The following is a 288,358-nucleotide window of genomic DNA, read 5'->3' as shown; positions in this document are numbered from 1 at the left end:
TCAGCATTCACACTGGCGTAGACAAATGGGACATCATAGAACAGGTCCACACGCTTGTTCTTTATTGCTTTGACTGGTGCGGGGCCACAGCAGTACACTCCTGTGATGATGGCAGAAACAAGAAAGTTTTGAAGAAGTTCACAAAGAATTAAAAAGTGGAAGAAAAAGTTTAAGAACTTTTTTTAGCACACACCTCCACTTCTCTGCTGAGGAGTCGGGTCAAGAACTTGCCAGCCATCCATTCCAGATTCAAGATCCCGACGAGTCATCCAGCACTCCACCCAGACATGGAAGTTCCTGTCAAAGTCCAACAAAAGATAATGTTAAGCATTAAAATGTCATTAAAGTCTTTAAAGTAGTTAAATAATACAGTTTATAAGCAAAATATAAAACTGACCAGATGCTGTCTTTGGTGCGGTTTAACTTCTGCCCTGTTGCGCTGTAGTATTCCTCAATCACCAGGTTGCCATCAGTGTCATGAGCAGAGTTGAAGTTTGTGATCACACGGCAAGGAATGCCAAGAACTCTCATAACTGAAAGACGTAATGAAAGCACAATTGATTTAAAAAAAGACTGTTAAAATATTTGAACACCGTCATGGAAAAAATGACTCGGTGTTAAAAAAAAGAATGAAAACACTTTATTATGATAGCATCATTTAGAACAACTGATTATTAAAGAGCAGAATTACATGATCTAAGTTACTTGATTTTATAAGGTTTTAAAAGATGAAGATATAAGCACCTGTGCACATGACAGCTGCAAAAACCCAGCACTGTCCATACTTGACTGGGCTGTTACCAGACTGGTTCCACTTTCTCAAAATGTCCCCACTCCCAGTCCACATGGAGGGACTGACACCTTGTTTGAAGTCGCCTGTCCAGTTCCCCTTCAGCACCCCACGGTCATCCTCACTGTTGATCTAAACACAAAGCACAACATAAGTATAGTTTTTACTGTTTGCACAGCCCGTGCCAAAGATGCCAAAACAGGTTTGGGCATCCCATAATTTTCCATGTTGCCCTGGCAGTTTTACAGTAATAATTACAGTGTTGCTGCTTGTGACATTTAGTGCTTAGAACATTGAAGGTGGTGTCTCTTCAGAACATAGTGTCCCAGGTTAAGCCCAAGCTTGTTTAACGAGTAGAAATGATGCTCATGTAATAGATTGTAAACAAAAACCAAAAACTAATGTGATTTATACAATTTGTAAAGCTAGTTAATGTTGAATTTGTGTTGCTAGACAGAATCTGTTGACACTCACCATGGCAGACACAACCCGGCTGAGGTACACGGGGTTGTTTCGGTTCAGGTAGTCCATCTTTCTGTTCTTTTTGTGCTGAGGGCTGACTTGGAGCAAATTCAAGCAAGCCTCCAGAACACCAGGCTCATACTTTACAGGCAGACAAAGGAAAAGAGAAAATTTGAGTACATCCTGTTAAGCAGGTGGTTTGAAGTCAGATTTAAGGTCAAGATTTTACTATGTGCACACATACTTTAAGATGTTTTATCTCATTGATCCTCCAAAATTTGCACATTTATTCATTGAAAACTATTGTTTTGAAGAATTATTAAAGTGTTACAGAGAATACGATCTTTATGCACTTTGATAAAACATAATACACTCATACATAATACCTAATTTAAAAGGCACATCTTCTGGTAATACTTTTTTTTTTAGTTGCTTAGTGTTCAGTTTATGACTTTCTTACCTGATCAAAAGACCACGGTCTTGAAACAATGTTTGTCCCTGATCCCATAAACAGCAACCCAAAGTCACTCTGGATATATTCTTCTCTCTGATCCTCAAATGGGATGTATACTGTATCCTCTGCAAGAAATACATCTGCATTTAGAACCACACAGTGTAGTGACATTTTCAATTCATGTTCAATTCAACATTTTCACAGAGATTTATAGATCATTCAGTCCACGGACCTATTTTATCATGCTTATGTTGACCTTTTTTCTTTATAAATTCAGTGGCTGAATTTTACTATGAAACATAATTATATGTAAGGTTTCATATACACAGTTAGTCACATAGCTGTACTGTCGCAGACGCTTAAAAATAAGTAATTAATAATTTATTATGTATTCTACAATAATGTAATTTTCAATATGGTTTGTGTGTTAGGCCACACAAACCATATATGTATTTCTGATACATATATGGTTGCTGCAACAAGCTACCAAAATAAATCGGATTCTCCAGCACTGATAGTTTGCTTCACTTACCAGAACACCAGGGGTTGCAGAGCAGGATGAAATCGCCATATGCAGAGCTTTTCTGGCCATCCTGAGTAAGCACACACAGCTGAAATGTGTAGGAGCCGACTGAGGCAGAGGCAGGAGAGCAGATGTAGATAGAAGGTTTCAGAGGGTTCCACTCCTCAGGGTCAATATAGGCATTCCAGCTGGACTTGGAAGAGCTCTTGGAGAAGGTTACAGGCATTACTGCGTACAGGTTACCTGATGGGAAAATTGAGGAATGTTAGAAACACAAGCAAAAGCCTTAAATTGTGGGTTTGACCACTTGCATAAAAAAGTATCCATGCATTATACTCAGGAAAGTACCTAGCATGACTTTCACCCTCAGAGTATTGATCTTAGGGTTGAAGGGTCGCCCTTCCAGCTGAACACTGACTTTAAATGGCGCTCCTCTCCGCACCACCAGAGATTTGGTGTTCCTGAAGCCATTCGTCCTATGACTCTCAAGGTTTTCTGATTGTTCCAGGTCAACATATTTTATCCTCAAGTCTGCAAGTTGAGAAAAAGAAAACATTAAAGACTGTCAACATCATACATTGTTTGTAACAGTAAAAGGCAATCACGCACAGCAGTAATCAGGGTAATAATCAAATCGTAATCATAGTCTTCATCAAGAGTGAATTTGCTCTGCATAACAAATGAATAGTAATGAATAGTAAGGAACAGAAAAGAGTGAAAGAGTTTGCATCTCTGAAGATCTGAAAATCTCACCTTCCATCTCTTAGTCTCTCTTTCTCACAGCAACGTTGTATGACTCCACTATCGCCCACTAAAGCTATATAAGCATTTTGCCCAACCCTTCTTAAGCATTTCAGAAGGTGGGGAGAACACAGTGTGACTTTCTTGAATTGTTACCAAGGCCCTGGAGTCATGCGAAACAAAAAAACAGCGACAAATTTTTACAATTGATTGGATGAGCAATCAGATTCACTTATGTGCAGATAGAGGAATTGCGTCAGTTTAATGCGTGAGACAGTACATCAGCTTGAAGACCGAGGCCTGGGGCAGGAACAGTACTTTTCAGTGTCATCTGTCGCATAGACCACAAACTTTGATATTCCACACAATGGAATCTGCATTCAGACATCATGTTATGACAAATCATCAACAAGTGATTTTCACCCTGAGAGCTGCAGCTCACTAGATATTTTCTCTTTTTAGATGATTCTCTGTAATCCCAGAGATAGTTGTCCATCAGTTCAAGCACCAGTTTCTGAAAGACCAGTCTATTCACGCCCTCTGGATTAATAGTATTTATACATTTAGATTTCTTTATGCTTATATTTATAATACACATAGCATAATATAAAAAGCTAAAAATAAAATTATGCCACAGTATTTTATTTTTAATTTATCATAATTATCACTTTAACACATTTTCTAATGGTTTTTGTAGTCTTCTTTTACATGGGCAGCCTCACTGCCTGATATGTTTGGGGTTGAGATAATAAAATATGAAAGATTTTATATCAAATGATTTCACTGAAAAAAATGTTCATCTAATTAAAAAAGAAACTTTATGAATGAAACTCCCACACATGCTTTCATGCTTTGAATACATTAAAAAGACACCCCCCCCCCCCCCCCCCCGCCACAGACACACACACACACACACCCCACTGTTTGCACATCATGTCCCAAAGATAACAAAACAGGTTTTAGCATTCCATAGATAATCACAGTGTTGCTGCGTGTGACATTTTGTGTTCAGAACTTTGAAGGAGGTGTCTCTTCGTCTTTTCAAACTGCAGAACACAGTGTCCCAATTCAAGAACATTTGAGCACATTCTGTTAAATAGGTGCTTTGAATTCAGATTCAAGTCAAGATTTTAGTACGTGCACAGATTCTTTTAGATGTTTTATCTCTAATAAATAACATTTATCCTACAGAATTTGCTCATTTATTTATAAATGAACTCATTGAGATAAAGTGAAAGAATGTCTTTTAATGTATCCAGGATGACTTTGACCCTCGGACTATCGATCTTAGCGTTGAAGGGTCGCCCTTTCAGGTAAACACTGACTCTGAATGGGGCACGAGAGATTTGATGTTTCTGAAGCTATTTGTCCTATGACTCTCAAGGTTTTCTCAATGTTCCAGGTCAACATGCTTTATACTCAAGTCTGAAAGTTGAAAAAAAAAACAGAAAACATTTTAGACTGTCAAACTCATGCATTGTCCTTAACAGTAAAAGTCCATCAGTTCAAGCACCAGTTTCTGAAAGACCAGTCTATTCACGCCCTCTGGATGACATACTGTACTATCCTTTTCACTATTACCACCTTTATATTTCATAGTAAAATATCAATATCAATAATAACAGTTTGTTGCAAAACACTTGCATCAAAATTACATTTTGATTTTATATATTTATCATATACATAGCGTAAAAGATTTAAATATATATATATATATATATATATATATATATATATATATATATATGTGTGTGTGTATATATATGTACATATATATATATATATATATGTATTCATATATATATATATATATATATATATATGTACATATATATATATATATATGTATTCATATATATCAGTTCAGCACAGTTTCTGGTGGTTTTCATAGTTGTCTTTTACATGGGCAGCCTCCCTGCCTGACATGTTTGGAGATGAGATACTAAACTATGAAAGATTTTATCTTGTATGAATTCACTGGAAAAAATGTCCATCTATTCTAAAGAAATAAATTAGACTCCCACATGCTTTCACACTTTGATTACATTAAAAAGAGTCACAAAAATATGCATACCAACCCACCTACTCCACCCTGTTACTGTGGAAAACAGTAACTGGGTGGACAACAAGAAAGAGCATGTTTTATGCTTAAGTCAACTATTATTATTTGTATGATGCACAACAGGGTTGCGTGTGAATAGAATTTTTTTTAAAAATTTATAAACCATATGATCAAATTCACAAGAAATACTGGTTTATGTTGTAAATAAATGTAACCTGGTGGACATGTTATGATAAACCATCAGTGAACCACTGTGAAACATGAAAAAATGGCTGATGAAAGAGTATTTTCTCTTTGTCTCGTAGATGATTTCCCTTCAAAAAGATATAACTTACTATAAGCAATAAAACTAGAGAACCAATGAGGAGTGTGTTTCTTTTTATACAATTTTAAAAGAAAATGTTAGCAGATAAACTGGAAACAATTTTTTTCATGTTTCTGGTTTGACTTTATGAATTGTTGGGTTTCTTAGCGGGATAACACATGAGACCAGAGTTGGAGTCTATTTTCAGACAAATAGACCACTTTCACAGACTTCCCCCTGGGTTTTTTCTTTATCTCTATAATTGTTTACTCTGTATACCTACTGCTGTAAAAACAACTTTTTCCCAGCAGACATTTTATCACGCACACAGATGACACTGCTTTAGTAAGCCCCTACATGATTTGTTAAGGTAAATCATCATGGTAACAATAACCAATAAGTTGTTAGGAACTGCGTTTCCTATTTTAGAAAGTGGCATCTTCTTTTTTGCCTCCTCTTTTCAACTCTTGCCATCCGCATGACACTATTGCCCCCCACTTGCTCACAAAAGAAAAGATCTAAACTGTCTTGTATTTAGTTCCATATTGGTGTATAGAAATATCATGATTTCCCCAGAGGGACAAATAAATATAGACGAGTGACAAAGGCCTTTTCTTGTCTACATTTCTTAATGCAAAATGAAGACATTTAAAATGATGCCAAATGCAATGAGGCTACATGAATATTAAAATCACCCTCTGTAATCTGAGCTGAACACTTAAAAAAGCTGAGCACTTAAAAAAGAGAGATTAGAGTTAAGGGGCAGGAGGAAAAATGGATAACAACAAATAACAACAACGCTTTCCAGTTAGGGTGGCTAAGAGTAAGGTTTTCAAATGAAAGACATGTGGTTTTTATTAATTATACTTCTCCCTCAACTCTGTAAGGCAAAAGGTTAGAGCAGCTATCCATAAATGAGTAACAAAGCTAAACTATGAAGACAGAATTGGCCATTACATCCATTCATACACACTCGTGCGCAGCTTTTCCCCCCTCTGTCACTTGATCTCTTTACACGAACATTCCTTAGGTTTTGTAATTCTTTGATTAATCCACCTCAAATAAGTTGTTGCACAAGGATAAGGAGTTTTTCCCCAGAATAGAAGTGTGGGAGGTTAGCTATTTGAAACTCGTCATTGTTCACTCTGGTTTGCCTCTTAATGAAACTAGCATCATCATTGCGCAAATCTTTAGTGAAGGAGCACTCACCCACTTATAATTACAGGCATGCACAATATCTTGGGTGGGAAGCATTTTTTAAGAATGAGTATTGACTCACTCTCATGAATTTTAACTGTTGCTTTCTATGTTTCATATCTGCCTGGATTATACTTTTCTTGCTCAAATCGTAACATAAGCCATTTGTTGAAAAGTGTTAGTGTAAGAGTGAACAGTACTCTGTTGCATTATTTTACATCAATAACAGTGTTTTTAGTTGAAGTTGTTTGATATTTAATTTTTTAACATTTGACATTTAACAAGTAACACCAGTGCCTTTTAGTCGCAGCACATATATAATCTTTTTTTGTCTACACAGAAGGACTGTTCATGGAGTACGGTGTAAGTGTACTTAGCCTATATTTACTTTTAACAGATAGTATTATTTAAATTATAGAAATAAGCACATTTGTTCAGAACAGCCCTTTTATGGTGTTATAATAATATGTACAGTATTATTACCACCAATGGGTAAGTAAAATTCTGATGCTCTAAAGCCTGGACTGTCGTGGCCAAATTAAAGGTGTTTTTTATTTTTTATTTTATATATTGTTAGTGTTATTTACCAATGGAGAGCATAAAATAACACTAAATTGAAACATTGAAAGTCATCATCCATGTCAGTGTCACTTCTCATTTGAATTTTGCATCAAAAGTGATTCTGTAAGTTTGACACTAGGATGTAATTTCATAAGGAATGCATAAGCACAAGTACTATTATCATCAGTGAGCTGACAGTTCTAGCTGAACTACCTGGCCACCTGGGGGTGTTCTGTGTGGAGTTTGCATGTTCTCCCAGTGCATGCATGTACAACATGCCCAAAAGTCTGCGTGTGAATGACTGTCTCTGTGTGATAGGCCTGTTATAGACTGCCCTGGGTGCAGGTCTCTCTCTGTGTAACAGTTGGGCTAGGCTCCAACACCCCAGTGACCCTGATTTGTCCAAGCAGTTAAAAATGGATGGATTTTTCTAGTAAATGTATACATTACATTTATAGCATTTTTAAAGTAATTAATATTTCAATTCAAATAAAAGACTGTAGAACATTTTTAACAAGTATACAGTAGAGAATGCACCTGCTTAATTCAACCAACTAATGATGCAACTGAAACTTGTTTTTTCTTGATACTGGCCACGTTGGACCAATTTTGTGAATAAAACCAGAAAACCTATGCAACGTTGTTGAACAATATGCTATTGTTCAACAAAATGATGCAATCAAAAAGTGATGATTAACCCTTTTAAGATTTCACTCTACATTAAATATTATATAACAATGGCACACCTTGAGCCACTAAGACAAACTAACAAAATCTGCAACATGCAAATCCAGTATTTCTTCTGCATGCATTGCTGGGAGGAGTTCAGGCGTAGGTTCATAAAAAAAAAAAAAATTAAAAAATTGTCAAAGTGTCATTATGCTTCATCATTCAAACTTGCAGAATGCATTGCAGAAAGAACATTAACAGTTCATATATAAGTTAAAAATAACAGCTGCCATTGCTTTGTTACTGAATGAATGTTAAAGAATGTTTTAATTTTTTAAAAATAAATCAGCTGACAACTTAAGGTGACACAAATATGTCAATGTGTAGCTACAGGTTTACAAGAGATAACAGAAATTTAATTTAGTTGTTTATTAATTCTTCAATTATACGGCAACTACATTTAGTCACATAGCTCTGGAAAATCAGAAACTTCAACAATCTGTACAATCAGATAAAATATGAACACAAAATCATAAGGAGTACTGCAATCATTGCCTTTCAGCAATGGTACTTAAATATGATGGTTGAGCACTTTAGCTAGAAACTTGGTTGATACTGACAAACAGAAAAGAATTAGGACATTCAAATACAAACTTCAGTGTCAAACACTTAAAAAGGCAAAATTCAATCATATTTAGAATAGTGATTAAAAAAAAGATTCTTTTACAAAAAATGAAACAATAAACCTTCAGTTTTGGGCAGCAGTCCTTGGCTTATTGTAAACTAGGAAGTCTGAGATGTCATGCCACACGTTGCTGTCATGATAGAGGTAGTTCATGGAGGACTGCAGTGATGGCTGGAGTGTATGTGGGTAATACTCAAACAACCACAAGACGATACCCCAAACTAGCGTGGCAAAGAGTGGGAAAGGGTCATGCTTAGGCTGTGGGATGAATCCTTTCTGTACAGCCAGCCGAGACAGGGCGAACAGGATCCTGGACAGCAGGTACATGTTGATCTAGAGTAGAAAGTAAAGAGTTGTATAATCGGAACACAGACAGATGCAACAGGCAAGTTTGAAGTTTGACACCCACAGGCTGCAGTTTGTCCTACCTGACTGTTAATGTTGTTGTTATCGCCAAACACTAACCATCCACCAACACAGGCAGCCAGAAATGAGTGAGACTGTAAACTCTTTCCTTGAAGTTTCTGCTGCAAAGCTTGCAGTCCTTTGTACGTGAACACAAAGCACGCCAGGTTTCTGGAGTGGGTGTATGTGGCCTTCAAAATGGCTTTGAACTTGTCCTTTAAACTAGAACACAGGAGGAAAACGGGATGTTTTAACACTTCAGAGGCACGCGAAGTGTAGCACGGGGTTTATTTGGGTTTTTTTAATATATATATAAGCTTGAGATTTATGCCTTACCTGCCACTTCTAAATAGAAATGTCATAACCAGGGCATGTGGTGCTCTGATTTTGGCCCCATATCTGAGAAATAAACAGAGTGTTATATAAGTGCTTCGCTAAAAATCTCCACTTATTGTTATTATCCTCAGCGGCTGCTAAATCCACCGCCAAGTTACCAGTCTGGCTCTCTGCCATGACAGAGAACAACAGCTAAAGGAACAAGTGCAATAGTCTAGCTGATAGCAGTGTAAGTGTAAATAAGTAAATAGCGTATTTAAGCTCGCAGGGTGCTCCACTGAACTCACACAGCGCCGTTCCTGAATCCCTTCAAAACTGCCAACGCCGCTTTGTATTTCTCCTGCTGTAGAAGATTATTGACGGTATACAGAAGAGTTCTTATCAGATCAGGACCTGCCATGACTTTCAACGGAGCCGAGGGGAAACAGATACAGGTGGGACACACCAGTGCAGAATGCCGTGTCACATTAAAAACGCACCCTGTAGCCGAGTTCTATTAAAGGTTCCTACGTGTGCAGAAGCGCAGCTCGGTGAGATGAAACTAACACTGAGGGGGAAAGCTCTAAAACACCACAAAACAGTACAAGTATTGTGTGGTTACTGAAAGTAAATAAAATTGTACAGGACGTGTCTTTACTCTTAGGTTTTTTTTTCCAACATAGTCAGGATATCTGCTTAAATCCAACAAAATCTGAAGTAAACTTTAACTCGATGAAAACTACACAAAAACAAACAAACAAAAAAATGGGAAAAAGAAAATAGGTAAATAATCAAAAAATACCGAAGTGTAGTAAAACTCTAATGTTATTTGAAACCGCTCCACCTGTTGAAAAACACACTTTAAAAAAGGTATAAGAAGAAAAATATATTTACAGGTAATTTATCTGAAAACTCTTCAGTATTTTGCACAATGCCACGAATGACATGAGGAAAAGAGCCTACTGCACCTCATTATTATTGCACTGCAATTTATTGCTGACTGTAAATTAAATGCCTAATTTTTGATACATTACTGCACTAGTTATTCATCTTCTGCTTATTACATAATGCAAATGTAAATATCTCATATGAAAACTGAAGTATTTTTATGTCAACCTTCACTTTAAATGCAAGCCTAAGACCAAAGACCAGTTTTTGACTTTATCCTGCAAGAAAGGTTACAAATTTTAGGATGTTAAAATAACAACAAAGAGAGGCCATAATTTGTTTAGCGGTATCAGCATGTACACATGCAGTATTCTAGCACATTTGCCAAGACACCACCCATGTAATTCAGGCAGACACATTACTTATGCAATAGATTCATACAGTTCCCCATCATTTCGTGTTCTTATCTTTAGAAATGTCACCTTGATAACTATTAATAACCTATAGTAGATAACTCTAGTAGAAATAAAAAGTACCATATGCTTATAATACAAAAGTCAAGTTTTAAAGAAACAATAATTAATATTATGTAACAGAACAATTAGCAGACAGCAGTTTCTGAGTCACAATGTTAAGTAATGGCTTATGACATGCACATACAGTGGTGTGGTGAGTACTATTAACGTTATTCTTTGGGGTGGAAGAAAACCTATTCTAAAAACATGTTAATTTCTTATTTTAGTAGAATTTGTTCTGTCTATTAAACAAAACAACTAAATATGAAACTTTAAGGAAACTGTGTTAGTCATTTAATTATTGCATATTACATAATGTAAGAGTGGATGCTTCATACAAGTACTAATGTAAAATTATGCAATGAATTCTAATTGTTATTTTTGTGCTCTCCATTGTATATTTTGTGATTCTTATGTTTTTTGAAAGGCATCACCCTTTTAACCACGGTTTCAAGTAATACTTACATCCACACTATAAATGCTGTCTAGAAAATCATTCTGTACAATACAATTATAGTTCTACAACTGTTTACAACTTGTATTGTTCATATTTCATAATTCTGTATAGTTTCATATTTATATCCTGTTCATAGCTTGTACACTCACTACAGCCTGTACATACTTATAGTTATAACATATTCATTTCATACCATGTACATTGTAACATACCCATAGTAGACCCATGGTTTGTACCCTCTCTATAATAGACCCATTTTTGTAATATATCTATATTATTGCTAATAATATATATATATATATATATATATATATATATATATATATATATATATATAGCTAAAGCACTTTCTGGATGGATGCAAACTGCATTTCGTTGCCTTGTACTTGTGACAAGTGCAATGACAATAAAGTTGAATTCTAATTCTATTCTACAACATACAGTTGAAAGAAAGCAACACAACATTCTCAAAAGTACAAACAGCATAGTGAAACAGTGCTAGAACTTGATAGTTCACTCACTGTTTCAGCTGTTACGTAATGGAGTAAGCATCATCCTGTTAAATGATGTTGCCAAGAGCCATCTTACATACCATCTGTTGTATTCTGCTACATTCTCTGTGTCAACACCCATCAACATACCCAGCCTATGTAGTTTTGTAACAAAGAGAGTTCTCGTTTTCTTTCATGTATCTTCTGTGTGTTTTCAAAGACCGCAGTTCTTACATAATTTAGGTCACTTTGCTAAAAGTAAATGAAGACAGCACTCTGACAAAACTGTTGGAGACAGAGATAGATTTGTTTGGGGAATTTCAGCTCGCGAAGGGCAACAATAAACCCAGCAAGATGAAGAGATCAATTCAAGTGGAAGACAACATTAAAAAAAACCCAAAAAAAACACAATTATTCAATTAGACTCGGAAGAAATATACTTACAAAATGAATGAGTTGTGTGTTGTAAGTTATTGTAATGTACGTGTACAAAATACTCATCACACTTTCAGTGTTTTAATTGTTTTATTGCTCTTTTTTAAATCTACTAAATCCATTGATACAAGAAACTCATCTTCCTAATATTTATCCACAAACTTCCACTTGTGTATAAAAAATGTTAGTCTACTATTCGAATGACTGTGCAATCAGAACAAGTCAAACACCATTTTGCATATTTTTTAAATATATTCATCTGCCCCATGACCTGGACCACAGTGGTGGTTAAACACAGAAGTGGTTAATTCAACCACTCCGTGTCAATGTGCTGTAATATTGTTACCTGTTAAATATTCAACAGTCAACATACTTAAAAAAAAAAAAATTTTTTTTACATTAATCTGCACAGGAGTAGCTACACTGCAAGTGTATGGGTGTACAACCAGTAAAGGAATAGAGGTGAAGTCAAGTGAAACATCCTACACAATTAACTGAAGAAAAACTGGTATGTGGCGGTGGAGGTGTGGCCTGAATGAATGTACTCATCACGGCAACGAGGGATCACTTACATCAGACAAGTCCTTTTTTTTTTTTTCCTACCTGCAGTGCTGACGACATGAAATGGAAAAACAGCCACATGGTTCACACACGAGTACATTAAAAATGACAGTATTTTGTCTGTTTACATTTCAATCTGTATCTTAAAGACATCATGTATAAAATCATTTTCTGGGCCACACACTGGAATTACTGCAGATAATTTACACCACGCTGCCAACATACACACTACCACAGGTTGAAGGCTGGACAGTGGGAAGAAAAATAAATAAATTAAAAAAAAGAAATCATAATATAGGTTTTGGGCCTGTTTATTCAATCCTGTTTATAAAAATTTATTAAGACCTACTGACCTAATAATCTTTTCAAATGTGCTTACTTTCACTGGCTACATCTTTGTTTCTGGTGTCATTCACTTGTATAACTACATTCTAAGTAAATGGGGAAAAAAGCAAAGTCTTTTTATAATGGCAACAAAATTATTAAAACGTGAATGTGAATATCATAATTCCTCAGCAAGGTAAATTTGTTTTAAATACAAAATATATTTTTAGTTTTCTTTTCTTTTTAGCAGAACAGAGCAGTTGCCTCCTTTGTTTTAATTTCTATACTTTACCACAAGTAAAACAAATAACAAACTCTTAGTACTGACCATTGATATCATGTGTGTAATTACTTTGGGGGGACTGTTCGGAATTGATTACCTCTGTTAAGAGTTCTTTAATTAATTTAACTCATTTGTTAGACTGGTTCCAAAGATTTTATTTAAGTGATACTTTACCTAAAATAAACTATATCTGTCAGCAGACAACATTTTGAAAAGTCATGAAATACAATACAACTGTACAAATCTGAAAGCCATACGCCCTATAAAACTAGGGCCACTTGCTATCATAATTCAGATCTTATTTCACATCTTGCCAGCAACTCGAGAAGTTCTATTGCTAGAATAAGTCACTTTCCTTTTGATTAAACTTTGGAGTATATTTACATAAACTGCCTTAGCCACAGATAAATTTGTTAATAATCAGAATAGTCATTAATCCTTTTTGTTGTATTGTGGTATCATAACATCATCACACACACACACAAATATACAATTTTTTAAAAACCTTTTTGTTTCCTAATAAATGTGCCACATTTTATCTATTTTGTGGGAGAGAAAAAAAGGCGGCGCCCTCAGAAACTCAGCGTCAGCACATGTAATACTTTGCTCTGGGCAATTTGCAGAGATCGGTTACCATCTCATGGAAATTGTTCATTGACATTCCACATCATCAGTAACAAGTTAATTATCAGGAAAAGCCCGTCATGTTCCCTGACTGACAAAAGTGCTGAGCGTCCACACTTAAATCTGATTTCAGACAGCACAGTATGGGAAGGTAATCTCTTCTCAAATCACAACCACATTAATTTCACCAAATATATCACCAACTTCATATTGGAATTGAAATCAACACTAAATGGTAAATATTATCAAAGTGTTATAAAAATGATCAAACAGCTTTGACTCTTATCTGGAAAAATGTTTCCTACAAAACAATTGCACATAAAAATACCACATCTTTCAAGAACAATCAAAGCATCTTACTGCTCACACAACAATGTGCAAAGGTACTCAGCATTTTAACTCATTAAAATTTTAAGAAATAAACCTGTCAAAATAAGATAAAGTTATCATTATGTTTTGCAAAAAGTGTTAAAGAAATTGTATAAGTGCTACGGGAGTCTTTACAGTCTGTCAGTCAGCGATTGGGGGGGGGGGGGGGGAAGAGATTCAAAGCCATGTGTGAACCTCTGATGTTGTTTTTAACATATCAACTTCCATCCTTTAAGACAAAATGCACAAATATGGTTCTTCATTCTCATGCATAGAACCAGAAAGTGTCTCATAAGTTTCTACTGCATATTCACACATGTAGATGTAGAAACTGCAGTCAGTCTTCATACAAGTGCAAACACGACAATGCAAGAAAGGCCCCGCCTCCATCGCCTGACAGTGGATTAGGAAAGAACTGATCATCTCTTACTACAGGAAAGAGGTGAAACCAGGTTAAGAGGATTTTTAAGGTCTCGTTTGAAGCAAACTAATTTTTAACAATACAGCTTTTTCTTTATGAATATGCAATTGTGACAAACTATAAGTAAGTAATAATAAGTTCTTCCACCAGATCATAAGCAGCTTCTGACTACAAAGACAATCTGCTGGAAAGTGCTCTTGTCTGAAATGGATATGGCTCCTCCAAATCCACCACCATCCTATACATTTGCACTTATAGTTTTACTCCTGCCCGAATCCTTCTGTTTCCTCTATGGCAAACATGAGTTTCTCCTTCAGCTGTTCGTAGCTCTTATAAGGAGGGAGGTCCAGACGATTAAAGCTACATAAAACAAGAAGACAGAAACAGAGGGTGGCCAGAAGTGCTCTATTAGTATTAAGTTAACATTTTCTGTCTAGGTCATTCATAATGATGACAAGTGTGTTGTGTTTGCATTTATAAATGATAACATTTATTCAGTTGCAGTAATGTCCCACGGTACTGCGCACAGCGAAGACATCTGCTAAATAAACACTTAACGAGCAACAATGTATTCTCACATAGCATTATATAACAACAAACACCAACATCTTATGCTAAAAATAAAGGAACGCTTGCAACGGTTGAATCAGAAATGACTAATAGGGTTTGGTCATGAAAGTTTAATCCCACATTAAGCCGGATATGACACGAGATTTAACACATGAACTGAAGAAACCTGTACAAATGTAGAATTACTGGTCTTACCATGTGTGGCTTCGTGGAAGCCAGTTTTCTTTTCCAACTTTCTCAATGCAAAACTTCTGTGGACCATTGCTTCCTATATTGATCAAAAATAAGGATAAAGAGATTAAATATGATTTTGATATCACATACTGGTTTATACTACTGTACAAATGTCATGTGTTCACTGTTAATACCCATTAGATCAGCGAAGCCGCCCACGGGAAGACGACAGGTTCCTGTGACAAACTGCAGAAGTCTCATCCTTTTTTCGTTGTCCATCTCCTTCACAAACTGTTAACAGACAGTTTTGTGTTAACACCAGTATCAGGCTGATATCCGTACATTACAGTGATACTAATTTTCCATTTGTTGTTTTTTCAGTTGGAAAAAGAAATATTCACACTGAATTAATCAGCTACAGCTGATTCAATAACATATTATTATTATTTTTTAATTACCAACCTGCCAGAACCACATTATCTGCTTGCTAGTTCGGGCATAATGTCTATAGATTGTGTTTCTCTGCCAGTCCACCAAGTCTATCTCCTGCATACCGCACAGCATCACCTACAGACAAGAAGGGGACATTTTATAAATAAGCCCAACATTCATGTTAGTATTTATTTTCTCTTATTTTTTAAAATCCATATTGTTACAGAATCCCTGTAGTATTTAAAGGACCAGTGCTACCTCAAACACTTGTAAACGTTATAGAGCATCATCTATTGACTTCAGTACCTCTAATTCTCTAGCATCAAAGTACTGAAGGTATTGCTGTGGAAGAACTTCATTGAAGCCCTCAAAGAAAGCCTGTGTCTGCTCCTCCACACCTCTGGATAGCCTCCACTCTGCCACTAACCTGCATAGAGATGACATAATGAAATATTAATAAATTAATATTAACACACTATAGAGATGTCAAGTGCTGCTTAAAAATGAACGTTTTCAAGGAAAACAGAATTATTATGTCCGAATTTAAATGTTACGCTTGTTTACCACGTTATGTTATGGAGCATGTAAAAGTAGCAAATGAATATGGACGGTAGGTAAGAAGTTGTACCTGATGTATTCCTCTTTATTTTCTTCAGTTACTAGAATGTTCCCTCCATCTGGTTTAAGCTCATGTGTGGTGACCTCCCCAAGTATCTCCTTGTCAACGGAGAAGAACATCTCCAGACCGCACTCCTCTATATTATTGTCCCTACAAGCAAGACAATGACAGTTACCGTCATTACTGACAATGTTTACAAAAAAAAAAAAAAAAGAAGTTAGCTATTATGTCTGCTCTAAAGTTCACTATAGAGTCCTATACATTTCCACAGTAAGTGACAAATTATGGGAGCATAAATCATTTACTCAAATAATGCACATGGCCCAATCTGTCCTCTCAAACTCTTCATTTGTGTGCATAGGTTATCAAAACCTAGTATCTAACAATATGCAAACATATTTAGGAAATGAAAATATTTTTTAAAGCAGCCCAAAGTCTATGTATATATCCACAAATTCTGGTCCACTTATAACAACCCAACAAATCTCAATGTAAAACACATCGAAGTCCTCGTCATTCACACCATCCACCACAAGTCTAACTCAATTATCACATGTACATCAGAAACTTACTTGATCCAGATGAGTGAATTATAGAATTCTGGATCTATGGACTCCAGGTCTTTCAGGCCCAGAGGTTTGTTCAGAATACGTTTGTAAAAGGGCAGCGAGAAACCTGTGTCGATAAATTTGCCATGGAACAAGGCCTGGAGAGACATAAAATGGAAATGTTTTAAAAGCAAATTAAACAAAACAACAGATAAACAGAAGACATTTATCTCATATTTGAGATTTGTAATTTTATGGTAGAAAGTCAAACATATTATTCTGTAAGGCACATCTATTAGGTATATTTCTCTTTTGCAATTTAATTCAATGATTAGATTTGAGATCTAGTCATTGTGATTAAATTGCAATAAAAGAGAATAGCATAAAATATTGCATGATTCACATAAAGTAATTAATGTGTTACACAATGTAATACTATATGGGTGGGCCATTTATATGGATACACCGTAATAACATGGGAATGGTTGGTGATATTAAAGTCCTGTTTGTGGCACATTAGTATATGTGAGGGGGCAAACTCCTCAAGATGGGTGGTGACCATGGTGGCCATTTAGAAGTCGGCCATCTTGGATACAACTTTTGTTTTTTTCAATAGGAAGAGGGCCATGTGACACATCAAACGTATTGGTAATGTCACAAGAAAAACAATGGTGTGCTTGGTTTCAACGTAACTTTATTCTTTCATGAGTTATTTACACGTTTCTCTTTGTTCACAGCCATTGACATGTTGAAGAGGTTAACACGTGATGATATCGTGTTGATATCTGGTGAACGCAGTAACCGGGTCATTGCAGCAGATTTCAATGCAAGACGCCCTACGAGACCACCCATCTCCCATGCTACAGTTAGCAAACTGCTTGCTAAGTTTCGTGAAACTGGTTCAGTGTTGGATTTGCCAAAATGTGGATGCAAGAAAACTGTCACTAATGAAGAAACATCAGTGGCTGTCCTAGCTTCATTCAGCAAGAGCCCACAGCGTAGCACTCGCCGCATGTCACTGGAGAGTGGCATTAGTCGAACATCCCTTCGGCGGATATTAGCTACTCACAAATGGCACCCTTACAAACTCCAGCTACTGCAGCATCTCAACGAGGATGACCCAGATTGGCGCACAGAATTTGCAGAATGGGCAAAACAAAAACTGGAACAGGACCCTCAGTTCACGCAGAAGATTTTGTTCAGTGATGAGGCAAACTTTTATGTGAATGGTGAAGTTAACAAACAAAACCACCGCTATTGGTCTGACACTAACCCACATTGGATGGATCCCTCCAAGACTGTTGGAACAACAAAAGTGATGGTTTGGTGTGGTATATGGGGTACAACGATAGTGGGTCCATTCTTCATCAATGGAAACCTCAAGGCCACTGGATATTTGAAATTGCTACATGATGATGTGTTTCCCTCTTTATGCACTGAAGCTGGCACGTTCCCTGAGTTTTTCCAGCAAGATGGTGCACCACCACATTATGGGTGCCAGGTCCGAGCATTCCTAGATGAACAGTTTCCTGGAAAGTGGATTGGTCGTCGTGGGCCAGTTGAATGGCCCCCAAGGTCTCCCGATCTGACCCCCTTAGACTTTTATCTTAGGGGTCATCTGAAGGCAATTGTCTATGGTGTGAAGATACGAGATGTGCAGCACCTGAAACTATGGATACTGGATGCCTGTGCTGGCATTTCTACTGCAGTGTTGCTATCAGTGTGTGAAGAGTGGGAGAAGAGGGTTGCATTGACAATCCAACACAATGGGCAGAACATTGAACACATTTTATAAGTGGTCGGAAACGTGTAAATAACTCATGAAAGAATAAAATTACGTTGAAACCAAGCATACCATTGTTTTTCTTGTGACATTACCAATAAGTTTCATGTGTCACATGGCCCTATTCCTATTGAAAAAACAAAAGTTGTATCCAAGATGGCCGACTTCTAAATGGCCACCATGGTCACCACCCATCTTGAGGAGTTTGCCCCCTCACATATACTAATGTGCCACAAACAGGACTTTAATATCACCAACCATTCCCATGTTATTACGGTGTATCCATATAAATGGCCCACCCTGTAGTATGGCATAATAATATGGCAGGATATAGCAATGGCAGACCAGATTAATCATGCACATACATTTAGTTTCAAAACTAATGATTTAAACTTATTAGTAACAACTGAGAGATGGTGCGCATACCATGGCAATAAATCGCCCAATGAACTTGAAGTACTTAAGGTGATCCGGGTTGATGTAAGAGGCAGGGTTGATCTGAAGACAGTAGTTGTCCTTGCCAGCATACTCAAACAAACAGTACATTGGATTCAGCACCTCATGAGACAGCAAGAAGAACCATTCCCTGAAAATAAGCACAGGTGGCCAAACTGGTTGAGTGGGGTAGTTCTTTTTAAACTAGATTTTAATGACAAAATCATGAGGTTTTTACTGTTTGTGTTGTTATTTTAGCAACAGGGTGGTGCAGCTTTTACTTTGAGATTACCTGGCCACACCTCCATAGTCCAAGCCTTCCTCACCAGGGAAAATTATCCAAAGTCTACGCCTAAGATCTTGTGGGTGGAAACTCATGATCTAAGAATGAATTAATTACACATCTCAAGCACTGAAAAGACAATGTTATTAAATATAGAAATGTGGTGAGAAGACAGTACAACCAATTAAAACAATTACCTGCTGAAATGAATCCTCAAACAAAGTTTTGCGTGAAACTGTAATTTTAATGTGCTGAGGCATCGACAGTTGCTAAGGAGAAACAAAACATGCAAACAATGTAAATAATTGATTTTAAAAACTCTGTCCACTAGCAAAATCATTTACACTTTACTTTGCATTTGTGTAATTAAAAACAAGAAGAACATAACAGCATATGTAGTAAAACAGTATGATATGCTGAAAGCACGTACCTGACACCAGAATCTGAAGTATTGCACTTTGGCTTTGAAGTCCCTGACATAAGTTATCTGTGGCCCATTCTCACTACGAAAAAGACCACATTAAATTATTGTCAAATAAAAGTATCAAAATACATTTTGATAACAAGTGCTTATATTCATCTCTGGACATTCTGAGCATCCTGTTTGTTTTCTTTAGCAACACCCAGGCTTTGTGGTCATGATCACTTGAGATTATAAGGCTCACTTGATTTTACACCAATCACTGATTTAAATATATTCAGGTGTGCACTAATCAATATTCTCGACATTTGCAATTTAGTGTGGAAAGAGTTAGATAAGCAAACATATACACATTTTGTAATATTAATGAGACACACCTGTCCCATTTAAATTGAACTCTGGTCATTTCCCCCCCCCTCCCTTTCATGATGCTTGTTCATGCAAATGTAAGCACTGTAACACACCCAGGTACGGACCAGAACAACAGAACAGAGACCATTGGAGTAGGTCACAGTCAAACTCTCGAGCTGTTTGCTTATGTTGAGAATGACCTCAATTATAATTATAAATACATAAATAAAAACAACCAAAGACTTTTTTGATTCACAGGCTACAGAAGCTTTTAACATGCAGTTGTGTCTGTCTCCATTAAATGAATCTGATCCCCCTCGTGTTCAGGCTACTGCTTAAAAGTACAGCTGCTAGCACAAGATACCAAAACTTACAGTGAGGATTTCCCTGTGCGAGGGTCAATGTAGGTTGTTGTTCGCCTATTGTGATCTACAAAGTAGGGAATACCATCCACAGTGAACCTCATCTCCCAACCCTCAGGCAGAGGCTTGTCATTCAGCAGCCTGGATAAAGTTAAGTAAGCACAGAGAAATGCAACCATTAAAAGAAATCCTTTTAAAAGAAACATAAAATGTATATTTTAAGTTAAATGAATAAAAAATAATAAATGAAATCAAAGATTTAAAAACTCGTCCTTAAAAGCAGGGTTTCCTCCGTACTACTTAACTGTGATTAGCTGGTTACAAAAAAGCATTTAGACAGAAACCCTTCCCTTTGTGTATCCATAAACCATAAACTTAAGAGCAGTTAGTGGTCAATAGAAAAGACTTTCTGAAGGAACTATCTAATTCCACATCTGTCAAAGATGTCAGAATCCAATCATTATGTTCTACACATTTAATCCAGTTTCACAGTTGCCAGATCATCTGCATGCAATTGCTGTGCCACTGTTGACCTGTTCCAAACTCCACGCTCCTAAGAGGTTAGGACAGTTTTTCAGTGAGTCCTGCAATGGAAAGAATTAACCTTCTACATCAAATTGATGGCTGAAACACAGACCTAAAATGTGTCACTCAGAAATTTGGGCCTGCCAAAAACAAAGTGACATTCCTTTCACTAGTCACTTTATTCTAGACATATCAGCGCTCCCTACTGTCAAGAACACAAAATACACTCACCCTTGGGTCCTTGGGTCTTCCCACTGTGTCCTGCGAGTTGGGTGATGGACAAAATACACTCTACCATTGGTGTCAGTTCTCTTTTCTTGTGAAGGAGAAAATCAACACATTTCATTTCATTTCATTTATTTATCATGTCAGTAACATCAGCTAAAACGTTTTTGTAATCTCACTGATACTTACCCCATCCGTGAGGCAGAGGTCCTAGTGGGTCAAACTCTTTACTGGCTGTGGCTGCAAACTGGTCTTGAAGCTGAGCCAGAAAGAAAACGTTACAAATGTCAAGTCTGCAAAAACATCTGTAAAAACTATTTTTGTCACGGTCTGTTTAAACACAGTTTAGACTTAAAATCAGAGAAGAAACTGACCCAAGACTATTTGTATGTTTATTTCCATCGGGTGCTTAAAGCTTTTTAGTCACGAGACTTAAAACATGCTATCTGGACTTTACAAACTCATGCAGCCTTACTTGAGCTCCTTTTACACTCGAGAGCTACATCAGACCTCAAAGTCTGCACTGTCACTTCATTTTAAAGAGAAAGATGTTCCAAAATGTTTCCAAGACACAATTATTGCAATATATTGTTCAGCATGAAATATGCAAGTTACACAGTAGAAGTAGAAGACGGAAACCTTAAGTGCTTATTCATTAAACTGCAGGTGTTTAGTACTTAAAAGTTAAAGTTATTTTTTTATTTATAAATTTGAATTTAAGACGTAGAAGGACTGTGCAGTATAATTTTTGTATGATGTGGTAAAAGTACAGCATATACAAATGATTTTATAGATCAAAAACCATGCGTACATGGGCTCTTTAAGCAAATCAAAAGAAATACATTTTCAAACTGTTCTTCATGTCTGAAGCACATTCAGTGACTGCTCTCACCCCATATATGAATCTCTGGTTAAATTGCTGCATGGCTCCCTGGAGCTGGCTACGCTGGTGCTGCCATTCCTCGTAGTTACGCACTGACTCCTGTGTGGGTCTTTGCCATGTAGTAGTTCGGGTTATGTGGTCAACATAATAAACTCTACCCATTGGATCCACTCTGCGCTCCCATCTGCATAAAAGGAGAGCAAAAAAAAAAAGTTGTTTATTTTGCCAATGATTTCTTTCTAGATATTAAAAACTCCCAAAGAGAACAGATAAACACATAGTAAAAGTGATTATAAACAATGTGACATAGATAATTATATGCCACTGAATACACAATATTCAAACTACATTAATATATCTATAGTATAAAAAACATGAAGATGTTTGGCACCCTGAAGGCAAAGGCTCAGGCCTATCCCAGGTTGTTCTTTTCTCAATGTGATCCACATAGTATACCCGTCCATTCTGGTCAACTCTTTGCTCCCACCTGCAGAAGAAATACAAATTATAATAAACAGATTGAAAATAAGCTTAAATGAGGGGCCTATAAAAGAAAATGCAGAAAGCATTGCTCTTTACCCTGGGGGCAAGGGACCATTGTTTATGGGAGCCACCCTGGGAATTGTTGCTGAGGCACTGGCCCCTTGTTTAGGAACACTTGCTGTCTGTGAGGAACTTGATGTTGCCGCTCTTGCATTTGATTCATTCTGCTGATCTGAACACCCACTAGCTGATGCCTGAGAGGAACCATCGGAAGCTGGGCCTTCGCTGAGTTCACTAGGAGAAGAACTGCTAGAAGAGGCTATGAAATGAGCAAGAACAAGAGTAGGGAACCTTTAAGTCTGTGAAACAAAAATGTTCTTTCTATTTCCAAAGGTGTATTTGTTTTCAAAAGCGTAGTGACTTTAATACTGACTGAAGTCAGTATTCAGTGCTTTAGCTAGTATAGAAAAGAATAATGGTATATTAGACATGAGGGAGATTGAAATCACTCATGTGATGTATATGTAAGCCATTTAATCTTTGATGTCTTATAGTTTTCCTACATGGTGAAGCTGCCGGTTTCTGTCGCATAGGAGGGGGCGGTCGAGTAGGTCCAGAAGGAAGTGATGCAGTGGAGCCACCTGGAGACCGTGAGGGAGAACTTGTACCATTGACAGCATGCACATTTGGTACAATGACCCATTCATCCGAGTCACTTGAAGGTGATGAGCCTCCGCTTGACCTACAAGTACAAAATACTTAATATTTGAGTAGTTTTCCAAGACCAAAGATTTAAAATGTTTATTTAATCTTACAAAACCAATGTCCAAATATTTTAATGCAATAGTATCTTAAGATCATTAATTAAAGATTTACTAGACCTGTCACCAGTATCTCCATTTTGCCGCGTATTTCCATTTGGAAGAGCAGCTAGCAAGCCATAAAAACAAAAATCAAAATAAAATAAAATAAAAATCAAAGTAAAAGACAAATGTTTAATGTGACATTCAAAAATGTATGTGTAACTCCCAAGTTCTCAAATGCTTGGTTGCAAATGTAGTCACTAATGCAGGTAGATATAAAGGTTATGCCAAGGTCTTGTCAGGGCACAGAACACTGATAAGCATTTACAACCTGGCAGCAGTTTCCACCTTGTTACCTCATTGCTATCAAAATCATTAATAATGACCAACATGGTAACAAGCTAAATTTATTCTGCAATTCTATTCATTTTCAAATTACAGATTATGAGCGTTCCTGTTCTAAAATTGCAAATGTGTCCCACATAGTATACTGGGCTTGTGTGAGCGTGGTCTCTCACCTTGTTCTCTCTCTGCCAAGACAAAGGTTTCTGGGTCTACCTGCATGCCATCCAGACAGACTGACAAGTCACCTACAAGATCCTGGGGGTCTCTGTCAGAGCACAGCTGCAGTGTCTGCACGACCTCACATACTTAAGGGGGACAGAATACATGTCAAGTTTTAAGCAGGCACTGTAATTGCAAGACAAGAGAACACATACGTTACCATAACACAAAAGAATAAAAGCAATTATTAACAATGTCCTGGTTTAATTAAAAACTGCTCCTACAAGCACATTGTTCTCCTAGTAACATTTATTACTAAAATAAACAAATACTGAAGAACAATTTCCTACAGGGTCTCAGATTGTTATTAATCACCTGATTTTCAAAGCAGCGTTTCCTTTTTTAGCCCAAACTGTGACAGGGTGAAAACAGCAGAGCTGAAAAACTCCAGTCACATGGAATGCCTCAAAAACCATGTGCAACAAGAATCTCATTCAGTGCTTTGAAAATCACAGACAAGTAGCTCTTACACAGAATGTAGACCAGACTGTAATGTCACATGTTTTGTGTATGCTATGCACACTGACCAGGTCTGAAGAGGCATTGTATTTAGTTACTTCAAACACAGAAGTGCATAGGTGATGCAGTGTACAGTGTACATTGTGAGACATTTTGTACAGCTCAACTCCAAAAACCTAGAAATATTAGCTGTATACTCATTTCCTCACAACATCTTTCCGTATCCAAGGTTAATATAGAAAATAGCAGCACAAGTATCCTTGTGCTACAACATTTTCACAACTGTCTCATGCATGGCTGTAGCTCAGGAGGTACAGCTCCTATTGATGAGAAGGTCAGTTGTTCAATTCCTCCAGTCTGCATTTCAAATTATCCTATAGTACTGAACCCTGTGTTGCACTCATCAGCGTGTTATAATGAGTGTGACAAAAGCACTAGGGATAGAAAAAAGTGCCTGTATAAACATGTGAATGAAAGTGTTTTGAGTGCTCAAATAAAGTAGAAAAGTGCTACATAACTTCCAGTCCATTTACCATATCATGCCAATAGTGGAAAAAAAAATTTGCCACTTACATTTCATGTCATTGGCCTTAAGGGTCTTGCTGATTTCCAATGTAGCTAGACCCAATAGAATGTCTGACTTGAGTGTCTGATGGCTCCAAACACGAAATATCAGTTTGCTGAACGGCGTCACAATTCTGTAGAAAGGTGAGAAATTTTCAGCATACAGCACCAACCAATACGATACAACAGCAGAGAAATAATTGAGGGAATCTGTACAGCTTCTTAGCTTTTGTTTGAAACTCATCAAGCATTGAAACTTTTTTTGTTTTTCCCGCCTCCAAGTACTGAGGAAATCCAATTAATAAGTCTATGATGATTTTAATCCTCCATTATATCTTACATTACATTTTCTGTCTACAATTGCAACATTCTGCTAAAATATGGACCTAAACAAATTTTCGCAGTTGTACTCACACTGTGAGAGCCTGCTTCCATTTAGGGCTGTGTGTGTTGTTGCATTTCTCAGTCCTCTTTGACTGGCCATCCACTGCTATTTCAACATATGGACTTGGACCAAACCAGGTCTTTTTGTTTTCCTTCAGCTTAGCTGAAAGCACTGGAAAAATAAAAATTCTAGTCATGGAAAACCAAGATTTTAAAACCACTTCCTGTAGCCCCATGCATCCTGAGCTCAACAGCAGTTAGTTTAATTACAACCAGCTTTAAGGTATTTTTTAAGATCAAGGGATTCATCAAAATCTAGGTTTCCATGACAGATGTTAAGCATATTAATAATGATAAAAGAAAACACCGTAAAGAATTTATCACAGTCCTCTACTGGTTTTTGTTAAATGATGAGCATACAAATTTTGCAAAAACAATAACTTACCAGTAACTTGCAACTGGGCCTTCATGGTTCATCCATAACATTAGAGCCTGTGGCAACAACAAATGAACCTCCAATCAATGTTATCAAATATAACTTAATACTTAAAGAGTGAAAAATATAACCTGATTTATAGTCAACAGTGAGTAAGCCTTGAGGAAGCAATCTAAATAAAACAAAGAGATACTTGAGACACATTCTGGTATCTGGGATCATTTTTTGTTGACTCAAAGATAACATGTTATCTCCATTATCACTCTGGTTAAATATTTAAATTGACTGTGGTTTACAATACACAAATAAACAAATTGAGCTATACCCCCACTAGCTTCGCAGCACACAGGCCCTGGGAAATCATTCATAACTGCTGTCCAAATCTGTCACTCATCTGGTAGAGCTTGTAAATCAGCAAACCGCATTGCTATGTGTGCTAGACAGTCAATTTTAGTAATCAAAACAGAGCCTGAACTAAATAATGGTTGGTCAGTATAAAAAAAATTGTATTGGCATACATATTGTTCATTGTTGAGGTTTGAGATATTGGTACTGAGAAACTGAGGTTGTATGGAGTAAAATGATTTCTGCTTATTAGTTTGTGAGGTTTTATATATACAAACAGAAGGGAAAAGAGAGGGAGGATATCAGTCAGTAAACTGATATCTGATCTCGTTGCGCATTAGGCTCAATTTTCTCACAGGTTAGCAGTAATGTTAGCCAACAGAAGATTAGTTATTAAGACAGCGTTAAACACTAGAATCTAGTAGAGTTTCCGTTTAAGCTGTCACATCACCATCACTGGCCAGCTTGTAAACTGTTTCATAACTGTAACGAAGGCGGACAAGTTCAAGAACCTGGAACTTTGCACACCGATATCCTGATCAAGGCTTTAGCTAACCATGCATTAAACCCACGCTCGAAATGCTAACACCACTTTCACTCCTTCGACTATTTAGAGGAAAAATCAAAGCTGTTCCTTGGAAGAACTCTAAGTGACCATACCTGATGAAAGAAGAAGATGAAGAGTGACAAAAACTTTAGTTTCAGCTATGTCTGAGTGATGACAGGTAAGATAACAACATCAGCTCAGACCAGTGATCCGCTAGCTTGAACAAGTCCAGGTTTTCCGGTACAAGTTTTTCATAATAAAGCATTGGAGAAAAAGGCTTATTATCTATATAATCGGATTATCTATATAAATTATAAGCAACATTAGGCGTCAGACCATGTTAATTTTTATTATGACGTTATACACAATCAAAAACAAAAATACAAAAATAAAACAGCACGATGCACCAGACTATATTTGTCCTGGTATTTTTGTCCCCCAGCTTGCTGCTATTTATAAGTCTGGACTAGAGTACTTTCGTCATTTGATTTCTGTCTGCAGTATTAGTAGATGTAACCTATAGGCAAGCTTTTATTTTGAAGGGACGTTGAAGCTGCTGACATCGCGATAAAAAGATAAAACAATCGTATAATTTAACAAGATACAAGATACGTTTATGTTCCTTTAAATTTTACATTGTTTGGCAGTACATACTAAAATATATGGTTTTATTTATGAAATTATTCAGACATTTACTCGATGGCCAAAGTGTGGACACGCCCACGTGTGACATCCGTCTTTTTGGTCCCGTGACACGGCTGTAATTGTTAGCAGTCAGCAAGAAACGTCGCGGTGTGGTAAATGATTTGTTATTTGTTCTATGAGCAGTCACTTTCGCCATTAATATAACGTCTGCTGAAGCACGATGTTATCTCGTCTATTGAAGGAGCACCAGGCGAAGCAAAATGAGCGGAAGGAGCTGCAGGGTGTGTGATAACAAAAATCGATAGTGATAGCCGCCAGTGCTAACCATTGCTAAAAACAAAGCTCTCTTTGACTTAGGATGTCCCAGCACCACACAGAGCTACAGTCCGGTGTTGATTGATTGTAGTAATGTCTTTTTTTCTCTCACAGAGAAACGCAGACGTGAAGCAATTGCTGCAGCCACTTGTTTGACAGAAGCCCTGGTAGACCACCTCAACGTTGGGTAAGACGGTGATTCCTTTTTTTCTTTTTGCTTATTTCTTGCTGTTCATTTTGGTTTGATTGTAGTTAAGGATTGAAAACAGGCTCTGCTGACCCTTTGGTCCCCAGAGACGAGTATGTCCCACAGAAATGTCTTGATGCATGCTCAGTCATCCAGGTAAGTAAATCTCCAAAAGTTGATTCTGTTGATCTGGACGTAGCATTTTTAGTGGGAGTAACGTTTCGTCACTCTTCCAAGTGACTTCTTCAGTCTCAGCTTACTGCAGGTTTACCCAATCGTATAAACAGTACATTTGCATAATGATCGAAACTAACACCACTGAAGGAACAATGGGCTGGGAGGTCAGTTCCATTGATCAACAACCACTGATCAAAGCCCACTGATCAATGGCCATGAGTACCATTCACAGAGAGTTGGGGAATGGCTGCAATCACAGCATTGTAAGATGCCAAGAGATGTACCCTTAGACCCCCTTCTCGATTCAGAGATGGTCTTTCCCTTTTCACGTAAATGACCTCCTTGACTCCGCGCTCAAACCAGCGTTACTCCCTGTCCAGGATGTGTACATCCTCATCATTGAAAGAGTGTCCACTGGCCTGTAGGTGTAAATAGACTGCGGAGGTAGCTCTTCTGTGTTGTGCCATCCACTTCGCCTGAGGTTGTTTGGTTTCCCTGATGTTTAAGTCCTGGCAATCCTCCTGGCACTTAACAGCGTACACTATGTTACTCTGTTTGCGTCGGGGGACCCGATCCTTGGAGTGGACCAATTTTTGGCGCAGCGTATTTTGGGGTTTAAAAGCCACAGAGACCCGGTGTTTTGAAAAAATGCGTCTCAACTGTTCCGATACTCCTGACACATATGGGATCACTACAGGTTTTCGCTTGGGCAGCGGTTGTCCTTCTCTCCTGGATCGGCTGGAGCTTTCTTTAGGTGCCTTTCCAGCTTTGACAAAAGTCCAGCTGGGATAACCACATTTACTCAGGGCCTTTTTGATGTGCGGTTCTTCTGCCTCCCTGGCCACTGTGTCAGTGGGGATGGTGTTCGCTCTGTGTTGTAGCGTCCTGATGACACCCAGTTTGTGCTCCAGTGGATGATGAGAGTCAAACCTTAGATACTGATCCGTACACATCCTACACATACGGATCAGTATCTAAGGTTTGACTCTCATCATCCACCGCTTCGCCTGAGGTTGTTTGGTTTCCCTGATGCATAAGTCCTGGCAATCCTCCTGGCACTTAACAGCGTACACTATGTTACTCTGTTTGCGTCGGGGGACCCGATCCTTGGGGTGGACCATTTTTTGTCACATCTAGTTTCAGGGTTTAAAAGCCACAGGAGACACGGTGTTTAGCAAAAATGTGTCTTGATACCCCTGAAATACACAGAATCACTACATTTTTTTGCTTAGGCCAAAATGCGCTGCGGCAATAATTGGTCCACCCCCAGGATCGGGTCCAAAACTCATCCAGGTTTCGTCACTTGGATGAGTGACAAAACGTTTCTCCCCCTGAAAACGGTACGTTCAGATGAACAGAATCAACCTTTGGAGGTCACGCAATCTCTCTGGAATATGGACATCTGTGTCCTGCACCAATTGTATTATTTACTTTTAGGTGTTGCTCTGAAAGCTGTACCTGTTTCAGCACCAGTAATTATTGATCTTCTTTTTTACATTGCAATTTTAGTCAATGAAAAGTAAGCAAGTTGTGAAAAATCCCTGAGCCCAATATTAACTTTCCACGTTGTGTTGTCTACAACCAGTATTCAAAATCTAAAGATATTTAATGTAAAATGACAATAAAGTTAGAGAGTGTGTTACATTAATATTTTTTTTGCTTATTTAAAGTCAAGTGTAAACAATTTTAAAAGTATCTTGATTTTAGTGTGATGTTAATAGCTAGTAATTATTTATTATTTGTATCCCACTAATTAATAATAATTTTTTGACTGATTACTTCGTATATGGTATGTCAGTGCCAGGCTGACACAAGGCTGTCACACACATCAGATTTTAGTCATACTGTTTCTCCAGGCTTTCACATTACTAACACCTTCTTCGGACCAAATTAATCAAACAGTTTATTCTTAACAGGATGGACATCGCCTAATATTTAACACAGCCAAAAACAGTATGCTGAAATTATTAACAATGTATTGTGAAAGATGTGATGAAACCAGGACAATCAGCTTAAGAGACTCAGAGTGGGATGCAAAGACCATTATTGTTGTGCTGCTCCTGCATGAAAAAGATTAGCCTCCAGACCAAAATCCTTCTGGGACAAAGAGAGATTTTTACTATATTGAGTAACAGTGTATGGTTTCAGTGTATTGAAATTGTAGCGGCTATATGTGTTATAATGCCCTAAACCTCATTATTTTGTTCTGTTTCATTTTAGAGTTGCACAGGCATATGTAAACCAGCGAAAGCTTGACCATGAGGTTAAGACTCTCCAAGTGCAGGCAAGCCAGTTCTCCAAACAAACTGCTCAGTGGATCAGTATGGTGGAGGGATTCAATCAAGCATTAAAGGTAGGTTAAGGAAATGGCTGTCGTCTGTCATCATCTCAAATCTACCATATCAGTCTTGAACACAGTCATGTTGCAAAATGATTTTGCAGCAAACATCAGCATTTTTTCAAGGTCAGTTAGGATGAAAATGTTAAAAGAACGTTATGATATTTAATAATATTGTACTTGTAATGATAATTTGGCTGACATATGTTTTTTTGTCGGTATAATTTTTATCCAAAAATTCCCTAAAAGACATCCCCTTAAGTGTGCCAGCAGGCTAACTTCTAGCTGCAGTTCTTTGTGCAAGTGTGAGGAGTAAAACACATTAAAACTGTAACGCTAGACGCTAGAGCAAATAAAGTTACTATTGTAACCTTGTGTTAAATAACGTCAGCGGTACATACAAACAAAACTGTTTATGCATCTTCCAAAGATCTGCGCTCTCTGTTGTGCACTGGCAGTTCCAGGTCACCACATCACAGTTGTGTAAAATACAAACTGGATCATGATTGGCTTCGGAATTATTTGTGACATCACCAAGGAATTGCTTGTACAAACACATTTTAATTAGGGACTTAATCTGAGCTCAACACACTTTTCCCCTTCAATCCAAAAAACACATTTTGTGAATTAAAGAGGGCTGATAGTGGGTTATATTTGTACATTAACAAGGTTGTGAATACAAATTTTTTCATGCTCTCATTTAAACAGGAAATTGGAGATGTAGAAAACTGGGCACGCAGTATTGAGATGGACATGAGGACAATAGCAACAGCGCTGGAGTATGTACACAAGGGTCAGCTTCAGTCTGCTTGCTCATAAACCATGAACGTGTACGTGTTGGACATTTGCAAGTAAAACTGAATACACTGGAATAACATTTAAATCTACTTGAGTTGACCCCTATCAGCGAATATGTGTTTTGCCTTTGTCAGCAGTTTATTTGCTTGTCTGCACTCCCCTCTAAGTTTGCCAGGGCGGCTCAGATGAACATCAGAATTCTGCTGCTTTAACAACTAAATGCACATGTGCAGAAATTGTTATGTTGTTGTGTTAGCAGCAGTGTTGGAGGTGCTTACAGATCAAGGTTGCAACAACCTAAATGGCAGTAGATAAATATTTAGAATAGAATAGTTCATGTACAAATGGGGGGAGGCTCTCACCTGTGGCACCTGTGGCCTACTTTTTCTGAAACAGGAGAATCTGAGTACTTTTTCTGAAACAGGAGAATCTGACGATGGCTTCCAGGGGTGGAAAAGGAATCATTTTTGGGGCAGTGTTAATTACCCTTTGCATAGCCTTCCTGTTCTCAGTTGTGGTCCTTGCATACCTGATGAGTGGTAGAAGGCCAGCAGCAGCTCCCAGTCCTGGTTATTCTTCCTCAGGACACAGTCGTGTGCACAGGGCATACATACAGTAGGGGGCTAAGAACACAGCCCTGCAGCGATCCTGTCACTCCATGTGGTGAGTGACAGTAGGCGATAGAGGTGGGGGCCGAGTCAGACAAATTGGTTCACTACATTGCCTGATTTGTTGAATAAAAGAGGAAAAAGTAACATTGTTGTAAAGATTCAGTTTACCCCTTTGCAATAGGTTGAAGAGGCCACAGACATAATAAACACCGGTTACCTTTATTTAGTATATCCAAAAAAAGCATTTTGTTTTCTGGCTTTCTTTTCTGTGCCTGATACCTGAATGATGGATGGATTTCAGATGTTGTTAATGATGGAAAAAATATTTTAATAAAGTTTAAAAATCTTCACTTGTGTTTTCTTCTTATAAAAAAATGTGTTAATTGAACAGTTGTTACATATAAAGAAATTGGGAACAAGGAAATGTGAATATTTGTATAAAGTACCTCATTTAAGAAAGAAAAGCCTGTAGGCTGATTTTTAAGGAGATGCGTTGTCAGGAGGTTCATATGCACAGCAGATGTCAGTGTTGGGTAAGCACAGATTAAATCTTTACAACACAACTGGAGAACAAGTGAGAGTTAAAGGTTGTGAGGGTTGCAAGTTTTGAAAATTACTTCAGGATCAAGAATTGTTTTGGGGGGTTTTTTCATAATGGCTTCAGTGTACCTGTTACAAATGTGAAAATCCCAAAGAGACCTTAACATTTATAGACTTGCAACTATTGCAACACGTTTTGATATAAATATAGTAAGTGGATAAATACCTGCCTGGCTAAGGTGCTTGGACAGTTTGTGGAATGTGTGACGTGTCAGTGAGTGTGGCTTGTGAGTTCACTAATAGTATTACAGGCAAGAAATTTACCACATAAGACTGCTCTTAATCGAATTTTAATGTAAAAAAAAAAAAAAAGTTGGATGGATTTGTTCTTTTTCCACCGGCCCAAAAATTGCACAGGTCATAGAGACTGTTAAAAGAGTACTGTATGAGCTTTATTGCTGATATAACTGTCAGGTGAACTGAGGCAGTCACAGATTGTACTCATGCTTGGTCCTACAGGATTATCACAATTTGTATAAATACTCTTAAAACACAAAGTATTCATGCCGCTATAAACTAGGAACCTTCAGGCTTTGAAAATATATACTGTATACACTTTGTGGTGCACCATTTGAAAGGACCTGACGTAACATGTTAAAATGTCTTTAAAAAGATCTTGAAATCCAAGTGCACGTCACAGAAAAGGTTTTTTGTTTGTTTCGTTCCCACCACCTTTTTTTTAAACACACCAACCAAATGGTTACGTGTTGCTGGATTACCAATAGCGGGCTAGTCTAAACGGATAAACAACAGGGATAAAGCTTCTGTCCAACCAGCTGAACTAAGACTGGAGAATAACCAGAAAGGGAACGGGAAGAGGAGCGACAACGTGTGGAGCTCCATCACTTCCCAAAAGATAAAAAGGTAGGACAACACAGTTTTGTGTTTTACTCACCACTTCACAAGAAAGTAATTAGTTTAAATGTGAATATTAAAAACTCAAGATATGCAGAAATGAACTTTTGAGTTTTATCTGATTATAAATTTACACTGATTGAGATTTAAACAGTTATTAGCAAATTTAGTAAACCACGTGTCATTAAAAACAAGAAAACATATTTTAGAAATCCGTTGTCATTTGCTATTAGGCTAATAGCAAACTGATTTCATGTTTTTGTACCCAAATTTGAAATGGGACATTAGAGAAGTCCCTGGGAAGTCACAAAATTAATCAAGCATTTAGCATTCAGTTGGGAAATTACTGTAATTTGGCATCAAAACTAATAATGTGGTTTATTATTTTTTTCTGCTTTTTTGTAAAACAGCAAATTTGAACATTTGTGGATAACCAAAATAATTATATTCTAGCATTAAAAATATCATTACGGTGAAAGAGCTTGTACACAATGGTGGATTAACGATTACAGAAACATAAGAAATCAATTTGGTAATTACCAATATTGTTAATTTAGGGCAGCTGTAGCATAAACCTTGCACTGACATCTCTCTCTTTCTGAGAGAGTGTTCCGGTTCAGAAAATGTAATTATAGCTCTACTTGCTAACTTAATTTATCCCATATGTAACAAGATTTTAACAAGTATTAGTTTTTCCACACGATAAATATTTTGGATACCTTAAGCCACAGAAGTTTTTTTGTTACAATAATAAGCCTGCAGACTAATTAGTTTTCAGCAATCCCAAGCAGATCCGTTACGGGTATTAAAATTATGCTTCAAAAACATGTCTTCGTCTGGGTTTTACTCCATCACAAATGCCTTTTCTTTCTTCCTTAAGAGTATTATCCAAAGATTTATCACGTGCCCAGAGCAGCCAAAGCAGTTTTGCATTAGGGGCACCCTTCAATTATGGCTCTCACTGAACAAATTCATTGTGTCAAATAGCTGTCAAAAAGATGAAATAAAACAATATAAAGCTTCAATAAAAACCTAATTATTGTGGAATTGAGACAAAATCGGTTTTGCAACATTCCTGAAACGTATCAATGTATTTCTGATTTACATTCTCTTCTCTGAAAACTGTATTTGAGAGCTTCCCATGTCAGTACATACTAACATGTTATTTCAGCAGGCATCAAGTTCTCACAGTGACTGAAAAACTACTTCTAGTCCTGAAGACATCATGGATACACAGTTTGTGTATGACCTTTTAGGGTAAGAAATACCAAAACTAAACTTTGACTTCTTGATTTCTTTGCTAGCTGTAGTCATACCTTACCGTACTCACAGATGCAGATGTGACAGTCAAATACTTAACATTCTTATTACACATTATTTGATCTCTTTTAGGGAAAAGGCTTGGTTATACATCTCTGCTACCTTCATTGTGTTGTGGATTGTCGGGTGGCTCTACAGAGACAGCTTGGAGATTGAGGATTTCAAAAATAAGTATGTCTTTGTTACTGGCTGTGACACGGGGTTTGGAAACCTGCTGTGTAAGAAACTGGATCGTAAAGGTTTCCGTGTACTAGCTGGCTGTCTCACAGAAAAGGGAGCTGATGATCTGAAAAGAGTGGCAGGGCCTTATCTGAAGACTGTCCTGCTGGATGTGACCAGTCAGGATAGCATTGAAAAAGCAATGGAGTGGACCAAGCAAGAGGTTGGCGATAAGGGTGAGAAATGATTTCCTACAGTTACATATGCGATTGTAGGACATTATTAGATCACACAAGGCAAGCCTGTAAACAAAACACAACATCATTGTTTCCTTGTTTTGTCTTTTTATTTGCTTTGTAGGACTTTGGGGTCTTGTGAACAATGCTGGACGTTCATTACCCATGGGTCCATCCGAGTGGATGAAAGTGGAGGATTTCCACAGCACACTGAAAGTAAACATGAATGGAGTGATCGCCATGACAATGACCTTCCTGCCCCTCATCAAACAGGCTCGTGGTCGTATTGTAAATGTAGCATCAGTGCTTGGTAGAGTGGCAGCAAATGGTGGTGGATACTGCATTTCCAAGTTTGCAGTAGAATCTTTCTCTGACTGCCTCAGGTAAGACTCATTTAAAGGGCTGCTGCAACCATATATATTAGCTTAAGGACCCACTTGGTACTTTCTTCTTATTAAGAAAGACAGACAGTGTATCATAATTAGAAAGTTAGCATGGGTGATACAGTTTTATTACATTTTCAGTGATAAAAAAGACCATCAGTAAATTACAGAGTGCACTAAAAATGCACACCATCTAACCAATTGTACAAATAGACCTAATTTGGCCACAGCGTGCCTCAGAGAAGGAGTTTTGGTTCTGAGGCCAAACGGAGGGAAATGTTTGTCACCCTCACTGACTCACATAGCTACATTAACTCCCTTTTTCTGCCAGGTAGTTGATTATGTTTTCATTAATGACAATGAAAAGCTTGCAGCCTGTGTTATAGAGCTAGCACTGAAACCATCTAAATCTATAAATGAATAGCCTTTATTGTCATTGTACCAGGTACAACGAAATTGGAGTGCCACTCCCTTGGTGCAAAATGCAATAATAAATATAAATATAAAATATAAAAAGTACAATAAAACAACCAAAGTACTCAAAAAATAGTAAGTACGATATATACAGAATAGCACCTAATATTCAGGTTCAGCAAACCTGAATATTAGTTGGTAAGTGGAAACTCAAGACTTTACTAATATTCAGTAGGTCATTCAATAGTATTTGATAGTGATAGAATACAATGTATCAGTTATAAACAATTGATAAGAACTCATTTGCACTCTCAGAAAATCAAGAAAGCCCGCACTGTAAGGGAATACTAATGACAAGTAGAGATTTTTAGACTCATTTGTTGGCTTAAATGCAGATGGCCAATCCGTTTGGCCATTTGATTGGCCTTTCATGATCTACCAATCCAAATATTTTTATTAATATCTCACAAATAAACTGTAAAGCAGATATAAAGCAGGACATGTGTGAATGGTGACCTGTTAGAAAGTGGTGCTCAAAATTAGATGAGGTTTTGTTATTGCTATGAAAAAGCAACACACAGAGCATATCTGTGTTTCCAGGAGAGACATCCACTACTTTGGAATTAAGGTGTGTATCGTTGAGCCCGGGTTTTTCAAGACTGCAGTAACGAGCCTCGAACCCATTGAGAGGGAGCTCCATCGCCTGTGGAACCAACTCAGCCCTGAAGTAAAGGCCAGCTATGGAGACAAATACCTTGATAAATGTAAGTACAATGGGCCGTGGATCATCTGAAGCATTTTATTGATGCAGAATAGGTCAATTGTGTCACATTCTTACAGATTTTTTTTTTTTGACTCGTTTTTGTTTGTTTGTTTGTTTGTTTTGCTTTGATACACTAGGAATGAAATGTAACTGCTAATTTTAGATATAAAAAGTCACCTATTGAGAAGTGACTTCCAAGATTCATACATAACATTTAAATCCAAAAATATGTTTGTGTGCTTTTAAAAAAATGAAGTATAAAAATAAATCATTGAACATCAGATAAGAATGAAGGATTCTTGGAAATTGCAAGTTTACTGTGGCTTAAAAAAAATCACAAATTACTATCTGGTCACGATACATAATTCTCTTTTTAAGATGTCAATATACAGCGTTTGATCATGAATGCCGTCTGCGACTCTGACCTCACTAAAGTGACCAACTGCATGGAGCACGCTCTCTCTGCTGCCTACCCTCGCACCAGATACAGTGCTGGCTGGGATGCCAAGCTTGTCTGGATCCCCCTCTCTTACATGCCTTCCTTTGTAGTTGATATTGCACTGAAGCTCGTGCTTCCACGTCCTTCAAAGAGCGTCTGATTTGGGATGACCTACTTTATGTCATTTTGACGGAATAAGGAGGCTGACATTAAAAAAGTATTTTTTTCTTGATCTATTTTCCTTATCAGAGTTGGCCATGCGATGATAATATGACAACTTTAGAAATGACTGTTATTATATTTATAAGTGTATGCCATAGAAAAGTTTTTTTCCTCTGTAATGTCTCTTTGACACTTCTAGACAACACAAAAATACTCATACAGTTTACTGTATGCATATTATTCTGTTTGTTAGGTGTTTTAACGCTATTATTTAAGGTGCTTGTTATGGATGTTGTTCACCATGGAAGGCTAAATAAAGAACATTTTAATATTAAGAAACTGTGTTTGTCAGAATGCAAGGATGGGCATGCTGCTGAAACGGGAGTGAGAACGGGCTGCATACAGAAAGAAAATAAATAAAGCTTTGCTCTGAAACAATGTCTGCACGCTGAGCTACTGTTATGGGCAACATGAACACGGCAGTTAAATGAGAAGAAATATGCATATATGAAGACTCATGCACTGTATGTGTGTGATTGTCATGTTTTTAAGTTGTGTATGACTGTATTATTGTTGGATGTTTAAACATTATTTTATACTATTTTGTATACTTTCTAAATGCAGTTCAGTAGCTCCGGGACATTTTCCACTGACAGAGATGGAATTAATTACCATGATGGAGGGACAGTATTACTGTTTTATGTTTTTTAATGCAAAGAAGCAGATAGAGTGAGTCATCTGAACCACTAGAAGAAACAAGAAAACCAAAAAATATGTTTCGCCAGAACTGGGTTCAGTATTCTGTCACATTGCTACCCAACTATAAATGTACACCACATTACATTCAAACCTACTGACTGGAAAATCCACCAGGTGGTGCTAAAACATCGCATGAAAGTTTGAGAACTAAAGTGCTTAAAATTGCCGTACTATAAACATTAGATTTTTTTCCATAATGTAGCAAAAGCAGCTAAGTAATGCGTAAAATATTAATATTTCTTTCTTATGCGCGTTTTAATACTCCAACAGCTTTGGAGTTTCAGATTGGGAAATTTATTTCTAGCTTCTGACCGGCTCCTGTGCAGACTCTGCTGCTTTCAAATGCTCCTTGTAAAACTTTAACCACACTTCAAACGAGTATTTGTGGGGTTGTGGGTTGTGACACATTCTAGGCTGTTTTAATAATATAAACCTGTTTCTTGTTGTGCTGTTTAAGTAGTCGAGATCTCTATATATTTTAAGTTAAATCTTTTTTTCCAAGTAAATGAACTGTACTTGTAAAGGGCTTGTAAAAAAAAAAAAAGTCCCACCTTTCCGATGACACATGAAGGTAACAAAACTTCAACTTCAGCCTAAAGCTGGTAAGTCAACAACCTCGCACGATCAGCTGGCGTCCAGCTCAGAAAATAACAGCAAGGTTATCTGTGTTGATTTCATCCTGAACGAACTATCGCGAAGGCTTTATTATGCCGTTTGTCGCAACCATGCATTTCCTGAACGCGCTGCGCCTGTCAAACTCTGCTCAACTAATGGTCAAAAATACAGATGTGGCGAAGAAAATTTTCCTCGTGCAACAAGCATGCTGTTTGGGCACGAAATCAATAACTCAGTTTCAGAGACGATCCCCTGCACTACAAGATCGTTTGCATCTGAAAATGTAAGTATGTGTGTGCTAAACTGGTGAGAATCAGCACCTTCTTACTGGTGTGAATTCGTTTAAACAGAACGCCTCCACACCATTAACTATTATCTGCCATATGCTGGTATATAATTATTTGTGCATGAGCAGTTGTTTTCTGTGTTATGGGCACAGAGAAACTATAGGAGGAAGAGAACAGTCACCATATGGACCTCCATATAGGTGGTTATGTCTGTGTGTGCAGCATGTGTAGGCTATAAAAGCAAACTTGTCTTTTATTTGTTGTTGTTGTTGTTGTTTTTTAAGGGAATCCAACACTTCCTTTGATTGTTTTCCTCTTTTCAAGAGTGTGCTCTTCACTTCACCAGGAAAATGCATTCAAAGCCATCTGGTTCCGGAGTGGAAAACATGCTTTTCTACACCATCACAGAGGGAAAAGAGCAAGTGCCCATCTCATACTTTACAGCAGTAAGCAGACATCATCTGTACATTACTTTATATGCACTGTTGCCACTGAATATATCCTATCCTATTTATTGTACATACTGTGTGCAATGGCATTAATGCTGACAACTTCTTATTTGCAGGCACTGAAAAAAAATGGCCTTCACCCATCCGATCCTCGCCTTAAAGACTGCATGGAGAAGCTCCGAGAGGCCGTGAAGGAATCTGTTGGCGAGGTGATGATGGACAAAGACCTTTTCCACAGGTGACATGAGGCAACCAAGTCAAGCGGTTTCTCAAGGCTAAGAAAATGGATGTCAATAGCACCTCTAAAGCACACAGGCAGTTCAAAATGATTGGGAAATGAGTCAGTTAATCATGCTTTAATTAAACTAAAAAGAATCCAGTCTGACCAAAACTTAATTTAATTAAAGAATTATTTTTGTATTTTCCTGCAATTTGGTTCTGGAGCAATTTGGGGGGCATGGTCTTGTATATACAGGTTTACTACCAGGGCATTATGAATATAACAGAAATTTTACTGTGATTAGAAAGACTGTGCCTTTCCTACTGACAAGAGAGCAGTCAACTCCACTGTAGTAGTCCATGATAACCCCCATATCTTGTAAATTTTACAAATGCAAACTGTTTAAAAGACAACCTCTATCTTCTACTGAAGTCCAACCAGTAGAAGATAGAGGAAAGTCTAGATAATTATTTTATATCACTTTGATTTTAAGTAGGCCTAACCATTGAAATTCTCTTTTCTAATGATGTAAAAAAAAGTTTTACACATTTAATCTCTGAGAATAATGTCAGAAAAAAGTGGAATTACACAGTAAGTCCTAGATTTTCCATATGATATAGCAATGGTGATGTAGTAGATGAAATAATTGAAATAAATCTTTCACAAGACAGGAAACAAGAATTTCTGGTAGCTAATTGTTCAGAATTTCCTGCAATTACAAAACAGAAAGTTTCTCTTAATTTACAGAGAATGCTCTTTTCTTGTGGATTCACTGTAAAGTCAGTATTAAAAAACAGAAACTTTTCTCTTATTTAAATACTCATATATTTTTTAATTACTGTGGTGTAATATAAATTGTGATGAGGGAGGTCTTTAAAAGCATAAAATGCTGCAAAACCTATTAAAATACAGTTAAAAATACAAAAATTTATAACCCCTTCACATTTTCCAAAGCTGTCCATTATGCCAATTCTGGCCCCTGGGCCTTAAGTTTAATACCCATGGTCTAGCTGGAAATGTGTGCACTTTTTTAACTTAATAAACAAAGCATTTTACAATTAGGACACAGAGATCAGATCAGTAACCCTGTGGTTATTGGACAGCGAGCCTGAGCCGCAGCTGCCTCTGTCTACAGAGTGTGATTCAATTTGGAAAAATGGCTTACATTGCTGGTAAACGCTTTATGTCTTTGATCACTACAAATCAAATGAGGCTAAGTTTCATTGCATTAGGTTTATTTACACTCAGTACGTCGACCCTCGCGGTGAACTGCCTGTAAGTGCTGACATTTAACTGTTAGTCCTGTGGCTGCTGGAGATATAGTTTTGCTCCCTTTGTTTAGTTTTTTTTGTTGTTTTGGTTATTTCATTGTGGGTTTTTTTTATTATTAATATTATTTCTTATGCCACTCTGTGAAACCAATGCAGTCTGTGGATAAGCCCATGATTTGTCATTTGTGTGTCAGTTTAGCAAGTCAGAAATCAAGTTAAGAAAATGGCACACAGAATAACTTTTAGCAAACTCTAAAGGGCAACAGTGGCCAAGAAAAATGGATCTAATGCGGCAGTTGACAGGAAATTTAACTTTACATTTCTCCCACAATTGGGAAAAATGTTGTTTTTTTTATGGGACTTAATCTTCGTTACACTATCCCTCAGAGAGGGCTATCTTAGCTGTGACAGTCCATGGTGTTTTGTTTTCCATGCATGAGGAAGCAGGTGCAGGCATGAGACCAAACTATTTTTAGCCTGACCTTCCACTAACAATCCATTTTAGTACAGGATTTGTTGTATGTGATGTTATGCGTAATTGTTTCTCTCTTCTTTTGTCTTCCACGTACTTTATGTTCAGTCATTCAGACAGGTTTAAAAATGATAAGGCGGAACTATAGAATGTGGAAGAAGTCGGAACTAAATGGACAACGTTTTATACAATTTTTAAGGCTATGGCTTCTGGTGTCACAAATTGTGCGCATACAAATTTTTTTCTTTATAAATAATAAATTGAAAAATGATACACTGTATAATGTAATGCAAATACGTACAGATATAGCTTAAGAATGTTAGATTTTTCATACAGTAATAAATTCACACATATTGTAATGTCATAATTAATTACATGCATTTCATCAAGATCCATCCCAAACATGGAGGTGTAAAAGTCGGTGTCAGGACATGTCAGTTTTATTCACTGTTGTTTTGATCAAAGGAACAGCTTCTCACACTTAATGAAAACTGACAGCTGCTGGCTTCCACTTACTCTAGAGGCTACGCACACACACACACACACACACACACACACTCGTGTGTGTACTCATATCATTGTGGGGACATCTAATTGACATAATGCTTTTCTTTCCCTAGCCCCTTACCCTAACACTAGCCATCAAAAATAATTGCCTAACCCTAACCTAAACTCTCTTAATACCAAACCATAACCCAATTGTATCTCTTTAACTAAAACCGCATTTTGAATCTGAAATGCCTTCAAACTTGTGGGGACCGGGATTTTGGTCCCCATAAGGGCTATTGGTCCCCACAAGTATAGTAAACTTCCATTCTTTGGTCCCCACAAAGATGTCTAAACAGGTACACAAACAACACGCACACGCACACACAATGAAAGTATTTTCTTTTTATTTAGGGCTCTTGAGTAATTCTGCATTATGCTGTTTTTGTCTTAGATGTGTAGGAGGAAACATTGTTCTGCTAATCCAGGCCTTCAGGAAGAAGTTTATAATCCCTGAGTTTGACCTGTTTGTACAGAAAATAAATGAAATCTACGAAAAAGTGCAGAAGCAAAGTGATGGGAAGGTAAACATTTTCTAATTTAGTTTTCCATGCTATGATGGTTTATTTGCTGCGTAAAGCTTTCTCTTAATTCATCCTGCTGCCCCAATATCTGCACACATTAAACATAATACTTGATGAGTAAATAAGGAATCTCTTCTACTACATTAACATTAGTTCTAACAATTACTTCTGAATGAGCATTACTTCTGTCTTAACTTCAACTGTGTTTCTCATTGTGACTGCAGGTTGCAGACTACATTCCCCAGCTAGCTAAATTCAGCCCAGAGCTATGGGGTGTGTCTTTGTGTACAGTTGACGGACAGAGGTAGGAACTAAACATTTGAATAATCTAAATGAGAGTCTTTTGTGAGATTTGTAGAGACCCATAGAGCTATTTTATTCATATATTATGAGATTCCTCATTAGATTGTGATTTCCCAGCTATCACTGAATGACAGCCGGGAACAAAGATTCTTCTTGGCTAGTGTGTAACTAGATTTATTTGATTTGACATATTCTTTGTAAGACAATTTGATGTGAATTTTTTTTTACAGAACATCAGCCTAATGTTTTGCTGTACTTTTGTTTTATTTTTGTCCAATTTTGAGTCACAGACTTACTGATACACATTTCTGTAATCAAAATCTAATTTTTAGTTCCAGTCTTATAATCTTCATACACAGTGCATTTGCTACAGATTTCAGAAGGTGGATCAAATATAAATGAGCGTTCTCTCAGTCTCTACTTAAACATAGTTCATACGTTTTTTAAAAAGTGATACTGCACATTCAGTATGACTGTCACTTTATTTTCAAGATTGTGTAGGCTCTAAAGGTCTATTCTGTTTTCATTTTGCAGGCACTCAGTAGGCCACACCAAACAGCCGTTTTGCCTGCAGTCCTGCGTGAAGCCCCTGCAGTATGCCATTGCTGTACATGAGTCAGAAACTGAGAAGGTTCACCGCTATGTTGGCATGGAGCCCAGTGGACTCAAGTTCAATGTGCTTTCACTTGATGATGAAGGTATGTAAAGCCTCATTACCTCCTATTGGATTATAAAAATCTATCAATGCAATCAGCGTGCGGAAATGACACCTAAAGTTCAAAGAAATCTAGTTATGATGCATCTAGCACAGCACATAACATGTATCTTAGTTTCCTTTTATTCCTGCATAAGTGCTAAACTAACTGGATGAACAATGTCTTCGTCCAGATGAAACCCGAATTTATATTCTCATAATAATTTTATCATAATGTTTCTTTATTCTTCTGCTTAATATCAAGCTGTGTTACTCTGACACAGAATTTAGGTCCTTTACAACTGTCACTGACACTGGTTTCCTTCTCTGAGAAATACTGTGAAATTCAGGCCATTTCTGTTCCACCGAGTCAAATTTTACACCAATAATAATTAATGAAATGTAATAAACTGATTAGTTGCTATTTTGGTAACAAGGTAGTGTTTGTAATTGTTTTTCAGTTAAAAAAAAGAACAAATATTTGCTGGTTGCCCTTTTTAAAAAAAAAAATTGGTAACACAATATACATTTAAAGACATTTTGTAAATTTGTTTTTGCAGTACTTTTTTGGTACAAATATTATTCTGTTATTCAGATTATATTTCAAGCACATTAGGAATTTTGTCAGGACCCTGTTTTTAAAATATGCACTCGTGGTCAGAAATTTACATATACCCATCATGAGCATGTATGTTTGGTGGTAATTTCAGGAATTTTAATGATTTCTTTGAATGTGGAATGATTGTACAGCTTTATTTTGAAAAATATGAAAATATTTTATCAAAAAAAGAATTTGGTGCACAAATTTGAATATGCTTTGTAATTTCTCTAATCTAAAAAGGTTAAAAATAGGGCTGGGTATCGTCACTGATTTCTAGAATCGATTCAATTCCGATTCACAAGGTCCCGAATCGATTCGATCCACGATTCGATTTAATTCGATTTGAATCTGGGAAATTTTGACAGTCAGAAATATTATAATTCAGATCAGTACATTTACATATTTTTGTATCTATAAAAAGGAAGCTGACACACACAAGACTTTATCAAAGGTGTGAGCATCACAGCAGAGGCCTTTGTGTCAAAGTAGCTGAAGATGAAACACAGAAAAACATGAAGGTGGTTTTCCTGGCCTGGGATTTTATAAAAATATTCTGCAGTACATCACAAACGAAAGAAAACCATTAATCAATACATGAACATTACCTCTGAAGTTACAGCGGTTTTATCAGAGACACGGCTAAGCGTTTTGCATTTTGCATAATTTAAAAAAGTTTAAATTTGTTCAGTATTGAACAGCAGAAATTAGGTTTTCTTTTTGGAAGTATATAAAACGAAAAAAAACGTCGGCCGACAGCACTGTAAACAACGGTAGACTTGTGCGTAACAAGCAAGCGAATAATGCAGAAAACAGTACAGAGAGAAAGAGGGGGGGAGAGAGAGGGGGGAGAGAGGGAGAGAGAGAGAGCGAGAGAGAGAGAGCTGTGCATCGTGGTCGAAGCAAAACAGGAAAAGTCAGAGTGAATACATGACGATGTTTATATGAAGCGTAGTTTGGATCTTCTTTTGCTGCTGGTTCCGTCAATGTTGTTTGGAGAGACATCAAACTAACAGCTTTAGAATCGGCGCATAAAGGGCATGAACACAAAGCGCGGACCCGCTGAAACATCAGAATCAGCGAGCTGTCGGCTTTCAGCCCCGACCGTGAAAAAGGCGACATCTAACTGATTCTGATCCGCGGGTTGCGCTGTGTGTTTAAGTCTCTGTGCAGAATCCGTGTTCCTGCTCTCATTTACTGTCTTAGCTGTTTGGTGGTTGTTGAAATTTTGTGAGATTTCACCTGAGATTCTGGCATTTCTGGCAAAATAAATTTATATAAAAAAATCGATTCAGGATTTTAAAGAATCGATTTCACGTTATCCAAGCCAGAATCGATTTTAATAGATAAATCGATTATAAAAACCCACCCCTAGTTAAAAAGTATACATACAGGCCAAAATTAAAATTTTTAAGTAACTGTTGTTGAAGGTTCTACAATGTCTTTTAACCTGACAACGCCACACCCTATTAGCTTTGTTAGTAAGCTAGAAGCTACAAGTGGTACTGAAGTCTCTTTTTGCCAGCATGAAAAGAATTTGTTTGACACTCATTGGGTTGAACTCTAGCATTGAACTCTGCTAAGAATAGTGGTCAAAAATCCAGTCCTCCCAGTAGCATGTTGATGGTGACCAAAAGCATCTGGTTGAGGTGCAATTTGTTAAGAGTGGGGGCTGCATGTATATTTGAACCTGCATATATACTTTTGACGTTGTTTGAATTAGAGAAAATCCACAATAATTACAATCTTGTGTACCCAATTCTTGTTTTTTTTAAGTAATTGAAGATGTTTGCTGTACAATCATTCTACCCTGGAAAAACAGCAGTGCAAAGAAATCATTAAAATCTCCAAATTACTATAACAAGTGTATATAAACTTCAGACCACAACTCTTATGTCGATTCACATATTATAGAGATTGATTTCAGTCCTTTGTACAAAATCATTATTACATTAGCCTCTAAGGCTTTTGACCAAGTGAACCACAGAAAACTTTTTGATAAATTGAAGACACGGGGAGTTCCTCAATACATCGTGAGGATTCTCTCTTACTGGTACGCTCATCAGAACATGCAGGTTAAATGGGGAAGCAGTATTTCTGCCCCCTTTGGTGTCAGCAATGGTGTCAGACAGGGTGGGATTTTGTCTCCAATTTTATTTAATTTATATGTTGATGATTTGTCCATACAGCTGAGAGCCTGTAACACTGGGTGTATATTAGGTAAAACATTGATAAATCATCTTATGTATGCAGATGACCTGGTTGTCTTTAGTCCAAGCAGTGCTGGATTACAGGATCTTCTTAATGTCTGTACTGAATATGGTGTGCAATATGACATTGAGTACAATGCTGCTAAAAGTGCTGTTTTGATATGTAGAACCAAGCAGGATAAACAGCTAAATTTCCCTTTGTTTAAACTGGCCCAAAAAACTCTTGAAGTTCATAAAAAGGTGAAATACCTCGGTCACTTTATTACTGAGCAAATGAATGATGATGATGACATGTACAGACAACGATGCAAGCTCTATGTGCAGGCAAATACGATTGCACGCAAATTCAGCTTTTGTTCACTTCCAGTTAAAGTGGCTTTGTTTAAAGCGTATTGCACACCGCTATATACTGCCCCCTTGTGGTCATCCTACAAACAATGTAGCATGCTGAAGCTACATGTTGCATATAATGATGCAATGAGAATCCTTTGAAGGATACCTAGAAGTGGTAGTGCCAGCCAGATGTTTGTAGCTGTGGGTGTTTGGACTTTTAAAGCACTTTTAAGAAAGTTAATGTTCAATTTTAGAGAACGACTGGATGGTTCGAGGAACAGTATAATTTTAGCACTTACAGATCCGACAGTGAGTGGTTCCCATTACTCATCCAGTCTGAGAAAGCACTGGTTAAAGTGTTTGTGTATTTATTGATTTATTTTAAGTAATTGTGTTTTATGTATATTATGGTTTTATATTTTTACAAATGCTTTATATACTTATTTATATACTTATATATATTTAATGGTCTATACCTTGTGTTGGGGGGGGGGGGGGGGGTTGTGTTTCTGTCTTGTTTTTATGGACATGAAGTCTGCCAATAAAGATTGATTGATTGATTGATTGATTGATTGATTTCATAAAGAATTTGTCTTCAACCCTGTGTCTTATCTTACTGTCCCGTCTCATAGATAAGCCCCATAATCCCATGGTGAATGCTGGAGCCATTTTGATCAGCTCTCTTATCAAGGTAGACAGATGAACAGTTATCACTCTCTTTTTAGTGAAAGACTGTGGGAGCAAAAGGTTAGTTGCAGATTTTATATATTTTTGAAGCTCAAATCTCTTAAATAAAGAAATTACTATTAAAATATGCACTAACTAACTGTGTTTACCCTGCTGTTGAGTAAGACTCTTGCAGCAATGGTACTTTGCAATAGCAAGTTATGCACTCAATTTAAAAACAACTTAATGCATCAGATGTTTTACTGCATGAAAATTTGTGATGTTCTATAGCATATTCAATGTTTGCCTTAAAGTTGGACCACCTGGTTTATGATCATTACCTGCTCTTCTCTTACTGCTGATAATAGGATACTAAATCATGCAATCAGTAACACATTCGTGTTTTTATACTGTGCAATTAGTACCAGCTTCTGAATGCAGGAGCTGAGTGAATGTGGCAATTATACTCAGTACTGTTTGTTTTTACACAAGCAAGCGACTCTCCTTGTTTTCAGCCTCACTCAAATAAGGCAGAAAAGTTTGACTATGTAAGTAATGTGAATTTTCTACTCTGTTTAGACCATGAATATAAAAATGTAGGATTATTATTTTGGTGCTCAGAGGTATGCTGAAAAAGCACAGATTTATTTATTTTTTTTTTTTTACAGGTTATGGAGTTTGTGAAAAAGATGGCTGGCCAAGAATATGTAGGATTCAGCAATGCCACGTGAGTGCATTTCAAAATAGAGTTGGAGTATTTTGTATTTATTTGCCTCCATTTAGCACAAGCATGAGTGAAAAGACTTACTGTGTTATGGGTTTAGTCCACTACCTATTGCATTATTGATGTTTTTTTATATTGATTTCTGCTGTTTCTTTGTCTCAGGTTCCAGTCAGAAAAAGAAACAGGCGACAGGAATTTTGCCATCGGATACTACATGAAAGAGAAGAAGGTTAGGTTCAGAACATTTGGAACTCTGTTTAAAATCTCAGACTTCAAAAGTTCCTTTTTTTTTTTTGTTCTAGATGAAATATTATAAAGTCAAACCAGTTTAGATCATGCAGTTGTGTACATGTTGAAAAAACATTTCCTAAGGCTCACATATTTGAATTTAAAAGTTTCAACTTGATAGTACTTATCTTTTAGTAATTAAAAACAATCAAAATTAATCATCCATGATTTAATTATGAAAGTAATGACTAATTGATCAACTGAGTGTCTCATTGAGGTTTGCAGACAAGTTACCACTAACCAAATGACATTAACTTGTTTGCCATTTTATGATGTGTGACAATCATGGTGACAATCAAGGATCAAGCGAATAAGGCCTGTAGGACACAAATCAGAAGCCAGCCAGAAACCTCCAAGAACGACTGATTTTTCCTTAGCAATGGTTGTATTACTTTTAATATGTTGGACAACTCAAAAATTGTCCACATGAGGTCATGTTAGAAACTCAATAGATGACACACATGACAAGGAAAAGCTAACATTTAAAACCTAAATACTGTATTTTTATCCATTTTAACCTATTATAAAATGTATATTTTGATCAGGTACTCAGCAGTCATATTCCACATTTATAATAATGTTTTTATATTATTTAATTTTCATGAAACCAAATTGCCAAGTTTCAGATAAATATTCTGCTTACTTTGGTCAATCAGATACTCATGATGATAATATTTCACTCCGCAGTGTTTTCCTCTGGGAGCAGATATGATCGATGCCCTTGACTTCTACTTCCAGGTAAAATGTCAATGAAGAGTCTTTTATTTATGAAAAATGATTCAGTAGTTTCAATAATAAACTGACTATTCCTCTCAGCTTTGCTCCATTGAGGTAACCTGTGAGTCAGGAAGCATCATGGCTGCCACTCTGGCCAATGGGGGAATTTGCCCAATTACAGGCGAGCGTGTCCTGAGTACTGAGGCTGTGCGAAACACCCTGAGCCTCATGCACTCCTGTGGCATGTATGATTTCTCCGGCCAGATGGCTTTTCATGTGAGTAACAGCAGGATGTGATGGAACAAGCACTTCACTGTGTCACAACAAAAATAGCAATAATCTCATTACCTAGAACAAATGGCACATTCAGCCTCTCGTTCTCATCTCACAGGTGGGCTTGCCTGCAAAATCAGGAGTATCCGGTGCAATTCTGTTGGTGATCCCCAATGTGATGGGAGTGATGTGCTGGTCTCCTCCACTGGACAGGGTTGGAAATAGTGTCCGAGGAATACACTTCTGTCAGGCAAGAAAACAGTTTCTGTTTTATTATATTTAGACCACTTATGTTTTGTTTTTTCACGTTAATGTTTTAATTTGAATTTTTAATGCAAGTAGAACATCCTGGCCTTTGTAATATTTTTGTCGTGTTTAAATTGGCTCTGAAGTCTTCAATACTTCAGGCCTCATGGTAGAAGCTTTAATTTTTTTTAAAGATGATGATGATTACAGTAATAAGCAGTTTAGTTTGATAAATAACTTGCAGTCATTACACTATCGACATCCTCTTAAAGCCAGAAGCCTGGCTTTGACTAATACCATAAATATTCCCCCAGAATGTGTCTGTAGTTGCTTTACAGCAGGGGTCTCAAACTCCAGTCCTAGAAGGCCACTGTCCTGAAACATTTCCATGCGTCCCTGCTGCAACACACCTGAGTACAATTAGTAGGTCATTAGCGAGAATCTATACAACTTGAATGCATGCTACAGCAGCTTGTGAGTGAATGAACACAGTGCAATAAAAGTAGTTTTAGAAGTATATTTTTCCAAACACTTACATTTACTTAAATTTACTTGAGTAGGATTAGGGGTTGCCACTTCAGCATTCAGTCAAGTTCTATACTCTTGCTAATGATCTACAAATTTTATTCAGGTGTGTTGCAACAGGGACACATGGAAAAGTTTCAGGACACTGGCCCTCAAAGACTGGAGTTCGAGACCCCTGCTTTACAGAGTGCAAAATGTCTAATAAACCTGACGTATTCTGTGGCTGTTATATTCTGTTTTATAATCTTTAATTATTTTTTTTTTTGACAGAACAAAACAGAATAAATAATTTTTTTGTTCCCCCCCTAAAGATTAAATCATACTGTTTTTGTTTTCTTAGGAACTTGTGTCAGTGTTCAATTTTCACAATTACGACAACTTGAGGCACTTTGTAAAGAAACAGGACCCTCGCAGACAGGATGGAGATGACAGGGTGAGTTGCTCGTATTCTGTTTGGTACTGTATGTAATATGTGCTCTAAGCCTCCATGTTTATGGCTCTATGATGTTTTTGCAGAACAAGTCTGTTTTCAACTTGTTGTTTGCTGCCTACAGTGGAGATGTATCGGCACTGAGAAGGTAGATAATCGAGACTCTTGATTTTGTCTGTCCTCTATAAAACATTTCCCTCACAATGTCTAAAACAGGCCCTGGATCAAATTACCTCAACAATGTTTATTACTAGTAAGGTGTAGTGAACAAAATGACCTTTTATACCTAATACAGAATCAGAGCATAGAGTATAAGACCAATAAGCATTCTCTCTTTTTCTTTCTTTTTTTAATAAGACAAGCGTGGAATCCACAATTTGTTTCAGGGAGGAGATACAAATCTCTTTGGGGTTGCATCAGTAAAGGCAGCTAGTGAAAAAATCTGCCAAATCAAACATGCAGGGCTACCCGCTGTGGCGACCCCTTGTGAATAAGGGAGCACTTGAAAGTAGCTGACTGTTAGTGATTTGTTTTGCAGATTTGCACTTTCTTCCATGGACATGGACCTCAAAGACTATGATTCTCGAACAGCGCTTCATGTTGCTGCAGCTGAGGGTAAGCTTCATAAGTTCAGGCTAATTTTACACTTATTCGGTAATTTTTTTATTTTTATTTTTAAATGAATGACTTCAAAACAAGTGCAGTTAGCTTAAGTCATCATCTAAGATCAAACTAATCATGACTTTGATCCAAACAACATACATTTAAAGTTTTGCTACAACACAAAAGTTTGTCATAGATGTTTAAGAAAACTTGGTGTAATTGTAAGATAACAGATGCAGAAAGTTTCAGATTTCAGTTTTAATGATGATTGGTTGGTATAGCAGATAAAAACAACCTTTATTACTTATCCACTGTCTTCTCTCAGTTAAAAGAATGGCGTCTGTTCACTCTGTCATTTCTTTTCATCGCTGACTGATAGAAAAATACTTAAACTTGTTAAATCGTTTGTTTTGATGTTCACAGCAGTAATTAGTGCAACGTTTTCACTTTGTTTATTCTCATGATTAACAGTAGAGGTTCAGTACCTCTGGCTCACATTATACAAGCCACTAATGAACCAGCTCATGAACCCTTACAGAGCACCATATGGTAGATTATTTGTCTTCTGTTGCGATGTTAGTTTATTCACAGCACAGATTTAATACTCCGCTGCCACGACTACAGCAGTAACATTTCTCTTGAAAAGAGCCTCGTAAGCAAACTATTTGTTTAGAGGATTAACATGGAAGTAACAGCAGTTTTCTTCCAAAAGGGAAAAGACAAAGATTCCTAAATGCCATTCTGAGCTGGATTGCAATAGAAGGAATTAGTAATTACATATTTATTGTTGTTTGTTTTTATTTTAGCAGATTTTCTTCTCCATTTCTAATTCTGTGATGCTACTAGATTAATTTGTCAATGGTGACAATTTGTTTTTTTTGCTTTTTAAAAATTATATTCTTAGGTCACATGGATGTAGTAAAATTCCTCACTGAAACCTGCAAAGTCGATCCATTTGTAGAAGACAGGTGAGATAAATACCTTGTATATAATTCTAATTATAATCAATTGATTACATTAACCCTGTACTGTCATACTACTTCATTGTAAAGAGCCTTTTTCCATCAACTAAACTTTTCCAATTATTTATCAGCACTCGATGTCAATACCACAGTTTGTATACTCTTGGATTTTGTCATCCATAGTTTTATGAATTGCCTCTCCATCACTTGCAGGTGGGGGAATCTACCGGTCGATGATGCCATGCAATTTGGGCATGACGAGCTAGTGAAGGTGCTCAAAGATTACCAGCAAGAGTGCAGGCAGCAGGAAAAGAAGCAGAGTGAAGCTGTGCATCCCCAGAAGCTTGACACCATTGATGGCATGGTGTGATAGCTAAAATAAAGTTCTGAAACTGTAATACACCAGGGCATTTGTGCAATTTTCCAAGTTTAGAAATATGGGTGTCCATTTGTAGCACGTAACATGAGTGACGCACAAACAACAGAATATAACTGTCATGGAGCTTTATGAAAGATTTTCTTCAAATTCCAGTCAGGTGAATATTTTATTGTTTAGCGTTTCTTTTTTGTGATTAATATTTTTATTGTATTTTAAGAACACTACAGTCCGTTTAGCATTTCTATTCTATAATGTATATATGTGTGAGGTTCACTTGATTAATATCTCTGTCAAAGTGCAACCGAGTACAATGTAGTGCCACACAAAGGGAAATTGATGCCACCTGACTCAAAGTTACATGGATTTCAGCAGCAGGTGACAGGGTGTAAAAGATTTTTGATAACAGGAAGGTGCTTGTTGTTTTTGTTCTATAAAGGATTTTCCCTCCTTTGCCTTGTCTGAATGTTGTGTGACACTGGTCTTTTTTACTCCCAGTCAAACCAACTATCAAACTCAGCGTATTTAAATTGTTTGAAATCCATACCATAAACACAATGACATAATATCACAGTTTTATGTCACTGTTTATACCGTGACTTGGGAAAACTGCATGTTTATTACTGTAAAAAAAGAGACAATGAGTCTCAGTGTGGTACTTTATGATCTCCAGCCTCATAATAAATTAGGTTCCAAAAACAAAATGATGTGAAAGGTTTGGCATTAAATCCATGTATGCCACCCATAAATTGATTTTATTTTGATTTCATTAAGTTAGTCCATGCTTCATAGTGTGACAAATTTGATATTAAATATTTTGCAGCACGCAGTAAATCAACTGAATGCATGATGAAAAAGCAGCAGGAGTGTGTGTTTTGCATAATCAAGATATTTCAATGAAAACAAATGGAGCAAGTAATGTAATAAGAACTATTTAGCGAGTATTAACAAATGTGCACCACATTATTTTAACCATATAAAGACTGTACCATGAAATAATTGCCAAAAAAAATCACATTTTCTGAAACAGGATTGTGTATTTAACCTTCTGGAAAAATGTAATAAATAAATAAATATAAATGTGCATATATGAGCTTTAATTTACACTATTTTTGTTAAATCCAATTTTTGTGCAATTTCTTGCTTAGAAGTCACACTTTTAAGTCTTTAAGAGTCTTTAAGACTCACAAAAACTCATAACAAATATGATATCCTTGACATTACAGGGTTAAGACTTCCCTCTCCTTACCAATGCTTTATTTATAAATGTAGAGTTAATAATTATTGAGGGCAGCACGGTGGCACAGTGGTTAGCACTGTTGCCGCACAGCAAGAAGGTCCTGAGTTCAATTTCACCATCAGGCCGGGGTCTTTCTGTGTGGAGTTTGCATGTTCTCCACGTGTTTGCGTGGGTTCCCTCCGGGTACTCCGGCTTCCTCCCACTGTCCAAAGACATGCAACTTGTGGGGATAGGTTAATTGGATAATCCAAATTGCCACAAGGTGTGAATGTGCGAGTGAATGTGAGCGCGAATGGTTGTCTGTCCCTGTGTGTTGGCCCTGCGACAGACTGGCGACCTGTCCAGGGTGTACCTCTCGCCCTATGACAGCTGGGATAGGCTCCAGCGACCCTGAAAAGGATAAGCGGAAGTGAATGGATGGAATGGAATAATTATTGACAGATTGTACCTCTAATTTCATGCATATGATACAATAGACTGTAGCCACAGAGCACAAATGCTTCATTTTTTCTTTAATCCATCAGATGGCACTATGTGCCTTTCCAACATGTGTCCGTGTTGTCTGCAAACTGGTCAACCTACAGTATCAGTTGTTATCAGGTGTAACAGTGTGCCTTAGATTTGTGGAGAGAAAGAGCACTGCTGAGCAATAAAGAGCTTATATAAGATTAAGCTGACGCTCAGAGAGACTGGTGCCGCCTGAAGAGACTATGGTGATACTGACAGGATCTTGAACCCATTCCACTAAAGAGACAAACAGAAACAGACATTTAGACAACAAATATGCAGTGCAATATTTTCTACACATTTTACTTGTTCTTTAAATTGATTTCTTTTAGTCTCTTAGACCAATATTTCTCTTTTCTATTTTGGAAAGTGAGCAAATATGTCACAACTGTATCCAGCATTTTGAATGATTTAAGAAGAAAATCTACACCACCCAGTCGATTAGGTGCAGCTCTTGATTTGAACGCTTTACTGGGTGTAGACTGGTGCTCTTCATTTTCTCAAAAGCATTCAATAAAATCGATTGTTGGCAATTGCTACCTTGTTGAAGCCTGTGGTTTTTTTCTACCTTAAGAAGACAACTGGTGAGGTATCAATGTGTGTCTTCTGGAAAGACAAACACATTTGTATTGCTTTCCACAATGATTAAAATTTTGGACTCTGGGCAGTTCGTGACTCAGATAAATTGGACCTACTTATTAATGTCATAGACAAGTGTTCATTTTTTTAATGATTTGAACTTTTTGGCATGAAGGAGGTTTAATGAAGCCAGAAATATAAAAGCTGACTTTAATGAGTTGGCACAGGGATGTGCGTGAATCCCACAAGGATGTTAGGATTTTCTCAAGTTGACAAGGTTGTTCTGCCATTCAGCCATTGCCTTCTGGAGATTAGCTTTCAGAGAATGCATTTGCAGCAGTGAGATTAAGGGTGGTAATAGCAAAATACCTGAACTATTAAATCAGTTGCTATTAAATTCAATTTTAATACTTATAGTTCCAGTAGAATGATTCCTACTAGCATTTGTGTTTCACTTAATTTTCTTCTAATGTAACTTCAAGTTGTGATTTATATTCCCTTTTTGGTTTCTAATAAAATCATAGTGAATATTTCAGCATCAGTAGCATATATATAAATATATATATGTAAGTTTCTGTAGCATATGAGTGGGTCACACATGTGGGTCAAACAGACTTTACCAACAACTGTGTTTGTACCGTCATGGTTCATCAGTGGCCGCCCTGGCATGCTGTTCTTACCATGTTCCCCAGGGAGGCGTCTGTTCTCCTGTGTTCTTCTGATTCTCACACCTGCGCACACACACCTGCGGCTCATCATTGCTGATGGATCCTGACAGTATTTAAGGCCGTGTTGGAGGAGTGTTCCTCACTGGATTGTTGTACTTACTTCTGTTAGTGTAGTCTGGCTCGCGTTTGTACTTCCCTATGTTCCCTTGGGCTTCTTCTGACCTCTGTTTCCATATACCTGTATAGATTGCCCTGGACCTGACCAGAATGAGAGTGGGTCACGGTGTTGGATTGGACGGTGTGTGTATCTTGTTCTGGACTCTACAAAGGCGTACTTGACGTGTATTTCCCGGACCCTCTCTTGGAATCCCCGGAACACTGTCGCTCTGTATGTATAAATATTTCACTGGTGTTGTATATAAATCCCCTTTTGACTGCACAGTTCAGAGTCTTGTCATTGAGCCCTGCTTCAGTAACAGTGACATGTAGCAACAGTCAGTGAGATGACTCATGAGAACATAACACAAAGTTTGTATTCACAGTAGCGTACCCCTGACAGTGTGTTAAATTGAGAGGTGAACTTCATCACAAGAATGTGATTAATCAAGCGCAAAAAATGATGAATATGTGTAATTAGTGAACTGTTTTTCATTAGCATGAGGAACGTAACCCTCTTGCAGAGATAGTACAGATACAGTGACCTTTGGAATTAGTTCCACCAACTGAGAAAATGGTTAAAAAATGTTATGCATTAATTCTGTGTTGATTAACTAATTAATATGTTTGCTAATCTTGTCCACATATCACAAAGAGATGTGCACAGATTTTTAAATATTCGCAGAGGCATTAAAGCACTTCTGTTAAAGAATTGGGGATTTATGAGACATTAGACAACACAAATCTAAATAGACTTTAAAAAGTGCATCAAGCTAAAAGTTAATCACCAATTTACCTTTAGTATTATATATAATATAATGCAATTATAGAATGAAACCTGTACAAAAACCACAGGATAACCTTTTGAGCTTGTAACAACAGAAACAGACAGTTCTGTTCTGGTCTTCTGAAGTTTTCAACCACATCACACAGGCAGCACATAAAAATCATCCATGTGTCAGCAGACATCACTTGTTCAGTTCGGGCTTGCATACCAGCAGTTCTTTCACAGTTGCACAACTATTAGGTTCATGGTTTGTGATACATCTGGATTGTCAAACTCTTCTACTGGGACATCTGGACAGCTACACTTTTAGTGGTAGTTGTCATGAAGCCGTTGCCATTATGATGCAATACTTACAGCTTATAGCTTTCCACATTTAAGCTGCAGTTTGCTGCAGTCTCCCTCACTCATTCTTTCTGCACAGACAAGTTGATATATTCTGTACACAAGCAGTGTTTACTGAATCCATGAGCGATCAAAGATGAAAAAATGACATTTTAAATGAAATCGCAACACAGGGTGTCCTTTTGCTATGGTTGCTGTGTAGTAAAAATTGTAGGTCTTTTGATTTCAGTATGTGTGTTAACAAACTTTAAAATATCAGAAAACAGTAGTCTGCTATAGTAAAATACCCAACTTCTCCATTCCAACTTATATGTTAGACAGAGTGTATACTGTACATGATGAGGTTGTCAGGGTCCCTGAGCAATTATGGACGTGTGTGTGTGTTTCTGAGAGTACCTGTTTATAGGCACCTTCAGGCCTGGTGGGTGTGGCCCTGCCAGGTGGGTGGCCACACCTGAAGACCGGCTGAAGACAGCAGATCAAGCCTAGTAGGAGGAGCTACTTAAGAATGTGTTGGCGCTCTCTCCGATGCTGGATCATTGCGTGGTAAATAGTGAGTAAATATTGATTCAGGGCAAGATGGCGCCGGTGTGTGTGGCTGCTCGTCTGTCACTGCCAAGTTTGTTCCTGTTTATGTTATTTCTAATTTGTGTCATCCATGAAACAAAGTCTCTGCTGAGGTATGATCGCCAGACACTATTGGACCTCAAACCTGTGGTCCAAAATATTGTGTCCTTTGGAGCTGGTGGGCAGCAACCCCTGCCCCCATTTCGATCTGAAACCCCAGGTTACCTGTACCGGGTTCCCACGCTACCTTCCCGGCGAAAGCGTTATCGTCGCCGGGTTAAACGAAGCGGTCGTCTGGTGAAGCTAAAGGTTTATCTAACGAATTATCCTGCTGCTTTCCGACCAGTGCATGGATTCTTGCCAAGGCTGTTTGCATGTCGGCGTTTTCTGGATCCTGTTGATGCCTGTTTGGTGCCTGTGGTCGGCTTTGATGATGATGCTCCTCGGCCCCGCTGCCCATGCCCTCCCAGGCTAAACCTTCGCTGTCAACATTATCGGAACCTGAGATCGCTGCGGTGGGTTTCTGGACCTCATGAACCCCGAGCGCCAACTCCAGCTCCCGCTAGGATTGGCCTGGTGAACGCCAGATCACTTTTAAACAAAACTTTTATTCTTCGGGACTTCTTCAGTTCCCGTGATCTGGATTTCCTGTGTGTGACTGAGACGTGGCTGAGTGTTGGTGAGTCCAGTGCTCTATCTGAACTTTTACCTGCGGATTGTTGTTATTTTAACTTGCCACGGACGTCAGGCAGAGGTGGAGGCACAGTGACTGTTTACAAAAAGGATTTTAAATGTAAACAGTGTTTTCTACAGCCTTCGTTCTCCAGCTTTGAGCTTACCTCGTTTGAGGTGAGTCATACAAACCCGATTTTCTGCGCTGTCATCTATCGCCCCCCGAAATACAATAAGAACTTCATAAATGACTTTTCTGATTTTTTAGCTGGGATTATGCCCAACTATGATAGTGTTCTTATTGTTGGAGATTTTAATATACATGTATGTTGTCCTGATAAGCCACTGGTAAAGGACTTTTTAAGCCTTATTGACTCTTTTAGCCTGGTACAGTCCGTGCCTGGCCCTACACATGAGCACGGACACACACTGGACCTTGTTCTGTCATATGGTCTGCCTGTCACTAACTTGGAAATTTGTGACTGTGCACTCTCAGATCATATGCCTGTGTTATTCAACGTTGGTTTGACACATACCGCAGTTAAATCTGGCGCTGCTACTCGGTGCTATCGGGTTATTAACCCCGCCACTGCCGCGCAGTTTTCTGCTGCTTTTAATCAGCTCGGCGGCCCTTCTGACTTTGTTTCCTCTGATACAGAAGAGCTAAATTCCTGGTTTTATTCTTGTTGTCAAAAAATCATGGACTCTGTGGCTCCTTTAAAAGCCAGGCAGCTTAAGGCTAAACCTGAGCCTTGGTTTAATGAGAGCAGTCGTGCTGTTAAGAGGGAATGTCGTCGAGCAGAACGGAGATGGAAAAAGGATAAACTGCATGTATCATTTCAAATTCTCAAAGACTGCTGGCATCGCTACCAGAACACTGTTAAAGAGGCAAAAAGGGAATATTTTGCAAATATTATTTCTTCCAACTGTCATAACCCACGTGTGTTATTTAGGACCATTGACACTGTTCTTAATACTCCATTGAATGTCTGTCTGGAAGTTTCTCCTGAGATTTGCAATGATTTTTTGAACTTTTTTATTGAAAAGGTTGTCACCACCAGGGCTCTTATCACAGCTCCTGACTCTGACCCCTCTGTCTCTGTCCCTTGCGCTGCTGTTTTCACTCAGTTTGAGCTTGTGACGCTCTCCACTTTAGAGGATGTGGTTCGTCATATTAAGCCCACAGGTTCCCCACGGGATCCTGTCCCTCCACAATTTTTTAAAGAAATTTTTCCTAGTATACGACAGTATGTCCTTGAAATTATTAACACCAGTCTGTCTTCTGGTATGGTTCCTGCAAATTTCAAACATGCAGTAGTGCAGCCACTGCTTAAGAAACCTGGCCTTGATCACACAGTTTTAGCAAACTATAGGCCTATTTCCAAGCTGCCTTTAGTCTCCAAGGTTTTAGAGAAGATTGTTTTTAGTCAACTGAAAGATTTTATAGATGATAATGGCATCTTTGAGGTTTTTCAATCAGGTTTTAAAACCCTTCACAGCACAGAATCTGCATTATTAAGGGTTTTTAATGACATCCTTCTGGCATGTGATTCTAGTAACAATGTTGTTCTTGTCTTGCTTGACCTAACTGCTGCCTTTGACACCGTAGACCACAATATTCTAATTTCTCGATTACATGATGTAGTGGGTATTGGTGGAACTGCACTTAATTGGTTTAGGTCTTATTTGTCAGATAGAACTTTCTCTGTTAGCCTTCTCGGTTATGAATCGTCTTCTGCTCCTCTGTCATGCGGCGTCCCGCAGGGCTCAATTTTAGGGCCACTGCTCTTTTCACTGTATCTATTGCCTCTGGGTTCTATCCTTAGGAGGCATGGGATCTCATTTCATTGTTATGCCGATGACTGCCAAATTTATTTGCCACTAAAACACAAGGATGCCACCTCCATAAAACCTCTTTTGACATGTCTAGATGAAATTAAAGCTTGGTTGGCTCTAAACTTTTTAAATTTTAATGAAAAGAAAACAGAAGTGTTGGTGTTTGGACCCAGTGGTCCCTGTGAGTCCTCCTCTGTTGTTTTAGGATCCCTGGAAGTCTATTTTAAACCTGTTGTTACTGACCTTGGTTTTAAGTTGGACAGTGATTTTAAATTGGACAACCAAATCAGAGCAGTGGTGAAGTCCAGTTTTTATCATTTAAGGCGACTGGCAAGAGTAAAATCTTTTCTCTCGAGGCAGCATTTCGAAACAGTGATCCATGCTTTTATTTCTTCCCGCCTGGACTACTGTAACTCACTTTATGTCAGTCATTGCTCTCACGTCTGCAGCTGGTTCAAAATGCGGCTGCACGACTCCTAACAGGAACTCGAAAAAGAGAGCATATAACCCCCGTGCTAGCCTCTCTGCACTGGTTGCCTGTGTCTTTTAGAGTTAATTTTAAACTTCTTATGTTTGTTTTTAAATGTCTTCATAGTCTTGCCCCGCCTTACCTCTCTGAGCTTCTTCATCCCCACATACCCTGTCGGTCTCTCAGGTCAGCTGACCAGCTGCTCCTGGAGGTACCGAGATCCAGGAGGAAGCTCAGAGGGGACAGGGCCTTCTCTATCGTGGCTCCTAAATTATGGAATAATTTGCCCATGCACGTTAGAGAGGCCCCTTCACTGTCCACTTTTAAATCACGTCTTAAAACCCACTTTTATTCCTCGGCTTTTAACCTCAGCGAGACTTAGTTTCTCTTTTAATTGAAGTAGTTATGATTTTACTCTTATTTTATTTGGTTTTTACTTATATCTTATGTAATTTTATTTTATAGTTCAAATGTACAGCACTTTGTGTCAGCTGTGGTTGTTTTTAAAGTGCTTTATAAATAAAGTTGATGATGATGATGATGATGATAAGTGAGCTGAAGAAAGGAATAAACAGCTGGAACAGGAAAACCAAGTCATAACAGAACAGAAGTTTGAAGTAGGAAAAAAAATGAAGGACTGCAAAAAAAAAAAGCAACTGGGGGAGAAATTTAAAGCCTTGGAGCAGAAGTATAAATTACTGGAGGAAAGCCAAAAAATGATAGAGGAGAAAGAGAAGAAAAAAAAAAAGAAACACAGAGTTGAAGATGAGAAATGTATAATGAATTGATGCAGATGTCGGGGGGACAGAAACACACAAATACTGCATGAGAGGATAATCAGCTGACCTTTCAACTGCAAGTTTAATTTTTCACATTAAAGAATAGAGTTGCAAACACACTCTGTACATGTTAGACGAAAAAGAGTTTGTCTTTATGTCAGTGAGTCTGTCTATAAAAATAATCTTCTTTTCATTGTAATTAACTGAGTATCATAGAGATGGAGGTGAAGCTCTTTGGATTTAAATTTGTAGGAAATGGCAAATCTGTTGAAGCTGCATTTGGAACATGAAGAACACTTATAGTTTGCAGTATGTCAGAAAGGGACAACTTGATTATCCAAATGCAGAGCTCAAAGAAGGATTGTCAGTTAGACAGAAATTGTATTATTTTAAAAGGAAGTTTAAAGAGGGTGCTGATGAGGCTTTGGCACATTGGATGAGCTGAGCTGAGCTGATTGCTCAGTCACAATCATAAGGTAGAGAGTAAAAATGTGTTTTCAGATGGGTTTTAAAAATGTGTTGGCGAGATCCTCAGGCGTGTAAATGGATTGCCCACAGATGCATAATCAGAGCACCAAGTCAATACACACCTATTGTTAGAGTGAATTGTTAAATGTTGTCATTTCTATGCTTGCCAACTCTGATGAAAGGGATTCCACTGTCCTCCCCCCCCCCCCCCCCCCCCGATTCTCGAGGTTCTGGTTGGGGGGGCTGTAATGTTTTATTGCAGATACATCCTATCTGGAAGATCTGCTTCTTTTGATGTAAGCTTCCTGCGTTTACGACCCTTTGGTCAGCAGGAGGTAACACACACACATTCTTACTTAGATACAGAAGTTCACACATATACATACAATGCCTTGTCTGGGCGTGGCTTTGTTCTGACATGTTTTGTGTGAACTGTCTCTCAATAAAAAGGCAGCAAGGGAAGTCGTCGTCTGGGTCATTTTCATGGTGGACACAGGCCTCCCTTGCGCAAGTGATTGATCGATCGACTGTCTTGTTTTCTTCATGATGAATAAGTCTCTAGAACTAGCGGCGCTTGTGGAAATGCAGACCCAACACCTATAACAGAAATAAACCAAATAAGGCCAGTGTTGGGAAGGTTACTTTTAAAATGTATTCCACTACAGATTACAGCGTACACGCCCAAAATGTATTTTGTAACATATTCCGTTACGTTACTTAGTGAGAGTAACGTATTCTGAATACTTTGGATTACTTAATATATTATCATGCTTTTTACAACTACATGAATGTACTATTGCTGTGTGATTTATTACTATTACTGAAGGTTATTCACCATAGCAATACTGACTACATTTTTAAATCTTAATATAAAATGTGTAACAGTAGGGTGGATATTAGGTAAGGCTGCACTTTTTGCAGCGATCTCTTATAGAAAACTATTCCGCGCATTTATAAAACAGGTCCGCGGCTCTGAACCGTAAAGGCATGAAACCGTAAAGGGTCCTCTGGCTACATCACTGTCAGAGGCCGTAGGTATTTCTGTATTCTGATGAGCTATGAAACCTGACTGAAACCTCTCAAATAAACCATTCCTATACTTAGCTGTTTCACAATTACTCTTTCAAAAAAAAAGAAAACCAAATCTCTAAAGACATCTTTAGACAGTAGATTTTCCACTTTCATCATATACCTGCTCAACAGAACAATATGACAGCTATTTACTGTAAGACTTGGAGCTATCATCACCACCATATGGCCACACCACTGAAAAGACAAAGCTTTTTTTTAACAAGCAGACATAATGATATAAAAGCAATATGGCAGTGTTTTTCTTAGAATATACTTCCTGAGGATCATAATACAGGCTTCTTGACATACATTGTAAGCTATGTAATATCTGGCAAAAGCGAGTGTTACCATTTGAAACTGTGAGTACACTCGCTAGCCTTTAAATATATATATCAATATTATTTACAATTTAAATGTTACATAGCAAAAGTACCACTTGAAAAATTGGTATACATTAACACGTGTGTTTTCCTTAGAAAAGGAGAGTCCTTTAAGAAGGACTTAAATGTCATGGTGTATTATTCTGCCCTTATAAATGTATCGTTATGACAAATATTTTTAAGAAGCTGTCAGAACTGGTATCAAAATCTATTTTGATATTCAAGTCTGCATTTCCTTCTCTTCTAGGCATGAAGAGACACATCATATTTGTCATATTCAAAACTTCAACTAACCCTGAAAATATCTGACTGCAGGTTGAGTTTTCCAACATCTCCTTATTCTATTCTGCTTCTATATAACCCATCTGACCCTGCCAAGCAAAACCTGTAGTTACACTAATGAGGAATGACATTTTCTTTCTTCCTCAAAGATAGAAGAGCTACCAGCATTCAACATCAGTGTGTGTAGAAGTTTGGAAGTTTTGTAGATTGTTTTTTCAGTTTTGGCCTGATTGTTGAACACGTTTAGTTTATATCACAAAAGCATGAGTGGTTGTGTGGGTTCACAGAAGGACTCTAATCTGCTTGTGAGTGGATGACAGAAGAATGAGTTCAGCCCTGGATCTGAATTGAAGCACTGAAGATAATAGAGCGTAAAAGAAAGAATGATTAAAAATAAACTTTGAAAGAGAGACTAATTGTATACGAATGTGTCTCACTGCATTAGTGTCACTTAGAGATGCATCTGTTTAGTCTATTGCACATCAAGCTCTGGGTCACAGGTGGGCTCGAGATTATCCCAGCATATCCCAGAGAGGTGATATAGCCTGAACACCCTAGTAAGCAATATAAGGCGAACACTGAGACATGCATCCACACCAATGGGCAATTTAAAATCACAATCAGTTACAAAAATATGAAGGGAAAGTGAAACACCCAGGAGATACAGATAAATGCACACAAATCATTCATGCGGAAAACCCCTAGGTGACCAAGAGGTTCAAAAATCAGAGCTGTATCTTTGCTCCGATTGGAATAACATCTATGGTATGCCGCAGGTGAAGCCTCTCTTTAAAATATATTACTGTTTGTCTTCGTCATATGATGACAAAGACACACAATAAAAAACAATAAACATAATAATAGACAAAGAGAATTTGGGCAGCCATTAGCTGCTTTCTTCCTAAAACAAATTTGTTTTATTTTCCCAAATATTTGAATCGCTAATGTTATACTACTTCCTCACTCACAGTAACGATCCCTGCTGGTGGTGATAGTGTAATTGTTGAAGTGTTGTTAAAATCAGTTTAGCAGCAGCAGCAAATGGCCATGACACAAAAGAAAAACTTAGAACTGCTGCCTCAATAGTCAATAGATTATGTGTTTCAGATATTTTACTTGACCTCAAATTACCTAATGCTTTTAAACACTTTAATGGACAAATCTTTTATATGCAACACTGAAAAAAGCACAAAAAAGCAAAAACAAAAAACATAGTGAGGCACATGTGCATTGAAGGACATTTTATTCTGATGGAGTAAGAAACTGAGGTGAATCCAGAGTGTTTCCATGGAGATGATCACTCTTCTCAACCCATGATCTGGCAAAGCAAGGACAAATGAATCATTACATGCTTACCACAACAATCAACCTGCACAAAATGCTGCAAAAATATTCGTAAGAATTGAATGGATTAAATTAACTATGAAATCTTCTATTTACTGCATTAGTGAGACTAATAAAACATTACCGCACACAGTAACTCAAACACAGTGTTTTAAAATGCTGTGATCTATATTAATGGTTATAAAATACTAACACTGTTCATCCAGCTGATGTAAGCAGAGACGCGGGTGAAGACAGTAGGCTTCTGGTAGGTATTGCAGCCCGAGGAGGACACAAAGCTGGTCACACCATGGACAACATACTGGCCACCAACACTGCAGTTCAGGGGGCCACCAGAGTCACCCTGCATTTGAAAGGTTACATCACAGACAAACAAAAAAAATCATTTATGCATTTTGGGCAAGGTCAAGAGCAAATTTGCCAGTGCACTTAATTACTTCCCAACTTCCAATATCCAGCTAACATCTCAGTCAGCCTAAAGCAAGTTTGTGCAGAGCACAAGTTTACAACATGCACTTTGTGCAGCTTAAGCACTTGCTTGAATTATTGTAAGTGACTTATGCCCTGCTGAAGCAGCAAGTAATCCCACATGTGCCCCCCAAAATATCTTCCTTGACAGGAAGGGGTCAGCTTCCAACTCAGTGGGAGACATTAAATGTCACTCTGTTACAGTGACATGGGACTGAAATAGAACGACTTCTTTCCAGCGTTTCTTCCCGTCTGTTTATACCCAAACATTTTTTAGGGCTGACACACCGGTTTGCTAAAGAGCTTAAAAAAACAAGGTTCAACATTTGTTAAATATTACAATGAATGAAGACAGTGTTCATCTTTGTTGGTATAATAATGAAGTTCTAGATTTTAACTCATCTCAACCCTAAAAGGTTATTAACCACATAGCAAACCTATTTTTCTTGCTGATGGTTTATTACGGATTCAAAAGACTTAATAAATTATTTACGTATTACCAACTTAACACTCCTGGATATTACACTTTAAACAACAAAGCGTTGCTAAGTAAAAAGCATGAAACAATCACTCTGGCCTAAAATACTTCATAATGCTTTTGGCTCACCTGACAGCCAGAATTGCTGCCGCCACCAGCACAAACCATGGTGGTCTTCACTGTGCTCCCCCACCATCCGCTGCTGGAGCAGGTATTGTGGTCAACAACAGGCAGAGAGGCCTGCTTCAGCTGGGCGGAGAGCTGACCTCCAGCTGTGTACAGCAGTACAGAAAAAAGACTCACAATACAACTGTCTTGAAAGAAATCTGGGTGAAAAAAACCTCTCTTAACTTTATGGTTCTTACAGATTGCTTTCCCATGTATGCTAGCACTGCACCAAATAATTTACTGTATAGTGTAAATGCATGATATCCTTATGTCAGACTCACTCTGGGTGCGACCCCATCCACTGATATAGCAGGGGTTTTTGTTAGGCAAAACCTGGTTAGCAGGAGGCAGAGCGGCGAGCTTGACGTAGTTATTGAGAGTAGCATCAGATGTCAGACGCAGAAGGGCAATGTCATACCTGAGAGACCAGCACACAGTCACTTCAATGAATAACACTTTTTGTTCATCTATATATATATATATATGAAATTTGTGCATGCAAATGTGTGTCAGATCATGATATCACTAACCCGCCTGCAACATTGTTGGAGTTCCAACTGGGGTGGACGTAGACCCTACTCACGGTCATGTACTGCTCTGTGCCCTCTTGCTTATAGATATCGTGATCCCCAAGAACAACACGCCAGGTTCTGGAGCTGTGGGAAGATGAAATTTACATCTCTTTAATTATATTATAATAAATCAATAATAATAATAATAATAATAATAATAATAAATCAGTTTACAAATAAACTAGGTAGTTTTTTTGCTAGTTTATTAAATAGAAGACTGATATGGAATAAGAAAAATGTAAAGCCAAGATTTTTTGATGTAGTTAAGTCATAAGAATATCCCGTGTAACACGCACCTGTCCACACAGTGAGCAGCAGTCATAACCCATCCTCTCCTGATCAGGGTCCCTCCACAGGTGTGGTAGTAGGAGCCTCCAGATAGGTACTGAAGACTTATCTGGAAAAAAATATGGGTTTACGAAATCTGAAAATCCCTGCATTCTGTTTTGATTTGCATTTTTTGGACTTTTTAAAGCATTTGTAAAGCATCAAGTACCTGCCAGGGCCAGGAGTGGGGTCTGGCCACCTCACCACCCACCACTCTCTCCTGTGTACGATCATCCTCCAGAAACCTGGGCTGGGGCTCAGCCAGCACTAGACAAGGTAGAGACATGGAAAGTACAGCAGTCTGCCATCAAGTGTTCAAGTGATCGAAAAGATTTTTGTTTTTTGCAAAAATGTCAAAGGAGAAGAAGACAGTTCTTACCAAGGGCTGCAAGAGAGGTCAGCACAAGAAACCTAAACATGTCTGCAGTTTCCTGAAATCTTCTGCACTGAAGGCTTCTGTCCATGACTCTTTTATACCCTCTAGACCATGTGTGTGTGTGTGTGTTTGAGTTGTGTGTAGTGTTCAGCACCAGCCCTTGTCCAGCTGTGTCTGTCTCACAGTTATCACTGAAGTGAAGGCCTGCGGATTCATTCATGGAATAGCTGACTCAGCCGCTGAATTCATTATTTTTTCCATTTACATTAGCAGTTTCTGCTCAGGATTATTTAGTTGGATTCTCTGTGTAAACTAAACTTAACTTTAACATTAATGTAGTAGTCAGGGGATTTTGGGGTTCTTTGTCTGTGCTGAGGGTAAAACTTGTATAAATTTTAATAGATTGTATGCTGCTCTTTACTGCAGAAGTCAACTAACAGTATGCTCTGATGAGCTGAGTTTAAGTGATTGCATTGGTGATTGAAGAATATCCCATTTTATTCCCTGAAAAAAGGGTTGGGTTGCTTTTGGAGAATGCTATAGGCTATTGTCCAAAACCTGTCAGATCAATTTTAGAGTGTTTAAATTAATCTGAACAGATTATAATCCTGTACACTTCAGAAGTCATCCTGTTTCTTTTATCACCAGACATAGGATCAATAAACATTAGCGGTCCCGTCCCACTGGCAGCCATACATGCCCATAATATTACTTCATCATGTTTGACAGATAATGTGGTGTGCTCATGAGGTACTCATTTGCTTCTCAGTTTTCTCTTCCCATTATTCGGGTAGAAGTAAATTTGGATTTCATCTGTCCAAATAATATTTTCCAGAATTGGGCAGGCCCTTTAAGTTACTTTGTGGCAAAACCTAATTTGACTTTTTTTTTTAGTGTAAAACAGTGGCTTGCACCTTATTGTAAATCCTCTGCAGAAAGTAATGTAACAATGATTTTGTGGTGGTCCAATGACCCAGTGTTTTGAGTTTTGTGGGTTCATGATTTATTTGTTTTTTAAAAGGGATGTTCTAGTTCTTTACTGTTTCATCCTTTGAGTACAGTTATGTTTCCTAGCACTTCTGAGTTTTTTGCTATATGTTTCTGGTTCTATTTTCACGGTTCGCACTGGCCAAATGTGGGTGTGTGGGGAAGGAGGACCCAAAATGTGATGAATGCAGTGCGTTTATTTGCAGTCAAGTCAACTTTATTTATATAGCACATTTAAAAGACATAAAGTGTCGGCCAAAGTGCTGAACAGAGGAATAATATAATAAAAGAATTAAAATAGAAAGAAAACATTTAAAAAAAAAAATAAAATTGTAAGACATGTAATATCAACGAGAACCGAAAGCCTTGGAAAATAAGTAGGTCTTCAGATTCAATTTAAAGACTTCCAAGGATGAAGAGAATTTTATGAAGGGGGGGAGACTATTCCAGAGTCTCGGGGCGGCAATGGAGAAAGCCCTGTCACCTCTAGATTTGAGCTGGGAGCGTGGAACTGATAAAACCATCTGACTGGAGGAGCGCAGAGATCGAGTGGGCAAGTGCAGGCTAAGAAGATCTGAAATGTAACCTGGAGCCAAACCATGGAGGGCTTTAAAAACAAATAATAAAACCTTAAAATCAATTCTATGTTTAACTGGTAGCCAATGTAGAGATGCGAGTACCGGGGTAATATTCTCCAAATTGCCTAAATAGAGAGAGTTACAATAGTCAAGACGTGACGATATGAAAGCATGGATAACAGTTTCCAGGTCTTTAGATGACAGGATATTTTTGAGTTTAGAAATGCTCCTGAGTTGGAAAAAACTGCCACGAACAACTGAATTTATTTGCTTGTCCAGCTTGAGAGTGGAATCAAAAATGAAACCAAGATTTTTTACATGGGGATGTACATTAGCTGATAATGGGCCCAGATTGTTTCTTATGAGACTAATAGAGTCCTGCTTACCGAAGATTATAATGTCGGTTTTGTCATGATTTAGTTTGAGAAGGTTCAGAGACATCCAGCAATGTATGTCGCTAAGACACTCTGAGACTTTCTGCAGCGTACTATCAGCACCTGGTTTTAGAGAAAGGTAGAACTGTGTATCGTCTGCATAAGAGTGGTAAGAGATCTGGTGTTTCTGAAAAATGGAGCCTAATGGGAGCATGTATAAGGAGAATAAGACCTGACCCAGAATAGAGCCCTGAGGTATTCCACAGGTTAGTGTAGCTGGGGAAGAGTATTTGTTACCCAGCATCACAGAATATGTTCTGCTCTCTAGGTAAGAGGCAAACCATTTTAGAGCAGAACCTTGAATGCCGACACATGTCTTTAGACGGTTTAATAGGATTGTGTGGTCGACAGTGTCAAATGCTGCGCTCAGGTCTAAAAGGATTAAAACTGTACTTTTTCCAGAATCAGCAGCTAGAAGCACATCATTGAACACCTTCAGTAGAGCAGACTCTGTGCTGTGGAAGGCCCTGAAACCAGACTGATATTTGTCCAGAATATTATGCGTGTCTAAGAATGAGGATAATTGGTGGAGGACAATCTTCTCAAGAACCTTAGACAAAAATGGCAGCTTAGAGATTGGTCTAAATTTACAGTGAAGTAAATAGTACACAACAAGAAATCCAACTCCCGTGCTGTGTTTCTTTCCAAGTGCTCGTGCTCCGTGTCTCCGCTCCCGTGAAACATGTGCTTGCTGCTCTCCTGTTCCCGCACTCCTGCTGGAAAATCCACAGAGGCAGCTGTTAACACACAACTAAACAGCAACAGACTAGCACTCACTGATTTTGCTGGAAACACTGACGGGTAGTCACTCAACGATCCAGCATTGGAGAGAGCTCCACCACACTTTAAAGCAGCTCCTCCAGCGAGGCTTGATCAGCTGTGTGATGGTCTTCAGGTGTGGCCAACCACCTGGCAGGGCCACACCCACCAGGCCTGAAGGTGCTCTCAGGAACACCGGCATCCACACACACCTGCCTATACACACGCACACCCACAAGCATGGAACACGAGAACACAGCACAGTGCAGCAAACATACACCGTATACTATAATAATAATAATGATGATAATAATGGTCCACACTGCTCACGGACCCCGAGTTCCTAGAACTGGGTCTGTGACAGTTATTCCTTGTTTGATGTTAGTTCCCTTTGGTGTTACCTGTCTGTTTCCCCGGTCATGTCCACATGTCTGTCTGATCTCTTTGAATTCGATCTTTGTGGTTGACTGGTCTGGTCGTTTAGTTGTTTCAAGTTTCTTACCTTCTTTGTGGATAAGGTTGCCAGTTTGAAACCTTCTACATTATCTCCCATAGATCCATTTGTGCATGTTTCCTGTTCAAGTTTGCTTATTTCTTTCCAACCAAGTGCTCTACCTGAACTAGGGAAACTCGTGTTAAATGCTAAACTGTGTGGTTCTCCAAATGATATCACTCCTCCTCGTTTTTACTCCTACTGTTGGACCACATATTCTGAACATAATCAATACCAGGCTCTTGTCAGGTCAATAACCAAGTGAGTTTAAGCATGCAGTTATCCATCCCTTACTTAAGAAACCAAGCTCAGACATTTCAGTTATGTTTTATTTATACATATACATATATATGTATATGTATGCCAGACCGTGGGGATGTAGGGAATGAGGACCCAGCTCTGAATAACAACATCCATCCATCTTCATCCGCTTTATCCGGGGCCGGGTCGCGGGGGCAGCAGCCTAAGCAAAGAGGCCCAGACCTCCCTCTCCCCAGCCACCTCCTCCAGCTCATCCGGGGAAACACCAAGGCGTTCCCAGGCCAGCCGAGAGATATAATCTCTCCAGCGTGTCCTGGGTCTGCCCCGGGGCCTCCTCCCGGTGGGACATGCCTGGAACACCTCACCCAGGAGGCGCCCAGGGGGCATCCTTACCAGATGCCCAAACCACCTCAGCTGGCTCCTTTCGATGTGGAGCAGCAGCGGCTCTACTCTGAGCCCCTCCCGGATGGCCGAACTTCTCACCCTATCTCTAAGGGAGATGCCAGCCACCCTTCGGAGGAAGCTCATTTCCGCCGCTTGTATCCGCGATCTCGTCCTTTCGGTCACTACCCACAGCTCGTGGCCATAGGTGAGGGTAGGGACGTAGATCGACCGGTAAATTGAGAGCTTCGCTTTTACACTCAGCTCCCTCTTCACCACGACGGACCGGTGCAGCGTCTGCATTACTGCAGCTGCAGCCCCAATCCGTCTGTCGATCTCCGGCTCCCTTCTCCCATCACTCGCGAACAAGACCCCGAGATACTTGAACTCCTCCACTTGGGGCAGGACCTCATCCCCGACCCGGAGTGGGCACTCCACCCTTTTCCGGCTGAGAACCATGGCCTCAGATTTGGAGGTGCTGATCCTCATTCCCGCTGCGTCACACTCGGCTGCGAACCGCTCCAGTGCGAGCTGGAGGCCCTCACCCGATGAAGCCAACAGAACCACATCATCCGCAAAGATCAGAGATGAGATCCTGAGGCCACCAAAGCGAAAGCCCTCCGCCACTTGGCTGCGCCTAGAAATCCTGTCCATAAAAATTATGAACAGAACCGGTGACAAAGGGCAGCCCTGGCGGAGCCCATCACCCACCGGGAACGAGTCCGACTTATTGCCGGCAATGCGAACCAAGCTCTTGCAACGGTTGTATAGGGATCGAATGGCCCGTAGCAATGGGCCAGACACCCCATACTCCCGCAACACCTCCCACAGGACACCCCGAGGGACACGGTCGAATGCCTTCTCCAAGTCCACAAAACACATGTAGACTGGTTGGGCAAACTCCCATGCACCCTCAAGTATCCTCGAGAGGATGAAGAGCTGGTCCAGTGTTCCGCGACCAGGACGAAAACCGCATTGTTCCTCCTGTATCAGAGGTTCGACTAGCGGACGAACTCTCCTTTCCAGCACCCTGGCATAGACTTTCCCGGGGAGGCTGAGGAGTGTGATCCCCCTGTAGTTGGAACACACCCTCCGGTCCCCCTTCTTAAAGATGGGGACCACCACCCCGGTCTGCCAATCCACGGGTACTGCCCCTGATCTCCACGCAACATTGCAGAGGCGTGTCAGCCAGGACAGCCCTACAACGTCCAGAGCCTTCAGGAACTCGGGGCGGACCTCATCAACACCAGGGGCTCTGCCACCAAGGAGTTGTTTAACTGCCTCAGTGACCTCGCCCCCAGAAATTGGCGGGTCATTCCCCTCATCCCCAGACTCTGCTTCCTCCTTGGAAGACGCGTCAGTGGGATTAAGGAGGTCCTCGAAGTATTCCTTCCACCGCCTGACAATTTTCTCAGTCGACGTCAGCAGCGCTCCGCCAGCACTATACACAGTGCAGGTAGAGCACCGCTTTCCCCTCCTGAGACGCCTGACGGTTTGCCAGAACCTCTTCGAGGCAGTCCGAAAGTCTTTTTCCATGGCCTCTCCGAACTCCTCCCACACCCGAGTTTTTGCTTCAGCCACTGCCCGAGCCGCATTCCGCTTGGCCTGTCGATACCTGTCGGCTGCCTCCGGAGTCCCACAGGCTAACCAAGCCCGATAGGACTCCTTCTTCAGCCTGGTGGCTCCCTTCACCTCTGGTGTCCACCATTTGGTTCGGGGATTACCACCACGGCAGGCACCAACCACCTTGTGGCCGCAGCTCAATGCAGCAGCTTCGGCAATGGAGGCGCTGAACATGGTCAATTCGGACTCGATGTCCCCCGCCTCCCTCGGAATGCTGTTGAAGCTCTGCCGGAGGTGTGCGTTGAAGATCTCGCGGACTGGGGCCTCTGCTAGTCGTTCCCAGCACACCCTCACTACACGTTTAGGTGCACCAGGTCTGTCCAGCGTCCTCCCCCGCCACCTGATCCAACTCACCACCAGGTGGTGATCAGTTGACAGCTCAGCCCCTCTCTTTACCCGAGTGTCCAGAACATATGGTCGCAGGTCTGGTGATACGATTACAAAATCGATCATCGACCTACGGCCTAGAGCGTCCTGGTGCCACGTGCACTTATGGACACTCTTATGTTCGAACAAGGTGTTCGTTATGGCCAAACTGTGATTAGCACAGAAGTCCAATAACAAAGCACCGCTCGGGTTCAGATCAGGGAGGCCGTTCCTCCCAATCACGCCCCTCCAGGTCTCGCTGTCGTTACCCACGTGAGCATTGAAGTCTCCCAGCAGGACAACAGAGTCTCCAGGTGGAGCACCTTCCAGCACCCCCCCCAGGGACTCTAAGAAGGCTGGGTACTCCGAACTGCCACTCGGCGCATAAGCGCAGATGACAGTCAGGACTCGTTCCCCGACCCTAAGGCGCAGGGAACAAACCCTCTCGTCCACCGGGAAAAACCCCAACGTACCGGCAGCAAGCCGAGGGGATATTAAAATACCCACCCCAGCCCGCCGCCTCTTACCAGGGGCAACTCCAGACTGAGACAGAGTCCAGCCCCTCTCCAGGAGACTGGTTCCAGAGCCCAAGCCGTGCGTAGAGGTGAGCCCGACTATATCTAGCCGGTACCTCTCAACCTCACGCACTAACTCAGGCTGAATAACAATAACAACAGTGCGTTTATTTACAGTGTGGTAAATATTGATGCACAATTGATCCCCGTGCTCCCCAAGACTCCCGTGTGTGTCTTCCAGTGGCGTCCATGTTCGTGCTTCCCGCTGTCGTGACTTTGCATACTCTGTGCGTGCTGTCCTTCCTCTCCACGTTCCTCCTGTAGGACAACAATAGTGGCAGCCGTTAAACACTGATCCCCGCGGGCACACACGATCTGCACCTCCTAAACACATACTGACTTGGGAGTCTAACGCAATGATCCCGCGTCGGTGGGAGCTCCAAGACTCTCCTAAGTAGCTCCCCCGACGAACCCTGATCAGCAGCAGGTGTGTGGCTTCGGGTGTGGCCAGTCCCCTAGCAGGGCCACACCCACCAGGCCTGAAGGCGCCTGTAAACAAGAGTTCAGACACACCTGCACCCATACACACTCATATCTACAAACATGGAGAAGAGGGGCAGCAACACCAAAAATACATATAATATAACAAGTCCATAACTGCTCAGGAATCGGACCCTGACAGTTTCCTTTTTTTCAACATTACTTGACTTACTCAGTCATTTAATATATTTAAGTTTAGACATTAATATGTTTACATATTTCCTCACTTAACCTAGAAACAATCAGTCACTCTTACTAAATATTATGGATACATGAATGTCATATTTTTTGTAAATGTGTCATTTTAAATAAGCAGAAAAATTGAGTTGTTGCAATTTATCTTCTATCATAAATTGTAGTTCACTGTTGATGACTGTGGTGAAAACGCAGTCAGCTGTTAGTCTATTGTTGTTTTGACAGGTTCACAGACCTGTGAGCCATTAGGAAAGACAGCTGAGCTCAAGCTACGACAACGCAGGTGAACATCTAGAGAAAAGGGAACAGAAAAGGGATCCTGTACGTCGCAGGTTACAGGATATTCATTGCTATAGATGAGGATCACTGTTAAAAGCTACAATATCAACCCCGAAGCCACACACCAGAATTATACATTAACCCTTTGATAAATATTCATGACGCCCTGCAGAGGTGATATTGCAACTCTCTATCTTTAGTGCAGGTACTGCACGTTAAGTGTTGCCGCAGAAAAGGATGTGGTTTAATGGAGATGAACGATAGTGTGGGGTACGATTTTTAAGGCATCAAAATAAATTCCACTTGTCATGTTGATTTTAACACTACAACACAACATATGTTTATTTTCCTTTTACTGGGATTGTCACAGTCTTACCTTTAGCCAGAAATAAATAAATAAATAAATAATAATAATAATAATAATAATAATAACTTTATTTATAAAGCACTTTCTAACAAAGTGCTGCACAACTATTTGAAACTAAAAAGATAAAAAAAATAAAAGTGATACATAGCAATACAGGTAAAAGACACAATACAAGTTAAAAATAGTAAAAATGTAAAAACTAAAAGCCATAGAATTAAGACATGTAAGATAAGGTGAACAAATGTGTCTTCAGCTTAGTTTTAAAAACCTCCACAGAGCATGTCTGCCTAACATCTTGAGGGAGGGTGTTCCACAGAAGCAGGGCACGAAAAGAAAATGCACGCTCTCCAATTGTCTTTTTTCTGGCTCTAGGAACCTTGAGAAGGCCAGAGTCTTGAGATCAGAGAGCACGGGATGGAACGTAAAGATGTAAAAGGTCGGAGAGGTGTGAAGGTGCCAGCCCGTTTAAAGCCTTGTAGGTGAGCAGCAGGACCTTAAAATCTGCTTGAACCTGACAAGGTAGCCAATGCAGAGATCTCAGTACAGGGCTAATGTGCTCAAATTTCCCAGTTCTTGTTAAAATGCGAGCAGCTGCATTTTGCACCATCTGTAGACCTCTGAAACTTTTCTTTGGTAGCCCAGAAAGAAGAGCATTACGATAATCAATACGTGAAACTACAGAACTTCATTCAGCTGCTGTGTTTGAGTATTGTGCCTGTTATCTACAGCACCACTTTTGCGTTCCATACACTAACTTCACATGCTGGACATGCTGAACTCGATTATTTACTTTTCTCAAAGAGAACACTGCAGGTCTGATATGAGCTTGTTCTGCACACGTGGCTCACAGACAGCATTCACACAGTGAACAATATCTCCATTTAATATACCAGTAATTAAAATGTAAATTCTGTAAACCTATATTCAAAGCTTGTACTTGAAGTGAGGTAAGTTACATTTTTTATGAGATTTATTGTGTGATATTTTTGTTTATAAACAAAATAAATGTCTTTACTTTAAATGAATTTAACAAAAAGTAAAACACGAGATGAATAAAACACTTTTCATTTAGTGTGTACAAGAAATTCCTTTTAACTTTAAAGATCACTGCTGGAATCATACACAGCAGCTATCCTGTAATAATAAAAGCATAGCTAGGAGCATATAACTAATATCCAAGTAAATCCAGGTTAATTTAACCTCCCCACAGGCCCTGCTTTAAAATATATTCATGGACAGTACTTTGGTGTTTCAAGGTTGAGTTAAAGATACAGTAAAAAAAAAAAAGCTGTAACATTTCTCAGATTTTACATAAAAAGGCATAACAAAAAGGTTCAGCTGTACTTCTAAAAACATGATACAGATAATGTGAAAACATTTAAGACATATGAAATGCAATCAATATCTCCTGTTACTGTCACTTTGACTCTTAAGTGCTATTTGAATTTTGACTACACCCTAGCTGCAACATGTGTGCTGTTCCCACTATAGGCACACAGTTATCTACTGTGCAAGTTTGTTAAGCCCCAGCCTTTTACTTCTAAAATGTCACTGAACCACCAGAGAGGCAACAGAAAAGGGTAACACAATATTTATGTTTATTAAACAGAACAATTTTGGCAAACAAGGAAAAACAAAAGAAACGAAGACAAGAGAAACTGAACTGGCTGCCAGAAACAGAACATTATGCTTTATATTTAAAAAAATAAAAATAAAATAAAATAAATGAATGAATAATAATACATAAATAAAATAACATAAAAATGCCCTTTGATGTGCTTGGTAAAGCCCCTCTGTTTCTGCATTTGTTCTATCATAAAGCTTTCGGATGTGAAGTTTTAAGAGGTCTAATAAAACTTTTAGGCATCGGGAATTTTATTAGAAATGTGGATGTTCATTCATCAGAAATATAAATGTTGCAAGATCCACAAGATCCAACTGTAATTGATCTGTGTTATAAAAGACATCATTCAGATGCCACGTTGGTTTTTTCAATTATTGGTTGAATATTTGACCAGGGAAATTGCAACAAGAGAAACTTATCAAGCTTAGCTCTGAGAAAATTCTGTTCATGAAAGAAGAAAACACTTTAGTATATCAATCAATCAAAGCAGAGATAGATTAGATAGATTATTATATTCTATTCAAATTCAATCTGGCAGCTGAATCAGCACTAACATCAGGACTTCAGGACATCAGGACTAAAAAAAACAACAACAACGAAGAGGATTAAAAAAAAGGTTACAAATTAGACATACACTGTAATATGAAGAAACTTATATGTATATGTAAGTTAATTTATATATTTAATATATTTAAGCTGAGCAGTGGCTCCAACTGCTCAATGTATCTTTCTCACTTAAACCCCTCTTACAAATTGTGGTGCAGACTCTGGGCCTACCTACATGTCTGTGTTCTGAAAACCTCCGGTGGGTTTTGTTTTTATCTAGCAATAAATATTTTATATGTTTTATAAGGCAAAAGTAGTCCTCACTTTAGATGAGGTTGAACAAAATAATTAACTAACAACTAGTAACTTCCTGAATTAACCATGAATTACAGTATGAAATGAGTATATATAAATTCTCCAGTAACGCACTCACAAACAATGAGCTCATATCTTAATCATTATGTATATATAAATGTGTATCTCAATACTTAATTACTTATTTCATATATTGAATTAATCTCTGTATACTAATGCTAAGGCATTACTCATTAGTAAGGAATTGCTGATACACTTACTAATACACTTATTAATGCTTAATGCCTTACTAATGTTTAATGGTGTGACATTATAAAGTGTTACGCATTATAATAATAATATTAGAAAAGATTGTATTTCATTGAATGTACTGTCAAAAAACAAAGTGAAGCTGTTTAACAGCCTTTATTAGTTTCTCTTTATTTTTCATTACATTTCCATTAGTTACCCAGTTCATTCATGTCATGTAGTAGGCAGAACATTCTTCTGGGGCATACTAAATCTCATAAAAGACACAAAGCTGTCTATCCCATTGGCATGCCAAATGCTTTTAGCTCTGCAGCTTGGAGGCCCACCAGTCTCCTTGTGATGAAATGAAAGGAGCTTTTTGATCAATACCATATGTAGCCCGTCTGGCCTTAAACTCTTATTGCCGTTAGCTCTCTGCGTTGTGTTGTGCGAATGACCAGAGGAGTCAGCTCTCACTTTGCCAGCTGGATGGATTTATTCTCCCAGAACTGTTTAAAATAAAAACAAAACAGTACAGCGACTTCACTTCACTACTGGACTTCTGCATGAACACCTCTCCTCAGCGGGGCCTCTAGGCGACTGAGGTGCAACATCACAATAAATCCAATTAACAAACAATACTGCTAAAATGTATTTATAATCATATATAACAAACGAAAATGCACTGCATCATGAACATATAATGACAATTACCTCATCAACAAAATTATACTTTAGGGAGACTTCATTTACCAGTGGCAATTTTACATATTTTTTTAGTTACATGCATCTAACAGCAAGTTGAAACAGTGAACATGAATCACAAACAAAAGATATAACCAATTCACATGACACAAAAATAAAAGAGGGAGCTCACATACCTGTTTAAAATAAAAACAAAACAGTACAGCGACTTCACTTCACTACTGGACTTCTGCATGAACACCTTCAAGGGAGAGAGAAGGATAGCGGACCACATGTGAAGCCACGTGCATGCTCCTATGCTCTCATCTGAGATTGGCTAACTAGCATGTTACAATAAAGTGCTGTACTCGACAGAAAAACTAATTTACACTAAAACATCAAACAGAACTGTGAGACAAAATGCACAAAGGGAACGAGCAGTGTTTGAATTACTTTTAGTTACTTTAACCGTGTTTATTCACTCTGTAACTGAGAACACTAGCGTACGCTCACCTCTCCTCAGCGGGGCCTCTAGGCGACTGAGGAAAATAGCGCGCAGCTACAGGAAGTGACTTCGCGGGAAGTCAAAGGTCACACAAACAAAATAAAAGCTCCCAAAATATAAATACAGAAAATAAACATATATAAATAAACACATATACATAACCAATACTGACAAAGCAAGATAACACTGCAGAATGGATCTTTGGTGAAATATAAATTATTTTCTAATACACCCGTTACACATAGACCATACATATGTATGGGTACGTGCAGAGGAGCAACCTATAAGAGTGCGTACCATCGTTTCTCAAAGTGTTAGCACTGTTGGCAGCAAATAAACAATTCAATTCAAATTTATTTATATAGTGCCAAATCACAACAATAGTCACCTCAAGGCACTTTATATTGTAAGCTAGATCCTACAATAACACATACAGAGAAAAACCCAACAATCAAATGACCCTATGAGCAAGCACTTTGGTGACAGTGGGAAGGAAAAACTCCCTTTTAATAGGAAGAGACCTTTGGTGGAACCAGGCTCAGGGAGGGGCGGGGCCATCTGTTGCAACCGGTTGGGGTGAGAGAAGGAAGACAGGATAGAAGACGCGTTGTGGAAGAAAGACAGAGATTAATAACAAGTATGATTCAATGCAAAGAGATCTATTAACACATAGTGAGTGAGAAAGGTGACTGGAAAGGAAAAACTCAGTGCATCATGGGAATCCCCCAGCAGCCTACGTGTATTGCAGCATAACTAAGGGAGGATTCAGGGTCACCTGATCCAGCCCTAACTATATGCTTTAGCAAAAAGGAAAGTTTGTGTCACGATCCTGGGTCTTATGACCCAGCGTTTTGAGTTTTAGTTCATTTTGATGTTTATAGTGTATGTTTAAGCTCATTAGATTTTCTATGTTCATTTGCTTATTATATTCCCCTTGTGTTTTCAACCCTTGTGTTAAGTCTCCCTTATCCTTCATGTGTTTCATTTCTGTTTCTTATGTTGTCAAGGTCATGTAGTCATGTCAGTGTTTCATTGTTTCCTATTTTATTTTGAAAGAGGTCCTGTGCTTCTGTGTTCTGTTTTGCTCTTTCCCTGTGGGCGTTGTTATGTTCATGTTGTGTCTACTTTGCCTTTCTGTTCCATGTTTCAGGTCCCTATGTTCTGTCTCAGTTGCTGTTAAGTTTACATGTTTTGAGTTCAGTCAGTGTGTTTCCTGTTTTACTTTCACAGTCTGTCCTGTGTTAATGTTTCTAGTTTTGCTTCCCTTGTCTCGTCCTGCGTTATTACTCCCAGCTGGGCTCTCCTCCTGTGGCTCATTCCCCCTCGTTATCCCTCTGTGTATTTAAGCCCCATGTTTCTCTTTGTCAGCGTTGTGTCCTCCCTCATAGCTGTGTGATTTTCCCTGTGGCGCCTTGTGCTTTAGTTTTCCCGGTTTAGTTTTGTATTGTACCCCTACACCAGCAATAAAGCTGTGTTTTTTGAGTTTACCTTTGTCTCTGTGAGTTTGCGTTTGAGTTCTTCCCTTGCCTGCACACAGCCGTTCTGTGACAGTTTGAAACCTAATCTTCAAAGTAGAGATAGTGTCTGTCTCCTGAATCCAAACTGAAAGCTGGTTCCACAGAAGAGGGCATGAAATCTGAAGCATGTCCCTCCCATTCTACTTTTAAATACTCTAGGAACAACAAGTAAGCCTGCAGTGTGAGAGCAAAGTGCTCTAATGGGGTGATATGGTACTACAAGGTCCTTAAGATAACATGGGGCCTGATTATTTAAGACATTAATACATTAAATTAATTATTTAATTAATTGAATTACAGTATTTGTTTGCTTACCAAGAGTTAGTATGCAAGTATAAGAGTGAGGCTACAAACACTAGCCTCTTTAAAAAAAAAAATACACATATATACAGTGGGGCAAAAAAGTATTTAGTCAGCCACCGATTGTGCAAGTTCCCTCACTTAAAATGATGACAGAGGTCAGTAATTTGCACCAGAGGTACACTTCAACTGTGAGAGACAGAATGTGAAAAAAAAAATCCATGAATTCACATGGTAGGATTTGTAAAGAATTTATTCGTAAATCAGGGTGGAAAATAAGTATTTGGTCAATAACAAAAATACAACTCAATACTTTGTAACATAACCTTTGTTGGCAATAACAGAGGTCAAATGTTTACTATAGGTCTTTACCAGGTTTGCACACACAGTAGCTGGTATTTTGGCCCATTCCTCCATGCAGATCTTCTCAAGAGCAGTGATGTTTTGGGGCTGTCGCCGAGCAACACGGACTTTCAACTCCCGCCACAGATTTTCTATGGGGTTGAGGTCTGGAGACTGGCTAGGCCACTCCAGGACTTTCAAATGCTTCTTACGGAGCCACTCCTTTGTTGCCCGGGCGGTGTGTTTTGGATCATTGTCATGTTGGAAGACCCAGCCTCGTTTCATCTTCAAAGTTCTCACTGATGGAAGGAGGTTTTGGCTCAAAATCTCACGATACTTGGCCCCATTCATTCTGTCCTTAACACGGATCGGTCGTCCTGACCCCTTGGCAGAAAAACAGCCCCATAGCATGATGTTTCCACCCGCATGCTTCACAGTAGGTATGGTGTTCTTGGGATGCAACTCAGTATTCTTCTTCCTCCAAACACGACGAGTTGAGTTTATACCAAAAAGTTCTACTTTGGTTTCATCTGACCACATGACATTCTCCCAATCCTCTGCTGTATCATCCATGTGCTCTCTGGCAAACTTCAGACGGGCCTGGACATGCACTGGCTTCAGCAGCGGAACACGTCTGGCACTGCGGGATTTGATTCCCTGCCGTTGTAGTGTGTTACTGATGGTGACCTTTGTTACTTTGGTCCCAGCTCTCTGCAGGTCATTCACCAGGTCCCCCCGTGTGGTTCTGGGATCTTTGCTCACCGTTCTCATGATCATTTTGACCCCACGGGATGAGATCTTGCGTGGAGCCCCAGATCGAGGGAGATTATCAGTGGTCTTGTATGTCTTCCATTTTCTGATGATTGCTCCCACAGTTGATTTTTTCACACCAAGCTGCTTGCCTATTGTAGATTCACTCTTCCCAGTCTGGTGCAGGTCTACAATTCTTTTCCTGGTGTCCTTCGAAAGCTCTTTGGTCTTGGCCATGGCGGAGTTTGGAGTCTGACTGGTTGAGGCTGTGGACAGGTGTCTTTTATACAGATGATGAGGTCAAACAGGTGCCATTCATACAGGTAACGAGTGGGGGACAGAAAAGCTTCCTACAGAAGACGTTACAGGTCTGTGAGAGCCAGGGATTTTCCTTGTTTGAGGTGACCAAATACTTATTTTCCACCCTGATTTACGAATAAATTCTTTACAAATCCTACCATGTGAATTCATGGATTTTTTTTTTACATTCTGTCTCTCACAGTTGAAGTGTACCTCTGGTGCAAATTACTGACCTCTGTCATCATTTTAAGTGAGGGAACTTGCACAATCGGTGGCTGACTAAATACTTTTTTGCCCCACTGTATATATATATATATATATATATATATATATATATACCTTAGCTCTAGAACCTTCTAACATTTGGAAAGCAGCTATCTCAAATTCCTGATGGTAAAACAAATGTGTACATGAACACAAAGAATGTGTGTCATAGAAATACAAAGCAATACAGACTGAGAGTTGTGTAAGTATCATAAAACAGATTTAAGACGAGCATCTTAGATTCTTTCCACCTGTAGATTCATCTGCAACCAGTACTGAAGGGCAAAACTAGCACTAGCACCTTTCACAGTCCTGATTCAGCTAGTGTGTGAAACTTAACTTGTCAAGGCCATTAGGCAACATAAGCCACTTCTTTTGCTCCCACAGCTGCTCTTGCTATACTACTTTCTGTATAGACAGTTCAGCCAGTACTGAAATCTAAAGGACATGCATCAGTTATAATATTAAATATATCTTAAATATCACCATGTCATTTGTTACATGTTGTCAGACTGGACTCTCTGTTTAAAGGGAGGGTCCAAATTCCCTGTGCTCCTGCTAGTGACTTTTTTACACCTGTGGCAATTTAAGCATTTTAGGTGGGCAATGTAAAAAAAATCAAATACCAAGAATAACTTAATCAAATCACCTGATTTTTATCCTAATCTAACTAATAAACTTGAAATGAATAGATGAAAAGAGCTACACCCAGGCCTTGTCCCGTGCCTGATAATGTCCAGCAGTGACTCAGTACGTCCTCCAACCCCTTTGAAACCTTAATCCAACGTGGCAAAAAAAAAAAAAATGAGTAAAGACAAAGCTAAAAATTATAATTACAATTTGTAATTCCTGTGGCATCTCAGAATTTCTAAATCTCTAAATTCTAAATTTCTTTTTTTTTCTTTTTCATAGTAAAAGATGACCTTTGTCCTCCTCAGCTGTGCTTGGCAGAGGTTAGACATACACCTGTTGTCTAGCTCAGACTTTTTTGATGTTTCAAATAGTTTTTGCAGTCACAGAGGTGACAAAAATAGTGCCTCTATACTTTCCATCAGTATCCAAGCATTTACTGTCAACACTATAATTTACGTGCTTTCATAAATGATAGTTAATTGTTTTTCCCCCAATGTCCTTGATTCACATCTTGTTGCAGGGTAGAATAGACTGATGTCTAAGCCTAAATAAATGACCTTTTTAATGGCATTTCCATTGCATAAACTTTCTGATGATAAATGAGTCATCACACAAAGTTAATTACATTTATTTTTGCAGAATTGCACCAGACAAGTGAGTCTGTACAGATGAAAATATGATGGAATGCGGTCTCTGCAGCGTCAACGATTCTTGTCCTTACTAGACGATCTATAAAACAGAAAACGTTCAAATTGGTTAAGCATTGCAACCTTAGAGATATAACAATAAATGAATAAAACATTTTTAGTTGTAATAATTTCATAAATATCTCTGATAATAAAATCCTTTTATACTAACAGTGTTTATCCAGTTAATGAAAGCGGAGACACGGGTGAAGACAGTAGGCTTCTGGTAAGTATTGCATCCCAGACCAGACACGAAGCTGGCAATACCGTGCACGTAGTATTTTCCACCATCCAAGCAGTTAAGAGGGCCACCAGAGTCACCCTGGAAAAAAAAAGATGTATTATTTTAATTATGTAAAATGATCCTGTATTTCTTTCTGGCAGCATAGTTTTCTTCTTTTTTTGTAGAATGAAACTCACGTTGCATCCAGCCTCAATTCCATCACCACCGCACACCATGTTGTTTTTCACAGTGCTGCCCCACCAGCTAGGGCTGGAGCAGGTCTCATAGTCCACCACAGGTAGGTAGGCCTGCTTGAGCTCAGGAGACAGGCTACCACCGGCTGCACAAAATAAAATGGTAAGGTACATTAGTCTTTACAGAAGACACCCAGTGATGACAGTGATATTGACAGAAGATCATACAGACAACTCACTGGCAGTGAGCCCCCATCCTGTGACGTAGCAGGGGTTGTTGTTGGGCAGAATCTGGCCAGAGGGAGGCAGAGAGCCCAGCTGGACATAATTGTTCAGGGTGGCGTCTGAGGCCAGTTTCAGCAGAGCGATATCATTCCTAAGGTAGAGAGTTAACAAAATTTGTTTTGTAAAGCCTCTAAAATTGTCTAACTCTAACCAAAATAGTTCTGGGAGGCGAATTTTGTTCATATCCTTGACCCACTACATCCATAATGTAACATTCAGACCCCAAATCAACACATTTGCCAAACATAATATTACTTAATAAGGTTATAAATAGCTACAAACAAACAATTTAAAAAATGCTTAGGAATACAAGACATAAAGGTACTTCTCACCCCTGAGACAGTTTGTTAGCATCCCATTGGGGGTGGACATAAATGGTACTGACAGCTATGACCTGCTCTCTGCCACTGTTGCTGTTGAGGTCATGTTCACCAAGAATGACACGAAAGGTCCGGGGGCTGCAGTGTTTCAGAAACATCCAAAAACAAACACAACATTGTTAGCAATCAATAAGTTGGATTTCACTGCAGTATACTCTTGTTTATGTTTGATTTATGTTGTTTGCTTTTCTTTTAAATCAAATTTTCTTTCGATGTGACAGTTACAAATGAGGTTGTAAGATTTTTCCTCATGCTGGTGGCTTTATGAAACACGAAAATAAATCATAACTAAGTATTCGGTTAGAAGTAACCCATTGACTTTCAAGTCAGGGGTTGAATTTCATTTTACCCTCTACTGTAGAGGAGTTTATATTGGTTTTGAGGGCCCTTGTTGGTTTTCCTTAGTTTTACTATGTCCATTGTTTTTTCTGTTTTTGTATTTAGGGTGTGGATACTGTTTTTATTTCTACATTCTAGTCTGACCCTGCTTCTTTTTAGGTCGCTGGTTTCTGTTTCCTTTATGCTTTCATAGGGATTCATTTAGTTCTTTGTGTTTCTAGACTTCTAAGATTTCTAGATTGCTGTCATCATCCTCTCTCTCGAGTTTATATGTCAGTCTCTTTTTATTTTCTTATCCTTTAGTTGTTGTCAGGTCTTGGCATTTAGGTTAGGATTAGTCCCCTTTGGTTATATCTTGTTTTATCCTTTGTAGGTTTATTTTATTTTATTTTATTTCCTATTTCAGTTTTACTTCCTGTCTGTATCCCTTTAACCCCCTTAATTGTGTTCAGTTTTTATCGTGTTCAGCTGCCTCCCATTCTCCCCCAGTGTGTCTTTTCACCAGTCACCCCTCTGTATACTTATAGCCTATCACCCCTACTCATTCCTACCAGCTGCTGGATTTATGATTGTTCTCTTTTCTGGAGTTCATCAGCCAAAATAAACCCCTTGCCTTTTGTTTTTCAAGCCTGCCTCCAGCGCCTTGCATTTGGGTCCTCTTCAGCACTTCATGATAAATGACATAATAAGCCCAAATAAAACTAAAACTCCTACAGCCAAAGAATACTGCATGAGCCTGTAGTTCATCATTTTGTTACCTGTCCACACAGTGAGCAGCAGTCATAACCCAGCCTCTCTGGATCAGAGTTCCTCCACATGTGTGGTAGTAGGAGCTGCCAGATTTGTACTGAAGAGAGATCTAAGGGAGAAACAGAAATCTCTGTGTAAAAACATTCAAGCTTAATTAAAGTTTCATTTAACAATCTGATATTTTGGCTCTGAACGACCACATGCTTTCATTTTTATTGTGAAAATCAATCGAATGTGTCATACTGGGTTACCTGCCAGGGCCAGGAGTTGGGTGCAGCCACCTCACCTCCTACAACCCTTTGATCAATGTTCATCAGATACTTGGGCTCGGCCAGCACTAGTTTAAAAAAAAAAGATCAGTTTATACACATTAACAGAGATCTGAAAATGTTATTTGCTTTCATCTTTTGGGAAAAGGAAAAATGATTGACGCTAAAAGAGTGACTGAGTGAGTATGAAATAAAACGAGACAGACGGATCAATAATGAATGGTTATATAGCACAATGTCTGCTGTCATTTTCTTACCCAAGGCTGCAAGACTTGTCAACACCAAAAACCTGAGCATGTTTGCAGTCTCAAAACGTCTGTGCAGGAACCAGTGCTGCTTTCCTTCTTTTATACCTGAACTTGACCTTCAGCTGATGTGGAAAAATGTGACTGCTCTTTCCCCTGTGACAAAACCCAGGTGTGTACCTGTGGTCTGTGTCACACAGCGCTATCACAGCCAGTTAAAAAAAACATCCCCTGCTTTGGTCAGTTGAATATGGTAAAAAATGAACAATGTCACATGGATTGACAGTTTTATTGCTGGATAAAATGAGTCACAGTGGTTCAGAGCAGTTAAAAGGAATACATTTATAAATTTATTCTTGCTAATAGTGTGCACCACACTTATTTTGGGCAACAGCTTACAGAAAGTCAGAAAAGGAGTATAAGAATGATTCATTCTGTAAATAATGACAATAAATCATATCATAATGTCATCACATATGTATGACAGATACGTATGAAAACCTACACCGTTACCTCTCACCCAATGTCCTCAATGATTTATTAAATACAGATCATTCCCATTACAGTGCAGCATGAAATCTTAAAATAAAGTGCCTGATGTAAGAGAGGGCAAGATCTTGTGAAGACTTACATCACAGCATAATCACATGTCCATTTGAACCAGCATGAATTATCAAGTGAGCATGGGAAAGCAAACGGCTGTGGCATCAATGGCGTAATGGCATATTCCAAAAGTACACATGAAAATGGAAAACAGGTTCACTTTTTATCTTCTAGTGTCTGGTGTCATCTAGAATTTTTGTTATGTGACAACTGGATGGCAATGTACTGGATGTGTGTGTGTGTGTGTGTGTGTGTGGGGGGGGGGGGGGGTGTATCAATCTTGCCTTAAATCCCTAAAAAAAGAAATACCGTGTGACTGACCATGTTAGTCTCTGGAAAGTAAATCTTTTGTTATATTTTACAATATTTTTTACAACTGGCCCATCTGGTCTGTATATTAATTAAAGAGAATATTTCTAAAGTCAGAAATATAAAGAAATGAAGAATAAAGAAGACAATAATTTGTATTGTTGTTATTCATGCCTAATTTAGTTTTGGGGTTTGTTTTTTTGTTTTTGTTGAAGCTGTTTCAATAAAACTGAACTGAAACGAAGCTAAAGGAATACTTGAGTGTGATGTCTAGATGGCACCAATTATTTACTAATGTGAAACTAAATGTAATATTAAAAAGGTAATTTCATTTTGTTTGTAGTATAAAGAGTCATTCATGATTCAGAGCAAGGTAAGCGTATACATTATTTTATAGATACAGTAGAAATATGAACTGTAAAGCTAATTGAAAACAGGACGATATTATGGGCTAACACTAGAGGGGACTAAAGACTAACAAACACTTGGCATGTCTACAAAGGGACACACACATTCCTGGTCATACAGACAGATGACAGATGTGGTCCTGATTTTGCTTTGAAAACCTCAAATATTCATGCAGGTCGATTTTAAATTCAGTCTGTAGTGTAGCGCTAATGCTACCACTGAGTTCTCTCCATTCCTAACTCTGTGTTTAAATCCAGTGTGAGAACTGAGGTAAAAGTGATTTCTCTCCCTCAGTTCATCATAACCCCTCTGACATTGAACATTTGAATCACACATGGATTACTTGATGATTTATGCACAGCAAGTCTCTGAGTAAAATACATATAATTAGTAAGTCTCTAAGTAAAATACATATAATTATACTTTTAAAAGCCTTTTACTTGTTCTGAACTAGTCACGCTGATAGCACCAACAGTAGCTTACTGAACAATAGGAAGGCCTCTGATGTGTCCATATTTTATAAAACAGTCCTTAATTAGACAGAAAGTCATTAAAACTGTATGGATTTTTGGATTATTGTCTTATCAGGCTATTAAAGAGATAGCTGTGCTGCCTAGTAATTGAGCTGCCCCCCTGACACACAGGAGAAAGGTCCTAATGCTGTAGGACTTCCTGACCAACAGGGGCTCCACACTTTCATTATTTTCTCCTCGTCCTTTTCGAACTTCTTGTGTACTCCTCCACCACCCCAACCTTTTCTTGCTGAGGCATAAATCAAACGAGGAGATCAAAGACAGGAAGTACTGGGGATGTGTTAATTAAAGATGTTTGTTCTTGATACAGCTTCCCTCATTAATGAACAGTCGATTTGGTTCCCATAAAGATGTCTCACATACACGAGCAGGAAATTGGGGTTTGGAAAAAAAAATGGATGAGATGCCCTGATTGTGTGTTGAGTGTGTGATAGAAAGTTGGGGAGGGCTATCACGCAGTGTAAATGTTGATTATGCCAATGTGACACTATTTAAAAAACTCTTGCCAGACTGAAGCTGACAGATTTCAACATCATTTAAATAGGAAACCACTAGTGTTACTACAACCAAATACAGTTACTCATTCCATGATATTCTGATATTCGGTTATTACTTACCATTGGATAATGGATTTCTGTGAGGAAAGTGAGGCAATACAGTGTGTGACACAGACAACTCAGACATTTTAAGAGCTATATAAAGTAGATTAAGGTAAATCCAAATAAGCATGAGTACAAAAGTTGCCATTAAACACACTTATGACAGTCTGGTGCTCAAATATTTGATTTGTATTCCATCTTTTTGTTTCCTACGGTCCATCATTTTCCTGTGAATTTAAAGCTGTATTATTGTTTCTTTTTTTATTTAATCAATTTGCACTAGTAGAACACATGGCAAACACAGCACTGAACATATAAAAAAAAGAATAAAACAAAAAAATGTGAATTTCTTGTAAATGAAGTTCTTGAAAGTACAATTACAAAAAAAAAAACCCAAAAACTTATGAAGAGTGGCTTGTAAGGGGTGAAAACCTTTCTCTCTAAAAAGAACAGGTTTGCATGTCCTTTCAGCATAGTGGAGACTGAGAATAAGAATAAGAATAAAAATAAAAATAAGAGTAAGACTAGAGTGGGGATGTTTGCCCATCATGCACAACACCACTTCTGACAAAAACAAAGCATGTTCGTACAAACACCTCTTACCAACTGTCAAGCATGATGGTGGCGGGATGATGATGATTTGGGCTTGTTTTTCAGTAACAGTATAACAAAGTATCCTAGAGCCAGAAGTGAGGCTGTAATCCAACAGCTAAAGCTTTACCAATATTGTATTATGTAACAAAACAGCAATCCCAAGCAGCAACAAATGTATAGCTGAATGACTGAAAAACAGTCAAGATGCTGCAAAGACCCCCCATTAGTAAATACCTTAAAATGGTATTCAAGAGAGCTGTGGATTAATGCCTGCAAACCATAATGAAGTGAAACAACATTGTGAAGAAGACTGGGCTTAAATTCATATTTGTAAGTCATAGGGAAAAAGATTATTTCAAGTTATTGCTGCTAAAGATGGTTTTACAAGTTACTGATTCATTAGGTGTGTGTAGTGTTTTTTTACAGAACTGTACACAATCCTGTGAAAACTGCAGGAGCAGACAAACAGAGCAGACATTTTTGCATCATTGCTTCTTGCACGTGAGCATAGCATTAACTTGCTCTACTAATATTTAATATATTCCCTGAAGTCTTATTGGACAAAGTTTAACAGAGTTGTAGTTTTCATTGTTATTTAGTCACTGGCAATGCAGTCCTGTCTTTTATTTTTGTTTTCCTGATGGGCACAAGATGTCATGGTCTGCAGTGGGTGGCTGGAATTTCCATAAGGCTCCTGAACCTACCTGGGATCCGCCCCTGGGCAGGGCCAACTCCTCCAGCTCCTGCACACCTGGAGCCTATTGCAGGCAATCAAGCCAGAGGGATTTAAGCCACACGTTGATGTTCATTCACTGCCAGTTTGTCATCAACACACGTTGGTAACAGGCCTTATACTTCAAGTTCTTGCTGTGCTTTATCTTGTTAACCAGACTCTCTTGTGCTGCAGTTGCTGTATTCACCTTGGCTCACGCTCCACCTCTGGACTCAGGATACCAAGCAGTCATTTTGAAAATCTCTCTGTGCCTCACCTGCCTGCCCTCCTGCCATCACACTCCATCTGAAGCCCCGGATCTCAGGTCAGCCTTTCCACGCCACTCAGCCCCCCCTGGATTCTCTCACCCCCCCTCTCAACACTCCATGTCCCCTACTGCAAGTAAGAATTGCTACCCTTACAACTTGCCACTTCAGAGCTGCCTCCACTACCTCCCTAACTCACTATCTTCTCTCTTCAGTGCTCAGCTCCACTCTGCATCTCAGGCCTCATTCCCTCGCCCTAGCCACGTTTCCCAGGCCACGCCTCGTCAAACTCCACGTCTTATTGTTTTGTCTTTGCTACGTTTTTTGCACTTACGCCTAATAAATTGTTACATCATCTGCTGTTTCTGCACCTGAGTCCTGTTCAGTACAGGCCACTCGGCCCCGTGACACAAGATTCCTGGGTCGTCTAAGATAACACTGAATTCCTTGAAACACAAAGGTTTTACAGAAGGCTCTCTGTGATTACCTACATAACACTCTTGCACTTGATGAACATCTGTCAAGCCCACAAATAAAAACAGAACAGCACCATTTGCACCATCTCACAGCACCTAAGAGTATACCAACTCATTAACACTGGTTTGTCTTTCAACTCTTTGTTGTAGTGGTGTAACTTGTTTATATGTAAGGTTTAAGGAGTTGCAGCACTAGATTACTGCAAGGCATAGCAATAATCTATACAGTCTACTAGAGCTGACAGTGTATTAGCACTTCTCCCTGCTGGCCAGGGAAATGTGGAGGGATGCATCAATGCTTCCATGTGTCCTGCTGGGTGACAGCAGTGAAACTGATCCACTGGGCTGTTTGCAACCTTTAATTGCAATTACACCAAAGTGAAAACAATCAATACAGCCTCCCACTACCCCATCCACCCACCCCCACCCTCTCTATCTCTCTCTTTCACTCTCTCTCTCTCAGTCTAGCTTCCTCAGGAGCTCATTTTTCTTCTCATGTTTCTGTCCTCGTTCTTCTCAGTCTGCTCATTTCTATAGATCTGGCAAAAAAATGTGCCTCATAGGCGGTGGAGTAATGCGGTTTATGGGGGCAGGGACAAAGTGGTGCAGCAGTAATGCTCCTTAAGAAAGATGATCTGCTGTGGTTACGAGTACTTGATTGATCCTTTGGAGTATTGTTCATCTATCTCTGTCCTACAGCGGCTGCTGCTACTTTAACCTTTAGCTTCCTGTTCCCTCTTCCGTCTGCTTTGGCCTCAGGTGCTGCCAGAGCGCCAGGTCCCAGGCCTTGGTTGAAGCAGTGATAGGGTCTACTGGAGTGGAAAAGGAGGCTGCTGCTCCAAGCTTCCTTCACAGAGTGATAGAGGGGAAAGGAGATTAAAAACTGACCTACCGTATTCCTTCACACTGTGTGTTCTAACAATAGGGTCATTACACAGCCTTCAAAAGCTGAAAGCAAAAAACATTAACTGAAGAATAAAGGTTCAACAATATCAAAATTAGAAGACACAGAGGATATCTCAGAAAGAAATTACCAAACGCAGTTAGCATTAGCACACAAACTGATTAGCATATTTAAAAAGTGATACAGTAAGTAAAAAAACATTTATGGTTATTTATAGACGTCAACTGTTTTTTTTATTATTATTATTTTTAACAAGGAAATCTAATTATAATAACAAACAGTGAACAGGGCTTGTAAAGCTCTTTTGTAATGCATAGTTTTATTGCACTGCATGTTTATACCTGACACTGCTTGACGATATAATTACTCCCAGAGGGAAAGGAGAGGAAAAATATGTCAATTAGTGCATTTTCTAGAGTGTCTGCTAGCTTAAATAAGTGTGCTGTGATAAGAGTAACTTTCGTTCGTTTCCAGACTAACATGTCACTACACAAATTGTCAAATTCTTTTGTGTCATTACCATTTTCTTTTGTTCTGTTTTTTGCTTTTAACAATACAAAGGAAAAAGAAAAAAAAAACAATTACAAAGAAACAAACAGTCTCTAATTTGTATAATAGTTTTGCTTTAAATAGAGAGACAGAATACCAATAAAAAAAATCCAGGGAAAAAGCCACATTACAAAGGTTATAAATTGATTGATCCCATATAATTCTGGCTCCCACAGATTGGCTGTGTGCCCATGTGTGCCCACAGATTATAATAAGTCAATTACAGATACTCTTGACCTCAACTTGTAATGCATACAAAGCGCGCTTGTCCATAGAATTCTTCCACTCTAACATCTCCACCATTATGGGTAAAAGCTGTCAAAGGACATCAGGGACCTGTAGACCTATAGACCTGCACAAGGCTGGAATTGGGTGTAAGACCACTAGCAAGAAGCTTGGTGAGAAGGTGACAACTGTTGCAATTATTTGGAAATAGATAAAAATGACCATCAGTCTAGAGCACCATGCAAAGCTTGCCTCAGGGGGTGTGGATAAAGGTAGTTGGGACCACAGTTACCAACAATACTATTGGTAATGCACTACACCACAGGTGTCGAACTCCTGCAGGTTTTAGATGTGTCCTTGATCCAACACAGCTGATTTAAATGGCTAAATTACCTCCTCAACATGTTTTGAAATTCTCCAGAGGCCTGGTAATGAACTAATCATTTGTTTCAGGTGTGCTGACCCAGGGTGAGATCTAAAACCTCCAAGACACCGGCCCTCGAGGCCTGGAGTTCAACACCCCTGCACTACACCATAATAGATCGAAATGTTGCAGTGCCTGTAAGGTCTCCCTGATCAAGAAGCCAACTATACAGGCCTATATTATGTTTTCCAGGGAGGAGCCAATTCATTGGGTAAAATATTGGATGAGCATCTCCTTCCCTCCCTAGGACAGTAAGGATGGATCATGAATGGATCTTCCGGCATGACAGTGACCCAAACCATAAAATCAAGGCTATAGAAGAAGCACATTAGGGTAACTGAATGCCTAGCAAGACTCCAGATCTCAATCTGATAGAAAATCCGTAGACCCAGCTGAAACTTCAAGACGCCAAGAGACAGCCAAGAAACCTAAAGAATTTAGAGAGCCGTTGGTAACACATTTTATCATAATGGATTGAAAGAGGAGTGGACCAGAATCCCTCCAGAGATTAGTGCAAACCTGTTGACCAACTACAAGAAACCTCTTACAGCTGTGCCTGCCAACAGTACTCGTCTTTTGCTGGATGCTCAAATACCTTTTTCACTTAATGACATGCAAATCAGTTTACATTTATGTAATGTGATTTTTGCTTTTTGTTTTGTTTTTCTTATCGATTGTTCAGTCGAACAGTAGTTTCTATCCATGACAATGAAACGACTGTACAAATTAGAGATTGTTTGTTTCTTTGTAAGTGAGCAGGCTTATAAATTCAGCAGGGGATCAAATAATTATTTCCCCCACTGTGATAAACCATCAGTGGTAACACAAATCAGATATGTTACAACAGGGAATAAAAGTGCCGAAATTGGGTTGTTTGATGTCTGAGGATGATGCTAGTTGAACAACACGGCTCTGACATTAAGCAAACCTCAGATTTCCAAATCTATTGTGTATTCTGTCAATCACTTTTTACCACTGACAATTAGAAGTACAGAGAGACAGAATGCAATCTCGAGGCTTCATTGGTCTGTGCAATATTACTTTCATGCATGACTACTGTCTACATTATGAGAGGAGGCTGGAGAGGAGAAAATTAACTTGGACCTTAGCAATTTCGTCAAAGGAAATGAAGTTTGGATGGCGAGTGCATTAATGATAACACTGTGTTCGAGTTACAGAATGTACAAAATCCAAGGCAAAAACTCTTTGAATTGTAATATGACATAAAGCTTCCTGGTACCATAAAGAAGAAAATAACAAGATAGGATTTGACAAAGAGGATATTTTATGTAATGCTACAAACCCATGCCCTAGCCCATGGTAAATAGTGCATATTCACTAATACAGCGCATACATGAGTTGGCTTTCCTTAACTGGCACTCACACACTGTGCTTGATTTTACTGAAAACAGACACTGATCCATTCATAGACGTAGCTCCTCTTTCAGCCTTTCATTTTGCCCTGTAGGGATAACACTATGGGTTAAAATTAATTGAGGCCAATGTGGCCATCCAACTGCTTGGTGACTCATAAAAAGAACTCTTCACATATCTATAAAAACAGTATTCACTGTCTCTCAGAGCCGAGTTTAACAAAACAGCAGGTTATAATTTAAATACAGAACCTGAAAAGTCTGCCATTAAATGTTTAATCATCAATTGGAACTTATTAAGAATAGTCTAAACACCACTAGAAGTATGCTTTGTGGTCAGCAATAAAAAGCAATTGCTGGCAATTTAATTTTCAATTATTGCTTCAATAAAACACGTTCTTTTTATGTCATATCATAGGCTAGCTGCCAATTTTTTAAACCCATATCTTGTGCATGCAGTAATACAATATTTTCATTTCTTCAGTTCCACTGCAGCAGAATACTGCACAGAGGACCACCAATGAAATAGGAGACATAGCCAGAGAGGTGTGTGGGGTGTTGGATGAGGCCTGGATGTGAATATTTAATTAGCTGTTAATGAAAAGAAGTCATTAGGATTAATTCCTCCTTAAGGCTAATTTAAACGTTCTTTTGCACTTCTCATGAGAGCAGAAGTCAGTGTGCAAGGCAACAGGGAGGACTTCCTATGCTGTCCCATAATGAGGCTTCAGCTGTGGACAATAGCCAATCACTCAAAATTGTGTAGCAGTAATGAGCGCACAAGTCATCACCAAATACACAATTAGCAGCAATTGTGAGCAGCTTGATTTGCTCATGAGAAATATAAAAAAAGAACCATTTGCTTACCTTTGAAAATATGTAAAATGTAAATGTAGCCACGTTGTTCCAGATGCCGGTGCAGAAAGAAGATGTGTCTGGGAGCTAAAGTACTTGTAACAGCTCATTAACTGGAACATTTCACTGGTTTTGCCTGGTTCCATACAAGTGCAAAATAAGTCTAAAGGTCTTGCATTACCATCTTTCCAAATATCTTATGACACTCATGGTAGCTCGAGCCTGAGGCTGTGAATCTGCAAAGTTTGTGGATAATAATTCGAAAACTTTTCTTCCAGGGGCAGAGAATCAATCTTGCAGCAGAGAGAGTTGATGCTGTATTAGACTGGAGACACAGATGAATAACCCATGTTCAGATGCAATCAACTACACTAAGAGGGGCAGAAACAGAAAGTGGCACAATGACACTACCTACTCATCCACAAAAGACCTTCCAATATGTCTTTTAACTGAGCCAACAAGACACTGCTATCAGCGTGGCTTGAAAGGTTAAGCCTCTAAGTAATGCCTCTAAATAGATATCACTGAATAAGTGCATGTCAAACTTGAAAATCAAATTAGAATGACTGTTTTCCATCTTTATGCCAATTCCTTATCATACTGTACTTCTGTTGGTTTAACTATGGCTTTCATTCATAAAGACACACTGCAAGATATTCCCTTGAGACCCTGAGTTGTCAGTTGCTGGCATATAAATAGATTCATGATGAGATGCAATGTTTCTAGTGAGAATGTCTCAATTACGATTTGCTCTTCAAAACCATAGCTGGAGTATAAAAGGAGGTTACAGGCCATGTGGAGAAGCACAACCTTCGTAAAGTGGGTATGGTGTATCTTGAAAGAGAAAGTATCTTTGTGAACTGCGTCACTCGACACACCTGGGGATTTTGAGGCTTTCTAGAGATGAATTATCCTGTTGTCAATAAAAGTGTCCTTGACTGATAATGATCATTGCCCATCGGCCCACATTTGTCTGGGCTGAAACCTGCAGATATTCATTATTAGATCTAATGACCATCTGTCTGTTAAGTCCTTGTCTGTCACAGTCTGGTGATGTCATTCTCTGGACCAGCGCCATGAGAAGACAACAGTTGCTTGGAAGCCATTTTGGTGTGGATAGGAAACTGACTCAAATCATCAGGGTCAAGAGCCTCTTGCTCCCTCTGTGTCCTGTTTGCCCAATGATAACTAAAAAGACTTGTCAATGGGACTCCAGTGTGTATTCATGTTCAATGCCAACTCCCTCTGAGTTGGTTGGCACAACACATAGCCTTGGCCAAAGTAAAAGCCAATCTACATGGAGTGAGCTGAAAGGAGAGGAGGACACAAGAGAGAGGAGAGAAGAGACTGGGTAATCTTCCCCTGTGTGTAAGCTACTCTCGCCACTAGTGTAATCTAAATGAAATATTAAAAGAGACTCAGCCTCACAAAGTGTTATGGAAACAAACCTCTTGTTTCCCATGTGCTAACATGAACTACTTCGATGTGGAAGTGCTCTACAATAGTCTGCATGCAGTATAGCTGTAGAAATACGTAATTGGGGCTAAAATCACTTGCATTATTGCACAGTTAAATGTAGTGAAAATAAAGTTATGCTCTACGGTGTGCTGCTCTTATGGGTTTTCACGCATACGCTATTTAAATTGGCCGTTCACGCAGCTACTGTGCTTTTGCTTGTAATTTTACTTAGCACTGCAAATGCAGTGTGATTACTATTAAGCAGATTGACAAATCTAAACATGAAGTGATATTTTAAACTACTGGTCTTTAATTTAAATAAATTCTTAGCAGAAAACACAGGTTCTGAATGACTACTCAATGATCTTGTACTATCATGGAAATGCATAATGACAGCATGCTGCTTTGGGGATATTTTAACAAATAAAACTGTTAATTACAGGAAAAATAACTGGGCTTAGTGGCCATTTTTCAGACTTCATGGGGTAAAATGACATGTCAAATAGGAAAACCAGTCTTACAACACCTAAAATGACTTCAGGAAATTGGAGCATGACTCATATGAATTTTCCATGATACCAGGCGGCAATGAAACATTAGCTTAAATGACAACTTCTGCTGACAACAGCAGTTGACATGTTGAGCAAACTGAGGGGACAAGAAGATGGAGATATGTAAAATATGAGAAAAGGACGGCAAAGAATGGTTAAGGTTAATTCATATTTTGCATGCCACATTTTTAACTTGTTAGTGTGAGCAAGACTGGCTTTCTTACGACTTAATGACATAAACCTATAGGCTACAGTTCCAGACACTAACACAAATCCCTATCCTAGGACATACATATCATCTTTATTTTACAAACATAAACAGGTAGAAATTGAGGCTATAAGTCTGACTGCTCATCACAGCTTTTGTTACCTGTTGAAAATCAGGGTCTGGCTGCACTGGCGTCAGCAAATAATCAACTTTAACATCCCTCTGGGTTTTTGGCCAGCTTTATGCTAGCATGCTGTCTGTATAGATGCTTGCAAAGAGCCAAAGTTCTGTTTAATGTGGCTGTTTCTGTCCCGGATGCAGTTTTCACTTCATCATCACTTTGTGTAATAAAACTTGTAATAAAAATGTCCATACCACAACTCCTCAAAAATGTATCAAAGTACCGCTCCACCATTTCCATCCTCCCACACATAAATTGAAACCAGCTGATTGCAGGAAGAAAAAAAAAACATGTTTGTTTGATGATTTTTTTCTTTCTATCCATTTAGGGTCCAAAACATTTGCAACACAAGTGATGACTGGCGACGTAACTGTAACTGTAATGAAATCATTACATTACATTAATATGTTACATTATGAAATGTAGAAATGTAGTCTGTTACTTTGTAACACATTGCACCCAACACTGGTGATGGCCTAAATAACACTCACTCATGATTGGGTTCCTGTCATAAGTTAAAGTTATCTCACTTATTTGTAGATGTACCATGACTATCAATCCATCCTTTTTTCATCTAAGAACTGACTAATCAGGGTACTGACGTCAACCTTTTTAAATCAGCATGAAAAATATAAATAAATAAAACTTTGAACAACAAAAAATGAATGTTTTATGAGACATGAAGAGGAGCTGATAGCAAGCACAAATAGCTTGCTGTCATTAAGACATTTTGCTCCCTCCTGTTATCAGCACATTAGTGATTTACTGCTAAATGAAAAGAAACAAAACACCTTTTCCCCAAAGCTCATGTTCGAACTGTTTTTTTTTTTTTACTATTTATATTCCAGGGCAATTGCATTTATTTTTTCAAAGATTTTCATTGACAAACGCATTTCACATGCGCACAAAATGATAATTTGTGGGCACAAAACACTTGACCGATAACCGCGATCCTTCCCAGGCCCAAGCAGTTGGTTGACAATAAAATCCTTGCATTGCCAGGCTTTTCAAAATGCATTTGTAGCTCATTCCCAGCCTAAAATAAAACTCAATCATACTGTCTCTGTACATGGTGTATAGGTTTAGCCTACTCTTATGCCTATGGTTCTACGCAACTGTCCAGGAATTGTATCAATATGATGTGCGCACGTCATCTGTTTCGTTGCCACAAATGTGTAATTCGTTGCCACGTTATACCCAATTCATGCCCACAAATTAGCATTTCGTGCGCACGTTATACGTTATACTATTTCGAGGCCACGAAGTAGTATTTTGTGGCCACAATTTATTCATTTTTTGGACCATGTCACCAGAGGGGCTCTGTACATTCCAGCACATAAAATAATATATTTCTTTGTGTTTACACTCACTCTTTCAGATGCAAGTAAAACACAGCAGAAAATAAATAAAGTCAAAGACTAGCGGTCCTGTTGCTCTATTTTCACCTGTAAAGCAGGAGTAGGGTAGGCGGAGGTTTGCCCTGGTGCAGGTGTGCCGCAGCGGTCAGTTGAAGAATCCGCGAGTTTCTCCATGAATTTCCCATTACGTGGTAGCTACTCGGTGCTTGCTTGGAAGTTTAGGGGGTTTTTTTTCGCTGTAAAAAGAAGTTTTCTTCCCACGCACAACGGACACTAATGTTTTTGTCACTTTTTATGCAATCAAACTCAAAGTAAGGTCAGTACTTTCACGCTTTACACGCTGAACGCTCATACTCTCTCCCCACTCGATATATTATCCATTGTTGATCTACACACAGCTGTTATCACAAACGTCGCACTCGCTTACGTCACTGTCATGAGACATTCTCGCAAAAAACAAATATCACGGTTTTAGTAACGCAGTAACGCAGCGTTCCTACGGGAAAGTAACAGTAATCTAATTACCGTTTTTGCAATAGTAATCCCTTACTTTACTCATTACCTGAAAAAAGTAATCGGATTACGCGTTACTGCCCTTCTCTGATTTAACAACAAAGGTCTGCAATACTATTAATATTATACCAATAACAGGATCACTGATACATAACTATATTTTTTTAAGTTGTGATGGACCCAGTTGAAAAAAGCAGGAGTCGTCACAGGGATTATTAGAAAAATAGGGTTTCCATTTATTTAACCCAAAATAAATTATATTTAAAAAAGTAATAAATGTTGAGCTCATAAAAGAGGTCAAACTCATCTCAACTCAGGCAAAGACTGCAAACTTAGCAAACCAAATGACTGCCCAAATAAACATAACTGACCTAAACATGAAATGACACACAAGGGTATAATGGCTGATCAGACCATGGTGACACACAAGGGGTAACTAAACAAAACACAATTGTAAACAACAAACAATGCAGTATAGTCTGGTTTGTTAATAAACTAAACACCAAAGAAGAAAATCAAAAACCACTAAACCCTAAACTCAATATTTAACTAAGTACAAATACTTTGTTTTTAAATTAAAGAAAACACACATTCTCCCCTTCAGCAAGAAGTGGTGGTGCAGTCCAATTATCCCGCTTTGCATTTAGTGGTTTCAAACCCTGGCTGCCATCTTTTGTCCAGCAACTCCCAGGGATAATGGCAGGTAAGAAATAAAAGACAAAGGTTAGTAATGAAGTGGTATGAATGCATAAGTAAACTAAATGTGTGTGCTTACAAATAGAACAAATGTATCCAAACCAATCAATAAAGTTATTGGAAACTAAAGTATGTTTTTGTGTTCAAACAAAGGAATGAAAATACAAGAGTTACCAACTTTAGAGTGTGGCCATGGGTTTGGCCATCACAAAGTCTAGAACTGTATTTAAAAACTGCACAATCAGTCTGTATATGAAGGAAAATGTAATGTTATATATGAATGTCTGTGGCAGGGATCAATTCATGTTTTAAACCTTGTCTATTCTGCTTTTATGCATACAAACAATGCACTTTAGAAATGATAAAAAGTCAGACATAATGCATAATCTTTAAGGATGACAAAATATACAAGTGTACAAAGACACTGTGGCATAAAGATAGCTGTTCTAGTGATTATTCACGAGAGGCCGTTGTAAAAGACTTGTACATCTGCCTATAAACCTAACGTTTCTTTTCATTTTCCAAGCTTCAAAGATTTCTCTTATAAAATATATGTCCACTTTCACAGAACCGCTGATGAAAATATATTCATAAGCAGTTATTGATATCTTGAAAGTCTAAGCAGAACTGAACCAGACAAGGCCCACTGAAAATTACTTAGACAGGAAGGGCTATCTATCCAGGTTTGTAGAGAAATTTGCCATTTTCTTCAGAGCAATGTAAATGGATAGGAGTATCCTCTCACTGAGCTTCTTTAGCATTACCCAATAGAAAAGCATAATAAAAACTAAATTTAGGCAAGTATACATCCCATCACCTGCTATCAAAATACACCTCAGGAATTTAATATCTGCGGTAATATAAAACCCATGTATGTCACTTTGGCACAGTGTCTACCCAGAATACGCATCACCTCACTGGAACAAAGCAGGGATCATCTTTCCAGCAATGATGATCAATATAAGGCGCAGGGTTTATAGATGACTGCCACATTGTCACAGTCAATACTATGGCAAATGGCAATCATGGACGCATTATGAACAATTTCATGGGTGAGCTCCCCTTCCTTCTTAGCAATACAGTTTCTATGACAGATTTGGTGCTAGCACTCTGGCGACACATCTGCTTTATTAGCTGTGTTTGGCTCACTTGCTCAATCGGACGTATTTGGATGTTCCACCCAATCAGCTAAACAGAATGGGTGAAGCAGTTGAGAAAATATATTAGTTAGGTGATTTCTATGAGCTTATGCACAGCTGCGTGAGCATGCGTATGCTGTACAAGCATGCATCAGTCATCTGTACGTGTAGCTCAATATGCTGAGACTCTGTATATGTGTGCTTTTTTTTTTTTCTTTTTGTGCCTATATGTACTTGAGTGTTTGTTTACTTACTTTTAGCAACCTCTGCCCCCTCTGGTTGGTAGCTGTCGGGTCAGATAAAGAAGGGCATAGCCATATCTCTGTTTGATGAGTAAAATACACTCTTTTTATTTTGGTTTCCGCCCCTTTGGAGAATATATATGCCACAACACTGACTCAATGTTTACTGTTTTGAATTTGCAGCCAGAGAGAACTGACACTTTGTTGATGAGCTGCTAGATACATCGGAAAAAAATGCTTACAACCTGGAAATTTCAAAGTGAATACGCTCAAAAGCCATGTTTCAGAGGCTTCCACTACCAGCACTGAATACAAATTAATGGGGAAAAAATGAAAGAAAGAAAGAAAACGCATACAGATTTTTAAGTTGAATACACCAGAACATCAGCAAAATGACTTCAGAAACCCTGAACTCAAAGACAGCACAGAGGCACTAATCATGGGAGCACAAGAACAAGCTCTGACCACAAGATCCATAGAGGCTGGGGTCTATTACACCAGCAAGACTCCAGGTGCAGGCTGTGTAAAGATGCCCCTGAGACATTGCAGCACATAACGGCAATACCCTCTAGGGTGGTGGAGAATGGCCGAGCTAAGATCCCATGGGACTTCCAGATACAGACGGACAAAATGGTGGTGGCTAACCAGCCGGACAGAGTGGTGGTAGACAAACAGATAGATGTAGTAGTGATAGATGTAGCGATACTGAATGGCAGCAACATCAGGAAGAAGGAACACAAGAAGCTTGACAAGTACCAAGGGCTCAGTTTGAGAAGATGTGGAGGGTGATGGTAACAGTGGTCCCAGTGGTAACCGAAGCACTAGATGCAGCGACTCCCAAGCTAGTTGAGTGGCTCCAGCAGATCCCAGGAACAACATCCGAGATCTCTGTCCAGAAGAGCGCGGTGCTAGGAAAAGCTACGATACTGCGCAGGACCCTAAAGCTCCCAGGCCTCTGGTAGAGGACCCAAGCTTGAAGGATAGACCACCCGCAGGGGCGAGAGGGAATTTATATATATATATATATATATATATATATATATATATATATACACATTAGGGGTGCAACGATACTCGTATCGATATTGAACCGTTCGATACAGGGCTTTCGGTTCGGTACGCATATGTATCGAACAATATAGCATTTTTTATTTATTTTATCAACTTTTCTTCTGATGATGCTGTCTGTGTTGAGCATTCAGTGGATCTACGTTCGCCTACTACTCCTCCTAGGCTGCACTGTCGAGCGCAGATCCACTGAGCGCAGAGCAAGCTAGCAAGACAGAAGCTAAGCTCGTTGCAACATGGCAACTGCCTCAACGCTACCCGAAATTGAACCTCCCCCACCCTCATTCAGATCTGGCGTTTGGAACTATGCGTTAGCGCAGTTAGCTTGTTAACGTGTTGACGCCGTCCAGCCCCAAGCACGGGGCGATCGGCGGTAACTTGACAACAGAGATTTGCTGTGTTATGGCGTTAATGTCATTTTAATGAGATTAATGCTGACAGCACTAGTGGGAACACAACGAATATGACTGCACATTTACGCCGACATCATCCTAGTGCAAAGACAAGTGGTAGCAGACAAAAACAACAAGCACGCATGCTACAAACTTTAGCCGAGTCATTTAGACAGCCGTTAGCACATGATTCTCCTTATGGGCACCTGATATGTTTAATATGCTGCTGAGAATATAGCCCAGAAGAAGCGTATTGTTAGGGTCCTTGGATCGTCGACCCAGTGTTTTGTGTTTTTGGTTCTTTGATTTTGTTATTTCATTATATTCTAGCTTTGCTTTATGGGTTTTAGGATTATTCTTAGTTTAGGTTCTCTGGGTGGGGTTTTGTTAGAGTTTTAGTGTTCTGGTTTTCTGTTCTGTGTCCCATCCCCACGTCCAGTCTGTGTCTGCCCTGGTCCCACGTCTCTGTTCCCCTTTGTTATAGTGCCTACCTGTGAGTCTGTGTTATGTTTCCTGTTTTACTTTGAAAGTCCATGTCTGATGTTAATGTATCTGGTTTTGCTTCCCCTTGTCTCGTTAGGCCTGATTTGCCCCAGCTGTGGTTCCCTCCTGTTACCTATTCCCTGATTGCTCCCTCTGTGTATTTAAGCCCTGTGTTTCTCTGTGTCCGTGTTGCGATCTACCCTCATTTAGGCTGTGTGGTCTGTCAGTCTGCCTGTGTAAGTTTATTTTGTATTTTTTGGGGGGTTTTGTTACGTTTTGCCATCCAGCAATAAAGCTGAGTTTTGGAAGTACACTTTTTGCCTGTCGGGGAGTCTGCACTTTGGGTCCTTTTCCTGACTTCACACAGCCGGTACATGACACGTATAGTATAGCTTTTATTTTGGAAAGAGCCATTTCTCTGTAATGAACTCTCTTTTCCAAAGACGAGTGATTTCTCGATCAGATAGATTTATTTTTTTTATTTTGTTGTTTCAGCAACATTAAATTTAAAAACTGCACTTTTGAGTTAAAATATATATTTATAATTGTAATAAATGATAAATTAAAAAGGCATGAACATTTTTTTGTATCGAAAAAATATCGAACCGTGTCACCAAAGTATCAAACCGAACCGTGAATTTTGTGTATCGCAGCACCCCTAAAATCATATATATGATTTTTTTTATTCTAATCCCTGTTCTTTCTTACCATTAAGCATTGAATGTAAAATGACTTGTCTGAATAAAGGGCATCAATAAACAAGACAACAAAATTCCATTATGGTAAACAGAGATTTCCACTATGGGTAAAAGCAAACACATCTTTGGGAACTCTGTCCTCTATACTTAAAAAAAAAAAAACACACATTTATGGAAAACTGCAGTGTTACTGTGTTACCACTTTTTAGGAATCCTTTACAAATCAAAAAGTTTTACATGCTACAAAGGAAGATGAAAACATAATTGGGAATTTTATTTTATGTTGATAATTAAAGGTAATTCTATGACTATGCTAAAAATACATTCCAACTAAAGTATAGTATTATAAAGACGTATGCAAGACATATACAAAGGATGAAAGTGCCCATTATAAAGCTTGGCATATGCGTTTCGACATCCCTTGTAGTGAGCAGCTCATTAATCACATGGTCACATGGTAAGGTGTCCCCTGTAATATCCTCCTATTTAACCGTAATGGGTGCCATATATTTACAAAATAGCACCAGTCAGTTTCTATTTAATATGACTTGCAGCTACTGATTGAGCCCTTATTCTCATTAAGAACATTTTTACTGAGGTCACAGATTAAGGCAGCTGAGGTTCATTTTCCCAGTGATGTCTATACAACTGTATATCTTTAAACAGCCAGAGAAATTGCCCACTGCCCACTCTCACTACCACTGGCCATTACTGCACCAAGAACGCAGGTTTAGGACAATTTTTCATTGCCTTACTTTCTCAGACTTGGAAGTTATATAGTCACACCAGCCACTGCATTAGGTATGTCTTGTTTGTAGTGTGTTGAATCCATTTTTCCTTCAAAACAGTTCTTCTTGTCACAAATTCAAAAAGGTATTCCTCAGAGATTTTAGTCTGTACTGCCTTGATAGCATCACACAGTTGTTGCAAATTTGTCAACTACACATCTAGTCACATGTTTAAGAAAGTTTAAAATGATTTGAGATTTGGCACATGGTACAGTATCCTGCTGGAAGATGGGTACACTGTGGTCATAAAGGGATGGACCTGGCAAACAACAATACTAGGGTAAACTGTGTTCAAAGGATGTTCAATGGGCACTAAGAGATCCAAAGTGCACCACAAAAATATCGCCCAACTCATCACACAACCCAGTTTCACTGCAAAACATGTAATAGGCACGCGGGTCCACTGTGTCCATTTCACATGCAGACATTCCATTACCGGCAGGGGGATATAATATATTTAAAGTCAAGAAGTCAGTAGTGAGCATAAAACGTATGAAGTACAGTCCAGGGTCCTCAGCTACCAGAAATGATTAAGCAAGGCGGCTAAAATGTGTGTCTGTTTCACGTGTGTGTAAAGTGTGAAATGGACACAGCGAGTCCATTACACGCTTTGCCGTGATACCAGGTCGCACTGTAACACCATCACCAGCCTGAACAGTTTTTCCAATCCTGTATTTTCCAGCCTTGTTGAGAACGTGCACCTACCCAACAACCACGTCACATTTTAAGTGACTAAATCACCTTTCTTTATTTTCTAATGCTCACTTTGAGGTCTTGAGCACATTGGTTGATTAGATATTTGTAAACCAGCAGTTGAATAGCTTTACCTAACAAAATGGGCGGTGGGTGTATGTCCATCTTATATATACAGTCTACACTTTAAAAGTTGACCTAATCCTGTATTATAGTAACAAAGAGTAAAACAGTAAGTAAATTAGAATATTTCACACAACAAGTCTGGTGCAAAGGTAATGATTTTCTGCTTAGGTCATTTATCTTTTAAAGTGTTTGTTTAGGCCTTTAGGATAACTAAAAAGAGCAAAAGTAAGCAGCGGGATCCTCTTTCCTTTAGTAGGCTAGCTCATTGTTTTCTTGGTAGTTTAGCTAAAGCAGGCTAAGTAATTTTACCTAAAAATGTAACTAAACTTTAACTAAACTACCAATTTTAAGTTTAGGGTAAAGCTGTATGTTCTGTAGGCTACAGTAGCTTTGGGTAAAGTATGGGTTAGGCACTGCTGGAGTGCCGCCGACGCTGGACTCCGTCACCCGGTGTAAAACACATGCCATCCTATCCTTGCTCTCTCCTGTTTGGGGCGAATTTAATTGATCTGGGAAACCGCTACTGATCTAAGGTAATTTTTTCCTGAATTCACGGAAAATAGTATTTTCCTAGAACCTTCTTACTCACGGATATATCATTTCAGGAAAAAAAAATTCAGAGTCATTATCATTGCATTGTTGTGGACGCAGTTCGGAGGAGGGAATGGATGCAAGCGAGCAAGCAGAGGCGCACCGAGGCAGCTATCAGACAGAGCCAGCTCCTCTGTGATGCAGCTGTTTATCCCGTGGAAAACCCAGGACACCCGACGACCGCTCTTAAAACGTTAACAGGCGAGAAATCAGCGGCTGTTTGTTATTCCACGCGTGTTGGGATTGCTCGGGAAGAAGAGACGCGAAAGCCATGTAGCCGGTCTGTTCTCTGAACCGCTTTGATTTTCTAATTCCTTGTCTTCTTCGTAGTGGTTTATTTTCTACCTTTTCAACCGTGATCTGTTCCCGCAGAGCTGCACACTATTTCTGCTGTTTGTGCTAAGCTTGGAAGCCAGATATCAACTCGATAATTTTACAGAAGTGTGCAGGAGAGAACAGCGCTGGCATCTTTCCATGCGCGCTTTCATCGTCATTATTATTATTATTGTTATTATTATGGAACTGTGACCCCAAACGAAGCAGCATACAACGCATGCTTCTCCCACATTCACTTTTTACAGGTGTTTTCAGTTAGGAACTTTGTATTTTGAGGATTGTAAAATGCTCTAAATGTCGAGCAATTTTGCCGGCTGTCAGTGACGCAACATCTCACACAGACTGCATGAGAAATACATGCGTAGAAGGGCGTGAACTTGCGGCCACTAACCTCCTCCTCATTAATAAAGCATCTGCTTATCTACAAAGCCACTTTGCTCTTTTTGCGACCTCACACCCATCATTCATCTAAACTCATCTCGGGGACATAATGGATCTTAAAGCGGACTCAGAGGACATGGACTACAGGCGGCCGGCTCCCATTGAAGTTTTCGCCGCCAGATCCACACTGCATGGCATCTCGCACATGTTCACTTACAAGCGGATGTATATCAAGCGCACCCTGTGGATTTTGTTTTTCTTGGCCTCCGTGGGTGTGCTGGTGATGGTGTGCGTGGATCGAGTGCAGTTCTACTTCGAGTACCCCCATGTCACCAAGTTGGATGAAGTGGCGGCTTCACTGATAATATTCCCTTCGGTAACCTTCTGCAACCTCAACTCCTTCCGTTTCAGCCGGGTGACACGGAACGACCTGTACCACGCTGGGGAGTTCCTTGCCTTGCTCAACGGCAGGTGTGTACGTCCAGAAGCCATTTACAATACCTGCCTGTGTGTAGGCTGGTTTACTGGTGATTTTATATAAGCACTAAAACCACACCTCACCTGCACCCCAAGTGTTATGTTGCGTAGTGTATGACAAATGCAGTGGCTGCAGGGGTGCACATCTGTGTGGACTTATCACATGATGATTCAGGATCTGATTGTGCCCCAGGCATTTAGCTATAACACAACAACAAGCAGTTATCATGAAACTTAAAATATCTGTGAGCACTTAAAAATCGTTTGACCCCACCACTAAATATCTGCATGTCTTCTATAGACAGTCTGTGTTTGGAAGCAGGGTTTATTCTTTGCAGCCCAGCAACAGCAATGTTTGAGGTGGCATTTAACTTTGGAGCTTAGGTGTAGTCTGCATTGTTTTAGCTGAGGTCTTATGTCACATGGAAGAGCGGGGCAGAGTTTTACCACCTGTCTTTGACTGTTGCTATTAGGCTACTGGAGGAAATCCGGACTTCACTGACAAAGCATGCAAAACCTTCCAGAGCTCTGAGAGCTAAAGATTGTACCTAGTATGACGCACGTAAGTAAGAAAGTGAGGTTAAAGGCTAAGGATGAAAATGTAGTGACATTACAGATCTACTGTTTACTGAAATCCATATTGCACACATGCTACCATAGCTGTGAAAAGCATTGGAACAACAACCATTAACATCCACCTGTTAAAATATGCTGATAGTGAGAATGAGCACACCTCAACATAGATGCTGAGAATCCTCCAAGTAACAGATAATAGATAAGCTGTTTCTAAGTGTTTAATAAACACACATATAAACATGCAAATATAAATAGTGGATAAGTAGAGGAGAAGATTTTTAAACCCCCGCTGACAAAGTGTTGAGAGACGTGCATGATTCACAACTGCCATCCCCTCCCTTTACACTTGTTGCTTTCTGCTGTGCTTTGATCATTTAGTCTTTCGGCAACCATGACAAGCACACAGTTTCATGTTGAAACTTTTAACTCTGAATTTCTTCAATTCTTCTTTTCGATGTTATCCAGATTATACTGATCCCATTTTTTCCAATACAGATAATAATCCTGCACTTTGCATTTGCAGCTAGAGCAGGAAGAAAAATATCCCACACAAATACACATGGACACACAGATGCATAGACATTGCTTACTGCATTTACGCGAACATAAACGATGTAATGCACACAAACATGTCTCAATATCATCTTGAATTCATTTTTAATTTTATTTTTAGCTTATTGATTCACAAAGTGTTGCAGCCCGAGGCAAAGCGTACAACTGTGCATGCTGTACATGCTGGAATGACATAAATAAAATTCTCTGTTTTCATACTGGATATCATTTTTCTGTGACCTCCCATATATACGTCCATATTATGGGTTATAACTTTACAGGATGCCAATAGATTCACTGTCTTGCGGATGCATTTTGCATGCTTTGTATGGTATAGATTCCGAGATTTGTTTCCAGGTTGTTTGTAGTGTCAGCTGGAATAGTAGACCATTAGGATATCAGTGCAGGTTTCCATCTCTCTGGTTTGTTATTGCAGGTGTAGCCAGATTTTCTTTAAAAAGGTGAACCTAAAAAAAAAAAAAAAGATATAGGAAGCAGAACATTAAAGCAACCTTAGTTACTCCAAGTGACTTTGGGATGAGTTGACTTTTGATGGAGGGAGGGGACGACAAGGAGAGGCAATTAACTTGTGTCTCGTAAGCTGTGTGATGAACAAGTCTTTATCCCCGTGTAATTAGTGCTGTTTGTTAAGCTACAGAGTTGTGCCACTGATTAACACTGTCATCTCCCTCTTCCCTTTCCTTGCCCTCTCAGTTAGCTTGGCCTGGGTTCAGGGTTGGGGTAGGAACGGCATTCATTTTACTTTTTTTTAAAAAATGATGACAGGGGACAGTTTTTAAAATGATTTCTAAATCAGGTTTTAAAGCGGTTAGAGTGCTAAAGAATGTGGAAGAAAACAAATAAATTAGGAACATCTTGGACGCACATATTTTACACTAAACATTGATTGAACAGAAGATTTTTTAGTGGTAAGCCTTCTGATACCACCAGACAGGTGGTGGGTTTGGACAGAAAATGACAGAATACAAACAAAATGCTGTGTTTGTGGGTCGGTGTCTATCACTGTCTCAGGAAGAAGGAGTAGGCAATATCTACCCTTGCAGTGATGCCAGGCTTTCTTAGACACTGAAGTTTGAAGCTGAGCTGCTAGAAATTCCACCTTAACTTACTCGACTCCAGCAGTTTCCAAGCAGCCACCCACCAAAAATAAAAAAAATAAATAAATCACTTTCGTATTGTATTTTCTCAGGTTGAAGTTACAGTTAGCCGTGCAGAACATTAGAAGTAAATTGCTCAGTTTTATTTTTATTATGTTGCAAAGGCAATTAAATGATAATTAACAAAAGAAAGGTCATTTCAAAGAGGTGTTGGTTATGTGGTTTGTGCTGCCAAGAAGTGTTAGATCAGCTCACGAAAACCAGAGAAGCACGTATTCTGCTTACACAGAGCCCGAGCTTAAACATGTTTCCTGAGCTTGCAAACATGCTCTCAATTCCCATGAGCTACATGTGAAATGTAATGCTCCATAACTTTGACTGCCTTATCTGTCTCAGCAAGATCATGGCCGTATTACAGATTTAAGTGGTGTAAAAAAAAAGTGCATGGATGGGAACACTGGGAGGCCAGGTCATCGACCGGAAAAAGCTGATTTTTCAAATCTGGGTTCATTTGCATTTATAGTGTACTGTGGCTGTTTACCGCAGAGAATATTACAACTGTGGAGACACAGAAATTTTTGCATGTTTTTACCATATTTTCGTCTTTGGCTTGTTTGTGTATTGCTCATCAATACAATAGAGATTTGTTTGGGTTTCCTGTGCCTCGTGGCATCCTTTCTTTGCATTTCTGTGACCTTGGCCAAATTGGAAGAATAACTGAATCGCAGGTGCACCATCATGAAGATATGATTATCCAAACTCAGCCACCAGGAAACATGGCACATATTCATTTTCAAGGGCACTGCACAAACAATCCAATCCTTGTTAGTGTATGAGTTCAATTAGCGCTAATTGGATAATTACCTGAGATTATGTCAAGATGTGTTCATTGTTGTGTCACACAGCCCGAGGTATTAACATCAAAACAAATGTAGTGCTTTTGTTTTTCTTTGTGTGTGTGTGTGAGAAAGAGAGAGAGTACCGCCTTGTGACCACAGTCTTACTGTGAAAGTCCACTCTTAAAATCAGTGGCTGCTTATATTTGCTCTCTCTTCTCATGAGGTGGCAAAGTGTTGCAGATGGTCCTTCATTCGTTTTAGTCCCCACAAGAAAATTAAAGTGCTTGTGGCCCATAATCCAATTTAGTCTCCCCCTCCCATACGTAGAGAGTTTGCAGTGATTGCTTTAGGGAGCAGTGGCAGGGCAATATTAAAAATCTACCCATATTATTGTGATTGTATGCGCTTCAACTAAAGCCTCCTGACTCGGGGATGTGAGCGCAGCGTCTTAAGTGCTCTCCTGGCAGCTTTGCGTTTCTTATAAAACAGTGGCTCAGGATACAATTCAATTAAGTCCAGAATGTACCACAACAGGCTAGCTTCTTATTAGAATAGAGTGTGACAGTGTTGTGATGTAGTTCCCATGTGGGCAAGAGTACTGGAGTTGTGATTGTCAGTTTGTCAGTGTGCTTTTAGGGACCAACATTACTAAAAACATGACAATTTGTAAATGGCTCCACTGACAGATATTTATGATATTAGTACCACTCTGTCCTCTAATTTTAAACTCACGTCTGAAACAAGTAATATATGGACAGTAGTAATCATACTTTCATTTTAAATACTGAAAATATTAAAACCACATTCACAGAGAAAGGTTTGTATCCTTACTGGATGACACTTAATTTCTTGGAGTAACCACCACAGTTTGTCCAATTCTTTTAGCAAGTTTCTCATCTTGAGTTTATATAGCAGGTTCTCGTTGTTCTCTACCTACCTCCTTCTCTTACTTTTGCTCTATTATTCTTTTTTAATGACAACTTTGATGCCGTACAGGAAACGACATTCAAAGCCTTGATTACTATAGCCAGAGTATTGTGTTAACATTTGGGAAAAGTGTGGTTTTCCTGGTTTCCTCCTCCTCCACTATTGTTTCTGGGGGGTTTTTCAGTCGTGAAATTTTCCTGCTCTTTTTTGCTTTAGCAGCCAAGCTTTTTTTCTCTTAGGACTGCTTCGCTTTTTAACATTTAGGTAAACATGTTTCCTTATTTTGAAAACTTGCGGTGTGGCAGTATGCTCCAGGATGCACCTTGGAGTTCATTATATTCCTTCCAAAGAACACATCAAACATTTTGAATCCAAGAAGGGCTCCTTCTTAAAAAGAAACAGTATAAAAATGTATCACTTTCTTTCAGTACTTTACAAACTGCAGTAGCCTGTGAACTGTGAAGAATCAGGAGCCAGATGAGCTACTACGTCACTAATCCTCTGGTTTTCAATTTTATCCTTTTATTGTTTGAATAACTTATTTCTTAGCTTAGCTTTCTTAGCTTAGCTTCACTCTGAAATGATATGAACATGCTTTTCTCTAACACCCCTTATTACTTATAATCGTTTAACTGTACGCAACACTCTTTTGGCCTGTAGTAAATTAATGAAAAGTGAACTATACTAGAAAATAAGTACCACATAGATCCACTATCTTTAATTTATAATCTGTATCAAAGATAGTGCTTAAGTGTCTTGCTTATTGGCTGTTGTGTCATACCAGTTACTGCTTTTTATTCAAATTGTGGAAAAAACTCTGATTTAAAAGATAAATAGCAACCAGCAGCTGCTACTCTCATTGAAAATTTAAACTGTAGCGATAAAAAAAAGAAGTTATAATCAGCTAGAGTTAATCCTGGTTGATTTGTTAATGTTAAAAAAGATCTCTGATGGTCCGATGTTGAATTTTAAAACTGTATCACTTGGCATTCATTTTAAATCTTGAGCAGAATAATAGTCCCGATATTGTCTGTCAAAGCGCTGTGAACTCCATTCAACACGAAGCATGACCGTCTGTGTTCGGTGTTATGAGCAGGGGAACAACCTTCATTTTAAATTACAGCGCAAACCACCTCATGTTGCGAAAAATTTTCATTTAGTCTGTGCCAGGAAAAAGCACTGTAGCAACAGTGAAACATATTACATTTGGTTTGGGCATAAATCAAAAATGCATCTCCAGCTGAATATTAACGCAGTGCTCCCAAAGAAGTAATGTAACATTTCATTTTTTAATTCATGGATCAGCTTATGTTATTCCCATCATCAAGTGACAAAATCTTGTTCATTATCATAGACAAAGCTTGACCTTGTGGAATTTTAAAAAAATCCATTAAGCTTTACCACCAATTATGGTTTGAAATAGTGCCCATGCTCATGACAAACAACTCTGTCGTCAGTGTCCACAAAGTCATTCACAGATTTACTGTCAGGCACATGAAGAGAAGGGTATGCCTTTGTCTTTCTCCGTCTCTGGTTTTCACTTCTTCAGCTTGGGGATAAACGTATTCATGTTTGCTAGTGCAAAACGAGTTGTCCAAAATTCTTACAATAAAACAATATATACCATCAGTGTTGGGAAGGTTACTTTTAAAATGTATTCCATTACAGAATACAGAATACATGCCCCAAAATGTATTCTGTAACGTATTCCGTTACGTTACTCAATGAGAGTAACGTATTCTGAATACTTTGGATTACTTATATATATTATCATGCTGTTTACAACTACATGAATGTACTATTGCTGTGATTTATTACTGTTACTGAAGGTCCGCGGCTCTGAACCGTAGTAAAGGGACCTCTGGCTAATACGTCGGGTTCTGTGTCGGACTCGTAGCCGAAAACTAGCTTTACTTTGTTGTCTGGGTCAACTTTGCTAGCGAGAGACAGAGAAAGGCTGCTCCAACGGAACTTATTGTTTCAGAGGAAAACACGAACACAGCGTACAGTCGAGTCTTAATAGCTTACTTACAGCTGGGCTTGTCAGGCTCTCTTCTTGGCTGCAGTGGTTATTATTATATTTACATGCTTCCAGCTCCCGTTTCTGCTCGATGACAGCTCGTACTTTTCCTTTTTCTCCCTCCTCGCGCTCACAGACACATAACGTGTATGGCAGTCCATTCTCCCTGCAGCACGGACTACACTGCCTATGATGCTACATTTGTTAGAGCTATGCCTCTAGCATTCTGCCTATTAGCTTAGCACAACAACAAAAAAAAGGCCTCTCTCACCCAGGAAACACACAGAGAGAGAGAGCGTCACCCTGTAACCATGGCAACCGTAACGCTGCCACCTGGAACAACAGAACGTAGCTGTCAAACAAAACCCAAACAGTCCTGACCCGCCACAATATGAAACAGGGAAGTACCGCCGTGTAATCCATTTATTTCAACAAAGTAACTGTATTCTAGATACCACCTTTTTAAACGGTAACTGTAACGGAATACAGTTACTCATATTTTGTATTTTAAATACGTAACGGCGGTACATGTATTCCGTTACTCCCCAACACTGTATACCATATATGATATTACTGCTTCTGCTCAACATTACATATGAATTCAGGACTCTACCTTAGTATTTTGCAGTAATTCAATTTTGAAAAAACAGAAGCTGTCCTCTTCACTCTGTGTCCTACAACAATGATCTCACAAGTGTCTGTCAGTAGTGCTTAATTTTAGAGCTCTATAATTTGGATGCTTGTACCACTGATGGCCCATTGCTCAACAGGGGTCATCAATGGGCCACTTTTTCGCTGCGCAGGGCCATACTGTTTAATTGAGGTTACGTTGTATCAGTGAATGACTGTGAGCAGGCACTAGAGGTTGATGGTAGCTGTCAAATTAAGGTATAGCATAAATGATTTCCACAGTGTTTTTCTTCTGTTTCATTTCTGTGTGCATCGATGCACGCAAATTACTGCTTCTTTGTCATGTTTTTTCTTATTTGTTTGCAGGGGGAAATGAGAGGTGGAACGTGGTAAAATTGATCCATTTTTCACTTTGAAAAAAATTGCAGCAGATGAAGATTTATTTTATTTACACTAAATAGTAGGTGTGGAGGATCATCAGCCTGAAAGCATCATTCTGAACATTGTTTTCTACACAATCGCTCTGCCACCACATTTAACCCTAATTGTTTAACAGACCGATTAAAGTAATTGTCTGAAATGAAATATTCCCATCTTGTAAATAATGAGCTGCTTTCTTGCACTCCATGGCGACTGGTATGTCACAGTTAAGCTGTCAGTTTCATAAAACTAAGATGATATTGTGAGAGCTTTCTAGCTGCTCATCTGATGATGCTGACATGTATGTACACCTTTTTTTTAAGGTGAACGGTGAATATCCACTTGTTGCTGCATCTGTGTTATTAATGTTTCTTCTGCCAGAAAAACTTGTGTACCTGCAAAATTCTTAAAATCCATCTTTTTAGATGTGACAGAGGTACAACTAAGGTTGTGTCTTGCTTCTTTAACAACCTTAACTGCATTTAACACTTTGAGTGAGAAAATAAGGAATAACAGGATGTTTAATATTACAGTCTGACAAAGTGGATTTGGTAAGCTCAAGTTAAACAGTTTGAAAAAATAATTCTTATGTTTTATACACTGTGGCAGCACGGTGGCACGGTGGTTAGCACTGTTGCCGCACAGCAAGAAGGTCCTGAGTTCAATTCCACCATCAGGCTGGGGTCTTTCTGTGTGGAGTTTGCATGTTCTCCCCGTGTTTGCGTGGGCTCCCTCCGGGTACTCCGGCTTCCTCCCACCGTCCAAAGACATGCAGCTTGTGGGGATAGGTTAATTGGATAATCTAAATTGTCACTAGGTGTGAATGTGTGAATGAATGTGAGTGCAAATGGTTGTCTGTCCCTGTGTGTTGGCCCTGTGACAGACTGGCGACCTGTCCAGGGTGTACCCTGCCTCTCACCCTATGACAGCTGGGATAGGCTCCAGCGCCCCCTGCGACCCTGAAAAGGATAAGCGAATGGATGGATGGATGTTTGATGATGGATGATACAGAAAAAGAATAACCTAAAATGTTATTTATTTTATTTTATTTTTAATTTAACCTCCTAAGACCCGACCTCTTCCATAACAGTCATTTTAAATTTCTCTTTGATATTTGGGCTGATTGGCACCTGATGAATGTAAAAACAAAGAATTACCAGATTTTTTTTTTTTTTACCTAATTTTTGTTTCTGATAAAAATGAAATCCAAATATAAGGATATTTGTTTAAAATTTCAATAGAACAGTGGCAGTATAATGTCCTCGTAAGTGGATATCAGGCCCTTGTAGAGCAAAATGTAATATTTTGGTGTAGACAACCCAAAATGTGATGTCCACATATGTGGACGCTAGGTCCTAGGAGATTAATGAGGCAAAATCCTTTTTATGATATTGAATTTGCAAAAACTAAGTACATTAGACTTGTTTGTTAGTTGTGAACATGTGTGTATTTTGTGATCAATGTTGACTAAGTGTAGAATCTTTCTGTCCAGGTATGAGATTCGGGACCCACACCTGGTGGAGGAAAATGTCCTGCAAATCCTAAAGGAGAGAGCGGACTTTGACAGCTATAAGCCTCGGCCTTTCAACATGCGTGAATTTTATGACCGGACAGGCCACGACATTAAGGACATGCTGCTTTCCTGCTCATATAGAGGGGAGGAATGTGCAGCTGAAGACTTCAAAGTGGTGAGTTGCGCACGTAAACAGTTGAATGTCTTCTAATGAATCAGCTGAGACCTATGGGTCGTCTAATCATGCTAGTGATACAAAATGGGCCTTTATATAGTTTACTGTGCCGTGAACTTTAGCTGAGCACTGTTCACTAAAGTCTGCTTTTGGGAATTGACTTTTCAAAATATATTAAAAGGAGAGATTTACAAAGACAGCGCTTTATCATAATTTCAATCGATGGCGCTCCATCCTTCCAGATTCTTTCATCTCCCTTCAGAATTGGACAGTAAACCATTATATAGTTTACTGAGCCCTGGGTCATTGCCACAACACGTTCTATGTAAGTATGAAGTTAGAACAAATTGACACTGTGAAATATTTTCTGTCTTTATCCTATTTACTGAATGCTTTCAGATACAGTTATTACCTGAAAGCTTTGTGACCTTAGTATTTGTGATAATGTATACGAACTGATCTTGTAAAGCTGCAATACAACTGTGTAACCGTGGGTGACAGTAGTTAATGTACTTTTTTTTTGTTGTTTCAGCCGAGTAAGAGCCAGAATTACTGATTATATAATAACTGATTCTCACACTACAACAGTCAATCTCACTAAATTCTGGTAATACAGTAAAAGTTTTGCCAACACTATGAAGTTTAAGGCTATGACATTGTCTCTTTCACTTGCTGAAGAATGCTAAAATGTAGAAAGAAGACATTTGTATCTTTTGTTTAATATTAATTTGATTTTTTTGCATATTTTATAGTTTCATCCTGCACTGTTTTTCAAAACTTTTTTGCCTGACAATATCTGCTTATTCCAGCTGGAAACAGAGCTTATAAGTGCACTGACCTTTACCAGTGCTGTCTGTGCCACAGTACGGTCTAACAGATCTTAAAAGTTGATCGATATTTCTTAAGACATTTGTAGTTTTTAGTGACAGCTTCTCCACAGTTAGCTGATTTTATAAGTGTGAAAAATGTGATTATGTGTAGACAGATTCTGTGTACTGTTCTGTTTAGACTTCACTTGCAGTCTGAGGTCTATTGACAGTGCACATGATAAGCTGTAGTTAAAAGAATCAGTGTATAGACAAAAGCGAAGCTGTAACATAATTTCCAAATCATCAACTATTTTGTGAAAAATATAATGAGCAATTGCACTTTTATTCAGCTTTTTTAGGGCTGTCTCCATTTGTAAACAATGTACCCGCTGACTATACCAGAAGGCTAGAAAAATTGGTCATTGCCCGCAGAGGCTAAGTCATCAAACTAGCGATAGGTTCCCAGGTTGTTATCCGAGTATCTCTGACAGTGGTTACCGTAAATGAAAGAAGCAGATTTTAAATTATGTCATGAAAATTTGACAATATCAGGCCCTTAACTGATAGAGAATAAGAATAAGAGAAAAAGAGCACCAAGGGATTGTAGGTAGAGACAATGCAGCTTGAGCAAGAAGAAATGTGGTGGGATGACAGTTGCAAAGAACACACACACACACACACACACGCACACACACACACACACACGCACACACACACACACACACACGCACACAAAAAAAGACAATAAGACACATACATACAAATTTTGCACATTCCAAACAGTGGCAGCCTACTGTAGGAGTAGGAGCTAGTCTTAAAAGAACAACTATCCAACAGATGCTCATGCAGGTGGCAACTGAGGATGACACTGTATTAATAAATTGATAACTCCTGAGAATCCTGTCACGAAAGCGATCTAATACATCCTCAGAATGTGTTGGAAAGAAGCCATGAATAAGCTTAGTATAATCAGCCCTCAGTCCAACTCTTACATTCTTTGTCCTCCAGTGTTTCTTTATTGTGGAATTTTTAATGTGTTTTCCCCCCAAGTGCTATAAAACCATGTAGTTCAGAGGTGGGCTGCATGCTCACATGGTGTGGCTGCTCTAATGTGCTGATGTGTTCACATTTACTGTAGTTAGTTGCGCTTGCAGATGGTACTTCACGGCGCTCTGCTGTACATTTGTACAGTTGTAGACCTGGATAGAACAGCTCAGCAGAGAGCACTAATGGTGTGGAAAGAAGCTTCAGTGTGTTAGGAAATGGTAAGGTAACCAGTCTCACCAGCCTCCACCTCCAAATCCCAGAGTATGGAAGCATTAAAGCTGTGATTAACGCTGTCGGCAGCTTCTGGTTGTTTTCTAGCTAGCACAGGCAATGTGGCTCATTAGGTAGTCCCTGGGTGTTGAAGATAGCCAGAGACAAAATATCACTACTGTGGGAGCAGGGAGTCCACGTTGATCACAGCATTTTTACCAGTTCGCTGACAAAAATGGTAGATAAACAACAGTAGTACGTAAGGCAGTTTTTTTTTTCCAAAAGAATCTGCAGTGTAGTACAGTCAAATTTTCTCATAGATCCAGAAACTCTAACATATTAGAGTTCTTTAGTGTTTCAGAATTTATTTCATGTTATTTTTCAGTTAAGGTTCAGGTGTTGAGTCCAACATTATCCAGTCAGAAGTATTATGTCCTTGTCAAAAGTCACTGGTGTCATTATCCAAATACCAAATACCCTGTGGGATCCAGTACAATATAATTTTTAAATATTGCGGCTGGAAATATTAAAAATTAGTGACTCATTATCTCGTATCATGTTTCACTGCTGCAACTTTGTCCTTCAGAAAAACATCTGCTAACTTGGAATGCAGATGGTTTAGCTCAGATGATATTAAAGAAGAAAATTTCACATGAAAATGAATATCAATTGATGGCCTTCGGCCTCTGAACCGTAGCTGCATGAGATAATATAAAACTATAAAAAGGGAGCAAAATATAAAGACCATAATTTGATAGTTTATGGGTTTGTTTTTAATTGAAGGTGCGATAAATGGATTTCGAAAGTATGCGATCGCTCCCTAGAGAGGCAGAATCTACACCACCTCACTGCCTTTGCATTTCACCTACAACAAGGACACTAAAGCTAAAACCATCCAAAATATATTGAATGGCTATAATACACTACAGTAAGACAACTGATATTGCACGAACACTATGGATTGCATGTGCCATCTTACTTCTGTTTTTACTTTGATACAATGTACGGCATTTTAAGAGCAAAAATACAGTTTGTCTTAGTGCATCCCAGTGGAATTCCCTGCAGATAATATGTTGATCGGCAATGTCACAACCTCTAAGTTATTCAATTTTGAACACTTTAAGACACCCACATCCAACTTCAGTCACCAGGGAGAACTTTGACAGGCTCATAACTTTGCTATCAAAACTCAAAACTAAAGCTTGGGGGCTGACAGAAAGAGAGAGACAGACATTACATGAGAGAAAAAATAGGAAGAAGAAAGAATGAGAGAAAAAGAGCCAGATAAACAGAAACTGAGGCCCAGGTAACAACAAAGTCCTTGGGATAAAACTAAACATAATGGTCGAGTGCTGCGGAGAGGCTCAAAGACACAAAACAACAGCTGCCACAGCAGGAGCAGCAATAGAAGTACTATCGGTACACACAGGTTTGTGCTCATTTTAACCTCTTGGAAACTGCACAGCTCCATTGTAGGGCTGGGCATCGTCACTGATTTCTAGAATCGATTCGATTCACAAAGTCCCGAATCGATTTGATCCATGATTCGATTCAATTTGATTTGAATCTCGGAAATTATGCCTCAGACAGTCAGAAATATTATAATTCAGATCAGTACATTTACATATTTTTGTATCTATAAAAGGGAAGCTGACACTTGCGAGACTTTATCAAAGGTGTGAGCATCACAGCAGATGCCTTTGTGTCAAAGTAGCTGAAGATAAAACACAGAAAAACATGAAGGTGATTTTCCTGGCCTGGAATTTTATAAAAATATTCTGCAGTACATCAAAAATGAAAGAAAACTTTTAATCAATTTATGAACATTACCTCTGAAGTTACAGCGGTTTTATTACAGACACGGCTAAACGTTTTGCATTTTGCATAATTTTAAAAAGTTACAATTTGTCAGAATCAATTTTAATCGATAATCAAAACCCACCCCTACTCCATTGTATCTGTCTTTTACAGCTCCCCGTTTGTTTTCCAAAACACAATTAAATTGGCTACTTTTTCACTCATTTTCAGTCTAATCCTTGTACCTGACCATTGTTCCTTGTTTAAGTGACTTTAAACTGAACAATGAATTATTCAAGCATAAAAAGGCATCTAATTTAAGGGAAAAACAGTGTTGTCTACATATTACAGGCAACTTAACAAAGACCTGGTTTTAAATAGTCTTTAGGCTGCCTGATACAAAACACACATTTTTACCTCCATTTCTTTAGCTGAATCTATAAAAACTGACTAAGTTTACACAATGAACTGTTAGCTGATAATCTGACATATCTTGGCATGGTGTGCAGTGTAACCTTAAAATATCTGAGGAAACTGAATAAGTTGAGGGCAAAGAAGTGAAAGGCATAAAAAAACAAATATCTACTGCAGATAAACAAAATCTGAAAACCAGGTTACAAAGAAAGAAATCAACAAAGGCCTGACATTGGATCTGAGAGATGCACCTGGGCCTTTAATTGAATAACCTCATCAGAAATGGTTTCAGTGGAAGGCTGATGAATTAATTAAGAGAAACGGGTATGGTTTGGCCAAGGTATGCCAAATTACACGTGAATTACGCATGAATATTTGTCATCAGGTTCTAGAGAGGCAGTTAGGAAAGAGACACAACAGTCAGTGTCTACAGACATAAATAAAACACGAGTGAGGCTCTGCCATGCTTTCGGTCTAGCCAGCCATTGGTTTTTAGGATCTTCTCAAAATGAATGGACTCATGAATGTAGAAGAATATGTTCAGTAGTAGAGCACATTCATGCTATATCCTGGAAAGTTTATACATTCATGTTATAGTACAGTGGAACCCCAACTTACGAAATTAATCCGTTCCCGAGGGTCTTTCATAAGTCAACGCACCCATCGCGCCTTTTGAATGAGGCGATGCTGAACGATAGGCTATAGGCTAATATATAGGCTAACAACAATACGTCGTTCAAGTGGAACAGCGAAGGGCAAGTACGGAAGCCAAGGGGTTGTCACATGATTCGGAAGGCATTGTGGGCATTGTAGGCTCAGCCAATCAGAGCCAGCGGATTTCGTTACACGGGCATTTTGCCGTAACACGGGCAGAAATATTGCCATTCAGTGCCTTCGTAACTTGAATTTTTCGTGACATGGGGTATTCGTAAGTCGGGGTTCCACTGTATCTGGAAAGTGTCTGACTGGCAACAGCTTCATTTTTGATGGCAATGATCCCAAACACTTTGCCAGTGCAATGAAAGCATACCTGGATAAAAAACACACAATCAAAACACTATAGCTCATGGACTGGCCTCTCCGAAGCCCAGACCTCAAAATTACTGAAGCATTGGGGGACCGTCTTGACAGAGAACAGAAAGAACGCTTTGAATAGCCAGGAAAACTATTCCTGAAGATTTCTTAAAGAAATTACAAGAAATCTTAAGAGAGTTTAGGCTGTTTTGGTCATATCGACTTTCAAACTCATTAGAAGTGTACAAATCCTGATTTTGCCCTGTATACTGTATTTCAAATTTTCCAAATAATACAAAAGAAGTAATACATAAAGAAATGAGGGGTTGCTAAATACTCTTTTTTTTTTTCAGTAGTGCAGATTCCAAACACAACAGTACTTTCAGGCAGTCACTATAGTGGATGGATGTGCAAATTAGATTTTTAGCTTGGATATGCTTCCTGACACAACCTTCCCATTTATCCAGGCTTGTGACACTCCAAGACTTGGTTTGTGTCTCCTACAAATCTTGAACTGGGGAACTTTCACATAGGAAATCGTAAGGAAATAAACCACCACACCATGGAGCCAACAGCCTCTAAATAAAGAAATAAAATAAATTATTTCAAAAATGTTTTTATTAACAAAAATTATATAATTACACTGTGTGAGCATGGTGCATGTAAAAAAAACCATTCATTTGCAAATGAATCATTTAATACTATTAACAGCACAGTCTGCCCGTACCTGGTGTTGACTGTGAGTGTAGGAGATCTGAGGATGATCTGATGATCTCAGCTCTAAGGATAAATTTTTGAGTTGATTTTTGGATATTTAATACTGAGAAAACATGTCAGACTTTTTAAAAAAAACCAACCCACAGACCCACAATATTACAGTACTTCAATAGTGCCTGGCCGGCACTTGCCTCTCAAGAGAAAATCTTTTAGAAAAGCTCCTTCATGCAACTGTGGTTGCATTATGTCACATTGCAGTGTTATGTCAGATAAGCAAAAAAAACCTAAGTACTCTGAAATATTTGTGAGGTGATATTTGTGTTAAATGGAGTTTTTCAAGATCATTTCAGTGATTTTAGCTTAAATTACTGACAGATTACACTTCATTTACTGCAAATCTTCTAGCTGAGAACCCACTCCACTTTTGTGTAACCCAGACTCTTGCATAATTGCCATGGTCATTCTATTGAGCTGTTGGCTCCATTTCAGCTGTCCATTGACCCCCAGAGTCCACCCTTGGTGGGACGGAGACGTGTGGCTAATGAGGTGTAATCAATACAGAAAACCTCAGAGACGCCCACCGATGGATTGGATTTACACAAACAGCAATCTGAAGGATAGGTGGGGCTTGTTAAGTCTTTTTTTTTTTTTTTTTTTAAATATTGTTGCTCTTCACAAACAGAAATGGCAAGAATTATTGGTGGCTGTAGTCGTTCCTCCTTCTAATCTATATTAAGTACTCCACACAAGCAATGAGCATGTCCCTTCTTAGGTTGAAGTTCCATTACTTGTGTTACCAGGGGTGTATTTCATTCTTCAACCATGAACATAAAATATACTGCTAATCCTGAGTCGGTTTAGAGTTGGGGCTAGCTTAAGGCATCTAATTCCTTAGCTTTATTAGTTATGTAATCTAATTTAATTAGATAATCTTTTAAATTTGGATACTGTTGAGACTGCAAGTCTTTTTAGGTAACTGGCATCTATAATAGCAGAATTTCAGCGGTGCTTTAATCTGCCATTCCTCATAAACTGTTTTTGACACATCTCACCTTTGATCCACCACGTTTTATTCATTGTTATTCCTGTCTTATCCATCAGCTCAAAGCCGATGATTCTGCTTTTCTTTTTGGCCGGACGATTCCCACATTTTTCCTCCTGAGGCTAAATCAATCAATTTGCTATTACCCTAGAACTCAGAGACATGGATCAATTAGGTTTTTGCTGAGTAATGAATGAATGCCTAATGTAAAAATCTCCTCTTTGAATGTAAAAAGCTACTGGCTCTCCTTTGATGGCTTTTAGATTCATGGTGATTTACTGTCCTCACTTTTCAAGTCAAATTAAATTTTACAATGTGTCAATTCACAATATTTGATGCTGATCTCTCCGAGCACCTCGCTCACTCTTTTCATTTTTAAACTTGAATGTGCATTATGTTGTCAAACATCCAACAAAAATGGCGAATTATTGGTAAGTTACATTGTAACTGCTTTCTGAGTAACATTGTATAAAGCTAAGATGTCATAGTGACGACCCAGAATAGCAAATTCCACCTAACGTGGCTTCCTCTATTGCTTATTTTATATTGGCCTTTCCAGCAGGGCATGGAAGAAATAGATTTCCTTTCAAAGGGCTTTAGAGAAGGCTAAGCATGTCATCTGCCCCCAGCACACATACATACACACATACTCCTTTCATCTGACCTCTTTTTTGTCATTTTAATTACACAAAGAAGGACTTTTTTTTTGACAATTTAGGCTCCTACTGCGTGAGGTACTCTGTGGACAAAAGGTGAAAAAGAGGAGGGAAACAGATTAAACCAACTCCAAAGCATGGAGAGATCTGAGAATCCATTTATTCCATGTGACCTGCCAGTGCTCCTAGCGTTACAAAATTATTTTTAATAATGAGTCGGGTCGGCAAGCTACGCAGTGGGGGAGAGAGTGAAAGAATGGAAGAAAGAGATGGAAAGAACTTATCCTTTAAAGAATCGATTATAAACAGTTTGGTTCAGATCAGAAGCATCTGATGACTGTGCAAAGCTTTGGAAAGAGAGGAAAGAGGGGGCAGGAAACTGGAATATGTGTGTGTGCCAATGGAAGACTCTATGTTTGGCTCTTGGTTTGTGGTGCTGGGCTGCCAGGGAGAAGTATACCCACCGTGACAGACCAGGAGCCAGAGCGCACTAGCTGAATGTAAAGCAGGGTGTTCCTTAACTCTATGCTTAGATCTTTCACCTGCATGCGTGTAAAGCTTTTGCAGTACTTCAGCGCACAGAGAGTGAATGTTCGGTTCAGATTGTGCTGACAGGCTGAGTGATTATTCACCTAGCACTGACAGGTGGCACACTGCTGCATTAGTCAGCTAATTACCATCCAGAGTAATATTAGTGGGGCTGACTGTTTTTTTTCCTTGTCTTTTTCTCTTTACCATCATTTTATAATTTATTAATTTATTAATGTTTTATGGGAAACCTGTTACAGTCTGCATTGGTAGATTTGGCAAATTGTATTCATCATTATTGCTTTTGAATTCATTACTGGAAAACATGATTAATGGTTTTGGCATTTAAAATTGATTCTGATAATTACAGTAGCTGATTGATGACTGCGAAACAGAATATGTGCCATTTCATGCAATAGCATGATGTACCTTTTGTCTTTGCTGTATTATCAAATATGTTACTTGAGATAGTGAGAGACAGACAAGTCAAAAATATGTTTCTTTCTTTCAGAGATGACAGGGTACAGCTATCGCCTTGTGTTTCAGTGTCTAGGGATGGAGTGAAAAAGCAGTTTGAACACCACCAGGGTCCCGCTGGGACAGAAAGTTTTCATCTTACCAGCCAATGTCTTGATTATTTTTTCCTTTTCTTGTCTCTTGGGTAAATTCCCAAACCCGTCGACTTCCTTTGAGATCAGTATTTTTTAAGTCAGTGGACAAAAAAAAAAAAAAATACTAGTTGTGTTAAAAAAAATTCAGTCATTGTAGACCTTTTAGTATTTTTTGTTTGTAAGCATGTAGGTGGGTACATATGTGAAGCCATGTCTGTGCCACTTCAGCTCGATTCTTATACTCTTTTATTGATGTTGCGGTAATCTTGCAATTAGATCTTCAAGTGGTTTGCCGTTGCACCTGGAGTTGAGAGTGTATATGCTGCTAATCAATAGTCTGTAATAATGAGCTTCGAGGACTACTTCTGATAAAAAGACACAGTAACGGAACATGATTATAGAAAAAAAGCTGGTGATTTAGCCTCTTTTTTCTTCAATAGAAGGTTAATTGCCTACAGCTTACTGCAGTAGTGTCTTGGATACAGATATTTTAGGATGACAAAAAATATTTAACATATTCAGAAGTGAATCAGATTAATAATCTATATGAAACTTGTTAATTTACCTGAAACTGTGACTAACAATGAGAAGGAAGGCAGTAATGCACTGTGAATGATGAAAGTGCCCATTAGTCTGTGAAGCATCATGTTGGTATCACAACGTCAACATTTTAGCTGTCGTCTGGGGTTTTGGAGCCAGAATTGACCTTGTACAAGAAGGTGGGGTTGTCAACTAAAGCTAGAAAGTCTGGTTAGCAAGTGTAAGTGCTAAGGAGTCCACTTCAGGGTTTGATTGATGGGTCCCCTTATATTTCTTGATGCATCTTGATGCTACGTCCAGAGGAACAGAATCAACTTTTGGCAGTCCCCTTATATTGGCAGTGCAGAAGGGACACTGGGCTTGCTCTTAGTATGTTTTATGTTTTATCCTGGGGCTGGTACAAAAATCACAGCATACAGTCATCATTAACAGTATGTTATGCAAGTGCATAACATACTGTCTTCTTATGGGGTCTACTTATTTTTTCATGGTACTGCATTAAGTACTTTGAAAACTTTCTTTTTTAGATGACTGAGTACATTGGACAGTCAGAGAACTAACTATAAAAAAATATTTAAATTTTACTAACCAAAACTACTTTTTTATGCGCTGCTTGTTTTTTTTGTTTTTTACATTTTTCCCTTGTTGATTTTCCTCTTAATTTTCAAAAACAGTAGGTTTGTCAGGTTTGGTTAACTGGTGATTCTAAACTGGCTTAAGATGTCAGTGGGAGTATGAATGGTTGTCTGTCTCTCTATGTTGGCCCTGTGCTGACAGGCTGGTGACCTCTCCAGGGTGTAGCCACCTCTTCCCCTATGTCAGCTGGGAAAGACTCCGGCCCCCCAGTTTACACGTGGAGCAGAGCAGATACCCATTTTGAAGGGGTGTGACAGGATCAGCCAAATCTTTTAAATAATGATTTATGTTTAAAGTATTTGTGACTCACTTAATTCTATTCTATTTTATTTTATGTAAGTCTTCCTTTTGGTTTGGTGGGAAGATGGTCCCTTCAAGTCAGTGGCAGAGAAGATCATGGAACAGTCATGTATTTGCTCCATGAAAAGAGCTTCGTTATACACTAGGAAAAAAGCATCATTATACTGATAAGACCTACTTACTTGTCTTTGTTGAATACATCTGTGATTTTCTCACTCAAAAGCTCTCATTTTGAAGTGTTTGCAGCACCTGAACTCACATGTCGAAGATGTCCCAGTTAGTCAGTGAGTCAGCCGGTAAATCAAAGTTATGAATGAATTAATAAAAGAGGCTTTTGATTTATTTCTGAAATGCAGGCGTGTCACTCAACAATCAGACAACCTCCGTGTGTCCTTATTGTTTTCTGTTCACCCACCACATCCTGAAGGCAACAGCTCATCTTTTGTTTATTGCATGATTTTCGAGTTTTTGGATATAAATTTCAGAGTTGCAACCTTTTAAAAATAGGCCATTATGAATACTGGCATCTTATTCATCTGCCAGAAAAGACAGGTAAGAAACAAAGATTCAGAAATGATCTAGAAATAGGACAACAGTCAGTTAAATTTCCCAGGTGCTACATATAGATACCATAAACATTTTTATTTGTAGATAAAGAGCAAGTTCTCAACTTTAAAAAAAAACATTGTAAGATTAAAATTTTCACACTGTTACCCATGTTTTGTAAATTCTTTAGTTTTTTTCTAACACAACCATATATAAATATATACAGGGTGGGCCATTTATATGGATACACCGTAATAACATGGAAATGGTTGATGATATTAAAGTCCTGTTTGTGGCACATTAGTATATGTGAGGGGGCAAACTCCTCAAGATGGGTGGTGACCATGGTGGCCATTTAGAAGTTGGCCATCTTGGATACAACTTTTGTTTTTTCAATAGGAAGAGGGCCATGTGACACATCAAACTTATTGGTAATGTCACAAGAAAAACAATGGTGTGCTTGGTTTCAATGTAACTTTATTCTTTCATGAGTTATTTACAAGTTTCTCACCACTTATAAAATGTGTTCAATGTGCTGCCCATTGTGTTGGATTGTCAATGCAACCCTCTTCTCCCACTCTTCACACACTGATAGCAACACCGCAGGAGAAATGCCAGCACAGGCATCCAGTGTCCGTAGTTTCAGGTGCTGCACATCTCGTATCTTCACACCATAGACAATTACCTTCAGATGACCAATTGTAGCAATTTCAACTATCCAGTGGCCTTGAGGTTTCCATTGATGAAGAATGGACCCACTATCGTTGTACCCCATATACCACACCAAACCATCACTTTTGTTGTTCCAACAGTCTTGGAGGGATCCATCCAATGTGGGTTAGTGTCAGACCAATAGCGGTGGTTTTGTTTGTTAACTTCACCATTCACATAAAAGTTTGCCTCATCACTGAACAAAATCTTCTGCGTGAACTGAGGGTCCTGTTCCAATGTTTGTTTTGCCCATTCTGCAAATTCTGTGCGCCGATCTGGGTCATCCTCGTTGAAATGCTGCAGTAGCTGGAGTTTGTAAGGGTGCCATTTGTGAGTAGCTAATATCCGCCGAAGGGATGCTCGACTAATGCCACTCTCCAGTGACATGCGGCGAGTGCTACGCTGTGGGCTCTTGCTGAATGAAGCTAGGACAGCCACTGATGTTTCTTCATTAGTGACAGTTTTCTTGCGTCCACATTTTGGCAAATCCAACACTGAACCAGTTTGACGAAACTTAGCAAGCAGTTTGCTAACTGTAGCATGGGAGATGGGTGGTCTCGTAGGGTGTCTTGCATTGAAATCTGCTGCAATGACCCGGTTACTGCGTTCACCAGATATCAACACGATTTCGATCCACTCCTCACGTGTTAACCTCTTTGACATGTCAATGGCTGTGAACAAAGAGAAACGTGTAAATAACTCATGAAAGAATAAAGTTACGTTGAAACCAAGCACACCATTGTTTTTCTTGTGACATTACCAATAAGTTTGATGTGTCACATGGCCCTCTTCTTATTGAAAAAAACAAAAGTTGTATCCAAGATGGCCGACTTCTACATGGCCACAATGGTCGCCACCCATCTTGAGGAGTTTGCCCCCTCACATATACTAATGTGCCACAAACAGGACTTTAATATCACCAACCATTCCCATGTTATTACGGTGTATCCATATAAATGGCCCACCCTGTATATGCATTGATGAAAAGCAATGTTAAAAACAATTTTAACTTAATACAACATCTATTATTATGGCTAAATATTTAAATAAAAATAAAAAGCTTCCCTTCCTATTTGGAACAGTTTTAAAGTGAAGAATGTCAAGCGGAGTGAAGACACTGACTCAGTGTTTCAGAGGACATGGGTTTATTGCTGCTGGATCAGAGATTCATCAGGAAACCTGCATGCCATCCAGTAGTATTTCAGTATTCAGCGTCTGCCTGCAGGATCTTAAAGCTGAAGATTAAGATGAGAGCACTTTTTTTCCCCATCCTCATCTGTATGCTGTTTGAATATGTTTTTTTAAATCTTTTTGGTCAACAACATTGTCTAATTGCTATAACAGACATCAGCACACATGCACTTGAACCCCTCTAACTTTGGTGCTGCATCCTGCATTTTTCTTTTCTGACATCTTTCATCTGAAGGTTTCTGTCAGTCATTATCTCTTTTTAAGTCAAGTTTCCTAAGCTCACACTCTTTATCTCACTATTCCCCAGTGATGAATTTTTTAACCAACAGTAAGGATTGCTGAGAGAAGTTAAAAGCATCAGAAATCACTTACAGATTGCTGAGTGTACACTTCCCACCAGCCCAGTTCTCAGTGTGCCGACCGCAGAAAGGTGCAGCCAGCATATTCATGCAGTCCATCTAATTTATGGCTCTATTCAGTATTAAATATATGTGTACGTGGGTGTGAGGTTCGGTGTGTGTATGTGTGCATATGAACAGGTCACACTCAGTAAAAATTCCAAATTAAATATCCAGCTTTGAGAGCCCCTGCAATACAGCTTCTGCTGACCTGCAACTCTGTTTTTTAAACTTCCCGAAAGCAAAGTTCATACTTTTTTTTTAATCTCGTTAGGTTGTGCACTTATCAAAAAGTTCTAGTTTGTAATTTACTAAACTAGAGCAGGTCTGCCTCTGCTTTTAAATATACCAATCAGCCACTACTGACCATTGTAACAACAACAAAATAAAATAAAAAATCTTGACATCTTCTTTTCTAGCAGCAGATTCTTTGAGTTAGATAAACTGCAGGGTCTAGGGGTTTGAAGGCCTGGTCAGACCTTTGGCTTTATTGTAGGGTTATCTATATATTGGGCCGCACTGAAGGAGTGTGGCCCACACATATTTTAAGGGCTGCTTTTGTCATACAGGCTAGAAATTGTGCTTGTGTAGTGTGCTAACTGTGGCTTCTGCAGCATTTCCCTCTTAATATAGAAAAGTAATTCTGTTCTCAAGCCAAACTGACAGTTACAATGAATGTGCCAGGCCTAGGTTACAAATCAGTAGACAAGAGGTGACAGCAGAGTGGACCCTGTTAAAATACTGCTGCTGTACCCTTATTCTGTCACTGAGTTTATGTTCGTGCTTACCCAAGGAGCAACCAGCTGGACTGATAAGTACAGAGATTATTGTTTATGGAAGGAAAGAAGAATGCTGTATTGGAGATAGGATGGCTAGATACACCGCCTAAAAACATATGGCATACAAGCATTATCTCACTCTTTAAATGTAACCTTATGGATAGTTTCTGTTGGCCCTGTTCTAATTCTCTATCAAAATACCAAAAGGGAAAAAAGCACGCTCACCTCAAAACAGACTAATGAGCACTGATGAGCTCACTAAATGATTATTAATGACAACGTTGCTTACTTTCTTCAGTGACCTTGAATTAATTGATTGAGTTATTTCAATGCATTAAAAAACAAAGAACAAACAGATTTTTACTTGATGAACCCTCACAAACCTCATAAATAAAACTGATTAATGGGTGTTTACTACAAAGGAATTTGTATGTGTGATTTTATTTTGGCGTTCCCAGCATTTCAGTGAAGTTGTGAACACTAATCCAATGTCTAGCGTCTAACCCAAGTTTCCTATAAGTTTTCTTTCTATGTTGTGTGATTGGCCGGTGAATGTCTCTGTAATGAAAGGTCAGAACTCTCAATTTTAAAAGGCCACCTTACTTGATTAGACAACCAGATAAATAAGGCTTCTTGCTGTTCTTGTCTGGAGGGTTTTAGCCCCTTTAGGAATTGTTGAATCTAAGGACAAGCTGTTGCTTTTGAAGTGATGTATCGGCACATAGAAGACTGTTTTTCACAGTTAGATTCATAGGTTTTTTTTATATCTCTCTGACTGATTTGTTTCATTTTTTCACCTTAAAGATGCTCGCCCTCACTTGTACTCTTTGAGCTTTTATTTAAATATACACTTTGAATCAACTTTAGATGTTACATCTACTTAAGCTATTGTAAAATAAAAAGGGACCAGGTGTCCACTTTCTCATTAGTCCATTGTTTTTTGTTTAATTTTGAGCCTCTAAAAATGGGGGACTTAAATTGCTGTAATTCCTAAATACCTCATGTGAATCTTTCTTAAACCTTATGAATTAAAACTGAAAGCCTGCACTTTAACTACACATTGACTGATTTAAATCATCTGCGTTGGAATACAAAGGCAAAAACTAAAACAAAACTGGGTGTTTGCCCAAAAAGTGATGGAGCTAACTGTATATGTCATATTTGCCATGAGCCATGAGCAATTTACATTTTTTAAACTGAAACTGGATTACAGCAGCACTGCTTATATAGTACAGTCTCACTTGAATATTAGCACCATTGCCAAAATGGGATATTGATTTGATTACTGCAGTTTTTAATATTGCAGTGCTGTGATTAGTTTTTCCATATAAAAACACCGTTCCTTGAAAAAAGGACTTTCAAATACTGGATGCAGTATAATGATAGCAATTGTGCACAAAGTAGATCCATGGAAATTGTATTTTGGCAATATGTTATATTTTTCGTTTTACACATCTTCAAAAAGACCGATTTTTATTTGATTCTCTATTTGTTAGAATTTGTTATGCTCCAGGTACACAGTAACCCTTGGTTAAGCACAAATAGCATACATGATTTTGATTAAAAATGTCAGTGTGTGTCAGTAAAGCTACTCTGGTATGAAAAAAACCAAAAAAAAGTTATTATTCAGTTGTATAACTTAGAGTAACTTTTAACACTATTCTATGATGTGAAAGAAAAGGATTTTTGGAATATTTTCTTAATAGTGGGGATAGGGTTAACAAAACATTTTCCCCATGTAATCCTACAGAACACACCTGGCAGCTTGTCCAGAGTTGTTCTACCTTTTAAGCTCTGGCACCTGCAGTGGGCTCCAGGTCTCCTTAAGAAGCTGACTTAGATAAGTACTGTACTTCAAAGAGTGAACAGATTCCCTTGATAGTCATCACCTTTTCACTTGGCATTACTAATAAGACTTAGGCCTTTATAAAATAACACAAAAGCCTTTATTTTTCAATTCAGAACTCTGATGGAGTCACATCTAGGAAAATCGCTTTGTCAAACAGGCTGTCAGAAATGGTTGGTTGGTACAGAGGCTTAGAGGATCACATCTTTTTTTGTATTATTTTGATTGTACTGTGATACACATGTCTGTGTGTAACAGTATCTTATCCTTAATACACAGTAAGGAGACAGCCTCTTTTCTGGTTCAAAGGCTTTAGTCAGGAAGCAGAGCTTCACTTCATGTGTTGAAGAAATAAAAAGCAGCCACTTAACACCGTTGTGCATGACTTCATCCTCCAGATTATGTTCAGCCAACTAGAAGTTGAAAGCTAAGGGTTGCCTAGTTGAAGAAAAGGGCAACGATGGTCTTCCCACCTGCGTGTGAGTGTGGGAGTTTGTCCAATCCATGATTATGTTATCTGTCCAGAAATGATCTTGTAGGCAGTTTGATATTTTTTAATATACATCTATTCATTTAAAGGTGTAGGTATAGATCTATTATAGCTAAACTGTAGAAAACTGAGCACTAAAAATCCCATTTTGAGTGTTTTATTTAATAGCATTTTATTTAGCCCTAAAAAGCACTGAAAAAAAGATGTGGGCTGTTGTTCCCATCAAACACACTGATCTGGTCTTTATCTCATCCACTCTCAAAGAGCATGCTTGATTACATCTTAGTGAACATGTGAATATACAATGTGTGTGTCCTCATATGCATCATAACATGAATGTATATTCCAAAAGCTCTCAGTAGGAGTGCCACTAGTCTATGCACTCTAACTTGAAATGGGCCTCAGATACTCAGGAAGGGACAAGACCTCACACATTTTGCAGGAGTGAAGAGAGTAGCAGTAAACAGCTATTACTATGCGCTGTCACAGTCTGGACTGGCCTTACAATTACTGCCTGTCTTTTGGTCCAAGTGGGCTCTGCTTGCCCATTAGTGCTATGTATTAAAATGTGGCCTACCAAAAGGCATCAGTTTTTGCAGTTAATCTGGTCTTAATGAACTTTATAGGTTCATTGAGCAATGAGGCTGAGAACAACATTAGGGAAGATGGTAACTGACAGTGGCTCCTGAGTCTTCTTCGTCAACATCCTGTTCTTGTCTGTTACTGGGAAAAGGTTGGTAACACTTTACAATGGCCATAGACAATAGAAAGTTTGTAAATTGATAATCCAGTTTCCTGAATTAACTGTTATTTTAACGGTGGCAAGCAATTTAATAATTTATATTGTTCAATAGTTTATGATGCATATCAGAGTCAGTGTGTCTAATGAAAATTAATGTTTATTATTAGCGTCTTTTATCTCAGTTAATTTGGGCAACTTCTAGTCTTCCTCGGTACCTGTACGCTGTGGTGTGCCTCAAGGATCTGTATTAGGCCCTATTCTCTTCTCATTATATCTGCTCCTTCTTGGAGCAATTTTTGAGAAGTATAATATTGCCTTTCATTGCTATGCTGATGATATACAGATTTAGTTTGAGTTTGATGATCTTGCTATGTCTTTTCATTATTTTCGTGAATGCATGCGTGAGGTTAAAGATTGGTTCAAGAGTAATTCTCTTGTCCTGAACGAAAAAAAAAAAAAAGGAGATCGTGGTGTTCGATAGTAAAATCCCCGCGACCAATTGTGTGCTGCTCTGCTCCCCTTCTGATTATGCCAGTAACCTGGGCATATTACTGGATAGCTCGTTTAAATTTGACAAGCAAGTGTCTGCCATAGTGAGGTCTAGTTTTCATCAGCTGCGCCTCATTTCAAAGGCTAAGTGCTATATTCCGCATAAAGACTTGGAGAAACTTATTCACGCATTCGTGACTTCCAGGTTGGACTACTGCAACTCTCTTTACATTGGCATTTCCTTCTCCCTACTTCCTAAACCTTTAAGACCTACCATAGAACCAAGTCCGCCAGAGCTTATATTATTTTTTTACATGCTGTAGTGCCATTTTTGGGAGCATTTCAAGTTGCTATACATCAATACAACTGTTATAGCCCATATTTTAATAATATGTATGCATTAAGTCCATAGTAACTACATTAATTGCAAAAAAGTGCAATGAACTAGAAACAAATTGAAAATCGTTTTTTTTAACATATATTTCTACTTAGAGAAATTTAAGAGGCTTAGCCCTCAAAACTTTAAATACAAAAAAGTTGCAAAAAATAGTTTACAACAGCAGGAAATTTATTTTGAGTGTCTTTATAGTTTTATTTTGGAGATACAGCAATTTTTATATACTGAGGGAAAACAATCCTATGATGCAAATTTGCAAAGAAAACAGCATGTGCATCAAAATAAACTATTTCCAGCAGTGCAATTCGAGTTCTAAGCATCCCAGAAACTATTCAGAAAAGTATAAAGTCAAACATGACTTATAAAAACACCAGCATAGGCTCATAAGACCTACAAGTAAAAAACTACATTTTCCGCGAAAATTATGTCACTTCCGGTTTCGGGCAGGAAATAGCGGACATGCAATCGTTCACGTGACGTCTTTTTCAATGTGGGAAGTGTTATGAACAGCTGATCGGATCGGCAAAGCGTGTTTCTTGAATATTATGTTTTTGTTGCTGCAAGCGCTTTTTATGCAGTTTTTGCAAAGCATATGTGGAAGGAAACTGTGACCTAGGACAAGCTGATGGGATAAGATGTAAGTACAACTCCTCTGGTTTCATATGCAAAAAAAATTATTGCGCTAGCTTACGTGGTTCTGGTTCTACAGGGATTTAAAAATAGTTATCCAAAACCTAGTGTGCCTGCTCTGACCGGCTTTAAAGGGTTAAATTGTAGACTGTCCAGAATGCGGCAGCACACCTTTTGACTGGTAGCAGAAAATTTTTCCACCATCACTCCTGTTCTTGCTGGCTTGCACTGGCTGCCAGTTAAGTACCATATTCAATTTAAAACACTACTCTTCATGTACAAAGTGATCAATAATTTGGCACCGAGCTACCTCAAGTAGCTTCTTAGGTTACATCAGCAAAAGTAACATTTAATATATGGAATTATGTGTTTGTTAATTATTAATAGTATTCTAGTTCTAAAAAAAGTATCTGAAAATAACCAAACAGCTATATGAAGTAGTGCTGTAGTGGGAAGTGTTAACTGCATTAACGTGGCAAATTGCCATTAGCGAGTTAACGCGGATCGCCCCGTGTGAGGGGCTGCACAGCGCTAAGGCATTAACGACCTAAACGAGCTAAACGAGCTAACCGCGCTAACGCGTTGATGCCGTGCAGCTCTAACATGGGGCGATCCGCGTTAACTTGCTAACAGAGATTTGCCGCGTTAATGCAGTTATGGAGTTGACGTCATTTTAACGAGATTAACGCTGACAGCACTAAACTAAAGTGAACGTAAATAACAAGTAAAGTCAAAACTGAATATTGAGTTAAATTAATGCATTAATGTCATCATTGAACTGTAAAAAAACAACAGAACTACTACCTAAAGTATGAATAGCTATAAATTTATTAACAATAAGTAGTGTAAAGTCTTTCCAAAAGGTTTCATTTCCTGGCAATATTTGTGATAATATCTGCCTCGACATCAGTGTTGCTTGGGATGAAAACAAGGACGTTATGTGCACATTGTTTTTCTTATCAAAAGAAAAGAGCCTTTATACAGCCCAAATGAGTCCCTACTACATGAATATGTGTCAGCAGTGTGAATCTGAAGGTTCAATCAATGTAAACTGCTTACACGGATATGTGCGACTAGTTGACTAGACGTTTAAACACTCCTGCCCTTGCCCTTAATTGGTGCCAGAAATATTAGTTGGTAAAAGGTATTATCCCCAGTTTTATTAAAATACAACAACAGGTAGCAGGTCAAAGATGTTAGAACATCACCAGCCGCTGCCTGGGGGCTGCAACCCTGAGAGAAAGCTGCAACCCCCTCGCTCTCAGTCTCTTTGTAAATTAAATAAACTGCTCTGCAGCTGGCTAAATGTAAGCTTTATCAAAATTAATAGAGATGAAAAATAAATACGCATAAAGTGTTTGTTCAGGCAGTGTTTAATTCATTCAGGTAGTCTAACTTTTTCTCATGTTTACACAACTAAAAGAACATCCATAATTGTGTGCTTGTAAAATTTGAAAAAAATTAAAGATAAGCTGAATAAACAAAAGCATCAAAAAACATTCTCACTTATGTTTGAAACGCACTTAATGCATGGGCATCCATCACTTTACCAGACAATACGAGTGCTTGTCTAAGTGACTATTATTAGCGGAGGCAAGAGAAGCTTTGCTGTTTCCCAACGTGATTGGAGTATAAATCACGTTACAAGTTTTTTTCTTTTGTTGTCCGTTCTGTCTTGGCAAGACATTACATACGGATAAGAGAAGGTAAGAGAATTGAGGCACTAAATAAAGGAATGATTACTGCACAGGTGAGAAAATTAGGAAAGTAATTTTAATAATATTTCAAAACAATTCCTGTAAAACAGCTACTGTGAAACAATTCCTTCTCTTCTGGGAAACCATTCCCACTTCCATGGGCGACACTGAATGAAGACACTAAAACCAAAATCCTCTCAGTGGCCATCAGTAAAATAACAGTAAGGCTGTAAGCATGGAGAAAGATGGAAAGAGGAAAAAGAAACAAGCTGAACAGGATGATGAAAAGGTTTTTTCATTTATACTGAGAATGTCATCAGTGATGGCAGGATGTCATCACCCTCAGACCATTTTAAAGCACATATTTTTGCCCCGAGTAAGGGTTCAAATAGATTTTCTATCTTTATCTCATAACTATGATAGTTTTTTTTAAAGCGATGTACACAATTCAGTTGCTATGAAAACTTGTTCTTTTCCTTCCACACTGCTGAATATTGTCTTTATTTTACTAAGTGCACTATACGTTCTAATAAATGTTGTATCATGGGAATACAGGGATTTTCGAGACAGAAATGGTGTTATAAATTGTTTATAAAACAATTTCACAAGAGGTGTTTCACAGAAGTAAACACATCTTTGCTTTTGCGCAGTATAGTGAAGAAATGTCAAATGTTGCTAAAATCAATATCCTCTCCCAGGTGTTCACTCACTGACTCCAAACACTGTAAGCACTTCGTTTAGCATTTAGTGTAGGAGACATCTCCGGACTGAATCCAGCTATGACCTTGCACAGCACTGGTAAAGAAATGATAAGTATCAATTCGCAATAGGCTACCTAAACTTGGTTGAAAGTGGCAGAATGACCCACAATTCTCGACAGAATTGTTAGATATGAGCATTATCTTGATTTGCCTCCCTTATGCTTCTAAACTGAGTTAACTAAAGTTAACTTTACCATTAGCTGGTCCGACTGCTTCAGAAAGAATAGTTAAACTGCATCATATATATTGGTCACATATACTGTGTGATGGATGAATTAAGGAATCTTAAAACATTTTTAAAAAAAATTAATAATAAGCAAAACAAAACTGTGCAGTCTCTCTCATTTTATTTGATAAAAAACATCTGGATATTACAGGAAATCTAGGATTCGGTAGAGCTGTGTGATGCGTCTCTTCAGAAAAGATTTGCATATGACAAGACAGAAGAGAAAGAAGTGCTAAGCAGAGTTTTATATTATCAAAAGGAGAGAAGGAGGATTTGACAGGATGATTGAAAAACAGACGTCTGTTGTCAAAAGATGCCAGGGGTCGTGTTGAGCTGCACTCCAACAAACCAACAACAAATTTTATCATATGGCTCAACAAATACTGCTCACACTGTATATCCTTTTTGTAAATGTTTCTGTCTTTTTTTATTTGACATGTAGACTGACAAACCTTTCTTCCAGTGTAAGAGGTGCGATATTCTTATATTTACTAAGAATTACAGCCATGACTTTGCAGAGGAATTTAAGCGGTGTGGTGGATTTACTTAAAGTAAATTTCCAGCAGTTACTGTGGTTTGTGTCCCACTAACCTTTAATGGACAGAGTTGTGGGATTAGGGAAAGCATAATGGGCTTTGTTAGAGAATAGTGATATAAGTTGGAGGTCACACATTAGTGTAGAAAAAGAACAACTTAACAGTCAACTAAAAAAATCAGAGACTATATACTGCATAAACACAATTTAAAAATGTTAGTTGTTCTATAAAGGGACGTACACATCGGCAAGAGGCTAAAACTGATGTAGCAACCAGAAACCCTGTAAAGTCAATGAAATGTGGAGACTGTGTGATGACAGGCAAAATAACTGCCTGTGACTCAGAGTTAGCGGGAGTCCACTTAAATTAATCTCAACTTTAAGGTGAGTAATTTAAGCAAATAACAAAGGAGAGGACTGACGTATGAAGTGATAGGTAATACATTTAGAGGACTATACAAGCAGAGTAGGTAGCTTCACTTTAAATGTGGATGAAGCATAAGGTTTTAGGTTTGATACATTCTCAAATAAAGGTTGCCATTCAGTATTTTGTAGATAGCGGTATAGTTGTTGTCATTGTTGTTGCGCACAAGACATTTTTGATAAATTGCTCATATCATTGCTTGTGCCTTTAAGAGCTAATGGATAAACTTTCCTAAGTGTCAGAAAAGGCAGTGATGCTTTTTCAGCAATAATCAATGTTGATGCAGCGTCGAAAAGTGGCAAAGTGTACAGATCATTCAGACAGCAGAGGGAAAAAATGAATGCTCCCTGTTTGGGTGCAGATTATATGTAGACTAAAATTAAATTGTGCTTTATTATTTTCGCTCAAGCACCTCATCACTAAAATCTGACAATTTTACACCTTAATATTCTAGCTATTCACCAGAGGAGCCTGATAGCTGAGAAACTTAATCCTGCCATGAACTGTTTTTCCTCACATCAAAAAAAGTCTTTTAAATATTATTCCTATTATAACAAACTGTTTCGGTGAAACAGAAGTCGTCTTTGCATCAGGCCCCGACTTGTGTCCTTACTAAAGAAGGCATGTTTTAGACTTTATGGTACACTTGGGTGTCATGTATATCTTTGTGTCTGCTGCAACTATTAAGCGTCAGTTAGGGAAAATGTGATCCAGCACTCTGATACCGAACACGCACATCAATATCACCTCACCCAACACACATGGGGGAAATACGAGTTCCCACTTCTCTGCAAAGACACCATAATTGGCAATTAAACAGCTCATCTGGTAGATGAAAACAAGATTGTTGAAAATGAATGATGCATTTAGAGGTTAGCTAATTGACACAAGATTTGGATTGGAACCAATGTCATGTTTCTTTCTTCTGTGTATTGAACTGTGTATTGAACGCTGGCGGCTGATAAGTGGGTACATAGATGGTAAATTGCAGCTTTGACAAAGTGGTTGGTATTAGATTTCATTGAATCCTCTTACGCTTTTGTTGTTAATCAAGTTGTGTTTGAGCAGGTGATGAAGTTTCTGGGGCTAAAGATTGCAGTCATCCATTCTAATAGAAGTGTTCTTGGTATACTTTACATGTAATTTGTCGATCGGTTAGCTGGAGGAAATAGGTTTCCCGATAGGTCAGTTCAAACAAGCTGACAGCCGAACACATCCAAGTGTCTGTCTGCGTGCGCCTGTGTGCTTGTGTTAGACAGTGTTAGGATATGACAGCACAGTCAATGTAATCTGTTTGATAATAATGACACCAAACTCCTGTGATTACATAACAAGTTTTACGCCATAACACAAAGAATGCATGTCAATGCAATGTCTGTAACACAATAAAGCCTGTAACCCAGTCCTGCAGTGAAGTATTAATTTATCTGGCCCCTTGTATGCCCAAAAAGTTACACTCGCATAAAACTATAGCTAACCCGTCACTCATCCCCCAGGGTTGCCTTTTTCTTTGCTGCTTGAGCCAAGAGCCTTGCAACATTAGCCACCTGGGACCAGATTTACCCCACACTCCTGTAATTAGAATCCAGCCTCTCCAGCTGAGATACGACCGCAGCTTAGCAGTTTGGATATTTACTAGCAACACAGCTGCATCGCTTACATGCTCTCAGACATAAAGGGAGACTTTATGATGTGAAAAAGCAAGGCCTTACATGAATCTGCAACGTTTTTTTCTTCTTGCAACAGAGGGGACATCGGGGACTTATAATCCATATGCAGCACAGATGTTCTTGTTTTATACAGAAGCATGTCGGGCCTTTGGTCTTCCACAGTACTTCCTTCTTATCACCATCTGTCTTCAGCCGCCTGAGGTACTCCTGGAGTAACTCATCTTGGGGGTGGGGGCGTATTCCTGATGTAGTCATGGATGCTCCAGCTTTGATAGTAGCTTGAATTGTTAGGTGGTTCCCAGTCAGCTGTTCAGCCATGGATTCTACATGTATTCCCTGCCAATAGGTCTGCTGCTGCAGTGAAGTAGCATTCATCAAATACTATTTTGTCAGTTATTCATAAAATGTCCTGAAGTGCATGAAGTACCCTACTTGTCAACAGTGAGTCCTGGTTGCCCAACATATTACAGAAACATCAAAATGTTTAAAGTGAGGCACACAAATGAACAAAACCAATGATTGAGATTATATTTCACTCTAAACTGTGCTGGGCCTGAGAAGTCAAATGCAGTGCAAAGTAGGAAAACACCAGCAAAAAGAAAAATGCTGCAAACGTATAAAAAACACAATAAATGTGTTTTTGGGGAGATGATAAAATGATGGACCAGCTGCGGAAGTGACAGATGCCAAAACATGTGAAGGATTGCAACTGAGCTTAAGAGAAGCGAAAGATTCATTGGTGTTGTGAGGGAGAAAAAGATGCAAGGTAATTCATATTTTATTCACATAATTTATATAATACTGTAGATACATGTTTGCTATTAGCTGTTTACTCTTAGCGTGTCCCTTCTGCAGCTGATCTGTGAGCTTTTACTTATTTTCCATTGTGTTTTATTCAACTTCCTTGTTGTACTAAAACACTGTTAAAATCAGTCATTTGGCATAAATGATGGCAGACAAATCGTTTAGATGTTGAGGCTCCTTATAGCCAGTATACTTTGGAAGTTAGCACCACTGACATGCAGCAAAACGTGCAAAAGCTGACTTGACAAGAGTTGGTGCAGTTCAGTTCCTTAGCAAAACCTTCAGCCTTTGGTTTATTTTCTTCCTCACATCAAAAATAATGGTGTTGTGTTTTCTTTCCTCCATCTCCATCTGTGTTTCTACACAGGAGGTGCTGATCAGGTGCAGTGTTAAGCAGGCACACTGGTGTCGTAGACAGCTGTATTGATCAACGTTCATATCACACATATCAGATGCGTGTGAGACATGCTTCCTGTGTGAAATGAAACAAAAAATATTCTCACAGTTACTATATTTGTGGCTAGTGGTTAATAAAACAAAATCAGTGACATTTCCCACAACGACCACCTCTTCTTTTATGGCTTATGATATTCCTTTATTCAGCTTCTCTCTCTCCCTGTCTTTATTTTATGCTGTCTTTTCTTTTTACTCTTCTTATCCTCTGCTCCTTGAGGTGATAAATTCACTTGTATCGGTTCTTTCCTTTTTTCAGATTTCTTGCCCCTCTGCTCACTTTTGATTACGTTCCTTCCTCCTGTCCATTTGCTTCTTCACCTTCCTCCATTTTCTGCTCCCACTATTCTTTCCTCTTTTCATCCGATTTTAAATCCTTATCCATTTTCTTTTTTGTCGCTCCATTTCCTTCCCCTCCTGTCTTTCTGCTCCTTCCACGCTCTCATAATGTACTTGCACTTTCTGTTGCACTTTCTGGCAGTGAAGTCCTAGTCACCCTAAAGTTCATACTCCTTTAGCTGTTCTCCACTTACAGCCAACCCTGCTGTAGCTTAAAAATCACAGTCTACTAAACGTCTTTCTCAGGTTCTGTAAGACAAAATCACTTTCTCTTCTACCATACTCTTTTTAGTTTAAGACAGAAAGCCTACAGAAAGAGGCAGGTGGGTTGATGGAATCAATAAGACTTTAGTGATTTGGGTTTTGACTGTTTGGTTACGTCGTGTTAAGCACAAATACTACTTGGTTAGGTTCAGGGATAGATCTTAGGCTACGTCCACACGTACACAGGTGTTTTTGAAAATGGAGATTTTCCGTTTTTGTTTTAAAAAATAATCCCGTCCACACATAAAGGCAGAAATGAAGGAAAACGCTGCTAGGAACATGCCAAAGCAACAGGTGGCGATATATTCCTAACCGTGCAGAAATGTTGGCCAATCAGAAGTCTAGAAGCCTCGGTGGGAAATAGTAAACAAAGCTGGGGCATAGAAGCAGAACCGAGTCGTATGTGTGGAGGGACAGTAACTGTGTGTGTATATGTAAGCATTTAAACACTACAGAGAGAACAAGTAACAGTAACAGTATTGTAGAAATTCATTTCACCAAAACAATAACGTGGCGCACAGTGTGACGTCAAAAAATGCGCACACCTTTGATGCTGCGTTTTCTCCGTTTTTCTCGTCCACACGTAAATGCAAAAAAAAAAAAATTTCAAAAATATCCACCCTGGCCGGAGTTTTTAAAAATCTCAGTTTTCAGTGACCAAAAACGCCGTTTACGTGTGGACGAAAGGTGCAAACGCATAGAAAAATCTGCATTTTCAAAAATGCCCGGGTACGTGTGGATGTAGCCTTAGTTTGGATTGAAATGGATTCATTCTTAAACTTCCCCATGTGAAAAGCTTCTCCCCAGTTTCTACACAGGCTCATCTTTCCGAGCTAATGGTAGTCATAATTGGTTGATTGAAAAGACAACATTAGGAAACCAAGTGCATGGATGAGGAAGATATGCTGCGAAACATTATAAACATGTGTAATCTGGGAAAATGTGTTTAGGAGAATGCAGTCTAGGAGGACCGGGCACTTAGAGCTTGCCAGGCAGTTAGTTGGATTTTCTGCTGAAAATGGACTTTTATATGTGCAAACCTTCATTTTTAAGGCTGTTCCCATCACTTTTTGTTTGTGTTTCACCTTTTTATCCTTTGCATTGCAGGAATACTACTGCTTTCTCACAGCAGGTTATTACATGAAATTGTGATGGTTTTACATTTACACTATTTTCCAGTGAGTGTTCCATCGGTTTTGGAGCCATTAAATGTAAAAAAGGAAAGGAAACAAAAAAGAAAAAGACAGAATATTGGACTATTACTAATTTTCAATTATATACTCTATATACTGCTTTCTTCAATTATTTGTTTTTGTTTTTTGTAAGAGACAATCGTATCGGATATATAACCAACCCTTTTTTATTTTTGTACTGAATACTGAATAAGTATTAAAGCACAATTTGGATGTGGTATACATGCAATTTGTATACACAATTTCCATCAAATGGTAAAACTGAAAGCTCCAACATAAATCATAATCCCTCCAAAGAAAGGAAGGATTATGATTTTTGCTTGGGCACAAAAAAAAACCAGGCTTTTTTTTTGTTTTCCACATTACAGTTAATACTGTGTTGCAAATGAACAAATAATGAGCAAACAATACAAGCCTATTGTATGAATTTTTTCATTCACTACTCTGCTCCGAGGTCAGCTTTTTGCATACAGTATCATTTATTTTCCATGTTTTCAGCATTTATCAACAAACCACTCTTAAGACTTTGCATTCAATCTGGACGATCGTATCAGCGTAAGCACTGTCTGTGTATTAGAAAGAAGTAGAACGATAATTTCTGTGTGTGTGCTGTGTGTTGCACAGTAACTTGTAGTTGTTCAAATGTTTATCAAAAAAGATGGAAAATGGCAAAGATAAAGGGAGAAACAATGTTCTCACAGTAGGGTATATGTATAGTCTATATAGATATAGCAGGGAATGGCAATGCATTTAGCTTGCCCGAGCTCTGGCTGTGATGACGATGATGATGAGGTGCAAATCTAAAAGCCATTACACCTCCCTATGAGTTCTATTATCACCGCTGACTGATAATTGCATTGGGCTGTGGTGCTACGAGAGCGACAGCCTGGTGCTGGTGCCTTTCTTTATGGTGCGCCCCGATATGATCTTCGTGCGCACTGGTGCGAACACTAAGGACTTTTTATGGTGTCCTTTTGTGTCACACGGGCCAGACGGAGCTGAGACTGTGAGATAGGAATAGGAAGAAAAGGGAGAAGAAGTTAATGTTAATTAACGGGGAAGAATGAAGGAGGGGAGAGCAAAATCAAATCTCATTTATGAGAATATTTACTGGCCCTTTGCTCTCATTTTTATTCATCCTTTTCTTACAAAAAAGAGAAAGATGAGGCTGGTTTTACTATTAAAAGGATGATGGGTCACACAAGGACGGTGGAGTGGAGTAAGGTGGACTGAAATGACATCTCTCTCATACCATCACTAATTTAATGCTGTTATTACTGGTGTAAGTGGATTTTCATCTCTCTATGTGCATTCCAACATGCAGTCATTGATATTTAACTTCAGATGAGCTTTGATGAGATGACTCCCCAAGGAGAAGTCTGTTGGTTTCATGTGGGGATTTTCATTCTCTAACAGATATAATGAGGCAGTGGTAGCCAAGAGGTGAATATAATAAGGCTGTGGTCACTAGTGAGATCGACTGTCTGGCTTAGAAACCCATGGCAAGAGAACACATTCCTTTAAGTGATCATCTACCACTGAGACGTCTTAGAGGAAGGCACTAAACGCAATTAGTCGAGTAGAGGTGCCCACAAAGGGCAAGGTGTTCACGTTTTTTGTTGTCTAAATGTTTGACTTTTCAAGTTAGATTTAAAAAAAGGCTAAGAAGCAGCTCATCTATCACATTTGGATCATGTTTATCAGTGAACATGCTTCCTGTTTAAATATGTACTGCTGAAGAAACATCCTAAACAGAACATGCAATAGATGAAACGTTTATTTGCATGTGTCTGTCCCCAGATACTCTGTAAAGATTGCTTACATTGGTCTGGTGAAGTAGCCAGAAGGTTGTTCGTCTCTCTCTCTTGATCTTCAAAAACGATGCATCTGCAATTATTTTCCTTTTTTCCTCCCTCATCATTACTGCACAGATCTCCCTCTATCTTTAATTTTCATCCTGGTTGTCCATCAAGATCTCTGCTTTGATATTCATGTACCAGCGTGATTGAGATGCAAAAGAGATAGTTGTGAGGTCCTAGGTCATCTTCTACTCCTGATGTGTGTCTTTTTCACCTCATGCACTGCTTTCATCCTCTCCTCTCCCCTCCCCTCCCATCCTTGGTTGTTGTATATGACACTTCTTTAGTGTGTGTAGCTGGGTTTGCACAAGCAACACAATATGGCTGTTATACATTATGTGGTTCACATAATAATCCTCATTATTTTCATATCATCATATCATTCCAAATCATGTTGTGAGATCCAAGGAAGGGCTAAAGGGAGATTAAAAAGCCATTCTTCTCATTTTTGTCCACTGGCAGCATTTCTACTGCATAAACCATCCAACCTGGACACATTCCTGTTCTCTGGTCATTTTCTTTCCATAGCTCTTGTCTTGGTATAAAAAAGTTCTGCCTATTAGCCTGTGGTTACTGCTGGTCAGGTGTAAGAACTGATAATTTGGCCCTGAGGATGACTTAAACCATCTAATTCCCAAACTTGTGGAAGAGAGTTTGACCCTCTGACAATAGAACACATTTCAGGAAGAACTGAGGCGAAGCCACTTGATCCGGCTTTAGGCTGGATTTAGGATTTCTTCCTTCAAAAATGGAAACTTTACCCTGTAGTGTTTCTGAGGAGGGTTTCATTACACACAGCTTGTTCAGGTTGTCGTTTATTTTGGTACCTCTTTATTGTAATGACAGCAAGCGGATGGTAATATAGCTTGGCACTGAATAAAAATATGCTGTAATGCCTGTCTCAAAGATCTAGTCTACGCCCACGTTGCTGGGATTACATTTCAGACACTCAGATGCCTACTCATCATCACACACACAAACACACATATTCAAACAGAAAGTCACTTCGTGTGGCGCTAGTAAACTGTGATGTAACCGTGGCCTTTTGATCCTCAGGTCTTCAAAGTAGTAGGAGGACAAGTTGTGTTAGCCCCCTCCAGCCAAAGCATTTGCACCACTGACCTTTTCACACAGGCACACTTGTACCAAGCCCTGGCTATGTCTGTAAAGCCAAAGCCAATATCCAGTGATTTATTTCATTTGGCTCCCCGAGTACGTCCTCTCAGCTGAACTGGCCTGCCTTAGGCAAAGATAAAGCTTCAGCATGAGCCCTGGGGGGTTGCTGTGGATGTCCCCCCTCATCACTTCTCAGCCACTGTCACACCCACAGCCTCTTAAGGCTGATCCCTTTGCTACGTTGTTGCATCTGTGTTGTTTCGCTGTACAGGGAACAGCGAAACGGTACAGCGAAACAACACAGATGCAACAACGTAGCAAAGGGATCAGCCTTAAGAGGTTATTTGGCTTGTGCCACGTTTTGAACCTGGAGTACCGCCAAACACATTGACTTAGCCACTTAAAATGGTAAAGCATGCATTAAGAAAAGCAGCACAGTGGTCAAGCTTTGGCTGCTGTTTGCCAACCAGGTCTTATCCTGTGGGCTAAAATCCCGTCGTCTTTGTGTTGCAGTGAACACAAGCGGCAGGGGAAGATGCAGGGGGTAAAGGAGGCAGGAAATGGGCTTTGGAGGACGTGAACCTATAGAGCATTGCCTGCAGCAAGAGCATTTGGTATTCACCCTCTGAGGGTTGTGTCAGCAAACTCTCAGAGGTCAGCATGAGAAAACGCTTCCCTCCCACACATTCCCACTCACTTAGAATGGGTAAAGGTTTTCAAAGAGGTTTTGGAGACTCACACCATATCAGCATATCAACATTTTCCAAGGCTTTATGCTCGACATGCTTGTATTAGCACATTTGATTAGATTGGTTAATTGTGTTGTAAACTAAATTGCTTGTGTTGATGATTTTTAATAATTGTGGCTATATCTTCAACAACATCTAACATTGCTGTTAACATCCTGCAGCTTTCTTTCTGAGGTGTGACATTGCTCGGGCATCATATTTCAGAATACCACAGCGAGCATATTGTTTATGGACATGAGTGATACATAAAGAACATGAGTTATATTAGAAGTTCGATCTATTCCGTTTTGCCACTCGGCTCTAAAGGAAAAAAGAAGAAAAGGAGTATCTTGACACCCATGACATGTCCATTGATATCTAAAAATGGGAATAAAATTCAACAACTCATCTTCCACCAGAGAATGATGAGAGTACTTGTTCCCTTGTGTCTTGCACACATAACAAATACTCTATCTTTTATTTATTTTTAGTCGTGTGCTGTTCTCTGTAAAACTCTGTATCTGGTTAGGTAGCATTAAAGCCAATACTATATTATGCTGTTGCCTGTTATACAGTGGTCCCTCGTTTATCGCGGGAGTTACGTTCTAAAAATAACCCGCGATAGGTGAAATCCACAAAGTTGCCAATATTATTTTGTACAATTATTATAGGCTGTAAAACCCCTCACTACACATGCATGAACTTTTTCACACTTTTCTCTCATGTTTAAACACTCTCAAAGTTCAAACCTTCATAGAAAAATAAGTCCAGTATTATAGAATTAAACCAAAGGCACCCGCAGGTGCCTTTGACGGTGCAAAACGTTTCGTCGACAGTGTTGTGATTGTTGGGGAGAAATCCTACAAACATACAGTACAGCACTTCAGAGTCACACTGCTAGCAATCAAAGATTTATGTAAACTTGACAAGCTGAACGCGTTCTGTACTGATAGGAGACACGGCACAAGATTGATTGACATGCAAAACATGCAAAAAAAATCTGCAAAACAACGAGACGATAAAAGGTTAACCGCGTTATAGCGAGGGACCACTGTACAATGATAACAACAAATAGAATGTAAAATACAGTGTGCATAATAAAAGCCTGTGATTGAAGGGGTAAATGCCTAAGCAGTTGTCTTCAAACATGTAATTTTCTATGCATACTCAATATGCATAGAAAATATGGGGACTCCTTTACAGACTATTAACCAGTCACAGAATTTTAACAGAAATTCTGACACAACTTCTAAACAGTTAACCTAAAATAAACACAGTTTAACCTTGAACATGAAGTAAAAGTAGTGTGAAAATTCTTCCATTAGAAATTGCGATTTCTATTTTCTGTCTTTTTTGCCTTATTATGCAAGAAAGATTTGTAACTGGTTGGCTTTTGGTAACTGAAGTGACCTAGTATTGGAGAAAAAGTGGCAAACTGCTTCATTTGAGTGGGTGCAAGTGAAATATCCCTCTTTCCTTTTAAAAGTCCCGAAGGCAGCAAATACTAGAGAAATGTCAGGGAACTTCTCCCACCACTGCTTCTGTCTTTTTACACTTCTCCAATCTGCTGCTCTCTGAGTGTTGTTATCATTCTTCACCTTTTGTTATACCCGTTCGTGACCTTTTGTGTTTTAATTCTGTAAAGAGACATGGGGTATGATAAAGGCACGAGAGCATTACATCAAATCTCATGTGCACTTCCTATGTATTAACTGTAATAAGGGGTTGTTTGATACCAAAAAGGCTGTAGGTTAGGTTTTATATTAAGTGAATGCCAGAGAAATAATTTGTCATGTAAGATGCTATTACCACTAATTGCATTTTAGATCATTGAAATTATCTTTGAAAAATATCTCATTCGAGATAGTGATGTTGCATGGATGGATGCTCACAGGCATTTCCCCAGATGGTGTGTGTGTGCGTATGTGTTTGTGAATCTGGCTTCCTCTGTCTTTGCACAAAGCCAAATATATCCCAGAAGACTATAAGACTATGGTGAGATCACACTGTTGATACCTATCATAGTCTGAATATGCTTATTTTTTCATTCATTCAGACAGAGGCCCAGCCTGTGTACATATACACGTACACAAAAACACAGATGTTCTTGCCTTACATGTAGTGTTTTGGGGTTTTTTCAGCTCTATAAGTACTGAGCACATGTGCACATTTTTTCCACAAGTGCAGAAATATCACACTGTATTATTGTGTAAGCTCATTCTATGTCATTCCTAATTAAAATCATTTTATTTAAAACGAATATTGACATTCTCCAGCAAAAGATGGTAAATATTGACAGCAGCTCTTCTTGTGACTTGGTGTATTGTGTGTTTAGTGGGAGGGTAAACATACTTTGAATAGGCTGATGAAATCTGGGTAAGCTGTCAGCTGAAAAAAATATGGATTAATATTCACATAATGTAGGAGGCATAAAGGAGTTAGGTTTTTCAGTATTTCAGATTTTCTCAAGCATTGATTGTCTTCTGTATCATTTTTAAGTCACATTTCCATTTCTAAATCTCCCTGTGTAAACATTTGTAAAGCTGTGATTTTGCACAGCGTTGAGCTAAATGCTAATGTCAGAATGCTAAAATTCTCACAATTACAGTACTCATGCAGGTCGCTACGGTGTTTACAGTGTTTATGTTGCCCCTTGTAGCTTTATATGGAACACAAAATAAGAGTTGAGGCTCATCATGAGTTATTTTTTCATTAGACAAACTAAGAAAGCAAATTATCGCATGACTGCGCCATAGTTCTTGATTAGGAGAAATGTAGCTGTTATGTACTCTGCACATATTACTGCTCTCTACACCTCTCTGCACTGACTTTAACAAACTGATATGTCCTGTGCAGAATATTTAAAGATACTGTGAGAAATAGAGGAACTTCCATAGCAGAGCTGAAAGTAAATACTTTGGGGGAAGTGGGGAGAGTGAAAACTTATTTGAAATAAATCATGAATGCATTCATCTCTCTTATTGGTATATGAAAGAGTCAGTATTGCTGGGTTAGTATAAAGTCACATGCTTTTAAACCTGCTCTTCATTTAGTTTTGATATAAGAAACTGTAATGATATGAAGGTATATTTTCATAACTGTCAGTGTGTGAAGTATACCAGGTTTATGGCTAAAAGGATAAGACATGTGATAAAAGGACAATGAAATGAAGTGAAAAAGAAATGTGTTTGACATACAGTACTTAGCAAAAGTCTTGTGTCACCTTTCATTTCTTAGAATTTTTCTTCCAAGGAGCAAGACCGTGATGTCATTTCTTAATGTGGTCTTGAGCAATGCTAGGACCTGACCGTTTTCAGGAGGAATGTTCTTTTTGTTGGTGTTGTTTTTTAGCAATGCTACTTAACACTGACTTATGAATCATTCAACCAATAAAAAGGCACCTAAGGTATAAACCAGCTGTGTCTACAGATAAGTAACTTGGCAAAAACAAAACAAATTAAAATGGATTCTACTAGCAGCCTTTTGCAATTAATTTGTACCTTTTTTTTTTTTTAGATTAATCTACAAAAAAATAATAACCATGAGACTGTTTGACAGGAATAAAATTGTTTTATCAACAACAAGGTGATTCCTAAAGAGCTATTAGACAAAAAGGCATATCTTGGCATGGTGTACAATTGAGGGAAAGAAATTAGGAAATTGGACAAGTGGGTGAGAAAAAAGAAGTCCAGCTTCACGAATCAGAGAGAACTTTCCCTTTCAAAAACCCTTCTGTGCACACACATGTCTATAACTATGCGTAACATCCCTCTGGCTCACTTACAAAATGTTACATGCACGTGAACCTGTCGCCTGATATGCACAGATCATGTTGCATGCCGATTTGGACTTTTGAGACAAATTTTACACTGCCAGCTCCACATAGATCCACAAATGTAAGCTGGATAAATGGATTTTTTGTTTTGTTTTGTTTGTTTGTTTTTTAAAACATAGTAAAACATACTTTTACCCATTATAGACACTAAGCTGTAGCCTGTTGTGAAAAGTCAGTACACAGCTGGAGAGGGAACACCATGGTTGTACATCATTGCGGATCATCCTCTGGTGTGAGTATACACTAACTAATCTCTGTGTATTTTGAATATAGATATGATTCAGGTAATGTGGGATAACACTTTGGTAATCTTCTCTGATAATAGTGGGCTAGCGTGAAAGCTCAGATATCCCAGTTTTATACTGGGACCTTTACATTTGTGGATCTGTGCGAAGTTTGGAGTGTAAAATTTGTCTCCAAACCCCACATGGGCATGCAAAGTTAACTGTGCGTATCAGGCAACTGGTGCAACAAATGTAAGGTTTTGTAAGAGAGGGTTTGTATGTATAGTTATAGACATTTTTACACACAGAAAGGTTTTTGAAAGAGAAAATTATCTGATTCATCAAGCTGAACCTAATAAATTCGGTAATTACTATGTAATTACTATTTATTCTTGTTTGGATCAATGCATTTGTGTGGTCAAATTGGTTGTGTGTGGATTGGAGCATGCATTTGTGAGTTCTTAAAAGTTACACACAAATCACTGTATACATTTTGAAATCCTATTTTACCCTCGTGGATCATATCATGGGCATTCGTAACACTTTTGAGGCAAATTTCTCTCCATAGAGAAAATGTTAGGACAATAGTGCGTGTCTGTAAACCATGTCGGAGATTTGGTGTAGTTTGGCCTACATTTCAGCCAATGGTGTTTGGTTTCTTGTCAAAATTGAGATATTTATTCATCTCCGTACCCATCGGGAAAGCATCTGACTGTCAACTGCTTAATTTTTCAGCAGGACAGTGATCCCAAAAACACTGCCAATACAGGCAAAGCATACCTGAATAAAAAAAATAAAAATAAAAAATGCATTGGAGCACTATCAGTCATGGATTGGTCTCCCCAGAGCCCAGACCTCAACATTACTGAAGCAATGTGGGATGAATTTGAGAGAGAATGGGATAAAAGGCAGAAAAATTGAAAGAAGAGCTTTGAATGCCCTTCAAGGAGCCTGGAGAACTTTTCCTGAAGAAAATTACAAGACAGTTCAGGCTGTGGTGAAAAATAAAGGTAGTCATACCAAATATTAACTTTTAAGCTCATTAGAATAGTATAAACTCTATTTTCTTTGCAAGTGACAACAAATCACTGGGGGGTGTGGGCTCAAGATTTAAGCTCAGTACTGTAAGTGACACACTGACTGTATCTTTTAATTAAGTACTGCAGGCTTTAACAAAAGCTGATAAGACACGATTTTTCAATGTCAGCTCCTTCATTGCTCCACATATTTCACAAGTCATTGTTACATTACGTTTGATTTTGGAACTATCTTTCTCCAATACTTCAACATGTAATTCATAATATGTATTGATCACACAGTGCAAAGTGTCAATACAGCTCTTAGTTATATCACTTATAATGGTGAAATTGCAAAGACTGTTAAAGGAGTCCATTAAATTGAGTCAAACCTTTTTTTGGATTCATGGCACCAAAATAAAGTGTTACATGTTTTGATGTAGTAAATGAACTTTTTAGGTTAACTTCTGTGTATCGCATCGTTACCTTTGGGAAGGACAGGACACTTTTTAAAGCTCAAGCATATTATTACAAAAATCAAGTACCCTGACCTTTATTAATAATAAAATATTGATTTATATTTTTTCTATTTCTACCTATTAGTGTCTGTGACACAGCCTTCTCATCTGTGGACAAGCCTCAGTTCTACCTTTGTAGTTGTTTTTATAGCCAGAAGACACTTTGCAGCACAGCAAGCAATGTTAATTTAAACATCATTTCATTAAAAATGCTCCAAAATGCCACAACCATGCTTGTGATGTGAAGTTCAAAGAGCTGTAACCCACTGGTAAAAAAAAAAAGGGAAAAAAAGTGGTTACACCCTTTATAATAAAAAACTTGATATATATATATAGATAGATAGATAGATAGATAGATAGATAGATAGATATATATATAGATATATATAGATACATGTGTATATATAGATATATATACAGATATATAGATACATGTGTATATATATATATATACACACATATATATATATATATATATATATATATATATATATATATATATATATATATATATATATATATATATATACATACATATATATATATATATATATATATATATATATATATATATATATATATATATATATATATATATATATACATACATATATATATATATATATATACATACATATATATATATATATATATACATGTGTGTATGTATATGTGTGTGTGTGTGTGTGTATATATATGTGTGTGTATACATCTATATATATATATGTATATGTGTGTGTGTGTGTGTGTGTATGTATGTAAAGAAAGAAAGTACAAGTAAATTCCTTGATTAACTGTCACAAAGGGAGCTATAGAGCCCCAAACTGCTTCTTGTACCAAACATGTTTACTTCTGTTATAAAGTTTGAGGGTTTAATTTTGAAACGGTGTCTATGGGGATTTTCTGCCCCGGAGGTTAAACCCCTGAAGGGGACGCTGCATAACAATTCACCAGGCCTCCAGTGAGTCGTGTGGAAGCTCTACATACGGTTTTGTGTGCGAAATTGTAGCACACCTTAAATCGCTCACCTACAGCAGATGAACCATTAGATAGCGAATAACTACCTGCCTTCGTTTGTGTTGAACTCGGAGCGAGTTCTCACCTTTAAGACATACTCTGTTTGATCACACAAAAGAATATGAAACAAGTCGACTTTCTTTCATGGTATGTTTCAAAGGCATCGGGCTCTCTCAATCCTTCCACCAGTCGAGCTGTTCCCTTATTATGTGTTCCTCTGTGTCGCAGACAGGCGATGATTGCCTTAGGGTATGCAACCACAGTGTGTTCACAGATTGGACTTCATTAAAGCGCAGAAGATTGCACAGGACAGGGATCACTGAGCCCCTCTCTTCTGTCTGTCTGTCTCTCTCCCTTTCTTTCCTTCACTCAGTCTCACTTGACAGGCTGAACTAGTGTCCCGACGGCAGAGATTAAATATAAAAGAAAAAAATTAATAAATAATGTGAGCGGGGAAAATGGTGAAAGTTATCTTATTAAAACTTGAAAGAGGGATGCAAAAGAGAAGGAGGTGCTGAACACTGAAACTGGGGAATATATCCAGACGAACTATCAGGGGCCAGATGGCCACTACTAAGCATGCGTGCTTGCCTGTCTGTGTATTTTTTTGTTTTTGCACATGCAGGTATGCGGCGCCGGTCATTGTAAGTCTGGTCTTATTGAAAACTTGTATGTCTACTCTTGCTGCAGGCTGAGTTTCGAAACTTCCTTTATTCTCTACCGAGGACAAAGAAAGTTTGAGTTTTAAACTGACCTTGCTTGTGACCAAGACAAGACTTTTTCAAACATTGCTTTTCACTTACAATTGCAAAATAGGATGAATTCTTGGAGTTTGTGTAGATGTCTGTGTGTCTGTCTGTATATGTGAGCACTCAAGTATGCTGAATTCTTACATTTAGAAACCATTGAGGAGTAGAATACATTCCAATGTCTCGTGTTGCTCACTCAATTGAAGCTTTGATAAAGATGAAACAAATGTGTGTCTATGGGTGTGCAAATGCAACACATAATTTGGGATAAGAGGAATGGAATAGATTTCTGTCTGTGAATGAAAATATTAGATCTGACAAATACCTGATCATCTGAAGAGCCCCACAGGGAATTGTTTGGACAGTAATACAGGATCATCTGCCAAAAAGATAATCTTTACCGAAATGCCTCTTAAAAACCTCTAATAAGCTTTAACAAAAAAAAGAATGATAACTGAGATGAAAGCACATCTGTACTAATAAAATAAGTCAGCATTACAAGTACTTCTTGTCATACTGCTCAGTTTAGGTTTAAACTGGACTTTTTAAAGTTTGGTTAAATGTTGCTAAATATAAATGATGGAAAGCTGATGATTTGCTGACCCGGGGCAGCACTACTGCTATAATATTGTTCGTATTTAATGAAATAATTTGTTTTTTTTAAACTTATCTTAACATTGCCGCAAGTAGGGGTGACGTGGGCTGCAAGTGGCCCCTGGGCCACCAGTTTGAGACCCCTGCTTTGAATATATGATCTCCCCCTGCTGGTAATGCAACTACTTCACGTTTTGCCATAATACTGGGTTGTCTCATAACAGGTCAAGAATGCTGAGGATAGCAGATGTGACATAGACAGATCCAGATTTCTGCTTGTGGCTGGGGGGGGGGTCTAACTCTTATATGGAATAGCGAAAACAGGGAGGAGCAACACCATCAACTAAATGGAAGAAAACAAAAGTGAAATCTGTGTCAAACATTGCTGCTGTTTGAATTACCCCCAAGGTTATTGCGGTTCAGTGCTTCTGCTTAATGATCTGCATCTGCTGGCCATACACAAACAATCAAAACAAAAATATTGTGTATTTTACAGTTTAAATTGCATTTTACTAAATACCTGACAGAGTGGGAGAAGCAGAAAAAGTCTATTTTTCCTTTCTTTTTTGTCACTCTTGTGTGGACGATAGCTAGTGCATTTTTAAGCTTTGCCACCTCTGCTCATGCTGGTCAAGAGATTTGTGCTCTTTTGTTTTTGCCTCCTCTACATATAATGATTAGTTTCATTCAACAGTCCTGCTGTTGCTTAGCGACCATCAGCACCACCACCACAACAACAACAACATCCCTGTGGAAATTAGAGGATGGTGAGAAAGGATTCAAAGGAGGAACAAAGCAATGGGGGAAGAGACCATGTTGTATACAACATAGACAGATGATATTATTATTATTATTAATAATTAATAATAGCTGACCTTGTTCTAGATTGAAAGCTCTGGGATGGCGTTTGAGTCTGAACAGTCAGGAACTCAAACTTAGGCACTATACATTTACTGCTTCAGCTATCAGCTGCACAAATCTCTCCTAAAACAAAATCAAAAAGACATACATGGATAATGGATAAATAATTAAAGGCATGACTGACTGTGTTGGCAAGATTACAGGTACATTCTGTATTTTCTCATGCTATAAATGCCTCTGTGCAGAGGAGGCATACCCACTGTACATATGGATGGGTATTGTTTCTGAAAAGGTGCTTGTGTGGATGAGTAACTCATTTCAGAATAATTTACACTGAGTGAATTGAGAATGGGATTTGAGAATGAGTTCATCCTGTTTGTCAGTGGAGGCGTATTGGTGTACTGAAAATGGAGGTGGAGCTTTTGCACTCATGATTTCTGAAAGACTTTTTTCTACTCTGTTTCCACAATGTGTTCAGATTCGTCGTTGCAAGAGGGAATAAATAAAGAATTCACTGAACAATTTCACCTTAAAACAGGATTTATAAATTCACTAGTATCAGTAAAAACTTAGCAATATCCATCTCTGGTGTAAATGTACCCTCCTAACACGTGTTTTTAGAGCGTCTTGACTCTTTAGCTTAAGAGTGCTTGTAAATTGGATTTCGCATTGATCTTAGCTTTAAGACGCTTTTGGGAAGCCAAGCAAAGATCTAAAAGACATCAATGAGAAGGATGTCAGATGGCGGAGCATGATGCACAGGACAAAAAACTGTTAGCAACAGTTCTGAAGGCGGATATAGTGAACCAAACTTGTTTATTTCCATTGGATGTCATAGTTTTTCAGATATGTTATTACAATGTTGGAGAGCATTTCTGATGGCACAGAGTGTTGAACTTTGTAGTGGACGCGTGATTGCTGCAGAAGACTATGCCTGATTAGGGCTGCTGGTCTTACAGCAATGATCAAGGATAATATGTGGCACTCATTAGGCCATAACAACAAAGACTGCTTACATTACTTTCAAAATAGTGTTGCTGAACGAAGGTCAAGCTGACAGATCTGGAGAATCTGCATGAGGCTGTCATGTCAACATGGACTTGTATAGTTGCATATTTTCCAGGTCCTGTTATATAAATCTATAGTTATAATGAGGTTCTAACTAGTACTTGAAGGGAGCAAGTTAATTAATTAATTAGTAGTTACAACATGCAGGATTTGTGGTCTTTAAATTTATGGATAATGGCTGGTAGCAGGGACAGCTGATCAGCTTGAAGCTGGAGACAGGTGCGGGAGTAGAAGGGACTGAAAAAGAAAAAGGTAAGTCAGAATGCTACGTAGCGAAGAGCGAGCGACTCAAACGCTGTTACACTGAGTCCTAGTAGAAACCACATTCTGGCAGAGTGAAACTGGCAGGGCTGGTTATTTGAAGAGACTTGATGGCTGAATAAAGTGCAGCTGCTGGGGAACTTCTCCAGCTCCAGCACACCTGTCTCTACTTCTACTGTAAGACACACACACTCACAAAACACAGAGAGAGGAGGAAAGAGACGCTGTTAGTGGCAGTGGGTCAGCCTGACACAGAATGGGAAATTGAGAGGGATGTGATTGTTTTTCCAAACACTAGAGAAAATATGGGACACTGAGCACACTGAGATTAATTATAAAACATTTCAGAAGAAACAAATTAGAGGTGCAGAAATCAAGGAGACGGGTTTGCCAGAGAAGAAAATCCTCAATTGGTTCATTTTGTAAGGCAGGGACAAACAACGGCTTCTGTCATTTATTTCATTTAAAACTTAGACTCAAAGGGAAATCAAGACATTCTTGTTAGAGAGACACACTTAACACTGGCTTGATAGAAATCAGGATTACTAACATTAGTGCCAGGGAACTAATAAAGTAATATAGCTGTAGAGCACTCCCTCTTTTAGTGGACAGACTGGCTTCTCAAACGATGTTAACAGTGTAATGCATCCATTTTACTTTCCCCTTGAATGTTTGGCAATAAGTAGACAGACCTTGCATAACCTTAAGTGTAATACATTGGTGCTCTTAAAATTAAGAAGGACACCTTCCTACAAATTAATTGTCCACTATTGCCCAACAGAGAATGGAGGATATTGCTTTGTAGTTTTCTACCGTATTAGCATCAAAGGGAGGGAAACACTGGTCCACTATTTTTTACTGTAGGGAGTATAATTTCAGTTTGTGCTTAGTGAGTAGAACTGCCTACTCCATCCTGGGAGGTGTCTTTCCAACAACCCTATACATAATGGATTGGTTATTTGAAATCCTGAATGTCCCAGTTAAGTTTGTGTCAGTTTAATTCATGAATAATTTCCACCATGTTTTCCTCAGGCTTGTTACCTCTACCCTCCTTACAGATTCTTTCGCTCTTCCTCTCCACTATGTGTCTTTTTCCTTCCTCAGGCACTTTTTGCTCTTCAAGCACTCCAAGAAAAATGTTTCGTTTTCTTGTGAATTTCAAATCTTTTTTGTGGAATCACGGGCCTCCAGACGTTGTGCTGTTCAAATTGTTGTCCTCTGTTAGGGACTTGCTCTTTTGCAGCTTGTCACTGTGACCCAATGTCTTGACCTATTTGTTACAACACACTTCACCAGATATCATCCAAACGTGAAAAGAGAATGAAACTATTAAAAAATCTGGAGATGTTGCCTGTAACTCAGCATGCCCTTCAGACGGTCTTGTCTATGACCGTTTCTGGGGAATTCTGCCTTGACTTTTTAGTGGTCGGTGCCGTGTTAAGTGTTGTTCTGAGTACAGAGGAGTATACGCTTCTAAGAAGTTTGGTCAATCAGTCACAGTGACAGGCTAATAAAGGGTCTCTCTGCTAGTAGAGGTAATAGTAACCCACAGGTGGCCAATCCGTTTACTTCACCTCCTCGTTCCTCCCTTGCTCTTTTACTCCCACACTCTTTAAACAGTTGTTTTGTTATTTCTATGTCCAGTTTAGTCTTAATGTTGGCTCACAAGCTGCTGGTCCATTAAATTGAGGCCTTTTTCATGCCTGGTGGAGTTAAGTTTTGTGGGAGAGAGGGGTAATTGTAAAGCCAGAAGAAAACAAAGTGAGGAACAGTGAAAAGTATAAACTCAATGCGCCACTGGCTCAGCGGTGCTGATAATAGAAAGCATGTCTTGCTTAGACTTTGATGAGAAAGTGTTCCTCTGCGTGTGTTTGCCTTTATGCTTTTATGTGAGCTGTGGGGTATGTGGGGGAGTGAGACAGTTCACACATTTTTTTTGTGGTATTGTTTTGATTTATGCGGCATATTAGCACGTCTTTCTCTTTCAGCGTCCTTCAGACTGTTCCTTTTATTCACTTCTTTGCTTTCTCTTCTCTCCCTCTTCTAATATGTTCTTTCTTTCCTTTTTAATCTTTTCTCGCTCACATTGTAGCTCTTACCTGTACTATATCTCTGGGGTCTCAAGGCCATCCTTGCACCATCACCAGATCCAGCAGTGATTCGGCTGTGCAGGTTTGCTCCAGCTAGGGAAATTGGAGCCATGCATCACCTCTCTGTAGATTGACGACAGAAAAATTCCATTACAGTCTGTCGCTTGTCTCTGGAGAGATGTCGAAGAGAGAGGAGAAAGGGAAGCTTGAGATCAAAATAGAGAGAGGGAATGTTTAAAGAGACACAGAGAACAAGGGACTATTTTGATGAAGAATGTCCTGCTATGGGACAGACAGGATAAAAGGATAATGCCTAGAAAATATCACCATTACAATGTGTCACTGTCATAACAGCAGGACTCGAGCAGCAGTGGGACTATTTGAACCTGTTCGGTTCTGCTCTCCAAGGAACTGTGGCACTGGGGCCACTTATATAGAGAGAGAGTTCATTTCCTCCTAATGGAAAATTTAACAGTACACAGTGTGATTAGGTATCAGAATCTTAAAGAGTTTGTTTTACTTGTCTAAATATTTCCCTACCTAAACCAGGGTGGCAAAGATCCAAAACCATGTGGTCTGAGTATGTTTTTAAAGTAGCTACCGGTAGTGATGATAAGCTTAGATTGAGAATTAAAAAGCCAAAGGCAACTTGGAGGCAGGAGCTATTATGTGTTTAGTTTAGGAAGCTTTGAGTTTGAACTCCTTTGATAAAGCATTTGCATTATGTGTTCTTTGCAAAGCAAATAGGAAAGCAAAAGTGGAACTTTGAAAATGCAGTTCCAACTTTGTTAGGTAACCCTCTTCAGTAATGCAAACATCTAATTAAAACGAAGCTACAGACTTGTCTGGTGTAGTGCAAACAAACACATGTTCCTGCTTGTTTAATTGTGTTAGTTGAGGGCAGTATGGAAGCTGTCAGCTGAACTATGCTGCAGACTTTAAAACACAAAACAAAAAAAACAGCTGTTTGCTTTTGATATGAAAACAAAATGGAAACAACCACAGGATTTAGTGATGGCAGATATGCACTTTTTAACATTATTTTAAATGAGAAACATTTTGATTAATCTACTGAACCTGAAGAAATAGAATCATAATCATAATAGGTCTTAAATCCCTGAGGAAATGATGTGATCATAGTTGCTCCAAGACAGTTAGGACAGTAACTAACTAAACTAAATTAAATATTACAATATATTTCAAAGTTATCTAAAGAAAAAATAGATCTAATAGATACAAATACCTCCTTTATTCCTTATAAATATCTCAGTATATTACACAAATTAAATATAAATGCTTGACTCTGTGGTTCTCCTCTTATTATACTGTACTTTATTTTCTCTGTAGAGGATGTTTAAGTAATACGATTGTGTAACTATTGCTGTGTGTACTTGTCCAACTGATAAAAATACATTAGATAAAAATATATCTGTTTTGAAAATCTTTTTTTTTATTAGTAATCTGTATTTTCAGCTGCATTTCTATTTAGTTTTATTTCCCAAGATCGCTCACACTAACTCATACATTAAGTGCAGTATTCAACTGCTCTGTAATCCAAATTTCTAATCAGAAACATGGAATCAACTCAGTGCGTTTTGGCATGCTGAAGTTCAAGATGACCTGCTGAAGTTCAACCCAAGCATCAGAATGGAGAAGAAGGGTGATTAAGTGACTGTGAACGTGGTATGGTTGCTGTGATTTTCCCATACAACAATCTCTAGTGTTTATATAGAATGGTCCAGAAAAGTGCAGGTAAGCAGCAGTTCTCAGGATTGTTAATGCAAGAGGTCAGAGGAGAATGCTTCAAACTGATAGAAAGGCAACAATAATCAACTAAATTAATCAACATACCAACCCAGAAGGGCATATCTTGGTTGACTGAGTGCACGACTTGTTGAATTATAAAGCAGAGTGGCTTACTTAGGCCACTTCTCTTGCCTATATACAGAAAACGGATTACAATTGACACAGGTTTGCCAAATTTGGACAATAAAAAAATTAGAGATATTTTGTATTGTAAGCAATGTTTTCTGCAGCGTTCTTGTGGGAGGATCAGAATTTGGTAATAATGACATGAAATCATGAATCAATCCTACCTTGCATCAATGGTTCAGGCTGCCGGTGGTGTAATTGTCTGGGGGATATTTTGCTACCATCTGAGCATCATTTAAAAATCACAAACTATCTGAGTAGTGTTGTTGATCATGTAGATTCCTTTCTGATAACAGTGTACCCAGCTTCTGATGGCTGCTTCCAGCAGGATGCACCACATCACGAAGCTCAAATCATCACAAACTGATTGCTTGAATATGACATTGTACTCAATCCAAGACGGCACCTCTTGGGATATGCAGCCGTCAAATCTGCATCAACTATGTGATGCTGTCATGTCGACATGGACCAAAATCTCAGGAATATTTCCAGAACTTTGTTTAATCTGTGTCACTGAGAATTAAGGCAGCGTTGAAGGCAAAAGACAGTCTGACCCAGCACTAGTAAGATGTAACTAATGAAGTGAAAGGGGAGTGTATGTGTTCATCCTTAAAGCATGTCCAAATAGTCTAAATATCTAAATAACAGACAAATCATTGCATTTTGTCATTTCTTGCAGCTTGAAACACAAAGTAACTTGTGATTATAGTGCACATATGAGTCAAGTTATTTGATCATTCCTTTTTTTTTTTTGCCTGTCCCATTTGGTTCTTTAGCCGTCAGAATTGTTGTCTGAAGACCAACAAGAATACCCAATGGATTTATTTTGCCAAATGGATCATCATGGCATTGCCGTATTGGTCCATTTGATCGACCTTTGTTTTTATTATTTATTTTATTTTATTTTCAGTTGTTACAGACGGGACAGACATGAGTGAGGGATAGGAAAGGGAGAAAGAAAGAGGAAGGAAAAGAAAAACAGAAGGGGAGAGGGACAGTGAGAAAGGGGGAAAAAATATCTCCTGGATCACCTGTTGAGAGAAAAAGAATAGAAAACAAGCAAAAAAACAACAACAAAGCAACATACTAAACACAACACCATCGCAATAATCTAGCTAAGTGTAAACAGCAGTAAATACTAAATATTGAATGTTGTTGTGCAGCACGCAGGACAGACAGCGCACAATGTGCTTTGAAGTAGCAGCCAAGAAAGGTGTGATTTAAGTCTACGAACAGTGAACACCCGTGTGCACACCTGTGTGGATCGGCGCGCTTGTATTCAAATGGTTTCCCCATGTAATGGTCTGCAAGAGGGTGTAGAGAGGTGTATTTGATCATTCCTAAGAATGACACTATTGTGTTCTGAGAGGAAACTTTAAGCTTAAGATCTCTTGTTCTAGCATATCTTCCTGTTAAAAATATTTGGGGCAGGCCAGTTAGGCAGCCAGATGGGGAATCACCAGTGACAGGCTGCCGAAAAGAAGTAAAAAATGTTTTATTTTTGCATGTAAAATATTTTTAGAAGTATCCTTCATGAAGTGTTAACCACAGTAACCAGATGATGGTGGGAGGAGACCGCAAACAGACTGTTGCAGGACACAAACAAAAAGCCTGTAATGAGGAGTGTTGATTTACACCATGATTTATGTTTATGTCAGCAGTGGCACAAGGTAGAAAACAGAGACATTTTGATATCGATAAATCAGTGTTAAATCGTAATGTTTGTCCTACTGCATGCACAAAAGGCACAATGGCTTAAGTGCTGAAGATAAACTTGAAAAGGACACCAATGTTATAGCCATGCACTGTAAAGTGAAATTTTATGACACTAACAGCAGAACTGGAGGTTTTGTTTGTTGTGTGCAGCTGGTTGAAGGAGTTAGGTTTACCAAATGAAAAAGGGATCAATATGAGCATCCCCAAAGTGAGAGAATTTAACACATTTACATATGTGCCACAACAGTAGTAACTGAATAAATTATTTGTAAATATTACATTGTAATGTTGCCTAGAGCTTCAAAATCGCTAAAACTGGTGAAATGATTCGAAACAGCTGAGGCAGAAAGGAAAGGGAAGATAATCAATATGTCTGTGAAGGTTCTCAGTCATCCAGGTCATCGTAGTCAAAGGAGCTTGCAAAGAAAAGCGTCTGGACTTCTTTAAGTTACTTGAAGACGTTTCACCTCTCATCTGAGAAGCTTCTTCAGTTCTAAGGTCAAATGGTGGGGAGTCCCAGATATAAACCTAGTGGGAGTATCCCCCCACAGAGGGACAAAAGGACCCCCTGATGATCCTCTAATCACCTGAGCCAAGGTGTGGAACTGGGTGTGGGTCCCAATCAGCCAGAGTTTCGGGTGAGTTCATTGTGAAACCTGGCCCCACCTTATCATGCAAATTTCTGAGGTCAGATGGCCCAGGATGTGAGTGGGCGTTCAGGCGTCTGGGAAGGGATCTCAAAGCGAGGAATGCCCAGACCTCTACATTGGAGAGACCAAACAGCCGCTTCACAAGCGCATGGCACAACACAGAAGAGCCACCTCCACAGGACAAGACTCAGCTGTCCATCTGCATCTTAAGGATAAAGGACACTCTTTCGAGGATGCCAATGTTCACATTTTGGACAGAGAGGACAGATGGTTTGAAAGAGGAGTGAAAGAAGCCATCTATGTCCACTGTGAGCGACCATCTTTGAACAGAGGCGGTGGTTTATGACACCAACTCTCTGCCATCTATAATCCAGTTTTGAGATCCCTCCCCAGACGCCTTAACGCCCACTCACATCCTGGGCCATCTGACCTCAGGAATTCGCATGATAAGGTGGGGCCAGGTTTCACAATGAACTCACCCGAAACTCTGGCTGATTGGGACCCACACCCAGTTTCACACCTTGGCTCAGGCGATTAGAGGATCATCGGGGGGTCCTTTTGTCCCTCTGTGGGGGGATATTCTCCCACTAGGTTTATATCTGGGACTCCCCACCATTTAACCTTAGAACTGAAGAAGCTTCTCGGATGAGAGGTGAAACGTCTTCAAGCAACTTAAAGAAGTCCAGACGCTTTTCTTTGCAAGCTCCTTTGACTACGATAATCAATAAGCTTTTATTGAGGCGACATATGTGAACTATACTCATCATCATCATCATCATCAACAACTTTATTTATAAAGCACTTTAAAACATATCCATGAAACGTCATGGATAAAGGTGAACAGGCTACTGCATAAATCTTCAGAAAGTGACAGGACTAAGACATAGATGTAGATTTGACGCTGATCTCTCACTTTCTTGAATGTGTTGTTGGAGAAGCAATATTACAGGTGTTCTGCGGTGAATTCTCTTTCTAAAGCTGCAGTCAGCTGATAAGATTTCACTGACACCAGCATCAACAGGCTGACCCCCATCTCTCATTCACTGTCCTGGAATAACTGAGTTGAAAGACAGCAGAGAGGGAGAGAGAAATGCAAGATGGGAGTTAGTGAGGAGATGAGATTAGGTGGACAGGGTAGGAGATTGTGATGGAATGAAATGACAAAGGGAAGATGGAAGAAAAGACATACGGATAAGAGAGAACAGAAAATGAGACAGCACAGCGAAGAAAGTGACACTTGACAAATAAGGGAAAAGCAACATTAAGCAAAAGAAGAGAGAGCCAGAAGCTTTGGAAGAAGGTCATCTTTTTGAATGTTTGCTATTTCATGCTGAAAGCCAGACCTGCATTTAATATTGAGAAATATGAACGGAAGTTGCTGTAAAGATCAATACTCAGTATGGCCCACTACACCACGTATTTCTGTGTAAATTAGCTCTTAAGTGTAGTGTTTAACAGAATGAACTCTGAAGATTTTGCTTTAAAACGATTTTTATTCTTGGTTTGTTCTTCTTTACTCCTGCAATTAGAGTTAGTGAAGTTATTTGTATCTAGTAATACAAATAATACTAGATTATGTAATGAGTGAAAAAAAAAAAGTAAACGAAATAATTGTAAAATTGTACGTGCTTCACATATTTTCTAAGAAAAATAAAGATACTTCAATTTTCTGGGAAGATGAAAAGCATCGCCATGATGGGGTTTTGGCAGCAGTTATGGGTTTCTTTTTTTGTTGTTGCTTTTTGTTTGATTTTGTTGTGTTTAATTCAAGTTTACACAAAACATAAACATAAATCCCTTTTAGAGCATTTTTTTTTTTTCCATCCGCCGCACATAAAATTCCTCACACTAAACCTTCCTTGCTGTCCAAATATAGTTCAGACAATTATTTGTATTTTTCCTTACTTTTCATCTTCAGATTATACTGTGGCTTAATTCATCAATTACTTAAGCAAGTTGCAGGCAAGGTCGACATAAAAGTGACTTTAGGGTTGCTACATTTGTATTGCTGCGAGCCAACTGTGACGTCACCACCCGATTATCAGGGGTAGACCCTGCGTGCTGCAGAATTCTTCTGAGAAATAGCTTCTATCAGATGTTTCCACTCAGAGAAAACCTTCACATAAGAGCTGGCATAGATGTAGAAGAAGTCAGGTCTGGAACCCTTTCTGTCCAGAATGTCTCATCTTTTCAAGCTGTTGCAACATCTTCAGTACAGTCCTTGAATCTTTGAGAATCTTTGCACAGACATTGAAATGCCAGGAAAAAACTGACATGACTGCAAACTTGTCTTTAACTCAGCTGCGTCGTGCGCACCAACTGCACCACACATGCAGGTTGCAGTTCACGAACAGATGAACACACACCAAGGAGCAGCTCATGCCAGCAACTGTGACGTCATTTTGTGCTCCCCATTCATGAGATAATAGGCCCTTAAGCAGTTTATGTTATTCTAACTTCAGCAAACATCTTTTAACAAACTTAGTAGCACGACTGAATTCTAAGTTACAACAACTAATGCTAAAATTGGTATAACATGTCAGTTGCTCAAGGAAATAGCTTAGCTATTATATTAATCACTAGATGATTATTTAAGGAGTCATAAGAAAGACTATAATTTTCCATCAATAAATAATGTTCCTCTATATATAGACACCACCTAAGCTAGAAAACCGGTGTATCAGTATTTTTAGCAAATTATATGTGACTGTGTGTGTCTGTATTTGTGTTATTGTATAAAGGACATGGATATCACCTTACTTTGTGTGTCCTACTACATGAGCTGTTGAGTCGGATGATGAGACAGCCAACATGTTGGACAACTAATGGCCTTATTAACAGATAGGGACAGTGTGGGAGAAAGACAGATATGGCAGAAGGAAATGACAGTCATCTAGCCAGGGAGACGGGAACAGAGACTGTCTGATCAGAATGTCAGGAAGTGTAAAGTAAGGTGTGCTGGGAAAGAAATGACAATGATGAGAAAAGATGTACAGAAGGAGCAGGACTGAAGCAGACAGATGGAGAGCAAGGGTGACACACAAACACAATCTGTTGTCCTATGGAATCTTTAGCCATGCATGGCAATGAGGGCCACGCTAGTTAATCTTTCCAATTATGTCTATCTATACCATGCCATTCAATTTAAATTTATCAGCTTAATCCCAAGCGGGAGTGGATCGTACCAGTTGTGGCATATAGCTAAACAGTGGGATCTTTTGTAAGAAGCGTTGACTGTGCACAGAGGGCTTGGAGGGAAGCAAGCAGACAGGTGCAAAGACAGATTTAGCTACAGGCTGAGAAGGCGGACAGGGAGAGAAAGAGAAGGAAAGATTCAGAGGGGTTGAAAGAAATCAGCCAAGAACATAGGGATGGACATGGGGGCAGACAGAGGTAATCAGATGTGCTGGGACCAGACAGGATACTGCAGAGGGAATGGCTGGCAGACATCAGGGGGCGTTCCACCTGCTGAGGTCCTACGTGAAGGACATCTCCTCTCTGGGTGTTTAAGTATCGATGCAGTGTATCTCATTTGTCCTCTGTCATGTTTGTGTTCTGACGTTTGTTTATCTGAGCTTGTTGGTGTCTTTCACTGTCTCTCCAAGTAGCTTGCCTGTGTGTGTTTGTGTGTCTGTTCAGTGGGTACTTGATATATGAACACCAGATGCTGGACACACTGATCATGTTCAGCGAAGAGCTATAAGAAACCAAAGGTGTTTATAGTTACATCTGTTGCAATAATCCACTGTAATCTCTTCTCATAGAGGAATGCAAATGCTGTTTTATGCTGCTGTTTGTGATGCATCCTTTTTACTGCTCCGAATTCCACATCATTATAGTATAGCATCGTTTATCACTGATAAGCTGCTGTATGAGTTAGTATAAATTTTATCCTTAGAAGCTGCCATGACTATTTTCTACAATAGTTATAATTAGGTCTTGTATTATGTTAGCAATCTTCACATCATGCTTTTAGGCTCCAATTTGGTCCATTTTTCCTTTTTTTAAGTAAAAAATGGTTTGAGCTAAAACTGCATAACACTTATAGCTAGATGTGGGTCTAAAAACTAAATCAATCCAAGTTATTTGTTGTGCTTTCAATAGCTGACCAATCAGAAAGATAATGCCACTGACTTCTGCACTCGCTCTACTGGGGAAAAAGTCCAGTTGTGTCCCAAACAGCCAAAGATCTGTTTTCATAGCCTACTCAACAGCTACCTGACATTAACCTCCTAAGCAGACAATGGTCAGCTTTCAACAGATTCAGGAGTGGTGCTGACCCCTGTTTTCCACCGTTCATAGATGGACCAGCAGCATAGGCCCCTTGTGGGCTTGTGAAGAGAAGCAAATTGCGAAACCCATCATTAAAGCTTTGCCCTCTCCAAAGACTAAAAGAGGATTAGTCACCCTTCATACAGCAGACAAATACATAAATGCTTGGCTTGAGGACTTTACATTTACTAAATAAATGTATTTCCTTTTAAAGCTTCACACATAAAAGGTTTGCTCACACAGGATTTGGATTGATTTGGATTGATTTGGATTGACGTGATGTAAAGTGACATGACTGGATTCTCCTTCTCTTTATTCTTTTAAAGTAACAGCAAAATACAGGCACATAATAGTAACCAGTATTGAGTAGCTACATTTTTTCTCACCACACTTCAACCTTCCTACAATGTGTGTCCTTAAAAAGTATTAAAATAAAGATTTACTAATGTGGGACCTTTAAAAAGCATTAAATCTTCTATTAGATAGGTATAGATGTTTAGAAGTCAGATCAGTGACAGTTTTCAACACAATGTAGCTATTTTTACTCCCTCTTCACAAAGTGAAAGGATCATTAAGGCTGTGCTGTACAGTTATACTAACCATTTAAGGCAGTTTTTATATACATAAACATGGTTAATGGTAACAGGTGTCCTGAAATGCTTATGAAGGCAAATGTCCTGTCTGTCAAATGTGCGTAAACGTGGGACAGTGAATATTGTTTGAACAGTAACAAATGTTATTGTTACTGTTCAAACAATATTCACTGTTAAACCAGTTTTTACTCTTAATGTGTATTGCTTTTAAAAGTTTGGTCTTCAGTTAAGTAGTTATTGCTCTAATAATAATAGTTAAAATGGTCCCAAAAGTCTTAAATTTTATTTGCTTACGCCCTGAGGAATATGCTTAGATATTTTCTATGAGATGGAAAGGTGGTAAGATCCTACAAGAAATTGCACTTTTGCAATATAAAACCAGTTCCCTGTTACCTTGTAGTAAGCCTGTCAACAGTCCAGTACTGGGTTATTGTGAAACACCAATCTTTTCCCGAGACTGTTAGTGGTGGAGTAATATGTCAGGATGCCAGTGGCTCTGCCTGAGCAAACCTCCAAGGAGGGTCTTTATTGACTCACTAAGAAGGCCAGCAAATTTGGACATTAAAGGCCCCGCACGCCTGTAGTTATTCTGGCTGATAAGACCACAGATTGAAGTTGGATGGATGTATACTGGTTATTACCTCGGCACAAAATCCATACAATAAAAAGATAAAGGTGTGAGTTTTTATACCTTGACAGCTGCAAAATTACTAACAAGAGAATTTGGAGATAATCATTTGATTCCGTCTTTTCTTCTAAATATGTCAGTCATGTGGAAATATATGGGAGTGACCGCAGTGTTAGTAGTTAATGGTTAAAATTGTTAGTGGTGTGATTATCACGATACATGTTCCATCTTCTTATACCCCAGATTGTTGGTCTAATCTAAACTGACCACAGGTTCACTGGCAAGTTGTTTCCATTTCATGTTAATGGCTCTCATTTCATGTCCTAGTTACCAAATCGAGGTATTTCCTGAAACGACTTTTTGTGGCAAACAATTACAAGTTGTACTATTGTGTGAAAAAAAATCTTAAAATGAGCATAAAGGGAGTAACACTGTCAGGTCATTTCAAAAGCATCATTTCTATCAGTTGCATTGTGTGCAGCTTGTCACACAGTGTGTCTGCTGTAGTTCCCAGGGACAGAAAGAATACGAAGAATAATAAAAAGATAATTTCACTCAGAGATGGAGAGAGATGTAAGAAAGATAGGACAGGAGAAGAGGAGGAGAGGTTATATTTAAAGGTAAGGATTGCTCAGTGACATTTAAAAAAAACTGGAAATTTTGTCTGTATATGAATATTGTCTGTCAAAGAGCTACTTTATTTATTTCATACTTTGAATTTCAGATGCTGTACTTTTAAGTAAAGAAGAATTTGTACTTCAGAATTTATCTGAGTGATTTTAACACAATTATATGTAATTCTACTTGTATCAAGTAGTAAAAAAGCACTTTTGTTTACTTTTGACACCTCTTCTTTTTGTGTAAGAATGCAAGCCTTCCTGCCTTCAGCCAGAGGAGAACTTTTTGCTACAATGATGGGTGATTATGTAGATTGTGTAATACACTACTTTTAGAATACAGTTAAAAGGCTATGATGTCTCAGTTTATCAGACTAAGCTGTATTTTAAATGACAAACAACTGGGCTGGCACATATTTTGTTATATTACTTATCTTATAATTTTAAACTTGTGGTGCACAGTATTTGTGCATAGCAGAGTTGGCAAAAGTAGAAATTCTGTACTTAAGTAGAAATACATTTACTACTGTTGAAAATGACATCAGCAAAGGTTAAAGTACTGATTCAAATTCTTTACTCAAGTAAAAGTGAAAAGGTTACAGCCTTGAAATGTACTTATATATGAAAATAAAAAGTAACTCTTTCGAGCTATTTTTGTGCAATGCTAACTGAACCTTATGGTGTATTTGTCAGGGCCCTGTGTGCGGGCAGGTGGAGATGTGGATCCAGGTGCAGGACTCAGAGATGTAACTGAAAACCTCAGCTTTATTGCTGGCACCAAACAAAACAGAAACCAAACATGAAAACACTAACTGGAACACACAGGCAAGATCTGAGGGTACGACGCGACACTGAGCAAGGGCAAACACAGGGCTAATATACACATGGAGGTAATCAGGGAATGGAAGACAGGAGGGAGACACAGCTGGGAGAGATCAGGGCTAACGAGACAGGGAGAGCAAAGCTGGACACACTAACATAAGACACAGACCTTCACAATAAAACAGGAAACCACACTTTACCAAGACATGGGCTAGACAGAGACGGACTTGACATTGAACAAAACCTACTAATACAATAATAAACCCAGTATCACAAAGTAAACAGCATATAACTCATAATCCCGAGAAATACCATGAACATAAGAACTAATCCCTCACCAAAAATAAGACATATTTATAATCATAATCAAAGTACCAGAGAATAAGAAATAATCCATAATGCAAAAATAAACCAAAACATAAGAAACTCAAAATGCTGGGTCGAACCGACCTATAGGGCGACTTTGCCTCTAGATCCTCCATTTGTACTATAATTAGTACAAAAGATGTTAAAGCGGTTTACAGCAGGTGAGGGAAGAAGCACAACTCACAATAATTTCTATTGAGAGCTCCAGTATCGGGGCGATCGTGGCTCAAGAGTTGGGAGTTCGCCTTGTAATTGGAAGGTTGCTGGTTTGAGCCCCGGCTTGGACAGTCTCGGTCGTTGTGTCCTTGGGCAAGACACTTCACCCATTGCCTACTGGTGGTGGTCAGAGGGCCCGGTGGCGCCAGTGTCCGGCAGCCTCGCCTCTGTCAGTGCGCCCCAGGGTGGCTGTGGCTACAATGTAGCTTGCCATCACCAGTGTGTGAATGGTGGATGACAGGATATGTAAAGCGCTTTGGGGTTCTTAGGGACTAGTAAAGCGCTATATAAATACAGGCCATTTACTATTGAAAGCTCCAGTAGATTTTCTGAATGTACAGGCTGTGATGAGCTGACGTGCTGCTCTTTGTGCATTTATACACCTGACTATGTGTATTATTGTTTAAAAACATGAGGACTTGCGCGTTTGTTGCTGATGTCTGTTGAGCTGATAGAAACATTGCATTTGGAATTACCTACCACTTAACAAAAGTCCCTCCCTTTATGTTCGCTCCTCATTTGTGCTGAAGTACTGTCACTAAACTTACGGACACCTTCAGTCGTTCTGGTGTTGTGCCAGAAGAAAAAAGAAAACAAAACCCACTATAACCTCTGATTATGGCACACAACTGAGCCTCTTTGATCTCTTTTTATTCGACATCCCCTGGTGATTAATAAACGAATAAGATTGACTTTCATGTGCTACTGTTAAGGCTTAAATCAGTTTGATAAAATGTAAGAAAGAATGTAGAAAGTACAGATATTTAGGGAGTAAAAGTAAAAAGTTGTCAGAAAAAAAAAAACAACTCCAGTAAGGTACAGATACCCGAAGATTCTACTTTAGTACAATAACAAAGTATTTGTACTTCATTACTTCCCGCCTCTGGTGCATAGCAACAGCTTTTCATTTTCTTATCTGTCAGGTCTATGTACAGTGCCTAATGCTAACAGAAAGCTCAGTGCTTTAACTTAACACAGCTGTGTTCTGACAGCCCTGCACACACAAATGCTACAAAAATTTCAAAGAAGACAGCTTATCAGTGGTGGATCTAGAAAATTTTACATGGGTGGCACATACCTCTTCCGTGAAGTATGTAAAAATTCCCTATATGTAAATTCAACAAAATATCCACAAAAACACTTTCAATTTATTTATTGTATCATTATCTCTTCTAAGAAAACAAAGGCTATGTGATCCTTTTGGACAAACAAACAATTCGTTTTTACAAAGACCACAGAAAAACAGATATTCTATATTATTTTAAGCACAGTGAGCATATACACGATCTTGGTGTTGTACAGTGTAAGCAATCAATAGTAGTGTGACCCCTGAAATGAAAGCAACTACAAAGAGCCTATCTGCTTTGTGCTTTGCTGAGATATTCACGTGTTAAAATGGGCTCTATAAACAGCTGGAAAACACTTTCCATGTCAAATTGCTATACTTGACCCTCACGTGTGTATTGCGCTGCCAAAATAGTTCTTGGAAAAGAACACGAGAGCCTCTGAACTCATCGTCGTCATCGTGATATTACTGTGAGCTAAAGCACAACCTATTATCGTCCTATTATATAAAAAAATCAGCCACTTACTTACTGAGCTCTGATTAGGACACAGGGAGCTAGCTTGTTACTTCGTATGTCGTGTATACATTTTACAACAAAAGACATGAACTAAACATGACAGGACAGTCATGTACTTAGATACTATGGATATTTTTAGTTTGATATTTTATAAATACATTGTGCCTGCTTTGTAAGTAGCATGAAAGGAGGACATCTGCAATTTTGTTTTTTTGTTTTGAAATATTTATCAGATCCGCCAGGCCAGTAAAGCACGATGAACTGAAGTAACATGCTGCATATATCTGTATTGACCCAAGCTTGACGTTGTAAATTAACAAGGTCACTGGAAATCTTTAGTTTTGTTTTTTGTTTTTGTTTTTTCAAACCATTTACAGAGAGCAAGACTTGGAGCTTGTATTTTTCACTATGCAGTGTAAGTCCTGAAACACTGATGTGTACTACAGATGATGGGTGGACAGGCAGGCACTCATGCTTGGGCTGCTTGGTCTGTTCTTAGAAACCTACTGGGAAGTACTGCCCAGTGTGTGTGTGTGTGTGTGTGTGTGTGTGTGTGCGCGCGCTGCATTTTATGGCCATGTCACAGACAGCAGTGATTGATGTGCTTCCTGGCTCGTCTGATTAATTACACTCCAGGTCCATGTCACAAGGTATACTTCAGGAGAATACGTAAATGCTCACATAAAGACACATAACAGCTCACCTGCAGGCCCACACACATATTGTACATCCAAACAGTCACGTAACCAGTAACCTGTCCCCTCACATTAATGTAACTTGTTCCCTCGTACATGTCAGCCATATCTTTCAGTACACCTGCAATCGTTTGTCAAAACCGTAACATTCGAGGTGTCTAACTTTAAAGAGAAATAACAGAAAATGAACTAATTGTGAATGAATGTGTAATTTATACCACAGTTTATTCTCATTAAAGAAAAAAATTACGGTTATTAAACCTCGCGCTTGTAATCGTAGCAGTGAAAGCTGTTATTATAACGACCACTCATGTTTCATTCAGTTCTGCTTTTGCTTCAATTTTGTGGCTTCCTACTCTTCTTCTCATCCTCCACAACGTAGCTATCCTAAGTGATAAATAGGTTTCAATTAAGGGCCTGTTTTGTAGACTGCAATGTGTCATCGCTGCCTAGGTTGACTTAACATTTATTCAATAAGGAATCAGCAGTGAGCAAGAGAGCGGCAGGAAAGACAAATGGATCTCAAAGATTCCAGGTCATGTTCATCTGCTGTCTGCGTAAGAGCTTCTCGATGATTATTGCACTGGCGTCACTGCAGCAGTTTAGCCCTGGTGTTGTATTTATCAAAACGGGCTTGAATGCAGCTCAGTGTGATTAGGTTATTTCTTTGTTAACTAATGACTATTATTCTTTATGACAGGGAATTCACTCTGTCTGTGTTTACTCAGTAAACAACCTCAGGCTCATTTCAGTATGAGAGTGGTGGCGTCTTTCCTGTCAACTGCAAATAAATGGAAAAACAGAAAATTGCAGAATGTGAAATGAGTTTTTATGTTTGCGTTTTTGTATGCTATAATTAGGTATTTGTGGATATTATTTACCATGCTCTGTTTCTTTTTCACTTTTCTGAGTTCTTGTTTCTTCTCTTTGTCATTTCTTCTCTTCAATATGCTGACTGTCTGACTATGGCAAATGCAGTGTTGATGATGGATGCAGAGACGAACGATTGTTACCTGTCTCTGCTATGGCTTCAAAATGCTCATTACTGTGACTTGGTGCAAAGCAAACCAGGTCACCTTGGAGAGAATTGCTTTTCTGTAACATTTGATTAAGGGCCTACTATGTCTTGTGTCATTTTGAATACTGTGAAACTCTGTATCAACCAAGCACAAACTGACATTTCAGGAGAAAAAGTGCTGTCATACATTAATGGTGTTGTAAATATTGAGCAAGAGGGAAGGGTTGGAAGAATTACTTTTCCCCAAGTTTTATGAGAGACTATATGAGGCCCGTTATCAGCCTGTGTTCACAGTCTGCCTTTGTAACAGTGAAATGGTCTGATGTTTTAATTGGAAGACACATGGTACTGGGGTTGTTTCAGTCAAGAGAAGTGTGATTCTGATGAGCTGATTCCAGCTGATTTTCTGGCATCCGTGTGTGTTTGCACGCTGTGCGTGTGTGTAAGTAACCCTCTGATAGATTCGTTATATGAGACCTTCGGTAGATTGTTTCCTGCCAAAGTAATGAATGATCTGCCCTCTGTGGAGAACTTAAAAAGAGAGATGGGAGGGGAATAGCACAAGAGGCTGAAGAGGATCAGGTAGTGCAGAGGAAAGTTGCGAAACAGAGGAGCAGTGAAGCAAAGTGTGGAATTAAAAGAAAGTGGATTTTTAGGAGGGCCTGGAAGGACAATTAGGGAGTCATAAAGTTGGCAAACTAACTGAGAATCATGGCTTTAAAGGAAGCTTTGATAGACTAATTTTGCTGGATTTCTGCTTGCTGATAATCTCTACTGCTGGTTCTTAAAAGTTTAAAGCAATGCGCTTTAAGGTTTGCACCATTTGTATGGGTGGCTAGGAATCGTATTGTGAGCTCTGTGGTTTTGTATGCGTGTCTTAGTGTGTGTGTGTGTGTGTGTGCACTGATACACACTTGAAGTATTATGCAGCTTAAGTTCCCCCTGCCCATCTGTTCTCCACGTGTTTCACTTGTATCTCAGCTTGGCTTGTTTTTGGTCCCACATCCCCTGCAGGCAGTCATTTAAAGACATGCATCCATGTCTCCCTCTCACCTCTGCTGGATCCACTCAGGGTGGTTCAGCTCTGTAAGTGAATTGACCTATGAGCCCCTTTCGCGTAGGCGTATTTCCCAGAATGCTATGTTTGGAGGCAGTCTTTGCTAGACACCTCATTATCTCGGAGGAGGGGACTCAAGGGAGGAAGAGTTTTTTAGGAGCAACATCCCTTCTGGCAGTGGTTCATAGATTTTTCTTGGCAGATAAATTTGTGTATATCCATAGTGTTTGTCTTTCACTTCTCTCACTCCAGATTACATTGTTCCATTACAATGAATGAAACCATTGTGCTGAATACAGATGTAGCATTTTAATTGAGGCTTGTGCCTCTGAGGTACGTTTTAGCTGATTTTAACTGGCTTGTTAGGTAACCCTGAAGTCTGTGCTCAATGTTAATTATCAGGAGTTTCACAAACAATTAAATGCATGACTAGTGTTTCGTGTGTTGAAAAAAAAACCCTTGAAAAAAGCACAAGCAGTCACAGGACACCGCTGTAAGAAATCCTCTTCCTGAAAGGATTCTCTTTTTGAGAAAAGGAGTTTAATGTTTTAGGAGCTACAATAGATAACTCCTAATTTCAAGTGCTTTTTAGACATTTGCTGTCTCCTGATACTCTTAGAGTTATGCAGTCTTGCAAAAAAAATAAATAAATAGAGGTTGTTTATGGTTTTCTTACTTATGAAAACAATATAAAGCTATATGACATGTTTTATATACCAACCTGCCTTCAGGTAACCTTGAATTGAAGATGTGATAAAATATTTTGAGTTATGCAGAGATGATGTGGAAGCAGTAAACAATACTAATACATTTTTTTGGCTGCAGAAGAAATTTCACCTCATAGACACTGAAGTTTACTGTTTACTAATTTTACCAATCAGCTCTTCTCTGAACAATGCTGGCCCTGCACTGTTTATGACTCCTACAAAAGCTAAGAGTTGGAACCCTCTTAACTCAAATTCGATATACATCTTGTACTGTTTCAAGGCTGTGATAAGCTGTAAGTTACTGTGAAAGACGTTTACCTGTTGCCAGTGTTTTCTTATTTACCACTATGTGGTTCTTTTCTTGAGGCAAATAACTGACAAAATACCAGCAGTCTGTTACCAGACCATGTTATTTTCTCCAAACTTTTAGGCAGGCATGTGAAATTTTAATGTAGAAAGAGATAAAGTCACAGTTTATATTATTTAAAATTTTGACAACGCAGGAAGATTAGAAGATTTGAAGACAAATATTTGCTTGTAGAAGTAGTAACTAAGAAATAGATAAGAGATACCTTGCTTGTAGTGTTGCATGGTTCAGTTTCTTCATACATTGCTATTGGTCATTGCAATGAACAGGTGCAGAGACCGGGTAGATCTATCCTGCTGAGACCATTCATTAGGTCACTTACTTAGCTTCTAGTAAATGTCTGGACCAAAAATAATACATCCAAAATTCTACATAAGCCGAGAGATATGAGCTATACACCACAGCCTCAGGTAGGCTGTGATGGTTGAATGATGATCTTGGTTTTGAGGTGATTAACCCTTTAAGACCTACCATAGAACCAAGTCCGCCAGAGCTTATATTATATTTTTACATGCTGTGGAGCCATTTTTGGGAGCATTTCAAGTTGCTATACATCAATACAACCATTATAGCCCAGATTTTAATAATATGTCTGCATTAAGTGCATAGTAATTACATAAATTGCAAAAAAGTGCAATAAACTACAAAAAAATTTAAAATCGTTTTTGTTTTTTTAACATATATTTCTAGTTAGAGAAATTTAAGAGGCTTATCCCTCAAAACTGTAAATACAAAAAAGTTGCACAAAATAGTTTCCCACCACAGGAAATTTATTTTGAGTGTCTTCATAGTTTTATTTTTGAAATACACCAATTTTTATACACTGCAAGAAAAACGAAAATAAATATTATAATGCAAATTTGCAAAAAAGCAGCATATGCATCAAAATAAACTATTTCCAGCAGTGCAATTTGAGTCCTAAGCATCCCAGAAACGACACAGAAAGTCATAAAGTCAAACATAACTTTTAAAAACACCAGTATAGGCTCACGAGGCCTTGATGGTAAAAAACTACATTTCCGCGAAAATGACGTCACTACCGGTTTTGGGCAGGTAATGGCGGACATGTGATAGTTCGTGCTGATGGACGTAGGAAGTGTTACAAACAGCTGATCGGATCGGCAAAGCGTGTTTTTGGAATATTATGTTTTTGTTGCTGCAAGTGCTTTTTATGCAGTTTTTGCAAAGCTATATGTGGAAGGAAACTGTGACTGAGGACAAGCTGATGGCATAAGATGTAAGTACAACTCCTCCGGTTTCATATGCAAAAAAAATTATTGCGCTAGCTCATGTGGTTGCAGAGCTACCGGGATTTAAAAATAGTTACGCAAAACAGAGCGTGCCCGCTCCAATCGGTTTTAAAGGGTTAAAGTGGCCCAAGATACTCTCCCCCACACTAGCAGGCTAAACCACTGATACAAAACAGGTGCTTTTCATGTTGTGTACACATTCTGGCCCTACCATCCAAATATTGCAACAGAAATCAAGTTTCATCACACCAGGGAACATTTTTTAAATCTTATGTTGTCTAGATTTGGCGTCAAACCATACCCTAGGTTTCCTGCTTTTAGCTGACAGGAATATCTTTCTACTGGTGTAGCCCATCTGCATCAAGGTTCAACATGTTGTGCATTCAGAAATGTTATTCTGCATTTGGTGATAAGAAGTGTTTATTTGAATTATTCTTGCCTTCCTGTCAGCTCGAACCAGTCTAGCCATCCTCCTCTAACCTCTGACATCAACAAGGCATTTTCACCCGGAATACTGGCACTTACTCAATATTTTCTCTTTTTGGATCCATTCCCTGTAAACTTTAGAGATGGCTGTGCAGAGAAATTATTCAGCAGTTTCTGCAAAACGCAGACCAGCCTGTCTGGCACCAACCACCATGACAGTTTCAGACAGTTTTCAGTGGCCAGTGATTGTTTATATAAATACAGTTTTTTTTTCCTTCTAACAGGATTTTGGTTTATCCATTCCAGATATTGTAGCTGTGTGTAAACATCTATTTTGTATAAAAGAACAGGGAGTTGTGTGATAATAATTATTTGCCATTAGCACATCATGTAGATTTTGCTTCAGTAGAGCACGAGTTGAATTTTATCTTAGTATAAAAATTTGTGTGTGTGCGTGTGTGTACCTGTTTTCACACTCTGTTGAGAGTGACATTGTCTGCTGTTACAGGCATATTGAATTTATTTTTCCTGTCTGTGTTTGTGACCTTTTTAAACTTACAAACATCCCCTTAAACTGTGTGCCACAACCTCAGGAACATCAACAACCTATCAGCACACCTTGTGCGGCTAAGAGCTTTTAAGTAAACAAGGCCGATACTGCTTACTTAAATGTCTACAGGAACGATGTCAGCGATTACTCGTGTGCTTTGACAACAAGGTTGTTTCAGGCCACTGACTGCATATATTAATGAAGTGGAAAAGGTGGCGACAAATGTTTTTCTTGTATCTCTTAAACTCTGACCTCACTGAAAGGTAATACTTTGATAAGACTACAACCTTGGCACTGCAAAGCTGTAGCCTTGAGGAAACACAAGGGTTTCCCATCACTTGGTACAATTTGCAGTCAACATGGAAGTCAAATAGTTAGTGTTAAAAAATAATACATCAAATTGTTCGATTTGAACTATCCCATATGGAAAAACTTATATGATTTACTCATGAAAGTGGCCACTTTCTCATTACTTTCATATATTGTTTTAGTAAGTATCCAAAACATACAAGTTTCATTATATAATTTTTCAAGGGATCTTATATCTGTTTTCACTCTTGTATGCTTTTCATACAAGTTTCACACAAGACAGATACAAACTTTATAAGATTTATATATATCTTTTCCATATGGGATACATCTCCATCTGTATGCATACACACAGTTAGTGAGGACAGTACCAAGTCTTTTGAAGCACTTTTTTATTAAGTGTTAGGGATTCATAGGCATCAAAGAAGACTGTGACCGTCATTCTGTAACCTGTGAGTGAAAGTTTTCAAAGCTGCACGAGAAAACCGGGAAAGCTGTAACTCAAATTTGAGCAACAATACCATCTCCTCTGGCTTTTTTATGGCATTGATGTGATAGATATTATGAGACTGATGTCAAATAAACAGAAAAGAGAGAAGTCAGAAGTTAAATATTGATGTAAATTCTCATCTTTGATTTAGCATTTGATTTGCATTGTGTATAGTGACCAGAGATGGGCAGTAACGCGTTACTTGTAACGCGTTACTGTAATCCGATTACTTTTTTCAAGTAACGAGTAAAGTAAGGGATTACTATTGCAAAAACGGTAATTAGATTACCGTTACTTTCCCGTAGGAACGCTGCGTTACTGCGTTACTAAAACCGTGATTTTCTTGCGAGAATGTCTCATGACAGTGACGTAAGCGAGTGTGATGTTCGTGACAACAGCTGTGTGCAGATCAACAATGGATAATATATCGAGTGCGGGAGAGAGTATGAGCGTGCAGCGTTTAAAGCGTGGAAGTACTGACCTTACTTTGAGTTTGATTCCGTAAAAAGTGACAAAAACATTAGTGTCCGCTGTTCACTGCGTGGGAAGAAAACTTCTTTTTACAGCGAAAAAACCCCCCTAAACTTCCAAGCAAGCACCGAGTAGCTACGACGTAATGAGAAACTCACAGAGAAACTGCGGTATCCTTCCACTGACTGCTGCGGCACACCTGCACCAGGATAAACCTCCGCCTACTCTACTCCTGCTTTACAGGTGAAAATAGAGAAATGTTAAACTAATTTCTTCAAGTCAGAGAATGGTGCATATAATTAAAATTTTGCTTCATGCATAAAGTTAAAAGATTAAAACTATAAAACAAGTTTTAAAAAGAGACTTTTCCATTTGATTACATTTTGTATGATGGATTATGTAGAAAAAGTAGAATTGGGCTGAAAGATCTATGCTTTATTACCTATTCAGGTTGTAAATCATGTTTTTAAAAAGTAACTAAGTAACTAAGTAATTAATTACTTTTGAAAATAAGTAATCAGTAAAGTAACGGGATTACTTTTTTGGGGAAGTAATCAGTAATTAATTACTGATTACTTTTTTCAAGTAACTTGACCAACACTGATAGTGACCATGGTAAAACTATACCTGCCAATCACATTACAATGACTTTTTGCACAAAGCACCTCATATTGCAAAAGTACAAAATAACTAAGCTACATTCAGTGGAAGAATAAATGTGGCATAGGGCAAAATGTTTTTGGCAAACACAGGTTGCATTTGCTGAATGCAAAGAAAATGTCTGGAAAACAAAACCCTTCTACGCTGAAATAAATGCTTTGTATCCCGGTGCCTTTATTTTCTGGTTTTTGCAATTCAGTCTATGAATAATTTCATCCAAATGTTACTCCTTTTTGTAGTGGAAAGTTACTGATCACTAACAGAAATAATTATTTATCCACATTCAATCTAATCCCCCTACATCTCATCATTCTATTGATGTAGGAAACTTTCATCCGTGAATAAAAAAAAAACATTTAAAGATACTTTGCAGTCCTAGAACAATCCAAGCTGTCCTATTGCCTTTGTGTTTACGCCCCTGTTATGCTTACAGTGATATGTCTATTTGTATTATTTTGTTTTTTGCTTTCAGTGATGGATGTGGTTAAAAATTCGTGTCACATCTAAAGCAAACATGCAGTTTCACAAAACAAATCTTCCTATCAAGTAGAAGAAACCATTTCACAAAGTGTAAGAAGCTCTTTGTAAGCTCATGTTGGAGAAAGTCCAGACTCAGCAAAGCTGTCAGCTGCTTCCATGTGAGCTGATTGGCCTACTTGTTTCTGAAGATTCTGTAGAATGAAAAACAGCCCTAGAAGAGAAGGGATCGTATCTTTAGACACGTGGTTGTTCGTGTGTGCATGTCAGTCAATACATTACAGAAGTGCTGCTCAGATTTGTTTTGTGTGGTTCACCTGAAAACGCTCCAAAATCTTTGAAGCCCCCCTCTCTGTAAGCCTCACTATCACTTAATGCCATCGAGTGGGATTTATGACTGCATTTATTAGTCTCTCCATTCATGTTATACCACTCATTCCCTCATCCACCTTCACTCATTGCTCTTATTTTAATTGAAATGCCATCATGAATAATGCCAAAAAGCTGTGGCAGAGGGGCATTTGGCTCCCCTCACATACGAATGTCCTTGAATGAATGAGTGGCAGCTGTGTTGATCAGGTGGTTATTTATAGAAGATGCTGGCAAGGGTCTTCAAAACGACATTTACCGTGAAAAAGCCAATGCAGGCAACAGTTTTGGAGGAGGGGGCTGAGACATGTTTGGAGTAGCAATGACTATCTGAGTGATCAGGGAGGAGAGCAGAGCATAGTGCTGTTGGATAGCTCCCACTTCATACCACACCCTCAACACAGTTTTAGAGCTGCGAACGCCATTTAGCTGGAGCAGGATACACATTTCCTTATTCTTCAGTCTATCCATTAATCTAGATTGCACCAGAATTTAGCTTTTTTTTCCCAGTGTTTACAGGCATCTTGTTAGCAAGACATTTTCCCTTCGTTCTATGTTGGGAAACAAAATTGATAGGGGAGCAAAGCACTAACAACAAGGAAAACATGCACAGCTTTATCTTACACAGACACACACAGACGCTTATCAGCAGAAATCACATTTTGTCACTTGGTCACAGATCAGCTCAGCTTAGTGGGGCTTTTTTTCTTACTCTGATTTCATCTGTAAAGCTATGCAGCCAGGCGGTACAGCCAACCACCAGAGAGGGCCATTTTGGAAAGCCAATTATTATAAACCCATACAGCCATCAAGTAAATCAGGACATTTAAACAGACACTCAGTCAGGCCTCTTGTCAGTTAGGCAGTTGGGCAACCAGTAAGCTGCAGTGTTTGTCAAATCCAGCAGCCTGATTCACTGAGACAAGATGTTAAACTACCATAGCTGTCATTTTTTTTTTTTTTTTAATTCAGATGTAACCTTCATGGGCAAATCATAAAAAATAAAGTATAGTGCGTATATTGTATTGTTCCTCCATTTCTCTTCCCTCGTGAATTGCCAAGCTTTCCGGTGACCCCAGACTTGTTGTCATGGTAATGTTACTCCAGGCAGTTGGGTTTTTGAACCAACATAAAAAAAAAAAAAAGAATTTATCTGTAGTTTTAAATGTAAAATGTTTTTTAATTACACTCAGAGTTAAATAGAGTTTAAATTGTCAAGTCATTGTTCTCTATTTTGTTTTAGTAGAGATAAAGACGGACAATTAATTTATCGATAAGGCAAAAGGGCGTGTCATTCATCAACATATCTGTGTGCTTCATAAATACCAGCAAGTCTGCAGTGTATTTCTTTTTTTTAACCTCTCCAGTTATACTAATAGTCCATGCACAGTTTAACAAAATGGAGGGCATCAACTAAAAATAGGGAATTTGGTAATTAGGAGTTAAACAATTTTCCAAACCCAGAATCCCAGTTACATTTGTTTCTTTGTTTTGGAGCCATAATATTAAATATTACATCTTTCACCGATTTGTTATCAATTAACCAGATACTGACCACAACTCCACATGCCTAATTTGTACAGGCAACATATATACGATGAGCATATCTTTAAACAGGAGATTCAAAAACTATTTTCCAGCTTGATTAGATAAATGGGTGATATGTGCTAGGAGCTAGTTACAGTGACCGATGTGCTTCTCCATTTTGACAATTATATAATCCTCATTCTGTGTTTGTCTTCATATTTGAATGTGTTCGGCAGCTCTTGACCTGTCTGTCATGCTCCTTTTATGAATGTTACTAAACAACAGGTACATCAGTGGCAACAGTTTTGGAGTTATGGTTGTGGGGTACTGCAAAACCATGGATATTTTTATCTCTAACAATGGCGATAACATGCAGCTTATATTTTTTTCTTCACCTTTCTGCCCTTCGTTTAATAACATAGCAGAATTCTGTGCAGGAGTATTGTATTATTCTCACTCCCACTCAATCCTGCTGGAGTTTTGCTGCAATTTCTGTGTTATACTCCAGCCCCACTCCCTCAGTGTGTGTGGCAACTCACATTCGCACCACACTGGATCTGACCATCCACACCCAAACAGTAACGTTCCAGTGTGTGTGTGTGTGTTTGTGTGTACATGTTTAGACATCTTTGTGAGGACAGTAAATTGGCATGCTGCTATACTTGTGGGGACCAACAGTCACTTACGGGGGAAAATGCCCATCCCCACAAGTTTGAGGCATTTTTGAGGCTCAAATTGTGGTTTTAGTGTCAGGTTAGGTTATGGTTATGGTTAGTCTCAGGGTTAGGATTAGGCATGGCATTTATTTTTGATGGTTAGGGGTAGGGTAAGTGGCTAGCATTGGAAAGCATTGTGTCAATTAGATGTCCTCACTAAGGTATTAAAAGTGTGTGTGTGTGTGTGTGTGTGTGTGTGTTCTCCCATACATAATTAGAAAACATTGATTTACTATGTATGTGTCATTGCTAGGTTACAAAGCCCAAATTATTCAAAGCTAATTCATAAATATCTGGGCTGTCATTTACGGCTAGGACCATTTCATCTTCATCACTGTTGACAATGTTGATAAGAAAACAGGCCCCATCTTTAATTTGATTGGTCAGTGAAAAAGTTGTGAGATTGATGAGCTCAGTTGTGTTGATGAAGTGAAATATGCTGAGAACATTTTGTGATGAAGACTTTAAGGTCAGTTTTAGGCTGACCACTCCCACCTGCTGTGCACTTCTGCAAATACTGCATCGAGTCCCCAGTGCAGGCCTGTGCTAAATAGTCCTGTTTCTTTAATTGAGATCATTGTCAACAATTTTTAAATTCAATGAGCAGAACTGAAGAAGTATAACATGTAATGCTATGAGCCAAAACAATCTGATACTTATAAGATTATAAAAAACATACCTAAAATTGCATATTTTGCGTATTGAAGATATTTTTTATGTTGTCCATAGTACCTAGCATGATTGAAAGTGTTTGAAAAGGTGACTCATGGATACAGTTCCCGCTTTGGAAATGACAGATAATGTTACCAGAAGAAAGTAAGGAGATGAATAGAGAGGGACAGATGGTGAAGAAAGATGATTCTGGTGCTTCCTCTGGATTTACCATCCCCCTGATACTCATGCAGATTCTGATGCAGTTTGCACATGCTGTCATGCATTGGCACATGTAGTTGATGCTACTATTAGAAACACACACCAACACAAGCCTTCATTAGCTATTCTCTCATTATTGTTTACTCTGTGCAGAGAAACCGATGCGCCGCTGCCTCTCGCATCAGTCACAGCAGTAGCAACACACTCCCTGCTTCTTTTCCTCCCCCTTTCCCTCTTTTTACACTCTGAGTCATGTTTCCATCACTTCAGAGGACATTAAATACATTGACTAAGACTCATTTCTTGAACACTTAACTTAACCCTACAGGACCTAACATCGACCTTTATCCTAAAACCTAGAAACCCATGTTGTGACAATGTAAAAACGTGCATGTCCCAAAAAGACAAGTGTAACCAGTGGTCACATACACAAACACTCTCTGACGCATGCTTTATACAGAACAGTTTCACTGCATGTTGCATCATTCCATCTCTGACAGCAGCAGGAAGGGAAGGCACATACAGTTCATAACTACAAACAAGTTACTGAAGAAGAAGTTTTGTTTTTTTTTCATTAGTATTACTCACAGCAGCCAACAGTGACCCACACATACACACACAAAAAAATGCCCTTAGTCCTGCCAACCTGTTTGTGGCAGATGGTGGTGTACCCACAGCCTCTGGCACAACTCTTATCTTGCTGGGAGGAAAGAAGCAGATAAATGAACAGGTGAACCTGTACAGAGCATAAAAAAATAAATAAAAATACTTTACAATGAAACAGAGTCTAAATGAATTACCACAAAAATTGAGAAGATTTTTAACAATGAAATAAAAGTTCTTCCAATTTTTCTTTTACCAGTACCAGAATTGCATGTGTACTTTCACATTTATCCACTTTTTAAAAACGAACATTTATACAAAAATTACTTAAAAATTACATTACGAAAAAGGACCACAGGTACAAAACAGGCCTTTTAGTCAAAATTATACAGTAGCTGTAAATTATTATTATCTTCCCTTTGTACAGTATGTGCACTTTAGCTTAAGAACCCCTTGCAATCTTAATGAAACAGACTATGAAGTGCTGAATATTTTTTAACACTTTTTGTATTCTTAACTTCAGAATTTCCCAGTATATTTACAAACCATTTACTATGTCATTTCTAAACTGATAAACTATCCCTTGCATGGACTTTCTTGTGTTTTTAAATCAATACAGCCATAACTATTTATTAAAAATAACTATTTATTAAAAATACTATACAGATGATTACTTTTTTCCAGTTTCATGCAATATATATATATATATATATATCTATATATATATATATAGATATATAGATATATAGATATAGATATATATAGATATATAGATATGTAGATATAGATAGATATAGATATATCTATATCTATAGATATATATCTATAGATATAGATCTATATCTATAGATATAGATATATATAGATATAGATATATAGATATAGAGATATAGATAGATATAGATATAGATATATAGATATAGATAGATATATAGATATATATCTATATATCTATATATCTATATCTATAGATATAGATCTATAGATATGTATCTATAGATATATATATATATATATATATATATATATATATATATATATATATATATATATATATATATATATATATATATATATATATATATATATATATATATATATATATAGATAGATATAGATATATATATATATATATATATATGTTCTTTTTATCTCTGGTGGAATGGAATGTTGTTATATAGGAAACAGTAAGTATTTAAAGTCAGCTCTACAATTTTTAATTCAGATGGATGACACAATATATACCTGCTTTCATGTTTCAGATTATTTTTGCAATGAGGTTATTTTTTTTAAAAGTCCTTATAGGGCTTATATTTCTTACCCCTGTCCTATATTACAAGATATATGCAGTTTAATAATATCATAAAAAAGTGTGGCTCCACAGATGGCAGGAACATGGAGACAGTACGGACTGTTCTGCAGCAAAGATGAGCAGCCTCAAGACTACAGTTTGTACCAGAAACATATCAAATACTTCCAAGATTCAAAATTCAAGATCATTTACTTATCACTATGCAACAGGCGGCTGCATAAAATATTATAATATACTATTAAACTAAGTTTTTCACAAATCTTTTGACCAAAGATATTAGGAAAATCAGACTATTGATCTGCTCAGACTGCACAGTATCACAGCTGGCATGCCAGATATTCATAAGCACAGAATATAAAATGGAAAAAGTCTGAGTAACTTTAAAAAATAAATAAATTAATTAAAAAATCACTCAGAGGACAGTATGACCAGTAGTTTCACTTTACATGCAGTTGAGTTTGCATCATAAAATGTCCTTGCTTTGTTCATTTAGAGGCCAACTAGCTTGCATGCAGATCTGTTGAACATCTTCTCCCTAGGTGGGGTTTTTTGCATTTAGGAGGCAAAGGTAGATTTGTATAGTGAATCTGTGTGGGGGGTTTTGTTTGTTTTAAAAGCATATTTATTCATTCAGCAAGTGTTTATGTGGGAAGAATGTTTTTTCTATGCTCTTATATTACATTCCTTTTCTTTGGCTTAAAAACCCTACAGCAAAGTCATTTTGGAATGGGGGCCGGCATATTTCAATTAAACTTCAATTCTCTGCTATAGTATAAAGTATTTCATCAAAACATTTCATACTAACAAACAGCCTTGGCCCCTGAAATATTTATGTTATTAAATGATGTTGTGGTTTTGAGTGGAACTATTCACATTTGCCTTCAGTGTGTGTAAGTGACACAAATTTCATAGCCAAGCATAGAAAGACCTTATAAAAAGACGCTTTTGATGGGGATGGATGATTTTTATTTGTTTGTAAAGGCCAGGTGTAGAGGGGCATTAATAGCTTCTCTGTAGCTTCGGTAATGATATATAATCTTTAAGTCAGCTGTTGAGTCACGCTATTGCATTCGAAAAACACTTCTTCAAGGCAAAGTGTTATCAAACCAAGCCATAACAAAATGCTGCTTAGGCATTAAATGTTCATGTACCAGATCCATTTATTTTTTCTTCACTATTTTTCTTTTAAACAGCTGCTGTCTTCAACTGAGGACATAGTCAGGCAGTGGATGGGTAATTTTGAGGAACTCCTCAATCCCATCGTCATGTTTTCCATAAAGGAAGCAGTGTCAGGAGAAGAATAGGGATGACTATCACTGTGACTGAGGCATCGAGGTTATTAACAAGGTCTTCAGTGGTCAGGCCCCTGGGTGGATTAGAATCAATCAATCAATCAAGGCTTTATTCGCCACATGCAGGTTGCCCTGCAGTGAAATGGGACCATACATACAAAACACAGACATCACATGGGGTTACAGGTCAGAGATCGGTAGCGTTACAGAAAAAAAACACTAAAATATACACTACAATGGGAAAGTACAAGAGGAAAAAAAGAGACCTCTACTCATGCTGGGCTCCTGGGAGGACAGCATGAGAACAGGAAACAAAAAAACTCCTGCACAAAAAGAAGCACATGAATGTCCACAGCACAACATTATGGAACACGCGACAAGCCACAGGGTTGGGTAGGGGGTGAGGAATAGTTCGAAGCAACACAGCAGCCATCCTGCCCAGCGCTACCATTCCAGCGTGGGCTCAGACCCGCCGTGTTCCCTAAGAGGAAGCAAGCATCGAAGGCGTTTGGAAAGGGAATGGGAATGAACAGACTCAACACAGTCGTTATCAGGGAATTTTTGTTCAGCTCCAGCCTTGAGCCCACAGCTGGCGCCGAAGGGGTAGCCGCATTATGATGGTGATTTTTCTTTTACAAACAACTCATGAGAATTTCAAGCTGTTTTTAACACTCCGACGCTGGTCTCTCCATCTCCTGTTGGATAGCTGCCAGTTTCTCCCCAAGTTTCAGATTCACCCCAAGTTTCTCAGTCCACGGGATCGCATGGAAATCAGACACAGTGGCTCTTGACTGGCACATTTGGGTAGTAATTCCCCTTTTTAACAATGGAGACCAGGTGTGCTCCAGCTTCACACTTCACAGCTTCCTTGGTAACGTCTGAGTGGGGTGGAAAGGAAACTAAAATGCTTTCTCCATCTTCCTGGAGAAGGCATTTGACTGCTTCCTTCACTCGTGGATCACGTTGCCACTGTGGGGTCTCTTTGGTCTGCCTTGGTCTCTATTTCAGGGATTAATCTTGATCCATTCCCAGTCGGCGTTGGACTCCACCAGGTCTGTCATTTGTCATAGTTTCTGTTCATAACTTTTATGGACAGAATTTCTAGGCACATCCAAATGGAGGAGCTGTGCTTTGGCTTTATCAGATAATCACCTTTAGTTTGCAGTGCTGTGATATTTAGCCCAGTGTGAAGTGGGGGGAATGAAAGTACCTTCATGTTTAATACTATGGTTTTGGAAAATGGTGGATTGCCCACTTCGCATCAAAAATGAGTTGCTGGCCCAAGTGAAGCAGTTTGAATATCTTGTGCTCTTGTTCACGAGTGAGGGGAGAGTGGAGAAGAAGACCACCTACGAGACTGTTGTAGTGTCAGCAATAATGTGGATACTCCATCAGTTCATTGTAGTCAAGGGAGAGCTGAGTGTAAAAGGGAAGCTATCTATTTATGGCCACAAGCTGTTTTTAGTAGCAGAAAGAATGCGAATATGAATACCTGGATACAGGTGGTGGAAATGAGCTTTCTCCATTGGAGGCTGGTGATCTCTCTCAGAGATAGGGTGATGAGCTTGGTCATTCTGGGTATGGCTCCTCCACATTAAAGGAACCAGCTGAGGTTGGTCCCCAGCTTCTTGGACGCCTCCTAGGTAAGGTGTTTCAGGCCTCATAAAGGGAGGAGGGCCTCCAGTAGACCCAGGGCAAGATGGAAAGATTATATCCCTGTATTGGCTTAGGGAATGCCTTAGTGTCCACCTGGAAGAACAAGTTGAAGTAGCCGGGGAAAGGGAGGGAATGGTGTCTCTGCTTAGTCTGCTGCCCCTACAACCCAGACCCAAATAGACAGGAGAAAACTGATGGATGGATGATTAAACAGAATCATTTAGGTGTTTCTAGGTTTTAGGTGTTTTTAGGTGTTTCTACATTGAACATAAAATGAAATAATTTCAACATTAGAGCATCTATTTTGTTTTTTACTATTTCAATTTCTTATGAGAGATCCTAATTTAATAGGGATAACAGCTGGCTAATATAAGAGGGTCTTCAGCTAATGCCGCTCACTCGGGGCTTCAAACTATAAAAGTAGTAGCCACAAGTTGTTTTATAAAACGCTAAACATGAGAGAAAACCAACAAGAGAAGAGTGCTTGGAAATATGTGCAAAAGTGTAGAAGTGGCTGACAGAATTAATGAAATGTCATTTTGAATGTGCTTTCAAGGAATGTGTTGTTTGTTTGATTTGTTGCTTCGATTTCTTTTCTAAAATGTAGGAGTCAGACAAGCGTTAAAAAATAGGATAAAGTTAATCATAAGTACTTCATATCCTGCTCTACATAGAATTTAATTTTTTTTTACTCCACTATCATAATTAAGACATGAGTGTATCCAGCATGCATTCATCTGTTTACCAGTCTGTAAAGAATCAGAAGGAAGATGCAGATGTTTTACTCATAGGTAATTACTGGAAGAACGTATAATACTTATTTTCTTTTTGATTTCACTATTTCTAACCTACTTCTGAGAGTCTTTGAGGCCTGATGAGATAAGACTCTCAGATGCTATATTCAGGCTCAAGCATTTTGTCTATTATTATATTTTGCATCATGGGGCAAATGATAATAATATAATGATATAATAATAATAATAGCATTGTTGTGGATAGTAATCATTAAAATGCTATTGTTCTGTTCACCTTTGCCTCATGATTTATTAAGCACATTTATGACAGTCAGAAAATTCCAACTATCTCTATGTCAGTACGTGTCACTGAAAGTCAGTATGACTTTTCTATCAGTGCTTAATGCAGTGGGTCAGCCAGCCAATCAGTCAGAGAGCTCTGCTGTTATTGCTGTGTTCTTATTTGTTCCTCGCTGAAACGGTCACACTGGCTGCCCCTGCTCTGCCCTTATATATCACTGATGCTACGCTAATATTGCTGGACATGGATACTCTGCTGTAGATCACACTGGGTTGAGACATTGCAGTGGCAGGGGATGAGTATGTGGCTTAAAGGGATGACCTGCTCCACCTCCAACACACAGCACTGTGGTTAAAGATTGCTGGTTGAAGCATGAATTCAGAAAAGCTACAAGACACACAAGATGATTCATAAGGTTGTTTCACTGGCTGTGTGTATGTTTATTTTTCTTAAATGTTGTTTTTTCATATTACTTGCTGTTTGGATTTATGGCGACAATGATAAAATAGTCACTGCTGTGTCATGAATTCACTGCTATTTATGAGAGCACAAGAATGAATTAATGCTGTTATTACCACTTGTTTATTACAAGAAACAAAGTTGTGTTGTTTTGGTTTTGACCTCCACACAAGTTTGCAGGCAGAATATTTTCTGTAGGCATATAAGCTTAAAGTCATGATTGACTTCTTGAATCACTTGCACTGTTTACACATGTTTTACTGTAGAGGGGAAAAGGACACTGCCTTATATGGCAGACACCCTCCTGTAGTAGCAGACAGGCAGGTTTTTGTCCTCTGGAAATCTGCCTGGAAGTCTCAAATGGTTTGATGTTGTTTCTTGATAAATTCCTTATATAACCTATTTTCTTTTTTTGTTGAACTATGCATGTGTGTCTTTAAGTAGCTTTAAGCGACTTAAAGAAGTCCAGATGCTTTTCTTTCCAAGCTCCTTAGACTACGATGACCTGGATGACTGAGAACCTTCACAGACATATGCATGTGTGTGTGTTTTTTTCCTTATTCATGTACTGTGGCTACGGACTGCAGTTGGCACCCTACTACCTTAATAAATTGATCTCAGCAATTACTTATTGTAGTGAGTGTATTGCATTATAGGTATGATTGACAACTTAGCGCAATGCAGCTTTGAACTAAAACAATCTCTGTCAGACACCTTGGAGTTTCTCTGAGTGAGGCAGACACCAGATGATTTACTACTGACTGTGAGTACACTCACAGTCGGACTGTCAGCTACAGCTTCAGGGGGAAAAAATAACTCTCAGCAGGGGGTCTTTCCCCTGCTTTTTATGATGTTGATTCTTCCAGTGTTTTTAAACAAGAAACTCTGATGTCGTTGTTATTGTTAAAGTCCAAACTAGGTCGAGGAGCTGAATGCTTCACATTAGAATATATAATCAGTTAATGTACAAAGCGGCACTTAGCGAGATCTTTCGGTGACAAGGCTTTTTATAGATGTGCATCTTTTAAAATATATGAATATCTGTCAGTTTAAACTGTAATAGCTCAGCAATAATGGCGAGAGTTGTGTTTGGCAAAGGCATTTATAGATCTCAGCTGAATCCTTACAACTTTGATGATGCACCAGCTTTTCTTCTAGTACTGCCATGAGGTTTAAGGTGGTTGCCAGAAAAAATTCTCAGAAACTAAAAAGTGATTAAAGGACACGTTGCAGCACCTCCAGTGATTTCATGTAACGCCATCAATGTGACTGGAGTTTTGCTTGGTTTAATACATTTTAGTGCAGCCTTATATGTGCTCGTATGACTGTGAACTCGTCTTTAATTGTAGCCTAGTTTTGAAAGGATTATAAGTCATTTAGTCCACTGCTTTTGCCCGCTTTGGAAAACCTCTTTAACTACTGGAATAATGCCATGAAAATATGTGTTCAAAAATTTGTACTCATGATTGAAAAGGATGAAATGTTCACTTTTCATGGTGTTGGTAATTCAGCCATGATGATCCTGAGTCACCTTTCTGCCTTTAAGAAAACAAAATGTGTCCCACACATAGGTTTGTGTTACAGATTATTCATAGTGAAAGTCTCAGTTTTTGTTTTATTTTTATTATTATTATTTCAAAGATCAGTGTTGAATCAACACAGTGATTTATAGCTCAGTCAATGGCCTGTACTGATTAGATGCCTCTTAATTCATCAAGTAAAACCTCCCAACGTCTTGAGACAAAAAGAGTTTCTTCTGAGCTGGAATATGATTTATAGTGTCACTTCCTGATGAATGATTCATTCTGTTTTTTAAGATAATTGAAAATTGAAGTGAGCCAGTGACATGCCGAATTGAATAAGCAGGTGTTGATACCATGCATGAATAAGATTTAAAGCAAAATTTAATTTTAATTTAAAAGCCACTGAGTAATGCTGTTTGATTTGTTGCAGCAGCTTACCTTAAGATAAATTTAATTACTTTAGTAAGGCTTTTCATTGCAAGGGGTTTTGGTTCCCCTCCATTTACAGGTTACTTTTTCTCTGTTATATAAATATATAGCGCTGTTGGCTCTCAGTGACTGTATTAATTTTGTTTAATGGTTTGATGATTTATTGAAAGGCAAGTACTTTGCATGAGCTGCCATTTGCTGTAAAAGTTACCGTCAGAGAACTACTGAAAATTTGCAAGGTCAAAAGAAAAAGACTGAATCTAAAATGCTGAAATTTCAATGTCACCAAAGATGCTTTGTCTCCTTCTTTAGCATGCACATATAGAAATGAAAACAGCCTAGATGTATTCTTTTTTAAAGACAAAAGAGCATTTAGAGTGGAAAGCACAGCTTAACTTGTCTACACCTAAATGTACCCAAGAGTACACCCAACGTTAATCAGCATGTATGGAAAACTTTTCAGTCATGCGTTCGAAACAATACTTGATGTGTTGGGGCCTGACAGTTTTCAGCTTATTTACTGAATATGTCTGGAGAGCAGATTATGCACATATTCATGTAATTACTCAGACACTTTACCCTAATGGGCTGACTAGATGCACTGGTAACATCTTATGGTCCTGCTGATAACAACTCTGAGCCCTAATGTCTACTGAACATGAGGAAATTTGTATTATATAACCCGAGACAATGCGATTGGATCACACAAGCCCTTACACCAGTGAGGTCTCCAGCACATCCTGGAATATTATGTATTTGCACACCAGATAAAGATGCCCATAAAGATTACTCTCACATTCAGTTTAACACGTCTTGCTTTTATCGAAGTTATGGTAACATACTGTGTTGTCATCCAGCTCAATATCATAGAAAAATGTCACAAGAAAATAATCTATTCGAGTTTATGGTCATAAATTGTTAATCTTGTTTTTATCTTTGTGACCACATGAACACAAATAATGATTTCAGTAGGAAGTATACTTCATGCCAGCAGCATTTAAGTTATCCAGATAAGGCAGGAATGTATGCTCATCTCAACAAATGAAATAGTCCTTAAAAGAAAAAGAAACAGTTGTATTTTAAACCAAGCCATGATGTTTTTACACATAGCCAAGTATCTTGATGCATTCTCAATCATCCAGGAAAATAAATCTCCAAAAGTTGATTCTGTTCATCTGGACGTAGCGTATTCTGGGAGAAATGTTTCGTCACTCATCCAAGTGACTTCTTCAGTCTCAGCTGACTGCAGGTTCCCCAATCTTATAAACAGTACATTTGCATAATGACTGAAACCAGCCCACTGAAGGAACAATGGGCTGTGAGGTCAGTTCCTTAATCATAATTATGCAAATTCTCGTGACCATTGATGAACAATCACTGACCAAAACCCACTGATCAAAGACCACTGATCAATGGCCATGAGTACCATTCACAGAGAGTTGGGGAATGGCTGCAATCACAGCATTGTAAGATGGCGAAAGATGTACCCTTAGGCCCCCTCCTCGATTCAGAGATGGTCTTTCCCTTTTCACGTAAATGGCCTCCTTGACTCCATGCTCAAACCAGCGTTCTTCCCTGTCCAGGATGTGTACATCCTCATCCTTGAAAGAGTGTCCACTGGCCTGTAGGTGTAAATAGACTGCAGAGTCCTGGCCTGACGAGGTAGCTCTTCTGTGTTGTGCCATCCGCTTCGCCAGAGGTTGTTTGGTTTCCCCAATGTATAAATCCTGGCAATCCTCCTGGCACTTAACAGCGTACACTATGTTACTCTGTTTGTGTCGGGGGACCCGATCCTTGGGGTGGACCAATTTTTGGCGCAGCGTGTTTTGGGGTTTAAAAGCCACAGAGACCCGGTGTTTCGAAAAAATGCGTCTCAACTGTTCCGATACTCCTGACACATATGGGATCACTACAGGTTTTCGCTTGGGCAGCGGCCTCTGACCTCACAGCCCATTGTTCCTTCAGTGGGCTGGTTTCAGTCATTATGCAAATGTACTGTTTATAAGATTGGGGAATCCTGCAGTCAGCTGAGACTGAAGAAGTCACTTGGATGAGTGACGAAACGTTTCTCCCAGAATACGCTACGTCCAGATGAACAGAATCAACTTTTGGAGACATAGCCAAGTAGTTTTAATGTGGTGACCTAATCAAGTAGCTTTTTAAAACCTAACTAAGTTGTGTATAAATGATGTTTGCGTCTCTGATTAGAGCAATGAAAAAATTTGCTTCCAAACCGGTTAAAAAAAATTTTCTTGGGGGGGCTGAAAAATCACATCCACAGACACAGTAATTGGAAGTGTGTGGTTAGAAAAAGACATTCAAATCGAAAAAAATAAAATATGGTCGTGACTGTATTATGAACCACAATGAGACTGCATTATGTCTTTATGTGTCCTGATTAAACTATTTCTTATCCTATTCCAGTGTTTTTCTGATTTTTGCTATGTAACTTTGCACTGTCCACTTTCTGCTGTAAAAAAACAAATTTCCCACATGTGGGACTAGTAAAGGTTATCTTATCTTATCTTCACTTTAGAACTCAGTTCAGCCTAATGACTTAACACAGAAATTGAAAATAATGATAGATGCATTTCCTATCTTCAAGATAAGATTAAAATGTACTAAATGCATCATGTACATTAGTTAATGTAAGGGCACAATCACACCATAAAATCTTCTATTGGGATGGTAAATTAGCTAATGTAAAGCATTATAATAATGATGTGCTCACATTAGCACTTGCTCAATACTGGCAATAGCTTGGATATCTGAAGGACATGCATGATATGAGATTTCATGGGCATGACGCATCCGTAATGGTCTGTGGAAAATTTCCAATTGGTATCACCTTTTTAGGCTAATATAACCTCTCAAGTGCACTTCATTTCGCTTCCCTATCCCTTTAAAAGCATATATTGTTGCTTCTGTTGATGGACAGCTTGTTTACCGTGCCCTATAATGTAACACTCTCCAGACGTCCTGTATGCTCATTTCCTTCTCATATATTTTAAAACTCAAATTATAGAGGTTTTGTGTTCTGTTGATATTGGTGCTATGTAGAACCTTGTTGGTACCTTTGAAATGTCCCTATAAACATTTATTTGTTTTGCTAATGCATTTTACAGCCATGTTTTACTTCTGATTGTTATTTTATACTTGAATTATAAAAAAAAAAAAAACATTGTTTAGGCTGACAATCATAAAGTGTTACATGTCATGAATCACTGATAATATTGAAGCTATAAATAACCACAGCTGTATGTGTCAGTCTCACATAATCACACCTTCTCTGGCCTTCGGTTCGGTTATGCTTCCGTTTTGCTATTTTATATTTACCAGTCTGAGCAATAAAACTAAACTGGGGTGTTTCAGTATTTATGTTTGCTTTATTTGTGAACCATATAATGTAACAAATGTAAATGTTCAGATTGACTGGTTCTCAATGTAGCGCTTTTCCACCTAGTGCTGTAAACAACATTTCACATTAACCCATTTACACATTCATTTTTTTCTACATGTACATCTTTCATTCACAAGCATTTACACTCGAATGCATCTGAAGCAACTCAGGGTTCAGTATCTTGCCCAGAGATACTTTGGTATGCAGACTGAAGAAACTAGGGATCAAACCACCAACCCTCCGATTAGTAGATGCCCCGCTCAACTTCCTGAGTCACAGCCATCCTAAATGGGTCAGTCAACACCAGCCTCATCTGTAAACTGTCTTTGCATCCTTGCATTCAAGCCCCTTGAGCTGACTGTAGTTGTGACTTAGCGCTATGTAAGTTGAATTGAGTTGAATTAAATAGGTGCGAATGTGAGTACAACCTGTCCAGGGTGTACTGTCGCCCTATGATAGCTGGCTAGGCTCCACCCACCCAAACCCCATTAAGGTTAAGTGGAAGAGAATGGATGGATTGAATTGAACTGAATTTTGCACACTTCTCATCCAAGGTTAAAAATGTAGTCGCTAGTGTATTTATTTAATTATCATACAATTTATAAGATTATTTTAAAAATATAAGATCTTTATTATATTAATTATCTTACCTGTGTACTATTGTATGATAGGATAATTGTTCGGCCAGCTTATTTTCAGGAGTAATGCTGCTGAAAAGACAACTACTTCTTACAGCTGTAGCATTGACTGGTGTGCACTGCACAGATTTTATAGCCCTTACACTCGACTGAAATGATGCTACTACACTGAATTGCGGTTCAGTCTAGCAGCATCATTATTATTCTTCAAACTCAAACATACCAGTAACATTTTAATGAAAAAAAGAATAATACTGCTTCATTCTAACTTTTATTGATTTCATCTTGTCAGCTTATTTATTTTTTCTAGGTAAATTTGTACTTTTTATTTCTCCAGAGTAAAGAGCGAATATCATAGGGCATGGTCTTCGTCTCCACTGTCATTATGTCTCTTATGCTCATCTCATTATCTAAAGACTTGTCATTATTAAAAAATGTCCTCACAGTCCTCTGGTGTAAGATAAAAGCAATATTTCCCGACATTCTCATTAGCAACAGTTGAGCTCCGCCACACAATAATGAATGACAGAGGAGAAAACACACAATTAGAGTGACAGTCTTCCGGGAAAGCCATGATAGTTATTTCATCTTCTAAATTTAGGTCCAGTGCGCCAACACTTGGTGACAAGAGAAATAAGGAGACCCCTGGGATGTGGATGTGTATATGGGGTATGTTCAATTCAATTCAATTCAATTTTATTTATATAGCGCCAAATCACAGCAACAGTCGCCTCAAGGTGCTTTATATTGTACAGTTGATCCTACAATAATAGATACAGAGATAACCTAACAATCAGATGACCTCCTATGAGCAAGCACATTGGCGACAGTGGGAAGGAAAAACTCCCTTTTAACAAGAAGAAACCTCCAGCAGAACCAGGCTCAGGGAGGGGCGGGGCCATCTGCTGCGACTGGTTGGGGCGAGAGAAGGAAAACAGGATAAAGACATGCTGTGGAAGAGAGACAAATATTGATAACAGTTATGATTCAATGCAGAGAGGTCTATTAACACATAGTGAGTGAGAAAGGTGGCTGAAAAGGAAAAACTCAATGCATCATGGGAATCCCCCGGCAGCCTACGTGTATTGCAGCATAACTAAGAAAGGATTCAAGGTCACCTGGTCCAGCCCTAACTATATGCTTTAGCAAAAAGGAAAGTTTTAAGCCTAATCTTAAAAGTAGAGATAGTGTCTGTCTCCTGAATCCAAACTGGAAGCTGGTTCCACAGAAGAGGGGCCTGAAAACTGATGGCTCTTCCTCCCATTCTACTTTTAAATACTCTAGGAACAACAAGTAGGCCTGCAGTGCGAGAGTGAAGTGCTCTAATATTCAATTCAATTCAATTCAACTTTATTTATATAGCGCCAAATCACAACAAATGTCGCCTCAAGGCGCTTCATAGATACAGAGAAAAACCCAACAATCATATGACCCCCTATGAGCAAGCACTTTGGCGACAGTGGGAAGGAAAAACTCCCTTTTAACAGGAAGAAACCTCCGGCAGAACCAGGCTCAGGGAGGGGCGGCCATCTGCTGCGACCGGTTGGGGTGAGAGAAGGAAGACAGGATAAAAGACATGCTGTGGAAAAGAGACAGAGATTAATAACAGATACGATTCAATACAGAGAGGTCTGTTAACACATAGTGAGCGAGAAAGGTGACTGGAAAGGAAAAACTCAATGCATCATGGGAATCCCCCGGCAGCCTACATCTATTGCAGCATAACTAAGGGAGGATTCAGGGTCACCTGGTCCAGCCCTAACTATATGCTTTAGCAAAAAGGAAAGTTTTAAGCCTAATCTTAAAAGTAGAGATAGTGTCTGTCTCCCGAATCCAAACTGGAAGCTGGTTCCACAGAAGAGGGGCCTGAAAACTGAAGGCTCTCCCTCCCATTCTACTTTTAAATACTCTAGGAACAACATGTAGGCCTGCAGAGCGGGAGCGAAGTGCTCTAATAGGGTGATATGGTACTACAAGGTCATTAAGATAAGATGGGGCCTGATTATTTAAGACCTTGTATGCGAAGAGCAGGATTTTGAATTCAATTCTGGATTTAACAGGAAGCCAGTACAGGAGAAATATGCTCTCTCTTTCTAGTCCCTGTCAGTACTCTTGTATGTGTGTGTGTGTGTGTGTGTGTATGTGCGCGCGCTGTCTGCAGGCTACGAACACACTTGTCCACGTGTAACTTAGCGAAAAAATCCTCATTTAAACAATTGTGACTCAAAAGGTGTAGCAATCAATGAAGAGACAGAGGACCATAGGGCAAGGAGTCATTTTCTCACTCAAATCACCACTTTAACCTTCAGCATGTCTGTTGGCCTCACATGCTCACCTGGATGCCTGACAGCCTGCAAATTCCATCCAGTATTCTGTCCATGTTGCTGCAAATGTGTCCACACCGGCACCTCACAAGGTGTTGAGAACAATTCAGAAGGCTAAAGACTGATGAGAGAAAAACTGCAAAGAAATAAATATCTATCAGATAAAGAGACAACAAAGGCTTATGTATAGACTGCTTTTTTGTTTTTTATACCAACTCAAGCTGCTGTGACAGAATTATTTCTATTTGTTTTTTAGGCTTCTGCATTGTAACCTTGTATTTTTTTTATTGTTCAAAGCCTTTCATATTATTTCTGTTTTGTTTTTTTTTACATATGCATATTTATTTATCCCATCATAAAAGAGAAAGAAGGAGCTTCTTGTAAAGTTGGCACAGGTCCTAGTGTAGTTGACTGTGGACTACTCAGTGAATGCACAGAGAAAAAGTCTGTAGCTCACGCTGATTCATGTCTTGCAGTGACACACAACATAGGTCCTCTTACATAGCTTCTTGAGAACAAGGAAATTGTGTTCATCCTACTGTTTCCTTCTGCCTTTGTGTCTCTGCTCCACATTCTCCTTTGTCTGTTGTTATTTTTGTCTGTTTCCCTTACAATCCATCTTCCTCACAGAAAAGACCAGTGCCATTGGGTTTTCTCTCGCTCCACACTGTCCCCCGTTCAGAAAAAGCAGTCTGTCTTTAATGAGCTCTGCGTCTGTGGCTCTCAGCCTGAGGCTGTCCACCACTGACCTGTTGGCATTTGCTTCTCTCTGCCTTATCCTCTCTTACGCCTTTTTTCCTCTCTCCCTGTAAAGCTCCTTTTCTCTTAGATTAAAAATTAAATGATGAAGGAGATGCTGTTGCATTCAGTCCACCAAAGTTTCTCTAGTGGACGCCTTAACTGGTTGCCATTACTTACCGGTCATCTCGGTAGAAGCACAATATCTAGTGGAAAGTTTATCTTTCATACAGAAGCTTTCTACCAACAGAAAGACCTTTTACCTGAATGTATTTCTGCTCCTTTAAATGGATTGTTTTTAGAATTGACTTCACTCTTTCATATAATATATCAAAACCATTGCCTCACAGAATAACTGCAAGCTAAAATCAATTTTAGCACTTTTCAGGCTGTATTTTCAACCCAACGAGAAGTGTGAGGGTGTACAGGTTGGAACAGCAAGCCTAACAACCAGACATTTGATCTTTAGACTGCACTCCATCAAACTGGGAGGCAGTGGGCAGTTGATGAGTACAATGACCTTTAGCAGCAGATCTGCCACAGCGGACTTCAATCATGGCTGACTGGGAGAGGGCTCAGTCACCAGCCAAACTGGAGGTGGTGTACTGCTGCATGACTGGATGCTACAACTGCTCATTTCATTGATCTCCTCTGCAGAGCTCTGCAAATTACAGAGACACACAGCAATCGAGGTCCAGCAAGACACCACATTCACACACACCATTGCAGGCAACAACCAATACGACACTCCAACACCTCTCTTTTCCATTTTCATTTGTTTTTCTTTCCTTTTCTTCCCTCATTTATTTTACCCTACCCTTTCTCCCAACAACACAAACTCACGTAGCTACCCTTTCGGCGGACTCGAAAGTACATTTTGACCTTTTCCTTCTGTCGAGCCCCTTTTAAGATTCAAACTAACCTGTCTGTCAGGTGTTAAATGAAAAAAGAATCTTGTTTTGTTCATGTTAATGCCAAAATATTGTTGAATGGTAGAAGTCTGACAAATGTTAAATTGTATTTTATAAGGTTCTACATAAGACTTCAGTACAGGTGCTTAGTGTTGTTATTGAGGCTTGCAAACACAGGTGAAAGATGGCACTAACTTACAGTAATTTTACCTCGTATTCTCTTGTACACGTTGATATTTGTGACTTCTCTTTAATCCAGTAAAAGGAAGAAAACACACCGCAGCATGTGGTGTTAAACGTATGCGATTTTACTGGCATCACATTCTGACAGAGCATCATACGCTGGAGCACGAGTCAGCCTTCATCTGAGTCTGCTTGTTGCTCACCCTGTATCTCAGTGCAACACAAGCCGCCCACAGAATCTATCGCCATCGCTGCTCCTCCTTTGTTCATACACCAGTTCCCTTTTATCCCCTGTCACACCAGCTCCCACTACTTGGATGCTGCACATGTTGTGAAAGGGGATGACATATAGCCAGAGAGGCACACCAACCAAAATGCTAATGCACATATGCACTGACTGATTTCTTTATAGGCTGATGCAGAATTGCTACGGACAGGGCAGGACTGAAACGTTACATTATGGTGATGGTTGGCTTTGCAAAGGTCAACAAAATTTAAGTTTAATTTAATTTAATTTCTGTATTTTAAATTTATTCTAATTTATATTGTATTTTGTAATGATCCGCCGTCAAAGAATAAACCATATTTTCATAAAGTACTTTCAGATGTACTATTTGAATCTGAGCCATGTGTTTAATCATTCTTGAAAGAAAACAGAAATTTAGTTTGTCTTGAGATTCACATTTAATTGGATCTTTTTAATTGGAGCTTGTCTAAACATTTGTTAAAAAAATAATCAACCCGTTATTTAACAAACATGTTTGTACTGGGCTGTGCAAATACAAAGGCAATTAGTTAACACTGGTTAGTTGCTGTTTTAAGGGCTTTTTCAGATTAAATGCATAAATATTAAGATATATTTCCATAAGTGATGACATTGTTAAGGCAGCAAACTTAAAAACACTGTGCCTGGTTTATGTTACTGCACAACCAAGCACACAATGCAGGGATTGTCTCGGAGTCTCTTCAAACAATGTACTAGCTCTACCTGCTGATCCCAGTACAGCTAAACAGGCTACAAACACGCTTTGCCAGTTTCATCGTTTAACAGACTTCTTCACTGATTATACATTAATTTTATTTTTTTTTGGGGGGGGTCACTCCTTTTTTTCAAATATGATCATCAATTTGTCCTTCTTTTCTGTGCTGTCATAAAACATTAAGTCTTTTAAGCAAATTTACTATGCAAAGTAAGTAACTAGTTCGGGTCGTCGTGTCCTGCCCTGTTTCCATATAGACTTTAAATCACAACATTTCCCCACCATTGTACTCTTAAATTGAGTTGTGAAGTTCCTGTTAAGAGACACAACGGCCAAGGTAATGAATTTCCACTCACCGTGTTTAGAGAGATAATTCTGTGCTGTGGTTTGCATAACCTACAAGCCTGACAGCACTCTAAGCCATTTTCACGCACAGAATGCAGCTGCCCAAATAGGAGGTTTGGGGCTTAGAGAAGCTTATACAGGCTAAAGGATTTGAGCCTTCGTCTTGCTCTCAGGAATACTCCTGAGGTTGTATATTTAGTCTGTAGACTAAGAAATGCACAAGAAATGAATTGTTTCCTCGGTTAAAAGTAACACTTTCTTACACTTTAAAAGACCACAAAAGTCAAATTATTGGATACAAAATAAACTAAATAGGCGTCTTTTGTTTTAACGTAAGCAAGAAAAGGTCCTGATTTGTATTTTTCTTCGACACTGGTTGTATTTCTTCTGACTTCACACTTCTAGTTGCTCTTTCCTAGCCTCTTTTTTTTCCGATGTACTTCCAAATCCCTTTTTCACTCACTCGATGCTTTCACCCCAGATTCTCTTATTTACGAAGGTTGCCAGAGCAACACTTATTTCACTTAAGTGTTGGAATCAGTAGTGACTCTGGGCATATAGAAAATAAGGAAATGCAATGTGAAGCACTTCAGGACAAGTGAAGTGTTACACTGCCATGCAGGGGGGCGTCACTCTTCTCCGTTTAATTGGCCTTCACTGAACAGTAAATCTGTCTTTTCGGCATCGCTCAGCTTCGCCACCGACACCTATCACTGATGGGATGAAAAGGCTGCTATCCTGCTGGAGTCTTTTGTTCATGAGAATAAGTGATGGAGCTATTACCCTGGTCGAACATGTGTAGTCTATTCTGGTTTAAAGAAAGTGGTTAAGCCCAATTAGTTTTTTTACATAGCTGAATGTCACTTATCTCCCTCTGAGAAGTTGGAACTTTGCGCCCTTAGGCCGCGTTGCCATAGCACATTCATGATGAAGTATGCTATGAGGCTTCCTCCTGAGAATTCATAAAAGAAAGCATAAAAGCATAATGCTTATCAGATAGGTTAGACTGTGCTCAGCAACCCAGAAAAGACTTCACCGGAGATACCCCTTCATCACCCCCTCCCCTATGTTCCCTATCTGTGTGCCAGCTGTAATAAAACACAAGCAGACCTGTTTGTGATATCACACATCAAAGACAGAGTGAGTAAAGTAGCACGGAGACTCATTTCCATACCCTTCTAAAGCAATCTGGAGAATCTGTCCCTGGCTAATGTAACAGCCATCATTACAGCAATGTAAAGGTGGAAATGGGATGGTGTTTTATTCCAGTGAGGTGCCTGAGAGGTTTATTTAGAAGCAGAATTTGTCTTCGTTAGCTGCGTAATAGGGGTAATGCACGGTGGAGTAGAAACACAATGGGCAAATCCCAAATTAATAAGACATTATTTGTAATTGTGAAATGTATTTCAGATTGGAGAAAGTGTCTTACTTACACGATAAGTGCTGACCATTGTTGAAGCAGCTTGGTGACTGAATCATATTCGAGAATGACTCAACGGCACATTCAGTTTTGTAGTACAAAATAATGAGAAGGTGAGTCACACGCCTGTCTTATGCATTGTGAAATTAAACTTCAGCACCTTAAGCTTTAATGGGAATGTGTGATTTACCCAAAGAGCACAAATTGGCTGCTGCCCGTCACAACCATTTACTATATAACACCTGTTAAAAAAGCAATTCATACACTCTTCATTAGATCACATAGTGTTTGTTTTGACAAATCCACCAGCTAGCCTTTTTAGTCTGTGCTGTAAATCATAAAAGATTGAGCAATGTTTCCATTACGATAAGAAGTAGCTTCATGTCCACATTGGTCTGGGTGGAGCTGCTGTGACTGGTGTGACTGGTTGTGTTGTCCCTTATAAAATTATAATTGATAGAATAACTATATCGTTAACCATGAGTGTTGTTGGTACAGCCCAACACAGACAAATTACCTTACCATTTTAAAATGGTATGTCTTGTAGGTAGCTGAAGTTTCATATGCTTTGATACACTCAGCTTTTGGCCACCTGTTTTAACAAAATTCAGCCACACCAGTAACTTCTGCTATAAGGAAGTATTGGGCCACACCTCTTAATCTCTGGTACCATTGCAACAGGTGAATAAAATCGAGCTCCTATCTGTGCAGTTTGTCTTTTCAAATGACCCAATATTTGAAAGAAAGACCTCATCGAGTTTCAGTGTGGTAGTGTAATAGGATGCCAACTTAGCAACAAGTCAGTTTGTGACATTTCTTCCCTCCCGGATATTCCAGCTATAAGTGGTACTGTTGCAAAGTGGAAGTGTTTAACAACCACAGCAACTTTGCCATGAAGCAACAGATCAGATAAAGTCACAGAGCGGCGTCACATAGTGCTGAGGCATATAATAATAACCTGCTGTCCTGATCTTCTCTGGCATTAACATTAGCACAGAAACTGTGTACCAGGAGCTTCGTGGCATTGGTTTCTATGGAAAAGCAGCTCCTCTTGGTGTGTGTTATGTGTTAAATGTGTTAAAGACAGTACTTTTCTTCATAAGCTTTAGTGACAGCTTGTTTGGAGCTGAATATATTTAAATATTAATTATTCTAGGAGTCCACACGTCTGAAAAACTTAACTGTTCCTTATGTTCCCGAAAATAATCAATCAATCCTTAAAGATATAACATGTGACAACACAAAGGCATTTTTTAAAGACATAAAAAGTCAGACTGAATTTAAAGCCACATAATATGAGTTGAAACTAAATGTATTAACCCTTAAGACCTACCATAGAACCAAGTCCGCACAATAGTTTCCCACCACAGGAAATTTATTTTGAATGCCTTCATAGTTTTATTTTTGAAATACACCAACTTTTATACACTGCAGGAAAAACGAAAAAAAATATTATAGTGCAAATTTGCAAAAAAGCAGCATATGCATCAAAATAAACTATTTCCAGCAGTGCAGTATGAGTCCTAAGCATCCCAGAAACGACACAGAAAGTCATAAAGTCAAAGATAACTTTTAAAAACACCAGTATAGGCTCATGAGGCCCTGATGGTAAAAAACTATCCGCGAGAATGACGTCACTTCCGGTTTCGGGCAGGTAATGGAGGACATGCGATAGTTCACGCTGACATCTATTCTAAGGTAGGAAGTGTTATGAACAGCTGATCGGATCGGCAAAGCGTGTTTCTGGAATATTATGTTTTTGTTGCCTCAAGCGCTTTTTATGCAGTTTTTGCAAAGCCATATGTGGAAGGAAACAGTGACCGAGGACAAGCTGATGGCATAAGATGTAAGTACAACTCCTCCGGTTTCATATTATTGCGCTAGCTTACGTGGTTGCAGTTCTACAAGGATTTAAAAGTAGTTGTGCAAAACAGAGCGTGCCCGCTCTGACCGGTTTTAAAGGGTTAAAATAAATGTATTTCATAAGCATGTGTTTGAGCAATAAATTAATTATTAAAGCTGTTTTTTCTTTCCCACTTAATTGATTAATGAGATTGTTTCAGTACCAAACAAGATTAAACTGTGCATGTTGACAGAAAGCAAGAATAAACGTTTAGGTGGGTTTCCCACTCTCTTTGTATCATTTAACAAGAATATCAAACATTTAGAGCGCACAAACGAGAGGGAGGACCTGATTTCTTAAGGTAGCGTTAAAACTGAAAACATTCTGGAACCGAAACATTCTTCAGCACATCTGCGGTTCAGATAAGCTAGCATCCGATTTTGCTGGTTACTACTTACAGTCACTTAAAGATTCTTGAAGATCCAACAGAGTGACAAATGACCTTGATGTCTCTGATAAGGCGGAAAAGAATAAAGCCCTCTGGAAAGAGTGAACACTGTTGAACAGAATGCAACGAGGCTGACTAAATCTGCTTTCACAAGTCGTTGTCCTGTGTGGCTTTTGAGAAACCAAATCTCACAACTTCAGAATGCTAGCTGACACTATACTTCTTATACATATTGAACATAGGGGTGTTGTCATTTTGCCCTTTCCCGGGCTCCACAAAAATTGGTATATCCTCCTCCGAGCTGTAATCTTCTTGCTCTAATGACTGACCATCCTCAACCTCATCTCACGAGAGCACCAAGTGTGACTCCACTTCCACAGTTCTAAGTAAAATCCTGCCTGCCTCACTCAGCCCTCTGACATTTAGTGTCATGGGTGATGTGACCCAAAAGCCCAGGTTTAAGTAAGCTTTAGGAGCACCGAATGGAGTTGTTGTTTTTAAAGCTAGTAAGTTGTTATTTTAATTTAATCAGATCTGTTTCTGTTATCTAGCTTTTTTTAATATTAATAAAATAAAACAAATCTATTTACCAAAAATCCGTACAGAAATGGAAATAATGTCATTACGTTGCATCACATAGTTCTGTTATCAAACAAGACCTGATACTACACCAAATTACACCACTACAGGAGATAAAAATCAAATAAATAATAATTATGAACAATGAAACATAATGCAACATGTTTCTTTCAAGCACAATACTTAATTTTTTTAGAAATCTAAATATCTAAACATTTTTTTTCTCAGGAGGATATTGATGTAGATGTAGTTCTGTTGCACTACTCCACAGGACAGCTAATGTGGACGTTTAGCCAAAGGGGGCATTCTCTTAAAAACAACAACTGCAAGAGATGCAGAGAAAACGGAAAGAGCTAAACACAATCTCTACAGGAAAAAAAGACAGCAGTGAATGGCCAGCTCTCAATCACATTTGAGAGCTGTGTCCCTGGGGTGTGGTTCAAATTAGAGGTAGGAGTGTGAGGCGAGCCAGAGCAAACGGCAGGTGAAGAGAGAAGAAAATGAAACAGCTGTGAAGGCTGGAAGTGCAAGTGTGTGGCAGGGAGAGAAAAAGAGAAAGAAAACAGGCACTTGAACAAATGCTCAAATGAGAAGTGAGAGAGGGGGAGAAAAAAAAGTCCACAAGAGAGTCAAAATGAAAGAATAACAGAATTCCTCCCAGATAATTTCTTCAAAAGATTTCCTCAAGGAAGAGCTACAGCCTGGATTAAATTGTTAAAGGCTTGGTGGGGAAATATACTTGCAGCTCAATTTTGTTTTCCTGTCAAGTCCAATACATCAAGGCCACATAAAATTATGGTGTCAGTGTTGTGAAAAATAGCCATATTTTTAACCATCGAGTCTAGAATGTTTTACTTCAGCTTGCCTTATACCCAGTGGCAAGAATGGCAAGCTTTGTTTATAAAAGCTGGCCCCTCTGAGAGTTAATGTAGTGGGTTAATTTTTTAAAGTATTATACTGCTACTGGCATACTCAAGTAAAAAGAAAAAGAAAGATAACAAATGGAGATAATTCATCTAGTACTTGTGTCTGTTTTCAAAGGAGCTTGCAAAGAAAAGCGTGTGGACTTCTTTAAGCATACATACACCACACACCACATTGTTAAGTCTGTGTTTTGGAGTTTTGTCTTTCCAAAACAGACTTAACGATGTGGTGTATGCTGTACAGTGCAGCGAGGAATGCCCAGACCTCTACATTGGAGAGACCAAACAGCCACTTCACAAGCGCATGGCACAACATAGAAGAGCCACCTCCATGGGACAAGACTCAGCTGTCCATCTGCATCTTAAGGATAAAGGACACTCTATCGAGGATGCCAATGTTCACATTTTGGACAGAGAGGACAGATGGTTTGAAAGAGGAGTGAAAGAAGCCATCTATGTCCACTGTGAGCGACCATCTTTGAACAGAGGCGGTGGTTTACGACACCAACTGTCTGCCATCTATAATCCAGTTTTGAGATCCCTCCCCAGACGCCTTAACGCCCACTCACATCCTGGGAGATCGGACCTCAGGAATTCGCATGATAAGGTGGGGCCAGGTTTCACAATGAGCTCACCCGAAACTCTGGCTGATTGGGACCCACACCCAGTTTCACACCTTGGCTCAGGCGATTAGAGGATCATCAGGGGGTCCTTTTGTCCCTCTGTGGGGGGATACTCCCACTAGGTTTAAATCTGGGACTCCCCACCATTCGACCTTAGAACTGAAGAAGCTTCTCAGATGAGAGGTGAAACGTCTTCAAGCAACTTAAAGAAGTCCAGACACTTTTCTTTGCAAGCTCCTTTGACTACGATGACCTGGATGACTGAGAACCTTCACAGACATCTTGTGTCTGTTTATTTTATTTTTTATTTACTGGCTAAAACTGGCTTCTGGCAAAGATATGAGACTGAAGAGGTCAAGTTTCAGGAACAGTTGCACTATATAAAGCAACTTTATTGTTAAACTGATGCTTCATTCAGTTTTGTTTATTAGAGTCTGAGGAAAAAGTCAATCTAATAAAATAGAATTAGGTGGCTGAGACACAAACAGTGCAGTACTTTCTACATTTATTGTGAGAAGAAATTTAAGCACTCTTTATAGAACTCTTTGTTAACTAAAAAGCTTTAATGTTGTTGTTGTATCCTCACCTCAGCACAAATATATTGAAATAAAAGTTAATTCATTTTGCTTGTCTAGCTTTTTTTTAGTTTGTTGGATAAGATTTATGTGGCAATAATTGAAGAGTGTAATTCTGCAGGTGCAGCAGATATTTCAGTATAATCATTACTGAGCTCTCATCCTTAGCAACAAAAATATGTGACTTTTTAGCTGGTTAAATGTTGCTACTGGAGAACATGGTGCTCGTACTTAAAGTAGTGCTTCAGGTTGTTAGCATAGCCCAACCTGAATTTGTTCACTCTATGAGCTAATTAGGCATTTAGCTTAAGAGGGAATGCTTCCTGCACCACTCTGTATTCAGTCTATTTAGGCTGATCGCTGTTTTGCTTCATCGTTTGGAAATACTCCTTTAGCACTACTGCGAAAACAAAATATTGGTGTCTGCTATTCGTCGCATCACCTGTCTACATCAAAAAAAGACCTTCAGTCGGAAGCAAATGTTTTCATGTTCTGCTGGCATTTTTCATCTGAGGTGGCAGCTGCTCTGAGATGCCAGTGATCACTGTGTCACATCACTAAGCAACATATTTGCTGTTTGTTGTGACATACTTATTTTCGTGAGTTGTGTCTGTCTTCAGTTGGCACTGTCAGAAAGTGTGTGTGTGTGTGTGTGTGTGTCATCTATATATATTACTCACTACTGATACATAGTTGAAGAAAGGAATAGAGGCAACTTCGGGACGATCTTAAGCTGTTTTAATGCATGCATTACAGTTTTTTTAAGCGTTACACAATAGAGGTACCAGTGAAAATTTAAATGTCTGATGCATTTGGAACGGACATTAAACGGTCTTTAACCTGCCAGCTCCCTATAGCAGAAAGTCTGCATGATGTCTGATTCTGCCAATTTGTGCCAGTGTGTGAATAGCACATGTAATAGTCCAGTGAATTCACAGCGAGCATGAGCATCCTGTATTTTGCCACCTGTGCACTCTGTTCAGACAGCACCTTCACATAAACGTGTCATCGGCTGTGTGCTCCATATGAGAGTAACTTATGCCGTTGTCCCCGAGTCGTGTAAAAGAAAAACACTGTAGAGAAAGAAATACATGTTAATTATACAAAAATAAATAAAATAATAAGAACGGTAGTGATACTTTATTTATTAAACTCGCAGCGACTCTACTCCCGCTGGACTTCCCATCAGACAGGCGGTTCAGAGCTATCCACACACAGACAAAGAGACTGAACACACAGCTTCTTCCCCAAAGACTGATGAACTCTGTCTGTAAATAATGTGGAGTCTCAATGTGCATTATTCTTCTGTTAAATGCTGTATGTTTACACCCCTCAGATATATATGTATATGTATTTCAGTCTGTAAATACCTCGTAACTGTTATCAGACGTAAAGTGCAATATTCTCATTTCCAATCTCTTTGTATACATCCTTCCAATATGTGCATATATTCATATATATTTCATGTGGTTCCATAATGTAGTGGTTTGCACATCTGCCTAACAAGTGAAAGATTCCTGGGAGACACAAATCCCGTTGGGGTTGCATCAGGATAGGCTTCCGGTGTGAAAACCTGCCAAACATGCGGAGCTATCTGCTGTGGTCGTCCTTTGAGAATAAGGGAGCAGGCGAAAGTAGATTTATTTATATATTTTTAATCATTTTCTAAAAGTGTGCAATCATTTTACATTCTGTCTAATTCTGCTGCTGATGCATGCAAATCATTAAAAAGGACTCCTATTGCCCTTTTTATGTAAGTAGAGTATTTTTTTAAAATTATACAAAATTACCACCACTAATATAATAAAAGCATAAATGCTATGCTTTTCGTACATGTCAGTATTTATCTCTCTTTGAATATTATGCACCGAGTGAGGTTAGCATTATTGTAATTTTGTTTTGAAGCAATAATAAAAGTATTCTAAAGATATATTAAAAGTATTATAAAGAGTTATTGATTGTGATGTGAAAGATTTTATGTATGTACCCTTGTGGCTGCCTCCCCAATGCTTGGTGCAGAGGGTGGTTAGGATTATCCATGATGGATCACAGTCTGTGACTTCCTTTCCACCACAGCTTCAGAAGTGTTCTGTTTTCAGCCAGCCTCCCTTCCAGTTTATACAGTCTGTTTATGTCACTAGTCCTGATGGTGCTCCCCCAGCAGACCGCAGCAAAGGACACCGCTCTCTTCACTGACAGAAAACTTTGCAGCACATATTGAAGGATTTCAGCTTCACTGGACAAATCAATGAGCAGCCAGTGAATTTAAAACTATTCATATTATTTAAAGCATTAAAATATTATGAATAATAAATAATAATGTTGTAATCAGTACCCGGTTAAAATATATGCTATAATAAAAAAAATACATACATTTCAAAAAATACTTCAGTATTTAAATGGTGCCATTAAAATGCACATGCGTAATTATGTGGAATATAATTTGGTTTGGGGGTTGGGATGGGACTTTTACCCTCTGACAGCTGGGATGGGCTGGAACTTGGCCCAGCTGTCACAGGGTGAAAGGCGGGGTACACCAGGCCTCCAGCTTATTGCAAGGTTGACACACAGTGACAGACAATCACTCGCACGCACACCTATTGGCAATTTAGAATCAAGGATTATCTTAACAAGCATGTTCGTAATAGTAAATTCAATATTTTAGTTTAGTAAAAAGGACTATTTTATTTTATGTAGTATTTAATATTTGTGATCTTAATTGATAAAGAATAGATTGATTGAAAGCAGAAAATATCTTTCGCTGCAGACCTGAGTGTCATTAAATTTCGGATTGAATCTCTTTCTCAGTTTAACCGCTGCTTGAAAAAATGTCCATACCCTTACCAAGTTGAAGCTGATCACTGGATAAAAAATAAAACTATTGAGAAATTAAAATGAATTGTGGAAACAATAATTGTCTTTCTTTGTTGTAACTGTAACACTGACAGAACACCAGAGATGCTGAGTAAGAGTGGTGCCCTGCTTATATGTGTCCTTGTTTTCTCATGTGAATTGAGACAAAGTCAAACTGGTCATTAACACCATTGATCTTTTTTTTTTAAGCCAGGAAATCATGATCGACTTGCTGCTCTCGAGCTGATTGAGGTTGAACTGTTCGTCCGGATGGCTGCTCTTAAATCTTAGGTGTGTCCTGCAGTGTCATGAAAACATATAGGGTTCTATTGTGGCGTGCCTATAAGGTTTATATATCAAGCTTTGGTCATTAAGAAAAAATACTGTGCCTGGATTTGAGTAATTGTAAGTGAGTTGTGATATAGCACCAGTGGACGCGCTGCAGAGCAGTGTTGTTGGAGTCTGCGAGTTTCCCTTCATTTCCTCGCTTCTTCCGTTCCTTCATCCCTGCATTCATCTCTCATGTGCTCCCTTCAACCTTCCGCCTCAAAGCAGAGCCTGATTCATTTTCTCAGTAACGGCCTCAGTTCCCTGTGATTTATATGTTTATGGTCATTACTGACGTTGAGTAATACATTTCCGTTTTTTCGCCTCTTCTCCGTCTTCCCCCATCTCTCGTTTGGCAGAGCCCTTGGGTCCTGCAAGGAATATCAATTACTGTGTTTCTGTTTAATCACAGTCTTTCAGTTCCTCTCACGGCGCCACTTTAAGGCTGGAAAAAAAGAAAAAACAAGTTTTGTTCTTTAAGGTGTCTGCTGGTTAATAGTGGTTTTGACAAGGATTAAATAAAACAGCAAAGACTAACGGCCTTCTTGCTCATTTTTTCAAAGCACAGGGATACAATTTACTTTCATTAGCAATAAACTCTCTTCTGTGACTGGTAGGAATTTCTAACTGGTTATTTTGAACATGACTTATAACATTTACTGTCACAATTGCACCATAAGCTAAGAGCATGAAGTCATCTTTGTTACTAAGACCACATTCATGCTATAGTCTTTCCTGCTTGATTCTGAATTGCTTTATTTTGGATGACTGATTGTGTCTATTCCAGGATGTGACCCATATCTGATACCATGTAAACTGACAGCAGAGTCAAAAAAAATAAGCAGAGAGCAGCTGTAACAAAGAACATTGCAATCTGTCTTCTTACCCTTTGTTCTTCTACCATTTGTTTCAAGCACATTTCAGTTACAGTGCATGCACTTTCTGGTTTTAAATTAAGATGTCTAAAATAAAAGCAAATGTGCTGTTTTGTCCCCTTTTCACATTCCAGTGTCTCATTTTTATTCAGTCATGCTGTCAAGGGTGCCAAAATGGTGAAAGATGCACATTATATCAGTATTTTTAAAGAAACTCTAAAGTATAAAGTGAAAAGAAAACATTCAACAAGAGTATGTAAGTAAATATTTTCCTATTCCAAGTATATACTTCTTCTTTCTATTATACATTAGTTAATTTCATGTTAGTTGGCCAGAAAATGAAAATTGTAATATGTAATTATGGCATCTACAGACTCAGGAAAATTGTAGATTAGCTGTTTGTGAAAATAAACAGTACTAATAAGTGTCAGCTGCAGCTCTGAAGAGCACAGTAACTTCCCGTTCTTAGCGTTTGCCTTTTTGTTTGGGTTAACAAAGCTCATCTGTGCCAAAAGGAAGAACTGGCCATGCTGTCACAATGACAAAGGTGAAAATAACCCTGGCCAGCTATTTACTATAATTCACTATCTGGAATGAAGAACTTTTATTTTTTTTGTTTTTGCTTGTTCTAGTCAAACAACAGCAAGGGACGAGAAGCTGGGTGCTTTCAGTGCAGTATCTGTTGCTTGCAGGGAATTTATCAGTATTTGGTGGAAATGTATGTATTTTAATTTAAATAAAATAGATAGACAGACAGATAAAACAAGACGCTATTTAGGGAATAAAACTATCCAAACCTACCTAGCCCTGTGTGAAAAAGTAATTGCAAAGAATTCCTCCACAGCAATGTGAAATGATGTTCACCAGTTATTGCAAACACCTGATTGCTGCCAAGGGTGGCACAACCAGTTATTAGGTTTAGTAGGCAATTACCTTTTTCACATAGGGTGAGATTTGGATAGGTTTAGTTCCTTAATAAATTAAGTCATATTTTAAAACCTAAATTTTCTTGCAGAACTAACCTATAAATCATTAAAGCACAAAAGAAAAAAGTTAGGTGCCTTTTCAAGGGATGATCCACTTCACACAATAGACAAATAAAAAATACATATTTTTAAATTGTATCTTTAGGCACTTTGTTACTAGCAGCTTGTCACAAAAACACATAATTTGTTTCCCGTTCTTTAGTTTAATCTAACACAGACAACCCAGAAACAACACCTTTTGACAGGCATAAAATAGTAGTTTCTATCAGTAAGGTGATTCTCAAAGAACTGTTACCCAGAAACCCGGCATAATTCAATATGATGTGCAGAATGTCCTTAGAAAACTGCAGGAATTGAACAAGTGGAGGACAAAACAAAGAAGTGACAGGCTCAAAAACTTTTTTACAGCACATAAACCGTATCTAAAAGTTTTGTCCTGAGAAACAGGAAAAGAAAAAATCAGGAAAAACTTGACACAGTACCTGAGCGATGCTTCTGGCCTTTCAGGTGATCCATCTACTAATTCCTGAAGCTTCATCAGAAATGGTTGAGTGAAAGCATGCCTCTTTTCACTTAAGGAAGTGAAAAGAGAGAAAATGCTGAGGTAAATTATACAAGAGCTGGGCTTAACTGGGCACCTCTGTCATGGTTTGGGGCCACATTTTAACCAGTGGTTTTGGAGATCTTGTCAAAACAGATGGAACTATGAACACAGAAAATGTAGGTAAAAAATGCACTTGAAGTGACATACCTGGCTTCTATGTTTCTCATTTTGGACATTCATTAAATCTTTGCGACTGGGCGCTGGACAAGCAGCATCGTTAGTGGTAAAAATACATATATATATATATATATATATATATATATATATATATATATATATATATATATACTAGATTTTTATTCAAGATTGTTTAAGATTGTTATGTTATATAACATCTCTGGTCATCCCATAAATTCTAGAACAATAACTAGAATTTACTTACGATCAATTTGTTTGAGGGCTAAAGCACTGATTCATGCAAAACATTATTCCTGAAATTCAACTGGAGCAGGTTAGTGACAAATGTGTGGCTTAAGTATACTGCAGTGGCAATTTCCTAAATAACATCACTCAGATCTTCCCAGAAAATGACTCAATGATTTGCAGGAGGCTGATGTCACCCCCCCAACAGTATTTACACATACACATCAGCACATTGTCAGCATACTGACTTGCAGTCATTTGATTAGCAGAGAAAAGGTTTCGGGAGGTGTAGGGCTCCAGCGAGAGCAAAGTCAACCACCTCATTACTGGCTCCTCGTCAACTACATCAAAGTAGCTTCCCAGAGTCATTCACTTGAAAGTTGGTGGTTAACACCGGCTTTACACCACTTGATGGAAAAGATGCTTGGGTTTTTCGTTTGGTTGACTTTATATTTGGGCCCCACTGCAGCTACCTTCTCTATAATTTCCAGCTTTCTCAGCACAGAGCTCTAATGAACTGTGACTCCCCATACAGTATGTCCTTTTTTTCCTCTTTGAATTTATTTAATCCAGCCAGGTAGCAGCCTGCAGCATTTATCAAAGAGGACTGAGACACTATCCCTTAAATGCAGGATTTATTCCCCTTAAGTGTCTTAAAGTTCAGAGGAGTACAATAAGTTTATTTCCTTACATAAATAATATAGTGCAGAGACATACTGGAAAAACAGTCTTGTTAACGTAGAGGTTGGTTGGGTAAATCAAAATCTACATAAGCCTTGAATCAGTAAGATTGGTGAAATAAAGCGTAAACAAAATATGACCAATTTTCGGCTCTCAGATCCTTTATCCAGTGGGAGAAAAACATACCGCATAAGGAGCTTACTCTAGAGGCGGAAGAAAAACTAGAAAAAGAAAAAAATAACGAAGATGCAAGTAGCGCTGTCCTTATCGTTAAGATAACAGAGGATGCTTTTCTTCCCTAAGCTGTGTTTTCACGGAGGAATTTCTCCGCTGTGATGCAAACATCATCTGGTTTGTAAATTGGGCATGGAGGTATAATACCAAACTACTTGAGGCTGTCACTGCAGCTCCTCGGGACATAGTTTAATGACTGCCCCTTGTTGATGTAGATACCATGTGGTTTTACTCTGAAAGTACTCTTTTTCTTTCTTTTTTTTTTTAAGTTTTATTCTCTTCCCTTCATTTGATGTAAATCCACACACATGTATTTTTTATGTCTGTTTTTATCCTATATAACACTGATTGCCCGTGTGAACAGAAACATGTTTGAACATGTCGTGGCCAAACACTTTGAGCAAAAAGAAATTAAAAATGATTTTTAAAATACATCAGCAAAGTGAGAGAGTGAGATGGCAAGAGAGCAGCAGCACCAAAGAGGAGAAACATTACTCTGCCATAATGAAATAGAAGTGACCTTCCATCTTTCAGTGTTAGCTGTCTCAGCTGCCTGAATTAACTTTTCCCATCATTCTCACTTCTCTGATGTAAAAACGGCATACATGCCACAGCACAACCTTGCACTCTCATGTTTATTAATTTCCTTCGGCAAGAGGTGCGCTAAATCATTGACCCTCTTCCGGTGCCTCGTACTCCAGCTGAGCATGGGAACGAGAAGGGCGTATTGATTTTGCCCCCTTCTAATCAGCCGCTAGGCCCTTATTTGGGATAGGGAGATCTCATATAGTGAGCGCCTGTCAGCACCTGTCCAGATACTAATCTTCACCAGTTGATGGCTCTCTAATCTTTTCACCATGTACAAGGCTGAGGGGGTAAATGTAAAGTATTAAATATCACATTAATTCTTTGGACATCCTCCAGAAGATATTTGATCACTCTTTGGATATGTCGCTGTAAGCAGTGTATGCTTTCATTTTTTTAATGGTGAAGGATATAATGAAAGCGTAACACGTTTCTCTCTTAATAACTGAATTCTTGGCAACAAGCCTAACTCTTTTAATACCTTTTTTTAATTGTTTTTCAATTGCTCAAGTTACCCTGCATTTCTTTTCTGTTTTCCTCTCATACTGAATGTAAATGCAATTAAAGCACAACTATTCCCTTGTCAACTTCCCACCATATTTCCATTTTATGATGCTGTTTTTTTGTCTGTGTCACGGTCCTGGGTCAGTGACCCAGTGTTTTGAGTTTCTTGTGCCTCTGTGATTTTTGTATTATGTTCTTAGTTCACTTGGTTGTCCCAGCTTATTCTTTAGTTTGGTTTTCTTGTATTCTGTTTAGTTCTGAGTATTTAGTAGCTCCCCTCTGTGTCTCTTTGTTGTTGGTATTGTCTGTTTCTTAGTTGCTCTGTCTCTCCTAGTCTAGTTTGCGTCTTCCTGTTTTACTTTGAAGGTCTGTGTCTCATGTGAGTGTATCCTACTTTGCTCCCTGTCTCGTCAGTTCTGATTTCCCCCAGCTGTGCTCTCCTTCTGTGTCTCATTCCCCTCGTTACTTCCCATTGTATTTAAACCCCGTGTTTCTCTGAGTCAGTGTCGTGTCGTCCCTCTTGCTGTGTGGATCGCCCTGTGTCTCCCTTGTGAGTTTAGTTTGTGAGTTTAGTTTGAGTTTCCAGTTTAGTTTACTTTGTACGCCTTTCTCCCGCCAGCAAATAAAGCTGAGTTCTTTGTGTTTAAACCTCGTGCCTGAGTGTCTGCATTTTGGGTCCAACTCCTGCCTGCCGCACAGCGATACATGACAGTCTGAGGCATGCCTAGAAGTTAGATTTAGAAGAACAAACAGCTGTACAGGGATAGCCTCATTAGGACACAGAGGTTTGTTGATTTGTCACGGGCTGGGTCGTGTGATCCAGTGTTTGAGTTTTATGTATTTTTGTATCCATTTTTGATCTAGTTAATTTCTTGTTTCTGTCGTCTCTCCCTGATTTGTGCGTCTACCTGTCATGTTTCATGTCTGTGTGGTTATGTTAAGGTCATGTCACGATTTATCTTCATGTCTCTGTGTTTCCTGTTTTATTTTGAAAGAGTCTGGTGTTCTTTGTTCACTGCATTTAGGTTTATTCTCCCCTGTGTGTCGCGTCGTCTGTGTTCTCACCTCCATGTTTTCACGGTCAGTCTTTGCAGTGATCATCATAGTCTCTGAGTCTTCTTAGTTTGTCACAGTATTAGTTTTCCCAGTTTAGTTATAGTCTAGTTTAGTCACGCTATTCCCTGCTTTGTTTGTACACTTCGTCTTCAGCCATAATAAAGGCTCGCTTTCTGTTAAGTTCACTCCCGTCTACTCACTTGTGTACGCACCTGGGTCCATCACAGATACCACCGCACGGCCTGTCTCCGCAGACCGTGACATGATTAAAATATGACTCAAACCTTCCACCCACCTGCTTAGGGAAATTGATATGCCTTCTGCAAGACATGCAAATTTAGGACCTGGCATAATGTTTTAAAGATAGTAGATCCTGTAACGCAACATGCTGATTAGTGATCACCCTGATAGATGGATGGATAGCTGGGGGAGTTAGAATATAAAAGCCTTCAGGTCCAAGGCTGCTTAACAACCTCTTTGTGGAGCTGCAGAGATCAAAAACGGTGGCTGTTGCTACCCCAATTAGCCAAACCATCCACGTCCTAGACAAATTTTTCATTTTACTAGAAGATACAATATAATCCAGTTAGCAAATGAACGAAATCCAATCTTGTTTTAAATTGTGATGAGTGTGTCAAGCTCCTGTGAGTGTTGGCTCTCTAAGTCTTGCAAATAAATTGAGGTACCCTCAATAATCTAGTTACTATAAACTCCTCCTTGGAGCACTTGTCATATTATCTGACATGACAAATAGATCCAAGCTGAAGCATCTAGCTCCCACCTTCTCCCTCACACTGCTTTTGCTCCCCACAGGCCTCCCTCCTTCCCTTTTTTCCCCACCAGTTTCCCCTACCTTGCTCCTGCTCTCCTGAGGTGCAGAATACTAAACTGGGTACACAGATGCACTGCTTCCTTACACTGAGATATTCATGTGTGATTGCAACAGCTGAATCTGGCCTCAGTTGACAGCCCATCATCTATGGCAGAATGGAAGTGGAAAAGGAGAAAATGTTTGTTGGCTGCACATTTTGTGGCAGTGTTGGAGTAGTTGTTACATGTGTGTTTCCACATGTCACCCTCACTGCTTTTTTACAGCATGCACGTGCTTGCTTTCAAAAATGCATTGATGTGTTGAACACTGATGTGCCCCACAATATCTGTGTCCTGCCTCGCTTGCTCTCTGGCCTTGGTTTAAGCAGCATTGTGTGTTCCAGCTCACGAGTGATTAAACTGAGTGCCAGCGCGAGCTGATGACTGCTGAGCTCTGACTCTGACTCACACAATGATAATTTTAGCAGCTGACATAATGGTGTTACTGTGTTATCATTAAAGTCAGTGGCGATAGAGTCGAACAGAAATTTCTAAAGATTTAGTGGAATTTTTTTATTTTAATTGTAATGTTTATTGTTCTTGTTGGTTTTCCAATCTTGTGTTTTTTCATACTTCATTTGCATTACAACTGCAAAAATGTGCAAATAATTACCTGCACCATCTGCCAAGCACTCAATATGACCTCATAAAGTTCTCTCTGTGTCGCAACAACACAGTTTTTGTAGTTACGGATTTAAATCAAACAGTCAATATCTGAGTGAAGTGCAGGCTGTCAGTTATCATTTAAGTGGTTTTACAAAGATTTGGCATTAACTGTTTAGGAATTACAGTCATTTTTATGCACAGTTCTCCATTTTCAGAGGCTTGAAATTAATTGGACAATAGACTGACAAGCAGTTTTGTGACCAGCTACCTTGTTGTTTCATAACAAACAAAGCAGATATAATGTCTGAAGTCCATTCACAGTGTTGAATTTGTATTTTTTTAAGGTCCAAAGAACAAAGCATATCTTTAGGTGTAAAAAAAGTAAACCTGTGAACAAGATAGCAAAAATTCAACTATCACGGTCATTGTTTAAAAGAATGAATACACTGACCAGCTCAGCAAAACCAAAAGGCTTGAAAGACTGCAAAAGATGACAGAATTCATTACTGGATAGTAGACTAGATACTTCACAGCATCCAGTGGAGTCAAAAACCCAGTCTCAAGGATGTAGGCATATTACTGTTAAGGTCTACAGTCAAGGCAAGTCAAGGCCTTCATGAATGTAAAATAAGGTGCAAACCACAGGTTACACTCAAGAACAAGAAGGGCAGATTAAAATTCTACAAGACCCTGCACAGTTCTGAAAAAAATATTTGGACAGATGAAACCAAGATTAGCTTTCACCACAATGATAAAAAACGCATTATGCTCTGTTTCAAATAGACAGATAATGGTATCGGCATGGGCATGTAAAGTTGCCAGTGGAACCGGATCACTAGTTATTGATCATGTGACTGGTGATAGTTAGCACCAGCATGAATTATAAAGTCTACAGGGCTACATTTTCTGATAAGATTGAACCAAAATGCTGCAATGATGATCATACATTCTTCACAGTGAATATGGAGGAAATCTAATTTGGTGATGTCCATAGGTTCAGGCAGTAATTGACAGTCAATGATGCTCATCTAAGTATTAAATCCTTGTATTTAAAATTCTGTTAGTCTGTCCAGTTACTTTTAATCCTGTGAAAATGCAGGACTATGTGTCAAAATGACCGTGAGTCCCAAACAAACTCTGCATTTCAGTCACATATTGATTATTTGATTTGTCTTTGTCCAACAATTTTATGGATTTAACAGTAGGTGACAGCTATTGTAGTAATGGCCACAGAAAGGGGAAAAAAAAAGAGGAAAGAAAAGGTTAAACTGAATATGTATGATAACATTCGAATATATCCAATTTGCCACGAGTTTATTGAGCTGAAATGGCTGCATTTTTTGAAAAGCTGTGAATCTGCATTAATGAGTTAGACTTGCAGTTTTCCATAATTTATTGGTTTCCAAAAAATCTGCTGGGGAAAACTTCACAGAGTTATTTTGAGAAAAAAAAATATATTGCCAAGCTAACTCCTTGCTGTTTCTGAGGGCTTCAGTCACTACCATCTCCTTTCAATCAGAGCAAAACCAAGAGTGTTCATGCTGTGTCGCTTGAAGGAAATTTAAGTCGCAATCCATACTGAGTTTTGAGCAACTAAAGTTTTATTTTAGAGCAGTGTGAAATTAATGACATTTGTTCAGCAACCATAATGAAAATCTTTCGCTGACAACCGAGTTTCTAGCTGAATGTTTTTAACATTATTTTTCCCAGACTTTGAAAAAAAGTAATGCTGCGTATCTGGGAAGGAAGCAAGACAGCAAATGTCATGATTGTCACATAATTCCTGTGAATTATTTGCATTGGTGTCAGACGGCAGTAATGGCAAGACAGTCGAGGACACATTATGTCTGAGCCAGAGAAAATACCCCCGACTTTCAGACCACAACCTCAGCATATTTATGTGACATACATGCAAGATAACCTCAAAAATAAGCCTGATTGGCTATTTAAAGGCTTTAGTGTGGACTAAATAGATGCATGCATACCGAGCGAGTTTGACAAGCACTTCTTGGTACTTATGAAATGATGCAGATGGAGGTCTTCAACGCAGACTGACTAATCACTGATATTAGCCTTGAGATCCCAAAGCTGTGTGACTCTGGGTCTGTCCTGATGAATTGGCTTCATGAAAATGCCACCAAGTGACATATTTAAACCATTCTGCTTGATAACTGCGTGCCTCTTGGCTCTTGTGTTAAAAGGCAGCCTGCTTACCCTCTGGTACTCATCTTTGTAACACTGGGACACAGACGGGGAAAGGTAGAACTAGGAGAGCGATGAGATAAAGTCAGAATGAATCAAACAGACGTAGAACGAGCGCAGGCTGACTCAAAATGGGTGAAAAGGAGAAACAGGAGACAGAGGAGACCTCAGCGCTGAGGTAATGGGTTAGCCTAAAGTGATAATCACATTCAGAGGGAACCTGGTGCCACAAAAAAGAGAGCGAGACAATCAGTGAGCCACAATTATTGCCCTCCGACCCAGCTGCGTTCACGTTTGATATGTCAATCAAAACCAGAGAGAAAAGGAGGCTCTCGTACTCTCGACTTTGATCTGAACAGGCTGGTGCTTCTATGAATTCCATTGATTTTAAAAGCAAACATATGATGTCTTTATTGATTCCAACTGTCTGCTCCTGTTAAAATCCCATCTGGCATCCATATACAGCTTCAATCCAGCGCTAATTGCTCGACCTTAACAATTTAGCTTTGTCTGTGTCCATTTCAGTCTAGTCTTTTTTTTCAAGTACTTGGCTGCCTGGCTGCTGCCAGCTGCATATCATTATTAGATACCCTCCACTACCTCGTGTGAATTTCAAGCATGTCATAAATATCAACACCACTTGAAATGCAGGGCCGTCACTGCCACATGGAGCTCGCTCTCGTATGAACAAATATTTGCCGGCGTCTTTGACTTGGGTCTGCATCACAATGAAAGCCCTCTTCAGATTGTCCACTGAGCAGCAACCTCTTCCTTCCTTTGTTGCCTGCATTGCTTCATTGTCAGCGTGTAGTCCGAGGAGCTGCAGCTGAAGGGGGTGAAGGGGAAGAGAAATAGTGAGAAGAAAGTAGAACTCAGACCCAGAAGGGACCTCTCTTTGAAGGCTTTAGTTGGCACTGATGCTGTGTCGAAAGTGAGGTGGGCTGTGGGCTGTTACAGGCTATATACATTGACTTCAACTGAATTGTGTTCCACCTTCATCATGGCTGTTGCAGACTTGTGCGTGCAGCCACAGTTTCCATGTTACACTTTTTTCCCTGCTTCACTTCATAGAGTGAAATAGACTTGCTCATGTAAATGGATTCCTATATATATACTGGCAGGTGAATATGTTCTGATAAAAAACAATAAGCTTCTTTCAGCTGCTCCCTTATTCGTGGATGATCCTCGTATTTGATTTGGCACAGTGGGTTGGATCAGAAAGGCAATTTGTGCCTTCTCACAGTCTCAAACTTTTGCATCTTAGTCGAATGCATTCTGTTACATCCTGTGAGGCTGTGGGAGTGTGTGGGCGTGGTGTTGTCCTCTCCCTCTCCTCCTCCTCCTTTATTGCCCCTCCCCTGTCTCTCTCTGCCCCTGCCTTCTCCTTTTAGGACACACCTGCTGCTCATCTGCCCTCATTTACCACCAATTACCCTCAGAGGTGATATAAGCTGGAGAAGAGCAGTGTGGAGGTGGGAGAGACTTCTGGTGGATTTGCTCTGTGCTGGTCAGTGTGAGTCTGGTCTAGGTGTGGAAAAAGGCCTGCTGTGTGTGACCAGCCCCACCGTGCGTGGCTCTTTGTGAGTAGTTCTTAACTGAGTGGTGGTTTCCCTTAAGTGACGGCGGCCTCCATTATTTTGTTTGGCCTGCCTGGTTATTGTTAATAGCAGCGTCGCCTAGATTTTATGTGGGGACGTAACATATTCACTTTCAATATGTATCGTTACTGTACACCCAGGATGAGCTTATACGCCGCAGTAATGCACAAATGTAGGCAGCAGATTGTTCCAGACTGCTCCACCTGCTCTAAACTTTTGAGGCACAAACATTGTAGGTTACTGTGTGGTCTTGTTTCCTAACTGTGAGTCACAAAAGAGAATAAGAGAGTGGGAGGATGGGACAGTGATACCACAGGGTTCTGTAGGCCAGAAAAATACACTGGGTCAGAAGTAGAGAGATGCTAACAGTTACAGACACCCTTTTTACAAAGCAAACACTCAGTGACCTATAATTGTGTAACAGTTAGTTTGTCCAATGACTACAGTGTCTGATTTTCATGGTTTTCATATAGAAAGGTGTGGAGGTGTGCTGAATCAGAAAAATAAATCTGGTATGCAGGTGTAATAAAATTCCCTGATGCTAAAACAACTTTCAAACACTGACGATTTTGTAACGGGGAGATTGGCCCAGCGTGTCGAATGGAAAAACCAAACGCGCAGTAAACTGAAAAACAGCAGCTCCCCACATTTCGTCTCATAAAAGCTCATTAGTCAGCACCCGTGATTGTGAGGCCACCAGTGAATCTACAACCTCCCCGAATCTGCTCTTAGATGACGTCAGGTTTAAAAGACACGGCTTGTTATGTATTATTATTGTGTTATTATGACTTTTGTCTAAAGGCTGCTTTAATCTTCTCGCTTGGTGCCTTCAGTGCATTTATTCTGAGTTATTGCTGTAGTAGCCAAATCACATAATCGCTATATTTGATTATTATTGCTATACATTTTATTTATTTTACTTAAAGTAGACCTGGCATGCTTGGTTTCACCTCTCTATTTTTTATCATTAATTCAATTAGTGTGGCTTTGCCTGATTTACAGGTTAAAATAATCCGTATTTGTCCTATACTTGGTCTTGGTTCTTCGCCTCGTTTAATCCACTCGTTAAAACAAGCCATTTTAGCTCCTTTCCCTTTAATTCCACCTTTCTTTAAGTCACCATTCTTCTGATTCGCCATCGCTTGAAAGCAGAAGGTAGTGAGTAAACTGCGTCCACTCTCACTTTCAGACACCCAAAGACACAATTCCCAAAATATGTATGTGTATTTTACAATGCTGTGTAAAGCTCTTGAGTCCTTTCTCATTTCTTTAGATTGTGTTAGGAAAATTGGAAATAGGTGCCCTGAGTTGTTGAAACATGTCCAGATATACACAGAAACACAGTATATACAACAAAACACAGTTTGTATAATGGGCTTGAAAGTCAGCATTTGGTAGGACCACATTTATTCTCCAACACATGACGCTTTCTCGTAAGTACTGTTCATTAATAATTTTCCAGTCATTTTGAAGCACATTCAGAGCTCTTCTTTGGAGGCTGCCTCCCTTTTGTTCCTTTCTCTGTTAAGATGATCCCGCACTGCCTCGGTAATGTAGAGGTATTTGGTGCTACACTCTGTGTTTTTCTATCCGGGTATCCTTTTACTGCATTAGCAGTTTGTTTGGGATCATTTTCATGCTGAAACATGAAGCTGTTGCCACCAGATGGTATTACATGGTGAATCAAAATCTGATGTCACTTTATTGTGTTCGTAATTCCATCAATTTCGACAAGATCTCCAACACCACTGGGTGGAATAAAGTCTCAAACTGTCACAGAGGGCCCCACTGTGTTTCACAGACAGGCTGTAGACACTCACTGCTCTACCTCTTTCCTGATCTCCTCTGTATATACTGATGACAACTTGAACCAAAAATGTCACATTTGCATTCAACACTCCATCAAGCGTTTTTACACTGGTTTTCAATCCAGGTCTTGTGTAACTTGGCATAACTCACCCTTTTCTCCCTGTTTGCCATCTGAAAAAATGACTTTTCGACCGACACTCTTCCACTAAAACCATTTCTGATGAGGCTTAGCTGAACAGTAACTAAGGTGTTGGATAAAAGGCTGGATGATCTCTCAAGTCCTGTGTCAAGAAAATTACTTTGCGATACTGTTCATCAACTGCAAATAGTTCTTTAAGTCTATCACTTCTTATATATTGCTGTGTCCAGTTCGCTCAAACTTTTTATTACTCTGATTTTTTCAGGAGAGACGTCACACCATGCTAAGATATGCCAAGCATTCAAGCTTCAGTAGCTTTTTAGTAATAACCTTGTAGATGCAAAAATACTATTTTATGCCTGTCAAACTGTCATTTCATATCTTTGGAATTTGTCATACACTGAACAAAAGAAACAGCAACAAATTAGTTTTTTGCAACAGGCTGCTGATAACAAAGTATCAAAGGCACAATTGAAATGGATAGAAACAACACTGGTTCATCTCTTGAGTTAGATGCTTTTATGCTTTAATGAGTCATAGGTCAGTGCTTCAGTGAATTAACAAACGAAAAAATGTTCCTCTGAAAATAGTCTGGCACAAGAACTGGACTGAAAATGAGAGAAAAAGCTGCCAAAGAAAAACTCTGAAAGATCTTAGAAACCCCTGAGAACGGTTGGTCGAGACCACTTTAAAAACAATACAAGAAAGTCTGGAAGACGTTTGGAAGAAAAATATGAAGAAATGGAAGAATCTTTAGAGTTTTCCATCATAGGTAGCGATGGCAGGACATGTGTTAGCCTCATGAGACTTTTTAAAAAAGCCATTATCTGTAAACATGACTAAACTGCATTCTCTCCTATTGTGAGTCAAGCTCCGTCTATCACAGAGCTGATTTTCCTATTATGAGTCGTACTGTATGACAGGTCATGAGGTTACTTTTCACCACCTCTGCACTTTTATAAATGAGAAATGTGTTGTTTGGCAACAGCAGCTCCCTTAAAAAAAAATAGGTCATTGTTCTCTCCATATTGTTTCCTCCGAGCAGAGGAGCTTCTTCGAATAACACTATCTCTTTCAGATAGCAGTCGCCCCAGCTGAAAGGTGAAGACAGAATATTGTGTTATAGAGAACAGCATCAGTGCCTTTGGCCTTGGCGTCACTCTGCCCCAGCATCTTGTGGGAATGAACCAGCTCGGTTCTTGTTTACTCGTTCTTTGTTTTTCCTCCGCATGCCGAATCCATTGAATCTGACAATAAAGCAGGAATATGAATACTCGGATATTGATTGAACACTGCCTCTGAGCAAGTAATACTGTTGCTTTGGTGTGTCAGCTCTTTTTTGTGATATCTTTATTTTGTCATCTTGACTTCCCCCTCCTCTCTTCAAATCCTGACTAAAGTCAGATTAATAAGGTTTACATAAATTATCAGAACTCAGACATCAGTTCAGTCTGTCAGTTTGTGTGTGTGTGTGTATGTGTGTGTACACATGTGTAGACATCTTTATGAGGACAGAAAATTGGCATGGCACTATACTTGTGGGGACCGCAGTCAGTTATGGGGACAAAATGCCCATCCCCATGAGTTTGAAGGCTCAAAATGTGATTTTGGTGTCAGTGTTGCAACTAAGTTATGGTTAGGTTAGGTTTGGATGGTTAAGGTTTGGGTAAGTGACTATTAAAGCATTATGTCAATTAGATGTCCTCACGAAGATATGAAAACGAGTGTGTGTGTGTGTGTGTGTGTGTGTGTGTGTGTGTGTGTGTGTGTGTGTAAAGGAAACGAAAGTGCAGATATTTTCACTGCTTCATGTTTTCTCTGTTTTGGGGTATTTTTTTAAAGCGGGTATGTTTCTCTGCATGTGTGAGTCCATGTGTGTACATGTGCGACTATGTATGTTCTGAGTAATGGGCTTTGTGCATCCTCTCTTGCTGACGGCTACGATGTATCCATGGCAACGCCAGGTCGATCCTAGCTGTAAGCGGAGCTGGTGAGAGGAACTTGAAAGGGAGCATTAAAACCTCTCCTCTCATCTGCCCTGCGCTCTTCTCACTCCGACAATGGTGAAATGCACGGCCTTGTTGAAATCCTACCCCAGGGGTGTATACTGTAGCAGTGACAGCGAACACTCGCACCTCAACACTGCCATCTTTTGACCTGACGCAAGAATGTATGGAAATGTTTATGTTTTGTTGTCATTTGTGAAAACATAGAGTTGGTTTCCCTGAAAAGTGAAAGTTAGAAAAACAAAATCTCAGAATGAGAGGTATCTTTTTAAGAATTATTTTAGAAATGTAATGCACAAGAGACAAGAAGAAATGTGGAGAGATGGAGCAGTGAAATAACAAGCCCCAAAGGTTTAAAATCAGATTTCAACTGTGCCCCATATATTGGCCAACCACTGAACCTGTTCGTTCGTTCATTCGGAGAAATTTAGCTGGAGCGTTGTTACATTTGAGCTATTCCAGTTAAAATCTCACAAAGAGAAAGTAAGCAGATAATCCAAGGAATGGCATCGATCTAAAAATGTAAAAGATAAATAAAAATTACTTTAGGCTTCACAGTTTGTATCTTCATGCTCTTAAAATGTTGCCAATCGAGTTTTCTGATGCTTTGTGATGACATCTTAAGCCCTGAGGAACATCTACAGGATGAGATGTGCTGCTGTTGCCCTCTAGTGGATTTCATAAACATGAAGGAATAAAACGACATAAAAGGTGAAACAAATGGTGAAAAATGGAGCCAGACAATCAAGATGTATCCATTTTGAGGAAAGCATAGTCGCCAGAACAAACACAGATTTATTGTAACTCTGTCAGTGTGGCTATACTGATGTAGACAGAGTAATTAAAATATTTTGGCACACGAGGCATGTACTCGCTCAACTTATTTTATCCAAAGGGTCACTGCACTGCTGTTGCACAATTTAATTTTCTCCACAGTTTCACAACTTAGCATTTCGTTCCAAATCTAAGGCGTTAGTGTTTGTGAATATTCATGCTGCAGTACTTCACTGAATGCCCAGAGACTTCAGCTGGAGGAGCTCCACGACCTTCTTGTTAGGTCAGGTTTGATACCGGAGGCTATCTAGTGATCATTAATAAATATTCAAGAACCACAGCCCATCAGGGTCTGCTGTGTCAAGCAACCTCCTGCATAAAGCTGCAACTCTTTGTGGTTTGCTCTCTTATCATCAGTAGTTTGGGGGTTTGTTTTTTTTTTTTTTTCTTTAGACAGTCTTCACAGAAGTCTTGTTCCTTATCCACACTGTTCACTTGATATTTACATTTCCTCCAATTAAATCAGACCGGCACATTACGGTAAGGCGTTACGCAACAAATCCTTTGAGGTAATGTGTTTTGCATTGGTTTTAGAGGTTTAGTGTGTCTATTCCTTTGAAGTATCCTGTGGTACCATTAGGTGTAGGTTTTTATTGTAAAGTGTGCTGTCATCCCCCTAAATGCATCTACCATTTCATTTTCCGGCACCAACGTGTTTCTGAAAATAATCTCAGTTGTCTAATGGAGGTGGATCAATACAGATGGCTCGGTCTCATACACTTCCTTTTCATATCACAACCAACACCACCTCTGGGAATCTGCATTCATCACCATATTCAATAATGCGAGCCTCCATCTGAGATGTTTTTTCTCTCGCTCTCTCTTCACGACTTCTACATATTTGCTTTCAGTTAATCTGCTTTCCACAGAACTGCTTGCAGCTACGTGGGGGTATGTAATTTGAGTAAGATCTGTTGATAAAATGAGGCATTAGATTGAAATAACAATGGGCAAATTGAAGTCTTGATTAAATTCCTTGACTTCTCTCCTTGGTGTTTGCTAATTTCTTGAGCTGGAATCAGACGTAAACTGCCTACCTTCTCACTCAAATTGTTCTTAAAGGAGCATTTACACATTAGCGGCATCGTGCCTTTCTCTTTTCTTTTATTAAAATCTTGATTTGGTTTAAAGCTCATCACAAACACAAATCCTACTGCAATCCCACTGATCTCTGCACTGCATATTCTAATGACTGACTCTTTGCTTAGCTGCAGTTGTGCTGTATCTATAATACCTAGGTATTATTTCCGTTTGATTACACAATTGTGCTGAGATCATTGTATTTTCAGAGGATGAGTGAGTTCAGTCCAAACAGTGCAATCAGCAAAACTTTATCAGCCTATTCAGTGCTTTAGCTCTTACATTTTCTCTCTCCCATTGCATCAACACTTCCTTTTTTTTCCTGTAAATGGTGAAACTCTGCCCCAGCACAGTGACCTGTAGCCGGGCCCAGCGGGAGTATTCTGTGTCCTATACTTCTCGTGGCTTCACCTTCTTTAGCCTCCTCCTCCGTCCTCTTCTTCCTCTCTTTTTTCTTCACTCTTTCGAAATTGTCTAAGGGTTGGATCTGCCCCCAAGACAAAAGGACAAACCCAAGCAAGGCATCTCACTTCATCTCTGAATGGGTGTGGATGGCAGAAACCAGAGTGCTTAGATTGTTTGTTCGCTTTGATTCAGGAGTTGTTATGACTTTTGGGACCATATTTGTCCTATTAGCTCAGTGTTTTTTGAATCAGTAGCCAAATAACAAATACTTTTCTTCTTGAATCATTTCATTGTTTCAGTATTTTGGGAGTTTTTTAAGGACTTAGACTTCTGGCTTCAGCTTTATTGATTCACTGCTTTCACCATGCCGCTCCGAATTATGTGCACCATCTCCTTTTCTGCTGATGACGAACCTAGCAGGGGATATGGTAGCGATGGTTTTGACGACCACTACAAGCGGGTAAAGAAACATTATAGTGATGGAGACTCTCAGGAATGCCTGGATAGGTGTAGTCAGGTAGATGATTGCACTGATGAGGAGGATAATGTTAGCGATGTAGATGACCTCGCCACTTTTTTTGGCAATTGCTCGCTTCACGGAGCTAACCACGTGTTTGTGGAGGACAATAAGTTTAGTTTTCGCCAGGGTTTGTGGGCACTGGTCTTCACCTTAGCACTGTCTGCTTTCATGTATCAAGTAGTTGACAGGGTTATATACTACTTCCAATATGATTATATTACAATGCTTGACGAAAGAGTGGCAAACAATATGACCTTTCCCGCTGTAACTATATGTAACTACAACTTCATACGAAAGTCTCAACTGAGCTACAGTGACCTGATCTTTATGGGTCCTCTTCTGGGCTTTGAAGAAGGCATGGCACCAGGATTTCCCCTGGCTCCAGAGCCAGACCGCCCGCTGGGCTCTCGCTTCAGTATGGATGAGTTCTACAACCGCACTCGACATCGCATGGACGAAATGCTACTGGAGTGTAACTTCAGAGGTATAGAATGCGGCCCCGACAGCTTCACAGAGGTAATTTAATCCAAGGCCAAGGCCCTCAAGGCCAATTTTTTTTTTTTAAATCGTTTCAAAATATTAATCTTGGGAACCGTCAAATTCCGACTTGGAAATAATCAGTGCAAGTTTGTACTTCATATTATCCATATATTTGCAAGGTACTCTATGTGCATCTGGTTGACTTGATTCTTCTGATTCATTGTTAATATTGTATCAAGGGATGCTGAATTCTCAAAAAGAAAATAAGAAAGACTGCCGGGTTTCATCAAAGCCTTCTGTTAATGTTTATTTAGATAAAATAGGAGCATCCACTAAAAGCTAGTACTCCAAACTGTTATGCCTGGAGAGGCGTTATCACGGAGGAGGAGATCGTAGAAAATAACTGAATCGGAGGAAAGTGTTTATTTATTGCAGTGAGGTGATTCAGCTACTTAAATCCCAAGTCACTGCTGTAAATGAAAAGGAGTTTTCAAGTCAGCACGTCTGTCTTAATGAAAGTCTGTTGTAAATTTTTTTTAAAAAGAGCAGACATGAGCAAGTCCTATTACCTAAAGTGGCATACTTGGCATACAGCTGTTGCTAATGAATTAAAGAGGCACTTTAGAGCATCGTTGTTTTGCCCAGAGGAGACGTCTTGCTAGACATGCATTCCCTGAATTTTTGGTTTGGTAGCTGCTGCCCTTTTTGTTCTCTCGTGGTTGCACACAAGTAGAATACTGAATTGCCAAGTAGTGTTGACGTTATTCAGCTATTGGTCTATTGATTTGCTTGACCTTTGCGCAGTTATGGATAGGTCTGTGTGGACTGCTAATAGATGTACTAGACTTACATGAGAGGCAATTACTTTATGTGTAAGTGCATTTCTACAATGTGGTTTATTTTTCCTATTTTATTCAACCTCTTGTTGTCATTAATGTACAGTTTGTTTTAATCATTAATTGTTTAAATACTTCAACAATATTGTGCCTTAGGGATTGGTGCAAATACAGAGGAAAAATCTATTATGTAAAAAATAGACTCTGCCTCAAATGTTTGTGCAGTTATTGCAGCGTGACAAGTTAAGCGTCCTGATGGATAGTGAGGAGAATTAGAAACACTGGGTAGGAGGGAACAGATTGCTTTTCGTGTGAAACCGATGATATGTCTGATGGCACAGATGTGACCACAGGTGTGCCTTGAAATTTTGGCTTGCCCTTTGGGTGTCTCTTGGACACAAAATGTTTGAAAGGTACAGCTTTTACTAATTAGTCAGTGACTCATTTTTCAAGTGAAAATGATTCACCAATTGATGTTTCTTATTAAATTGGTGAGTTTTTGAGCTGTTGGACAAAAAAAGAGTGTTTGAAGAACAGCATGCCGGCTTGTCGTTACAAAGGTATGACATTAACAGAGAAAATACGAATCAAATCATCATGAAAATTAATAATCATTAGCAGTTCTTTGCTCAGACATATGATTTTATAGCCAAAAATATGACTGTTGATGCAAACTGTAACAAACACGTTTATTTATTGGTCACAGTGAAGATTAAAAGATAGAGAGAAGCAAACTGGCTCGAAAAGGAAGAATAAATGGCTGCATCAACAGGACTGTTTGTTTTGTTTTGTCTTGTCTTGTTCTTTTATTATGAGTATCACAACATTAACCTTGACACCAGCTCTGATATTGTGGGGTTATCTGTTTCAGATGTGGAGAGCTGCACAGGACTTGTCAGCCAGAACTCACACATCAGTTGTAAAAATTACCATCTTGGATGGTAAAGATGTGGAGGTAAAGGCTGATAAATAAAAGGATGAGAATGTTTTATTACATCAGGGAAAAGCTTCACGTGGAGGGGCAAATAGTAAGTTAGGGTTTCTTAAGTGTAGCGTGTGCAATCAAGAGGAAATTAGTGATCCCGCAGCGAGACACAATTGTTGCCACGGTGAAGAATAGGAAAATAATACCTCCCTTGTAAACATACAGAGATATTTTTGTTATAAATTCTCCATCACTACGAGGGAAAATGCTGAGCATGTTTACACAAACAGGCAGCATGGCTTAATATTTGCACAAAAAGAGAGCATATAAAGTAATTTGACAGCAGACTATAGATCTTACCCAACATGTATTTATGCAGGAGTCCGTGTCTTACCCCCGGTCAAGGAGTCAGTATAGCAAATGGAAAACGAAGGGCCTTTATATCCACTGTCCTTGAAGTGAAGTAGAGCCGGCTGTCATCCTCCACTGATATGCTTTCTAAAAAGCAAAGTACTGCAACTGCAGTGCATTCTGCCATTTTATTAGCATTCAAGGAAGTCAATGAGCAGGTTTATTCAATGTCAGATTTTACTGCCTGAGTGTCGCTCGAAACTCATTCTTCGTCCCATTATTTCTTACTTTAAATTAAATGGTCTGTTCCATCAATATCATCAATCACAGCATTAAATCCTTAACAGACTTATAATCAAATAAGAAGCACGGTTGTCCTTTTAAAAGCAGTCATCTTGAAAAGTATTTAAAACATCTATTTTGAATAATTAATAATGTTTTATAAAACTATTTTTCAGCCATTCTTACCTACTCCTCCTTCAGTAAGCATTCTTTCAGTTGTGCCTGAGAGGAAGACGAGAAATTGCTTAACTGGTTGTCAGCTGGTCTCATGCATGTTGTGAAATGAAGTTAGATAATAAAGTTGGACGTGCCGTTTCAGGTCAATAACATTAATGCATCAAAGCACTTAGCAACATGTGGGTGAATTACAGAAAGCTGTGTGAGATTGTGAGTGGTAACAATGACGGGTGTACGTTGTTTTATGCAGCATATACATATATATATCTGCTGTCTTTGTATACTGTTTTTGACAATAACAAGCATGTTGTTGCATGTCGCAGCATTAAGGCTGAAAATTTGACTAACACAAGTGACAAGTAATCATTTATCTGCCACGTCTAATAGGACTAATTATAACCATTGTCAATTTAGCTTCAACCCTTGTGTCTTACAGCCTCCCACTAATATAATCATTGATTGCTCCTTCAGCTCGTGCTTTGTGCAGCAATTATAAACCAGTGCTTGCTCATTGTTTTGTCACTCAGTTTCCAAAGTAGATGCTTTGAAAATTTATAATGCGCTGTGCTGCTTTGAGACTGTTCACGAACAGGTTTTATAACCAGCAGTTAGGCAAAGTATCCCCATAAGATACTTAACCAATGTGTGTGCATGTGTGTGTGTCTGTGTTAGTGTGTGAGCAAGCTTTAAGTGAGTTAGCATGGTTTGCATCATTTTGGGTCTACATATCAGAATCAAATGCTTAGCATATTAATGCTCGATCAAAGCACTAAGTTGGAGTTGGGGGGAAACGGTCGAGCAAAAATGGTGATGCAGTAAAAAAAAAAAAAGAAGTTGTTAACAGAAAAGAAAAAATGAAGTTCTACATTTGCAAATCACACATCAAGAACGAGGCATAAATACTAACGCGTTAGCTGTGTATTTCTAGCAGACACCGTTTGTATCAATAGAGCAAAAATAACTCACTTAACTACAAGCATTAATACATTTCTTTTTTCCCTTTTCTTCCGAAGACCAAATCAGTAGTGTATTTATTTTGCGTAATGTGGCATTTGGCAGCGTCAGTGGTCCCTGAACCTCTGCTTCTGCTTGTTTATTATTTCTCCTAAACAGCCACTAATGGCCTTGCAGACAGAACTGAGAAGAGGAGGTGAAATGATTGATTGCTCTCTGTCTGTCTCAGTCTCTGAGGTTTTCCGTCCATTCCTCCTCTCATTCTGTCTTTCTATCCACCATCTCTCTCAAGTGTTTTTGCATCTGAACTGAATGTATGCGTCAGTGCTGTAATGAGCTCCAGCTAATGGCTGAGTCAAAAGCGAAGCTTGGCTACTGCCCCACCAGATAGAAGGCTCAGGTTGCGGCATTTCTGACCCAGAGCAGAATGTGAGACCCCCTCGGAGCAGTGATTCAAATCCTTGCTTCCTGCTCCAACCCGAGCCCATTAGATACAGCTTGACTTTCTCCCAAGCTCAGCATTGTCAACAGAATCACTCAGTGGCTCTGGTTACGCCCTTCTCTTGTCTCCTCAAGAGCATCAGTCTGAATATCCCACAGACAGAAAGCAAGGCAGAGAAACTGTGAGGAATCTTTCTTATTTATTTTTTTCCCAGAGGAAGGAAAATGAAATGGCAGAGTTGGCCGCCCCATCTGGCTCTGAGCTGTAAATACTTGTTATGGTTCAACACTTAACTTGTGCAGCCGCTGGGAAGAGATTGTATCAGTGAAAGTGTGATGTAATTATCTTAAACCGTATGCTGTGATAAATGGGATGGTAACAAATTATGTTAAAAAATAACAAGCATAGTAGCCATTTGTTCCGCCCATGAAGACTTACTGACTTTATCACTCGCAGCACTGAATATGTGCTGAACTTTTTAACATGTACCCATATTTTCTTTATATCTATATATACGTTTATTTATTTATAAGTTATGGGCAATTTTTGGAGCTTGACTGTTTCATTAGTAGCTACACATGCAGTAAGTACTGCTGAAATACATGCACTGGAACAGCAGACCAACAAACACTGCCTCATCGGTGTCTGCAGTGCATCCAAGTGTTAATTTAGCAGTTTCTCTCTCCCTGCTACGCAGACACTTCGTGAACAAATTGAGCCGCAATAATGCATTTCAAATTCCAGGTTATGAAAACAACTTTGATTAAGCTCAAGAATGGACTCAGTCTGAAAGTGGTCATTACACTCTCTGAGTGTGAAAAGGCAAGCGCTGTTGAAATGCTTCCTCCCTTCTATCAGGTGAGGGCACCAGGCTATTAAATATTTATGCAAACGCTGAACTCAGATGACTGTCTGATCTTTGTTTTTGTCCGTTATTAGATGTTGCCCTATTTCCTCCGCAGCTGTAATTTATGCGAGTTACAGAAATTTTAATTCGCTGTGTTCCACCACTCAAAAACATCTCATTATATTTCCCATTTAAAACTGTCTAATCATCTTGTTTGTTAAAACTCCAGCTCTTATACATCTTATTTCTACTTTGTTTTCAAGGCTTTCCAGATAGTATTTCATTCTGCATGCCAGCACGAATGATCCCACTTTTGCTGGAAAGTATTTTAATCAAACAGTGATCACAAGGGGGCAGTGTTATACAATGATTTTACAGCCTAAACTGGCTTTTATGTAGTTCTTCGCCCTGAGATGTAGCATGCTGCTCCTTTTTTTTCTTTTTATTTACAAGAAATCGCTCAGAAATATGCTTAATTCCATCTTTTAAAAACCCTTTGATTCCCACTACGGCACAACATCAGAGTCACTCAGCTGCAATGACCGCTATCCCTTTTAAGCTTGGTGTAGAAGCAAAAAGCCGCTGCCAGTGGAAACACAGTGGTTGCAATTTTTGAAAGCACCATTTTCCTAAGGGATTAAACTCTATTTGTGTGTTGCAGGGATTAAAAAATAAATATTACAAAATCAAACATGAGCTGAGATTTGTTCAGCACTAACAGTCTTGGCAGATACCCATCCCTCATTCATTCTCTGTCTCTCTCCTTTTCTCTGTCTTTCTCCTTTTAGACGCCACACTGTTTCTGTACACTAAGGACTAAAGTCCAATAGGAGGAAAACTATGACAGTCTGTCACTGTGTCCTATCTCTCTCTATCTCAGTGATGGATCAGTGTTTTCAAATGCACCAATTTTAATTAAATTTCTCATCCGTCTTCTTTGGAAGTTGGCGACCGGAGGTCCAGCAGCATTTACTCCCTGTTCGGAAGACTCCAATGGAATATAAAGCCTGGGTCCTTTAAATCGGACAGATACATCTCTACCTCTCCTCAATATCAGCCAGCACTTCATAACACAAAGCTAATTAATCATTAAAGTGGAATAAATGAAAGGAGAGAACTTTCACTTTACTCTCTGACAAAGATAAATGATATCTAATGATGTTAAAATGAGGGAAACTGCAGTCTTGTTGGAGCAATTATATATGAATAAGACATATGACAAGTGTCCTATACAGGGCCAATAGCCACTTACGATTAGCTAATTAGGCTGATGAGAGGGCCTTAATGGCTTCCTACAGGATTATTCCCTATAATTTATAGCAGAGCTGAAATAAAAGGTTTGGCTCTAAATGACAGCGTGAATGTCAGAGGAGCTGTGAGGAGAAAGGTAGTGTTCATTTAAGGGCAGTTTCCTTTCATTCTCTGACACTCACACTCTCACTGTTTTTCTTCTGCTCTTATTGTGTGTATACACATACACGTGGAGACCAACCTTCAGCGCCGCACCAATACATTTGGGAGGATAATTATCTATTGAAAACTTTCATCTGTTCTCGTCTGGGTTCAAGTACAGGGAATAGCACAAGAAATACATTTTTGAAAGGTTTGTGTGTGCAGTGGTGAAGGATGCCTGAAGGCTAGAACATGTCTGTGCCAAACTGGAATTCAGTTTCTCTCTTGTTCAGGGTTTCATAGATGACTGCATCTGTCGTGGTCAGCAGGACTCCTGTGGGAACTGGGTGGCTCTTTGTTTGAGAGTGTAGAATCAGCAGGACTTCTAATGGATTTGTGTGCATGGCTTTTCAATATATGCATGTATCTCTGTGTATGTGTGTGTATGTGGGTCTGTGTGTGTGTGTGAAAGAGAAATAAATATAAGACTTTTTCTTTTTTATACTTATTTATATATTGTTATTTTGTATTGAATATCAGTACTGACACACCATCAGCAGCTGATGCTGGCTTGGTCACACAGATGTTGTGCGATGTGATTTCATTTCATCGATTGGACTTCTTGCTGAACTTAAAGGAACAAAAATCTATTCTTGGCCACAAGGCATAAGACAGCTTCCCAAACAATTTAACAGACTATAAATGCTACACTATAACTAGGCTTGACCAAAATTATTCTGATAGTGTGCAATGAACTTTCAATCTCATTGTCTTTGAGATGGCTCCTTCGAAGACTTGGACCTGGTCTGCAATCACTCACAGTTGGCTGCAATCTTAATGAAATGCCAATAAGACAGAGTCAGTGTGCTGTCACTTTGTGATTTAATGGGATCAAGTTTATTGCCATTTTAAATTCACATTTTCTTCTTACTTTCAGAGCTTCACCACAATTTCATGAATTTTGAACAGAAATTTGGAAGTTCCTTCAAAAAAAGTGACGTAATTGCTGAAGGACAGGGATTAACTGCAAAATGACATACAGTATGGGCACTTGACAACCTCGCTTTTATGTAGAAGGGAAACCAAAATACAACAAATTAGCAAGAAGTGGAGTCCCATAACAAAGCAAGGTGCCACAATGTGCAAAGCAAAGTTCCACTAATTTGTACAGGCTGGCTCAGATTGCTTGCACCACATTGGGCATTTGTCTGTGGTTAGAAATTAGACTGCACTTGTTTACTTCACCAATCTGAGAGTGATTGCAGTCAGTCTGCACTTAGAGGTTGATCAAGCAACACCCTCAACCTCTGGGCGACCAGTTGGTCACTGCAACTATTTGCAAAAAAAAAGGCAACCAGCGATTCTTCCTAATCGTTAGAGTGCTACTTTTACTCTAGTGGGACTGAGCCATAAGGGTGTAACTACCAACTTGACTAGGCCAATTTTCTATATTTGTCTGGCAAATATTTTTTCACTTATCTTAGCAACATTATAATTCTATTTGATGATAAATAAATTCCATAACATGAAAAATGTAACTTACTAAAAAGTTTTTAAAAACCTTTCTATCAATACCTCCTCTGTGAACATTATTCTGCCTGCCATGTCGCAAAAGTTCCTTGCGATAAACACAATTCCATTAACACTGACAAGTAAGGGATTTGAGTTTAGCCATGCAGTTATTTGTTACCATGAAAATGTGGAAATTATTGATGAAAGGACAAAATTGGCTTTAAATTGTGCCTCAATGCAGTGCTTAGATTCCTATTTACTCTGTAAAATTTTCAAGAGTTATGATCATTATTTTCAATCCGCCAGCAAGCAGGCCAAGAAGAGATGTCTTCTGTGAGAAATAGGGCTGAAAATTTAAATCCTCAACCGATCAAAGAAAAAAGAGACTTCAGCAGTCTGAATTAAGAGAGTAGAGTTTGTTTGTTCTATCTCCAATTTCCAACTCTAATGGGAAAAACAAATCTTACTAAAATTTTTTAACTAATCCCCACTTGGTCTGACTCACACAACTAAAGTTTTTTCATGGAAAGAAGTAGGCCCAGTGATGTATAGAACGGGCTTTAATATTCCACATACAATCTGAATACGGAATATTAAAACCTGTACACTGAAGTTGAAGCACCTGTGCTGCTCAAACACAATACCACCAACCAAAAGATCCAGTCCTTTGCAGACTTTATTATTTAAAGAATCCAAACACATATCTACTCAGTCACTGTGAGACACTTTGGACAAGACCAGCACTACCTTCAATGTAAATGAGCTCAAAATTGTAAACAGGCTGTCCAGAGCTAATGTTAGTGGAAGATCTATTGATTGCATGGTCGTTGTTTCACCCTTGAATCAGATGAGTCAGTGTCTGCACTGTTGTTGAACATTGCTGTTGCATTTGGGCAATGCAACAGCAACACAGGCTGATTATATTATTCATTGTCAAGACCTAATAACCACAGCTGATGCAAATCTTAACAGCAATAAGGTCCATCGAAGTAGCAAACAGTTAAAGAATTACTGGTGCCTGAGGGGATGTGTGCCTTGTTGATTCTAATCCCCACCTCTCTATTCAAAGGTTTATATCAGGTCGTAATTGTTGCTATAGACCAGGAGTTATTAAGGGGGAAAGAGCAAATAAATCATTCCAGCACTTAGCTAGTGTGTCTGCTACCTTCTTTGCACACATACACAGTATACATACACTCTCTTGGAAGGCATCATATTACTTTCAGTATCTTCAGAGGGGCCGTTATACTGCAGACCAAAATGAAATCAAAATGAAAGATCCATTTAGGTGCAGCCCACCGTGCAGCTTTGGACTGTCCTTTTTATCCTTTCTGGCTGATCTTCCAGTGTGTTTGCAGGCATGCGTGTCTGTTTTCTTTGGGAGTTGTCAGCCAGTTAGACCAAAAATGGTCTCTTCTTCATTAGCCCTGTATTTGTTACATTTCTGACATCTCCCTGACATAAAGGGTAAAACAAAGGCATGCACACACACTGCACTTGCCCGCAGTTTAAAAAGTTATACTGTGTTTTATTGCACCGAACAAAAAAAAATGCACATATTGAACATCAGGCAAGACGCTGAAGTCTGTTGTTTATTTGTTTTCGATCTGTCAGAATATGCTGTTTAATAGTAGCCCATAGGCCTGTGATTGAAGACTATTCTTGAACTGGACAGGGATTGAAATAAGATTAGTAGAATGTGACACAATATCTCCCGAGGATCTCCCGGATTCTTGAGTCAACTGATGCTGAAAAAAACCAAAATCAAAGCCGGGATAATATTTTGAAGAAATACATGAGGGTGTTAGTTGATAATTGATGTGAACAGCAAATGTTGTTTGTCAGCTACACACAGTCACTTTGCTCATCTGTTGTTTGCCAGGAAATAGCTCCGACACATACTGCTTAAATTACAAGACCGGCTTCAATCTTTTCATCTCATTCTAAAAGCAAATGAGCAATATTCCCCCAAGATCGCTTCTTTTGGGTTAATTTCTTTAATAACAACGTGTAATCTTGGATCCCACCCAATCAGCCCTAGCCACTCGGATAATACATTTCTTAAATTAGCCCCTAATTCTGCATATTTATTACAACCACATTATTTTCAGTAGCACAGGAAACTCATATCTACAACTAATAAGACAAATGGATGGATTAGGTTTTCCAAGGAGGATTCATTTGTAAATATCAAACAGAAAGGGACCATTTATTTCACAAAGGGCCATTCATTCATTTCTCCCTGAGCAGCAAATCGGAGGCATCAGGCCTGTGGGGACTGGGAGACTGTTTGCTATAGCTAGCAGCCGTAGTCTGAAAGTCATTCATCAGAACCATTTCCCCTTTCCCAAAGTCTCCCCAGCCCAGCTGTCATGATGCTGCTGAGATAAATTAGCTGTGTCACCCTGTGTTTCCCAGTGCAGGCAGGGATACACTTATTGCCTCATGTGCTGCTGTAAATATAAATCTTCCCCACAATACTTGTACAGTATAACTCTTAGATCGTTTCGCAAATTAATGCCTTGATGCATGACAGATTGCTGCTATACATGGTGGTGCTGTCACACAATATAAAAGAAGAGGCTTTTGAAGGCAGCTTGTCCGGCGAATAGTGATTACGCTATGAATCATAACAAGAATCCAGCTATTCATATTATTTAAACATCTGTTCCAAAGCTGGAAACTAATTTTTTAAGTATTTATTTATTTATTATAGTGTTTGAAGTAGCAAAATGTTTACCAACTCAACACCTCAAAGGCTTTGCACTGTGCAGAATGACAACCAGGGCTTTTAATGGCTTCCACTAATTGTAGTGATTTCTAAACTCTCTCATATTAGAGCTGATTTCTGGTGGTTTTACGAACACATATATATATATATACACACAGTTCCATCTTTGGGGAGTGGCAAAAGGCTGAAAAGCAGAGAGAGGAGTAGGAAATAGAAAAGTTTAAATTTTTTGGAACCTGTGACTAATTGGTTACATTTCTTTAAGAAATATGGTACACCAGGCCTCATAATATGAATTTAAATATTAAAACATATTTCAGTTTGAATATATATTATGTAAACTTTAATATAAATGAACACAAAGTTTGCAGTGATTTGTAAATTAAATTTTGGTAGTGAGCCATCATTGCAAAAAGTATTTTAAAAATTAAAAAAAAAAATCAACAAATACATAAAACTCAAAATCGAATTGGTACAGTTCAAAATGTCCTTTTTTCGTCGTGTGTTGTTTTGTTTACTGCTTTCTGTACTGTTTTAGAAAGCGCCTCCAGAACCACACTCTGTAGCTTCATAGGTCAAATTGTTTTTCATGAGCTTCACAATTTTTAGATTTTCATTTTCACTCTGCCAGTCAACCAATATACTTTACTTTTTCACAAAAATGTGAGCCATATTGTAAATTATTGTGCAAAGATCCTTAGGATCCTTAAGAAAATGGAAAATAATTGCATTGAATGATTAAAACATGTGCAAACATACATGGAGACAGAATATAAAATAAGGTAAAAAAAAAAAAAGTTTGTTCAATTCGGGCTTGGACATCAATATTATTATTCTTCAACAGAGCCTGAACTCTGAGTTCTTGTAATTTATTTATGTCGTTTTCAGCAATAGTTCTTCAGGCTTCTTTAAGGACTTTCAAAGCTCTTCTTTGGATGTTGGCTGTTTGTTCAGTTCTCTGTCAAGTTGATCCTACACCAACTTAATAATCTTGAGCTCTGTGGGGAGGCCAGTACATGACTGATACTTTTGTGTGTTTTTCTATCCAGGTATGCTTTTTCTGTATTAACAGTGTGTTTTGGATCATTGGCATGCTGAAAAGTGAAACTGGTATCAATCAGACACTTTTCAGATGGGTTGTTGGATCAAAATCTGATGGTACTTTTCTGGATTCATGATTCGTCAATTTTGACAAGTTCCCCAGTGCACCTGAATGCAGTTCGAAAGCCTCCACCATTCTTTACAGGTGGCTTCTCTGTCCTCCTCCTTACATACTGACAAGCATCTGAACCAAAAAGCTCAAGTTTGGATTCATCACTCCTGTCGTCACTGATTTTCAGTCCAATTCTTGCATAATTTGGTGTACTTGAGTCTTTCCACTGTTTCCCTTCCTTAAGAATGGCATTTTGACAGCCATCCTTTAAACAGTAGATGGAGGGCTCGATGCATCTCTCATGTCCTGTTTCTTAACAGCACGACTTTCAGATACTGTTCCTAGATACCTAAATGGTAAGTGCACTGGTTCTTATATAGCGCTTTTCTATTCTAACCGAGCAATCAAAGTGCTTTTAAACAACTTAGCTCATTCACCAGAGCACTTTTTTCTATGCTTTTCTAACGTAAGTGCTCTCTATTTAACATTCACACACATTCATGCTCAGATGGATGCCTCACAAAGCAACTTGGGTTCAGTATCTTGCTCAAGCATATTTAGCATGCAGGTGGGATCGAACCACCAACATTCCAATTAGTGAGTGACCTTCTCCATTTCCTGAGTTACAGCCACTCCTATAGGAGACCTATCACTTTGGTTTTTTTGTCCTCTACATGTCCAGTTTCCTCATTTTTTTAAGGACACACTGCACACCATGCAGCTGCCAGAGACTAAAGCAAACTTTGTCTAAAAAAATCTCTAGAAAGTCTGGACATGTGGAGACCTATTGCTCCAGACCACTTTCAAAATAGCAACTCTGGCTCTTTCGATATAAAGCTTAAAGAAATGGGTGGTGGCCAAAGACTTTTGTAATGCACTGCACTAGTAAATCACCATACAGCTGCTTCATGTCAATTGCAGGAATTAGCCGTGTTCAGTTATGTTCTAACACTACCTCTAGTGTGTTCTAGCAGTTGATTTATTATTATAGTTATACAATTAAGGACATATGCATAGCATTCACACAATGTGTTTGTCAATGCTTCTTTATGCTCAGTGCTGTTAACACCATCACACAATACTCAGCATCATTTCAATGTCACTGCCTGAAACTCTCTGTAAGCTTGCAGTGAGCTCTTGAGCTACTTCCACTGACTCTCAACATTCACTTCCCACATAGTTTTTATAGTAAATCAGCACTTACGTGATGCAGCATTTAATTCAGCCTCATAGCTGAACAGATTGAGACGCTATTGGAACAGTGGCCTTTGTGACATTTGTTCCTTACAGCAGATCATGTACACAATTATCCTCAAAATTGTCTCTGTAAATCACCACCTGCTCCTCTGTCAGCCTCCGCTGCTACAGGACCCTGACTGCTGCTGCTCCCCATGCCTCCAGCCCCTTTCTCTTCCTATTCTCTATCCTTCACCTCCTTTCTCTGTCTTCATCTTGGTTTTTTTTTTTTTTTGCCTGTTCCCTTGTTGAAGCCTTGGTGCTGAATATTCCCAGCGGGAGACAGAGAAGAGAAAGCAGCAAGCAAAAGAAGCAGAGAGAATATGGAGATCACAGCGAGAGGGGAGGAAGGAGAGGGGAGGAAAGAACAAAGGTGTGTTCAAGAAGAGTTGACTTATAATTTAAAGACACATGGTGGAGAATGACAAGATAGAGAGAAATGCAGTGTATCTGTGACCTAGCAAACAAACATGGGGTTGAGCTGTTAGGCACTGAGGGAAATGGAGATAAGAGAGGTGATGATACAAGCAGAATTTAAACATTCAAGTGCTTTAGGAAATAGTGGTAAGGAGTAAGGTTGGAAAATGTTCCTCGTCTTTTTGCAAGCAGTTTGACTCTACGCATGTCTAAGTCCTGGCTAGTCAGCTCCACCCTGGACCCAGGATGACAGTTTGATTAAGTGCCAAGGGCCTCAACACCCCAGTGCTCTCACAAACACACCTTCTGCCACAGGCACATCCGGTCAGACACACAGTAGACCCCAAAGCTTTATTTACCCCAGCACCCACATGACACATGCAATATTCATGTTCCTCCTTTCACTTTTCAAAGAAAAACTAAATGAAAAGTCTTAGGAGCTGGAATTCCACTGCACAGACTCATTCAACAGACAGTTCCTCTAATGCAACTGGATATATGTATATAAATATATGTTTATAGGTTGATGCATAACAGTTCACTTGATATACAGCATATGACGGTATTACATTATGCTGCAGATTGTTTCTCCTACTCTTTTCCCAGCCCATCCCAGTCTCCAGAACTCTCCGACATAGCCCATCACCCACACAGATGGACGGAATTACTCCAAAAAGATATACAGATAAATGTATGCGCTCAATATCCATAAATCCACAAACAGATTTAGCTAAATACAAATATACCAGTGTACATGTACCACCAGGCTGGAGTGTTTGCAAAGCAGGAAACCTTTTTGCATGCCGACATGCAAGTATCTGCAGTGTCTGTGCATAATCCCAATTCGCCTACTTAATTACTGGCACTTGTGCATGTAGAGTACACGTGACCTTGGAAAATTGTCATATTTACATGCACAGTGGCTATAAAGTAGAGAATAGTGAAAATACATAGAGAAAATTATAAAACAGTGATATCTACAACTCTTATTTCAAAAATGTTGAGACAGTGTAAAATGTAAGTTAAAAACAGAAAGCGGTGATTTGCAAATCTTATATTTTATTCACAATAGATTCCAGATGCACAAGCTATCAATTCCATAAAGCAACGCTATACTGTCAGAGATGCAGGCTTTTTGAACTGAGCACTGATAACAAGCTCTTTAGTTTTGAGGAGGCAGCACCCATGTTTTGCAAAAGACTTTCAAGTTTCAATTTGTCTGACCACAGAACAAGTTTCCCTTTTCCTCAGTCAATTTTAAATGAGCTTTGACTCAGAGCAGACGGTGGTGTTGCTACATCACATTCACATATGACTTCTTCTTTGCCTCTTAGAGCTTTAACCTGCAGCAAACTGTGTTCACAGACAGTGATTTCTTGCAGTGTTCCCGAGCCCATGCAGTGATTTCCATGACAGAGTCATACCTGTTTTTAAAGCAGCGTCACCTGAAGTCCCTGAAGATCACAGGCATCCAGTGTTGATTTTCAGCTTCGTCCCTTGCACACAGAAATTTCTCCAGATTCTCCAAATCGTTTGATGTTATCTATTCAAAGAAACATTGTTCTGAAATTGTCCCAAATTGTTTGCAGATTGGTGAACCTCTGTCCGTATTTACTTCAAGAAACTCTACCTCTTTAAGATGCTCTATTTATACCCAATCATTTCAGTGACCTGTTGGTTAAATTAGATTAGAAATATGTATGTCACCTCCGGTTAAGCAGTTTGGAGGCAAAGTTAGATGTTTTGGACACGTGCAGAGAAGGGATTGTGGACATATTGAACAAAATATCTTGAAGATGGAGCTTCCAGGCAGGAGAAAAAATGAAGACCTTAGGTGGGGTTCCTGGATTTACTAAAGGAGGACATGCAGAGGGTGGATGTGATAGAAGAGATGGACGTAGATTAAGTGTTCATCTCCCGCTTTGTAAACAGGCTTTCCAGTGCAGCCTGTTTAGGGGTCACCACACTGAGGAGGGAGCAGCCAAAAGAATACGAAGAAAAAGAAGTTTAGAAGAAGAAAAAGAAGGTTACAGACACGTTCTCAGTTAACCTAAGGAGTTGCAATGTGTTCCCCCAGCTGTTTCTATTCCATACCAGTTGTGCATCACAACTTTCATAAGACATGTTGCTGATATTAAATACCAAATGGGCTACTGTTTGTATGCATAGTAAAATGTCTCAATTTAAACGTCCTATTGTAAATAAAATATGGGATTATGAGATTTGCAAATCATTGCTGTTTGTATTCGCATTTCACCCAGCTTCTCAATATTTTCAGAATCGGGTTCATAAAAAGGCACCAGTGCCAGGGTTAATGCTCTTTCTTGCAATGTTAAAGAACGGCCAGGATCCCTCTTTTGATCTTAGTACAGGGTGTGTTTATTCATCACCTCTCTGCCAGGTTTCTAATAATCAGCCTTGTAGTTTATCGTAATCCTCCTCCTGCATAGAGACAAGCGGACAGCTCTGAAAACATATTTCCGCCTCAACACTGTCGTGGTGCATAAACAAAAATGAAATTTCTTGCATATGTGTAAAGCTGTATATAAATGCAGTAAAAGTCAGAAATATCTAGACCATAGTACTCTGATGTTAATGAATGTCATTTGCGCCATAGGTTTGAGAACCAGAGTTAGTGGCACTAATAAAATACATCATGCATTTCAGCCTTGAGCATGTCACACACTGCATGTCAAAAGGTGTAATCCCCTCTGGTTCGCTAAAGTGAATGATAAGGTGTGACGTCAAGCAACAGCTATTAGGTTTCCATGCTTGTCAGTGCCTTTTCATTCATCTCCAGTTGGATTTTCAGCATTCGCTGCCTCAGTGGCCTCACTGATTGAAACTGAGCTCTTTTTCTCATTTAGAGGAACTGTCAAAGCAAAAATCCATCCTAAGAACAGCTATGTACTGATTATTCTTATTCACATTAGCTCCCTCCGATCAAGCAACTAATAATCTGTGGTGCCTAATAGGCTGTGATGGAAATTCATGACACCAGTTTGCAATGAATACTGACATTTGTGGACTGAGACAGTTCCTGTAATTACACCCCTTTTTGTTTCTGTGTAATGGTGCTGACAGGTCTGAACTCGAGAGAGCATCCATTAATGTACACGACTGGCTAAGAATGGTCCGCATCAGATTTATGTTTATCAGCCTTGTGACTTCACTTCACTTCAGCCTTGTGACTTCAAGAAGGATACGTAATCACAAAAGTGGTTGAGCTGTCTGAGTAACGTCGTGCATGTGCTTCTTTTAAAAAGAGTATTGAAATGTCTGAACACTTTCCCTTTTAAAGCAATAAAAAGCAGCATTTTTATAGTTAAACTTCTGCCGTGTGGGTATTCACAACTATAAAATCAATATTCTTTCAGCAAAGTCTGCATTTTTCTCGCCAGTACTAATCAAAGAAACTGCTCTTTATGGGATTTCTTCTTATTCAGCCTTGACAGTATCTCCCTTTTTGTCCAGTGATAAATTTATATTCTCTTTTGTTTTACACCAAACAGTCCATTAGGATATTTGTTCATGTCACAGATGCTTTAGTATGAATAGCAATAAGATGTGGCCAGAGTTTCCTGATAAATACCCCTGTTTGGTTTCATAATGGGTTCATTAGTGAAGGTCTAACAGCGTCTTCAGAGCAGCATGCATTTGTTATTCTGTTGTTGTTGTTACACTTGCTATGGGATTGTGTTTCTGTGTCAAGCAAGTACATCATTATCCCTTCACCCAGACGGATTAGTTTGTTGCTCAGAGCCTCTCCTCCGATATGTCTCTCTTGATGAGCTGACTGGGGAAACAGGGTTGAACAAATGCTGTTAAATGCCACAAGTGTCAGGATCCCACTCCTGAGAGTTCTGATGCGCCGCCCACCATGTTATTAATATAAGTAACAGATAATCTGTAGTCATCCTCTATTTTTTAAGCTCAACCTGAATATGTTTCTGTTCATGACTGGACCAGAAAAAAATGATTTTATATCCTTTATTTCCTTTTACAGCCATGCCAACTGCATTCACTCAGGCACATCTTGATCACTTCAGTGTAACTCCTGACTACTGCGTGTGGTGGAGGAATCTCACTGATAAGGCACCACGTACCCGTGTTTGAGCAGCCATTCCCTGTGACACCCTCGCTCGTTGAAACATAAGTAATCTCCTCGGTAGAAGGCCTGATTATCCTCTGAGGGGACATTAGAAGTCACGTGTGCTGCATTAACGACAAGAGAGAATGACAGTAAAAACTATGAGTAAGCAGGTGGGATCCTGAATGAATCCAGGAAACTTAGAGAGAGGGTTGGCGGTTGCCCGATTTCATCCTTTCTTCCTTGCCATTTGTGAATTTTCTGCCATGTACACTAAAGTATGCCCTAATGTAGACAGACATTCAGCACAGTCACAAAGACACAAAGGAAGCTTTGTAGCCCTATCAAGTACACCTATGAAAGAAGTAATGTGCCCATGTGGCGAGGCAGAAATGAGGCCAAAATGAGCTTATGAGCCCCTTTAACTTCCCTGTTTATCCCACTCTGTATGCTGCACGTAGCTTTTCAAAGCCAGAATACTGCCTGGTATATTGTGTGGTAATTTAATTAAAATTACCTTAGCAATATGCAACAGAAAACACAAACATAAAATTAATCGTCAGACAATAACACAGTGAAATTAATCTGTGCTTAGAGACAGAGTGATTCAACTCCCTCTGTCTCTTCTCCACCGTGCTGCTCATTCGCCCTGTTTCCCTGTAGCATGGAGATAAAGTTTGTTGTGCATGGGAGAAGAAACAATACAAACTATTAATATGAGGCTTTTTCCCCAAAACCTGTAGCCTCAGACTCTTTATTGTCATAATATTAAAGAAAAAGTTGCAAATGTGTACATTTACAAACCCCTTAGCCATGACATTTTGGTATTTTACTAACATTTAAGATGTACTTTGTACAATTTAATCTACTATTACACTTTATTTAACAGGCTCTTTATACATTTACAAAACGCACAGGACGTTTGGTCAAAGCACCGTGTATGTGATACCAGAGAGTCGTGACAAATCGTTTACATTTTCATTTCAATTGAATTCAGTTTTATTTAAATACCAACAAATCACAGGAACAGTTGCCTCAAGGCGCTTTGCATTGTAAGATAAAGGTAAACAATAATACATAAAAAACAAAAGAAAACCCCAACACCCTGATGACCCCGTGTGACCAAACGCTTTGGTGACAGCGGAAAGAAAAAACTCCCTTTTAACAGGAAGAAACCAAACCAGGCTCAGGGAGGGGCGGCCATCTGCCACAACTGGTTGGGAGTATATATTTCAAAGTATAACATTGCTCAGAGTAAATCGTTTTCAGAATCTCTTGTACTTTTCAGGTACTGAAAACAGAGTTTTTGAAGCTCTTGCTTAGTTTCCCTATATCTCCCGGAGACAGTCAAGCAAATGTTTAATGATTTATAGCTTACAGCACAATGGCCAACCATAGCCATGACCTGGCATATCGATCAACCAATGAATGTTTGCCTTAAGGAGTTTGTAAAGGAGTGTGTTTTAACCAAACCAAAAACTAAAGTCAGTCTAAGAATATTGATTCTACATGGTTCAAACACAGCCGTCTTTTAGATATCGTACTACACAGCATTTCCACTGTTGTGTCTGCACTACTCTGAGCATGCAGTGATGAATTATTACCAAGATGCTGGATAAATTAGTTCTACTTCTTCAAAAAAAGTGAGATAGATAGATAGATAGCCCTTAACCGTTGGCTCTTTTCCAATCTCATTGTCTTGCCTCGTGTTTTTCCCTGACTTTCATTGTGTTCCCGGATCACACCAATTACCAAAGTTTCAAGAAACCTTGATTTATTCCTTAGATCATATAGAGTGACAAGACAAGTACTCCACATTCAAGCTTTCTCTCTCCTGTCATTCACACTGTCTCCTTCTCAGCTCCGTTTCCTTTGCAGTCACGTAGTAGCCTGAGCAATACACACATGCACACTGTCTACAAGAAGAAGCACGCAGTTTGAATCAGACCTGCAGTGTCCAGCTTTTACTCAGGGTTGGAACACTATGTGATGCTTGGTGATCAACCAAGCATAAACCACCACTTAACCAGCACCCCTGAGAGGGAGATTGTTTTCGCAAAACACTTTGTCAATGGTGCATTCAAGCATCATGCTCTAGCTTGAAACAGGTTCCCCTCATCACAGTCAAACTGCAGGGTCAGAAAAACCATTAAATGCTACTTTAGCTTGTTGGGACTTCGGGAGATGCTTTGAAGACTTGCACCATGATTTCCATTCATTTACCAGAAGCACCTTGACCTTTTTTGTCTTCTCATCTTTGACCAATCACTTCAGAGAAATGACATTCAAGAATGTCAACCTGTTTACTTAGAGCTGAGTGAGAGACAAAAAAGTTACAGAAGTCTCCGTTTACTATGAATCTGCCTTGTTTAAAATTCAACTGGTGGGACAATAATGAAAGAGAATACAGTCTCTGGAGCCTTACTCTCTGTACTCTGCTCAGTTTTGAGGTAGAACACATATTGTGAGGCAGTAGGATTAAGGTGCGTGCGTGCGCGCCTATAGGAGTGTGCGTGCTTCTGTGTGTGCATGACGGGCTTGAAAAGGAAGACAAATGGTCTGTAGCTACTGAGGCCAGTGATTTTATTCATCAAACAGCGCATATTCCAAGTGAGGTTAGAGGATGGAAAAGTGAGAATTAAAACAGGGAGGCGGACAGAAAGAATGTGTTTTACCATGTAAGTGCGATTTTAACTAAATCCATTGTCTCGAGGGAAATTCTACAGATTTTTCTCAGAGACTAACTGCTTGTAATTTAGATGAAATAATCCCCTAGACTCCTGTTGCTGCACAGTAGCGCACTAAATCATTCGGAATAACTTCGCTTCCCCCCGGACGAGCTCTGGGAGCGCTGTGAGGCTGACAAAATACTCCCCCATCACCGCCACAAGCTGCTGTTCAGTGCCAGAAAAGACTGAGTGGAGCTGCGTGCGTTTCACTCTCTCTCTCTTCAAAGTCTCTGACAAACAGCAGCCATCGGAGAGCGCAGAGGCGATTTTAGGCGCATTCTCTGTGACCACAGCGGGACCGATGTTGAAAGCGCGCACCAGCCTTCCTCCAAAATGTGCCAGTGCGGCTCATCTGGATCGAAACCCAGACCGGGCTCTCTTGCCGAAGCCGGGAAGCTCTTCTTGAAACACACCACTTTGCACGGCTTAAGACACATCTTCCTCAGCGGCTCCTACCCCCGAAGAGTCGCGTGGTTGCTGGCGTTCCTGGCTGCCTTGGGTCTGCTCTTCACCTGGTCCTCAAACAGAGTGCGGTACCTCCTCTCGTCACCCGTGTACACCAAGGCGCACATGGTGTACGCCAAGCGACTCGTTTTCCCCGCTGTCACCATTTGTAACCAGAACCTCCTTCTGCCGCGGCGCATGAAGAAGACTGACATATTCAGCGCGGGGAAGTGGCTGGGACTTCTGGGGATGAACGGGCAGGTCTCCCCCGCTGCGAGAGAGGCGCTTACCCCTTTGCGGGGCGACAGCGTAGAGGGCGAGCCGCCCTGGTCCCCGCTGTCTCGGATTTTGGACTTCAACCACTTCCTTCCTCCTCCCCGGGAGTCCGAGCCGTCCATGAGACAGCTGCTGGACCGGCTGGGACACCAACTGGAGGAGATGTTGTTGTATTGTCGGTACCAGGGAGAGCTCTGCGGGCCTCGCAATTTTAGCACTGTGAGTGTTTTGCCAAAGTTATTTTATTTTTATTTTATAAGTGAACCGCACTCCTCCCCAACAGTTTTTAGAGATGGATGCAGGTTTGGGGATTATTAGGCTGAGTGAAATGTTTATTGTGTGATCGAATCTTACATGTGGCACAAGAATATGTATCACTCTATGAAATTAATTCACTTTGAAGTCACACAATTACAAGGATGCACAACACGCATTCCTCCGCACTGTTGCTTGGTGATGTGCCCCAGTAGTTCAATTAACTCTCCCTCTCTCCACGTCTTAAGCTCTATCCATCTACGCCGCTGTTATATTTATATGGACTTACGCAGCATCCCACTCTTTTCCTGGTCAGTAATTATTCTGACTGTATCTGAATTCATAAATATATTTCTGTAATAGTTCTGCATTAATGCCCCTAAACAGGCTTGACAAGATTTGAAGTGATGGTTTTAAATTTGCATTTCTGCCTCCCTTGTTTAAACAAACTTATATTTCTGTCACTTTCATAAATTACTGAATTTCTCTTGTAAATTCCACATGAACAATAGCAAAAAAAAATTTTTTAAAAATTCAGTGGAGATGTTTGCAAAATCCAGTAACCTTCAGTGTTGGCCACATGGTCTGGATTGATCCCTCCTTTGTCGTCCATTACTTCTGGATCAATGTGTATACACTTCTAGACCAATCTGCCCCTAATGAAGACTTTTGATTCATTTAGGAACATTTTACAACACTCACTGACAAAGTGATAGAGTGCAGTTAACGTTGGCCTCATTGGTAATCTGCTGCCCCATTGATTGCATTTCATCATCATGTGGAGAACAATGTAAAAGCCAAGTGCTGCTCTCTCTCCCACCTCATTACCCAAATTTGTTTTCAGTTAAATAGATTTTGTTATGGTGTTAGAAAAACAGTTTGATGTCAAGAAGGCTCCTCTGCTATTTGCAGCAGGCATGATGACTAAGGATTATTTTATCTTTTAGGAAAATGTATAATTTGAAACTCCTTGCCTTGATGGCAGCCCTCAGTCTGTGTCATCAAACCATATCCACAAATAATGCATCAAAAACAGCTTTTTTCATCTCCAATTTAAAAAGCAACTGATCCAGAAAAACAAAAACGTTATCACAGTCAAACACATTTCTTCATAACATAATCTCTAATGTTGTATTAAGTGGTGTAGGGTCTAACCGAGAGCAACTTAATTTACAGATATGCATAATAGCAAAGTCTGTGTTTTGGGGGCGAGTGCTACTCCACTGATAATCAATGATGATCTCCTTGGCTTCTGGGCAGGCAAGACAAGCTGTTAGCGTGAGTCAGACCAATAGAATCAGTCACACTTGAGAAGCGAGGTGTGGAGGACCAAGGCGAGTCTGTCTACATAGACTTTGAGGATGTATTGACTTTTGTGCAAGAACCCCCTGTGATGTTGGGTCTCTCTTGAAGCTCTATAAATATGGTCCAGTGGCCTCAGCAATCTATCCTTCCCTCCGTTCGCCTTTATCCGTGCTTCACCAACACACATGCTTAATTCTCAGGCCTGTCTCTCTTCACTTGTGGGTCACAGACATTGATTTCTATTTAAGAAGTTGACCTAAGAACGAGCTGGCAGCCTGGGCACCTCCTGCGCACTCCACTGACTGATGACTCCCTGCCCAGTTTTTCTTAAATCTTAATGGGAAGTCTGTGTATTTAAAGGTGTATTTGGTTTGCCGATCATTAGTGAAACGTTAAGTCAACATTAACCGATGAATTAATGACTTGCGAGCAGTAATATAAGCAGTAAACAAAATATTTACACATATTTACACACCTTATGAATTTGTAAGCAAGCTGTTAGTTATTAGCAAACAGCGGCCTTTTTATATCTCCAGCCAACATCGCATAACATTAGGATTCATTCTGAGACATGTTTCCGTCCACTTTCTTCTTTGGTCAACTGTGTTTACCAGTTAGTTGTTTCTTTTGTGTTTGTGCAGTACCTGCCCAGCATCAAACAAAGCAATCTTTTTTTTTCTTGGGAGGCTTTTTTCTGATAACAGACCCCTGTTGTGTCTGGAGAGAATGCTAGTGGAAGCAGTGACAGTAAACCAAAAGATCTTAGACCAAAACAGCTTTTATATTCATTCCTGCACCTTCTACAACATCACCAGCAATAGCATCGTTATTCTAAAAGGCATGCAAATGGCCTTTTTTTTAATTTAAAATGAGTTACTTTGATGCTTCCTAATTGGAAAACTTTGTGTTGTTCCACTTTAACCCACGCCTGTTTTCTTCTAACTAGTCAGAGACAAATTGGGAGCAATGAGCAAAGTTGCCATTTGTAAAGGTGACAGAACAAAAACCTGTCAAGATCCACCTCTAAGGCTCCCCTGCTAGGCTGACTTGAATAAAAGCTGAGCTCATTCTTGACCTTGGAAACAGTTGTCTCGTTTCTCAAAGTCTGATAAATAGATTCTGTGGGTTCTCATCTGCTGATGTGCAGACCTCGATATGAGGTTGTTTTTAAGAGATTTTAGAAGTGAAACATTCAGTCTTTGTTGGGGCTTATTTTGAAGTCTTCATTTATACGCGTGGTGCATTTTATCTGTCGTGTTAAATTGTATTATATAAAGCATATAAAGCAAAGTAAACTGCCATGCGTCATTATAAACTTGCTAATTCTTGTGTTCGTTGCACAGAGTGAAGCTCAGCATGGATAATCGTTCCTAGGTGTGTTTTTCCAACTGTCATAAAATAACACACTTGTTGTACTCAGCTCTGATTTTGATATGAATGGAGGAGGAGGAAAGTGGTTCCCTGGCAACTTTAGGGAACAGCTTGTGCATCCTTTTCACATTGTCATGTGAAGGATAGCCGAGGGCCATCTCAACAGTCTCAGGCTGTCTCTCTGTGAATTATTTATCGAAGAGAAAGACAGTGACATTTCAACACCCTGTGTGAACGAGACAGAGTGATGTCTCTCTCAGTGTTTTCTCCCATAGGTGGGATCGATTTAAATATTTGTATTCTGTGTTTACAAGTTAACAAGATCCTGCAGTTCTCACTTTAAATGCAATATATGGGGCACAGCGCTCAATGGAGCAAAAACCAAAAGCGGCGCGGGATTTACCTTCTTGGGAAAAGCTGCTTAGGCAATCCAAATGTTTCACCTTCCTTAATGCTAAATGTATTCGAGCAAATAAAGGTTAACGGCAACAAGTTTCAAACATTCACGACCACTGTGCAGTGTCATTAATTACTAGCTTTATCCCTGCGCTACATCTAGAATTAATTCATTTAAAGCTTATCTTTAAATATTATTAACAGGATTTTGTTTCTGCCTCAGGTATAAAGGTTGAACTTTTCCAGAATATTAAGAAGCTTGTGCTAAACGGTAAGGACGCATTTGAGAATAACGCAAAAACCAAGGCGCGATAGACAGACATGAAGAAGCATGTTCTGACTAAGCTCAAACATCAGCTCAAACGAAACACAATGAAGATCCTGACTCCCCAAGGTCATCACTGGCACCCACTTCTGCTGCTCTTCACTCAAAGCAGCGAGCACAATCTCCTGGTTACCACAGCAACTCTGACTACAGGCCTGCTGTAGTCAATCACCACATTACCAACACATACACACAGATGGTGAGAAGGGGTGGCTGCACAGTACACACGCACGAAAATACTGTACACACTAATTTGAGCGTAGTCATTCATATTCTCGTGCAGATACGTGTGCACGCTTGGGCACATGCACAATGACAAATAAATGTGCTTGCAATTGGAACAATCTTATCGCTGTTTTGTTGATGTGTATCTGCCAAATGCTTTTCTCTGTTCAGGGGGAGCAGCAGTGCCTCTTCTTTTGTTCAAACTTGTCTCCTGAAGAGAATAGAAAAAGTCATATTGAGATTTAATGGGAAAACTTAGAAATTGTGCTAACAAATCAGTAGCTTGTTTAGATGTAGACAGGTCTGTTAGTTAAATTCTATCAATAATAAAGCAAGCGTTTCTTTTTTTCTGCTTTTTTTCTTTTACCCATTGTTTTACTCAGGTATTTTCAGTAGGTGTTCTCTGCCTTTTCCATGTCAAAAGATAAATAGTAATCAGATTTTGGTCAGCGGCATCGCCAGGACTAAGATGGATTTCTAGGGCGTTTTATCGATATCCTGCTTCTGAGTCTCTGCACATAGAAAGCGGTTAGGAGCTCTGCTTTTCACTAAGTTTTTCCACTTATGCACTTGAAAGGTCACAGCTCATATTGTGTCCGACCATTAAAAGGCCTTTTATTACATTTCATCACTTTGTGTTTTAAAAGCGCCTATGTAACCGCCCGATAGGGGGTAATCCATTGTGGATTGTGCTCCATTTTTTTCCACACACTTCAGTGAACAGGATTTACATTACACTAACTTTTCCTCTTTGAGACATGGCGGCAATCTTTTCAGCTCTCTGCATGCGGTGTTTGCGACATATGAATAATCTGTCATGAAGCACTAATGTCTGAGTCACACGTCACCCATATAATGAACGCCTTCTTATTTGTTCCCAAGATCCATGCAATACATTCAGAAGAAAGGAAGCAGCAACACTTTTAAGCAGCCTCAGTATGAAAAAATGTGCAAATTCTCTTTTTCCTGACACTGAATTCTTATCTCGACTGTTTTCCGTGAGAACTGTATTTGGGCTCAGAGTCGAGGACAAAGGAAAGAGATTTATTTCATTCATTATTTCTCAGCACTTGTTATTACTTGTCTCCATACCTCCTCCCTTCCTTGCTGCTACTGCTTCCTCATTTGAATGTCAAAATGTTGAAGGTTAACAGGAACTTAATTGAGAGCTAGCATGCTTTGATACAAGGCTCAAAATCATGTTGCTTGACAACAAAGTAAGGGATGATTGTCTTTTGGATCCTAGCCATGGCTTTCCATTTCCTAATGTTTATGATTGGATTACACATCCATTAGTTCACTAGCCATCTTGTCTTTGCCAGTAGGTCGCAGTTCATTGTTGCACACAATAGTGCCTCTTTAAATAGATGCGACTGCATGGATCAACTCTTCGCATGTAGTTTGAGGGCAAGTAGTTTTTTTGACTGCATCATGTTCATTGAACTCTGTGTTGTATCTCTTTGTGTGGCAGAGATGAGTTTGCTAGATGTCTTTTTTTTTTTTCGATGCTTTTATTCCATTCAGGGGAAAAAAGACTATTTTTCATTCAATTGCAAAGAAAAACATATATATTCTGAATCTAGCTTTTCAAAAACTATTTGTCAAATGAATATATTTACATTTTGGACTATGACAAAGAACTCTGCTATATGTATGTATTTTATTTTTCAAGCATAGTAATGTCAGCCATCGCCATCTTCAGGTGACAAGTGAGTGGTGACAAGTGAGTGGTGGTCTTGACTGAGAATCTGAGGAACAATGCGTCCTTGTAAGTTAAAGACTTGTCAGTCACAATGATCCTAACCCAGTGTTCCTTTAACCAAGGGATCTGTGATTTGGAGGGTGGCGCGACTCCCAGGTTGACTGCATTCCAGTTGAAGTGGTCAGAAAAGCAAGGAAAAAAAAATGCTTTGCTCCCTAAGATGGTAGATCTATTCATCTATTCCTAGCAATGCAGCAGATCGCCTGTTTTTTTTGTTTTGCTTGCAGTCAAAAACACCGCTGCAGCACGTTCACTGATAGAGTGCGCTCAGTGCTCTGTGTATGGATTATTTCAGTCACAAATACAGAACACTGGTAGTACAGATGAAAAGTGTTACAGTTTTGCTACTGTTTACATTCACTGCTGCCATCTTGGATAGAAAAGTTGCATTTGGGGGGCTTCTCTGACTTTCCTAGTAGGAAATCCATCTTGAAGGCGCATTCCAATTGAAAACTCCAACTTGCTTCAGATGAAACATAACATAAAGTCTACCTTCCTAACCGTCCTTATGGGACTTTTAGGCAAACCTCTTGCTGCCTATTAGTAAAAAAAGCACACACTTAGAGACTATATCCATCTTTTTTGACTTAATTTTCCATTAACCAGAAAATTTAAGTCAACTAACCTTTTCAATTCGTTAAAACCAACAGAACAATAAAACTGTTCTAAATTTTAAAATAACAGAAATTGTAGTGATGTGCGGATCGATACTGAAATATCGATTCCTCCGATACCAGTCATTTATGCTCTAGAATGGATTCTCACATTAAAATATCGATATTTTAGTAATTTAGGGTGAATTTGAAGTTTATCATTAACAGGAACACAGTGGAAAGAAACTATATCATTTGGATTGTCTACATTGGAAGGAACTACTTCCTCTTCCGTCTTTGAAGGCAAACTGAAGAGGAGGAGTGGACAGGGACAGGTGCTTCTAGGGCGAGACAGACGTCTCTCACAGTGTCCTGTAGTGCTGCAGGCAAGGTGTTCAAATATATTTCTATATGATGAATTCTGCATTATTAAACGATAACAACAAGTAATCCGATGTCCTGTAATCATTATGACGCTATAATTTGAGGTACAATAAAAGATACAATAAATAAAATAAGTTTTTGTACAAAGTATCAGTATCGGATCAGTATTGTCGATACCACCCAGAATTTTACTTGGTATCGAATCAGAAAGGAAATCAGTGGTATCACACATCACTAAGAAATTGTTGTTTTATCTAAAACAACATATAAAATATCTTTATTTCCTTTTGCAAGATTTACTTTGACACATTGGCCTGAGAGATTTTTCAGGCCAACACTATCCCATTCTGAAATAAGTCATGTCATATTTACTTGAGCACACACTGTATCATGCAGTACTGAGAGCGACGAGGGCTCATTTTGTCAACAGCATCTCAGCACTAAGACCTCTGAGGTCTGCAGCTGACAGCCTAACAAAAACAGGCTGCTGTAGGTTCATTTCAGCTGCTTTTGAAACAATCCCGTGTGCTGTTACCTTTGCTTCCACTTCTCGAGAATAAATTCATGCAGCTGAAAAATCAGATTTTATTTCATGGTCAGAAACGAGTCTAAGGTTGAAGGTTGGTGGCTATTTATAATAAAAACTAAACTCTGTCTCTCTGTGTATTTCAGATATTCACGCGCTATGGGAAATGCTACACATTTAATTCAGGCAAAGATGGAAAACCGCTGCAGGTGACGACGAAGGGTGGGATGGGCAATGGCCTGGAGCTGATGTTGGATATCCAGCAGGATGAATACTTGCCTGTCTGGGGAGAGACTGGTAAGCTCACCTTCAGGACATTTTATCCCCAGTTTTGAAGCTCTCACTTTGTACCACTGTTAGGGGAACTTTAATTAAAAAAAGACAGATTCACCAGAATCACCTGAAAACAGAAAGTTATTTTCAATGCCGGTGCTCTGAGAAACACCAGAGGGGGAAAAATAACTATCACAGAGATTCTCTTCCAACCTAAGGTAAAGATTTGACTAGGCTGTATTGCTTTCCCTCTAAGTCTTCTATATGTAACTGTGACAAATAAAATACATTTAGCAAAGGGATTTTTATTCAGGTGTGTATCTAAGGAATCCATACAACAAAAACCTCTGATTCGCTTTTAGAAATGTTTTACACATCTTGATTAATAATGAGTGATGAACCTGCAATGCATCGACCCACTGTTTCCCAGATACAGAATAAGGACAGATAAATACTGATCAGGAAGTTTTATTGTGATATAACCGAATGAATAGTCATATAGTCAGCCCACATAAATCAGACAAGCACTTGACTTTTACATAACCAATTAAGGCTGAGGGCTCTCCCATTCGGGGTCGAGCCGTCATCAGAAGAGTCGCCTCTCCTCAGTGCTGCTTCGGGTGCTCTGAAACTTTAATTCACCAGCATAGTCTGCTGTGTGTTTGCATCATTATCTTATAGGCACTGGGAAACGACCGTAAAGCAACAGTTCAGTGCGGTCACAGAAACACAATACTCATGATCAGTATTAAACATGAAACTTAGAGCAGTACGCCATGATCTGTCCTGATTTAATTGTATTAATATTAAATGCTTTTCATGTAAGATTATTGAATAATTGAAGACTTTTCCAAGAGGCGTGCTGAAAAATCAAAGGATGTAATAATTATGCACTTTAATATTATACACTCTACATGCTTTTAATTCTTTGGAATATTCTGTTAGTCTTTCATTATTTTTAACATAGTGTTTAGCTGGTAATCCAAATTCTTTGTTTTTGTAATTATTTAATTCTTTAATTTAATTCAACTTAATTTCCAAATGATATGAATTGGCAGTTGATTGGTTTATACCCATTTGTTAGATGTAGAATGAGGTGAGGAATCTAACGTTGTCTGCTTACTTGTTTTTTTAGAGTTAAATATATTGGTTGGGAAATATAGTCAACAAATGCTGTGGAAGACCGAGGAATCTTTATGCTAACTGTTGTTGACAAAAACAGCAAACAAGGCAGGCAAAAAATGCCCTGGGCAATGAAGTAACAGGAGCAGGTGTTTGGCAAAGCTTCCCAACACACACCGGGGCAAAGGATTTATGTTCCTTAAAATCTACTATTTCACACTTGCAGACACAAGTAAAGATGAGTGATGTGATGTGCATCCTGTAATGCAGATTATGGGGTTGAAAAAAAGTCATCTGTAGTTACCTTGCAGACTTTACTATAGAGAAAGTTTTTCTTTTGCAGGGAAATACCTCGCAGCTGTAAATAAAAATGTTAAGCTAAGATTTTTTTTTTAAACTCTTGCAAACCACTAAATGAAGATAATAAGGTGAGATAGGTCACTAACAATAGTTTCATTCCACTTGATAAACAAAAGAACATTTACGCTGTGCAAAATAGGTATTATAATAAGTAGGTGCAGCTGATAGGTTAAAATATGCTCTTTATTCACTTCATATTTGCTGGGTGTTTGAGCGTTTCTACATAATAGAAAATACACCTCGCAGGTGTTCAGCAATGCAGGACCGGAAGGAAAAGACAGAACAGCTGCATTACAGGCAGAATTTACCTCTAAAACGTCTTCACATACATAGTGATTTTCTACCTTAGCGAATAAAATGCTTTACAATTTTGGCTTCTCATTTCAGACACACATTCATCAGTGGAGGAAAATCCAGGTGCTGGTGTGCCCAGTAGATCTTGGCAGATATTTTTGACTAGGGAGAGTACAGGAAACATAAATATGATGGCTCAATTCCATTAAGGGCCCCAGTAAGCACTGAATAGTAACCCAGCATGCACAAAAGCAGGCCCTAACTAAGTGGAATACAGTCAACAATAATACCACTGTGCGTTCTCTACAGGTCGAGCTCTCTGCTGCGAGAAAGATCTGTGGGATTAACTTTCCCAAGACATCTTAAAACAAAAGGAATGAGAGATTGAATGAACAAAGGGTTTGTGCATAATGATTAGTATTCACATGATTTTTTCACACAGCTAAATTATGAATATTAACAAATACATCAAGATGTTAATGTTTGGGACAAAGAAACGTATCTGGTTTTGTCTCGGTACAACGTCACAGCTGACTTTATATGCTTTTATTTAAAAAAATTAATTTTGCATGATTAAGAATGATAGCCATTTTTATACACAATGCCTAATGTTAATACTTCAGCGGTTCAAAATTAGCGCATTACAATTTTAAATATAAAGACTCTTTGTTAATATTTGGATGAAAGTTTGCAGCCTGAAGTGTAGAACTCATGGACATCTCTAAATGTTGTGTTTCCTCCCTTAAGTTGCTCCACTAGACCTTTGCTGCAGAAAACATTCAGTTGCTGCTTGTGTGTGCTTGTTGTTTCTTCATTTTGTTTTGTATTTAATAATGGAAAAGCACGCTCTGTTGTGTTGAGATCAGGTGGCTGACTTGACCGTTGAACAGTATCTCATTTCTTTACTATGAGAAACTCTTGGGTTGCTTGGGGTCATCCATTTGCACTATGAACCACCGTCTGATCAGTTTTGCAGCATTTGGCTGAACCTCAACAGAAAGTATAGCCCTGTACACTTTAGAATTTGTGCTGCTACTACAATCAAAAGTCATATTGTCAATAAACACTAGTGGCCTGGTTCCACTGGCAGCTATACCAACACGTTAGACAGATGATGTGGTATGCTTTGGATCATGAGTTGTTTCTGGTTCTGGCACAAGTTAACTGTAGTTTCATCACTTCTACAGAGCTGTAGAAGCTCCTTTATGTCTTTTTTTGGGAGTCTAATCTTGATCTTGAGTGTAATCAGTGGTTTGCACATTTTTATATTGTATTTCTATTCATGAAGGCGTCATGAAGTGGAAATAATTTGTGCGCTTTAGCTGTTATCTGTGGTCTTTCGGGCCTTTTGGTGTTGAGCTGGTCAGAGTATTTATTCTATTTAACAGTGCACCAGATTGTGGATTTGGCCACTGTTAAAGTTTTTGTTTTCTCTCACTGTTAAGTTTATTTGCATTTTTTGGTCTAATGATGTCCTCTTTGGGCCTCATACTTTAAAATCACCATAAAATTACAGTGAAAAGCTATAACATACAAATTAAACACTTTTAAATGAACGTCAAATATTATGTCTGCTTTATTTGTCATGAAATAACAAGGGAGAAGGCGTCACCCTTGTCAATTGGCCAATTAAATTTGAACCTGAAATGGGGACCTGTGTATAGAAATGGTTGTAATTATTATATATTTGTAGCCAAATATTTTGTAAAGTCACCTGAAAAAACCTGAAAGTCTGCACTTCGATCACATATTGATTGTTTGATTTACAATCTATTGCGGTGGTGAGAAGGGAAGCCATGTTTGTCCCACACATTATGGAGCAAACTGTATAAAATATATATAAATATAAGTTGAATAAAAGCTAGTGTCTAACTACCAGTGAAAAACCTCCCAGAATCCTGGATATGGATAACAGTCATTTATGTGTGGAGTGGCATCAAAAGGTTTATGGATATTAAAGCTACAACACCCTTATATATGATATCATATGATTATTCCATAAAATGTTAGATACACTGCTGTTTGAACCAAACAGTTTACCACAACTTTAAAGCCAGTGTTCTTTACTCAAATAAATAAATGAGATCCGAATCCATGAGCATGCCTCCTAAGTAATGTGGAAATAGCTAATTCTGATTTATTGAACTTAGCGGCCCATGTCCACTGCAAAGACGAGAGAGAAACGGGAGAAGGGGAGAGAACAGGTCAAGTGTCGTCTGCACAAAGAACGCCAGCAGAGCAGCACAAACTCAATCTTCACAGTTGGTATATTGGCAAAAAAAATGTTTTTAAAGGAAATGTACCAGAAGGAGAGAATGTGTAAGGTTGTAGAAGGACCAGCAGCTGATCGAACCATGTAACAAAGAAACAGCAGCTTTAGAGATCAAAAAGAATCATCAGATACACCTGAGTTCACAGGCCGTAGGATTAGTGAGTAAAAGTAAAGCGGGCGAGTGACTGAACAATAAGACAGGTAGGATTAAACTAGTTTAAGAAAATGCGCAAAAGATAAAGTGGATGTAAGTGTATTATTTTGCAGGTGTAGTTGAACTTGCTTTGATAAAATCAGGCGTACAGGGGAACACGGATGCAAACGTAAGAAACCTTCTTAAAAATCATTTTGTTTTTTCTTTTTTGTTTGTTTTGACTTTTTTCTTCTTTTTTTCTTTTTTTCTTTGTTAAAAAAGGACTGGAGTGGATCTTTCAGCATGACCAGCTACCCAATGGAATAATTTTCCCTAGGGGAAAATCAGAGGAGAAAAGCCCTCCAGAGCTCTGACCTAAATCCCATAGAGCACCTATGGGATGTCATGGAGAAAAATGTCAGACTTGAAAGCTTTTCTGGCTAAAAAATGGAGAGAATTTTGCCACCGTTACTACAGAAATTGGTGACTAGCATTTATGTCCAGACAAGGGTGACAAACCAAATACAAAACCACTGAAACTGAAATCTTAGCAAAGCAATTCTCTTTTCTCTTGATTTTAATTTGCTTGAGAAATGGGATTGAAAAACACTGTTTCCACTGACATTTAAAAATTATTGTTGCAGTGAAATTCTGATATTTTTAAGTGTCCAGCAGTTTTTGTGGACCGCTTTAGTTGTCCTTTTCAGGGTGTCAGGGGGTAAAGCATATGCTAGAATTCATAAATGGGAGAAAGGTTACTCCCAGGACACGATATCAATCTACAGATAATATATGTGTATGAACGTGTCTGTATATTTTATATGAACACTCATATTAACCCCCAACAAGAGCAGTCAGAGACTGCAAAGCTCAAACAGGGGTGAAATTGCCTCTACGTTATACATAAATTACTTTCTGGACCCAGATCCATTGAAATTTGATATGTGTTTGTGAAGATACGATGCAGAATATCAGATTTGGCAATGGTAAAGAATCCTTCTAAAAAAAAATAATTTAACCAAGAACTGGATTAATATCAGCCCTAAAAGTTGATCACACCTAAGTTGGGCCAAGTCCCACTTCTAGTAAATCCATCATGCACGTCCATCCATAATTTTTCAAGTAATTCTACTAAAAAAAAGAAAAATAAACAGGCAGTCAAACAAATCCTAGATGGAGGTAATTAACTCCACTTAATAGTGAAGCTTAACCTTCACTATATCTGCATATCTTCAGACTGTGGGAGGAAAGGGGAGCAACAATATGCTTTAATAAGGAAAAAGTTAAATAAATTGAAGTAATTTGAAAATGTGTCTGGTGGCAGCTGTGAAAACACACATATATTTTTTATACTAAAAACTGACAAGGTTATTGTGAGCCTCTCCTGGTTATTGATTTCTGTGCTGAGACATATTATCACACACCTGGCATTATTTCAGAAGAAAGCACAGGCAGTGAAACAATAATGAAGCAACGTATAATACTCGCAAAGTTTAGTCAGTCTTTCATTTTGGTCCATACTTTCACCCAAATGTGATTACTTCAGTTGTGTACTGAAGACAGATGTCCACTTCTTAAAGTCCTCCTGTTTGCACTCATGCAAACAGGAGCTTGGGTATGACATATGCATATATGCTGCTTTAAGCCTCAAGCATTCGTCTAGGCTGCAGCAGAAAACGGCTTTGTGTATCAGAAAAGAAATGTGTAACCGTTAAAGTCTGTGTCTCTTTTTCAAAGCTCTCTTGCCAATTCAAGCCACATTTCAGAGCACTTTAATTGAAAATAGTGAGAAAGCCTAGCACTTAGACGATTATAGCAAGTGACAACCGGAAAGAAAAGGCGGCAGGAAACAGACATCCTACTTTATCCCCGAGCCAGCGCTCAACGAAGCTAAACCTCTTGAATCCAACCTGCCATCGCCACGATAAGCAGGTCCAGGGTTCTGCAAAAGTATGTTTGCACAAGTATAGGTTTGAATCACCATCACGCTGTGAGGTTTCCCTGATCTCAGTATCAAAGAGGCCCATCTGGTTCATTTAAAATCTATAGAGCAGAGTGCTATAGCAAGACAAGCTGTCAGCTATATTGATTTTCATTTTATCCTCATCATCAATTATTTATTAATTTTATGCATTCACTCTCGTATGCCCTTGTAGTGCATAAGGCTCCTGCGGGGCATGTATTGTTATCAGCTGGTCTATTTCGGAAGTCCACCTTCTTTATCCTGTCACTTCTCATTCCAATTATTAACTCCTAAAAGTCCACAATGCATTTGTCATCCATGGAAAATCATGGCAATTACGAGACTACTCAGCTGAGACTACAATTTTACGTTTCTCATTTTGTTTTAACTTTCAGCATCTTTTTTTTTTTTACTCGTTAGCTGAGCTTTGTCTCCATCTGATTAGTAACAATTGCTGCTGGTTTGATCATGCAGGCCAGTCTGTGCATACAAATCATCATCCTCCTTGTAAATGTTGTAATCTCTCTTATCAACAGATGAGACATCGTTTGAAGCAGGGATCAAAGTTCAGATCCACACCCAAGATGAGCCGCCGTTCATAGACCAGCTGGGCTTCGGAGTGGCGCCGGGGTTTCAGACGTTTGTCTCCTGTCAGGAACAACGGGTACGTCCTTGGAAAGATGGCACAAGTGGAACGCTGAAACTACAATAACACACTGTATCTCAGCGTGTTTTGTCAACAAGATGTTGGAGGATAATTTGTTGCAGTTCTAAAGAGGCATTATCTGCGAAAAATAATCTGTTGCACTTTCAAAATGATGAAAACATTACTCTGCTTTTCAAATCCCTGAATAATTTGGGTATTTCAGTCTATTTTGTTTATCTGTCAGCAGCAGATAGAGTAGTAATTACTCCTACAGAAAAGGCTGCTAGTCTCCCTGCAAAGAGTACTTCTATGATTTAGAACTTCATTCATATAGCATGAAACATGGTGCCTTTATTACCCACAATGCAGCTTGAAGCTCTCATGATGAGATTCAGGTGCTTTCTACCAGAATGTGGCCTTGAGGCGGAAATGAGTAGCAGAGGACCGAGGTCACCAATTTCTAACAGGCCCAGACATATTTTATTGTCAAACTTCACTTCTCAGTCCTGACATAACGTAGGCAAATTTATGTTTTCACACATTTTCCAGAAAACAATGCCCTTTCACACATACACTCCGTTCCATTCATCTGACAGGATCTTGACCTGAGAGCTTTTATGACTAAATTAAAACGAAAATAAAATTTCAATTCAATAAAGGTTGCTGTGCCCTTATTATTAGGACTTTGTGACATTTTCATATCATTTTCAGCATGCATAAAATTACAGTAGTATATTATGTCTGCATAGGTCATTCCAGTGTCTTCTTGAATTGCTCAGCTCACTGAAAAATGCCCTAAATAGAAATAGCATGTGCGTAATAATAATTTATCTTAATGACTCTTTCTGCATTTTAGCTTTCTAATAAGCTTTACAATCTTTTTAATGTGTCTTCAGTAGTTCTACATCAGATGACAGATCTCTCTTGCAGCCGTTAAGCGAGAGATGCGGGTAGCTGTCACAGCGGCACAAACATACAGACACAGAGTGTGACAGGGTGAGAGACCCTGCTCCTAGTGGGAGTGGAAGAGGGAAGTAAATGTTCTAAAGTGTAGTTACTCATCACTAGAGTCAATGCTCATTGACGCAGGTGCAAGAAATCTTTTGCAGTTATCAAAAATACCACACTCGTAATGTGTGACTCTCTCGTCACTGGCTTGGGTTTCTGCAAATGCAGCTATTAGAGCACCAACGTTAAAACTAACCCATGTCACTTCAGCAGACTGATGGGAGCTGCAAGTGTTGCATATCACTGAAAAAGGGGCTTTAGATGTGTAAAATTGGGGTAATCAGCATTTATACAATTGCTTGGGCTTATGGTGCCTTCAAAGAGGAGGTGGTGTAAGTGTCTTAGTCAGCATGAAACCAACTTATCTAGTGTAATGGGATTTTGCATGCTGGCCCACATCATCAGTACTGTGTCTTTAGTCACTGGAGATGTTTAATGTCTTTTCACATCAGACATCCCTGCATTGCCCTGGTTACTCCTTTAGGGTTGATCAAGCCCTGGCCCACGTCCCAGTAGCACTCGCACTTTACTGCTCACTCTCCTTGATTCAAAACCATCAGGAGGATCTTTCAGCAGCCTCTCAGGCACTGCTGATGGCTCTGCCCTTGTCTGCCTCATCACTCGTGAGACTGATAGCTTTGCTGAACTTCCTGCTGACAGTCAGTCATTTGAAATTTAAGGTGCGAGTACGAACTGGATAGCTTGTACTCACACCTTAAATTTCAAATGAGGGAGGTTAAAATGAATGAATTTCAGACTCTGTGAACTGAAAACTTGCTAGTATTTAGATTGTTGGGAAGAACAGGAATTAAAACAGACACCAAGTCAGACTGCACACGTGGCTCAGTGACTGAGGCATCCAGGGAAGTGGAAATGGCCCTGGTATTGCTCAAGGTTTTTATCAGACCACAGGGATTTGAAATGACAAGACCCACAAGGTAAGCAATGCACTGTCAGCACTATGCTGTGCTGGAGGAAAACTGCTATTCTCTTTTTTAAATGTTTTTTAAGAACATTAAAAAACATTTCTGGGAATATTTCAGATTAAAGTTTCCCACAAACTCATCAGCAAAGAATGCTTACTTTTTATTTTTCCATCATTAATATGGTGGAGTTTGAAAAGGCTGATTTGTTAGCCAGAAAGATCTGCCCCAAGCAGGCTGTTCAAGTACACTTCTTGGAAGGCTTGGATTTTCCATGCAGTCCTAATAGTTACCCACACGGGGCCTTAACACATATTAAGGAACACAAACTTCCCCCAGCTTGTCGAAGTCGTTTTTGTTGAGTGAAATGAAGTGTATGTAGGTTATTCCTCTGAACTGTGAATAATTCTGTGGGTGCAATGGCGAGCATGCAGTCAGACAAATCACATAGTCTGGGCCCTAATATGGTTCAGAACCATGCAAAATAAATGGAGAGAGAAAGAAGCGGATCTGATCTCGGTCCTTCCACATCCACACTACTACTAAGTGCGTCCCAGTGTCGGCAGGCAGCAGCAGGATTTTGCATGCTGTGAACGTCGCGTCTGCAGGAGAGTGTCCTTCTTTGTTTTTCTCTATTTCCCCACTAGCTCCATTACCTTTTTCCTCGCCAACAGTCATTACAATTCCTTTAATACAATTCTCCTCTCTTTAATATGATTCTACAATCTCTCCATTCCCCTTTTCTCCCCTCTTTCAGTCTCTATTTATTTATCCCATTGTCTGGCAGGCTCAGTCTTCATTAATCTAATGCAGTTTGCTCCCATTCATTCATCTCCCTGTTTCAGCAGTCCTGTAGTGTAAAGCTGTTGGGGACTTTTCAGCCAGCCAAGCTGTCACTCACCGTGATCTGGCAACGGAATAATCTGCAATATCCCTCTACTTTACATACAAAGTAAAAAAAAAAAAATACTAATACTAAATAATAATTCTCCCAGCATTTCTCCATGCGCCTCCTTTTCTGTCCACAGTCACCCCTGCTTTGTACCTTTTGCTCTTTCTTTCTCTCGTGATTTGTTTTCCGCTTCGAGGTTTGCTCAGCAGCACACGAAAATATCCTGAAATCTTTTACGCCAGATTTACTTTTGTCCACACTTGCAGCAGCTTTTGCTGAGTTTAACCAAAGGGAAATAATGTTGCCGCAGAGTGGCTCGAGAAGTCTGAAAAGAGCTTTCGAAAATGCAGGGAAATCAAAATAGCACACCAATGTACATAAAAGACCCATTTTCAAGTTAAAGAGCTCCTTTAAGGGATGTAATCCACGTGACTGTGAATAAATGCAGATACACCCATTATCGATTATCACATTTTAACATGCTCTGATGGTTTTTATGTTTAGCTTGACTTTGCAAAGTACCCTTTATGTTAAAATAATCAGAGGAATGATTACATTCTCCTGATTAGATTAGGTTTTTGTTCGTGCTGTCTATTTTACTTGAGTGCACTGCACTGTATGTGACTACTTATGACTATTGTATGTGCATGCTGAACATCTCCTGGTGTGATTAGTAACCAACTCCAGTTTGTGATACCCGTGGCTGCCTCGTGCCCCCCACTACAGATTGTAAACTGCTGGTCCCTAAATCACGACAGTGGCCTTTAATTTATTGCCATGTGAGCACTCAGTGATGCACTGATTGGACTGATGAGACAGAAACACACACTGCCTTCTTTTTCCTACTTTCCTACTTCATTTAACGCATCACATTTTTCTCTTCTGTTAGTTAAGGCAGATGAAATGTAAATGAGTACGGCAAATGTTGTGATATAACATGCAAATTACAAAATGCATTCCTCCGGAGGGAATTTAGTTTATTTTGTCTACATAAACAGTATAAAGCTAACTCAAGCGTGCACAGGATTCATTTATGCTTGGTTTTAAGTAATTTTTCATTTAACATTTCAATTATTATCTCATATGTCTGTGAAGGTTCTCAGTCATCCAGGTCATCGTAGTCAAAGGAGCTTGCAAAGAAAAGCGTCTGGACTTCTTTAAGTTGCTTGAAGACGTTTCACCTCTCATCCAAGAAGCTTCTTCAGTTCCCTCCTCAGACGCCTTAACGCCCACTCACATCCTGGGCCATCTGACCTCAGGAATTCGCATGATAAGGTGGGGCCAGGTTTCACAATGAACCCACCCGAAACTCTGGCTGATTGGGACCCACACCCAGTTCCACACCTTGGCTCAGGCGATTAGAGGATCATCAGGGGGTCCTTTTGTCCCTCTGTGGGGGGACACTCCCACTAGGGTTATATCTGGGACTCTCCACCATTTGACCTTAGAACTGAAGAAGCCTCTCGGATGAGAGGTGAAACGTCTTCAAGTAACTTAAAGAAGTCCAGACGCTTTTCTTTGCAAGCTCCTTTGACCCACACCTAGTTTCACACCTTGGCTCATGTGATTAGAGGATCATCAGGGGGTCCTTTTGTCCCTCTGTGGGGGGATACTCCCACTAGGTTTATATCTGGGACTCTCCACCATTTGACCTTAGAACTGAAGAAGCTTCTCGGATGAGAGGTGAAACGTCTTCAAGCAACTTAAAGAAGTCCAGACGCTTTTCTTTGCAAGCTCCTTTGACAATTATTATCTCAGTTCTTTTTTGTAATTGAATTATTTCCGTTACTCCTGGGGAGCTGAGACCTCGATTAGATCTTTTTTTAGTCTATTTATTAGTCTTCTGAATATGTTGACCGACACGCTCTGCTGATCATTTTTCAGTTGTCTTCTACTTTCTATAGCCTTTTCAGACATTCACTCCTTTTCAGCAATCTGAAAACATCTGAAATTGTCAGCTTCATTTTAGGATGCACACCTTGGTCACTTTCCCACATAAGCCGTGGCAGAGCTCTTTCTAAGTCCAACAAGATTGGCGTATCAATTCAGCACAAGCCTGAATGCGTGCTCTATTTATATAGGCACACATAAGACTTTCACTATCCTCTACCCTTTATCTCTATGAGTTGCTCAACTCACTACAAGGTATGATTTTTTTTTGTTTTTTTTGAAGAATGCCTGAAACTTTAGTGTCATAGAAAGATGAATGTTTTTGTATGAGACACCTGCTTTCAGTCTCTGTCTCTCTTGCCTACCATCTTGCATACAAACAAATAGGCTGTCTCTGCAAATAAGGCAGCAGCTCAGCATCAGGCATTTTCAACATTTCATCACCAGTCTCCTTAATTACACAGCTCATTTAGGAAAATAAGAAATTGAGCGAAGTGGATAGTGAAAACAAACAAAAGGTCCGTAAACTTAACTAAGCGCAAAAGACCCAGTCCCAATGTCGTTAGTTGCCAGTTCTCTGAAATTACCAAAGACCTTCCCCCACTTTGACAAATCAGTTACACAGTTACAAATTAAAATGTTAGAAAAAAATAGTTATAAAAGTTATAAATTTAACTTTATGTTAAAGCCCATACCATAGTAAAAATAGACTCTGATGTATGTCAGGCTTATAAAACTCGGCAATAATGTATGTAATGTAAGTTCTGACGAAATGTTAGCTGCAGCTTGAGTTGGTGTTTTGCTCCCAGCTGTTTATGAAAGTCTGCTTTTGAGTTTGTTTCATAACCGCATCAGACAGCGGCAACATCTATCAACTTCCAGTCAGCTGTCTAATCTCCAATTTTGACTAAAGCGTCTGTGCATGTGTTCCCCATATTTTTAGAAGATAGATCATTTTATTTATATAGCGCCAGTTCACCAGAGCAGTCACCTCAAGGCGCTTTATATCATAAGGCAAGCACCCTACATTATTAGAGAGAAAACTGCAACTATCAGCAAGTTATCCACCGCAGCTGGTTGAGTGGTGAGGGAACTGAGAAGAGGGAAAAAAAGTCAAACTGCTTATACTATAAACTCTGCAGTTTCACCATGAAAGAAAAGCGCAAATATCAACTTCTGTTTATAACTGAGAGAAAGTTTGTGTGAAGGATTGTGACAGGATTTTTTTCAACATTCATTCTGAAAATTTGTGCCCAGCTGTAAGATAGTCAAAATACACTGCTACTTCTACTGTATAGACTTTACAGTAGAAGTAGAGAAGTAAGCATGTAAGCATGACATTCATGAGAAACAACCTCAGAGCATACTGAAAACACAGGAGTCTTGTGGCCACGGCAACAACATCTTTGTTCAACACCTACCCTGCCCCTGTTTACCAGATTTGCCTCGCTCTGTCTTCATCCACCTGCAGACAATGAAAATCAAGTTGAAGGATTGCTGTTTTGACACACTGGAGAAGATCAAGTGCACAGCGCAGAAGCATAGCTACTACAGGACATGATAGGACTGCTACAGTGTGAAGTCTGTGCTGTACTCTTTCAGCACTGAAGATGTGTACAATGGGTACAGAGGTGTGCAAGAACATGATCTTGAAGACAGATCATCCAAGTTTAAATCAAATAAAGTTTTGGCGTTTAGATGCCCATTAATATGAATACCCCATGTCTCCATAATTTTGTCCAGAGAGCCACATTTGGGGGATGGGTTGGTTTTGGTTTGGTGATATCTTATTATTTTCTGTTCAGTGCATGCAGGCATCTGCAAAATTTTATCATTGTACTGTCTGTATATGCCTTTTGTTCCTTTTTCTCCAGACCAGCACAGTGGTTCCTTTCTTCACTGGGATAAGGAGAGTGTCATAGTTCATCTCTCCTTCAAGTTTACTCTTGCCTCCTCTTGCAAGGGTCTTGCAAGCCATTCCAATTATGTCCAATTTCATGAGTAAGCTCTCATGTTGTTGTGTAGTTGTGTTGGCAGCCCGTTTTTGCCAAAGCCAAATTTTCAACTTCCTTGACATGCTCTTTCCTCAAGCCCTGGTACATCATGATAAGTATGCACTTAACTACTTTAAACCCCCCCTGTAGAGAAGACAACAGGACCTGTAGCTGGCAGATGCATGCAAACTGGCATGAAATTAGTTTCTCCTCCTCCTCTTTCTTCCATCCACCATCTAACATGTGGTGTATTTGGAAGATTTGGTTGAAGCACTGAAAAATGAAGCAACTTTTATTAACCGTATTAACCGTTAATTTTATGGCAAACTAAATACCTTTGGGTTTGTGACTGTTATTTGCATAAAACCATCAATATTAATGCACCAAATTGGACTTAATAAAATTCTGATGTGCTCTTTTTTTAAACTTTTTCTGAAAACCTATATAGAAAATGACCTATTACCTAGAAAATTACTTTAGCTTGATTATTGTGTTTACTCAGATAAATTAAATTTAATTAAAATATATGCATATATGCAAAAAAGTATTTCAAATACAGATGTGTTTATGAATGCACAACATTCACTTCACTGTATAATAGTATGATCTGTGAGTGGCTTCTGCAGTTTTTAGTTATTTAAAGATGTAAATACTTATGTATACTAATACTATAGAATTGCATATCCAGTACTGCTGTGCAGATGTTCAAAGAAATGCAAAGTCTAATAAGTCTGGTGACAGCATCTCTCTTTGGGTTCCTCCACTGCGCGAATCCACCGGATTGCATGTTTTACCGCACAGACTGCTGAGGGGTGACATAGCTAACATTTGTGGATTCAAATACTGGGCATATGGTATTTGGTTCTGCAGCAACGCTGCTTAGAGTGAAACTCTTACGACATATCAGCTCTACTAAACAGCTGATACTATTCAGTTCCTGCATGAAGAGTGGGCAGCACAATGAAAGCACAGAGGGAGACTAGGAATAGAAGAAGCGTAGGATTGATGCTCCTACGCTCAATAACCACAACTCACATGTCCACGAATCTGGAGTAAGAACAAGATTCACATTCTGTTCCAAATGCAGTGTGTAAAGACCTTTGATATAGACAGAGTAACAAGTTTAGCATATTGAGAGAAAATATGACATGAAAAACTGCATATGATGAAATTGCAAATGACTGCGCAGTTGTTCTTTTTGTTTGCTTTTTACTCTCTTGCCACTTCCATGAACATAAACTGTGAGTTTTATTATTTTTATAAAAAACAGGTCACATTAGCATTGTGATTTTTTTTTTACTTCAAATATGGTCAAGGTATTGATAAGTCACTGGGGATGTTCAGCAGATAGCAATCGCCATGCGTGACGTGTTTGTGCCTCTCTTTCAGCTGACGTACCTGCCTCCACCATGGGGCGACTGCAAATCCACACCGATGGATTCTGACTTTTTCAGCAGTTACAGCATCACGGCCTGCAGGATCGACTGCGAAACACGATACTTGGTGGATAACTGTAACTGTAGGATGGTTCATATGCCCGGTAAGAACCAGAGGGGGCACCTTACTGCTTTCGCATTATTGTAGGGTCTTTACCTTACAATATAAAGCGCCGTGAGGCAACTGTTGTTGTGATTTGGCACTTTATAAATAAAACTGAATTGAATTGAGGTGGATATCAATATATCTATATCTACTTATATTTATAAAGATGTGAAGTGCTCGGGAGTCTAATCTCATAGGAAACACTTTCGTTTGATGCTGCGGTGACAAAAATGATTTTTGAGGAGCAAAACACTTTTTCCAGCAAACGCTGAAAATCAGATATTTTCACAATCCAGTGGATCGGAAAACTCAACTGTTTTCATTTTGTTTGCACAGTGATTACAGCTGGCATTTGCTGTCTACCTCCTACACTTAATCACTGTGTGGCATCTCTGATGGCAAATTGAAAAGGAGTTTGGCACTGAGGAAACATTTGCTTTTGGCCTCCGTTAACCCTCACTTACCTGTCCAATTATTGTTAATGCCTCTCTTCAATCAGAGAGAGAGAGACCCGTGTTTGCATATAGACAGCCTGCCAATCTGCCTGTGTGATAATCAGGATTAATCTCTATCTTATAGTGATTGTTCAGTTGATTACTGGAAGTCTAGAGGGAACCTCCCCATCTTCTTCAGCTATTCATCTTTCCAATCTCTGGACTAAAAAGCAGTGAATAATTGTAGGAGGGTAATAATGTCCTCTACAGCGATGACATTTCTTACCTTGTGTTGTCCTGACAAACTGACAAAGATGGATCAACTGCCAAAGAGAGAAGGATGGGGAAAGGGGTGACCGAAAGTGGTGATGAGAGTCAGCAAAAGTTAATGAAATCAATTACAAGATGAGCTGAAAATTTATGGCAAAAATCCAGGTGTGATAAGGGCAGTGATTCTGAGACAACATTAATTATAAGTCTAGGACTCGTTGCCTTTTGTGCTTCCTCGAAACCCCCTTTTCCCTTGCTCTCCCCTTATTTTTGTTCAGACTGTGAATATTGTGTGTTTTTGCCTATCCTTAGGAAATGCCCCATACTGCACCCCGGAGCAGTACAAGGAGTGTGCAGATCCTGCCTTGGGTAAGGAGATAAACCAGCATGTTGCTTGCATGATGTGTATGTATATGCACGTGTGTGTATGTGTGCATGTGCACTTTTCAGTGTGCATGTCCCGCTGTTCAGAGCTCCTGATCCGAGGTGATAACAGATAATAGTGTTCCTTCAGCCTGATAGTAGCCATTCTCAAAGAGTAAACCTCAAGCCTGCCACTGAGGCTCTCCTTTTCACACTCCCCTGTCTTTCCATCAACTGATACCTTTCAGTCCTTTCATGTCTGTTGCTTGTTTTCTTACTGACTTGCAATCTCTCGTGTCTCACGTGTTGGCCTCTGGCTGTTACTGTCTCTCTGATTCTGTCTTGATGTGGCTTATATCTTTTGTATTTCTTATAAGGGTCTGTGGGGTTGCTCCTCGCGGCATCTTTTCACAACGTTCCTGTGACACTTTTCATTCAGCTCATATTTTGTTTGTCATCCTGGGGTGGCGATAAATCTGTCTGTCCCCTTGTCTTCTCTCTTTAAATCTCTATCTCTGGCTTTCTTCTCTCTCGCTCGCTCTGTCTGACTACTTCATTTTTCAGACTTTCTTGTCGAGAAAGACAATGACTTTTGTGTGTGTGAGACGCCGTGCAACTTGACACGTTATGGTAAAGAGCTGTCCTTTGTCAAGATACCCAGCAAAGCATCGGCCAAGTACCTTGCCAAGAAATATAACAAAACCGAGCAGTACATAGCGTAAGTACATTTTTTAAAATCTTTTATATAACCAAAGGTGGGTTTGTGTTTGCAGAGCATTTTCACTTTTAATTCAGTGTTTCACATTTATGTTATTTGATGCGACCAATCTCTAAGAAGCTTCACATAAATGAAGTGATGAATTAAAGTTATCAGTGCCATTCATCTTGTCTTTTCGGTGTATTTTAGAAGCTAAACATTGTTATATTTTATTTTTAGTGCAGTTATAATGTCATTATCACTCATCATATTACACAGTGTGTTAAACTGTCATCCTGCAGTGCGTTCTGTCGACACAATTCATCAGCTCTTGTCATTTTCTTCATTATCATGAATATTTTTTTATAATGTCTTGCAGCAAATAAGAGATGTATTTAGTTATAGATAGTACTTTACGTTTCTAGTTATTTATTTTCTATTCTCTACTTAAACACAACAGAAATGCTGTAGCAGCAGTTATCAACTCACCCCCGAAAAAAATTAGAGAAGGGGCAGGTGGTAAGTGGCAGCTGCGTTAGCTTGGCCCCCCACAAAACTCATGTCTGTTAAATAAATTATAAACAGGTGCCAATGGCATGCTCAATAATTCAGGTCGTTTACGTCAAATGTTAAGTTCCCATTTTACAGTTGACTTAAGCTCTTCCACTGAAAAGTGTTGTATGAGCTTTTGGTTGAGACAGAAATGTATATTTGCCCTGAGTTTGAAGTTTCAAATGCACACACCTCCAGAAAGAAGCGTAGCAATGAAATGACTTTGATGTGGACGGCTGTTTCCACCAGATCAGGTGCTCTATTGGATTGGGATCTGGTGACTGTGGAGGCCATTTGAGTACAGTGAACTCACGGTCATGTTCAAAAAACATTGCACATTATTCTGCTGGAAGCAGCCATCAGAAGATGCACACATTGTGCTGATAAAGGGATGGACACGGTCAACTAATGATGCTCAGTTGGCACTAATGGGCCCGGTGTGGCAAGAAAATACCCCACACACTGTTACATCACCAGCATCTTGAACCATTGATACGAGGCTCCGTATTCTCGTGTTGTTCATTCTGGTCCTAAGTGAGCTATTCTCAAGCAACATCCTTCCAAATCATGTGTAAAGAAACATGTTTCTTGACTTTGTCTATGACAATTTGAGACTTTGAAACAATTGAAGGTTCAGTTTCCTGTTCTTACAGCTGTGGCACCCGCTGTGGGCCTCTGCTGCTGTAGCTCACCTGTTTAAAAGTTTGGTGTGTTCTCCATTCAGAGATGCTCTGCATACTTTGGTTGTGGCCCACACTGCTGCTGCATTTGCCTGCTGTTATTGGCTGACCGGTTATCTGTATTAATGGGCAGTTGAACAGGTGTACCTAATAACTTGGCTGTGTTCAGTAAGTGTATACTGTAATTTTACCCTGCAAAGATTGTTATCTTCTGTCCCAGACTTGGCAAAAGCCAGCATTAAAGATTTTTCCCCTAATAGCAAAAATTGGACTCTTCCAAAGGGAGTAATGTTTTACTGAAAGTACAGCTACTGGGTCATTATATAAAAACTGAAAATGTTGTGTAATGTATGTATGGTCGGAAGGGTAAGATGGCGCTGGCAAAAGGTCGGCAGCCTTAACCCAATTTCCTTCGGGGTCAATAAAGTTTTATTGAATTGAAAATGGATTTCCTCTTCAGTTGACTTATTGACTTGTTAGATTACACTGTAGTACTGTTTTACTTTTCATGAGCAGTACAGTTGTAGATTATAAATGTGCTGTTTGTGTTTGATGAGGATGGAAAAGCTCTGTGAAAACATTCAGGAGCCAAACTTCTTTATTTCTTTAAACATGTGAAACAAAATATATACCAAACGCAACTTGGTTGGAGTTCTGTGTTTTTCCACTTGTGCACTGGATTTTCCTTTCTGTCATCATTTAGCAATTCAGTACTGGCTTAAACATAGCTTGCTGTCCTGATTGTGAGGGATTAAGACAGATTAAGCCACTTCAGAATACAAGCACACTTACATCAGAAATGTAAATCTCTTGATAAAAGCTCATGCCATCGATATCAGTTACCCGTAAGGACAAGAAAACTGCCACTAAACAAGTTGAATGGCCCACTCTCTTTTCTGTCTAACAGAACCGATGTGTTTCGGGTTGATTTTCTCTTTTACTTACTTCCTTAAAGGCTCCTCAGTGAGTGTAGTAATCCTTTCACTTTCTAAAACGTGGATTTTTTTTTTTTCATCGAGGGGAGAAAATAGAACAAGGAACTCGCATTCAGAGCTTAACTTGATTAATCGACCAAGTATTGAGTGTTTCTTGGCCAAATGTACTGAAGAGATCAAAAGCAGTTCAAGGAAATGAGGAGAGGGTCCAATAATAGTTGGATCTTTTATCTATCACTCCCGGCAGAGCAGTTGAAGGCAAGATAATTACACCATATGTAGCCAGACTGCTGTTAAAAACCTTTCACTTCTCCCTTCAGAAAGAAATTCCCTGCGGACACAAGTGAATCCATCGAGTTCATTTCTTTGACTGGCCAAATTTCCAAGCGGTGTCATACTGATGCACATTAGCTTTGTTTTGGTATTCCGGTTTCTTAGTCTCTGGTGATGTGAAACTGAAGTCCGTGACAGTGGACTGTCTGTCGTCTTTCTGCTGGGAACCACAAACAGAGAGAGAAAAGTAGACGTGTAGCTTAATCCACTGTTTGACAGCAACTTTGATAAGATGTGTCTCAGGTTAACACACTAAGCAGCAGGAACATGTGACAGCCAAGAGGCATCACTGAAACTTCAGCATGACAACCCATACTGACGGCCTACAGATCAGGAAAAAGTACCCAAGAATGTCAGTAACAATAACAAGATAGAAGATCAGTGACTGAAAACCTGCAGCATCTTTACCCCAGAGAATATATCAGGAGCTAAAGCAGTACCCGTGGTAAAAGTCGCTGATATAAAGTTTTAAAATAAAAGTTTTTAATAAATAATCTTATAATAAATAAATATGGCCTGTCAATCATTGCTGTTCATGTCTAAATTTGGAACATCGTGAAAGGTAGAAAAAATTGTCTTTTTAGGATCTGGGGAAAAACTGAATGTGTAGTAAATGTTCAAATTACACCTAGCCTAAAAATATTTGCATTTATGTTTTGTTTGTTTTTTAAATAACACTTTGACATTTTATTTGATTGTGATTAAATCACCACATCTCTGGGACTCTGGGACTGTTTTTAGATTATAAAACATGTTCACATCATTTATATTCACTAACTAGCCCCTTTATTGGGCACATGTTGCTAACATCAGGTTGTGCATTCATTACTTAGTTGTAATCAGTGGTTATTTGAGTCGCTGTTGCCTTCCTATCAGTTTGCTGGCCTCTCCTCAGCTTCATCTTAATTACTTACTGAATTTGAATTACTGTTTCCTGCTGGCTCAAAGCAATCTGGTCACTCCTGTGCCTCTTACATCCACAAGGCATTTTCACCCAGAGAACTGCCACTCACTGGATATTTTCTCTTTTGTGCAAGAAAATCCTTATAGATCAGCAGTTTCTGGAATACTCAAACCAGCTAATCTACTACCTAAAATCATGCCACGTTCAGAGTCACTTAAATCCCCTTTCTGCCTCATTCTGGTGCTCAGTTTGAACGTTAGCATGTCGTCTTCACCATGTGTACAAACCTCAATCCGTTGAGTTGCTGCCAGTTGAACAGGTGTAGCTAATGCAGTGAATATCTACATGTGTTGCATGGTGAGGTTATTTGTTGATTTTGGACAATCCAAATATTAATATTTTCACTGTGCAGTTATTGCAGGACAATCAAACTTTAGACATAATTGCACAAAAGTTAAAGTTAAAATTCAGAACGAATTAGGATTTACCAGAGCAGTCTGAATGGACAGAAGAAATAGATAAACTATTGAGGGAGGTGTGTTGGTGTGCAGCTGAAGCTGAAACATAAAGGTAAATAATTACATTTATTTAGTAAAAGTAATTGGTAAAAATTTGAAGTGGCTAAGTGTGAGTACTCGTGCTGCAGTGTCACTGTTATAGTGCTTTAGCCCAGCCTCAGTGATGGCTGGCTGGCTGGCTGAAGGTTTAATTGACATTTCAGAAAGAGTTTTTATGTCAATCATAAATCAGATAATTTAAAAGCACAACCAAGCTTTAAAAAAAAATCCCACGGCCGAGGGCATGACATATCCAATTTGCCAATTCACATATCAAAATCTCATGGGTTACATCAGCCACCTTGACCATCCTCTTATAAAGGCCCACATAGTTTACTAGTTTCCACCGGGGGAACAGCAGATTACATCCACTCTGCTGTAAAAGAGCTGACAGAAAGAACAGAGTTCCCACAGCTTCCAGAAGCTGATGGATGCTTTTGAAATTCATCCAGAGTAAAAAACCTGCTGGGCTGAAAAACTCCGACTCATTCATATTTAATAACATGATATTTTGTTTTACCTTCATTAAAATGATTTTTTGTGACATTTGTACTTTGACTTGAAGGCTGTGATTAATTTGAGTGAGCCAAGTCTAGGCTCGTTTTATTGCACACGCTGGCTTTCAGGGACACTTAATGGAACGCAGCCATTGTTGATTTGTAATTATCAGTGTGTAGGTGAATAAATGCTGAGACCCACTGACCTCCAAGTGTTTGATGACTGTTTCTCATTGTGTGTACTGCTGATGGGCTTTAAAAAAAGAAGTCAGTGCAGTCAGAGTGACCTGAAGTAGTAGTAGAAGTCTCACGCAATTTTAAAATGTTCTCCACATTATCACCATGTTACCAGCTACAATTTGTATCGAGTCATTTAAAAATAGCCCTTGGCTTCAGCGGAGTTGATCTTAGGACTGGCAGCTTATCACTTGTCTTATAATGCAGGACTTATATTTTAAGATATAAAACCGAAAATCATGTACCAAAAAAGGAAAACTACAAAGTCAAGCTGTGGTTTTGATCCCAACCCCAGTGGGGTGTAAAGTCTGACTTCACCCAGAGAGAGGATATTTAAGAATTACAATAATAGTCTGTCTTGCCCTGGGCCTTTAAACTAATCCCCTTTCTTCTTCTTTATGCTGAAGTCCTGAGTTTTAGACTTTAACACAGTATGAAATCAAACAGCTACCATCATTTCCCTTGTATTCCTCAATGGGCAGACCCACATAGGGGAAATTAGTAAGTGGTGACAGGTTATTTGCTCAGCTTGACGCATCTTCTCTGTTATCTGCAGGAAGTGGCTCACTCACCAATCACCTCCTCTGCCTGAAGACGCACTGATAGAAACGTGTTTGAAAAGCAAACCTTCTAGTTTTAAATATGTGAATTAAAACTGCCTGCTTCCCTTTCTGTTAACAGTGATAACATTCTGGTTTTGGATATCTACTTTGAAGCGCTGAACTACGAAACCATCGAACAAAAGAAAGCCTATGAATTGGCAGGCCTTCTGGGTAAGGAAATGGCTGTCAAGTGTTTTCTTAGGAAGAGATAATGTGCAGTATGCAGCATGACAGATGCTTTGTATCTAAAATGACAGTAGCGCGAGTGCTTGCATTTTTTATGAGGTGTTCAGGTCCCAGAAGAGACACAAAAGTGTCTCTTTAATCTTTTTAACTGCATATTTGCAAACGTCTGTATTTGCTGTTACATTTCTCACCTTTTAGATGTAAAAAAAAAAAAAGACGCAAAGTGTGTGTGAAAGCTGACCTGTGTTTCATGAATGTATTCAGGTACAAGTTTTGCTTCCTTATTTTTCTTTTCAGGTGATATTGGTGGTCAGATGGGTCTCTTCATTGGGGCCAGCATCCTCACCATTCTTGAACTCATTGACTATCTGTATGAGGTAAAAACTAATATCTATTGTGTTTTTATGGTCATCTGTGCTACTCCAGCAAAACAGAATGACTTGCTGGCCAAATTTCATTTTTCACACAGTGTTACCATGCGCACAAGGACGTGTTTTAGCGAGCATGACGAACGCTCTGTCCCTCACAACCCTGCAGCCCATTTCTGCACGGCACTCACATCTTAGCAGTAGCAACGCTGAATACATTAACATTTTGGATGTATTATATTTTAGATTAGTCAGGATGTCTATGTCCACTCTCATTAGAGTAACTCTGTGCTCCACACTTCCTCCCTCCCTTCTCTTACAACTGAAGTACTAAGTGTTTTTTATGTGTGTGTCTGTTAGTCCTTGATTAGAAATGTGTGTGAGAGAGAGAGAGGGGCAGAGCAAAGCAGCTACTGCTCGTGTGCAGGGTCACCGCGCAAGCATATTTATGGATACATAAAATAAATCACATTTCAAGTATGTGGGTTTGAACTATGATGAACCAAAAAAAGAACACTTGGATGCTCACCAGAAGCAAAAAGAAAGTACTTTTTGGTAACAGGTGTGCTCGTCTATTTTCAGGTGATCAAATACAAGGTGTGCCGGTGCATGAAGAAGAAACACAAAGGCCGCAAAAACAATGACCGGGGAGCTGTGCTGAGCCTGGATGATGTGAAACACCATGTCAGTAGTGTGCTGTTAAGTACTTTCACTGTGTCAGACGGCATTGCGTTGACAGGGGCACACTCTCTGCTTTGTCTTCACTGCTCCCAACTTGAGTCGAGATCAAGGAGGTGGTGGGGTGGCGGTGGTAGGAAGACGAGCAAATGAGAGAGAAGAGATAGAGATGGAGGAAGTTTGGGTGGGGGGACCTAAGAGACACGGTAGAGAGTGAAAATGTGATTGGGATGAGAGGGGGAGAAAATTGAGAGGGAGAAGTAGGAGAGCGGAAAGTGGCTGGAATTTAATCAAAGCTGGGGGACAGCACCAGCAGGGACAGGCCGGAATTAAAGCTTTGGAAGGTGTGACAGCTCACTTATTTCCAAGTGTAAATGAACCCAGTTCACTTTAATTGTAAGTCAGACCTCAGACAGAGAAGGGAAAGATATTCTCCACAACTGATCTCTCCTTTTCTGTTCACCATTATTTTCAGCATTTTTCAAAGTATTCCTGAAGAATTTATTTCCTCGCTCATCTCAGCCCAAATTGTTGCTCATGTCATGTTTTCCTGTGAAAGTGTTTATGAGCTTTTTATTTGGCTTTTCTTGCACATTTATGCTCCTTCGATCTCAATGCTATATCTTCTGCTGATCGTTTCTCTTGCCTGCCTTTTGACTGTCTGCCTCTCTCGTCCCATTTCTCTCTCAGGCTCCTTGTGAGAACCTGCGTACACCATCAACGTATCCTGGCAATATGCTACCTCATCATCCGGGCCAGGGTAACTTTGAAGACTTCACTTGCTGAGCAGAACCCAGGTGAAAGTGCGTGTTATGCAACCAAAGCCACCATACAACGACAACTGTCCAACGCAGGGAGGGCGAGGAACTGATACTAATCTAACAGATGCACTTTTTACATGAAAACTGAGGAAAAGGGACGAATCAATCGTGACAAAGAATTTGTCAGAGGAAGTCCTAAATGTTTAAAAAAAAAAAATCTGTAATTTTTCCGGAGAACATTTCATGCAGCACTCTTCTGTGTTTTTCCTCTGGATTACTGCCGAAAAGGATGCTCATGGTGAAACCTTGCCAACATGGACCTCTCTTTCAAAAGACAAAAAAATAAAGAAATAAATAAGGGAAAATGTACAGTTATCTCACCATAGACAGTAGATCAGAAAAAAGAGCCCCCATGCCTTTATATAGCACAGCAACACATGATGGTTTCACACAACACCGGCTTGCTAGTGTGACGAATATTCATACTGCTTACTCCACATGTAGCAACATCTAGAACTGTTGCAGTGCTTCATAAAACAACCGCTGGACTCTGTGTACTTTGTTTGCGAATGTATCTTTGTTCACAATGAGTGTAGTTGCGTGTGCAGGAAATACTTTCGGGGGGTTGCGATGTAAGTGGAGGTGGCGACGGTGGTAGAGGTGCATCATCTACCATTTAATGTACTGGTGAAGATTTCAGGTCTCATCATGTAAATGCATGCTTGTATTTGTCCAGTGCATGTTTTTTTTTCATATCATTTCTAATTTTGATTGATTTTTTTTTAATATATAGACTTATATACATTTAATCATTATATTTACCGAGTCTGCCTCATTTACAGAAACATGACAATGATACATGCCATATATTCCTGTGTGCGTTTGTGTGTGTGAAGGGACAGTGTTGCAACGTTAGGTATGTTGAGTGTTTTGTTGATTGCACAAATGGATGAGCTGCACCTAATTTCATTTCTTATGATTTTGTTTTGTTTTTTTCATTCTTTCACTTCTTTATCATTTTCACATGTGGCCACGGGATGAAGTGAGAAGGGTTTTTCTGTTGTTGTTTGTTCCTTTGTTTCTTTGTTTTGTTTCCTAGGGATTGATTGCTAAAATCCTTGTGTGGGGCTGTTACATTTTTTTTCCTGTATCTGTGTTAGTTGCAAAAGTCTTATCAAAGCACAATACCGCCAGTATGTAGAGGTGATGTAAAAGAAAACGTACTATTCTTCTTGATATATTGTCATATTATTAATATCGTGTTGATCCGACTGTTTTTGATTGTTTCTTTCTTTCATATAAAACACTCAGCAGCGCCTGATTTTCCTGTCTCCATTTTCCAGGTAATAGCCTGGTCTATTTAGTTATCAAAGCATAAATAAAATGCAGATATCGTTTTGGAAAATTGTTTGTTTTCTTCACTGAATTTAGTTTTTTCTTTGTTCCTTTGCTTGAACAGGCAAACAGAAACAAAGCAGTGTATTTTCCAGCTGTAGTTACTGTTTAAATGTTCATTTTTTAATCATGAGCTGCACTCAGAAAGTCCGATTAAGCATTCTGCACTCCATCCGAGGCATTTTGCTATCTCTATTTCCCCAATCAACATGTTATCTTGTGTTTTGCTTCATACAACATTTTTCTTGGAATTAAATCAGCATTGTGAAAGAGTTTGGGGGCAAGACTGATATTGCTTATCTACGGCAGCCATTCATTTGTGCTGCATTTTAACAGCTTCAAGCCACAACACTGATGTTTTGGAGCACAGTACTCTTGAAATGTGATTACAGATTCAGCTGCTGTATGACAAAAGGATAGATGAGAAATATCCTGCACAGCCAATACAAGTTTTATCAAGATTGTCAGTCAGCCAGCAGTATTCTACTGTACATCTGGTGCTGCCAACTGCCACAGTTATATTAGAAAAGCAGCTTGGTGATGCATGACTCTGTGAATATTAGAGCCCAGTACCACCTAAACCACGGTCTGCCTCAGAAATCATGTCCTGTACTCATTTGGCTGCTCGGTCCACTGCTACGAGACGTCAGGGGTTAGTCGAGGACGAGAAGTTTACTTTTGCTTTATAATTTTTTCATGATTTCTTTAAGTGCAGAACCGCATATCAGCATTGTTCATCGAATGAGAGCAAGCACTCGTTTTTTTCTATTATTCAGAGTAGAAACCTCAGCTGGTAACCACACATTAATATACAAGTGTTAAAGCTCGTATCACCTACAATATATGATGACATTTCTTTCTTGTTTTAAATGTCTGAAACATGATTTTGCCTTTTATCCCTGATGGTTTTATTGTTTTTTGATCTACCTGCCAACAAGACAAATGAATCAAAGAAGTTTGTTTGTTTTTTTAAGAAAAAAGATGCTCATTTCCTGCTGGCATTTGTGTCTTTGAGCAACAGCCTGCGAATCAGTAGATTGCGGGGAGGGTCAGAATACAGGAGCACTGCCTGCCAGTGACAGAAATCCTGCAGAAGATGCTTGCTGCATCCTGATAAGCCTCCAGGGCAAAGCAGGTGGGGGCTGTGCGGCAGGTGGTAATACCAGCGGGAGTTCAGAAACTGAAAATCTTTCCAAAAATTCTGGATTAGCAAGAGTTTCCTGCAATTTGGTGGTTTAACTGTTTAGTTTCCTGCGTTGTTTGAAATCTTGGCTTCTTTTCTCCCTGAATGAGGTTAAATCATCTGGCTTTGTGCCCTCATTTACTTGCAAGTGGAAATATCTGAGATGATGGCTCCCTCCTTGCTTTCACCTTGTTGGCTGACACACAGCCAATCTGTGGACAGTATATAAGAGTTGTTCCTGTAATGGAATCTATCCCAAACTGTCTGTCCTTCTTAAACGGCTTTAACTCCCTCATATAATCACCAGCTGGATGTGATTTACTGTACAGGCGGCTTTCTTGCAGGGAACCTTTATTGTTTGTTCTTATATTTTAATGAGACTTGTTGTGCTTATGTTTTCACCCACAGCTGACAGTTTAATCTCGCCTTCTGATATCTCAGAACATGCACTCGCGCACACGATCTTTTTAAATCTGAGGTAATTTCCGCTTAATCCCGTTATCACATCTTATCATCTCCATCAATAAGGAGATGACACTCCTGCTTCACAATGTGACGTGCTGTCTTTTGTCATTTATGAAACAAACACACACTAAAAATCACTGGGTCCCAAACTCATCCTGCTTGTATGCAATAATAAGATGGCCACCTGAGGAGAGAGATGCCACTAATGTCAAGACACAAAAACTCCTCACAAAGCAGGGCCAAGGCCAGCACCCTGAGGCTTTGTGAGCAATGAAGCAAGGGAGTGTGAGGATTAGTGAGCATCACAGCCATGATCCAGGATGAAACAAGGAGCATTCACAAATGCATCAGGAAGATGACCCCCCAAGATAAACTGCAACCAGAGCGCCTTAGGCAGCTGAAGATGGATGGTGATGAGCAAGAGGGGAAGGAAATATCTTAGAAAACCAAGTGGCTTACATTAAGAAAAACACAGTGGCTGAAAACAGGTGACCGAAAGGACAGCACAGATCCTCTGACTGGGGCAGTACAAGATCAAGCTGTAAGAAACAGATCCTAAGATTTGTTGTCCACCAGGCTCAGAGGACCTAAGTGACAGGCAGACAATCCAACACACAGTAGCAGAATGTAAGATTCAAGCTGGGACAGCACCTACTGAGAGGCATAGCCGAGCAGCCGGAATAGTGTACAGCAACATCTGCGCCACGTGGATTAGAAGTCCCCAATTCCCAGTAGGAAACACCTTTGAAAGTGGCTGAGAACAACAGGGCTAAGGTCCTTTGGGATTTCATGTTCCAGACAGACAGACAGCTGCTGGCCAGCCAACCAGACACAGTTTTGGTTGAGGGGAAACAGAAGACAGCAGCAAGCTAAGACAAAGCATGACGTAGGAGAGGTTGAAGGAACACTTGGAACAGGTGTGGAAATTAAAGTCCAAAGTATTCCCAGTGGTAAAAGGAGAGATAGTGACTGGCTCTGGCAGATTCCAGGCACAATGTTACTGCTGATACGTAGCTATTTATTTACTTGATCATTTTGTTGCTCTGATATGGTGTTAACCACTGTAAAACTGTCACAGGTTTCTTGTTCACAGTGTGAAATGTCATGTACAGACCTTATGAAACCACGCAGTGAATATCTCACCACGAGTGGCTAAAAGGAGAAGTCCACTTATTAAAATATTATATTAAATGATGATTTTTCACAGGTTTGTACTTAAATTGCGTACTGCCTTAGACTTCTGTGTTATTGTATTTGAGAAATAAATTATAATTTCAATCAACAAAAGCAGTCCACATACCTCTGCCAAGGCTGTAAATTCCCCCAATGTCATGTATGAATAGTATTTTTGCACTCTGCTGTATTACCTTTATTAAGGTAGATGTTCTGAATACTTCTGCCCAATAGAAATATAAAGAATAACAGCATTGCATGAAAAAAGTGACCTTGGCTTGGGTATTTCTTTTTTATTGCATTATCCTTTATTTGCAGAAAGCTGCTGGTAAACTTAACCCTTATTGCCCTAAAATACAGCCACTTGTGAACTTGTGATTCATGCGCCGTGAACTGCTTTATATTTCTGGATCTATACTGTACAGAAATAAATGAATTTTTAAAGAAGGGCTGGCACTCCCACTTGTTTCATCCTCTCACTCCTGCCTGCACGTCAGATGAGTCACGTTTCTGGTATAAATTTATCCTGTCAGATCTCTCAGTGCAATTAGGATGCTCAGCCGTTTGTCATAGATAAGGCCGCGGCCGGCTCCTCTGGGCTTCACTTTACATTCAGCTCGTTAAGAGGATTAATAATTGCCATGCAGTCAGGTTTCTCACCGCTCAAAGATTCCAGACTCGGTACATCTGATTTGCCTATTCATCTGTTAAAAGTTTAACCCCCTGTTCTGTTGTTCACTATCAAAGTTGCTCTCTCCTCTAAAGGATAAACCTAATCAGCTGCTATCTTACTCACACAGAAGGTAAAACCCCCTTGAATATTTGAAGCACAATGTGGTGCTTCTGAGTCCCATAAATGAGGATTTTTCTTCACCTTGTTCCAAAAAAATCCTAATGTATCCCCCCTCCTTTCTGGTTTGCACTCACACAACTCCTCTCCAGTCAAACACAGACAGGCTATGCAAACAGATGGGCTGCCATGTTTGGTACTGTTGTAGCTCCATACTAATTGGGGCGGAAGTGCAATAACATCAAAGTCTGGAAACAAGAACGTGTTTGATTCAGCAGCTGACATCCAGTGCGTTAAAGGTTCTGACTGGTTGTTTACGTGTCAAAACAGAAACCACTTCAGAGGTACAGCAGCTTCGTACTGGCCGTGTCTTTTGATGAAACATGCTAAAAAATGCATTCAAGGAATGTCATGATTCAGTTCAAAAACCATCCAGTACGAGGTCTCTGCAGTTGGGATTTAGATCACCTAATAAACAAGGAAGGAGTCGATTTGCTAATTTATAAAACCCTGCGATGAAAGAAAATGTGGTGTCTGATGTTTTTTCAGGATTTTTTTTTAACTCTGTTCGAGAGTGAAAATTCAAACAAACATGACTGCGGGTTCAACTTTTTTTTTAGCTATGTTTGTTTACTTTTTAGAGACTTTGTAGTCAAGCCTAGTGATTGCGTCACTCTTTTTACCCTTTATTCATTTGTAATCTTATAGTTAACACTCAATAGGTCAAGTGTAAAGACCCCTCACTCATGATAAAAAGGATATGGATAGATGTGTATCTTTGTATATCTACACCTGAACAAGGTGTAAGCTGGCACACATTGGTGTATTTTTAATCTCTTAAACCTTGTAAAATAAAGGCCTTTTTATAGAGACTTATCTAACCTACCTGAGTTTCTGGTCTTGGATTTTTTAGGCCATTTTTGGCAACGTTACTCAGAACATCTTTATTGATCCCCATATTAAGAGCAGTGGGAAGTCACAGAGGGTCAATAGCATTGGTGAAGGGCACATTTCTTAGAGATTTCATTTATTTTTGATGGTAGGAAAAATCTGATCTCAGAACATACAAACTCAAAGCACAATGCTTTTATCTGAGGT

General features: G+C 39.0%; 9 protein-coding genes across 15 annotated transcripts in view; 4 read left to right on the top strand and 5 right to left on the bottom strand.

Annotated features, from left to right (window-relative positions):
• The window catches only part of tgm5l (transglutaminase 5, like), a 5,268-nt gene extending 2,164 nt beyond the window's left edge, over positions 1-3,104 (bottom strand). Inside the window, exons 1-9 of one of the 2 annotated variants that reach the window (XM_087841359.1) lie at positions 2,983-3,104; positions 2,578-2,760; positions 2,239-2,472; positions 1,713-1,831; positions 1,265-1,393; positions 745-922; positions 398-533; positions 194-297; positions 1-100 (exon numbers count right to left, since the gene is read on the bottom strand). The exon at positions 1-100 is cut by the window's left edge and continues 140 nt beyond it. In XM_087841359.1, the coding sequence (XP_087697485.1) occupies positions 1-100; positions 194-297; positions 398-533; positions 745-922; positions 1,265-1,393; positions 1,713-1,831; positions 2,239-2,472; positions 2,578-2,760; positions 2,983-2,989 (1,190 nt within the window). In that variant the 5' untranslated portion in view covers positions 2,990-3,104. Of the gene's footprint in view, positions 101-193; positions 298-397; positions 534-744; positions 923-1,264; positions 1,394-1,712; positions 1,832-2,238; positions 2,473-2,577; positions 2,786-2,982 lie in introns of those variants that run through there. The other variant, XM_087841358.1, reaches the window with a different exon arrangement.
• Positions 3,105-7,904: 4,800 nt separating this feature from the next.
• Positions 7,905-9,641, bottom strand: pxmp4 (peroxisomal membrane protein 4). The gene is made up of 4 exons (XM_006782777.2): positions 9,477-9,641; positions 9,190-9,252; positions 8,877-9,075; positions 7,905-8,781 (listed from the first exon to the last, which is right to left on the bottom strand). The coding sequence occupies exons 1-4, from the start codon at positions 9,587-9,589 to the stop codon at positions 8,512-8,514; spliced, it is 645 nt and encodes a 214-aa protein (XP_006782840.2). The 5' UTR covers positions 9,590-9,641; the 3' UTR covers positions 7,905-8,511.
• A 2,395-nt stretch (positions 9,642-12,036) lies between these two features.
• itcha (itchy E3 ubiquitin protein ligase a) lies at positions 12,037-26,972 on the bottom strand. Its single transcript, XM_087840991.1, has 24 exons — positions 26,846-26,972; positions 25,850-25,896; positions 25,435-25,576; positions 25,030-25,154; positions 23,952-24,083; positions 23,512-23,560; positions 23,194-23,372; positions 22,727-22,949; positions 22,539-22,634; positions 22,157-22,331; positions 21,454-21,523; positions 21,271-21,355; positions 20,527-20,655; positions 19,811-19,883; positions 19,578-19,649; positions 19,390-19,478; positions 19,089-19,248; positions 16,904-17,037; positions 16,341-16,481; positions 16,019-16,139; positions 15,743-15,847; positions 15,475-15,571; positions 15,302-15,374; positions 12,037-14,896 (listed from the first exon to the last, which is right to left on the bottom strand). The coding sequence occupies exons 2-24, from the start codon at positions 25,872-25,874 to the stop codon at positions 14,797-14,799; spliced, it is 2,595 nt and encodes an 864-aa protein (XP_087697117.1). The 5' UTR covers positions 25,875-25,896; positions 26,846-26,972; the 3' UTR covers positions 12,037-14,796.
• On the top strand, positions 26,860-32,153 carry bloc1s1 (biogenesis of lysosomal organelles complex 1 subunit 1). 2 transcript variants are annotated; one of them, XM_006782779.3, is made up of 4 exons: positions 26,860-26,910; positions 27,807-27,879; positions 30,277-30,409; positions 31,103-32,153. In XM_006782779.3, the coding sequence occupies exons 1-4, from the start codon at positions 26,904-26,906 to the stop codon at positions 31,211-31,213; spliced, it is 324 nt and encodes a 107-aa protein (XP_006782842.1). In that variant the 5' UTR covers positions 26,860-26,903; the 3' UTR covers positions 31,214-32,153. The 2 variants fall into 2 exon arrangements, with proteins under 2 accessions (XP_006782842.1, XP_006782841.1); XM_006782778.3 differs by lacking the exon at positions 26,860-26,910 and adding an exon at positions 27,456-27,658.
• A 994-nt stretch (positions 32,154-33,147) lies between these two features.
• Positions 33,148-37,473, top strand: rdh5 (retinol dehydrogenase 5 (11-cis/9-cis)). 2 transcript variants are annotated; one of them, XM_035904609.2, is made up of 6 exons: positions 33,148-33,267; positions 34,430-34,515; positions 34,651-34,973; positions 35,098-35,356; positions 36,371-36,534; positions 36,912-37,473. In XM_035904609.2, the coding sequence occupies exons 2-6, from the start codon at positions 34,484-34,486 to the stop codon at positions 37,130-37,132; spliced, it is 999 nt and encodes a 332-aa protein (XP_035760502.1). In that variant the 5' UTR covers positions 33,148-33,267; positions 34,430-34,483; the 3' UTR covers positions 37,133-37,473. The 2 variants fall into 2 exon arrangements, with proteins under 2 accessions (XP_035760502.1, XP_006782843.1); XM_006782780.2 differs by having other exon boundaries at positions 33,203-33,267; positions 34,433-34,515.
• Positions 37,474-38,496: 1,023 nt separating this feature from the next.
• Positions 38,497-52,916, top strand: gls2b (glutaminase 2b (liver, mitochondrial)). Of its 2 annotated transcripts, none has more exons than XM_006782781.3 (18): positions 38,497-38,791; positions 39,142-39,241; positions 39,361-39,482; positions 42,148-42,277; positions 42,502-42,581; positions 43,115-43,278; positions 47,048-47,106; positions 47,597-47,629; positions 47,750-47,808; positions 47,968-48,034; positions 48,781-48,831; positions 48,910-49,086; positions 49,202-49,333; positions 50,195-50,287; positions 50,371-50,432; positions 50,823-50,899; positions 51,792-51,855; positions 52,063-52,916. In XM_006782781.3, exons 1-18 carry the CDS (start codon positions 38,601-38,603, stop codon positions 52,217-52,219), a joined length of 1,818 nt encoding a protein of 605 aa, XP_006782844.2. In that variant the 5' UTR covers positions 38,497-38,600; the 3' UTR covers positions 52,220-52,916. The 2 variants fall into 2 exon arrangements, with proteins under 2 accessions (XP_006782844.2, XP_087697115.1); XM_087840989.1 differs by having other exon boundaries at positions 39,122-39,241.
• An 11,338-nt stretch (positions 52,917-64,254) lies between these two features.
• LOC102797695 (elastase-1-like) lies at positions 64,255-66,849 on the bottom strand. Its single transcript, XM_006782782.3, has 8 exons — positions 66,765-66,849; positions 66,555-66,652; positions 66,355-66,455; positions 66,017-66,142; positions 65,768-65,904; positions 65,448-65,590; positions 64,566-64,715; positions 64,255-64,346 (listed from the first exon to the last, which is right to left on the bottom strand). Exons 1-8 carry the CDS (start codon positions 66,847-66,849, stop codon positions 64,335-64,337), a joined length of 852 nt encoding a protein of 283 aa, XP_006782845.3. The 3' UTR covers positions 64,255-64,334.
• A 16,310-nt stretch (positions 66,850-83,159) lies between these two features.
• Positions 83,160-85,998, bottom strand: LOC102797993 (elastase-1-like). The gene is made up of 8 exons (XM_006782783.2): positions 85,931-85,998; positions 85,656-85,741; positions 85,413-85,513; positions 84,268-84,393; positions 83,890-84,026; positions 83,654-83,796; positions 83,406-83,555; positions 83,160-83,276 (listed from the first exon to the last, which is right to left on the bottom strand). The coding sequence occupies exons 1-8, from the start codon at positions 85,968-85,970 to the stop codon at positions 83,268-83,270; spliced, it is 792 nt and encodes a 263-aa protein (XP_006782846.1). The 5' UTR covers positions 85,971-85,998; the 3' UTR covers positions 83,160-83,267.
• A 19,828-nt stretch (positions 85,999-105,826) lies between these two features.
• asic1b (acid sensing ion channel subunit 1b) lies at positions 105,827-283,878 on the top strand. 3 transcript variants are annotated; one of them, XM_006782785.3, is made up of 11 exons: positions 105,827-107,121; positions 115,702-115,897; positions 258,035-258,185; positions 264,842-264,969; positions 273,048-273,198; positions 274,217-274,273; positions 274,832-274,985; positions 280,341-280,432; positions 280,745-280,824; positions 281,398-281,499; positions 282,184-283,878. In XM_006782785.3, exons 1-11 carry the CDS (start codon positions 106,760-106,762, stop codon positions 282,277-282,279), a joined length of 1,569 nt encoding a protein of 522 aa, XP_006782848.1. In that variant the 5' UTR covers positions 105,827-106,759; the 3' UTR covers positions 282,280-283,878. The 3 variants fall into 3 exon arrangements, with proteins under 3 accessions (XP_006782848.1, XP_087697114.1, XP_006782847.1); XM_087840988.1 differs by lacking the exons at positions 105,827-107,121; positions 115,702-115,897 and adding an exon at positions 229,102-229,988; XM_006782784.3 differs by lacking the exons at positions 105,827-107,121; positions 115,702-115,897 and adding an exon at positions 249,783-250,965.
• The last annotated feature ends 4,480 nt before the right edge of the window (positions 283,879-288,358 follow it).

Source organism: Neolamprologus brichardi, chromosome 5, assembly GCF_056152115.1.
Source record: "Neolamprologus brichardi isolate AB-2024 chromosome 5, ASM5615211v1, whole genome shotgun sequence".
Lineage (NCBI taxonomy): Eukaryota > Metazoa > Chordata > Actinopteri > Cichliformes > Cichlidae > Neolamprologus > Neolamprologus brichardi.
Note: the sequence above shows the minus strand (reverse complement) of the source record. Positions and strands in the feature narration are given on the sequence as shown.

Excerpts from the sequence above, each read along its gene's own strand:
- asic1b (XM_087840988.1), top strand. The coding sequence starts at position 229,317 with ATGCCGCTCCGAATTATGTGCACCATCTCCTTTTCTGCTGATGACGAA. Across the intron at positions 274,986-280,340 it reads AAAACCGAGCAGTACATAGC|TGATAACATTCTGGTTTTGG; the intron begins GTAAGTACATTT and ends TTCTGTTAACAG. Across the intron at positions 280,433-280,744 it reads TGAATTGGCAGGCCTTCTGG|GTGATATTGGTGGTCAGATG; the intron begins GTAAGGAAATGG and ends TTTTCTTTTCAG.
- pxmp4 (XM_006782777.2), bottom strand. The coding sequence starts at position 9,589 with ATGGCAGGTCCTGATCTGATAAGAACTCTTCTGTATACCGTCAATAAT. Across the intron at positions 9,076-9,189 it reads TTTCTATTTAGAAGTGGCAG|TTTAAAGGACAAGTTCAAAG; the intron begins GTAAGGCATAAA and ends CCTGTGTTCTAG. Across the intron at positions 8,782-8,876 it reads ACAACAACATTAACAGTCAG|ATCAACATGTACCTGCTGTC; the intron begins GTAGGACAAACT and ends TTTCTACTCTAG.
- itcha (XM_087840991.1), bottom strand. The coding sequence starts at position 25,874 with ATGAAGGCCCAGTTGCAAGTTACTG. Across the intron at positions 20,656-21,270 it reads GAAGACCCAAGGACCCAAGG|GCTGCTGAATGACAAGCCTC; the intron begins GTGAGTGTATTT and ends AACTTTATCCAG. Across the intron at positions 19,479-19,577 it reads TTGAGGATTCATTTCAGCAG|ATCATGAGTTTCCACCCACA; the intron begins GTAATTGTTTTA and ends ATTCATTCTTAG.
- bloc1s1 (XM_006782778.3), top strand. The coding sequence starts at position 27,598 with ATGTTATCTCGTCTATTGAAGGAGCACCAGGCGAAGCAAAATGAGCGG. Across the intron at positions 27,659-27,806 it reads TGAGCGGAAGGAGCTGCAGG|AGAAACGCAGACGTGAAGCA; the intron begins GTGTGTGATAAC and ends TTTCTCTCACAG. Across the intron at positions 30,410-31,102 it reads GATTCAATCAAGCATTAAAG|GAAATTGGAGATGTAGAAAA; the intron begins GTAGGTTAAGGA and ends TCATTTAAACAG.
- LOC102797993 (XM_006782783.2), bottom strand. The coding sequence starts at position 85,970 with ATGCTCAGGTTTTTGGTGTTGACAAGTCTTGCAGCCTTGG. Across the intron at positions 85,742-85,930 it reads GACAAGTCTTGCAGCCTTGG|TGCTGGCCGAGCCCAAGTAT; the intron begins GTAAGAAAATGA and ends TTTTTAAACTAG. Across the intron at positions 84,027-84,267 it reads GCTAACAAACTGTCTCAGGG|GAATGATATCGCTCTGCTGA; the intron begins GTGAGAAGTACC and ends TCTCTACCTTAG.
- rdh5 (XM_035904609.2), top strand. The coding sequence starts at position 34,484 with ATGGATACACAGTTTGTGTATGACCTTTTAGG. Across the intron at positions 34,516-34,650 it reads TTTGTGTATGACCTTTTAGG|GGAAAAGGCTTGGTTATACA; the intron begins GTAAGAAATACC and ends GATCTCTTTTAG. Across the intron at positions 35,357-36,370 it reads TCTTTCTCTGACTGCCTCAG|GAGAGACATCCACTACTTTG; the intron begins GTAAGACTCATT and ends CTGTGTTTCCAG.
- LOC102797695 (XM_006782782.3), bottom strand. The coding sequence starts at position 66,849 with ATGGACAGAAGCCTTCAGTGCAGAAGATTTCAGGAAACTGCAGACATG. Across the intron at positions 66,143-66,354 it reads GCTGCTCACTGTGTGGACAG|CTCCAGAACCTGGCGTGTTG; the intron begins GTGCGTGTTACA and ends ATCTTCCCACAG. Across the intron at positions 65,591-65,767 it reads TGGATGGGGTCGCACCCAGA|CTGGAGGTCAGCTCTCCGCC; the intron begins GTGAGTCTGACA and ends TGCTGTACACAG.
- gls2b (XM_006782781.3), top strand. The coding sequence starts at position 38,601 with ATGCCGTTTGTCGCAACCATGCATTTCCTGAACGCGCTGCGCCTGTCA. Across the intron at positions 48,035-48,780 it reads ACTACATGAAAGAGAAGAAG|TGTTTTCCTCTGGGAGCAGA; the intron begins GTTAGGTTCAGA and ends TTCACTCCGCAG. Across the intron at positions 49,334-50,194 it reads GAGGAATACACTTCTGTCAG|GAACTTGTGTCAGTGTTCAA; the intron begins GCAAGAAAACAG and ends TTGTTTTCTTAG.